Source organism: Panthera tigris, chromosome B3 (genome assembly GCF_018350195.1).
Source record: "Panthera tigris isolate Pti1 chromosome B3, P.tigris_Pti1_mat1.1, whole genome shotgun sequence".
Taxonomy (NCBI): domain Eukaryota; kingdom Metazoa; phylum Chordata; class Mammalia; order Carnivora; family Felidae; genus Panthera; species Panthera tigris.
This window is the reverse complement of record NC_056665.1, coordinates 33462022-33714585: the sequence shown is the minus strand read 5'-3', so window position 1 is coordinate 33714585 and position 252564 is coordinate 33462022. Positions and strand designations below refer to the sequence as shown.

The following is a 252564-nucleotide window of genomic DNA, read 5'->3' as shown; positions in this document are numbered from 1 at the left end:
ACATCTCTTCAACTTCTCTGCTGATTTGAAGTTTTCACATTTTACATAGTTGTAATCCCTGCATAAGCACTTTTTCCTTTTTTTTTTTTTTAAGTAAGCTCTACATCCAACGTTGGGCTTGAACTCACAACCCCTAAAGAAGAGTTGCATGTTCTACCAGCTGAGCCAGCCAGACACCTCATGCGTAAGCACTTTTAATTCTGCTTTTTTACAAATGTCCACCCTAAATCATTGTCAACTTGTTATGTTTAAAGGTAACTTGGGATTACATCAAGTTAATAGGTCATGATTTTCTTAGCCCTTTCTCCACTGCTAGGCTTTTTGGTTAGTTCTGATATTGTTATGAATAGTAGTGCTACAAACTCTTCATAAGTAACTTTTTCACGTCAGATTATCTCCTTGAGGAATGCTAAAGTGGAATTGGACCAGCAAAGCATATGAGCAATTTTTATCCCTTCATATAGATAGCCAGAGAGTTCTCATAAGAATCAATGTTTAGTACCATTAAAAATATATAACATAAAAACTAATCCCATGTAGCCCTTCCAACATTGAGTTTTATCTTTGTTTAAATTTATTTCTTGAAGTTTAAAAGATAATAACTTTTATTGAGCTCTTTCTATACACTGGGGATTTCTAAGGATTTGGCATGAATTTTCCCATTCAATAATCACATAAACCTATAATGTAGATACCATTACCATCTCCCTTTTAGAAAAGAGAAAACTAAGGCTTAGCACTGCCCAAGTTAAGTAAATTGATGAGGTTTAAATGTAGATGTACTGATTCCAGAACCTGAACTCTTAACCACCAAAATGCTTGTTAGTGATAGTGGGTTTTTTTTTTTTTTTCTGTTTTATTTTATCAAAAGGAATAACTTTTCTGATTTCAGGAGTATGGCATGATGTATTGCTAGAGAGCTTGTTGTTTGTTGAGCTAAATATCTAGATGGACCTTTTGGGGTTGAGAAAAGTCAACTCCCTGGGGTTAGCTTGAGTGGGCCAGGGGGACACAAAGAAAGATCAGTTACTCCAAATAATAAAATGAAAGAAATTTGAATTTTCATAGGATGCCCTAGAAAAAGAGAATGAGGCCTTGGTAAGAAAGAAGCGGCGGGGGGGGGGGGGGTTGATGAAAAGAACTGAGATGGGATGTTTGCCAGAAACATAGCAGGAGGCAGGGGCCTATTGGAGATGGCCAGTGAGAAGTTTCCAAAATAGTGGAGAATGGATTTCCATTTCTATGAGCTTTCCATTTCTATGTGTGCATTGAATTTGGAGTTGTTTTCTGCTCTGTGCTGTAGCCTTCCATTAACTCTAAAACTTGTGTGCAATTTGGATACACCCAACCATCTTGGTGGTGGGCCATTTGGAGGAATGAAGGGAGAGGACTGGCACATTACGGGCAAGAGGGCGATAGCCAAAGGAACAGGAGACAAGAAGACTGCATCACAGTCTGACCCAGGAGATAGAGAATCAACTCGGAGAAACTGAAGTCTCAGGACTTCCCAAAGTGGTCGGATATGAGACAGGGGCCATTTTTGTATTGAAAGATTGACCTTTAAACATTAAATTGTTTGGAGTTTCCAGATTGTAAACTTTTGGGCCACATTCAAGGGAAAAAGTACTTTTGTTGAGCCACAGTAAAAGAAAAATGATTTATTAGCATTTATCAGCCACCTCCTTGATATATGGTCATTAGCTTCCTTATCTCTTACAATGATGTGCTATAGGGCGCGGTCCTCCATCCTCTCCTCTGTGCACAGATACTCAGTCCCTGGTGATATTTCACCCGGTTCCATGCTTCTAGATATCATCCCTTTGTCAACAGTTCCCAAATTTATATCTCCCAGACCTCTCTCCAGAGCTCCAAACCCATATATCCCACTTGACATTCCCCACGTGGATATCCAAAGCTCATCTCAAACTCAGCACACCCAGTATTACATTTCTGATATTCCTTCCTCAAACTGCAACACTCATAGCTTTCTCCATCTCAGTGGATGGCAACTCCATCCGTCCTTTCAAGCTAAAACACAGAGTCATCCTTTATAACTCTTTTTCTGTTATATTCCATCTCTAGTATAACAGGGAAGTCTGTTGTTTTTGCCCTCAGGATATATCCAGAATCTGCCCATTTCTACCACCTGTTTTTCTACCACTCTCATCAGAGCCACCATCATCTCTCACCTGGATTGCCATAATAGTCTCTAACAGACCTCCCTGCTTCCACCTTTACCCTGCTAGCAGCTAAGGGTGATCCTTTTAAAACCTGTATAGTAAAAACTTGTTATTCACTCCTCTACTTCCCATTTCATTCATAGTAAAAGCCAAAGTTCTTACAGCAGTCTTCTGTGATCTCCCTGTCCCCCGCCATCCTGCACTGCCCCACCGTTACCTCTTTGACCTCACTTCCTAGTCCTGTCCTCTTGTTGTCTCTCTTCAGCTACACCTGCATCCTTGCTGTTACTGAACAAAGTCAGGCACCTGAGAACTTTTTCATTGGCTATTGACTCTGCCTGGAATGTCCCACAAAGCATATTCTCTCACTTCTTTTATATCTTTGCTTAATCATCAGACCTTCCCCAACCATCATCCTCTTTTTTTAAATTTTAATTCCAGTATAGTTAACATACACTGTTATATTTGTTTCATGTGTACAATATAGTGATTCAACAAGTCTATACATTACTCCGTGTTCATTGTGGTAAGTATGCTCTTAATCCTCTAAATCTATTTAACCCATACCCACCTCCCCTTTGGTAACCATCAGTTTATTCTCCATTATTAAGAGTCTGTTTTTTGCTTTGTCTCTATTTTTCTTTGTTCGTTTACTTCTTAAATTCCACAGATGAGTGAAATCATTTGGTATTTGTCTTTCTCTGACTTATTTCACTTAGCACTATTCCCTCCAGATTCATCCACGTTGTTGCAAATGGTAAGATTTCATTCTTTTTTATGGCTAATATTCTGTTACACACACACACGCACGCACGCACACACACACACACACACCATTTCTTCTTTATCCATTCATCTATCATTGGACACTTGGGCTGCTTTCACATTTTGACTATTGTAAATAATGCTTCTATAAACATAGGGATGCATATATCTTTATGAATTAGTGTTTTCATATTCTTTGGGTGAATACCCCATAGTGGAATTACTGGATCATATGGTAATTTTATTTTTAATTTTTTGAGGAAACCCCATACTGTTTTCCACAGTGGTTGTACCAGTCTGCATTCCCACCAACAGTGCATAACCATCATCCTCTTTGAATTGCAATATCTCATCAGTATTTCCAATCCCAGTTTTCTTGCCTTACACTTTTTCTTTTTCCCTTAGCACTTAATCACCTTCTTGCATACTATGTAATTTATTGTTATTGTCTTATCTCCCTCACTCACCACTATAATATATAAGCTCAATGAAGGTAAAGATCTTTATGAACCTTGTTCACTAATATACCCCAAGCACTTAGCATTGTGCCTAAGTCACTCAATGCCTAACTCACTTAATGATAATTATTGGAATAAAAAAAATGGAAATCTGTCATCCCCAGCAACAGAATGAGAATCTAAGTCCACAATTTTGTACAACATAGGCATTTTCTTTTAGACCAGGGATCAGCAAACTTTTTCTTAAATATGACTAAATATTATAGGCTTATAGGTCATATGGTCTCTGTGGTAACTACTCAACCTATGTCTTTGGAGCTCCAGGGTAGCCAGAGACTGTGTATAAATAAATGGGCATGACTGTGTTCCAATAAAACTATTTACAAAAATAAGCAGCCAACCAGTGGGCTGTACTTCACTGATTCTCCTTTAGACAAAGATATATCTTGGTAAATCATAGCTCTTCATTGGCAGGCTAAGCTGCATTCATCTACTTTATCAATTGCCAAAAACAAAATTTTGGAAAGGTGAATGCAAACCTAGCAGAATTACAGATCAGTAGCTTCTCTGTCTGCAGCAGATTGGGCATTCCTTACTCAAAGTGGCCGTTGAGCAATACGTGACTTGGAGGTGGGGGGTAGGGAGAAAAATCCTGACATCAGCCACTTTCTCACTAATGAGTGTAGAACACATTATCTGTAGCTTGGGAGTGTCCTCTAGAGATTTCTAATATGCAGAATGATCTACTTCTGAGACCTCTTTTCTCTAGGCCATTAAGTTCTTTGGCAAGCATTGATGATGAATTTCCTGTGGCAAAGAAACCATTTTTATTTTTGTCAGCTATTCTAAAAGTCAATAGGTTGACGCAGTTGGTTATAAAACTATCTGCCAATATTCTGAGGCCCAAACCCTAATCTCCTGCCATGTAGACAATCAGAATGCACAGAATAACCCCAGTAACAAAGAACTATGCAGCCCAAAATATCAGTAGTACTGAGGTTGGGAAGCCATGATCTAGACTATTCTGCTATACTTTTTGTCTGCTTTATACTCCATTGCCAAACCAGGATTCCTAAACCAACAAATGTATCCTTCACTCCTAAGATCCAGTAGCTCCCCATTGCCTGAAAGACCAAGTCTTTCCTTCTCATCCTGGCATTTAAATCCTGAGGGATTTTGCCCACTTATGTACTCATTCCCCAACAGGAACTCAGCTTTTCCCAAGCTTTCATCTGCACCATCTTCCACACACATGCTTTTACCGATGTTACCCCCAAACATGTACCTTGTGAGGATCCTCCCCACATCTCTCCTCTGATCCAAATCTTACTCATTCTTTGAAGCCCACACATGCTGCACACCCCTCTGCCAATGTGTTGGTCTCCTTTTGTACCACTACCTTTAGTACTTATTGTGGGCTCACTGTTATATGGCTCTTCCCTCTATCTTGTTTCCTCAATAACCTCCCTAAAGGGTTCCATATTATATTTCTGGTCTTTCCGTCTCAGTTTAAGGTGTGAAAACTGTATTGTTGTATTGAGAGTTTCTTGTATCAAGAGTCAAATGAGATAAATATAAAAAGTACCTTGTACAGGGCCTTGCACCCAGTTAAGTGCTTGCTCAGAAAACTATAGCATCTATAGAAGCATACAATCGGGAACCCATAGAACATGCTTAATAAATCTTTTAATAGTATTTATGTACTAGAGAGAGCATGCATACAGACTAGCCTGGTATTTGGAACCAACAGCAAAGAAAAACTTGCATCAGAAATTCTACACCAATTAACACGCCTTCATGCTAGAGTGAATCCAAGAGCAGTGGGTGTCACATTTTCTCAAAGTGGTGCCTAAGCCAACCTTTTGCATTTAACAAGTTAATGAATAGCTTATGAGTAACACTTTGCCCACTCTGGCCCTATTTAGAAGGCTGCCAATAGGATAGGATATCAGTATGCCACACTCTGCTTTGCTGGGGTCCCAGCTGTATCCTCCCTAAGTGATTCTGCTCTTAGCAGCTGGGGGGTCTGATATCCCTAGAGAAGTCGGCACCAGTGGGATGAGGCTGCAGAGAGGTCCTGGCCTTTCCCCAAATGGAAGAGAGCCTTGTCTCAGATCCTATGAGAGGAGAGAGTGGGTCATGGTATTCTGAGCAGCCCAGGTTTGGCTTTGGGCCAAGCACTGAGTGGCAAACAAGAAGGAACACATTCCGGGAAGGCAAGGAGCCCTGCCAACACAAAGGCTGCCCAGCAAGCTGGGCCTGCTGGGCGCCAGGTGCTCCTTGGCTCTGTGGAGGTCAGGCACGCAGGCAGATGCACTCGGGTTTCTCTGGATTATCATTTCAGAGGCTTAAACCCCTCCTTCCCTCTCACTTTAGATGGACAAAGCAGTGTTAAACCTCTGTTTCCCCTGGGGTCTAGCTCCTTCTCTCCAAATGAAGGTAGGAGGAGAAAGAGTGTTATGGCCTCCTGAAATCGTACATTGCTGGAGCCAGATTTCTGTAATTCTGTGCCCTAAGAGGCTACCTACAACAAGGGCAGGTCAGGGGGAAAGCCTGGGATTTCTATGTCCTTGTTGGAAGAGAAGCAGAGCTGCCCTCTCTCCCTTTCCTGCACCCTCACTCCCCCCATCCCCCAAACAAGACATGCTTATTCTTCACACCTGCCAGTTCTGCCTCTATACTGGCCTTACTGAAGGTCTGGAGAGCCCTTGGGAATGCGGTCCACTCCACCCCACCCCCATCCTGCTATGAAAGGAGTAGCGAAAGGACCAAAGGGGACCATAGAGAAATGGCCACAGGAGCTTCCCTTCTGCCACTGAATAGACAATGTGCACTGGACTTGGACAGTCCTGGCCCATTTTCACCCGCAAGGGAACAAAGGAAACTGAAGTTTATTCCTCTCCTCCTTGGCTCCAGTTCCTGCTGGACTTTGCTGCCACCTAGTGGTCCAGAAGGCATCTCTTCCCCTTCAAAGAGCCCAGCCTGGGGATCTGGCTTCTGTCCCCGCCTGAGGCAAACAGAAGAGCCCTGAGAAGATTCTCTACCCTAGGACGCCCTGCTTCTGACGCCCAGCAGCCAGGAGAGAGGAGCTGCATAGGTTCATGACCTCACCCAGCTCGACAGGTGTCCTAATGCCAGGTAGGAAGGCCAAGGCTAGCTGGCTGGGTGCTGGGAGCAGGAGGGTGGGCAGTCTTACAGGAGGCCCTGGTGGGGTGCAGTTCTGCCAGAAGTCCCCTCATTCCTGAATGCCCTTTTCACCAGAGCCCCTGCTCCTTTCATGACCTTCTCTCGTTTGGCTACACGCATGTTGCAAAACCCTGCATTATATATTTCCCTCAATTTCTCCAAATTTAAGGCAGCTGTTTCTTCCTTATAGTTAGCTCATTTCAACTTTAAAAAATATGAAGATTATTTGCCCTCTCTGTGATGCTGCTATGAGCCAGCCTGAGAATAATGAATAGGGGGTATATTACCATGTAGATTATCAGCCATATTTTTCTGCATATTATATCCATGGGTTTATTTCCTCTAGCAAAAGAAAGCACTTGGTTTCAAGGACCACCGAGCCTATGAGCTCCAAACTTTCAGATCTCAGTTGGCAGTACTGAGGAATTGTATAAAATCCAAACTCCCTTCTCCTGCCTACCTCTCCAACCTCTGTGTGTGTGTGTGTGTGCACATGCCCACACACATGTGGTAAAATACACATAAAATTTACCATCTTGATACTTTTTAAGTGTATATTCCCATAGTGTCAAGTATATTCCCATTATTGTGCAACCATCATCACTGTCTCCAGAACTCCGTCCATCTTGTAAAACTGAAACTCTATGCCTATTAAACAATAGCTTTCACTTCCCTTCCCCCCAGCCCCTGGCAACCACCATTCTACTTTCTGTCTCTATGACTGTGACTATTCTAGGAACCTCTCAGAAGTGGAATCATACAGTGTTTGTCTTTTTGTGACTGGGTTATTTCATTTAGCAGAATGTCCTCAAAGTCCATCCACATTGCAGCGTGTGTCAGAATTTTCTTCCTTTTTGAGGCTGAATAACATTCCATGGTATGTATATACCACATTTTGTTTATCCATTCATTGGCTAATAGACACCTGCGTTGCTTCCACCTTTCGGCTGTTATCAATAATGCTGCTCTGAACATGGGTGTAGACAGATAACTCTTCAAGACCCTGCTTTTAGTTCTTCTGGGTATATAGCCAGAAGTGGTATTACTGGATAAGTAATTGCTTTTCATGTTTTGAAAACCTGTTTTGCACATTCTGTTTTGCACAGTGGCTGCAGCAAGTTACATTCCTACTAACAGTGCATAAGGGCTCCAATTTCCCCACCTCCTCACCAACACTAGTATCCTGTTTGAGAGTAGTCATCCTAACGTGTATGAAGTGTATCTGATTATTGTTCTGATTTGCATTTCCCTATTGACTAGTGATGTTTAGCATCTTCTCATGTGCCTGTTGGCCATCTGTGTCTCTTCTTTAGAGAAATGTCTATTCAAGTTTGTTTGTTTACCTATTTTTACTTGGTTGTATGTCTTGTTGGCATTGACCTCTCCAACCTCTTTCACATCACTCTTCCACCTGATTAGTACCCAGAGTCATGTGGACAGTCTGTGCAGGGACATATACATCTTTCCTACATTTTGCAGCTATTGATCCATTTTCTGGGAAATTCTCTTTTCTCCTCCCACAGCTGGCCCTTTCACCAGCCTAAATGGCACTTCCGAGAACCTTTCTTGACCAGCCATCCACAGCCAACTCCCTATTTACTCTCATATCACTGTTTCTTTCCTTCATGGAACCTACTCACAATCTGTAGTTACTTTGTTTATTTACATATTTACCTGGAACTTATGTCCACATGGAACATAGGTGCCACAGGCACACAGGGACATTGCCTGACGTGTTCACTGCTCTATCCCCAGTCCCTCACATGGTACCTGGCTCATAGTCTGCGCTTAATATTTACTGAAGGGGCGCCTGGGTGGCTCAGTCGGTTGGGCGTCCGACTTCAGCTCAGGTCACGATCTCGTGGTCCGTGAGTTCGAGCCCCGCGTCAGGCTCTGGGCTGATGGCTCAGAGCCTGGAGCCTGCTTCTGATTCTGTGTCTCCCTCTCTCTCTGCCCCTCCCCCATTCATGCTCTTTCTGTGTCTCAAAAATAAACGTTAAAAAAAATTTTTTTTTAATATTTACTGAATGAATGAATCACTACTAGAGGGGGCATCCTAGGGAAAAAGTGATGTGGCCCAAAATGGAGTTTAACCTCCCTGATCAAGGCTCAAAGTCACAGAAAAGGACACAGGAATTTTCTGGTTCTGAGTTCTGCACTTCAATTGCTGAGTCAGAAAAAAGCACAGGACTATTCGAACCAGGGACATTGCTTGGGATTTGCCCCAGAGAAGTGGGGAAGCATTCTCAGTGTCCACCCAACAGAGGCAGAAGGCTGTGGAGGCTTGCTGTGGCCACTCTTCCCCTTCCCATTATGCCTGAAGTATGAGGCAGCTCAGCTAAAGTCGTGTGAGATTTGCAGAGTACTGGGGATTCCGGGAATGACTTGGGCTCCATCAGTCTCTTGAGTGCTAAATGTGTCAGTAGGATACCCTTCGTGAGTAGTCAAAAGATAAAAAATGAACTTTCCATACCACAGGACACTAGAAAAATCAAATTTTTGTATTTTAAAATATTTTCAAAGGCTAATGCTATGGTGGAACAACCCAAGGATAGTTGAACCAATCTCTCAGGGAATTAAAGGAGTATCAGCCAGTGCAAGCAGGTCTGTACAAATACACAGTTTACAAATGAGCACAACCAAAGGGACATTGGCCCCAGAGGACCAGGCTGGGGAATCAAAGGGAGAAACAGAGACAGGGCCCTCCAAAGCGACAGGCACACTCATACCACTGAAATCCCTGGACCCAAGAGGGCCTCCAGAGCCACCCCACCCTACAGCATGCCTCTAGCCCTTTCTGAGCCTGCGGCACAGGTGGAGACTAGATTCACCAGCACTTTGGCACCGTTACCCATGACTTGGCACCTCTGCTGGCCCCTGATGAGCCCCTGGCTCAACCTGGCAAGGCTCAGAGAATGGACCTATTCTCCCCCCCCTTCGGCAAGGACCAGGGCCGGAAGACACTGGGGCAAGTATTTCCCTGAAGACGTGATGGAAAGGAGTGATGAAGGGGGCTGGTTCCAAAAAAAGGATGGGGTTTTCCCCACTGTGGTGCTATGGGGAGAATGGAATGAGTTTCACCTGATACATACAGATGAGGTGCAAGCAACCCCCCCAGGCTCTAAGCATAATCCTAGAACCTGCAATGGGGTGAGGATGAAGAGACTGCTAGTCTGAGCTTTGGGACTTGTCACCTGCAGTCAGTCCCTCCAATTCTTGTTTGGGTTTGTCCTAATAGGACAATCATGGCCCCGCAATAAATAATTTCTGCTTGGATTTCTCCCTGATTAACCTTTCAGGTGTCCGAAGGAGGAAAAACAGTGGCTATTTCTGACACCACTCACCCCATCACCAGTGACTTTCCTTTGATACCTCTGACCTCTTCACTGAGGCCCCTCTAGAACCTCCAAAGGCACTGTCTTAGCAGATGGGAGTCCCAGGAAGAGCAGGCAGAGTTCTGAGGCATAGACAAGCTGTTTAGAAAACAGGCAGAAGTGGAGGAATCTCTAAGAGAAAGCTACCACTGTGTCTACTCTTCTCATCCCCTACTTCTCTTGTCCCCAGATATATCAGACAGAACCCCTTGGCCTGGTCCCTGCACTGTACCAGGCCCACCTTGGACACCTCTACCTTATTCATAGAATGGAGAAGCCTCCCCCCATGGCCCGCAACATACTTATTTCTGGTGACATGAGTGAGCTTTGCCCTGCAGTGGCCCTATACCATTGTGCCCAACTGCCCAGCCTCACCTCCCGACAGGTTGCTATGGGTCATGGCCTCTCAGGCAGTCGGCCAGGGAGTACAAAGCAAAATCTCGAATCAAAGCCACCAACCTTCCCACCCACCCCAGCCCCAGCCCCTACTCCCCGCCTGGGGGACCTTAGAACCGTTTGAGCACACGAGGGGAAGACACAGTACCAGGTCTGTGACCACAGTGATCAAAGGCCCCGCTCCGCCTGTCTCACCAGGAAGTGGCAGCTCAGGACACAGAATCCTGGACCTCTGCTCTCCTTCACAGCCCCTGCCACCATCCTCTGCTGCAAGTACTGTCCTCCAGATTCAGCCAGCCTCTTTGTGAAGGGCCAGGATAGAGCCTCAGCACAGGGCACAAATGTTCCTCTCTAGCTGGAATCCTAGCCACACGTCCTCCTCTCCTTGTTCATAGCTTCCCCCTCCCCCTCCTGTCCCCCAGTCTGCCCTTGGCCTGACAGGGGCCTGGCTCCCGGAACAGAGACTCAGGGGCACAAGTGAGTGCACAGTATGTTGGGAGAGAGCAGAGCCCCACTGGTGGTTTGGGTTAGAGCCTCTGTCCCACTGAGGCAGTGAGCCGCGTGACAGTTAGAGAGGTACATTCCAGGAACCAAAGCATGGCCTTTGTCCCTCCGGTGGCTCCTAGTGCTCTGCACCTGTGCCAGGCTGTTTCCAAGGAACAAGTTAATTTTCTTTTTTCACTGAAGTGCTTGCTGAAGCTTAGTATACAGAATTTCTCAGCTGTTCCAAGAATCTGGCTCTTCGTCCGAGTCCCCAAATTGTAGGAGCTTTGTAAACAGGAGAGATAAGAGTTAGGGGGAGGAGGAAGGATCTGGACTATGTTCCTTCATACTCAGTCTCAGCGCAGCAGCAGCATAAACCACGGCGATCACTGGTGGAACCTTAGCACGCACAGCATTCTTCATGGAGAAGTAGGGACAAAGGCCAGGTGGCTGTTACCTGTACACAGGAGATGCCCACATCAGAGAAAGGGCCTAAAAGGCAGGCAGACAGATCAGTAGAACCTTTCTTGCCCCACAAGAGTGAGTAAGGGTGGGATCTGTGCACCCTGCACACTCTGTCCAACCTTGCTTAGGGCCATTAAGCCAGCGCAAGGGCAGGGCCAAGTCCAACCAGGATAACACGCAGCCCGGCCATAGCAATTGGCTCCTATCCTTTACCCTCAATCCCAGAGGCATTAGCAAAAGACAGGGCATCACCTGTGCCCAGGGATTGGGCCATCCCAATTCAGGGAGCATAATTGCTGTTCCAGCCGGGAGATGCGGAATGCCAGATACGATGAGGACATGACCAAGAAGCAGATCCTGGAGAAAGAGAGATAAGAAGGATATCTTATTTAGGAAAAGGGCATTATTAGAGGCTCACTAGAAATAGGAGTGGGGACTAAGCTACTTCCAGTTGTACTTGGAGGAATTAGAGAACTCTTGCCCTTTAGCTACATTCAGGCCTGGACATGTTTGTTCTGAGAGGCCACGTGGGGGTCCTGAGACTCATCCCCATGGAGGTCCTCAAAGCCCAGCAAGAATTCTAGGTCCTTAAACTGAGCCCACCCTCCCTCTGACTGGCCACCTTGATCCCGTGCTTCCTTTTCAAGACCACAGAGATCATCCCCTAAGGAGGCAGGTCCACATTCCCCCAGCAAGTGCTGAAGCTGACAGTCAGAACTCAGCCAGCAGAACCAGAGGAAGGTCATGAGGTAAGGTGAGGGGAAGCCAGGGGCTGGCTGTTCATGAAACACCCCACCATGCTCACCGCTCTCCTGGCCCTCAGGCCAAATTACAGACACGTCTGGGGTTCCAAAAACTGCTCTAAAGGTAGGTAGCAGGAAAGCTGTGGCTCTCCCCTAGTCTATCTGATGGCCCTCTCCAATTCGGTCAGCCCTCCCCCTCCCCAGTCCTGTGCAACTTTTATTCAACAGTTTCATATCCTGCCAGACTTCATCCTAAATTACAGGGTTGTATGAATAAAAACTGGAGATATTTTGTCTTGCTTCAGAAGGGCCTGCCATGTAGCCTCCAGGCTCCGCCCAGGACTTTCAGTTGACCTGGGAACTCCCCACACACAGAGGCCCCTGCCAGACACCCAGGTGAGCTTGACACCCCCCCCCCCCCCCGCCCAATATAGTCACCTACAGCACGAAGATGACCTTGAGGAGCTGGCAATCCCAGAGCCTCAGCTCCCCGTCGCTCCTGGGCAACTCCTTCAGTTTCTCCTTCTCACAGACAGCATTCTCTGTGATAGGAGAGCAATTAGGCATCTTCTGGGGGCAGGAGGCAGGAGCCCAGCCCAGCAAGGAGCATGCCCACCTCCCCCCCACCCCCCCACCCCCCCATTTTCTGAAGCTCCTTGGACGCTGCTTTCCCTTATAGATTTGAAGAAAGTAAGAAACAGCTTTAGGAAGAGCTAGTTGTGACTTTTCCTTTTTGCAGAAGTAGGGGGAAGAAAAGCCTGGTCTTTACAAATGTGATCATGGACAAGCCCCCTGAGCTCACCAGAGCCTGGAGGCTTCCTGGAGGGAAAGAAGCTGTCGGTGGAGTCCATGGATGCCTGAGGGATACAAGGGATGTTGTCTGGAAGGGACAGGGACCTGGAGGCAGGGCACACCTTTCTCCACTTCATCTCAGGGATGAGGACTTCCTGCAGAGAAGGCGGGAGAAATCGTCTATGACCCTTGGGATCTTACTTGTCCTAAGGGCCCACACTAGGTTTATCACATCTTCTCCAGATATTACCAATATGGAATCCTAGTGAGCATGATGTCAGGTACCCACAAGGGGAGAAATCATTACCATAGCAACCACATGTCTCTCGTATCTGCTCCCTTGCTGTGACCAGCCATTCTTCCAGGGAACAATGTCTCCGAAGACTGCTAGTACAGAACCAGAATGGGATCTAAGACTCGAGCTAACCCAGGTATATGTTCAGATCTGCTGAGTCCAAGAAAGTTCAGCACAATATAATTTTGATGGGATAAGTCCTTCTAATCTGGACTCTAACCCTAAGGACATCACTGACCTTAGCAGGGGATACTTAGGATTCCCATCAACAAAAATGGGAACATCACCTTCTATCCCCTGCATAGAAGTGTTCATATCGTATGCTTGGCTAAACGCTTAATGATTAATGAAGGAGGCTTTAAACACCCTGGGGTCATTTCCATCCACATCACTGTTCTAGAAACTCAGCTCTGCCTACCCACAACCCCAGCAGCAAAGGAGACTGCTGGGGCTGCAGCAAATCTCAAATGAGTCTGTCTGGGTTCTACAGCGATAGCCTTTGAAGTTCTTCCTTGTGGATATCTCTATCCCCTGGAAGGCCCTCTTGATCCTGCTAAAGGAAAGAGGGTGGGTCACTGGCTCTCTGTCTATACAGAAGTGGGATCCAACCTGGGTGGTGTTCTGGGGGCTGGACATCTGTTCTGCTCAGAAAGTCCACAGAGCTGCCCAGGACCTAGTGGCTCTACATGGTATGGAGCATGGTGGGTCTAGGGGACCCCCTGGCAGAGCATGGCCACTGGCTCTTGAACCTGGAGCCCAAGTTCTGCATTGTAGACCCTCCTGGGAGGCCCTGAAGCCTCAGAGGCATAGGCTCCCTCATGCCAGCAACTGTTCCTGCCAGCCTCAGCTCTCACCAGAGACTCGCACTCAGGTTCCTCTGGAAATTCTCTTACACTCAGGCTCTTCTTGCTGGAAGGCTAAGGAAGAAAGGGAACAGGGGTCACTTGTCCATTGGAACACCCAAGGTCAGGGGTGAAGAGGTGTTAGTACTCTCCAAGAGAGCTTTACCTCCACATAAGCCACCTTGGGTCAGATGGAGCCTCACTCCCAGAGTTTGCAGGGGCTAATGCTGGAGCAGAGCACAAATCCAAGGCAACATACTTCCCCTAGCTCCTGCCCCTCCCCCACTTCCTTACTGTGGGCCAGAGAGAGCTGTAGGCACACTGGGAAGCAGCCACAAGCTTCTGTCTGTACATCGAGGAAGCCCAATGAGGCCATATACAGGGGATAGACAAGGGCCAATGGCCTCAAAGGGACATGCTCACAAGCATAAACACCCAGTCCAAGGACTAAGTTCAGATACGCTGGACCTGAGCCTATTACTCCCCTCTCCCTGCGCTTGGTCCCTGTGTTGGAGAGATGGGCCAACCACTTCCAACAGCCTTGCCCCAAGACCTCAGTCCAGACCTGAGCAGCCTCCCTGGGCCAGCTCCTGCCCTTGAGCTCCATACCTGTAGGTGTGTGCAGACCCTCCTCAGCATGTCATAGACACTGTCCCGGGAAAGCAGTGACACAAAGACATACTGGGACAGAGAAAGAAAACAGAAAAGGGTGGGGTAAGAACAGATTGGGGTGAGTGCCAGAGTCAGGATCCTGGGGCTGGGTTGGGGAAATTAACAAGGGATGGCTGGCCCAGAGACTCACTGACCTTTTGGCTGGTATTGGTGGTGATGGCCAGGCCATTGGGAAGGAGCCGGGCCATCTTGTGTTTTTTGATCATTTGCACAGACACCACAGGAATGACCACCTGAGTGGGAAGAGGAGTGCTTCTCTTAGGATCCACCCCAAAGGACATGGTCCCTTTGCTTCCTGTATAGGGCCCCAGCCACAACTGGCAATCAGCCAAGCATAGACACCATGCAGAAGCCTGGCCCTATGCTGAAGAATATCTGAACCATCCACTTTCTCATGCAGGCTTCGCTTCCAGCTCTACCAACCTGCCCCAGCTCTGACAGCACACACCACTCTGGGCTCTCATCCTATTATCCAGGAGGCCAAGGACGGCTGCTCTGGTGAATCCCATACTCCAGTAATGGAGTCCCCTGAGCTACCACCTGGCCACAATTATGGCTCCCTCTAAATGTGGCATCCCGCTCTGATTCTGAAGGCATTTCAGAGGCACCCATAGGCAGAATAAATTTGCTATGAGCTGTTCAGGTCGGCTCAGGCCAGATGGGGAGTCTAGATTGGGGGCCCTCCCCAGACACCAGGTAGGATGCCTTGTAGTGACAGGCCTGCATGCCTGCACGGGAGGGGCCTATATCTTCCCTGGCTGGGACCTCATGGGCCCATTGCAGGCCTTACCACTTATTACTACCTTGATATCCTTGCCAAAGAGGCTAGCATGGAAACAGAGCCAGTTGGGGGAGATGTAGAGCCGGCCCTGGAGAAGAAGGTCTCTCTGGAGGGCACAGGAACACACTGGGAAGTCACGGGAAAGAAGATTGCCATGAGCAAGGCCAACCCTGAAGCTCCACGGCCTGGGTCCTACACTCAGGAGTCCAGAGCCCAGCCTCAGGGACTGCCTTCCTCAGAATCCCACTTCCTGACCCCAGGCCCCAAACCACCCATTCCACCAGAACCCAGAGTCCTTCCTGAGAGTCCTGCCTGCCCCACCCTACCCCACCAAACTGCTAGAGGTTCCCTCCTTCGCCACTCATGTCTCACAGGGTTCCCCAAGCCTGGATTCTTGCTCCCTCAGGCAAAACTCCCTGCCCTACCCTGCCCTGCCCTGCCCTGCTCAGCCCTGCCCTGGAGAGAGAGCCTCGATTGTGCAAATGCTCCAACTTGCTCACTGAGAGGCCTCACTGAGAGCAGGGAAGAGCAGTCATTGATAAGAGCAGAACAAAAATAAGATTTGGAAGCCCTGATACTGCCTCAAGAAAACGTTCATAAATTCCATTTCATGTCCCAAATCTACCCAGTCTTCTCATACTTTTGAAGAAAACAGGCCCAACCACATCCAAAGGGCAGTTTGTTCCCGTATCGAAATTGTGCCTTGGAGGCTCTGGAGAAGAGGACCTGGGCCTCAGGCACTCTAGGCACCTGTCCAGCCACACCAGGGAGATAGCTCACCTTTGAGAACAACCTCCTCCAAAGGGATGTCCTTAAACAGCTTGTGGTATTGCTGGTTGTATTTACTCAGTAGTGTCTGCAAACACACGAGCTGGGGCTGAGAAGTCCTGGGGGATCAGACCACTAAAGGGGCCCTGCACCAGCCACCAGGAAATAATGCCACAGGGGCAGGGGCTCTGGTATGAAGCAGTCAGTAAGCAGCCAGTGGGGGTGAAAGGCTGAGTTCCAAGCACAGCATATCTCTCGGTGACAGTAGATCCTAATGGGCAGCCTATGACTGGAGGGGGACACACCACCCCCACCCAGGAGGGGGACACTCACTTGGGTTTCCCCTGGTGACAAGCCTGGTGGCCAAGGAACCAACAGTCACTAAATTCAGGCAGCCCTGGGCCCCTCCCTTGGTGGGCAGTGAAAAGTCAGCCTCCACACACTTACCCCTTCTCGGCCACACTTCTTGATCTCTTCACTCTTCAAGCCTTCTGGCCAGTGCAGACTGCAAAGGAGACATTCCATTCCAGGGACAAGGAACCCTTGAGTTCTGCCCATACATCCTCAGGGCCAGGTCTGCCCTGGCTTCAAGCCAGAAGCTTAGAGCAGAGATTGGAGACTGAGGCCCTTCTCTAGGAGCCACAGCAAAGTGATAAGCAACAGCAAGTATGTAGCTTGACCCTGCAGGCTACAAGCCCTCCTCCCAGACAGCTGTGGGCAGTGGCTCCCCAGGAGGTTCGCTTAGCCCGAGCCTCCGCCTCCTGGAGGTGCTTTGGAGCCTCCCACCCCCAAGTGTCAAAAACCCTCTCCCACTTCTCTGGCCAAAGGATAAGCAGAGGAGAAGACCCAGGGATAAATGAGTAGGAGACACAAGGATGGGGACCAGCTTGGGGAGTGGGTGAGGTGGAGATGTCAGACTCACAGCTCCGGGGCCTGGCTATGGGCCATGATCCCAGCAGGAATGCCCTTCTGGAAGCCTCCTCCTGGCAGCCTGGAGCTCAGCAGACTCACCTGACCTGATGGAGGCTACCAAGGCTGAGGGAGAGGGGTGGTGCTGGAACGCAAACCTTTGCCCTGGCCAGGTTGGCCTGAGGACAGGTGGGCAGGGAGGAGGCTGGTAACCTGAGAAGCCTAGACTCTGCTAGGTCCCTGTGTGCTGGGACAGTCCCGGGAATGGGAGGAAGGGGCCGGGAGCAGCCTGTGCCCAAACTAACACCTGACGCAAGGTCCCCTTTCTAACTTTTCTTTAACCCTTTTGTCCCTTTTTTTATTTTTTTAAAGTTTTTAAATTTACATTCCCGTTAGTGAGCACAGTGTACTATTAGCTTCAGGTGTACAATACAGTGATTCAGCACTTCCATACATCCCCCCGTGCTCATCACAACTGCGCTCCTTAATCCCCATCACCTATTTCTCCCATCCCCCCAGCCCCCTCTCCTCTGGTAACAAACTGATGTTTGTTCTCTGTAGTTAAGGATTGGTGTCTTGGTTTGCCTCTCTCTTTCTCGGTCTCTCTCTTTTCTTTCCCCCCTTGTTCGTTTGTTTTGTTTCTTAAATTCCACATATGAGTGAAATCATATGGTATTTGTCTTTCTCTGACTGACTTATTTTGCTTAGCGTAATACACCCTAGCTCCATCTATGTCATTGCAAATGGCAAGATTTCATTATTTTATATTTGCTCTGGTCTCTGAGGTTCTCCTGAGGGCTTCCCACCCCTAATCGGTATGTATATCTGACCAGTGGAAAGGGCCTCACCTGGAGTTCAGGGGTGCCTGAACCCTGGCTAGTTTCTCTGTGCAGGACACAGGGCTCTTCAGAGAAGCTGTCTTTCCATGCATCTGCTGGTTGCTAAGCAGAAACAGGCCTGCATCAGGAAGGGTGGCTCTATGGGGACACCTTTCCCGACCAGCATCACCATCCCCAGGGCAGCTCCTCCACCCCCACCCAAGACCAGCCCTGCTGTTCAGGGTGAGACTGAAGCTGTCAGAGTCCAGAGGCAGCAGCTCAGGCAGGAGTCCTGTGCTCCCTGACAGAAGGGACAATCTCACACGCCATCCTTCCTGGAAGCCTGCAGATCAGTTTATTCCTGGGCGGGAAGGAAAATCAGCCTGCCTTAGTGGAGCACCAGGAGGTTAAGCCCTAGGCCCCACCCCTGAGAAAGCACATCCGGATGAAGGACTCTAAGACTTGCTCATGGCTGAAACCATAGTGCCTGAGGTGCCAGGGCAGCATTACCATAAGCTCTCAGCGCAATCCTAGGATGCTAAGGAAAGGATGCTGAGCACAGGAGGCCTTAGCAGAGCTGAGGATCTGGGGCCACTAATGGTGTGGGAGGGGCTCTAGTCAACCCACAGGTGACCGTGGGCTGGGAGGGGAGGAGCATCCCCACACCATGAAGTGGCTTTGGTGGCCTTCAGACAATCAGGACACCTTGGCCCTGAGAGCCATACTGTCTCAAAAATGTGCCAGAGAGAGGGCCCTGGAGGGAGGAGACACCATCTCCCTGGGCAAGTGGGGCTCTCCAGTGGCTTTTGAATTCATGCCTCTACTAAACAGCTCCAAAGTATAGGGTTTCCCCCTTCCTGCCCCTCCAACACACAGGCTAGGAATCAATAAAGCCTGAGCATTCAAACTAGCCCCCAACTCAATGGGCCCAGAAGCTGACAGGAAGAGAAGGTGGCCAAGAAGCGGGGCCAAGGCAGGGCATCATGGTGGTCACAAACAGGAAACAAGGTTCTGGGCAGATAAGGAGCTGGAACCCGAGGCCTGCAAATACCAACCCTTGGTCCTTCTCAGTTTTGTTGTGGGTGCAAGTCAAAGTTCTCTTCTTCAAGAACAGAGTTGGCCGAGATCTGCCAAAGACCCTCAGAGTCATTTAGTCTGACCCCCTAATATACTGTGTAAAGAGTAGGAAACTGACCCCTGCCAAGGGACAGGCTGTACCTAGTATCACACAGTGAAGAGCCGGGTAACCTCACCCACAAAATCAGCCCATCCACAGCCATGTGGCCTGGTGATTTCTGCCTCTGCCCTTAGTCTTCTGGAGAATTTTGGTAAATACACATCAACATATGTTTCCTGAATCTTGCAAAGTGACAAGTTTTGCTAGTGATTTGACCCTGTTGACTCCCAAAGTTAATTTCTATATTTATTTGGTCCCCTCATTTCATATTTCAAGAGGGTTCCCCCCCTTTTGACTTTTGTTCCTCTCATTACAGAAAATGTGAGAAAAACAAAATATGATGATCAAAATCACCAAGAAGCAAATGACCTTAAAACATCACCCAAAGAAAAGATTTATGCATAAATATAGAATTCATGTAAGTAGAAGTATACATTATAATATGTATGTTCTACTTTTGTTGCTTAACATGATTTCATGAGAAATTCCCCATGTCACTGTCCATGGCTGAGACAGAGTCTCAGAAGTGTGATTAGTGGGTGGAGAATGCTCATTTCCTGGGCTCTTTAGACTCACTCCCAAAGTGCTTCCATATGTTCTACTGGTGACCACAGCCATCAGCACTACATGAGGGTACCGGCTTACCTACATCTGGGCTACATCCACTGCCTATTATCTTTTTCTCACTTTTGCAAGTTTGATACATGGAAGTATGCTATTTTCTATTTCTGCTTCCTGATAGGTTCAACAATATTTCCCATATATACACATTAACCACCAGAATTTCATCTGTGAATTGTCTGTGAGGGTCTTTACGTTTTTCTTATTGATTTGTATTAAATTTTTTTGAGAATATTAATCCTTAATTTCTCATTTTTGCAAACATCTCCCCCAGTTTGTCATTTGCCTTTTAGTTTTGTCTGTGGTACTATTCAGTTTTTGTGTGGCAAATTCCATCTAGGTCTTCTATCTCTTGATTCCTCACTTGGTTTGAGTGCTTTGGTTGGAGAGGCCCCTGAGGTAGAGACTGTACAAGTCAAGCCACTGAGTCCTTGGGGAGCTTAGACCCTGCAGCTTGTGAGCATACTGGGCCACAAGGAAAGAGAAGGAAATGGGGCCCGCTCTAAGGAGCACACTCTAACCTGGAGGCCCAGGGATAGAGTGAAACCCCAGGAAGGACTTTGGCCATGGTCACAGAGGCAGGGAGCCTGTCATTCGGGCATTGGGAAGGGTGATTCGAGCTATCAGGGCTGCAGGAGCCCAGAAGGCAGACAGAGTGAGAGTCACAGAAAGGCTCCTAGAGAAAAGGAATCCCGACCCTACCACCTGGGTAAGACTGTCATCCTGCAAAAGTTCCATAATCTAACTTTGCATTCATGATCATTCCTCTGCATGGCTTCTAAACTGAACTCATCCTTAGGTCCAGTGTGTCTTGCTCAGGGACGGGAGCCCGCCCTCGGCCCTCCCCCAACCTAGTGAGGAGCCCCCGCTGCAGACACTCACAACACCCCAATCCTGGCCTCCCTCTTAGCACTTTTCACACTGGGTCAGTGCTGGAACTGCTCATCTCCGGGGGCTCCAAGATGGCAGGGACTCTGCCTCCTCCCTCCCTGAAGGTCACAAGCTGGGTGAAAGGCCAGCATGCAGCAGGCACACGCGATATGTTTGAGGAATGACAGTGTGGGGTCAGTAAGCAAGGCTGGAGGAGAGATGGACCATGAGAAAAACAAAAGAAGGCGGTGCACTCGCTCTCCCCACAACATCTCCAGGAAGAAAAGAACAGTGGTAAAACACAGTCACTGGGGGTGGGGGAAATGACTTTCAAGTATCTTTAAACTTAAAAGCAACTCCTTTATGCATGATGAACAAGATGGTTACGAGCCATCCCACCTGTCCATCTGTTAAGGCCAGTCCCTCCTGGCTGTCCTCATAATGCTCTTGATACAGAGACTCTGCCTGTGGCTGAAATGCATGGTTTGCAAAACCATCAAGTCAGATTTTCTACTAATTAGTCTACAGTATTTAGGTGAGTAAAAATAAAGAAATGGGAGCAAAATCAGATACAAGGGTAGGTCTGGGGCAGAGTGGTCACCACAGAACCAAAAAGTGGGGAGCACCCAAGGACCAACTCGGCCCTGCTGCACAAGGTCAGGAAGGAGGCTTCAAGAGCAGGAAGCTGGAGAATGGGGACCAGCCTGGGTGCCCCCACTCTCCTGGCAGCCTCTGTGTGTTCCCACACAGACCTCCTCAAGCCAGTTGCCCCTACTCTGTGGGTTGTGAACTAACCCCCTTGCCCATCAAGTCCCACTCCTACCTCCACCTGCAGACTGTGGGGTAGTATCAGGGGTCCTCAAAGCCATGTCTGTTTTTTCCATCAGAGCCACAAAAAAATATTCTTGTTATCAAGGGGATGCAGCAGGGGAGGCCCAATATTTTGGACATTAGAGGAGGTAGAAAAGGTTGGGGAACTCCTCAGATGAGTCCCTTTCGCCCTGCTGAGCCCGATCCCGGGGCAGGATGCCTCTCCAGAGGACACAACAGCTGCTTGCCCTACCTGCAAGCCTTCCTTCATTCCCTCTCCAAATACTCACTGAGCTTATCACACCAGGAGCCCAGGGTGCAGCCTGCCACTCGGGGCTGCTGAAAGAGCAGTGGGGGGGAGGGGGGGGGAGCTAGCACCGGGGGTGTCAGCAGAGGAGCCAGGCCAGTCAAGAAAGGTGTGGGGGGGAACACAGAGAGGGTAGGAGAGGGAGAGAGAGACAATAAGGAGGGAACCCAGAGGTCCAAGAGTCGAGCTGCCTCCTGCAGAACCCATGGACCAGGCCTCACGGGACACCTGACATGTGTACACTCTGCTCTGGAAGCTTCCTCCAGGCTCAGAATACACCCACCAGGCAGATACTCCCAAATCGAAATCTCTAAATCTCTAACCTTGACACCTCCTCTCCTCCTGAGCTTCAGCCATCTGGATGTATCCATCAAGGTGAGCTCAGTGTCATCCCCCCAAATCTGCTTCCTTCTGAGCACCCAATATCCCTGAAAGGCTCCTTCCTCCATGGTTACCCAAGGCAGAAGCCTCACCTCCTTCTCCTCCCCACCCCCCACAGCACTCAATCCCCAAAGGCCCAAGAGCCTTCCCCCAGCTGAACCTATGACACCAGGACACCACCTACTCCATTCCTGCTGCACCTGCCAGCCCTGATCACCATCATCCTTTCCCTGATGTTGGCAGCAGCCTCCTCACCATGCCTGGCCCTCCCCCACATCTGCACCACCAGCAGAGCCACCTGGGGCCCAGAACTGATCCTGCCACTCTGCTGCTGACCTTACCTCCCTCATGCCTCCTCAGCTGGCCTTCCTGAGCTTCCTGCTTCCCTTCCCAGCCTCACTCCTGAGGCTCACCTGAGCCCAGCTTCCTTGTTGCCGCAGCCCTCCGCACCTGCACATCCTCCCTACCTGCAATTCCTTCCCATGCTTGTCTACCTGGAGAATTCCACTTATCTTTCAAGTCCCAGTTCAAATGTCACCTCCTCTGTGAAGCCCTCCCTGGTCTCCCCCCTGCAGAGCTGGTCAGTCCTCCTCTGTGGTCCCCTGTCCCCTCTGTCCTGCTGTGCTGTCCCAGCACTTACCACACCAGACTGTCCTTGTCTGTTTACACATCCAGCTGCCCCCAGTGGCCTCTGAGCTCCACCAGGGGTGTGTCTTATACATCTCTGTATCCCCAGCACACAGCAGGCACCCAGTGTTTGCTACTGTGAGGGAAGCAGACAGAGAAAGAGAGATGGTGACACTCCAAGAGGGGAGAGGGGAGGGATAAATCAAGGCAGTAGAAGGGAAAGGCACATAGAATGGAGCAATGGGGGTCACCTGCAGACCGGTCCCTTCCAGGAGCCTTGCCCGTGAAGCAGGCAGTCAGCACTGACCCAGCACTACCAGGCACTCAGTCCATGCTGGCTGACTGATCAAAGGGGGAGCTCGGGTGGGAGGGAGAGACAAAAGAAAAAGGATAAAGTGGCTCAGAAGGGATGCAATGTGGTATTTGGGGAAAGCACAAGCCGGACCCCTCAGGCTTCCACTGCTGTGTTCACTGGACTGGCATGCTCCTGGACTGTCCTGTGCCCACACTCAAGCCTCCCTAGCCCCAGGGGAAACCTCCTTTCAGGCTCCTCCAAGCCTGGCAGGAGCAGCACCCAGGCCATGCTGAAGCAGAAAGCCAGGCTGGGTCTTCAAGGTCACAGGCGGGTCCCCCGGGACAACTTGGGGGAGTCTACCACGTTGACTTCTCATGGACATTTGAGATACTAGAGCATCACGTGGGACCTGCCAGCCCTTCTCAAGGCCGGGCCCAGCAACAGCTCCACCCCTTCAGCAGCTGGCCAGGACGCCGGGCCCCGTAACCTCCAAGAAGAGAGCTCCTCCAAACAAAAAACACACCTTAGCAACACGTTCCTGAAAACACAAACCCACAGACCACAAAGATGGCCCATCTCTACCTTGACCTCTTGCTTAGCACACAGCTCACCGCCTTCGTCATGGAGAAGAGAGACCATCCGGTCAAGTCTAATGTGCAGCCTGTTGAGTACACATTAGCATCACATGTAGAGCTTTTTTTTTTTTTTTAAATGTTTATTTATTTTTGAGACAGAGAGAGACAGAGCATGAATGGGGGAGGGTCAGAGAGAGAGGGAGACACAGAATCTGAAACAGGCTCCAGGCTCTGAGCTGTCAGCACAGAGCCCGACGCGGGGCTCGAACTCACAGACCGCGAGATCATGACCTGAGCTGAAGTCGGACGTTTAACCGACTGAGCCACCCAGGCGCCCCAACATGTAGAGCTTTTTAAGAAAACAAACAAAAAAATGATGCCTGAGCCCTGTCTCAGACCAATTAAATCAGAGTCTCTGGGAGTAGCATGTAGGTAGCTATATATTTTCAACTTCTTATTGAAGTATAGTTTACACATAGAAAAGTATATGTAGGAGAGATGCCTGGGTGGCTAAATGTCTGACTCTTGATTTCGGCTCCGGTCATGATCTCACAGTTTGTGAGATTGAGCCCGATGTCAGGCTCTGGGCTGACAGCTCAGAGCCTGCTTGGGATTCTCTCTCTGTTCCTCCCCTGCTTGCACTCTCTCTCTCTCTCTCTCTCTCTCTCTCTCTCTCTCTCTCACACACACACACACACACACACACACACACACACTAAATCAACTTAAAAAAAAAAAAGAGTACATAAAATAAATGTACAATTCAATGCATTTCACAAATAGAACACACTTGGAAACCAGCCCCCAGAAGCCCCTCCTGCCTCTTTCAGTCTCACCACCACCCCCAACCTGCCACCCACAACCCACAACCCACAAGAATAACCATCACCCTGGTTTCCACAGCACAGGTTGCCTCTGCCTCTTCTTTGTGGACTTTCTATGAACGGAATCATACCATACATACCCTTTTATGTGGCTCCTTTTACTCAGCAATGCATCTGTGGGATTCGTCCACAGTGTTGTGTGTAGCTATTGTGCATTTTCACCAATGTTTAGAATTCCATTACACGGACATACTACAACTTATTTGTTAATTTTACTATAGATGGGCCTCTGGGAAATTTCCAGTTTTTGCCTGTTATGAAAGTGTGGCCAGGAACATTCCAGCACTTGTAGTGTGGACACAAGTATTCATTTCTATGGGCAAACACTTAGGATTTCAATTGCTGGGTCATAAGTTAGGCATATGTTCAGTTTCAGGCTTTTAAAGGATCTCAGGTGATTTTATTAAAAAAAAATTTTTTAATGTTTGTTTATTTTTGAGAGAGAGAGAGAGAGAGGAGACAGCATGAGTGGGGGAGGGGCAGAGAGAGAAGGAGACACAGAATCTGAAGTAGGCTCCAGGCTCAGCACAGAGCCTGATGTGGGGCTTGAACCCACAAACTGTGAGATCATGAGCTAAGCTGAAGTTGGACACTTAACTGTATGAGCCACTCAGGCGCCCCTCAGGTGATTTTAAACATGCAGCCAGTGTTAAGAAACTGCTGTGCATGAATCCTGCCCCCACTTCTCTCCTTTTTTTGTGGCTCAGAGGGAGAAGCATGGCTCCTGGAATTCAGGGCCAACCCTCTTGCCTGGGCTCTGGATCTAGGGCCCTGACCCTCCTATGCCTTCACCCTGCCCCTCTAAAGTTCCAGGAACACCCTTGGCAAGACAGGAATCACATTGTTAATAGAGATTTCCTTCATCTGTTAAGGTCACAGAGCACATTTACTAGCTCGTGCCAAGGAAGTAAGAGCAGCTTTCCGTGCGGCAGAGGCTGGCTCTGTGTCCTTCCCGAAAGCCTCCCTACGTCCTCCCAGGGCCACAGTCCTGACACACAGCCCAGAAACCAGTTGAAAAGAGCTCTGCCGAAAGGAAACTGGAATAATGTCAATAGAGTCAGGCTTATCATCAGTACTCCAAAACTTGAAGATAGGGCGTCTGGATGGCTCAGTCGGTTAAGCAGCCGACGACTCTTGATTTCGGTTCAGGTCATGATCTCACGGTGGGTTTGTGAGTTTGAGCCCGGAGTCAGGCTCTGCTCTCACAGTGTGGAGCCTGCTTCATATCCTCTGTCTCCCTCTCTCTGCCCCTCCCCCACTCACATTCTTTCTCTCTCTCTCTTTCTCTCTCTCAAAAATAAATAAATGTTGAAAAAATTATTTTTAAAAAATAAATAAAACTTGGGGCACATAGGTGGCTCAGTTGGTCGAGCATCCAACTCTTGATTTCGGCTCAGGTCACGATCTTGTGGTTCATGAGTTTGAGCCCTGCATCAGACTCTACGCTGATGGTGAGGAGCCTGCTTGGGATTCTGTCTCTCCCTCTCTCTCTGTTGCTCCCGAGTTCATGCCCTCTCTCTCTCTCTCACTCAAAACAAATAAATAAATTTTAAAAATAAATAAAATGAAGATAAAAGGTAATCTTTTGCAAAAAATAATTCTGTTATTTTTACACAGAAGCTGCCTCTCACTTTATTTTCTAAGCAAATATTCCTTATGTAGGACCACTGCTTTGCTGTCTCTGCTGACAAGAAATGGGGAAAGAATCCTGTGTAAGGGGGTGGCGTTCAGTGAATTGGGGGCCACACACTGGGTCCCAATCCAGCTGTCCCACTCAGCAGCCCTGGCCAAGGACTCAGGAGGGACGGGCACCCAGCGCAGGCACAGACCCTGCCTCCCACGGGCAGGTCTGAGAACACCTGGGTCAGCAATGTGCTTAGTTCCCTTTTACTCACTGTGGCAGCTTTGAAATGAAAGGGGATGTGGAGGGCCAGGCATCCTGCTTCCCAAGATGCCACAGTCTGTACCAAATGACCCTGGCTGCCACCAGCAGAACCATGGTGTGCTCTAGACCCACACAAAGCCATCTGTAAGCTGACCAGCAGCCTCTTTGGAGGAAAAGATGAACTTTGGCCCATACGATTCCATTTCTAATGGATCCCAATGGGGACATAAGAGATGGGAGGTGTGCAGCCAGAGGCAGTAAACAGGCAGGAGGGAGGTATACTGCAGGGACCCTGGAGCAGAACCTCCGGGTGCCCCTGGAGCTGGGTCTAGAACAAGGGAAGAGGGAGCAGAGAGCAGAGACCAGCAGGGGTGCATGGGCTGGGAGAGAGCAAAGAAGGTCTGCCCCCCTTTCAGCCCATTAATTTTCACTTCTGCAGCCAGTGCGCCAGCACTGCCTCTCCTGAAGCTTCTCCAGTAGACAGGGAAAAGGGGAGACTGAAGGGGGTCTCTTGGGCTGAGATGGCCATGCAGGGGCCCCTCTGAGAAGTAGGATTCCCTAGACCAGAAACCTTCCCACCCTCCCACCCCTCTCCAAGCCTTTATCTTCTCTGCTCAAAGAACCAAACAAACTGGGAGAGCTAGTTGTTCAGGAGGAGATATGAGCTAGCATAGCCCTCTGGGGGTGGCTGCATCCAGCCTGAACAAGGACCCCTTTGAGCTCTGGTGCCTACAAGAACTCCTACCTACAGGGATCTCAGAACCCTCTGGGCCCTCCACCCAGTGGGAGCTGGGAGGGCCGAGAGCAAGGCTGGCTCTATCTCCCACTCTTGGCAGCCAAGATGCTGCCCACTGCCCAGGTCTCTCTGTGGAGCCCAGAGCTAGTTAGCCAAGCCCTAATTAGAGGTTAAATTGTTAAAGGGCTCCAATCCCACTCTCCCCTGCTCCTAGAACTCTCCCCCATGGTGTGGGCTCTCCCAGCACACCAGAAAGGCCCAGGTCCTTACAGGGATGGAATTCAGGATCAAAGTGCTCAGGCTGACTCCTCTTGGGCATTCAGGAGGAGTGCTAATGAGCTGCCCTCCCAGCTCTGCCTGGGTCCTGCTTAGCTAACCTGCTCCTGCCCAAGATGGAGACCCTCTCTCTCTCATCCCCCAACACTTCCCTGAAGCCTAGCCAGCTGGTAGGCTGGGAGAGCAGACCCCTCCCACCTTGTCTCTACTCACCGTCTGCTCAGATATCTTCACTGTTGTATCGCCTGTTTATGTGGTTGTCTCCCCACTAGACTATCTTTCTTATTCATCTCTCACCCTGGGGCCACACACAGCTTCAGGCATACAGTAAGTGCTCAATATCTGTGTACTGAATAAACAAACACTCCCTGCTGAAAAGCTCCTTTGTGTAGTTTGTTCAGCCACACTGGGACCTTGGAACATAAACACAAGAGCTGGAGTGAGAGCAAGTCACTTGAGTTTGCTTCTGGCTGCCCTTGACCTCCTAGGTGGCCTCCAGTCCCCTTCCTCTGGGTCTGCTCCCTTATAAAATGGGGAAAATCCCCTTGTTGACCTGAAAATCTTCAGGGCTGCTGTGGGGATCTGAGAGGTCACGGCCTAGCCCCAAGGAGGGGACCGGTCCTCACAGCCTTGTCCACTGAGCCTCCAACCCCCTGCCAGCCCCACTAAGAGCTCTGCATCCCGTCATGTCCCTTGAAGGATGTCGAGAGGTGTAGCTGCAGAGACGGTGCGCTGCCAGGCCCCAAACTGCACCCTGAAGCTCCACACATGTTCTGCATGACTGAATCTTTTCCTTGGGACTTCAGCCAGAGAGCCTCCATGGGCAGGGCCCTCTTTGCACCTGTGCCACACCCAATAACTGCTCCCACCCGGGGGGGGGGGGGCTGGGGAGAGGGGGTTGGGGGCAGTGCTGGAGGCTCTCTCACAACTCAGGCCCAACCCTGTTCAGCATCCCTCCCCCACCCTCCTTCCACCAAGGCTTTGAGGCCAGGAGTTGCTGCCCCCTTCCTGGCCAGAGCTCAAAGGCCTACAGAGTAAGAACAGTCACCAGGGAGACATATGGGACAAACAGCTAAAACACGGAAGCTTTGCTCCTGGGGATGTCCAGGATTTCTCATGAAACCCAGGCCACCATGGAGCAAGCAGCTGGTTCTGCAGAGAGTAATCTGCCTGTATCTGGCCTCATCCCATAGTGCCCACTGCTACAGCAGCATCTGTTTGAGCTGGCATCCCTGGACCTGGTCACAGACCACTTTTTCTGGGCCAGCCAGTTAGGGCCTGGCCATTTGCAGACAAGAAGCTGGTCATTCAGGTCTAAAAACAGACTTGCATTCATTAAGAAACAGAGCACCCCTGTGCTCCTGGTGGCCACCCTCCGCCGGGCTTGCTGTGGGAGGGCCCACAGGCAGCCTCAGCTGCTCAGACGCCCCCACTCAAGGCTGCCAGGGGGCGTGGCTATCCTTGGGACAAGTCTGCTCTGTCCATCCATGGATGCCATCCAACGCACCCCATTCCAACCATCCTCACAGCCACCTCAGAATCCCTCTGGCTTTGTGCATCCTCCAGGCTCTTCTCAGGACACAGGCAGGTTTGAAGGAGACTTAGGGTCCTGAAAGAGCCTGGGTTTGGGGGCAGGAAGACAGAGAGGCAGGCCTAGAAGTACCTCCCACTGTTGAGGGGCCTTGGAGAAGACACACTCTATCTCTGGACCTAGTTACTCTCTACAAAGGGGCGATAAAGCCTCACCCCAGGAAGGCAAGCAAATGTTGTCTGAGGGAAAAACAAAGCAGAGCCAGGAACTGGGTGAACTGCAAATGGCCACTGACCCTTCTGTGATCAGAAGAACCCCTATCCTAGGAGAGGCTGGCAGGATAACAGTCCTCAAAGGCCACCAGCCTCTCTGCCTCACTCCTACAAACATCAATTAAATGTCTGCTATTCGCTCAGTTCTGTGTAAGTGCTGTGTATACTAAGAGGGATAAGGCAAGCTACTATCCCCAAAATGCCTGGTGGGAGAGGCAGACATGAAGCAAATATTTACATAAATCAATACATAATTATAACTGTGTAATATATGCTATAAAAGGAGGGCACAGCGTCCTAAGAGGACCTCTATCAGGGAGTCCAGACTCAATTGTGGAAAACAGGGAAGATTTCCCTAAGAAGCAGTAGCATTTTGAGCTGATAGCCAAAATGAGAGAGTGACAGAGGGGTCATTGTAGAGGGTTTATGATGGATGTGCAAAGGCCCTGAGGCCAGAGGTGTGTAACATGTATGAGGAACATAAACAGAGCCTTTGTGTCTGGAGGGTGGAAGTACTGAAGTGATGAGCAATGAAGCTGGAGAGGGTGGCAGGGCTAGATCATGCAGGGTCCTGTGGACCCCAGTAAGGGTTTCTATTATTTTCTTAAAAGCAACAGGGAATCAATAAAGGGATTTAAATGGGGAAATACACAATCAACTTTGTATCTTAAACAATCACTCTGAGGGGCACCTGGCTGGATAAGTCAGAAGAACACGTGACTGTTGATCTCAGGGTGGTGAGTCTGAGCCCCACGTAGGGTGCAGAGATTACTTAAATTAAAAAAAAAAGTCACTCTGACACACAGATTTGCTTCAAAGTAACCCAAAGGAGGTGGGAAAGGGGGAGTAGAGGTGAATATTGATGAAAGAGGGGCAATCTTCTGTTGATGGGTATTGTAGCTGGGTGATGGATACATGGGTACCCACCCTGCAATCTCTCCTCTTTTGTATATGTTGAAAATTTTCCGTGGAGACAAATCAGCTAGCAGACTGTATTCCAGCAGAGAGATGATGTCTCAGACTTGGTGGCAGTGGTGATGGAGGGCCAGGGATGGATTCAGGATATATATTTCCGAATAAAAATCAACCTGACTTGGTGATCCATTGGATATGGGGTATAAGGGAAAAAGTGCCAAATATTACTGTAGATTTCTGGCTTAAGCAAGTAGAATACTACTCTGCCTTGCTAAGATGAAACAGGGAAAAACATATTGTAAAAAGAGCATATTTGAAGGAAACAATCATGAGTTCAGTCTTGAAGATGTGTGAGAAACATTTAAGTGAAGATGTCAAGCTATACGTGAGTAAGGAGCTCAGGAGAAAGGTCAAGACTAAAGGGATAAATTCCTGAGTTATCGGCCCATGAATGAATACAAGATCCCCCAGGGAAAGTGGATACACAAAGAAGAGAATCAACAAGGGTGCCAAAACCAAGTCAATAGGAGAAAAATTAGTCTCTTCAACAAACGGTGCTGGGACAACTGGATATTCACATGCAAAAGAATTAACATGGACCCGTATTGCACAGCATATATAAAAATAAGCTCAAAAATGTTAGAGCTAACACAGACTTTTAATGTCTCCCTCTCTCTCTGCCCCTCCCCCACTTGCACTCTGTGTTTCTCTCTCAAAAATAAATTAAAACATTAAAAAAAAAAAAGGAAACAAGTGTAAATCTTTGTGTTCTTTGATTAGGCAACCTTTTCCTAAGATATAACACAGAAAGCAGAAGACAGAAGAAAAGATAAATTGAGCCTCACCAAAACTGCAAAATTTTGTGCAGCTAATGATACAAAGAAAGTGAAGACAACCCACAGAATAGGAGAAAACATTTGCAGGTCATGTATCTGATAAGTGACTAATATCCAGAAAATTAAATAACTCCTACAATCTTGAAAATATTATACTAAGTGACATAAGCCAGTTACCAAAGACAAAACTATATGATTCCACTTACATGAAGTATCTAGAGTATCGAAATCAAAGAAACAGGAAGCGGAATGGTGGTTGCCAGGGGCTGGAGAGAGGGGAAGATGGAGAGGTATTTAATGGGTATCTCAGTTTTGCAAGATGAAAAAGTTCTGGAGACTGGTTGCACAACAATATGAATATGCGTAACACCTACTGAACTGCACAAATGCATTTACAAACGGTTAAGATGGTAAATCTTATGTGCTTTTCTTGACCACAATTAAAATAAATTTTTTAAAAAAGAACTCTTAAAACTGAACAATAAAGACAAATAACCCAACTAAAAATGGGCAAATATTTGAATAAACATTTTTCCAAAGGTGATGTCAAATGACGAAAAAGTACACGAAAAGATGCTCAACATCCTTAGCCATCAGGGAAATGCAAAATCAAGACCACAATTAGATACCACCTCACACACACTAGGAGATCATAGTCGATATTAGATGTTGGTGAGGATGTGGAGAAATCGGAACCCTCATATGTTGCTGGTGGGAATGTGAAATGGAACAGCGGCTTTGGAAAACAGTTTGGTGGTTCCTCAAATGGTTAACCACAGAGTTACTATAGCACTCCCAGGTATACACCCTGAGAGAACTGAAAACATGTCCACACAAAATCTCATACAAGAATGCTCACAGCATTATGATAATTAGCCAAAAGATAGAAACAACCCAAATACCCATCAACTGATGAACAGATAAACTGTGGCAGAGCCACACAATGGAATATTATGGAGCCATAAAAAGGAGTGAAGTATCGATACAAGCTGCAATCTGAATGAACCTTGAAAACATTCTGCTAAGTGAAAGAAGCCGGTTACAAAAGTCCACGTACTGTTATGAGTCCATGTACGGGAAATGTCGAGAACTGACAAATCCATAGAAACAGAAAGTAGATTAGTGGTTGCCAAGGTGCCGGGGGAAGGGGAAATGGGAAGTGACTAATGTGCACAGGGTTTCTTTTTGGGGTGATGAGACTGTTCTGGAATTAGACAGTGGTGATGGCTGCACAACTTGGTGAACACATTAAAAGCCACTGAATTGTACACTTTAAAAGCATGAATTTTATGGCATGGGAATTGCATCTCAAGGAGGGGGAGAGGGAGGAGATAAATCTGGGATCTGAAGAAGCACAACACTTAAAGACTGTGTGGAAGAGAGTGTCCCCGGGAGGAGGAGACTAGGAGAGAGTGAGCCAAGAGGTAGAAAGAAAGCCAGGGATGGAGGCTGTCAGTGGAGGCCGCAGGAGTGTTGTTTCAAAAGGAGGAATGGGAATCTGTGAAGTTTGCTGAGAGGCAAGGAGGAGGAAGAGTGAAGGCAGTCACTTCAGCAGCCGAGGACAAGATAGGTAACTCCAGCCAGGGACAATCTTGGCGGGGTAGGGGGGGTATGAATCCAGACTCGGGTGCTAAAGGCCTGCTCCTCCTTCCTCCCTCCCTCCCAGGGTGGTGACTGCATCCTAGGGATGTAGCGTGAGGACAGGCCTGTGACTACAAGTGAGGATGTTGTTCCGCACAGGTCAGATCCCGCCTTCCCACCAGTGAAAGACGGCAGAGACGCTGGAGGAGGGGAGGAGAAGGGATTGCACATCCCCCATCCTGGTGCCCTGGGGGGAGGGGGGCTGCCGTGGCCCGCAACCTTCCTCCCGGGTCCACCCCTCCCCAGCACCCTCACCTGCTGCTGCTCCACCCCAGGCGAGAACCACTGGTCCATTACGGCGCCTGCCTCAGCAAGAGCTGAGAGGCCCAGGGTCACCCGGCGCCGCGGGAGGGCAGCCACACCCAGAATTCCAGCCCCGCACTTCGCGCCAGCTCCCCACGGCGGCGGCCTGGCGCCAGAGACCCCGCCTGCCGGCCAGACCCAACTTTTGAGGGAGCTGATGGGCCCTTGGGCGTAAGAGCAAACGCTTACACCGACCGGGGGGCGCTGCCGGGAGTGCAGCCGCTGCGCCGGCACCTCCTGGCCTCCCTGTCAAAGGATCCAGCGGCCCACCCGAGATCCCCCTCTTGGGTCGGTGACCGCGACGAAACTCGGCCGCTGGCCTGGATTTGGGACGCTCCGAAGCGGGGTCTGGCTGGTGCCCCGCTGCCGGCTCTGAACAACTCGGCTGTGCTGCCGCTAAGTGGGATTCCTGAGCGATGACCTAGTCTTAAGGAGCTTGCTGGGTCCTGGGACCTCTTCCTCTAGGGAGAACTTCAGATTGTCTAACTGGTGGAAACCCCCTAGGAATGCCTGCTCTCGCCCCTATTATTCAACAGTGTTCTGGAGGTCCTAGCCATTGCACAAAGGCAAGAAAACATAAGAAAAGGTTTGGACACTAAAAAGAATTTAATTTTTATTTAATTTTTTTTTATTTTTTAAATAAACTCTCCCTCCGCCCAACGTGGGGCTGAACTCACCATCTGGAAATCAAGACTTTCATGCTCCACCCACTTGGCCAGCCAGTCGCCCCCCCTCAAAAAGAGAGAATTTTTATTTGAAAGATGGTAAGATAAACTGTCTTGAGGACATGTAATCAACTGAAAAAAAAAAAAAAAAAAAACATAAGAAAGTGGCCCAGATATTCTTATACTTGGGGGCTGGACCAGGCAGAGCTGTGGTGGGAATAGACACATACTGAACTCTTATGGAGTTTATTATTCTATCCATTATTACAGGATGAACATAAAAGTCAATCATTTCTCTGTAGACCTACTATAGATAGATAGATAGATAGATAGATAGATAGATAGATAGATAGATATAATAAAATACCCAAGAATAGGGGCACCTGGGTGGCTCAGTCGGTTGACTGTCCAACTTTGGCTCAGGTCATGATCTCCCAGTTCGTGGGTTCGAGCCCTGCATCAGGCTCTGTGCTGACCGCTTGCTCAGAGCCTGGAGCCTGCTTCAGATCCTGTGTCTCCTTCTCTCTCTGCCCCTCCCCCGCTCATGCTTTGTCTCACTGTTTCTCAAAAATAAATAAATGTAACAACAACAACAAAAAAACCCAAGGGGCGCCTGGGTGGCTCAGTCGGTTGAGCGTCCGACTTCGGCTCAGGTTATGATCTTATGGTTCGTGAGTTCAAGCCCCTCATTGGGCTCTGTGCTGACAGCTCTGAGCCTGGAGCCTGCTTCCGATTCTGGGTCTCCCACTCTCTCTCTCTGCCCTCTCCCGCTCATGCTGTCTCTCTCTGTCTCTCAAAAATAAACATTAAAAAAAAAACCCCAAGAATAAACTTTTATTTATTTTTTAATCTTTATTTATTTTTGAGACAGAGACAGAGCATGAACAGGGGAATGGCAGAGAGGAAAGAGGGGGACACAGAATCCAAAGCTCCAGGCTCTGAGCTGTCAGCATAGAGCCCGAAGTGGGGCTCGAACCCACTGACCACAAGATCATGACCTGAGCTGAAGTCTGATGCTTAACTGACTAAGCCACCCAGGTGCCCCCAAAATAACTTTTAAAATGTAGAAAGTCCAGGAGAAGAAAACAACAAACACTTTTTTTGAATGACGTAAAAGAAGACTTGCACAAAGAAAAAAAAAAAAAAAGAAGACTCGAATAAATGTTCTTGAGTGGGAAGATTCAAAGTTTTAAAGAAGCTAATTTATCTCAAATTTAATGCAAGGGCTTGCCTTACCAGATGTCAGAAGAAACTACAAAGCTAGAGCAATCAAAATACCATGCTTTTACTGGCTTAGGAAAGATTAACAGATCCCAACAGAGAGTCCTACCAGGGAGTCCAGAACATGATCTATGGGTATCTAAGGATTTACTACATGATAAAGAAGGTATTTCAAGTAAGTAAGAATGGATTGTCCAATAAATGGTATTGGGGCAATTGGCTATCTTACACAATTCACAAAAATAAATTCCAAGATTAAACATCCAAATATTTTCTACACCGATAAAAGAAAAGGTACATACATTTATAAGTAGATACCCGTCAGACCCATAAACTCCACCTCTAACAATTTACTCTTAGGAAATAACTGGACACAAATTTAAATGTATAAGAATGTTCAATGAAGTGTAGTTAGAGGAAAAAAACAATAGGGCATGAAGAAATTGTGGTTTATTCATGGAATGGAAGGCTATGTGACAATTAAAATGTTTTTTTTTTTAAGTTTATTTATTTATTTTGAGAGAGAAAGTGCAAGCGCACCAGTGGAAGGAGGAGCAGAGAGAGAGAGGGAGAGAGAGAGAGTCCCAGGCAGGCTCGGTGCCGTCACCTTGGAGCCTGACTTGTTGCTTGAACCCACCAACCACGAGGGCATGGCCTGAGCCAAAACCAAGAGTCAGACACTTAACTGACTGAGCTACTACCCAGGCACCCCTTAAAAATGATATTTATCCAGTTATTTATTAACACTTATTTATTGGGGTGCCTGGGAGGCTCAGTCAGTTAAATGTCTGTCTCTTAATTTTGACTCAGGTCATGATCTCAGTTTGTGAGACTGAGCCCCCTGTTGGGCTCTGCGCTGACAGCATGGAACCTGCTTGGGATTCTCTCTTTCCCTCTCTCTCTGCCCCTCCCCCCTCCCCCTCTCTCTCAAAATAAATATACTTTAAAAAACTTACTTATTAGGATCACCTGGGTGGCTCAGTTGGTTGAGTGTCCAACTTCAGCTCAGGTCACGATCTCACAGCTCATGGGTTCAAGTTCCACGTCAGGCCCTGTGCTGACAGCTCAATCCTGGAGCCTGCTTCAGATTCTGTGTCTTCCTCTCTCTCTGCCCCTCCCCCGCTCACACTATCTCGGTCTCTCTCAAAAATAAATAAATGTTAAAAATGAACTTTGCCAAATCCCCACATGTGATAAAACTGCACAAAACTAAACGCACACACACGCACGAGTGCATGTAAAACTGGTGAAATCTGAATAAGGCCAATGGGTTCTGTCAATGTCAATTTTCTGGTTGTGTTATGGTGCTCTTGTTATGCAGGAAGTTACCACTGGAAGAAATTGGTGAAAGGTACATGAGACCATGTGAATCTACAATTATCACCAAGTATAAAGTTCATTTCAGAAGAATAAAGTTTGCACCTTTAAAAGGAAAACAGAGGGGCACCTGGGTGGCTCAGTCGGTTAAGCGTCCGACTTTGGCTCAGGTCATGATCTCGCGATCTGTGGGTTCGAGCCCCACGTCGGGCTCTGTGCTGACAGCTAAGAGCCTGGAGCCTGTTTCAGATTCTGTGTCTCCCTCTTTCTCTGACCCTCCCCTGTTCATGCTCTCTCTCTCTCTCTGTCTCAAAAATAAATAAATGTTTAAAAAAAATTTTTTTAAAAGGAAAACAGACCAAGATTTCTCAAAGCTGGGACTGGATCATCAGAGGTGTGGTCTCAGATTCTCAAAGCTGGAAGCATTGCAGAGAAACTAATTTTTGGTGAGAACCTACTGTGTCTTAGGCCATTACACAGCCTGAGAACATTTGAAGTGGGCCAGATATGACTCTGTTTTATGGATGAAGACAGGGAGGCTCAGAACCAGTAGTAATTCAGCAGTGGAGAAAGGATTTGAATCCAGGTCTTTGGCTCAGCCCCTTCCTATCATTCTATCACAGTGACTACATATCTGGGAATGACTTAAAAGAAAAAAGAAAACTATTCAGTGTTACCCATATCAAGAAACTGGGTATAAGGAAATAAATAGTCCAGTGAGTAAAAAAAAAAGGTGGGGCGCCTGGGTGGCTCAGTTGGTTGAGCATCCGACTTCAGCTCAGGTCGCGATCTCGCAGTCCGTGGGTTCGAGCCCCGCGTCAGGCTCTGGGCTGATGGCTCACAGCCTGGAGCCTGCTTTGGATTCTGTGTCTCCCTCTCTCTCTGCCCCTGCCCCGTTCATGCTCTGTCTCTCTCTGTCTCAAAAATAAATAAATGTTAAAAAAAAATTTAAAAAAAAAAAAAGGTAAAGTTGCAATCAGGCACAAGGAATTTAAAAATGTGTACCTACATGTGAATATCATCCATCAGGCGTGTCATGCAGAAAGTTCTGCTGGAAAGTTCTTTTCAACACCCAAATGGTCCTCATTCTAACAAGTGATCCTTCACCAAGGAACAGACCTTTGTCATCTTAGTTTGGTAAAACTAGATCTCCACTGTAGGTGTGACCAGGGCACAGACTATGCCATGACCACTCCTAACCTCTCTTCTCCTGGGTCTCATATTACAAGACCCATTAGCTGTCCCTACTTGCTACATTCATATGGGGCAAAATGGTTATTTCTAGTCCTCCCAAGTCTTCTTCCATCATTATGGGCCCCAGTGACAGTCTAATGGATCCTGGATTCCAGGCAAGGCTTGCAGGGAGGGTCTGTGAATTCCTGGGGTTTGGGGCAAAATTGTTGTGTCTGAACAAAGGGACATGTTTCTGGAAAGACAGCATTTCACTTTTATTACATTTTTAATGTAGCCTATGATTTTCAAAATGATAGGCAACGTAACTTTAGTTTGATCAGCACCAAAATGTGTTGAAAATATAGACTCTGGGGCATCTGGGTGGCTCAGTTGGTTGAGCGACCAACTCTTGATTTTGGCTCAGGTCATGATCCCAGGGTCATGGGATTGAGCCCCACATCGGGCTCCTCACTGAGCATGAAGTCTGCTTGGGATTCTCTCTCTCTCCCTCTGCCTCTCTCTCTCTCTCTCTCTCTCTCTCTCAAAAAAAAAAAAAAAAAATATATATATATATATATATCTCATATATATTAAGTTTATCTATTTATTTTGAGACAGAGAGAGAGAGAGAGAGAAAATCCCAAGCAGGCCTCACACTATCAGCACAAAACCAGACACGGAGCTCAATCTCACAAATTGTGAGATCATGACCTGAGCCAAAATGAAGAGTCAGTCACTCAGTTCACTGAGCCACCCAGGTGCGCCCCTATAGTTATATTTTTTAAAGGCTTTATCTTTTATAGATACACACTGAAACAGTTGTAGATGAAATAATATCTTAGATTTGCTTCAAAATAATCTAGGAGTGAGAGAGGGGAAAGGTGTATATGAAATAAGGTTGCCCCATAACCTGGTTAATTGTTGAAGCTGGGTGATGGGCGTGTCCCTAATATATATATATATAATATATATAAAATATATATATTATATATATAATATATATTTTATATATATATAAAATATATATTATATATATAATATATATATTATATATATTATATATATTTTTATATATATATTTTATATATATATAATATATATATATTATATATTAACAGCTGTATATATATATATTATATATATATATATATATAATATATATATATAACTATTTTTAAATAGCATTTTGTGTGGCCTGGGTTGGTATGGGCAAGTTTTGAGTAATCCAATTAATGTTAACACATAGTAGAAATATTTAAACTTTTTTCTACAGAAGAGAGAAAAAAAATCTGTATAATTGGTTACAGTTATTTGCTCAGGCATACTACCCACACTGCTGCTCCGACCCTAAGTCAGAGACAAAAGGGATGCCAATGAAATGACATACAGTACGATTTTGACAATTATTTAATATACCATTGATGTGCCATGTCAACCCGTTAGGAGGAAAAGAAATTCATGTTTGATTTAAACTAATTCTTTATGTGCTTCTTAGTTCAGATTAAAAAAGAAATAGTGCCAACCAGAAATTGACATCTGTTAAAAATAATTCACTATGTGGCAAATCATAAGAGACTCTTAAATACAGAGAACAAACTGAGGGTTGATGGAGGGTGGAGGAGAGGGGAAAATGGGTGTTGGGCATTGAGGAGGGCACTTGTTGGGATGAGCACTGGGTATTATATATAAGCCGATTTGACAATAAATTATATCAAAAAACCCCACAAAATACAAAATATAAAATAAAATTAAATTAAAAATTCACTATGTGATTTTCCAGTGGATATTAGGGAACACTGTTTGTTTTGTTTTGTTTTCATTTTATTTCTTTGAGTGAGAGAGAGAGAGAGAGAGAGAGGGAGAGAGAGAGTGAGTGTGTGAGTGGGGAGGAGGAGCAGAAAGAGAGAATCCCAAGCAGGGTCCATGCTCAGCCAGGAGCTCGATGTGGGGCTGGATCCCACAACCCTGGGATCATGACCTGAGCCATGATCTGAGCAGAAACCAAGAGTTGAACGCTCAACTGACTGAGCCACCCAGGTAGCCCACAAGGAAACACTCTTTTAGGACTAGGACTTGAAGAGTATATTAATAACCTCCGTGGGTTATTAATAGGATTTTTTTAGGGTTTATTTATTTATTTATTTATTTATTTATTTAGAGAAAGAGCGAGCATGGGAGAGGCGGAGAGAGAAGGAAAGAGAGAATCCCAAGCAGGATCCTTGCTGTCAGCACAGAGCCCAATGCAGGGTTTCAATCCTACCAACTGTGAGATCATGACCTGAGCCCAAATCAAGAGTTGGCTGCTTAACCGACTGAACCACCCAGGTGCCCTAACCTCCATGGGTTATTAAAATTCCAGTCCTAATTTATGACCAAGCATTTCTAAACCAATAAAAATGTTTAGCTGTGGTAGGGAGAAGGGAGGAAACAGTGTACCCTGTAGAGGCTTATATTCTTAGGGAAAAAAGCCTTCCTTCTGGAATCTGTGCTGTAGCAGGCAGGTACTCCTTGGGGTGTGTGTGGGGGGGGGGGTATGCAGGGAAGGGGGCGTAGTTACTTCTTATCAAATAGGAAGCTCCATTCCCAGGGGCTTCTGCCCTCCCCTCCTCCTTCCTTTCCCATATTAGTAAATACTTGGGGGATTAATCAAAGCTTCAAAGGTTGGTGATAACAGGTGGTGACAGCTTGATGCCCTGCAACCCAGGTGAATAGCAGCACAGTGGCCAAGCCTGACTTCATGCCAAACTTACACTTGGCACCAGAGATGGCTGCAGAATTGTAGGGCTTATTTTCACTTTTTAAGAAAAGAGAAAAGCAAGTTATTTTCTGGTGTCCAAACTCAGACACAGGACAACAAAGTGGAATGCTGTACCATTTTTTATTTCATGGGCTCTTGCGTGTGTGTGTGTGTGTGTGTGTGTGTGTGTGTGTATGTGTGTGTGTGTGTGTGTTTATTAAGTAAGTTCTAAGCCCAACATGGGGCTTAAACTCATGACTGAGATCAAGAGTCACATGCTCCATAGGTAGTCATAGCAAAGAAGAAATTATGTGAAGACATAAAATACCTCCGGAAATTGAGGGGAAATTGAGGTTAATTAGCAGAACCACTGAATGACAGCATAGAGAAGGCCCTCAGGGAGCCTACAGTCCAATCTCCTGACCTTATGATGATAGCAAAGCAGACCCAGAGAAGGGGTCTGACTTTTCCCCAAGTATTAGCAAAATAGGAACAGCGTGAGGCTTAGAACTCACTTCTGATTCCCAGAGCAAGAGTCTTCATGCTGGTCTGATAAATATGGCATTCAGGGGCCAAAGCTACAGCTTAACCAGGTTAAGGATGGGGTGGAGCCACCCAAGTAGGCACTGGGAAGAGCTTCAGGGAGGATGGCTGGCATAAACCCGTCTCAGGTACTGCTGACTTTCAACCTCAGGTTGGTTGTCTTAGGTGGATGAATTGGCACACAGGTCTTTCTGGTCTGCATTAAGCCTTTTGAGGGCTTGCCCAAGTTCAGAAACTTGAAAGTAACCTGCAACATCAAGGCGTGGATCGGGCCCAGGCTGTTGCCTCTAGGGTATTCAGAAATTTCTCCCTAAGGCAAGTCAGGAAGAGCTTGGATTTGGTCCCAACAGAAACTCTCCTGAAGCTCAGTGGCAGCGTCTGTCAGCTTTGCTCCCAGACCTGCCCATTTGCTCCAGAGATGCTCACTGCTTATGTGGCCTTGTTGAACTGTAACCTCAAACCTAAGAGTGTCTGTCAGCATGGACTGGATTCTAGCCACCATAATCAGAGGACTGTGGAGGGAGGTATATTGGCCCCTCACTGCAGGGTGGGAGGGACACCCTCTACTCCACCTCTCCCTGCAACCCCACAAATCTTTGAAAGAAGCTGGACTTCAGAGCCAGCTAGAGGTGTACATGGGACAAAGACATCACAGATTGTCAGGGCGCTCTCTTATTCTCTAGGAACCTGATCCCTGCAGGGATGGGGCACCCTTAAACAATCACGAGGACAGGGGAGACAGCAAAGCAAATAAGGGCAAATTACAGCTGGGTAGAGACGCATCAACCTCTGAAAACAGAGGTTGAAAACAGGACGGAGGGAGCCCCAAAGTATTCAGCCAGTTCCAAAAATCTGTGTGGGGTGGGCACAGGATTCACACATTCACCCTACCTTCCCCATTGCTAGCTGGCCAGCTAGCAGACTGTCCTCCAGAGCTCAGATTGTGGGGCTTGGGACCTGGGCAAGGGCAGGAACTTACAGCTTCATTCACTGCCTCTGTCTTCCCTAAATAATCTCAGCCCACAGCACCCCAAGACCTCCAGGGGCAGAGGCCACAATTCTTGCTGTCACCTGAAACGCCATCCCCAGCCTGCCCAGCCTCCTTGCTCCTTCCCCAGCTCCAAGAACTTTCCTTCCTCCCAAAGCGACTTTGGATCAGATCTCCAGGCTAAGAGACCGGCCCCAGCGCGCCTGGCGCACGGGTGCGGCCGAGTCGTGCTGGGACAGCTCCACGCTGCCGCCTGGGCCGCCTCGGGCCATTACAATTGCAGACCAGGCTGGGAAAGGAGAGAGGCTGACCCCTCCGAGGGCCAGCAGGGAAGCACCAGACTTTGGGTGAGGGGCAGTCAGGACTAGGGAATCGATCTGGCTGGGGAATGAATGAATGAGTAAATGAATGAACGAACACACGAATGAATGAATAGCTATGGTGTCGGAGACGCGGTAAGAGGCGTCCCAAGGAGGGTGCCTTCCACCATCCTGATGCCGCCGGGACTTCGCTCATCCCCCAGGTACGGAGCGCAGACAGCAGGGGCATCTGTCCCCTAGCCAACACCTCGCAGCCCCCCGGAGGCGCCCGGGCCCGCGCAGCGCAGCTCGGGAGCGGAGCCCAAATTCCGGTGGCCGGGAAGTGCCTGCCCCGCGGGAAGGCACCCAGGAGCAGGGGCTCCCCACGGCCGCTTCGCCCCGCGGGGAAGCGTTCCCTCGCGGCGGTCTCCGGAGCCCCGAGCCCAGCCCGCTGGCCGCAGCCCCTTACCTGCCCGCCTCGGCGGCCTCACCCCGGCTCAGAGCGGTCATCGCGGCGCCTCCAGCGAGAGCCGGGGACCGCACGGCCAGATCCGGCGCCTGCCTGCCCGCCTCCGCCCCGAGGGCCCGCCTCCGCCCGCCCATTGGCTGTTGGGCGGGACCGCCCCGCCCATTGGCCGTTACTCCCTCCTGAACGCCGCGAGCTTTGCGCGGATTCTAAGGCTCCCACTTCCCGACCTGCAAGTCTCGGGGGCCAGGCCTTGGTTTGCACCTTCTGCTCCTCAGAGCGCAGGCCTTGGGTCCCCTCCAGGCTCTTCCTTTTCGGCCCTACCCGTCTCGGAGCTCGGTGCCCTCTGCAGCAACCTCCTCCCGACCTCCTCCAAATCCTCCCGACTCTGAGCTCCAGGGCAGGTTTCAGCGTCTCCCCACAGCAGCTAAGGGATAGGAGTAGGGAACGAGGTTATTTTGAACTGTTTGAACCGCATAGTGGGGCAGTCAGGGAGCTTTCATGCTTTTCCCAAAGTTGGGTCCTACGGAGGGACTGAAGATGGCCAGAAATCAAGTGGGGAAGCAAGACAGAGTGGGGCGATGTGACAGTTACCTGGGCCTTGGGAATGGGGCCAAAGCCCTATCCCATCTTACCTGGCCTGCAGCACCCTACCCTCCTCCCACTAGGTAGGGCTTGGTTCTTAGAAGTGGTCTGGAGGGATAAGATTCAGTCCCATTTCCAAACAGGTCTCCACCCCTCAGTGCTTTGTCAAGGGGGTAAGACATTGGCAAACAGAAGGGGACAAAGGGAACCCAGAGGTAAATATTCTGGAAACTGGGAGCCGTAGCCGGTGTCTCCCTACAGTACCCTTACATTAGAGGCCTCTGCTGCACAAGACATAAGGGGAGGTGCAGGGCGATGGCCACATCACTCAGTTTACCCACCAGAGCAGGAGGGAGGGGCCCTTGTTGCTGCCTTTGGTCTACTCTTTGGTCCAAATAAGCCAGTAAAATGTCCCCAGCTGCAGTTTTTAGAAACCCAGCTACCACCACTTCCTCAGGGTGCCTGAGGATAAGGGGTAACCTGTATCCTCGACAGCTACTGCCTTCCCAGCACCTCTGCATCCCGCAGAGAAGATGGCAGGTGACCTGGGTCATCACACAGGAGCAACCATCAGGGCGCAAGGCCCTTACCATTTTCACCCTCACACACATACCCCACCCACCCCACCCCCATCAGAAAAGAGAGGAAACCGGTACTTCAGCTGTTGTTTATTGACACAGGTAGGCTCTATAGCAATAGGCTGGGAGGTGGCTGTAGTAGTGGGGAAAATGGCGGGTGGGGGGCGTTTGCCTGCAACAGCTGAGTGGAGTGTAGGAACACAAGTGCACAATGCACGACAAGGGGAGCCTGAGGGGGATGGGGGAGCAAGGAAGGGCCCGGGCCAGTCTCCTTAAACTGGAACCACTGCCCTATGCCACAACTCTTGCTGGCGGTCTCTCGATGCCAGGCCAGGGGTGGGAGTTGTCTGGGTATCCATTTTCTATAGGAACTGAATGGAATACACAAAAAGGAGCTGCAGGAGCGGTTGCCCTCTGTTAAGCTCTGGGGCTTCCAGTCCTGCAAACTCCCTTCATCCCTGGCTTGGGTGGGGTCACATGATGTGCAACCCGGCTCTGGGTTACCTCACCCGAACAGGGTCTTAAAAAAAGAGTCATGTTTCAGAGGCGTTAATCTTCTTCCCTAGCATCCCAGCCCACCAGTGCCACATTACAACCCCCAAGTGAGCACTACAAGCATTGCTGGCCTAATGGATGGGTTGGGGGAAGGGGATGGGACGGGGCTGGAGAAGGGGCTCTTGGGGCCTGTCATGGCACAGGCACTACACGCATGGTATTGGTGAAGCCGGAGCCAGGGCGCCACCCGGTCAGCACAATGACCACATCTCCCTTCTTGAAGAAGCCTCGGGCCTTGCCTAAAGGAAGAGAAGAAAGGTTGGTCAGTAAAAGCCAAGCCAGGCAGATGTGCACCTGGCTGACTACCCCGCAGCCAGAGGGGGAGCAAGCAGGGCTGGCTCATCATTACTTCCTTACACCACAAGGTGGCGCAAGCATCACAGCCCAGGCAAAGGGGATGCATGAGGGAGGCCCAGATATTTCCTTATCAATCAGAGTTGGCAGGGACCTTTGGACATCACTCATTTTATACTCCAGAGGGTGGAGAGCCTTCCCCAAAGTCAGAGCTAGTTGCTTCCGCTCATCCACTGACATCTTACTTTTATCAGGGACAAAGGTCATGAGTACATAATCTGTGTGTATGACACCCAGCAGTGTATGAGCTCTAATTTTTTTTTAGCCCTCAGTAATAAGCAGATGCCAAAGAGCAGACAACCCTGACTATCCAGGATCCTTTGCTTTGGGCCCCACGCTGGAAGACAGTGAGAGGCAGTGGGCAACTGAGCCCCAAAACTCAAAAGGCTCCTCTTCCCTCCTGGGCTCAGCCCAGAACTTGAGGGAATGGGATGGAGGGTTCAGAGAACATTCCCAAGAAGACAGCTAGGGTTCTTGCACACCCTAAGGTCAGCATGTTCCCCTTTCTATAGGATCCCAGGGAGACCAGCGCTCAAGCATCCTCCCCACCCCTCCAAGCTCTAGCCCTTGCTCCCAGCCACGCACCAACATTCATGGCCAAGTTCACCCGAAGGTCCACATCCTCAGCCCAGGCCTCCTGCACTGGGTCCTTACACACCACAGGGAAGATGCCGCGGTACAGGTGGGCCTGGCGGGCAGTCTGGTGATTCCGAGTCACAGCAATGATGGGGGCGCGGGGGCGGTATCTGGCCACCTGGTGAGCAGACCTGAGACAGGATGATGGACGGGCAAGAGAGACCATTAAACAGTGTTCCGGGAGCCTCCCAGGAAGCCCTGGAGAGCCTTCAGCAACAGCTCACCCTCTAATCCAACTCACTATTGCCAGCCTGTGACCTTACCATTTTAGCATCTGCTCCCAAAGCCGGGGCAGACCCTCATCCTGTATCTTCCACAGCACGTACTACGCTTCTACTACGACATCTCTAGCTTTGCTACCCACTTGCCTTCCTCGGGCCCCAGGGTCGTACCAGCCCAGCATGGTCAGTCTCACCCTATCACCCGACATGCCCCATAGCTGGCAGAACCCTCCTCTGAACTTCTCCATTCTGGCACAGATACAGCCCTGCCCAACCTCACCAGCACCCATTCCTCTCGCTGCCAACAACAGCTATAAGCCAAGCAGCATGTGAATAGCACCTGACTCTTGACATCTGCAAAGAACAGGAGCAGAGCCCACCATCCCCCCTGGGACTCTGCAACATAAGCCTTCCCTACTGCTGTGCCCTTTCCCCAGCCCACATGGCCCCCAAGTCCCTGAAACAGTCCCAGCAACTGGGCTCTAGAGCCAACCCGGAGTATGTCAGCAAGGCTTAGAAATCTGGGTGTTACCCAGGAGGCAAGACCAGGAGATGGGAAGGTTAGTGCCAGTGGGTCTGCCTGTGAAGGCTATGGAGGGCTGGGGGGCCCCCTGAGCCCCGGGGCCAGGTGCTTCCTGGAACACGGACACTGCACACTTGGGCTGCAGATGTCTCTCAGGAGTTGAGGTGGGCCTGCTTGCAGGAGGCACTGGGCCTCAGAGGGCAAACTGTAAGGACACTCAACAGGTGTCCAGGAAACTTAAGCCATGTCACAGCAGAGAATGCCCTGCTAAAGACCTGGCCCCCATACAAGGCTTTCAGAGGAGCAAGTGCTGAAGTCGGGACTAGTAAGGGTGAAATCCCAGAAGACTGGAGCTAAAAATAGCCAAATAGCAAAGGATGGACCTTTTCACAAAGGTCAACCCTAATGGTTGGAGCTGTTTATCCCAAGCCCTCTGCCAAGGGAGTCTGCCCAGATCTCATGTCCTGCTTCTACAGAAAGCCCCACCTGCCACTCCTCAGTGCACGGGGACCGCCTGATCTGCTCCCCTCTACCCCCCCCCTCCCTCCAAAAAACCCTCGTGGCCCTAAGGTCAGGGATGGGGAGCACACTCCCAGACTGGGGCAGTGACACAGGCTAATTCAATCTCCCGGACTAGGAAAAGATCCCAAGGCCAAGGCCAAACACAGGCCTCTGCATGGCTGCACGGCACCAGAGAGCCAGCAAGACATCACGGTGACCTTTCCTGGTGCTGAACCCACTTGCCTTTGGGGCTCAAAGACCGACAGGGACAGGTGCACCAACCAAACAGCATATCAGCGAACAGCACTAATTTTCCAAACTGACCTTTTAAAGAGTACACAGTAATTGGAATGAACAAAATGGCCATCTACTTTTTTAAAAGATTAGCTTTTAGATATGAAAGAACCACTTGTAGTCGATCTATCTGTAGTTCTATGATTAAGTCTCTGGTTTCTCTGGAGGAGGTAAACTTGCTTTGGATCCAAATGATCCAACGTCACTTAGGAGGGCTGCCTGGAATCCTCTGGGCCCTGGTGGCAGGCAGAGGGGTCTTACCTTGGCTCAGTGCCATCTGAGCCCTGTTCAATGCGCTGCTCTCAGGACACCCAAGAGAGGTGTCCCCGAGCAGGGCATCCCCAGGGCACCGCCACCACCTCCTACCTGCCAGACTTGGTGAGGACGATTATGGCCCCACTGCAGCACTTGAACGAGGCCTCCACGGCGCCCACGGCGGCGGCTTCGGTGGGGTCGCTGGTAATGGGCGCCAGGCGGCGGAGTTCCTCAAATAATTGCAAGTGGTAGATGGCAGCCTCTGCCTCACGGGCAATCTAGGGGAGCAACATCCGTCCAGAGGGACGAGAGGGGGACAGAGCTTTGTCAGAGCTGTGTCACAACGGGAGAGGGTGAGGAAGAGTCGCACAGACAGCTGGTGAGGAACGTGTCCCTGGATGCGAGGCCAAGAGGAGCCCAACTACTAGAGAAGCTGAGCCGAGCGACATCAAGACTCACAGGAACTAGTCCTTCGCCAGGTGCCTGTGACATCCACTGTGCCTACTGAGCCAAAGGACCCTTTGATCCTGCCCTGCCCTGACCTCCCTGGCTGGCTTCCTGCAGACGAGAAGAGGGCTGGGCCCTAGCGGTCTTCCAGATCGGCTGGAGCGAGAGGCTGGTTATCCTACAGAGTTACCTGCCCTTGGGGCCCTACCTGCCAGACTCCGTCAGAACTATCAAAGCTGCTGCTAAACACTTATAAGAAGCCTCCACGCTGCCCATGGCCATGGCTTCCATGAGGTCTGTGGAGTGGCTTGAGCCTCGCACAAGTTCTTCAAACAGCTTGCGGTGGAACATGGCTGCCTCAGCCTCACGAGCTATCTGTAAGGTTTAGGGGGGGAGGAGAGGCAAGGAAGAGGGAAGGAGGAGGGAAAAAAACGAGAGACAACACATGGAAAGACAGAATGGGGAATTAATCAGAGGAAGGTAACCTTAGGTTAATTGGCTAAATCTGTCCTTCAGGCAGACGCAAAGAGGCAGCATGATGAAAGCCCAACTGCTCAGGGATGGGTGGAGAATTTCTAGCACCAATTGCTGCTGCTTCCCCTCCAAGAGAGGAAAAATCGGTTCTTCCATTCTGGAAGGATTTGTTCAGTGGGGGTGGGGGTAGAGAGAGACAACATGGCGGCAGGCTCTAGCACCTCGGCACAGAAACATGCCCAGGCTGGGCCCACGCCACTCCCTGGCAGGACTTGACCATGCTGCCTCATGACACAGCTTACGGGAAGAAACAGGCCCTCCCTCCTCACATGGCTGTCTGGTTACCACAAGGCTCCTCCATGGGCTTCCATGCACACACGGAGCATTTGCTTGGCTTCAGGCACAGGGCTGCTGCTACGAGCCTTTCCAAATGCCCTGCACGCTGAACACCGTGGGAAAGCTGGGGTCAGACAGAGCCAAAGCCACACAGCTTAACCGTGTTCCAAGCACGAAGGTGGAGAAATGGCAGATTTGTGAGGGTCACACTGAACAGCCATGTGAAGAGACAGATGGCCTGTGGAAGCACACAGGTAAGTTTAAGATGACATTTGATTATTAACATGTAAGGATTACCACAGTCATGAGAAAGCCATTCAGTTATTCACAGACCACCTGCTCAGATAACATCAAAAATTAGAAAATTTAAGCTTCAGAAGATTATAATGCAACCAGCAGCATCTTAGAGAATGATGCGGGAGGGGAGAATCAGTAATAACATCTCGTTAATTGGACAGTATGTATAAGCAGGCATGTGGCAGGATTTACTAGGTTACAGGTTTTATTTCTCTGAGAATTGGGTGCATGCAGCCCAAAGACGAGGAGACATGAACAGGAAACAGAACCATACCTGGTACTGCCTAGCCCTTAGTCATGGGTCATTCATTGCCTCAGACACAAGAGAAAGCAGTGAGCAGCTGCAAGAAGCTATTAGCCAGTGTTAACTGAGGACATGGAAAGGAGAAGCCTGCACCACTTAGCCCAGACCCCATAACTCATCTTCTGAGCAGTGCCATCCAAGCCCTGCGGTTCCCTCTACGGTGTCTGTCTGTTCACAGGGAAGACTGGGGGTATGGAAAAGCAGAACTGGAATTCAGAGGCCAGAGCCTGATTCTTAGCCTCTGCCCCCAATACAGGCCCCTAATGGAGACATGGCTTTATCTCCTGCTAGATAAAGCACTGCAATGCAGGAGAATACTGGCTCTGGAGACAGCAGATCTGGATACAAACTGAGGCTTTATCATCATGTAATCCTCATCTATCAGCTGGGCTGACATCTATCACACAGAGGATATGAAGACTCCATCAATCCGTACTACCTAATAACTAGACACACAGGAAAGGAGGAAAGGAAGGTTTTTTGGAGGGGGTGTTGCTTAAATTTGGTGCAGGGGAGGGTGTGTCACACAAAGGGCATGAGGATCCTTTACTGACAGGAAGGTCAAAAAAAAAAAACCCACTTCAGAATTAGAGGCAAGTTTGCTGAGCTCCACACACATCATGAGCACTGACATGGGGCTGTTGTTGACAAAGTGAACCTACAACACTCGGTTCTCCCTGGCCTGAGGAGCCCTGGTAACTGAAGCCTGGGCGGACTCTTGAGCAAGTCTAGAGCTGGACCAGACAAGGCAGAGGAACGGAGAAGCAGCCCAGCAGCGGGTCATGGCCGAGCCAAAGAGCCTTGAAGAGCTAGCTCAAAGAAGAGCCGCGTCCAGGACTCCTCCGGATGCTCGATGCAGGCCCAATAGGCCCAGCCCTCCTCCTGCCTCTATTTGTGGACCTGCTGCCAGTCACTAAAACCCACATTTTAGCCTGAGGCATGTGCAGCAGCTCAGCAAAGCAGGCCCGGCTGCAGGCGCCATGCAAGGAGAGCTCGGTCACCACCCCCAAGCACACCCGGGGCCCCGGGGGTGGGGAGGGGGTGGCACCTGATGTGGAACAGGTGGGGAATCAAATGGACCCCAAACAGATCGGCTGAGAACAGGAGCCTATGGCTTTTTCCAGAATGGGACAGAGATACTCAGGGGTCCTTCGGGCTGTCCAGAGGAAAACTACAAGTAATCTTAGTACTTGAACCAAGGGACGGACTCACAGCCTTGAAGCCAGAAGTGAAGTGCGCTTTAATGGAGGACGCCTCCAGAGCAGAGGAAAGAGGAGGGAGTGTGGGCAGGGAAGGCAGAGGAGGAAAAAACCCAACGTACCCCTCTCCCCAGCACACACCTCCTCACTCTTATTGTGACTTATAGAGGATCATCAAAGACCGAGGGCCCAGACGCCTCAAAGGTGTCACTCTGTACCAGAGCTTGCCTCCACCCTGGGCCCGGCCTGAGCCCGCGGAGGTGGGGAGACTCGAAAACTCACCAGGTGCTGCATGCGAACAGCCTCCAGGGGGTAGTCCCCTTTGGCGGTCTCTCCAGAAAGCATGATACAGTCGGCTCCATCCAAGACCGCATTGGCCACATCACTGCCCTCAGCCCTGGTGGGACGGGGCTTCTTGATCATGCTCTCCAGCATCTGGGAGGGGGACAGGGCATGAGTGAGATGCAGCCTCGGCAGTCTTCAGAGATGAAGGTCTACCAGCTAACCCCCTGGATACGTGTCTGCACATGAGGGGAAGGAAGGGTGTGTGTGTGTTTGAGAGACATGGGGCAGGCCCTGGGGAGAGCCCAGGTGGCCTCCCTGTAAGCGTATGAGAGCAGGGAGAGGCACATGCCTGCGTCGCACAGATGACAGGCTTCCCAGCTCGGTTGCACCTCCCAATCATCATCTTCTGAGCAAGGAAGACCTTCTCTGCAGGAATCTCAATGCCTAGATCACCACGAGCCACCATGATCCCATCGCTGGCTTCCAGGATTTCATCAAACCTGACAGAGAGAGAGGTTACATGGAACAAGGCCACAACTGCATTAATTACTGCACACAGGAAGTTCTCCTGGGTTCTATGACCTCATCACGCATATAAAGAGGCGACGGGGTGTTCCAGCTACCTTAGCCGCCCCCCAAACTAGGCTAACACTTGCCCTGGCTTCTTCAGCACTAGCATGAGAACTTCACTGAAGGGGCAGGGAGGAGAGCAAGGTTTCCTCCAAAGCCCTGTAGGCTCATTTCCTCTCCATCTGCACCTCAAGACCCCCTCTTAAGGCATCTCTCTACCGTCTCCACTCTAGCTAGCACTTCCAAGGCAGAAAGAGAACCCGAGGCCAACTGACTGCTCACGACATAAAGGTCCTTGGCCAAAAGGGCTGCTCCTTGAGGTGGCCCCCTCCCAACGTGCTGAAGGCAAGAATAGCTGTGGCTCTGCCTGGTCTGTGGCCAGGGTCAGCGAGCACCCGTGGCTCATCAGGATGGCAGGATCCCAGTACCAAGGATGTCTATGCAAAGTTAAGGATGGCAAGGTCAAACAGTGGGCGGGGCCGCTCCACCCACCCTCCCCAAGTACATGCCTAATCCACACAAGTAGGTCTAGGGTTTTAGCTGTGCCGGCTTATGTTCCTAGCAGGGAGCTGGAGAGGAACAGAGGTCACGGAGCTGGTCATACCCACTCGGCTCAACCTGGGGAATACTGGGGAGGTGGTGAAACGGAGCTGGGACCATCTAATACACCTGGAGAGGCACATGCTTTCCTCCAGGAAGCTGGTAACATTCCAGAGCCCAAACATCAGGCCAGCTGCTTTCTAAGCAAAGATAAGGACACCACGAGCTTCCACATGCCTCCCAAGTGAGGGGCTAAAAAGGGCCCCTTCCTAAGGGCCTGCTATCTTCCTTCTGTTGTGAAAAAATGGTGGTGTAGGTGGGGGGGTGGAGGGGCAATGTCCCCTTATTCCGGCAAACATAGGTAGTGCTCCTTATTAGGAGGACAGCATAATGGCCCTTGACCTGTGAGCAGTGACCCTATCCACTCCCAACGCTGGTCCCTGGGTCTGTGGAACAATATCAATCACCACTGGGAAGCACCAGCATGCCCATCACCCGGGAAGATATATATGTATTTTTTTTTAAATACCAATGCCTTGGGGCACATTCGGACTCAGTCCGAAGAGCCGTGCGACTCTTGGTCTCAGGGTTGTGGGTTTGAGCCCCAAGCCGGTGTAGAGACTGTATACTTACATGCATGAATAAAAATAACCAACGCCTTTCATTCTCCCCGCTTAAGAGGGACTCCATGGGTCTGGCCTAAGCTAGGGAGTCTGCATTCTGATAGGCTGGTCACCAGGTTTGGGAACTGGATATTCACAGGATATAGCCTTTTTGGAAAGTGCGGGGGGGGGGGGGGGGGGGGGGCGCAGGGGAGGGGTTGGGGCTGAAGGAGGCAGGAGACAGAAGGGGGGGGCACTTACCTCCGAACTCCCTCATGATTCTCGATTTTGCTGATTATCTTGATGTTCTTCCCTTTTTCTCCCAGGACCTTTCTAACTTCATGGACATCAGATGCCTTGCGGATGAAAGATGCAAACACCATATCTACATCCTGCTCTACCCCAAATTTCAGATCCTGGATGTCCTTTTCTGACACAGCAGGCAAGTCCACAGCAGCCCCAGGAAGGTTCACACCCTTCTTGCTCCCCAGGGAGCCACCATTCTCCACCTCTGTCACCAGGAAGTCAGCACCTGTGTAAAACAGAGTGGGGGGGGGAGGGGCAGAGCAATGAGGGCACAACATCCTCAACAGGAAGCAGGCTCTCCCCAGTATAGGGAACTGAAAGCAGTACATTGTGGGCACTGGAGCCATATGTCCACCTCACTAATTGTATAATCTTGGGCAAGTCAATTAACCTCTCTGTGCCTCAGTTTCCTCACCTGTTATATAGCGATAATAGTATCTGAGTCTTATGAGTATAAGACTGTTTTAAAATTTACACAAATTATCGTGTAAAATGCTTAGGACCAGTGCTGGACACTTAAATATCAGCTATCATTCCCAAGTATACTAGAGTCCTGCACATATCATACTGATGGAAGATAGAAAGCAGAAAGGCTTTCTAACAGTGAGGATGGATTAAAAAAAAAATCTCGTATGTCCTAAAAGCACGATTAAGTTGAAGTCTGTTTTAAAAAACAACATAAGGAATTATAGAGGAACCTGGGTGGCTCAGCCGATTAAGCGTCCAACTTTGGTTCAGGTGGTGATGATCTCATGGTTTGTGAGTTCAAGCCCTGCATCGGGCTCTGACAGCGTGGAGCCTGCTTGGGATTCTGTCTGTCTGTCTGTCTGTCTGCCCCTCCCCCACTTGCTCTCTCTCACAAAATAAGTAACTTACGAAAAAAAAAAGAGGAATTCCTGAGAATAGACTTAATCTTGCTGTCAGCCAAACAAACTTCCCGTGTTCCTTGTGTTAAAGGAAATTTAAAGAATGGGAGATGGTTTTAGACAATGAGATGCTGACTCCAGTACCTTTCTCCTTCACCAACAGAGAGATAAGCCCATCGTCCACGTAGACCTTGCTGCCCACTTCCACCACCTTGCAAATGTTCTTGTAGTCCAGCCACAGGACGTTCTCATCACATTTTTCCATGTAGGCATTGTCCAAGGTGATCTTGAGAGTGGCTCCTTTCTTCAGCTCCACCTCTGCGGTGCCACTCTACAGACAAAACAGTTTACTGCCATGAGTCCAGCCCTCATGGCAGGAAAAGTAAAGTTCTTCCCTCCTGGGAAAAACGCTCAAATCTCAGCCAGAAGTACAATAAAGCGTCTGGCTTTGGGAATAAATGATCTTCTTCTCAAACTTATCTCAAAGAAGTCATCCAGGAAAAACCTACAACGTTTTAGTCACACTATTTAATGACAGGGGAAAAGGGATGAAGAGAGGCTTAGAACTAGGTTTTTAGAGCAAAAAAGCTTCCTCTCTGGTATCATTTCTTAGCAAAGTACATCAAATCAACATCATTTACAGTGATGAATAGAACTCTCCTTTCTAGATCTAAACTAAGGAACATGGCCTCCGAGCAGGGCACAGACACGGCCCTCCAGAGCCCACCGCCCCCTGTACCTTCCCTGTCCCCACTCCCGGTGATACTTACGCCCTTGATGAGCCCAGTTCGGATCTCAGGTCCTTTGGTGTCCAGGGCCACAGCAACTGGCCGGTAACGAATGGGGTCAGAAGCAAAGCTTTCCGTGGCCGCACGCACATTCTTGATGGTCTCAGCATGGTACTGGGGGTAAGGAAGGAGAACGATGGGTGTCCTCCCACATGAGGAGCTAGCCCCAGAACTGAAGTTGATCCCTCAAGGAAAAGCCTTGGATGTTCCAGACCCCTGCCTTCTTTGGCTAGCCTCAGTGTCATCCATTCACTGAGCACCCTCAACCTTATCTCAATCCCCTTGGTTTCTGCCCACTTCTTCCACAGCACTAACTCGCTCATGGGCAAATCTTAGTTTAGAACACTGCCACCAAAACCCACTACAGGTATGGTGTAAACACATCTCAACATAAAAAGAAGCGTGTCTTATTTTCTCTAGGACCTAGGAATTACTCTCCCTCGGCAAATAAAACAGGCAACGGGAATAAAAGACCTTGCATTTATGTGTGCACAGTGCTGGTCCGGCAATCAGTGTCAGATTCTGATAGATTTGGCAGTTCTGAGCTTTTTCCTCTACTGATTCCAAGTACAATTCAAACTCCAGAGTTATTTACTTAAGCTTACAATGGCCAAGCTACACAACTCATTGCTAAGGTCCGGCAGGCCTGGTTTTTACAATCACTTTCCGGAGCAGTCTAGGGAAAGGTGGGAATATGCCTCTCTCTGAACTAAATGCCCTGGCTTCCATCTTTTTCTTAAGCCCTTTCTTTTTTCCAATTGTTGCTACCATCTGACTAAAAGCAGACTCAAAGCCAAGATGTCAAAAGTGCTTAGTATAATCAACAGGACACTGCTGATAACAGAAGCACCCAATTCAGCACTTTGCAGTCCTTGTCCTTCAGCCGCCCGGTCCAGGAGAGTAGCACCCACAAGGAGGCTGCAGGGGAGCCGGAACAAGGACAGTGCTGCCAGAAGCTTGTGTCTGAAAATCTTCAGCTTCTAATTATACTATCTAATGAGGACCAACGGCTGTTTTCTGGGGGCAGAGGCCCTTATTCTAAGTTATAAAAATTTCTTTCTATTGCTGACTCACAATAAAAACAGTAGAGAATAGAATATAGAGATAACTTTTCAAAGAAATGGGTGTTTCATATGGTCAAATCCCTTTTCCTCGGAGCTGATGTGAGGCGTAAAAGAATCCATGAAGTATTCAGAACACAGATGAACAACAGTAATCACTTAATAATTGTTACCTAGCATTACCATCATCTTCTATTGACCATTCTATTTCATCCAATATGCACTTTGTGTTTGGTCATGAGGCAGGGCATTCTTTTAGTAGACAACTGGATTTGCCTGTGAAGTTTTATTTGTGCTTTCTGCCTCTAAGGGAACAAGCCTCGTGTGCTAACCTGTCTGGTTCGGGTACTGTCCTTGGCTCATCTTACTGTCAGGGTGTGCTGATTTCAAAGAACATACTGGGAAGACTTCTGTACTTCTCTAGGCTCTGGGACAGTGTGAGAGAGGATCTAACTGCTCCTTCAAGGCAGTCAGAAGGAAGTCATCAAAGTCATTTAGGCCTGGTGTTCTGAACCAGAGCTAGAGCTAATGGCCACATTTTCAATTTCTTCAGGCTGTTCATCTATTTATATTTTCTACATCTTGGATATTACCTTTTCTTGGAAAAGAGTCAAGTTCATCTCAATGTATAGAAATTAAAGTAGAAGTCTTTTTATGACTTTCAAACTCTCTTCAATACATAGGAAATATTCCCTTCTCCTACTCTTTTTTATTTGTGCATCCTGATCCCTGACCAGGTTTTCCAGAAGTTTCTGTGCTACAGGGGTGTTTTGGTTTGTCAAATTTAGTTTTTATTTCATGAAGTTATGCTTTTACATCAGTGCTTTCCCTTCACCCTTTTTAGATTATTTGGTTACTAGTATTTTAACTATTTCATTTACTTTCATTAGGACTTTTGTTTTCTGGTAAGTACATTTAAGTCTGTGTTAAGACTTAAAGTTTCCACAAAAAAATATGCCAGAGGATATGGCCTATATAATTTCCATTTTATGGAACTTGAGGGGTGGGTTTTGGTGGCCTAATAAATTTTAAAATCCTAAGCATTTTAAATAAATATGTGTTTTGGTCTTGAGTGGACAGAAAGTCATCTATTTATATCCATACCAATAAGATTATTAGGTCTTATATTATTAGGTCTTATATATCTACAGTTATCTTTTGGTACACTGCTGGAAGGTGTACTGAAGTCTTCCGCTAGGGCTGTGGTTTTGCTGGATGTTAACAAGTGGTAAAGAAGTCCACCAGTTAATACTGTCCTTGTGGAAGATTCTAAATTTAGGTTGTTTAAAAGTCAGTATCACTGGGACCACATGTTCAGTAAGAACACATCTTGCCCAGGTGAACTGCTACAAGTGGGGTTAGGGAGACTGGCAAAAAGGTAAGATGCAGATAGCAGATGGCCCTCTGTTAGAGGGAGAGAAAACAATTTCAGTGTTCTGTTTTAAAAGAGTACTTAAAAACTGTCAAGAGCTGGGAAAGCATGCTATAGCATCTAGTCAAACTTGCATGTGAAGTAAGAGCTCTGACATGCAGTCAAAACTAAAACTGTTTACGTTACATTATGTAATATTAAATTATATAAATATATATAATATTAGAACAATTTCAGATGAGCCAAAACCCTGATCCCAGAGACAACCTTATCCTGGTCAAAAACCGCAGAATAAACCCACTAGAGAGACTTGGGGGGTGTTTTGTTGTTGCTGGGTTTTTTTTAAGTCCCAATTCTAACTTAGGAATAAGAGTCAAAGCAGAGGTTATCTCCAAATGCGTCTTGTAGTTTAAAAAGACCAAAATCCCTGAGCCAGCCCCTGTCCAGCAGGTGCAGTAGACAGCACGCAGCCTTGCCATTTCAGAGCTGCAGTGGTGTTATTTTACTGGATGGAAGAGGCCACAAGCCTAGTTAAAGGTCAACTTCTTAAAATCTATTTCTGCTTCTTCTGCTACACAGAGGAGACCCTGGCACGGTCCAGGAGCAGGGATCAATAGTGAACCAATCCCCACTGGTATCTTTAGCTCTGTCTTTGGGCTAAGCTAACACTTGCAGGAATTCCTAGGGACTTCCGCCAAGGACCCCAACATCGGAAAATTACAGAATGTCACCACAGACCTGTCTTAACCTGCCTAAAGTGCCGGCTGAGCACAGCTCCTCTGAACTTGGTCAGGCCTCCATGACATTTGGAAGCCGGCCGCCTGCCAGGCCATAGGCTGTTTATGGAACACGGGCTACGGAACTCACGATGGAGAGTCTCACGTTTCCAGAAAGGAGAAATTCGCCTCTTGGACTGTACTTCCTGAGGCTTTATTTTTAGTCTAAACTTAACACCAGCTTCCAAATGCCAGAGGGCAACCCCTTACCACTTGCCCTTACAGGGTAGCATTTTCCTTTTTCTAAACAGAAGAGTGAGGGCAGTTTGGCCCATCCATTACTTTCGTACCAATGCCAGTACGAAATCTCATGGCTTATGGGTAAGGCTGATGGTTTTTAAAAGGAACTGTATGTCAGGGAACCTCAACTCCTCCCTCAAAATGAGTTTGGGAACAGAAGCAGGCAGGAATGGAGCACTTCCCAGTAGCTAGGTAAAGCCTCTGTCCACAGGTCAAGTCAGCTCATAAACAGCCTCAGCACAAATACATTCCTACCACGCTGCTGGAGAAGTGTGCAGACTTTATTTTAATGTACCAGAGCCCCTGGGAAGACACAGGCCAGGAACACAATGTTGATGAAAGGGGGTATTATATGCCAAGAAGTGTTAGTGCATGAGACTCAGTCCTTAACTTGCAATAAGGACTTCTCCTGTACCTGCTCAGTTATCTTGGTCTAACCCAGGCCAGAATTCAATCTGCAGGGTGACCTTTTGGCTCATCACCTCAATATGAACTGTTACAGAAACCCAAGGGTAAGGAGGTGTCAAGCACTGTGGCCATGATACCTAATGGCTTACAAGGTTTTCCAGCAGAACCCTTCCACACTTTTTTTTTTAAGTTTATTTTTCCCAGCAATCTTTATACCCAACTTGGGGCCCAAACCCACAACCCCAAGATCAAGAGTCGCATGTTCCTCTGACTGAGCCAGTCAGGCACCCCAAACCTTCCATACTCTTGTGAACACGGGTGTGAGGGATAACCACGGCCAATAACAAAACGAATCTTCTTTGTGGAAGGAGACTTGGCCAGTTGAGATAGCAGGAGATGGGGAAAGGAAGAGTAGGGATAGGCTAGTGAAGATGATCTCCCCATTGGCTGTAAACCCCAAATTCTTTCTTGCCTGATCCACTGTGGTTAAATGAATACCGCACTCCCACCCAATTTCCTACATGCTCTCCCAGTGGCCAAACTGTCCAGCTGAGGCTCACCTCATGAGTTCCATGAGAGAAGTTCAGACGAGCCACATTCATTCCAGATTTAATCATCTCTTTCAATATCTCCACAGATCGGGAAGCCGGACCTAGTGAAAAAAATTTTAAAGCCTAAGTGTTATTCAAAGTAGGAATAACACTTGAGTTTGAAGAACGCTGGATATTCTTTTTCCCTAAATTTCCTTCCTGCAAAAAGCTCAAAATTCTTTCAAAAGCATATACATAGCTGTTATTGTGTTTGCCCACTTTCTTGATTTAAGGGGTCACTTTTCCTATTTCCTTCAAATTCTACAGGCTCCTATCTAACTAGGAAAGCCTAAGTAAGACTTGGCCAGCCCTCTCTGCTCTCCCTGAAGGCTAGCCAGATGTCCAACCACAGAACTGTGGTTGCACAGAGCCATGTCAAAAAGGTCTTCCCAAGAGGGGCACCTGGGTGGCTCAATCGGTTAAGCATCCGACTTCGGCTCAGATCATGATTTCATGGTTCATGAGTTTGAGCCCCACATCGGGCTCTCTGCTGTCAGTGCAGAGCCCGCTTTGGATCCTTGGTCTTCTTCTCTCTCTCTCTGCCCCTCCACTGCTCTCTCCCTCTCTCTCAAAACTAAAACATTTTTTAAAATCTTAAAAAAAAAAAAGATCTTCCTAAGATTTCTGAGATGCTCCTAAAAGAGGTGCTAAGGAAGACATCGTCTAAATTTCGCCTTTAGTAGCAAAAACAGAGCATACTAATTCCTTACTGCAACTTCCTATGACCTGAGTTCCCACAAGAATCTGTGTAGCCTCTCGCTCAGCAACCAGGTTTGCTACATTTATTTTGTCTTTTCAGGACAGAAAAGATCACTGTCATAGGAGGCCCTCATTTTGAGGGGCACACCCACTCACCGATGGTACAGATGATGCCCGTGTTACGGGCCGTGATGGGTGGCGAGTCAATGTCCAGGCGGCACATGTGCTCCAAGAACGTGTCAGCCATGGCTGCATGCAGCTGCTGGGTCTGAATGAAGGCAGTCCCGACATCACTATGGGGCTTTGACATGGCTGCTGAGGTCCTGGGTCCAGGAGAACTGAAGAGAGAGTATCAGTCTGAGAAGCCCAGGTAGTTAATATACCACTTGGCACAAGAGGCTGTTTCCTGCTTACACATTAACTCAATAAGCACACTTTGCACACAAGCCACAGGGAGCCCTGCCACGCTCTGGCCATGTGGGTGCTCCTCAAGTCAGGCATAGGGTTCACACGGCCGTGAGCAAGTGGGAAGGACCTCAAAGAACAGTTTAAAACCTCGTACCCAATGTGTGTACTTCCCAAGTACCTGCTGTAAGCAGACCCCCCCTTACAACAGCTCATATCTACCTTGACAGCTTTCTTGTCCATCCTACAAACAACATGTCACAGACATGGAAAGAGCTTCCCCAAAAGAAAATTGTAACTGATCTTCCAGTGAGGTAAAGAATGGAATCCTAGTTTAGTACCTTGGCGAATCTAGATCTTTGTATGAAAAGCTATCTCAAAGCTATAAATGTCTGCTACAGGGCAGGGCATCCACATTGGCTTTTAACAGTCCCCACCCAAACGCAGAGTTTCCTGGTTGTAAAGACAGTCACCAACCAGGCAGTCCGTTGAGCTCTGGGATACTAGATTTTCACTAACACGGGGCACACATCAAGTTCATTTTTCGACTCACTCTAGCAGGAGAGTTCATAGACAGATAGTAGAAACCAGTCCCTAGACAGGAAGCAAAGTTGATCCAAAACGCTGAATGCAGAATCTTTTGTCCCAGGAGTCTACCTAAAAACTACATCTACTTTTGGTCAGCAGCACTTTAGGACACACAAAGTAATTTGCATAAATTCAAGGATAACCCCAAAGGGCACTGGTCTCATTCTAAAATTAGTACAGCAACTTTAACAGGACAGTCACAACATGAGGAAATTAAGATTGCTTGCCAAATCCTTTTCCCAACTGATTTTCTGATGCACCATCCCAGTTCAACTTTCTGACAAGTACACCACCCTCAGTAACAAAGACCATCTGTGTTTCAGGTAATTAACCAGGCCAGGTCACAATCCTGACAACCGTCCCGACCTTTGCTTTCTTCATTACTGACTTACAACCAAACTCACTCAGCCGGTTAGTTAGCTGATTACAAAGACTTGAGAAGTTTCCAGGCAGTGTCTTAAGAACCATCAGGTAAGGATGCGAGCCAGAGCTGGACACTCCTCATCAGAAGGCTGTCCCTCTCAAGTTCTCAGACCAAGGGCTACTCCTTCTAAAACCCTTGAGCCTAGAGGCTTCAGGCCAGGCTCTGGAACAAGCCCCTCTTCAGCCCTGTCCCTCCTCTTCCTATAAATCTAAGGCACCCTGATATATCATATCACTCTTACAATCTTTCTCCTCCTCCATCCTTGACTTGGTGGCCTCTCTGGGTAGTTCGAGTAGACCATGCATCTAAACCTACCTCTGCTACCTTCGAGAATTGTGATAAAAGCCAAAGAAGCTTTGTGACCAGGTATGAGCAAACCTGTCAGCTACTGAAAATGGATGATTGCCACATTTTAAAAAAAAGGGGGAGGGAGGGGCGCCTGGGTGGCTCAGCGGGTTAAGCATCTGACTTTGGCTTAGGTCATGATCTCACAGTTTGTGAGTTCCAGCCCCGAGTCGGGCTCTGTGCTGACAGCTCGGAGCCTGGAGGCTGCTTCGGATTCTGTGTCTCCCTCTCTCTCTGCCCCTCCCCCATTCACACTCTGTGTGTGTCTCTCTCTCAAAAATAAATCAACCTTTGAAGAAAGAAAGAAAGAAAGAAAGAAAGAAAGAAAGAAAGAAAGAAAGAAAGAAAGAAAGAAAGAAAGAAAGAAAAAACAAATGGCTACCACCAGTCCTCAACTACAGAAGCCAAAACTTTAAAACTGGGGAAGTAAGATATTGGCTAACTATTCCACATGACAAATGCACTGTTCCCTTCAGTGTGCATTTCCTAACTCTCTAATACAACATACCAGGCAGCAAAATGAAAACATCAACCTTCTCCTCCATGACCTATTTGGTTTTATATCTGTTAACATCTAATACTAGGAGGTATTCCGGTGTCTGTTGAATGACCTTTCAGTGTATCTTAACACCTCTTTGCCGAAGTCAAAGTTCTACCCCCCTTCCCCTCCTTCCCTGAATCTGAAGCACTGAGGAATTACTGAAGGTACTGCTTGGGCAGGCAGGGTTCCTTTACCTGCACTCATGGGGAGTCAGGGTTGCTGCCTGCAGAGCACACAGCAGGTGGGGCTTAGCTAAGTCTGGCTGTGAAGGGAACACTACTGAAGAGATGGCACCAGGGGGCACACGAACCCAGTTGGAACACAAAGGCCTTGCTGTGGCCTCCAAGTGGAGTCACCATCCAGTTTGAGGACTGTATCATGAACCAAATAAGGCCTGAATGAATGGGTTGGAGTAACTAACCCCAATCTTCTTAAAAACCATCAGCTGTCAAAAACAAAAACCAACCCTCCTCCCCCCCCCCCCCCCACCAAAAAAATCAAAAAATCATCAGCATCAGCTGCCTCTTCTCTAGACCCGAGACATCAGGGTTTCCTTGCAAGGACCTGGCTGGGGCCACTGGTTATTGGGTCATACCTTGTGTTCTCTGGGCTTGGGCTTCCGATGACATAATGCTCTTTTTTTGGCTCAGGGTGGCTCCTTGGCCCCACTTGCAAAGATCGCTCGGAGCTGAGTAAAGTTTGCTCTGCAGAGCTGTACAAGGATCAAGGCAGAAGCTGAGTGTAACTAAAGTTCTTTGGGGCAATGGAAAAAATTACCTTAGTAACCAGGTAGCCAGGTGGTAGCTGCTCCCAGAGGTTCAGCTATGTTACAGAGAAAATACCAAGAAACTGGTAACAGAAACTTTGCAGGTAAAAGTAAGTTCTTACTGGCTCCTCTACGATGCTTTATCTCCTAGTGGAGACCAGATTACCCTCCCTCTAAATTTTCTTTAAGCCTGGGGGTTTACTAACATTTCACTATTCTATATAAGAACCTGGTTCGTTTTGGCTCAGGACTTGATCTCATGGTTCGTGAGACTGAGCCCCACACTGCGCTCTGCACTGCCAGCACGGGTGCTGCTTGGGATTTTTCTCTTCCTCTCCCTCTGCCCCTCCCCCACTCGCACTGGGGTGCACTCTCTCTCTCTCAAAATAAACAAACTTTAAAATAAACATACATTTGGGGCGCCCGGGTAGCTCAGTCGGTTAAGCGTCCGACTTTGGCTCAGGTCATGATCTCGCAGTTCGTGAGTTCAAGCCCCATGTCGGGCTCTGTGCTGATGGCTCAGAGCCTGGAGCCTGTTTCGGATTCTGTGTCTCCCTCTCTCTCTGACCCTCCCCCGTTCATGCTCTGTCTCTCTCTGTCTCAAAAATAAATAAACGTTAACTGGAAAAATATCTACCAAAATATTAACAGCACATCAGCTGGTGATAGGATTACAGCAAATTTTTGTCTTCCTTTTACTAATTTACCCGTAATGAAATATTTCCATATTAAGAAAAATGGCAACTGTACCTCTCCTGAAAATGATAACATTTATAAGTTTCCTGGTAAAAGTGTTGGAAATTAAAAGGGTTACAAGCTTCTGGTTTTATTAATCAACCACTGCTCTATGCATTTCAGGAATACTCTGCTTAAACGGGGCAGAGGTGAGATAACGCAGCTTAGGCCCTAAGTTAATAAAGTCCGCAGGACAATTCTATGCAAAAAAACCTATTAGTCACGCACCCAATTCCAGCAAACTTTTTTTCCTGTTTAGTCTGTCCTCAATCTTTACGGCAAAATCTTTGTGACAGGGATGTTCTGGTACAGAAGGGCTGTCTCCAAGGCCAGGAGCAGATACAATTATATTGGGCTCAAACAATAATCCTATGTCACCATGTCAAGTTAAATCTGAGCTTTTGCAAGCTCTGATCTTTTGCTCACCCAGGCTATTAAACACACAAAAAATAACAAATGAAAATCTGTTTGGCATTTGAGCGCATTTACGTGCCAGCAATAAAAAAAAAAAAAAAGCCTGCTTGTCCAGACTCCTGTGCGGTATCTCAACATGTCCTTAAAGACCCCTACCAAACCAGAGAACTCAGGTCTCATCCCCAGGTCACCGGCAGGTCTCCTGCCTCAGGCTCTGCCCCAGAGCCTCCTTTGCCGGAGGGTCAGGGCTCTGCTGCCAAGGTCCTCCACGAGCCTCTCTTGAGCGCAAGCTGCCCACCCTGCCAACCACCTAACCGGAGTTCTTCCTAAACACCCTTCGACTGTCCCCTAGCCCCAGGATGGCAGCCCCAGCCTGGTTTCTCGGGGCGGGCCTCTGGGAAGAGCTCCCCGCCCCTCAGGCTGGACAGTGCCCGCCAGGACATGCAGCCAGGCCAGTGCCCGTCTGACTCACTACTGCATCCTCCTCCTTGGGAGGCAGACACATGCGCAGCCAACCTCCAGCCAGCAGTGGAAGCCCGGCGTACCCACTGATGGTGGCAAATGCTGTGCTCGGGTGCGGGAACCTTACTCGTGAGCACGAGCCCCTGCAGTAGGATCTTCCTCACAGCCATTTCTCCTCTGTGAGAAAGGAGACAGCGTCAGAGCCTCAGTGCAGGCTGAGGGGCCGGAGTAGCTACGCTCACAGCTCAGCTCCATGCATGCACCCCTCCTCCCACCTCTCCTTCTCGTCTCCAGCAGCTCCTGGTTCTCTAGCTTCATTCGTGCCAGAAACGATTCTTTGGCCGCTATCCAGAAACCAGAGCAGGAAGGAGCATCCAAAAAATACGACATGCCTCTTCTTAGAGCCAGTACTGTTGGCGAGTTGTGCCGGGAAGGCTTCACGCTTCGCCAATTCTTTCACAAAGGCCCAAATCATTCTGCCCTAGTAAACCAGCCTGGCCCATGGGCCTGTATGTGCATAACCCAATTTTTAACCAGCCAGGGCACTCTGCACCAAGTGTGTCCTGATGCCAAACCTCACCACACAGAGTAACCCAATTATGATGGCACCTGGTGCCCCCGATTGTGTTCCCTGCTCTGACATCAATTTGCTATCTGCACCTCCAGGTCAGCATGACAAAGGCCTTTCAATTCCCCAATCTTCAGACAAGGTGTCCAGGCCAGCCTGCTCTCTAGGAGCTCTCTTCCTAGATGCCAGAGCAATAGAAATCCCAAGACTGGCCCTAATCTGACTATGACAACACCGACATCAAAATAGGTGCCGGGCCACCTACAGAACCTAGTAAGGTCTAGACTGAATGGCTGTTTGTCCTTATATTCACTTACAGTAATGATATCATGTATTTACATATGGAGTAGGATATGGAGGAAAAGACATTTCTAGCTAAGAGATGTGAATCTCAAGTCCAATCTACCCTCAGCAAGCCCAGTAATAGAAAGCCAAGTCTAGTTTACCTGGTTACTTACATAAAACAAAAATGAGCTCCCTTGCAGGTTCAAGTAAAATTCCCTTGCTTTTATTTATTCAGGGCTACAACTAAGGGACTTATACTTTACAAGCAGGAGCCTAAGGTTCTATTTCAAACTTGAGTGTAAAGAGGGCACTAAGGCAGACACAAAATGGGCCCACCCCCCCCAAAGGACCACTCAACTCCAGGGCAGCTAAGTCCCAAGTCAGAGAAACATCCCACGTCCTCGTTTGACCACAGATGCTCAGAGCAGAGAACTGGTTTCAGCCTGAAGGAGGAAGTCCGGAGGAAGCTTTTGTTGTCCTGTGTTATGATGTCTCCTTACTAGGCTTAAAATAATGAGGCAGTGTTTTAGGGCATGATATTCATACTCTGGAAGCAGCAAGGGACCTGGAACCCTGTAGTTTAGGGCCCAAGTCAGGGACAACCAGGACGGGTGACAGCCTCCAGAGTGAGGCATTAGCTCAGCATTTAAAGGAAGAGCTGCCCTGCATCACAGTTGGAGGGAGGAGAAGGGGGAAAGGGGAGATGGGAGGAGGAATGGCAGGACCAGCTCTCTAAGAGCACTGACCTAGTTTGTATGACTGGTCTTCCTACAGTGACCTTCACAGATTTGCTTCTATTTTATTTTGAACTAAGGAAAAAAAATAATTAACAGCTGTATTTCTACCACCCAGAACTGACTACTAACAGCCAGAATTTTAGGCTTAAAAAAAAAAAAATGCATTTTGTAGAGTTCATTTTCCCTCCACCCCCACACCCCTCCAACCCTTCCACAGCCTGTCACGAACTCTGACACCCAACTACTGTCAGGAATTTTCTATCCTTCTAATTCATTTAAGTGTCACTATATCTATACCAACCCCCATGATATTGTTTTCTACAATGTTCTAAGTAGTATACTGTTACAAACAAACAACTTGCATTTTTCAGCACATTTAAGACCTATCTGGTGGGTACATAAGATCTGGTGAATTCATATGAACTGCTGTCCTAGTCCACTACATGACTAGATCATTTACTTATGTATTATGTATTCTCTTACTGGTTGGCCATCCTCCTCCTCCCACTGAATCAATTTTTCCACCATTAATCAGTATAAAGACAACTCTATCCTAGTACATGGTTCCTTGTGCAAATGTGAACTCCTCTCTCTGTATTTCCACAAATGGAATTTATGAGTCACGGGGTATGTTTATTTTCTCTTTTACTAAATATCGTTGAACTGCTCTCCATTTACAACCAACCAGTAATGTGAGCTCCTGCCCTCTTATACCTCTGCCCAACATTCAATATTGTGAGAGCTTTAAAATGTCCATCCATGTGATAGGTTTATTAACCTGCTTTCTAATGCAGTAACAAAAGAGGGATACCAGATATCCAAAGTCTCTACTTCCCTACCTCTAACTAGATCAAAGCTCCCAGGGCTCTTCCAAAAGTGTCCATGATTTTGTCTCCTATACCATGACTGACTCACTTACTGGGCAATTCTCTTGCACTCATCACTGGAAACCAGGAAGACACCAACGGTCTAAAATTAAATAAATACTAGCTGTAGGTTGATTTCAAAGGCTTGGAAGGAACGGGGGCCTTTTCACAGAACTTTTTGGACTGCATCAGCTAAGCTGGGTGCTATCATAGCTGGTCTTGGCATCTCCACCCCAGAGCCCCTGCCTAACATCCAAAACAAGGCTTGCTGGCATCAGGAGAGAGAGGCTTAGAGCTCCCCAAAAGCTTCTCCTATGGACAGAAGTGGGGGAGGTAAGTCTCAGAGGCCACTGGAGGTACTGCAGCCTGGCTTGCCCTCCTACGTGCAGACCAGCACAAACCACTGCAGGGGCGGGGCCACGCTGCTTGGTGGCCCTGCCAACCTTCTGAACTGAGCAGTCAGACCCGGGAGGCAAAAAGGCCCAACAGAGGTTGCATGGCACCATCCACTACGCACCCCGGCTCACTGTCCCCAAAACAGCTTCTCTAACAAAGCCCCAAATAATCAGACTATTCATTTATCTAGCCTAAGACTGGCTTTTGGTGAAAAATCCAAGTTCCCAGAAAGTATGCTAGTATTAAGAAGAGTCTTCCCTTAGCTCTGTTCCTATCTGTACCAGAATTGAGGTTTAAAATGATGACTCAGGGTCCTGTAAGACCAAAATATATATATATATATATATATATATATATATATATATATATATATATATATGTATGTATATACATAGACACACACACACACACACACATATATATTTATATACATATTTTTAAGTAATCTCTATGCCCAACATGGGGCTCAAACTCACGACCCCAAGATCAAGAGTTGCATGCTCTACTAAGCCAGCCAGGCACCCCTCCTGTAAGACCTTTTACCAAATCACTTAGACATCTCACAAGACCCTCGACAAGGTTGCAAGAAAACTCTGCTCACACTGGCAACTCATTCTTGTGATGTAACAACCAACTGAGATTTGACTGTGGACGTTTGGAATGATTCAGAAATTAAATGTCAAATGAGTCATTTTCCCCTACCTAGAGCGGTCTTAGCTCTTGGCTAAAATAACACATCCTGACATGTCTTCACACAAGCTGAAGCAAAATAAATTAGAACCAGTTTAGGGTGAGTTGATAATGCACGGGTTGCGTTTTTTATACTTTCTAGCTCATAGTCATTTCCTCATTTCTTCCATTGCCTCAACATTAAGAAACGGCTTTAAGAAATAAAATGACTTTTCCTGTGACCCCCCCCACCCCCACCCCCATTAATGTCACAACATTCAAGGCACAGAAGCAACTCCCTACAAGGTGCTAGCTGTTTGGAGTCCCAGCTACCAAATTTGCCAAGTCACTGGCAAATTATTGGGTCTTAGAGACCCAATAATGCTTTTTGCTAAACTATGAATTCAACACTAAAATTCTAATGCAGTACTTAGAAGTGTAACTTCACTCAGAAGTGAGTTCAAGGACATTCTTTCAGTCATCATTATTCATGACCATTACAGCCCTCCTCCCACAAAGGGAGCCATGGCCCCAGAGTAGTCTCAGGAATGCAGGGACACAGGCCACGTTACTTGGGCCCGGGGTTCTGCCATGCTGCACCCTAAGGTCTTAGGGCAGTACAGAGAGCCGGGGGACCTGGACAACTATTTTTCATTTAGTCGAAACCATTTTTAACTTGGGGGAAACACATGCTTCACTGTTTGACTCACTGAATAGGGAGAAGGGACTTTTTAAACCTGTGAAGACCACAGTGCAGTTTCCCACTCACCCAATGAAGAGAATTCTCTCAAAAGCAGGTAAGTTGAAAGGTTGAGTCATCTTCCCCACAGAGGACCCCCCTCCACCACAGACCTGGTGCTGGGTTACATACCTTCCCCTCAGAACAGCCCCACTGCATTTCCCAACAGCATCCTCAGGCCAACAGGAGAGTGAATTATTTGCTAATAATGCTGCAGAGCAGAAGTCCTGACCTAGGCTAGCCTCTGTACCCCAGGAGTGACCACACCCTCAGTACTGCCAACAGGAGGCTGCAGTCCCTGCCTGGGATCCTAACCTCCACTCACCAGCTGGTAAAGCAAACCCTAGAACTCCACCTGGCATAGGTGGGGATAACAGTGAAGATTTCAGTTTATAAATTTGTTTCTACTCTCCTAGCCAAACGTCAATTGCTGAAATTCTGCCTCCTTGCCTTCCTTCCTCTGCAGGTCCCTATTCTCAGGAGATCAAAGAGCCACTGCAGCAAGTAGAGAGCTGCAAGGTAACATTATTAGTTACTTTGTAAACACTGTACCAAGATGCCTTAAGGGATTGGTTTCCAGGAGATGTCTGCATTTTAATCATGGCTCCAAAGATTAACTAGGAATACGTGTTTGGGTATGGCATGGAGAAGATGATCCCTCATGCTCAATTACGGTTTAAGTAATTGTGCTCAGCGAACGAAGAATACATTGGAAGGCATTTCTCCTGGACATCTCACTAGAGATCAGACACAGTGGAGTATTCACCATATATTCATGTAACTGGGTATATAGTGACCAATCCTTTCAACCATTAGGAGGAAAATGTTACTCCCAGTTTATACATGGGAAACTGAGGTCCTGGGGCTGAATTCTCTCTCTCATTCCGGATGTTAATGAGTCGAACCCGATTCTAAAAGCCCATTAACTTCCCAATGCCTCTGTCCATCATGCCTGGACTTTACCCATCAGGCTCACGTGGACAGGAGAGGATCAATGTCCTAGGTTTGAAGAATACAGATAAAAACCAAGGGATGCCTTTCCATGACTGGACTTTTAAATAACCTTACTACTGGAAGGTACTTTTCTGCTTCAAACCCAGTTTGTGATGCCACCTCGTGTGGCCTTTCTCCACCCCTCACCCAACAGGAAGCGATCCCTTCCTCGCAGCAGTTACCACTGTTGGTTCCCTAATCACATTATGAGCTTTGTGGGCTATGACCTTTCTGGTCATAGAAAAACAGCTTAGCACACAGAGATTTTATTAAGTGAACGCGGTACGTGGCGTCAAGCTCTTGACATATTTCTATTCTGACCATAACCTGCTCCCACCCAGCCCGAGATCTCTGTGTTCTGAAACCGGGGAGTATGTGTTCAGCGAGGTGAGGCAGAAGCGAGGCTGCACCGGTCCAGCGGAGGGGCGGGGCGGGTCCCGGTCCGCTACATGCAGCCCCGCCGCGGCAGGAGGGAGCTCCGCGGAGGAGGGAGCGCCGGGACCCCCCTCGGAGCCAGCGCGGCGAATCTGGGAGGCCCCAAACAAGAATGCGCCACAGGGGCAACCACCCTTTCCTCCCCATGCAGCGGGAAGGCCGAGGGTTACATAACCTTCCAAATGGGCCGCGGGCCGCCGCTGCATCCCCCGGCGGCACGGGAGCCGGCCCAGCCCATCCGCAGACCACTGCGATTAGGGCCGTGAGCTGGGGATACGGGCCCGGGGCTCCAGGAACCAGGCGAGAAAGCAGGGTGGCAAGGGGGGGGGGGGGTGCAGGCGGACGTGACCAGAACAGAGGGGAGGGGCGAGGACCCGGGCTGAGCGAATCAGAGAGCGGAGGAGAGGGATGCGGAGGAGCGGACGTGACCAGAATGGAGGGGGAGGGGCGGGACCAGGGCATGAATGGGGGAAGGGGCAGGCACGAGGGGGGACAAGGACGCGGGAAGAGCACGCGAAGCTGAATGGAGACGGCACGGGGGGGGGGGGAGCTGGGGAACGGGTTTCGAGAGATTACAAGGAAAGCATCTGAATGAGGGGGGCAGGGCCGGGCTGAGGGCCCAGGGAGGGGGAATGGTACAGTATTAAGGGGCCAGGGAAGGAGGCGAGCAGATGAGCAGGGGGTGAGGGAGGAAAGGAAGGAATCCGAGGAGGGAATACTGGAAGGAAGGCGAGGATGGAAGCAGATCGAGAAGAGGGAGGCGAGGATGGGACCAGAATGGGGGTGAGCACTGGGGCAGGGGAGGGCCGGCTGTGGAACAAACAAGAGCTGGGGGGTCTGGGGGCTCTGACGAGCAGACCCTAGGCGCGAGCTGGCTCTCTCTCCCGACTTCAACCGGGTGCAAGATGCCCAGGACCCTGCGCCGGCCCCAGTGTAAGTGCCCTGAGTGCGCAGACGGCCGGGAGTCCGCACTAGCCGGGTGCACGGAACCCTGGTGGGAACGGATGGCCCAGCCTCTGCCCCGCTCACCTCCGGCGCGGTCCCGCTCGAGCTGCAGTGCGGCTGCAGAAAGGTCTGGACGCTCGCGACGCGACGCTGCTGTGCGGGAGTCGGCCGCTTGAGCCCCAAGGTTATCCAGGCTGCAGCCGCCGCAATCCCTCCGCCGCCCCGCCCCGCACCCAATCCTGGCTCCCGGCTCGCCGGGCCCCGCCCCTCCGCTTCCTCGCGGGGCTCAGTCACCTTCAGGAGGAAGTGCCGCGGCACCCAACGCGCTGCCAGGTTGCCCTTTAGGGGAGGACTACATTCCGTGGCGGAAGGACACGTTACATAAAAGCCTCGGCATGAACGCTCTGCGCAGGCCAATGAGGAAGTGGCGAGGCAGCGGGGCCCGCCCCGGGAGCTCCGGGGACCTCCCTCCCAGACCCCCGGGGCCACCACCTGTTGCTGCCAGCTTGGAGTGCTGGGCGAGGGCTCTTCTCTTGACCCTCGGCCCAGGCTGCCCTAGCTGTCCTGGCCTAACCGGGCAGTGCGAGATTTATGGATCCTCGGCAGCATTCCCCCAGCCCTGTCCTGCGACTCCCCATCCCTCCGGGTGCCCGCCCCAGCACACACCTCGGAAACCGTGCCGCACAGGCAGTTAGGGAGCCCGAGATGGGATCAGAAGGTGCGGAAAGATAGAGACTCCTGGGACGGTTGGAGGTCGCCTTCGGAAGGGCTCCCGCAATGGAGCGGGGTTAGGGACGACTGGGGAGGGCGGAGTGTGCGTGGAGCGGGAGCGCGAGGCCTTTTTGTTCTTAGGGCTACAAGAAAGGACTATTTGGGGCCAGGTGAATACTTTAGTTGGGGCTAGGATCCTGCAGAGCGAAGGCCTGAGAGTAGAAAGCGAATAGAAGGCATTAATATTAGTGTAGAAGTGACCATCAGGAAATATCAAGTCAGAATGTTAGAGTTGATAAACTGCAGGAATCAGCACTTTTGTTTTCAACCTCATGTATTTAAAAAAATATTGTTAGAGCTTTTCTTACATTTTTCTCCAAGGTATTTTCCGACTTTCCGAGGGCTAGTCAACAACCAATGATGAAGGCAGTTTATCAATGAAACAGCCGTTAATTCTTGCCTTCATGAAGCCAAGTTTTGAGAACAGATACAACGCTGCCTCATTAAAAATCGTTAAGACCATATTCTCTTAGGGTCTTTCCTTTTCCTGGAAAACTAGACAATGGATGTGACTTGATCAGGCAGACACCTGCCTTGCCCTGAATCAAAGGCCTTCCATTCCGCTTTCCTGTTAGTTCAGATAAGCTGGGACCAGAAAGTGACAGCCTAAAAGTGCGTTTTTGTTTGCCACAGAATCCTTTAATTTCTTCTGGAAGACTTTGCTGGTCCCCTTGGTTGTATATGGGAAGTTGGTTGGCCCTGAGCTAAGGACGAACTAAAAACAGTGGTGAACAACAGTGGGGGGTGGAGGTGTCAGTGATCTGGCCAGTGCTAGACTATGTTGCATTTTAAAGTCCTAAATCTAGATACACTCCCAAGATTGAAATGCACAGGTATTAAACTGGAGAGTTATAAAAATGCTGTCCATGAAACTCTGGCAGAGATGAATCCAGCATATCCTTGCTCGGGTTTAGATGCATAGTGAAAATCTGTCACATGGAGTTTAAGGTGATTGTCATTGTTTTGCCAAAAAGCAGCATAGTATATAAGAAAGTTTGGATTCCATCTTCTCTTCTTTCCAGTTTCACTTATTAGCCCTATGACCATATCCTATAATTCAATATGTAAGGGCCCAGTTCCTTAAAAGTAAATTGAAGGGGTGCCTAGATGACTCAGTCATTAAGCATCTGACCTTGGCTTAGATCATGATCTCACGGTTCACGAGTTCAAGACCCACATCAGGTGAGCTTGAGCCCTGCTTTGGGTGAGCACGAGCCCCACTTAAGGTGGTAAGTAAAAAAAAAAAAAATGAGCCCCACTTTCTCTCTCTCTCCCTGCCTCTCGCTCACTTGTGCCCTCTCTCTCTCTCTCAAACAACAACAACAAAGTAAATTGAAGACAAATGCCTGCTTCATAGGATGGGGTTTGATCAGATGATATATGTGAGTGAGTACAGCATGGTGCCCAACAGGCATCCCCTTTTTGGGGAATTGACCTTGTGGAGGATTATCCTTATGATTAGTGCCAGAACATCGTTCAGAATGCAAGGAACTCTGTTTGCCTTCTCTTGATCATCTTGAATCCCCATTCCTTTGACCCAGCAACAAGTATCCCCAGGGCTACATGAACCTGGGGGAAGCTGAGAGCCAGTCCTTCCATTAAGCTCTCTGAACTGGAAGGATGGGAGGGGGTGCTGTAGGTTCAACGGACTGGGGGGAGTGTGAGGGTATAGACTGCTTTGTTACCTGTTGGATTCATGGCCCCAGAACCACAGAATCTGGGATTAAATCTGGTCTCTTGAAGGTCATTTGGAGTCCCTCATGGGGTATGTCTGCAAATGGTACTGGACCCAACTCCTGTGGCCCTGGTGAGGGAGGGTGATATTTACAGGCTTTACCATTACACGACCTCATGAGGTAAAATGACAGTGTTCTCTCTCAGGCCAATACAGATTTCCAGGGCAGCCCATTGACCCCGAAAGTCAGGTTAAAGCAGAAGTGCTTATCACTTTGGATTTTATATGCCCTCTCCAGAGCCAGACCAAGTAGACTTAATTTATTCTATGCCTTCCTTCAGATTCCCAAGAGCTCTTCAGGCTCATCAGGGTGACACAAAATCTTAATTCCAGAGTTCCTCCACAGAAAAACCCTGGAAGGAAGAGAAAGTTGGCCTTTTGAAATCAAGAGTAAAGAGAGAACAGGTTTTCTGTGTCGGAAGGGGAAGGCTTCACATAGGAAAACACATGGAGGTTGGTTAGGACAGATATAGGTATGGGAAGGCATTCCAGGGGATAGCAACAGTAAAGAATATTTTCTGAATGCAACTGTGTATCTAGGTCCCCCCCTCCTCAGGATATGCCTCATCAGCAGTTAAAAGCAGAAGGGAGGAAGCTTGAGGAGTCCTTGTTCATTCCAGTGGAAGTACTGCCTCAGCCAAGGTGACCCGGTCGGCCTGTGTGACTCACTGCAAGTCTTTCTCTAGCCCAAAACTGTTAGGACTCACAGGACAAAGCCTCCCTAGGATACTTTAACCCTATCCACCAAGCCAGTCCCATGGAGGCCCTGTCTCCTTCTTTTTCCCTGCAAGTGTAGCCACAGCTAGGCTGCCTAAGATGCAAGTGGGATTGTAAGCAGATCCCTTCCCCCAAAGTAACCAAGACTTGGAAGACGAAGAAAGGCATCAGTGAACAATGGATCATGTGCTCCCTTCCTCAGGAATTCCTCCTGTTGCAGTTCAGTCACACTCTGCTTTTCACTTGGCACCTTACCTCTAGTCTTCATCTCCATGCTTACTGGCTACCAGACAACCTGACCCACTTAGCCCAGAAAGGACGGCTAGGACTAAGGAGACTTCAGTCTCTCTCCTAGACAAAATAATTTTTGTAGGTAATGCTTTAACTTAAAGGATGGCATCTTTGGCCCCATTGCAGGGGGTCTGGTTCTGAAATATCTGTGGAAAGTCCCACACTCCAGAGAGAATGAAGCCCCTTCAGATGAACCGGAGCCTACTTTTATTCCCACTGCTTCGGGGGAATTGTGTGACCTGCGAAGCTTCCTCCCCACCACTCTCAAACTTGTCCCAGAAGCTGAGACATCTCCCAAACCTCCACCTCCCAATCCATCCTGAGAAGCTGTTAGGTAACCCAGTTATGACTCAGCACCAGACTCTTTCCTCTCTTTCCCTACTGGCCAGAGTGAAAGGCAGAACCAAGCACAAGGCTCCTCCCCTATGGATGGCCACATCCTCACCACAAACTGAGTCAGGACCACACCCTGCCTGGATGGAAAATTACCATGAGAAGGAAGAAGGTTAAATTCCAGGAGTTTTCAAGTTCTCAATACAGAAATCACGGCCATCTACTCTCCACCTGGAACTAATTGAGGAAAATAGTTCTTTTCCTGGCCCTCGCCCTAAGTATGTCCAGGTAGAGACGAAGTAAGGCTGCTTGCGCCCAGGACCATGTGAAGTAGGAGGCCACAGTCAACCTACGTGTGCAGTATCTGTAATAACCTTGGCCTCTGTGAAGGAGGATCTCTGGTTCAGACCTGGCTTTCACAAGCCCCACCTCCGCGGTAGGCAGCCCTGAGTGGGAGAAAGAGGCAGTCCTTCTTCAACTCCTTCTCCAGGCTGTGGGAGGATTCCTCTCCAGAAACTCAGGGCCCCACCCTGCAAGATTCCCTGCAATGAAGGCATTGTTGGAGAAGTGCCATAGGTTTTTAATTAGATTTGTTTTATACCAGATAGGTTTTACAATTTTTCAGATATGTTTGGCTTTCAAACTTCTTAGATTCAGAGTCCTGTTGCTTTTATGTGGAACACTATAAAATGATGTATTTAATGTCATTACAATTTTATTGGCATAAAAAAGACATAATGTGTATGCTATGAAAAAAACAGTGACACCTATGAGAGCAGCGCAGGTGTTGGAGTTTTTTCCTGGTAATATACACTATCTGTTCATTACTTCTCATTCTATTATTTGCTAATACTTGCTATAGCAGGTGTCACTGACAAAGGGAAATTATAAGAAATGCTTACAACTGAGAAAAATCCATTCATAATTTCTGAAAATTGAGCAAAAATGTTACACCACTGGAGCAGCCAAGCACCTAGACTGAGTTGTTGGAACACCTGTGGGAGTAGTCTGAGAACCTCGGCGGGAATTGAAACAATGCTTAAGAGCTCAGATTCTGAAGTTGGGCAGTCCAGCACTGCCACTGACTTGCTATGAGACCCTAGACACATAATTTAAGATCTCTAAAGAAAACCTATCTTCCATCTTTTTTGTCAGCATTAAAATGAAAAAATACTTGTAAAGTTTAAAAGGCTATCTAGTCTAGAATTGGAACAAACAGTTCGGGAATCAGGTTATCTATCAGTCATGAGCTGTGGAATATGAGCAAATCACTTATCCTGTTTTCTCACCTACAAAATGGGAATAACAGCTCCTAATTCATAGGCTTGTGAGAATTACATTAGTCAAATACAGAGTGCTTACAACAATGCCAAGCATATAGTAATCCAAAGTGTTAGCAAATTATTAAAGTGCTTATTAGCATAAAACCTGGATCTACCTAGTATGAAGTAAAAAATGTTAGCTCTCCCTAATACTGTTTAGATGAGCTGCAAGGGTACTCCTAGGAGGCAGGAATTTCAGTGAGTGTGGGCTTCCTGGTGGGGCCATTTATTTAGTGGAAAGGAATTTCTCCTAGACCACAAAGCAGAATGGGACAGAGAGCCTTAGGAAACTTGTAGAGTCAAGAGTGTAACAGTCTTGATTAAGAACAGGTAAGGAAGTTTAAGAAAAGCTCCTACTGGGTGTTATATGGAAGTGATGAATCACTAAATTCTATTCCTGAAATCATTATTACACTATATGTTAACTTGGATTTAAATTTAAAAGAAGAAGGAAAAGAAAGGAAAGGAAAGAAAGAAAAAGAAAAATAACCCAGGGGATGGGCCGTAACAGTGGTACTTCATGTTGAGGCAAGTCAGGAACTACAATGCAGGCAAGGTACTCGGGCAAAGAAGGTATCTCCAAAGCACAGGGTGAAAGTAATGAGACAACAGGTGGTCTAGGGAAGACTCTAAATCAAGAAGCTGTAACTGAATAAAAAACCTATACTTGAAAAGCCAGGCTTGTTTAATGTGTTTTGTATTCTCTGTGCTTATATTCCTGTTTTTCTTCATTAATATTTCAAAGTATTTGATGTCCAACCCATCTCTGAGCTAACTTAGGGTTACAGGCACATGAAGCACAGCCTGAAAGGCCAGCAGAAGGTTGGGAGTGGGAATTTCAACAGGGAGATGGATTTCACTGAAATAATTAGGTCTCCTAGAAACAGCTCTCTTTCTTCACCTTGCTAACCTTGGAGAATTTGGATTTTGTTGTATTGAGGGAGGCTGAATTTCTCTAGATGTCAAATGAGAGACCAAGCCAACTTCCTGCATCTGTCAGCTATTTCCCCCCACCACCCTTACCCTAGAGAAATAGCTGGGAGGAGGAAGAGAATAGGGGCCCAACCGCTGAGACAGAGAGCAAGGGGCAGTGGCTAAGTTGTGTACAAAAAGCAGAGGTCCTGGGGCTCCTGGGTGGCTCAGTTGTTTAAGTGTCTGACTTCGGCTCAGGTCACGATCTCGCAGTTTGTGAGTTCGAGCCCCACGTCCAGCTCTGTGCTGATAGCTCAGAGCCTGGAGCCTGCTTCAGATTCTGTGTCCCTCTCTCTCTGCCCCTCCCCCGCTCATGCTCCCTCTCTCTCTCTCTCTCTCTCAAAAATAAATAAACATTAAAAAAAAAAAAAGCAGAGGTCCTAAGGGTAGGAAATCTGAGCTGCTTTGGCCTCAGCGGTACTTTTAAATCCTGAAGAACAGGCATCAGTGGTATTCTATATCCTTCTGAGTTTGCATCATCTGTGTAACTGATAACTGCCTAACTTCTTTATCCAGTTCACTGACAAAAATGTTGCCAGATCCGTGGTACATACACTACACTAGATGACTCAGCTTTTACTCCACCCAACATAATTAGTTCCAACCCTCAGGATATTCCACTCTCCCCACCTGACACCCCACTTGAGGGCTTGGGGCAGGTGCTGGGCCAAGGCTAGTCAGACCACAGTGATCATATCCAGTCCACAGCACCTTCCATTTTATTGTTTTATTTACAAACAGGGTGAAGTCAACTGGGAAAATCAGGAGTAGGGAGTCAGTCTGGGCCATCCAAATGTGGAGTGGTTCCTGGGTCAGTCTCCACCATGAAGGCCGCCTCTTCTATGCTTTTCCTGCCCCTTGGTAATGGCCCCTTGATTCCTCAGGGCAGCCTCACATGCTGCTCCTGAGCCCTTGTATGAGGGCAGATGGATCCTGGGGGAACAGGGGTGGTACGAGGGCTGGGGCCCCCTCAGTTTGTGTAAACCTGAGTTCCGATCACACGCATGATTTCCTTCTGTATCTTGGGGTCCTGAGTATTAATGTTGGCATCGCCCACCTGACCATCCTCATATCTGCCAAAGATAGGGCAAGCGTGAGCATAAGAGGGAGAAGAATACCAGAATAACGTCAACCAGTGAACTATATGTGAGGTGTGGCCATTCCAACCCAAAAGTCAAAACCCTTTCTTGCAACTCTTTAAGGTGGAAGAGATTCAGCTTATCTGATTTCCTCTAAACAGATCTATACCCATCCCCATCCTCCACAGGGAAAGTTCCAGTGCCAGCTCCACTCAGGTAGCCAGGGATAAGTCTCAGATGCCAGGAACAGACTTTCCCAGTAATCATACCATTAAACCCCCACCCTTATTCCTCAGAGTAATCCCCAACGTCCCTCCTAGACTTACACAAAGAAGAACCGTGTGCAGACATGGTCAGACACAGGGCACACCCAGATGTTCCCATGCTTCTGGAGGTCCTTAGATGTAATCACTGGGAAGAAGGGGGCCAGAAATTATAATGCTTAAGTCATACAGTCCAGGCAGGGGAGGGAAGACAATGTGTCAACAACACCCTCAGCTGGATCACGTGCCAGAGTTGTACCAGAAATAAAGGTTGGGGACACAGAAATACAGGGACTGGGTGAGCCACCTACCTTCACAAAGTGCTATACAGTTTAGATTCCGACTCTGCAGGAACCTTGACTGAATGGATCGGGTCTGGAAGAGAAGGATAGCAGAGCCAGGTGGACTGTTATAGCTTCCCTAGGCAGGAAGTTAGCTGCTGGTGGCTAGGGGTATGGATTAGGATATCTGGGTCTCCCAGCCACCACCACCCCCAAATTTTGCTTTTGCATAATTAGTCTGGCTGAGTCCATAGCTTCGATCTTTACATTTTCATGTCACTGCATTTAAACGCAGTCTCTGCTTTCACACTTGACTGAGGCCACATAGGACTCTGGAAGCATGTTCATCTTCAAACATATCTGATTCCTTCAAATGATCTTCAAACTACTCACCTCCCCCACCATTTGTTCCCCATCCATCTCTGTAGCCTAAACTTATCCTAGGGGAAGGATTCTGCCTGCGTCACTTGAGTGCCAACTAATAATACCTGGGGGATGGTATTCATCCTGTTATATCTCTGGACCAGCTCATCCTTGGAGGGCATCCTGTGCTGTCCTTTTCCCATTCCTGTTATAGAACAACAAATCCAGTTCAGTCACCCACTCCTCAATCACATAGTTACTAAAATGTCTACTATGTGCCAGGCACTGAGCTAGACATGTAGTAAATAAACAAACAAGGTATCTGCCCTGACACAATTTAGTCTGGTGGATACTACAGGCAAAGAACAAGTAATTACAACACAGTATGGCAAGAAGTGTGATGGGGAGAATCTAGAACAATGTGTGAGCTAGAGGAGGGGAACTAGCCTGCCCTAGGGTTTTGAAGAAGGCTTCCCAGTGACAGCCAGGAAAAATTACTTAAATGAAGAGGGGGAAAGTGTCCTGGCAGAGGTAAAAGGACATAGAAGGTCTGGAGGAAAGAAAGCAATGTGCCTTTGTTTGTATGGAGCATAGTCAATGGAAGGAGAGCGGCAACAGATGATGTGGAAGCAGTGAGTCAGGATCAGATCAAGCAGGCCTTATAGGCCATGTTAAGACAACTGAAGTTTATCCTGAGAATATCAAAGAATCACTAGAAGGTTCTAAGACCGGGGAGGAACACATGAAATGAGACAGGAATGAGGGGCTCACAAGAGTGGTGATATCAACACCTTGGATCAAATGCCAGATTGAGCAAAATGAGTGAAGAGGAAGCAAGCAGAGCAAGTCAGATCTGCTCCAGTCTCAAAGTTACATAGAAAACTATGAGCAGAGTCACTCAAAAGAAAAGACAGAAAGCACAGAAGGTAAGTGATGAATAATTTTCCACAAGTAACCACAATGGCAACAACCTTGAAGAATCCTGCTTCCTTTAGAAAGTCTTCCCAGACTTGAGGAAGCGGTGCCAATTCCCTCCAGTGTCCCCCTGTCTAAATCCATAAATCCTCTGCCATCCTTATCCCCCAGTGAATAGCCCTATTTATAACATTTGTAGACCCATTCTGGATTTTTCTTATTTACACATGGAACAGTGCTTATGTGCCCCTACTCCCAACTGTTTTTGGCCTGTGACTAGGACTTTAGTCTTGACTCAGCTTTCTCACAGGCCTACCCTTATCACAGTCATGTGTGTGTGTCTATGTGTCCATCCCTGTCTGTCTGAGAGGACATGGATGAAGATGGGAAATGATGCTATCCTTACAGGCCATAAGCAGGGCCCCTATCTCACCACTCTACCTTGGAACATTCTATTACAAATCCCACTCTCCTTCAGTTCTTGGTTTTGTGATAGCCATGGTGCAGGAGTGGGGATGTCTGGACTGACATTCCTCACTGCTCAGGCTGTCAATTCATCATGCACTCACACTAAAGTCCCACGACAGATATATGGCCTGAACAAAACTCAAGGCAAGACTTAAACTCTTAATTTCTTCCTCCTACAGGTGTGACACTTACCACCCCTCGATTTCTACTTTCCCCATTAGCCTTAAGTAAGTTTAGCTCTGAATCCAAACATGACGTTCTCATCCTGGGTATTTCAGTGCAAGATTCTGAGTGATCCCAAAGGATAAGAAAGAACAAGTTCTATCCCAAAGGATAAGAAAGAACAATCTGATTTCTATGGCTGGTCTTTCAAATGGCCCTTATGATGCAATCCAAATCTTGTCCCATCTCAATCCTGTTGCACACTGTCCTGTTCATATTGACCCAATGATCTTCTACAGTTTACCAAGACCAGAAACTGAGAAAGTGGTGGCTACAGTAATCCCTGGATGCTTTGCATCCAGAGTATACACCTATCAGAAGTCTCTAAACAGAACTAAACACACAGATGGAGTTTACTAACTCCTTTCTCCCTGGCCCTTGTTTTAACCTGCACACGATGGCCAAGTCATTGGAGTGGAGGCTCCATTAGCCAAATGGATGCTCTCTATTTATACCAGCTCCCAGATAGCATGCAGTGCCACAAAACTAAGGATACCCTGAGGGAGAACAGAGAAAACTAGAGCAGAATAGGGTATGTGGAAACATATAAGAAGATGGAATTGGTTAAATACTAGAGTAATTACAAGAAACTGGACATCTGTACACATCTCACATTATAGAGACTCTCACATATCTGTGGGCCCTCAGACACTCAGTCATTTAAGCAAAGCCTACCCTGTCAGTCCAATATAGTAATAAGAACACTGGCCCAGAAGTTAGGAGGCCTAGATTCCAATCCTAGGTCTGCTACTCACAGCTGTGTGTAACTTCTCTGTGTATGAGCTTTCCTAACTATAAAGTAAGAAAGGATTGGATGAGATGATCTATAACTCTAAAAGTAAAATCCTATGCCATTTTATAATCAGTGGACCTTTGCAAGAGGAAAAGGATGGTGTCCTATGATGTTTTTCTGTGACTGAAGTGATGAAGAAATATAGAGAGTCAATAGAGATTCCTGGCTCCATAGGTATTCAGGCACTCAGTAGTAAACAAAAGCCAGTGACAGAGAAGAGAGGGAGAGAACAGGATGAGAACAGACAGGAAGCAAGAATTTTGTGGGCACCAAGAACACCAAGGCACCAGGAGAATCTCACTACTTGGAAAATAACAAGAGCTTAATGAGGGAAGCTCAGGCGGGAACAAAGATAAAAACTGAGGAACCCAGACAAAAAAGCCAAAAAGACTACCCTAACCCCAACCCCACTTTGCACCCCAGGCACACAGAATAAGATTCATTCACACATTCAATCGGTATTTATTGGGCACTTACCCTGGGTGGATTAATCATTAGGTTTGGTTCATGACACACTATTATTTATTTATTTATTATCTACTATACCTATAGACCCAACCTACAGACTAAATCCAAGAACCAAAACATTACTAGTGATTTATATCAATGTGCTCCTACCCTATCCCAGCTATCTATCTGCTTATCCTTGGGAGGTAACCACTATCCTGAAATTTCTTTAGTTTTATCATACATAACACACATGCACCAAAAGGTTTATATTTGTTTGCTTTTAAACAATATAAAAAAGACATTATACACTAGTCTTCTGGGCTTGCCTTTTTTTTTCTTTAGCTCAGCTCATTACCAAGGTTTTTCCATGTAGTTAAGTACTACTATTTATCCATTTTCATTGTTAAATAATAATCCACTCTGAGAATATATGAAAATGTATTTATCCATCCTCCTGGTAGTGAGCATTTGGGTTGGTTCCAAGATTTGCTACTGCAAACACTGCTGCTTTGAACATTCAAGTACACCTCTGGGCATGCAGGAATAAAAATGTTGGGTCACTGGGATAAATTTTCTCAGCTTTATGAAATTAAACACTAAATTGTTCTCCAAAGTGGTTGTACCAATTTATATTCCAATAAACAATAAAAGAGATCCTGCTAATCAACTTTTAGGACCATCAGAGGTATTACCAGATTTCTTAATTTTTGCCAGTCCACACAGGTGGCAAACAGTAGTCATTTTGGTCTTCATTTTACTTCCTTGATTAATAGCAGTTCAGCAACTTTTCATATTTTTTGGTCATTTCTTCAGTGAAATGTCTGTTCATGTCATTTGCCTATTTTTCTACTGGGTTGTCTTTTTCTTACTGATTTTTAAGCATTTTAAAATACATTTTTGGGTTACCTGGGTGGCTCAGTTAAGTGTTCAACTCCTGGTTTCTGCTCAGGTCATGATCTCACTGTTGGGTGAGGTCGAGCCCCATGTTGGGCTCTGTGCTGGCAGTGTGGAGCCTGCCTGAGATTCTCTCTCTCCCTCTCTCTCTCTGCCCCCTCTCCTGTTTGCTTTCTCTCTCAAAATAAATAAACTTAAAAAAATATCTTTATTACTAATCTTTTGTGGTTAAATATGTTACAAATGTCTTCTGGTTTGTAGCTTTTCACTTTCTTAAGGTGTCTTCTGGTAAACAGAAGTTTTTAGTTTTAATAAAGTTAAATTTACTTACCTTTTATGATTTATAATTCTACATTTTTTCATTCTATGGAAAGTTTTATATAAAATGAATAATTTGTTTGGTTTGGTTAAAGCCTGGTTTAAGATTCACTTATAAAACTATCTGGGTTTGGTGAGTTTTTTGATTTAGTTGCTGCTGTTAGAGTAGTTTAAAATTTAAAGACTTTTCTAGTTCTATGATTCTGGATCTAAGTTTTCTTATCTTTATAATAATTATAATTACCAGATAATACTAAATAATAATCTATAAAGAATATAGCACTGTAGGGGCATCTGGGTGGCTCAGTCGGCTGAGCGTCTGACTTCGGCTCAGGTCATGATCTCATCGCTTGTGAGTTCAAGCCCCGCGTTGGGCTCTGTGCTGACAGCTCAGAGCCTGGAACCTGCTTCAGATTCTGTGTCTCCCTCTCTCTCTGCCCCTTCCCCATTCGCACTCTGTCTCTGTCCCTCAAAAATGAATAAACGCTAAAAAAAAATTTTAAAGAATATAGCACTGTCTCCTTCATATGGTAGACATGCAACATATGGTGGTTATCTTTTATATAGAGACTGTGTAGAACAAGAACAAACGAAAACTAAAAAGGAACTAAGACATGAACCTGTAACACTGAGAGAGCTCCAAGGCAGATTCATTTTCTGAATAGAACAAACCTGGACTCATCTCCTGACTAGAAAATGGACCTTACCCATGCCTTATCTTTGGAATAAAATGCTTTCTCTTCCATTCTTATAATAGTATTTAATTATAGACAGTTTAAATTTTAAAAGGTAGTTGACAGGGAGAACAATGTCTCCAGAAATGTAAGCCGATGGAAGATACTCAAGCATTCAAGTGTATTCACATATAAACTCACATGCACACGTGTACATATACCATCTATAAACAACAGGCTATTGCCCACACCAAAAATGTGGTCTATGAAAAGCCTCATTTCAATCTCCCAGTTATTTCCTAACTTATTCTCAGAGCCAAGCCTCTACAATGAATAAAACCATCCCTATGGAGAAGAGGACTTCCTAACAGAAAGGGAGATAATTGGGCTCATGGTGTAAAGAATCTACATTACTAACGAGAGGAGGTAAAGAAACCATGTATCTATGACTGGGAGAGAGCTGACACAGACCAAGTACCCATGATGGAGCAGGAGGAGACAGCATAGATTACGTATTCACAAAATGGATGCGATGTAAATAGAGCCGAGGTGGCCAGACAGTATTTCTTACCTGAGTATCCAAAGGAAATACTGGAGATGGGGCTCAGGTAGATGCCTTTGCCATAGGCTGCTCCATGCAGCTTGCAGGGAAACACCAGGATGAGCAATATGAGCCTGGGCCCTCCCATGGCTGTATGTTAGGCAGCCACAAGGCTTATCCAGCCCTCTGTCCCTCCAATTACCTTCTCACTGGTTCAGATTACTCTAGGAATTTACTCTTGAAAATCTGATTGGCTGAAAAGTGGATGCAGGTTAACCTCTTTGCCCTACTAGATACTGATGTCTTGGAACGTAAGGAGTGGCAAAGCCACTAGTCAGTCCCTCAGAATCCATACTCCATTCCCCAGGCTTTGGTACATATGCAGATTCCAAAAATGAACTATAGAACAGGAACCCAAGAGGAGAAACAATAATCACTCCTTGGATTCCCATAGGGAGAAGAAATAAGTCTTTTATATCACTTTTCTGAATGAACAGTCACATAAATTAAAAAGCTTTGTCTAACAGGTTAATGCATCACAGTGGCTGTAGTCAGTATTTCATATTCCTGCCTATTGATATAATCCTATTCCCAAAACTACCAAAAAACACAGCCTGGGGTCAAGTATATATCAGCCATATTCATTCTATACAAACAATTCCAACCTCTTTCCTTGGAAAGCCACACGGCAGGCTAGATTTGAGGATGCTGAGGCAAAAATCAGTTCAGTACTCTAGAGCAGGCTTCCCCAAAACTGAGTGGGGCAGGGAGGGGAGTGGAGAGAAAGGGAAAGGCACACAGCCTCACCTGCAGTTTGGTGTAGGATGCATTGACCAGCCCATTGCGCAGGATCGAATGCCAGTTTTCAATGTGGGACCCACTGTAAGGCAGGGTAGAAAACATGTCTCTTCATTGTATGAGATTCCCAGAAGCACTTTCAAGACCGCCACGCCCACCCATTCTCACCCACACAGGACATGATGATGGACAGGGATACAGCTAGCAACAGACACACACATGGATACAGTCACAGGCATGCAATATACGTGTGTATGGCTAACTCTCCATTGTAACTTCCAGTCCCATTCTTTTTCCTGTGCTTCAGCTGGTCCCATCCTAAATCCTCAACTGCTGGTTCAGTATTTTCATTTGCCTATTCTCCTGATATTTCAAGTTAAGCAGATTCATTTCAAACTCAACCAACAGAGCACTGATCCCAATATGGTTGCCAGTTCTAACTTCACATCTATTTTAAGAAAAAGGTACCACCACTCTCTTAATATCTCTCTCACTTTCTCTCTCTCTTCTTCCACAATTAAGCATAAATTGCTGATTTCCTTCAAAATAGCTTTCAAATCTATCTCCTCCAATCTGTTCCCTTAACCACATCTTTTTATGTGTAAATGTCATTTCTCCTCAACTGCAACATAAGTAGCTTGAGAGTAAAGACCATATCCGATGTATCTTTTTACACTCTATAGCGCCTACCACAACAGCATTAAGAAATATCTGACTGATTGGTTGGACATATGTAACACACACTCATGTACCTCAAGTGAAGTTGCCCTCCCACCCCCCTACATTATTTGTTGTCATTCCCCCAGTCCCCACCCACCCCCAACCCCCCCTCCTCACTGGAAGGCAAAGGTGCTGCCGTAGAGCTTCTTGGCGGTCCGGAACCGAGCCTCCTTGGCAGGAGGGCTGCTCAGCAGGAGGAACTGGTGTGAGGTGTGCATGAACTTCAGCTGCTGCCCAGGTTGGGGGTCGGGTCAGGAAAACAAAGAAATGGAGATCAGGGAGGGAAGGGGTGGGGATGGGGAGCAAATGGGGGCTTGCACTGACCCCAAATAAGGAGAATATGCTTAGGTCCAAAGACAACTGTTGATGGATAGAGCCAATGAGGCAAGTCTAGGATCAATGTGGTTAGCTGGTCTGGAGCCCCTCCCTGTCCCTCACCAGAAATTTAAAGAATTTAGAAGAAGAATGGTCACTTACCCTGCTGAGAGGTAGTTTGACAATGTGTGACCTGTTGCTAGAGATGATCCTAGCATAAAACAGAGAAGAAAGGAATGGACAGAATGAGTGTGTCATTAGACCATCCAGAACAAAGAAGCAGTCTTACTGTACCCCTGAGAGAACAAGCAAGGATTCCAGGGCTGTTGGAATTATGTAAAATGTCCAGATCACTATCTAGATATTCCTGTTGGTGGTAACGCTTGTGTATAAAAATGTAAAAGGGAAACTACTGACCAGAGTTACTGGGTAAACAATGAATAAAAGAAAAGAGACGGGTGAAAGGGAGACTGCTATGTCTGGGAACAGAAAAGGATAAAACAAAAGTGGGTGCCTAGGTGGCTCAGTCAGTTGAGCGTCTGACTTCAGCTCAGGCCATGATCTCGTGGTCTGTGGATTTGAGTCCCACATCAGGCCCGCTACTATCAGTGCAGAGCCCACTTTGGATCTTCTGTCCCCCCTCCTCTCTCTGCCCCTCCCCTGTTCATGCTCTCACTCTCAAAAATAAATGAACATTAAGAAAAAAAAGGAAAAGCACGTAAGATCAGCTACAATAAATAAATAAGTAAGTAAATAAGAAAGCAGGGATCTTTATTAGCATGGTGACAACTTATACTTGGGATTTAGAAACACACAACTGGGACTCAGAGGAATCTTTCAGGGCTCTCAAGGATGGGGAGGGATGGAGAGAAAGTTACTGTTTGGGCTGGAGAAAGAAACAGATGAAACTACAACAACCTTCCCTAGGATTCAAGGATAGACTGGGCTGTGTTTTGGCTGAACTCAGAGGATAGGAGAGAACAAAGGCATAAAGCATTGAGAGCTCAACATGGAAGCATTATCTCATATAGTGGATACAGTTTTGTTTTGTTGTTGCTGTTGTTGTTTTTTTTTGTGCTTCACCCATTTACTTGTGATGCCATCCTGGATACTCTATGCCTGGTCATTCCTGATGCTAAGAGGGAGCATGTTGTATTGAAAAAGTACTGATGTCAATGGCTGACTAGGAAAAGAAGGGAAAGCTATGTCAGGAAAACAACAGCAATCAAGATCGGGGAAGGAGGGCAGAGGGTGGAGGGCAGTAGAGAATGTTCAGAATCTTTGTTTGAAGGGAATAATAATAGTGCCTCAAGGCTCTGGACAGTGTACATCAAGAGGGTAGGCCTTGAGACAGGGATAGGGAGTAGAAGGGGGAGACAAACCTCTCTGTATGCACAGAAAACTTAGTTGAAACCGTATTAACTCCTACATGCAAAGGGTACTTAAAGACCTATTGGGAAACAAGAAACACCTAGAGAGAATCTGAGACATTGTGTCTGAATTTGTGAGCTCCCGCTAAGCTCTGAGTTCTTATCAAGGCAAAGTATATCAATAAAACCCCAAGAAAAAGCAGCCAGAATCTCTATAACCTCAGGAAGGATGCTGGAACCGGCTCTAAAAGAAGTTGTAGGTTCCATGACTAATTCCATATCCCCCGGCACCCCCACCCCCAATCCCTGAAGGACAAACCATTCTATTCACATCACTTACCACTGCAAGAGAGGATGGGCCAAGGGATCCAGCTTGTCCATCTGCTTCTTGATTTCTAGATATGAGCCCTGTTAAGACAAAGGTCATAAAGTTACCTCCCAGGAGAGGTGAGAGCCCTCCCACTTTTGACAGACTAATCAGGGCCCAGGGCAAGGCAGGCACTGAAGGCCACACAAAGGCAAGAGGAGATAGGGTTCCCACCCTTAAGGAGCCCAGTCAGATTGGGAAGACTCATAAATAAGTATGAAAATGACTGAAAATGCTTACAAAACAACATGCAGGTGGGTCTCCCTCATTTTACGCAATTCCTACAACTCTAAAAAGTTGACTTTAAATAAAAAATAAATAAAATCAATGTCCCAGAAAGATTAGGCTAAGGAATCCTGTAGTAAAACTTTACATAAAGCAAAGAGTCCTTCTGACAGTAAATCATCCCTCCTAGGTATATCTTATGTGTTAATCTGAACTGTGATATATAGGATTTGCTGAGAAGAGGCCCACCTGTAAATGTGAGTACAAATGAATGTCTATTCATGCAGAGATTGCAGACGAGGGGTGGGGAAGTCTGGTGAGGGGCAGCCTTGAGTCAAAGGATGGTCACTGCTCCATGCTGCTGCCCCACCCCTAGAAGGACAGAAGATGTAGGCCCCTGGGGCTAGTTCCTTACATCCAAGCCCCCTCCTCGCCCTCCCAACCCTGGGCAGAAGTCTTTCCCTCACTTCTCTAATTCCTTAAGAATTATGGGAAAAACATTAAATATGAACAACTTGTGAAGGAATTGGCAGCAAAGGTAAAAGTTGAGAGAGACATCCGGAGTGAAAAAGAGAGTAACAGAGAACAAGGATTGGGAAGGCTGAAGAGGGAAGACTAAAGAAAACTCAGTGAGGAATCTGAATAGCATTTCTAAATCTCCATTCCACTCCCATGGATTCCAAACACAACAGGGCACTTAAGCAGGACAGGCAGAGGGCAGAATACCTGGGTCATCTCCCGGATGGACATCACACTATCCAGAGCTTTTTGAAGTCGCTCATAATTCTTCTTCTGTGGGGAATCAATGGGAAGAGAAGACCCAGATGAAGAAAAGTGGAGGAGAGTAAGATGTGATGAAAAGGAGGGCCAGATGTACAAAAGAGGTCTAGGCCCCAGGGAAACAGTATGGCATGTCATGGAAAGAACACAGATTTAATGTCAGACAGTTCTGGAATCACATGCTAGTTCTCTTTTACAGCTAGAAGTAATAAGGTAAGTTACTTAACCTCTTAGAACCTCAGTACCCTGTGTGTAAATGAAGATTAAAATTCCCACTACACTCAGAGATCGTTCTGAGGACTAAATAACATACGTAAAGAACTAATATAGTGCCTGATACATAGCAATAAGAGTCATAGTGAGGCACTCTGCTAGGTACTTGTGATGGTTAATTTTGTCAACGGTTAATTGAGTTGATCTGATGGGTCATGCAGTGCCTGAACGTTTTGTCAAATATTATTCTTGGTGTGTCTGTCAGGGTGTTTCTACATGAGATTGACTTTTTTATCAGAATGAGTAAAGCAGATTGTGCTCCCCTCATTTGGGTGGGCCTCACTCAATCAACTGAAGGTCTGAAGAGAACGAAAAGGCCAAGTAAGAGGGAACTCCCCCTGCCTGACTGCTGGAGCTAGGGCACTGGTCTTTTCCGAACACTGGACTGGAACTGAGAAACCTGCTTTTGGGGGATCTCAAGACTGTCAGCTTTTGGACTGGAATTTATACCACTGGCTCTCCTGGGCCTCCAGTTTGCTAAATGCAGATCCTTGGGCTTCTCACCCTTCATAACTACATGAACCACTTCTGTATAATAAATCTCTTTCCATAGATATCTCCTACTGGTTCTGTTTCTCTGGAGAACCCTAGTACAATAGTTTACATATGTTATTTCTCATTTTTATAACAATCTGCAAGGTAGATATTATCCCCTTTTTACAGATAAGGGAATTGTGGTACCAAAAGGTTAAGTGACTTTTCTTACACCATTCAGCTAGGGAACAGGAGAACCTCAAATGGAATCCAGGTCTGTCAGGCTCCAAAATCTATACTCTTCCCTAGTATAACATAATAATTCTTCTCCCCTCCTTCTAACAAACTCAGTTACTTGTTCACTAAAACAGCCACAGCTTAGGGTTTAAGAGTTCCCAAGAACCAAGTGTTCCATCCCTTCTGTCCCTCCTTCCAAGCTGTTATATACATGAGAATGACAGCCCATAGTCTCCCACTCTCTTTTATTGTTTCTATTCCTTTTCTATTTCTATTCTATTGCTTTCTTCCCAAGCAACAATACCTTGGGGTTAAAGGCCAGAGTCTTGGGATCAGTGGGGTCCACCACAGAGGGATAAGGCTCAAAGATGATGCTCTTTCTAGGGGACTCCAAAGCTGCCCTACACATGGCCACCAGCAGATCCACCACCTTAGGCGAAAGGAGAGAAAGGAGGCAGAAGCTAAAGGGTTTCCCAGTGCTGGGAGTCACACAGTATCCAGCATAGGTCTGTCCACCTGTTGGAGGCTCTCAGCATTTTCTCTGCTGTTCTTTTTAATAGCAAACACGTTTATGTTTTTTTCATTTGAAAATACAGGCTGTTCATAAAAATTCAAGTAATGATGATTTAAAAAATGACTAAGAAAAAGATAAAAATCATCCAATTGCCCCCAAACAAATCTCATTCCTCACAGGTACTACTGCTAAGTCTGAGGTCTACCCTTGCAGATAATTTTTCCTATGGAAATAGTTACCTTATTAAATAGGCAATTAAAAAAAAGAACTATACTGCACATACTGTTCTTCTCTTTTTTATATATGTTATAATTTTCTACCCATAAATAATAGCTGTATGGTATTTCCACTGTAAGGACATACCATGATTTCTTTAACTGAATCCCCATAGATGGAATCATATCGATTCTTTTTTCGCTATTACAAACAACAGTACTGTGCACACCCTTACATATGAAAGCATTTCTGGAGGTTAAACTGCCAAGGAGTGACATTGCTAGGTCCCCTCGCCTTTCTTGATGCTAGCTCCCCAGCAGCTTTTCCCTCTCCCATACCTCTGCTCCAGTAGCAACCTCCTCTGCAGCTCCGGACATGACTCCCAATGTGTAGAAGGAGAAAACACACAGCTCACGAGTACAGACGGCTGGCTGAACAGACATATTAAACAGAGAACAGTGACACAGGGTGTGCAATAAGAAGGTGTCATAGGGAGACAAGGACAAATCTGACCTTAGACAACTCTAGAACCAGGTAGGAATTTGGGGCCCTCTATGTCATGAAAAAACTATAAATTAGTCTTAATTAAAAAGCCTTACTTGTAAGATTCACAGTTAATGCTGTCTCCTCTCTGAAGCCTTCCATGACTTCCCTAGGTAGTTAGATGCTCTCTCTTGTGAGTTTCCACAACACTGCTCATATCTCTTCTACACACTGACAGTGCAGTCAGTGTCTGCCCACCCACCTAGACTTGGGAGTCCTTGAGGACAGCTTCATATGCAATCATCTTGACCAATATCTCAATATCTGATCCCTATTTTTAAATGTTGGGTGGGGATTATATCTGCAATAATATTCATACATCCTTGGGGTTCCTGAGTGGCTCAGTTGGTTGAGCATCTTACTCATCATTGATTTCAGCTCAGGTCACGATCTTGTGGTTCATGGGATTGAACCCCACATCGGCCTCGCACTGATAGCACAGGGCCTTCTTGGGATTCTCCCTCCCTCTCTCTCTCTGCACCTCCCCTGCTCTCTTTTTCTCTCAAAATAAATAAATAAATAAATATTTTTAAAAAAGGACCACTGGGGAAGTGATAATAAATATTAAAAAAAATTTATATAGCCTCATATTTCAAAACAGGACTGCAGAGATTTGTTTTCTGAGGCAAAATAATTACTTCTAGAGTCTCAAGAATTATGGACAAAATTCTACCTTTACCATAGACCCAGGAAGAAAGGAATAAAAGAAAGATGAGGATTGAGAGCCTTGACTAAGGGTCTAAGGAAGAGGGTCACAGATTAGGGCACATACCTTGAGCATGGACCCATTCTGGAAGACATGCTGCTCATCACACACCACGCAGTACTCATTCAACGTTGGAATCCTCTGCTCTGCATACTTCATGATCTGGGAAGAGAAGACATTGTTATTAAGTCTTTTTGGAAGTACAGACACAGATATGGGAAGCAATTTGAGCTTCTTTTCCAACCACTCTCTCCTCTCCCAGCCCTGTGCGTAAGGCAGACCTACTCTTGGGCCCTGCACTTAGTTTAATTGAGGGCCCAACTCTAGAGCTACAGCTATATATTATAGTTAAAATAAGACCAACCATGGTAGAAGACCTGAGTTAAGATCCTGTCCCCCCCCACCCCCGCCACACTACTTAATAGCATATATAACTTTGGGCAAATTGGTTAACCTGAGCCTTGGTTTCTTCATTTATAAAGTGATATTATTCACCTCATAGAGGAACTGAGATTACTGAGAAAATTTTCATGAAAGTGTTTTATAAATATTAACATGTACTAACCGAACTATTAACCTTAGTTGTAGTAATTAAGATTGTCCCTCTGAGACAGGTGAATATTCAGACCATGATCACATGGCAGGGGGCCTAAGAAGCCATTTCAACTACCCAGAACAATCAGCTTATCCACTGGTCAAAGCCACAGATACAACTCTTGTGCTGGGAAGAAAGCAAAAATCTAGAGCTCATATGGCAATATGCTAAATAATTTTTTAAAACACTCTGTCTAGGGGCACCTGGCTGACTCAGTGGAACACACGACTCTTGATCTTGGGATCATAAGTTCAAGCCCCACGTTGGGTACAGAGCCTAGTTTAAAAAAAAAAAAAAGAAAAGCAAACTAAAAACAATAACAACAAAACCACACTCTGCCTTAACATGACTTTTCAGCCAGGTACACTTTTGTATAAATCAAGTTCTTCCCATTTCACATACTTTTGGGCTAGTAAAGGAACATGTAAGGGCTTTTATTCACTCAGGTGTACTGAATGCCTACTATGTACCCAGTTTGGTGAATGGTCTCCTTGATTATGAGGTAACATAAAAAGATTGTCTTCTCAGACCCTAAACGTCAACAAGGGAGATGTGGCGTGTATACAAATTAATTACAATTCAAGGCAGCATATGGTATACTGCACATAGATGTCATATAAAACAAAAAGCATCTTAAGAGTTCAGTGAGAGGAAATATCACTTCCAGCTAATATGGTTGGAGAAGAATCTTATGGCTAAGGTACCAATGAGCCTTCACTGCACCAGGCAGATATGGGGAGGAAGGCCCGTGGGGGAATGCTATGAACAAAGACAATTAAGATGCAAAAATGAAAGAAAGCAGGTCCAGGGAATACAGAGGTTTTAAAAGGAAATCACCTAATAGTAGCTGAGCAGTGGAAGAGGTCTAGGGAAAACTGAAGACCACTTGAGCAAGGATGTCGGGGATCATAAGGAAATCAGTGTCAATCCCTCGCCTATCTTGACATCTATGCACTTAAAATCATTTGATCGACATGGTCTGTCAGTGTTGTCTTCCCAATAATGCTGTAAGCTTCTTGAGGATGGGAACTGTGCCTTCTTTTCTCCTATCTACACAATACGTAGTACAGTTCTGGGAGCAGAGCAACTCAGGAAATATTTGTTAGCTGACTGAGGAGCTGGGAGATGTTAGGGGATCAGATGGGTCAGACAACAAGGGAATGGCTTAGGAATGAAGCTTTGAACTCAATTACCTGGACAAGAAATCCATATTCCAGAGTAGGGATATTCTTGCAGTGACCACTGACCTGATGAGTGAAAAGACAGAATTTATGAGCCTCCTATGAAGCAGGTACCTAGACAGACTTCACACTCATCACCTGAGATTCTCCTGAAGTAGCTACACCCTAGCTCTGATTAGCTTCAATAATCCCAAAATTGAAGAGAAGACCTTTAAAAATTTTTGCCAAAGGTTCTTGAAAAGGGCTCACCTGTCCTTAACCTTTTTCAAAGTAGGTGGACAGGCTAATACAGCAGCTGATGACCAAGTCCTAACCACAACCTAATAAAATCATACATGACATCTTAAGATGCCCAAGCCCAGACTCCCTGCTTCATGGCTTACAATCAAAGAAGCTTGACAGAGAGTTTAGATGTTTTCAGCTTTTAAAAAATGTTCTCCATTCCACCCATTCATGGTAGAGTGACCAAGTTTGATTTAGGATGCCTGAAAAACCATAGTCTCACCTCACCTTGAGAAGCTATACTCCCACGTTTCCATTCCCACCCTCCTAACACCCAAGTCAAACCCTCCCCAGCCCATGTACCAAAGGAGAGGTCCGTGCTGGGGGAGGGAGGCCCACGTGCTGGGGGCACAGGAGACCTGCCTGGGGGCTGGGAGGGTAGCCAAACACCTCCACTTTGGGGTTCTTCATGGTGCAGGAGATAGAACGGTTCATGAGGCGCCCAACTCGAAGCTCGGGTACACCCAGTTTGCCTTTCAGCATGGAGTCCTGTATGATCGGGAAACTGGGAGACCTGGACAGAGAGCAAAGGGATGTGATAAAACTGGGATTCAGTATGAGCCCTAGAAGAACACTGGAGATAAGTGCATCCTAAGCCAGAATGGGTGAAGGGACCTACCTAAGCCAAAGAAGAACTCTTATCTGAGGGAAGTTACACCAGATCTTAAACACTTTCTTTTTTAAATGTTTATTTATTTTTAAGATTTTAAGAGAGACAGAGTGTGAGCAGGGGAGGGGCAAAGAGAAAAAGGGAGACACAAAACCTGAAGCAGGCTCCAGGCTCTGAGCAGAGCCCAATGCAGGGCTCAAACCCACGAACTGTGAGGTCATGACCTGTGCCAAAGTCAGACACTTAACTGACTGAGCCACCCAGGTGCCCCAGATCTTAAACACTTTTAAAACAAGTAAATCACAAACCTGAATTGATTTTTATGTCATTATTTGTGTGTTCTTCAGATTGGAACATGGGAGGACAGGCAGAGGCAAAGTCTCGGTCAATCTCTACAGCAGCTAGGCCAGGTAGGGAATGATCCCCTGGACAGGATGCCTGTTTAATTTACTCAGTGTGTGTATGTGCGTGGCGTCTGCGTGTTTATATACACATGAAAAGTGCTGAATACTGTACTAAGCAATAAGTAGCTGCAACCCAAAAAAGCCTGATGTCTGTCTGTCAACAATAGTGTCTGGAAAACTATAAATCCGGGTTTATATTTGCCTTTGGGAAGATCAGAAGGCACCAGGGTGGACAATGTAGGCCTGGAGACAGAGAATGGACAGTATTTATTTCCAAAAGTTAGATGATCAATCAGTGTGCCCTTTCATGACAGAAAGGAGTTGGTACCTATTCTCAGACTCTGCCTTCTTAGTAGAGGGCATAATGATGAGGTTCAAAGAAAGAAAAGACAAAAAATTAGCATACATTTCTGCAAAAACATACCATGAGCTAGGTACTGTGTTTTACATGAAGGACAAGGTATGAATACTGGTGTCAGAAGTACAAAAGATAAAGACACCTAGGGGACAAGACTATGTAGGTCGGTGTTAATAGTTAAAGGTGCAGAATTCAGAGGACCTTGGGAGAGGGCAAATAGATTAGTGTAAGTAATCAAGAAGGTGGGGTGGGAGCTCAGACAAGACTAAGAGGTCATTAGAGATTATCTGCTCCTCGGGGAGCACTTACTTGGGGATGGGTGAGAAGATGCTGAGGCCGGCTCGGAACTTCTTGATGGTACCACTTGCCTTGAACCAACTGTGCCTCTTTTCTTGCTGGGTCTTCAAGAAATCGTTGCTGAGATGTTTCCATTGTTGGGATGTGAACATACCCAGGATCCTAAGGAATCAAAGACAACAGGCTTTACAAAACTCAGGCAGGGGAGTAGGTCAAGAAATAGAACTATGAAAAGCAACTAATCTAAAATTCAGACCCAGGGATGGTAAAGCTAGCTGTGGTGGGGGAATGTGTGTCTGAAGACCTCGCGATAATGACCTCAGCCCATGGAAATGTACTGTCCTAAAGAACCTCTTTACCTTAGGGGGTAAATACCTACTTCCATTACTTAATCTAATAGACCAGAACAATTCTGAGATGATTAGCCTTTAGTGGAAGGCTTGAAAGCTGAGCCTTCAACGGCCATGAATCTGGGAATTTATTGCCAAGAATGACTATACTGAGAGTGGAAAGGGGTAGTGGGATGCAATTGGATACCACCCTCTACCTTGTGAATAGTGAAGAAAAGGAGTAGGGACATGAGGGGTACTGACATTGTTAGCAAAAAAATTACATCCCCAAACTTATGGCTTCCAATTTGAGCTGGGCCCTCCACTAGTCTTGCCAATCCTTTCATGTGTCTTTGATGAGTTCTCTCTGGCATTACTCTAAGCTATTATTCCAAATCCTTACTGCCTTCATCAACCTTCTAACTTCACCTGTGGCTGAGAATCTCTTCCTTCTTAACAGAAAAAACTGAAGCTATCAGTTACCAGCTCCCTTAATTTTCCAACCCTACTACAAAATCTATTTCTATTTCTACTCTTACCTCAATCCCTCCATTCTCTGAAAACAAAATGACCCTTCTATTAATATCTCTATTTGGGTTCTAGATCTCAGTCCCTTCTTGCCTCTTTAGGGATCTTGATCCATTAATCATATCCCTCTCCTATCAGTTCCTTTCCTAAAGTCTACAGAAGTTTCAACTTCCTATACCTTGATCTAGCTGCATTTCCTTCCCCTCCAATCCTCACTTAAATATCTCAGTCCACACTTACTGTATCTACTTCATTGCCAACCACTCACTTCTCAAGTCACTGTATTTTGTTTCTACCTTCACTTCTTCATGATGATTGCTCTTGCCTCCATGCTAAATCTGACAAAAACTCTAAGTTCTCTTACTTATCCTCTCCGGCATCTGGCCCTCCTTGTAGGAATTCTCTTCCTTGCCTTCTGAGACACCATTCTCTTCCTATTCTTCTCCAACTTTTCTGACCTACCTTCAATGTTTCTTCTTTCTCTGACCACCCTGCTGGTTTCTTGGGTATTTTGTCTGGATGCTAAAGGGTGTTTTGCCTTTGATCTTATTTTCTTTTCCATGTTCTCCCTCAGCAATTTCATACTCTAAACTGGTTGTAATTTCCATCCATACACTAAATATATTTTCAACCCTAACCTCTCCTGTTACATATCTATGTACTGAGTACCTCCACTTGAATATCCCAAGGTTACCTTTAAACATGCTTAAAATGAAACTAATTATCTATCCTTATCACATAAACCTGTTCCTCCCCTATTTAAATCAGTGGTGTTACAATTTACCCAGACATCTAGGCTGGAAACCTAAGAGTAATTTTCTACTATTCCTTGGCTCTTATGACTACACATGACATATCTGAATCAATCTTCAAGTCTTACTGATTTTATACCCCACAAATCTCTATAGTCCACCTTTTATCTCTATTCGCACCTATAATCACACTTTGGCTCAGGCCCTCATCATCTCATGTCTGGACGTCTACAAAAACCTCCTAGACTTTTGGTCTCTTGTCTCACCCCCTCCTACCTATTTTACACAGTGCTACTGGAATCATTTCTCTAAAACTCAGTCTGACCATGGCCTCTCTTTGCCTAAAACCCTTCAATGCTCCCACTGCCTAGAAAATAAAAGCCCAAGATCCTCTCTGATTTGGACCCCTTCCTACTTCTCTGACTTCAATTCCTACACTCTCCCCTTGTATTTTCCTAGCAATATTTAACTACTTGAAGCTTCCTACACACAGGCTGCTTCACCTGACTGTGCCCTTGCAAATGTTATTCATGCTCAGAATCTGTCTGCATGGGCAACTCTTACCCATCCTTGAAAACATGAATCATCTTCCTTTCATTCATTCACTCATAGCCCTCCACCCGCCACCAGACTGAGTCATTCCTTCCTCTACATTCTTTCTAAACCTTATATATTCACTTGTATTAGAACATGTATCCAATGGACTCTACTTGGAACTTCACTGAGGGCAGAATCTATAATTCATTTATTTCTCTTTGTATACCAAGGCACTCAACATATTTCATAAACTATCTGAGCTTTTAGAGCCCCACACTGAGAAAACCACAAGAGAAAATATGAAGATCAAGACCTTAACTCCAGAGTTGTACTTTTCCTTAAATGGTAAGTACTGATGAGCCCCCTCTCACCTCCAGAAGCCTCAAGGCCAGACACCCCAGAACCAGAGGCTCTTCCACCTAACCATAAATTTGGCTTTCCAAATTTATTTTAGTCTTTCTTAGGCCCATCTCAGAAAGATATTTTGGGGAGGAAACACTGCGTCCAAGGGTCTGCCTGTCCATCCGTATGTCCGTCTCTTTCCCTCATATATCCATAACCAGAAAGATCAAAGTTCTTACTTCTTCAGCTGAAGACCCAGCCCAAACCCTTCCTTATTTGATGGCTGGAAAACCTCAATTGATGGTTCTGCAAAGAGAAGAAAAAGCTCCTAGTATGTACATATCTCTATTTTCCTGGGAGTCCAAAGCCCCAATTCAGTGGATGAGCTTCCTCAGATTCTAAGGGTACTCTAAACAATAGTGATGGAGAAGGAAAACATCTGAAGCAGAGGGTAGATTCTGGGAGCTGTCTGACCCATTTCAAATCACTTCAACTTCTATGAGGACGCTGAGGGGAAGGGAAGGAATAAATAATATCTGGGACCAGAGAAAACAATTTCATTAACCAAGAAGGCCTTTAGGGGATGGCTATCGGGTGACAGGGAATGCACGAATGACAGCAAACTGAAAAGCCCCCACCAATGGCCTGCAGTATATACCCGAGAGCCTTATTCTAGCTTTTCTCTGGCTCAGTTAACTTAGGACTTTGGATTAGACCACACTTAGAGCACCTACTTGCCCAAAGTCACTGCCTTTACCTGGTCCATCAAGGTACTGGGAAAGAGAAAATCGCAGCCTCAACACAATAGGTTCTGTTCGGAGGACTTTCCAGGCTGTAGAGACTTCCTCCTAAAAGAGTAAGGGAGAGTTTCCAGTTTAGCAACAGAGAGGAATGGACTTGGAAGTTTTCCCTATATGACACACACATGCACATGACAGTACACACCACTGTCTGCTGATGGTCTAGGAAAGACAGGGATGAAGAATATGTGCTCCAAATGCAGCACTCAGGAACAAGACTCCTGGCCTACATGACAAAATCCACAAGTCCAGCTAGACATGTTGTTGGCAGGTACTAGCACCACTTACATCGAGGAAGCTGATGTTGATGTGGAGGTCAATGTCCACGTCATCGATAGTTCCATATTCTCTACAGAGATACAGGTGAGACTCATTAAGGGAGAAAGAAGGGAACAGAGACTGAGGTGGAGGGAGAACTGAGCCTGGGGCCAGAGGAGAGGGAAGAGTGAGAAGTAGCTCTGTATCTAGACTTAGATGCAGCCTCAAGCCACTTACATGATCAGGGCTTTCTCCAGGCCAGAAGCCTTTCTTACCTCAAAGATGAAACTATTGGCCTAGAGGGATCTAGGATAGAGGAAACTGCTGAAAAAAGTGGCTATACTTCCCCACTCACCACTGTCAGCTAAGCTTAAGTATTCTGAGAAATTCCCACTACCTATCACTAAGCTCATAATTTATCCATGTCCACAGACCCCCTATTATACCCTAAAAAGAAAAAACCTTTAGCCTCTTAACAGCTCAGAAAGAAGTGGCTTGCTCCTGAAGTGGGGTCCCACCTGATGGATACAGAGTTCTCACTGTAGATCTCCTTCACGGCTTCAATGTCTGCATCAAGCTGTGGGTGTCGATATAGGTCAGCCGCACAGCTCCCCTGAGTCAGCAGCAAAAATGGTGGGGAGGTTTGGGAGGAGGGAAAATAGAGGGGGAAAGAGAGAGATGAAAAATAAAAAGAACATGAACACCAGGAACAGGAAAATCAAATGGCAGCAGTACATAGAAGCAAAAGGCTGCTCTTACGAAGGAGCTCTTGATGGTGGCCCTAGCCACCAATCTTTGGCCACAAGTATCCCTCCATCTCCACTCTAGTAAGCTTCTATGAACCAATTGCAGGCTTTGCTCAACGAGTACACAGCCTTAAGTTTCCAGCTTTTCCTCTCAGACCCTGACCATGGATACTTAGGTATCCCTTCTAGGAGAACTCAGAACAGGCTGAAGAGTACAGAATTTAACTCAGATGGTTCTGTGCAAAGAATCCAACATTCCTGCTCAGGACTGTGCCCTGGGGAGTGATGGCATGAAGCAATCACTGGCAGGATATCTTTTAAAAATTTGACCTTGATGAATGAAATGACAGCCACTGGCTGGTGAAGAGTCAAAAAAAAAAATCACTATTTCTAACCAAGAACACATGGGGTAGCCCCCACGTACAGAGAATGTAGTTTACTCTGGGAAAGGAATGAGCTCCAGGTAAGAGCAAGAATATGAAATCAGCTCTGGCAAGACAATGCTCAGACTGCACCAACATCATATCCTCATCTTATGTCTGCTCCAGAATAATCTTTCACTACTTGGTAAATTCAGAGAAGCACACATTTAGACTATCCAACATGGGTCTTAGGGGCTGTAATCTCACCTGAACTCCATAGAGAAATTCCTCTGATTCATTATCTCCCTCCGAATCATCATCATTCCAGAACTGGCCTTTGATGTCCTAGCGATGAAAAACAAGGATACAACCCTTTGTTGGATCCCTATTATCCCATGGAGCAGGAGGGCGATAGGATACAAAATAGATTCCCACAAATAATGGGAGGTCCTTTGGGATAGAACTGAGACCCTATTCCCTATACTCCCTTCACCTCACTCTTCTGGAGCATTTCAGTCTCTTCCTGAATCTGGTCATATCCATGGCCTACCTCTGACCTTGGGAGGGATGGAGGAAAACAGGGCACTGGAATTTTGGCCCTCTTGATTGAGGCTCTGGTAGCCAGGGGGGTAGGGATGCAGACTTCAACATCAATGTTGGTTCCTGGGCATATCTAGGTCCTAGCACAAGCTGGCCTCTTCTAGATCATTACCCCAAAGCAGCTCCCATGCTTACCTAAGCTCTTTTATTACTCCCTTCCTCTTATTTAACTTTCCTTCCTTCCCAAGAAGAAAATCCACCTGTACACACACCAAGTAATACTGTCTCCATGCTCCTTCTCCTTCTTTCAACTTCAGATAACCACTCTACCTTTCAAAAGGGTGGGAGGGAGAGTACCAGGAAAAGGTGTCCCATCTATCCCCTGGATGACCAGTCAGAGAGGTGGGAAGTCAGTTCTCACCATTGGGTCAGTGGGTCACACACAATCCCAGGTCAGTGCTAGGCAGCACCCCTCCATACCACCAGCTGAACCCAGGCCAATGGGATAGGCATTTAGGAGGCCACAGAGGGAGACAAGGGAGGGGGTGATGTCAGGGGCTGACTGTAGATCTGCTGGGGATGGCAGGCTCTGCTGTTGTGGTGATAACAAGTCACTGTCCTGTGGAAAGTAGACAACAGTTGGTTTCATCACCACTTAATAGCTAGATGGTATTTACACAGGCACACATGTTTATGGATACACTTTTATTAGACAAATATACAGACACTTGCACATAGAAACATACTTGCATGCATGGACACATACTTATACACATAGTTTTTTAAAGATAATGAACCATGAAAGCACTATACAAACATGAGACACTACTGTTCCATTTAAGCTTGAGAGTTGGGGATTGGAGCAAGTCCCTGCTCTAGATCATAATGCATATCAACCCCTGAAGCCAAAAGTGATGGTGACAGGAAAAGACGTTACCTACTTTGTCTAGTTAGTTCATTTTGGAACATTCTTCATAGTACCAACCCCCATTAGAATCAAGATTCTTTTAGAAATCTTTACCCCTATTTATTCAAACTGAATCATCATCTCTTATTAAACATCAACATCCCTAGACACCTTTACATGACAATCAAAGCTAACTTTAAAAGTCCTCAACAACACTGAATATCCCCTGGTAGACATGGTCTGAGTGGTCTCATCTTGGAACCTATTCCCCAAATAAAAATGCAATAATGATCTGAATAAACAGTCAGAAACACACTAACCCCTAGCCTTTCGCAAAATTAAGAACCACTGTCTAGGCCTTCCTGGCACTGCACGGATCTGTCTCACCTACTCCAACTTTACGCAGAGGTGTTCTTGGTCTCTAATACGGTTCTACTGAACCTTAGGTTTGAAGATCACAGTGGGCTTAGGGATCTGTAACATCAGTATCACCTGGGAACCTGTTTAAAATGTAAATTCTCAGACTCTAAGACCTACTGAATTAGAAACTCCAGAGATGGGGTCCAGTAATCTGTGTTTTAACAAGCCCTTTGTTATGCTGATACATGATAAAATTTGAGAACCACTGTTCTAAATCCTTGTGTACTCTAGGGGCCTGTGGTCTGTTCCTCAAATACCAACTTAAGCCTGGTAACTGATCCAGGATGGGGACATATGGGACAATGCCAGTACACACGCCATAGCTGTCCCCTCACTGACAGCACTGCCTCACTCATTAAAAATATGCAAAAGAAAATTACAATTAAAGTTCTTAGAGATAAAATGGCCTGATACCTGAGATTTACTTTAAAATACTACTCCAGCCCCAAAAGGGGGGTATAGATGGGGGGGGGGATGAAATAAATATGGCAAAACATTAATTACTAATGAATCTGAGTGATGGGTACATGAGGGTTTCTTATGCTATACCTTTGCATATAGTTGGAAATCTTCATAACAAGTTAAAAAAAAAATCACAGGCTACTCTTGTACTTTTTCAGGGGCTCTCATTAAAAAATCAACTCTAAATGTGAACAGGAAAATGATCCCTGAAACTCCACAACTGCCTCCTTGCTGTTCTTCAAACATAACGAGTATATTCCCACCACAGGGCCTTTGTCCCTGCTGTTGCCTCTTCTTGGAATGGTTTTCAGATATCCATATGGCTTGCTGCTTCACTCCTTCAGCTCTCTGCTCAAAGGTCATCTTGACCATCGTCTATAAAACAGCAAAACCTCAACACACACACACTAGCACTCTCTATTCATCCCCCTTACCTGCTTTCTATTTTTCCACAGCACAATGCCCTGACATACAAAATATTTGTTTGTTGTATTTATCTCCCACCAAAGTATAAGCTCTGTGGTGGCAGAGGCTTTGGCTCTTTACTATGTTGTCAGTCCCTCAACTCGTACTTACTGATGAATAAATGAATGAACTGTCTGCTGGATACCCAAACCAAAGGGGAGATACATACAAGAACCTAAACATGTCTACACATAGACAAAAATGACTTTAAAAAACAAGATTCTATTCACCTTCAAGAGCAGCTGAGAACCAAAATTACGAAGATCTGAGGACTGAACTGGGTTTGTGAGATTTGAAAATAAACAGTCAGGTGCTGATCTGGATGATCACAGAGGAATAAAGAGGGAGGCACTAATGTCCAGCGTGGGCTGTCTTGGGCTGGGTGGTAGGATGTTGGCAGCGTAGGCCAGAAGTACCAACTTTCTCAAGGTCTCTGTCACCGTAGAAGTCAAGAAAAACTTAGTCTCTCTCCAAGGGCTGTTGCTGCTTGGTTTCTGCTGTTATCACAAGGAGAAAAAGGTAGTTCAGAGGGAATTTTTCTTGTCCAGGGAAGAAACAAGTCAGGAACTACCATCGTTTCCCAACCAGGGTGTTTTAGGGAAAGAGACTCCCATCTTCTACTCTCAATGCCCATTCCTCTGGAGGTAAAGAATGGGTTTGAAAAGTAAAAGAGTGGGGAAGGGGGGTAGGTCATGCATGACATTCACAGAATCACAGACATCTGAAAGAGGAGGAAGCCTAAAAGATGATCTATTTCACAGCTTTCATGTTATACATAGAATGCTGAAGTGTAGGGGCGTCTGGGTGGCTCGGTCGGTTAAGCGTCCGACTTCGGCTCAGGTCACGATCTCACGGTCCGTGAGTTCGAGCCCCGCGTCAGGCTCTGGGCTGATGGCTCAGAGCCTGGAGCCTGTTTCAGATTCTATGTCTCCCTCTCTCTCTGCCCCTCCCCTGTTCATGCTCTGTCTCTCTCTGTCTCAAAAGTAAATAAACGTTAAAAAAAATTAAAAAAAAAAAAGAATACTCAAGTGTAGGAAGACCAAGGAAGCTGCTTAGCATCAGTATAGTGGAACCTGGACTTAAGCACATTTGACAGGTCCTAATTACATCCAATTTTCCTATAATGTGGTTATGACTGATTAAGGTAGTTGTTTAATGCATTAAGGAAATAACATCTATCTGATTTATCTAAATGAGGTGAAGGAGGGAACATTTCAAGAGAAGCTGGGCCAAGTAGAGACTGTGTGAAGAGTGCCCAAGGAAGGGTATTGTTCAGCTCAGTGTTTACTCTGGATGAGGGCAGCTAACACAAAGCGCTTTACAGTTTGCATGGAAACAGGCCAAGCGTAAATAAGCCTCAAGTCTGGATCACAAAGGTCTTTCCCTAGGTCCGCAGGCGGTTCTCGGTGTGACAACTATTCACCTAGTCAAAAAAGCCTCCGAACCCAACGTTTAAACTCTGGGCTTAACTCCCAGCTTTGTAGTCCTGGGAAAGTGGGTTACTCCTCTCTATACCAAGTGCTCCTTTCTCAGAAAGCCTAGGCCACTGAACAAAGAGTGCGGGGGAGAACCCACGGAGGGGCGATTCTCGAAGGCAAGCGCTATCTCCGGTATACCCCGTGGAGAGCAAGGACGAGGTTAGCCCCCAAACACTGGCAGCCATCCTCGTTTCCAGGGCAGGCCCAGAGGCCTCCCTAAAGGGAGCAGTCACAGCTCTTCTCTGGTTTCCTACGGAGACGCCAAAGACACCCAACACCTGCCTCCCGGGGAAGAAGCTCTGCGCCCGATTTGTGTCGACAGCCGCCCGGCCTTGAGCGCAGCCTGTCAAGCCTAGGAGGGCCCCTCAGAGCCACCCGGTCCAAGACCCTCACTTCATCCACCCCGGCCGAGGCGGGGCGGGCCCCGCACCCTTCCCGCGGCCCGGCCGCCCCGCCCCGTCCCCGTGGCGGCCGCCCCACAGGCCGGCCTCGCGAGTACTCACGGCGACCCCGGGCCGCGTGCGGCCGCCGCTGAGGGGACGAGCGGCCCGGGACGCCCCGCGGGGGCGGAGCGGCAGGCCAAGGGGAGGGGGCCGGGCCGGGCGGGCGAGGTCGCGCACCCCCACGCCTCGTCGTTCCGTCACGGGCGCGCAGACCCACTCTGCGCACGCTCGTGCGGGGGACACCGGAATCACGTGACCCGCGCCTGACCAATCGCCGTGCGGCCTGCCTCTGGGCGCGCCACAGCTTCGGACGCCAAGCTTCCGTCGTTTGCGCCGTGCTCGCTGGTTGGGAGGGGTGAGAAGCTGAGGGGTGGCGCCTGCGCCTTGGGTTGGGGCGGGTGCGTGGAAAAACAAGAGGGGCTGTGGGGGTACGGGAGAGCTTTCTGAAAGAGAATGTTGGCTCTTGGCGCCCCGTGTGGTTCGGAGGAATGAGCAGGGAAGGCCGTCCCCTGTGCCTCTCCTCGTTAGTGGCCGGAGGCACGTAGAGATTGAGAAGGGCTTCCTGAGACCAGAGGGGCTTTAAGAATCTCAGGTTTGCAAAGGCGGAGCTCAGGGTCTTTTGTTAAGGTTAACTCATCTGCACCCCTGGTAGCTGCGGTGTGCCGGAAAGCACTTTGGCCTTCTATTCAAACAATCTGGGTTCAAAGCTTGGTTTCAGCACTGACTGTTGGAAGCCTCAAAGCACGACTTTCACTCTCTGAGCCTTAGTTTTCTCATCTGTGAACTGGGGACAATAACACCTTTTAATGGGGTTGTTGTGGTGAGCATGAAATAACAGCTTGAACCTTATACCTGCAATTTCATACGTTTCAATATAATACATATAAGAACCTGACACTAGGAAGTAGTCTATAAATGGAAGCTGTGTTTGTGGTTGTTGTGGTTATGGACCTAAGACATGGCCAGATCTCCCTTCATCTTTATCAGAATTGGTGTCTTAGGGTTCCCATATGCCCCTCTTTTCCATCACCACTAATGAGGAAAGGCTTATGTTAGCTGTACTCTCCTTCCTCACTCCCTGTTTTTAGCTGGATACAGCACACACAAGGAAAGCTTCGCCCTGAGTAATATAAGCACATGTCATATCTATCCCTCTTGAGCCGGCCTCGGTTCGAAGATCCCTGGTGATGTTTTTTACATTTGGATATCTTCAGCATCTGTTTTCTGATTCCCTCTCCTTTTTGATGCCCGCTCCCCAGTCTTCTCATCTTGCTCTCAGCCTGGGCCACAACATCGTCTTAGTATTAGTTTGTTACATCCATAATAACTGAAAAAAAGTGAGGGCTATAAAATAACAGGACTTCTAGCCTTAGTCTCAGAGTGCTTGGGGAAGGAGTTGGCTCTGCTCCCTAAAACAACTCCCCAGCAAGGGCCCCATAATAGCTTTTAAAAGCCGTGCATGCATGGGAGTGTTTGAACATAAGTACATTGGGTAAGCAGAGGGGGTCTGTCCCCATGAGTAAAATGTCAAAATCCAATATTTCATAACTTTCCAGGATTTCCCCTCTTCACCCCCCTCCCATCTCCCCTCTATGAATTCCAGCTGTTTACCTCCTCTACCCACCCCTCCTAGACTAAGATAAAGGAAATCGCCCAATCCTGCAAAGCTGAGCTTGTGAGCAGGCACTGTTTTGAGTTAGTCCAGCCTGTGAACCCTGTTCTTTGGGCATTATATTTTCCACACTCGCGCTCCAGATCTGTGGGCCCCAGGGCTGTGTTTGTTTTATGTGACCCCTGGCACCATGGCTGCAATTTATTGAACTGTGAGTGGATTCCTAATCCAAGCTGTACTAAGCAAATGTTCTCTCCTGGGAACCTTGGATTAGGGACGAGAGACTATGATTCTAACTGGACTGGTTTCTTGAACAGAAGAGATAAAAATTCAGGAGCTATAGTGCACCTACCTCCCGGCACCTACCATGAGAAATGAGAAATGAAAAATGAAGAAAGACTATCTGCAGAAAGAGAATGAACCATCTAGAGGCAGTGACCAGAAACAGTGAGATTGGTTTCTGGTTCCTAAAAGCTTCCCAGGCCCCTCTGACCTTGTGTCTCTGAGTCACATTTATCTAGATTAAATCACTTAAGCTAACATAACCTGTACCCAATGCGGAGTCTACTACAAATCCAGTCTCCTCAGTTGGCCCACAACGTACCCAGCAATCTCTCTACAGGCCAGCTTCTGCCATCGTCCCCCATTCTGCTTCAGGGGGAAAAGAAAGGCACGGAGGAGGAAACTGTCTTAGTTTTCAGTCCCCTCCAAGCATCTGAATCTCTCCTACTCTTTCTTTCACAGAGAAGAGAGGTCTCTCTCCAAATCCTTCCATTGTGATGTGTATTTCATTCCCTTTTGTCTCTTCAGGAACTTTGTTCCTTCACTTAAGCCTCGCCTTCATGGATATTCAACTTTTTCCTCTCCCCTACTCTTTGATCTCAGCACATAAAGTTGATGAACTGGCCCGACCTTTATAAAAAAGTCCCATTTTAATCCCACACACTACTGACTGTCACACATTCGTTTCTTGCCTTCCACAAGCTCCTAGGGAGTCGTGTGACTCTTCATCTCCACTTCCTCACCTTCCATGTATTCCTGAAATCTAGTGCCTTAGACCTAGTGACCTCTTCCTAAAATCTCTACTGAAAATACTTTTGCTGAAGTTGCAAATGACTTTTGAACTGAAAAATCCATTGGAAATATTTAGGCTTAATTTATTTGACTGCTTGATGTCATTTGGCTTTGTTGATCACCCTGACCTGCACCCTTTTCCTCTGTTGGCTCCTATGAGCTATGCTTTTCCCATTTTTTCCTACACCCACATGGGCCCTTCCCGGCATCCTTAGTGCACTCCTTTTCTTGCACTCACCATTGAAATAAGAAAACAGGGCTCCTGGCTGGCTGAAGTGTAGAGCGCGTAACTCTTGATCTCGGGGTTATGAGCTTGAGCCCCACATTGGGTGTAGAGATTACTTTAAAACAAAAGTAAATAAATAAGAAAACAGTTTAGTCCACACCAATTTCTCATCTCCTCACTCTTACCAGCAACCTCAATAGCACCCACCTGAAGCAGACCTTGGTAATTTGGGGTTTCTTAGAATCTGATTCCCCTTCCTTCTTACAAGTAGATAAGCCGAGCCATGACAGACATTGAAAAGGTTGGGCCTTTTTTTTTTTTTTTCCCCACACCAGCTAAGACAGAGGCATGTGACATAGGCCTGGCCAAGTAGTCCTCAGAAATGCAGATTCTGAAGTAAATGATTCAGAGAAATAGAACCGTGGAGAATTCGTCCTAGCAATAGAAACAGCAGGTTTTCACTGATGGTGAAAGTAGCAGTATTCTCACTGCCTGGTTTAGACACCTCACTTTGGCTTTTGTTCTGGTGGACTGGCCTCCCATTGTTCCCACTCACTTCCCAAGCTTGCATGTCCTGCTTGGCAATACTTTAACTCCCCCTCCCGCCCAGTGCCCTTTCAACAAATGGCTTTTCTGGTTTTTTTTTTTAAATCTTTTTTTCTAATGTTTATTTACTTTTGACAGAGGAGAGAGAAAGACAGAGCATGAGTGGGAGAGGGGCAGAGAGAGAGGGAGACACAGAATCTGAAGCAGGCTCCAAGCTCTGAGCTGTCAGCACAGAGCCCAACGCGGGGCTCGAACTCATAGACCGCGAGATCATGACCTGAGCTGAAGTCGGACGCTCAACCGACTGAGCCACCCAGGTACCCCTGGTTTTTCTGTTTAAATCATCCTGTGTGGCATGCTGACTGCAGGTGACTAGGACTCCCAAATTTGCATCTCCAACCTTTCACTTGTCTTTTGGATAACTTGCCTTGTAGACAAGTCTACTTGTATGTCTCACAGGCAAAGTCATCTTTTTGTCAGTCTGCATCTCTTCTGTGTTCCCAGCTTTGTGAATAGTATCTGTGACTTGTTCAGCCTGAACCCTGAGAGAAAAGGGTAGACACCTCGTAAACATCTTACGTTTTGGCTCTTAATACAACTTAAATCAATCCCTCCTTTGTATTCCTAGTCTTCCTCACCAGAACCACTGCACTATCCTCCTAACTAGACCCTCTATCCCTGTATCTACTCCTCTGATCTATTCTCCACTTAAGCTGTCCCTCGGGATCTTTTTAAAACCCAAATCTGATCATGTCACTCCTCTATTAAAGCCCATCAATGGCTCCCTCCTGCTCCCGTGATAAAACTGATGCCCGTTCTATGGATCTGGCTTCCACTTGACTCTCGCTACTCCTTCACCTGCATTCTGTACTCCAGCCAGGTCAAATCACACATTCTTACCAACCCTGCAGGACAATTTTTTTACCCTCCGTAAGTGCTTGATGGGGCTGACAGTCACAATGCCACCTCTGCCCCCTCCCCCACTCCCACCCCCACCCCACAAAAATGGATACATGACCCATTGGGCCAGGTAGGGGACTCCATCACTCTGACCAATGTGATTAGTTCAGTTATGGGTTTGAGACCTAAGTGGAGCCAATCAATTTTCCCTTCAAAGCTCTCTGGCTTTTGAGGCCATGGCACTAGGAGTGTATGACATTGAAGCTTCTGGCACTCAGCTCTGCCTGCCACATGGAGAAAGTGTGTCTGTGGCAGGGAAGGTAACGGGACTAAGACACAAAGAGAAGTGGAGCCCCGAGAGATGGAGTGAGAGTTAGCTGATGACATTTATTTGATCCCTTGAACTCAGCCCTGCCTCAAGTTAGTAAAACCACTGCACCTCTCAGTTCCTTCTTGCTTAAGCTGGTTTGAGTTGGTTTCTATCACCTGTCGTTCAACCAGTTCAAATACAAAAATGGAATGCAGTGTGCAGATTCTAGGTTGGGGGGTGGGAGAGGGGGTTGGTGAAATTGACATGAAATGGAGGCAGTGGGCGTCTGATACTCCCTGGAAGGAAGGTTGGAAATCCCTGAGATTTGGGTCACATATCTATCCTAAATGGAGATCTCAGGGACACACTGGAAAAATATCTGGATGTTGAAGTGTGCTGGCCTCTTAAGAGTTTCATCAAGGTCCTGAATTTCTGCTTGTCTCCGTGCTAGCATGACTAGAACCATGCCCAGCTTTGTTTAGAGTTGCTTTTTCTGCCTATGGGCAGCAAGTTAGATGGCCAAGGGGCAAACAATCATGCATCTTATAGATTGTAAAAGCCAGACCCTCTTCCGCAAGCTAGAGTGAGTGAAAACAAAGGCATAGATGTAGGACATCCAACAGGAGATACCGGAGCTTAATGACTGAGAAGCTCTGGAGAAAAAGTGTGACCCTACACACCACACCTGAATGCGGCTTTTATTCTCCCAAAAAGATTTTTTTGAGAGAGAGAGGGTAGGGGGGAGAAGGAGAGAGGGGAAGAGAGAGAGAGAGAGAGAGAGAGAGAGAATCCTGAGCAGACTCCATGATGCCAATGCAGAGCCGGACACAGGGCTCGATCCCAAAGACCGTGAAATCATGACCTGAGCTGAAATCAAGAGTCCAACGCCCAACTGACTGAGCCACCCAGGCACCCCTATTCTCCCACATTAAAAAAAATACACATATACAGGGGCACCTGGGTAACTCAGTCGGTTGAGCATCCGACTTCAACTCGGGTCATGATCTTGCAGTTCATGAGTCTGAGCCCCATGTTGAGGTCTGTGCTGACAGCTCAGAGCCTGGAGCCTGCTTTGGATTCTGTGTCTCCCTCTCTCTTTTTCTCTCCCCCACTCGTACTATGTCTCTCTCTCTCTCTCTCTCTCTCTCAAAAATAAATAAAACAACATTAATATGTGTGTGTGTGTGTGTGTATATATATACATATATATATATACATACACACATATACACACATATATACACATATACACACATATATGTGTGTATATATACACACATATGTGTGTATATATACACACATATATACACATATATATGTATATATACATATACATATATATGTGTATATATACACACATATATATACATATATACGTATACATACACACATATATATATATACACATACACACATATATATACATTTTACTTAGAATTCAGACACTACTGGGGATTCTGGTGCCTGGGGATTCCCACTGTGAATCCTGTGGGAAAATGTAGGGTATATTGGTCACAAACCTCATGTGCCTTCTTTAACTTAAATCCCCACCTGTGCCAAACAGCCCCTCCTCTTCCACGTCTGTGATAAAGATGCCACATGGCAGGCCATGGGATCTGACTTCCCAAGCACCCACTTAGGGGGCAACTGATACAACTCAGAAGTATGGTGGAGGTAGCTCTTTGTGGGATGCACATTGGCCAACAGGAAACAGGAAATGAAAGGGGCACAGATGGATAAACTCTCTCTCAATTCTCCTCTTGGTGAGATGCTCTCCAAGGTGCAGTTTCTCTTTGCAAACTCCATGTGCTTAGCAAACAACACTGCCAAGTGACCTGTTCTCTCCTCAGGGCTCATGCGAAGATGTGACCAACACAGTAATGTGTTGTCTTGCATTGCTTCACGTCTTTCCCAACCCATGTCTTTTCTCCCCTCTCATCATCCTAGGCTTTCATCTCCCCAAACAGTGTCAGCACAACAACCCTTACCTCAGAGTCTGTTTTCTAGAGTACTTGGATTAAGACATGGAGCCACAATCAAAACCCCCGTCCCAACATTAGGTCCCAACAGTGAGATAGCAAGAAGGTCCTGTGGACACAGCAGATTTCCTGCTCAAATGCAGAGAATCTAGCCCGGACTGCTGGCTTTCTGTCAGGGGCCCAAGGCTAAGGTTGCGGTGGGGGTTCAGGCCATTTCTAGTCTACTCCATAGGAGAAACTGAGGTTCATTTCACAGGCTGTCTTTTTGCCTCCCTGCATTTTCTCCTGGAGACTCAATACTTCTCTTGGGAAAAGTCAGACCCAGGCTTGCAGCCTGTTCTGACTTCTGGGTCTCCGCTCTTAGGCAACTAGAAGGCCAGAGCCTGGAAGTTCAAAATCTCCTCTACAGATGGCCCGCCAGTCAAAGGTTCTAATCAGCCCAGGCTGCTGGAGGGTGGAGAACACTGTGACATTGGTGTATAAAGCCAGGGCTGGGGAGAAAAAGAGTGGCCCTCTGCCCTTTCTGAGTTTGCACTTGGCACAGATTTGGTCACCTCTTTGTGGACCCCACATGGCTCAGCCTGGAAAGGCACCTACTTAGACTACCTTGGTTCTGAACTCCCTGGGCCTATGAGGTTTCTTCCTTCATTGGTTATCCCCAAAACATAAGGCTGTGTGACATACTTGTATACAGGTACTGGCCATAAAGGGAGGCTGAGAGGTCAAAAACAGCCTCTGAGTCCCTGATGGATTTGGCTCTGTCATGATGCAGGCAGGGGCCATCCGAACAGTGGATGCCCAAAGATTACAACTGAAGCTGGAAATAATCAAGAGAGATCCTGTGATCTCCATGTCCTCGGCATCTTCTTTGGGAGGGTATTCCATGCATGTTATGTTCCACTGAAGCAGAAGTGAAACTCCAGGTCTGGTGAGAGCACACAGCAGATCCAGATCTGCTTCACTCTCAGAGGTCATTCACCCCATCTCAGACTAAAGGTCTTTTCTTCCTAAATCGAAGACACCCAGGTTGCATCCAGGGAGAAAGAAATCCCAGGGGCCCTGCCAAAGGCTGAAGACCCTTCCCACAGTCCCCAAGTGATATAAGTTCTCAGAGGGCCCACAAATTCAGTGTCCACTGAGAGACTCCTCTTAGGACTGCTTTGGTGATATGACCTCAGTGTAATAATGGACATGGCCAGAGGGCAAGCAATAGAGCAAGCTGCAGGGTGGCCAGAATGAGTGCTTCTATGGTTGCCTCACTCCTATCCTAAGCATCTCCTTGGGGCTGAGGCATAGGAGCCAGTGCCACTCAGGGATTTTGACTATCTGGTCGGGGCTACCTGGATCATGAGCCAGCCAAGTGTTGAACAGATAATGTTTCTCTGGGGGCACTGAGCAGATTAAGATTGACTTACCACCATAGACAGACCATTGTGGAAGTCATGAAGCTGAGGGGGAGGGGAACAGGCAAAGTGTGATCTATTGCTAAGAAACAGAAACCTCAATGGCCTGATCCAGGTTCAAGGGCGAGGACTCAGCAAGATTCTTGATGATGGTTACTAGCTCACAGAGCGCCCAGGAATCAAATCAGTTGCTTTGAAAGGACTGTATTGCCAGAGAATCCTTGCATCTGGCATACAGGGCTCTGGGAGTGCATAATCTCTAAGACAATCTTTACACCCAAAACCATGTCTGAAAGGAAGAGGAATGCTTCAGTTCCAGAAGGAGCATCCTCCGAGGGATTTCCATAAAGGACAATGGATACTAGGAGATATTTCACAGTGGAAACGACTAAGAGCAATCAGTTTTGTTAACCACGAAACTCATTCCACTGTCCAGAAAGATGTAATATATGCTATAGGTTAGTGACCATTGTTTTTTCTTCTCCCCTATTCCAGATGGAAGTTTTCCTTTCTTTCTTAAAAAAAAAAAAAAAAAAAAAAAAAAAGTTATCCTCTTTCCCTCTCCCATTTCTTTTTTAAATAAATGTTTATTTATTTTTGAGAGAGAGCATGGGGGAAGGGGCCGAGAGAGGGGGACAGAGTTTTCGAAGTGGGCTCTGCACTGACAGCAGAGAGTCCAATGCAGGGCTTGAACTCACGAACCAAGAGATCATGACCTGAGCTGAAGTCATGACTCGAGTCATGATGCTTAACCAACTGAGCCACCCAGGTGCCCCTCCCTCTCCCTTTTCATATTGGTTATGCACTAGAAGCTAAATTGGTCTTTTAGCCATAGTTTGAAAAATCATAAGTGACATCCAGACCTGATCAAGAATTGCACATCACAAAGGGACACTGGACTGAGGGTTCGGTAAAGCAATTGGACATGATTCTGTTTTGTCTCCTATTTTTGTTGGGCCCGGGATTGTTTCATTGTGGGGCAGGCACATTTTTTAAATTATGTTTGTCAAGAAAAATATAGGTGGATGCTGAGCACGAAAGGGGTGGAATATAGTGGATGCATATTGTTTATCTGCCCATCATTCCTTCCTTTGGGCACCCATTTCTCCCTGCCACATAAGCCTGGTGAGGCTGTCACTTATGGTGGCCTGTTCTTCCACCCTAGAGGCAGGCACATGTCCATTCTGGCCAAAGTCCTCCCTAGGACATTTGAGTTAGAACTAGTGAGGCCAACATATAAAGGGAAGCAGAGCCAAGAGATGGAGACGTCATCAACTGAACCCCTTAGATCTAGTCATGCATGAAGGCAAATGCATCCTTTGGTTTATCAATTGTTTGAGGTTTGAGTGGGGGTTTTGACACTCGCAACTGGAAGAGTCCAGACTAATACATGCACACACAACAGAGACACAAACACCATGTTGTTCAAACTCATTGGATATTGTACAAGTCTTCCGTGATCTAATAGGGGTCAGCAAACTTGTTGTCTAAAGGACCAGATAAATATTTTAGGCTTTATGGGGCACATATGGTCTCTGTCTCATGTTCATTTTTTGTTTTATTTTTACAACCCTTTAAAAAATGTAAAACTCTTACTAGTTTGTGGACATACAAAAGCAGGTTGCAGGCCAGATTTACTCACAGGCCACAGTTTGCCAACCCCTGCCGGACCTCTGCAGCGTTGGCACACGGTCTGCTAGTTCTTAACCATGAAGCAAGATAGTTTAAGTGCCATTTGGTCCAAGTGTCTTGATATGACTCGGTAGTGAGTTAAGGTTCAGGACAGAGATAGGAATGAGAAAAGGCTCTTGTCTCGGTGCCCACTGTCTGCCACATAATGGGCACCGAATACATGGTAATCATTATTGTTTCTTGGTAATAAAAATAATTTATCAAAAAGAAGCAGCTGTCCTAACAGCTTTGTTCAAATGTCCATGCATCCTTGAAGACCCTTCTCTCCCTCATGTCCTTTAGGAAACCTTTCTCTGACCTCCCTTCCCCGTCAATACTCTACTGACCTCCCCCTCCCTGAATCACATACTCTACTGCTTGTGATTACACACCCTGTGTGGCCTGTCTTTCCCACTAGCTCTGAGCACTTATAACATGCCTGAGCCCTAGCTCCTAGCACAGTGCTTAGCCCCTAGCACGGAAGGGCCTCCATGCCGCCATTTGAATATCTGTTTGAAGGTGCAGGTGCTCTATATGTCCACCTCTGTCCAGGGTGATCAGTCTATGTGTCAGCATTGTGCTCGTGTAGCGATGCCCTCAACACTGGTTCCTCTCCCAATGGGAAATTATTTGTTGATATACACTGCACCTTACCTGGTAATGTTATTACCATATCTGTTATTCATCCCATTCACTCCAAAAATGAGTCAAAGACAGAGGACCAGGTGGGAACAAGTTTTCTTAGATTCTGTTATGAAGGAGGAACCCTCCAACCCCACCCCCCATACCCTTTCCTGTCTGATGTAATATCAGATCAGAGGCCTCCAGCCTCAGCCACATCTGGGGATCAGAGGGCCCACCACACGGCTGGGGCCCCAGACCAGTTTGTCCCATGTCTATGAGGTGGAGGGGAAATGATCCTCCTGGGAAAAATATGTGCAAGGCCCTGCAGGCCCAGGACAGGCTGACCAAGGCAAGGTGAGTCATGGTGTTCTAGGCTGAATCTTTTGCCCATCTCACAGAAGCAGGCAGAAAGCACCACCGTTGATCAGCTTTATATGGCACCCACTGAATACAACAGATAGACAAAGACAGACAGACAGAGCACACACCACTTCTAAGCTGAACACTGCTCACCATCTAGAAGCACCTTGGATAAGCACATGTGAGACACTCTTGCATAGGAAAGATGTACTTTTTAAAGGAATGAAGAAGTATTTTGGCAAAACATCTACTTCCCTCCCAGGTCCTGGGTAAAGAGGGACCTCTAAATTCTGAAGCTTCTACATATTGAAAATTATCCCCTTCTCAATGGCAGTATATACAGTAGCAAACCTTCCAAGTCTGTTGTCACAGCCCTCTACATATATCCTGAATCTACTTTACAGGTGGGCAAACATAGACTTGGAGACAGAAGGTGGCCTGGAACAAGGGGACACTGGGGCTGACTTAAGGTGAGGGGAAACAGGAGGTGTCTCGGCTCAGCCAAAGGCAGGGCCTCTGTCTATCTGGATGGGGAAGGGAAAGGCTGGGGTGGTTAAAACTCCCTCTCTTCCTGTCTGGGGAAGCAGTGGTTCCACAGGAAAGGCCGTCAAGAAGGACACTCCTGCTGGCTAGAGGGCCTCTCAGGGTGGCAAAGGTCAGGACAGGCCAGAGCTCCTCCTGGAGCTCTTCAGAGATGCTCTCTGAGTTTGGGGATTATGGATTCCCTGCTTCCATAACTCTCCTTGTTACCTGCATGGGAGCTAGACCTTAAGTCCTTCATTATTTTAAAAAGGCAAGGTGGGGGGGACAATTTAAGAGGGAATGAGACACAGAACAATCTTTCCACAGCCTCCCTCTGCCTGGGCTGAGGCTTTCAAGGGTCTCCTTCACCCTGTCTCCTAGGGATATTTAAAGGCAGCTTGTATGAGACTCTATACTGTCTTTTTGTTTCTCTTGTGTTTTTTTCTTTTGTTTTGTTTTTGTTTTTGTTTTTTTTTTTGTTTCTTTGTTTTAATTTATATAGATATATATATTCTTTAAAAAAAAGCAATAGTCCTTTGGTCCCTAAACTCTAAGGAATGATATGATTTTGAAAGAAGTAAATCTGGGCTTCCCTTGCGGAGAAGCCCTTGGCACCCCCAAGGCCCTCTGCTGGTTCCCCTAGACAGTCAATCCTCAGCCAGCCCCAGCTGCCTTGCCAGCCTGCGCTCTATGCCACAGGCACAGGACAACCCACTTGATGAAAACAATCCTTAACGTGGCCTGAGCCCCAGGCGCCAGCCTTGGGTCCGATCCACCTCCATCCATGGCTGCTCCTTCGGGAAGGGCTGCTCAAGCATTTCTGTGCTTTTCCTTTCCTTTCTTCTCACTCTTCAGTTTCTGTTGTTGGGTATTGGTTGATAAGGAGAGAGGAAAAAGAAAATATAAAGAGGCAAAAATCACTCTGGAGGGCAAGACAGGAGGGAGCCACCTGCCCCAGCAGTGACGTCTCAGGTGAGTGAGTGGACCTCTTTTCCCAGGGGTAGAGCTGCCGCAGGCTCAAGGCAGCAACCTGGTCCACTGAAGTGCCCTTGGGTCCTCCTGGGAAGATGACTCCAGCCCCACACCCTCTCCAAAGAGCTCCCTGGGATAGTGCAAGTGAGGCAGGGCCACATGGACCTTCTGAGACAGCATGTCTCTGGAAGGCGCAGGCAGCTGGCCCTGCCAGAAACCTAAGGGGCTTGTCATCTCTCTCCCCATCCCCCACCAGGCCCTGTGGATCCTGCTTCTTTAGCTTATCTGCTTCTCTCCTCATCTCCATGTTCTCTGCCATTATCCCAGTCTCCTGCATCTTATCCCTTCTTTGCTTAACTCCCCAGTGTCCAAACTTGTGACCCTTCACAACTTTTCTAGTCTCATCCTCCACCTGCCCTGCCCTCCCCACATACAACTTCTCTACTCCCATGGCCCCCTGTGGCTCTCCCTGCAGTAGAACTACCAATGGTAGTTCTACTAATCTAATGGTTAGATCTTGCCATAACTGTCTCTCCCAGACTATGGAGACAGGAAGTTGTCTAATTCATCTCCATCCTTGGAGAAACATCAAAGTCTCCAGCTGAGGATTCCTCCTTCGCTTCTGGCTCTTCTCTCCCAGACTCTTTCAGAGGTGGGTGCTCCTGACATCTCAAAAGGAACATCAAAGCGGACAGGGCCTCCATCACTCAGGCCCCATCTGCCTGGGGTCCACCAAGGACTCACCTTTCTGTGGCTGGTCAGTGAGAGAAGATCAGTAAGGCCGATTGGCATCCTTGGGCCTCTTTAGCTGGACTTTGAGCCTCTTCATGCCAATTTGAAAGCCATTCATGGCCTGAATAGCTGTCTGGGCACTGGTTGGATTGTCAAAGCTAACAAACCCTGGGGAGCGGGAGCGGGGGCGTGGGCAGAGAGGTCAGCTGGGAACTCTGCCTGGCAGGGTCCCTTCTCTCTGACAAGCCCCGTCTGTCCCTGTCCCCTCCGGCCACTCCCATCAAAACATATACCCCCCACCCTCCATTGTTTGCATGTGCTTATGCACACATGGATACACACTCATACTTACATAGGCAAGTGGCCTAAGTTTCCTAAAGGTATAATTCTTGGAAGGACAGGAAGAAATTCTGAGTGTGTTGGCAATGGGGAGTGTGCGGCTTGGGGGATTTCCTTGTCTTTCCCTGACATGGGTTAATTCTCTGCCTCTACCGCTCCCATTCTAGTCCTCTAAACTGTAGCTGGGGCTGGAGGGGATCTCTGGCCCCAGACTATATTCTTCCTGCCCTGCTAGACTCTAAAGCCTGACCTGGTCGAACATCTTCCAGACACCTGACTTTCTCAGGTGAACCTGAAATGGCCTTGTTCCGGTCTGAGCTTACTACTGTGAGGCTTACTGGTATGTGAGCCTGCTTTTGTGCCATATGATTCTCTGGGAGTCATTGACTTATGGAGGGATAAGCCTAGGGTCTGCACTGAATCTCGAAGTTATGAGTGGGAGAGGCCCATGGATGGGGCTCAGCTCACCGAAACATTTGCTCTGGTTGGTGGCTCGGTCCACAAAGACTTTGGCAGAGACAACAGCTCCAAAGGGCAGGAATGTTTGTATGAGTTCTGCATCACCAAACTCCTGAGGCAGGTGATAGATGAAGAGGTTACAGCCTTCGGGGCCTGCAGGAACAGCAGCACGCTGGTTCAGGGGAGGGACCCTGAGTCCAGCCCCACCGCCGCCCTGATCTCCAGCCCCCTGTCTCTCACCTTCTCTTTGCTGCTGGGGCAGGGCTGAAGACTGCTGGGGAAAAGCTGTGCTCACTGGGGCATAAGCCGATGGATAGGCTGCTGGAGACAGAAGTGGGAGTGGGCAGTGACCCCCAGAAGCCATCCCCCAAGCATGGCCCCATCTGCCTGGCCATCGTTGACCAATTCAGCCCAGTACAGGTAACCCTACCCCTAGAGGGGTTGTTCTGGGCCCAGGGATGGGGGGATGGGAGGGTCGACTCCTCAGGAGAGAGCCTCACCCCGGCCCCCCCCCCCCCCCCGAGTTTCCCTATCCCTTTCTGGGGCCCTTCAAACCCCCCCAGGCCGCGTAGCGCCAAGTGAAACCTGCGTAGTGGTGCATCCCAGCGTAGGCCTGCTGCAGGGGGTCAGCCACGCCGGGGCTCTGGGCTGGGGAGAGAGGGGCGCGAGGCCCACGGTGAAGGTGGGCGGGTGGGGAGGTGGAGGGATGTTGTGATAGGCAGCAGGGAAGGAGGAGTCCCTTCCCAGGGCGGTTGCTCCCCCCTACCCCCGGCTCCCCGCTCCCCACTCCTTTTCCGGGAGATTTGGGCGGAGCGGAGGGCCCACCTGGGTAAGGGGAGAGCCCGTTATTGTAGAGAGTGTCAGAGCCCGGCTGCCCGTTGGTCTGGGGAGTCAGGGGGCCGAATCCATTAACCCCGATGGGTGCTGGCAGACCGGGAAGCGAGCCAGGGCCGCCGCCCGGCGGGGAACTGGCTGCTGGAGGCGAGGAGGTCGGAGAGTCAGGCCACAGCCCTGCGGGGCCGGGTCCCAGCCGCCGCCCCGCCCCTGCGCGCAGTACCTGCCGCGGGCAACAGCGGCGCGGCTACCAGGCTGAAGGCCGCCACGTGCTGCATCTGGGCCGCCACTGCGGCCACGGGGCCTAGGCCCGGGCCCTGTGCCGCCGCCAGCAGGGCCGCCTGGTGCTGCAGGATCTTTGGGAGGGAAGAAGGGCGGGTGTGGAGGACCCAGCGGCGGGCAGCTGCCCTGGCTCCCGACATCCAGCCTGGTCCAGCCGCCCACCCGCCCTTCCGTGACCTCCGGGGCCAGGCACATACCGCGGTGGTGTAGGCTCCACACGCCCCCAGAGGCAGCGGTGCCGGGTGGAAGGCACCCAGCTGGCCCGCCATCTGCTGCATCCGCCGCAGCGCGCGCTCCCTGTCGGTGTCCGCCAGCTTGACCACGAGGCTGGACGAGGCTCCCTGGGTAGGGCAGGGGAGGCCGCCGTGACCAGTCCAGACCCCAGCCCCGGCCCTAGGCCAAGCGCTTTGCCCATTAGGCCTTTTGTTGGGGGCACCGATCGCATGTGGGGAGAAGCCCGTCCCCACCCCCACTGGCCTCACCCAGGGCCCCGGGTGCCCGCCCTCACCGCCATGGTCCGGCTGCCATGCAGACTCTGGATAGCTGCCTGAGCTTCCCCCTGACTCCCGAACTTCACAAAGGCACAGCCTGGGGCAGAATAGAAGGATTGGTGGCTCAGACCACAGGGGCCAAAGGGTCATGCGGCCCAGAATGAGGCAGGAAATCCCAGGGTCAGCTCAAGTCACCTTTACTGGTACCATCAGGGCTCCGCAAGACGGTGCACTCCTCGATATGGCCAAAGGGCTGGAACAGGCGCCTGACGTCCTCCTCACCCTGCTGCTTCCCCAGCATTCCCACAAACAGCTTTCGGTCCTCTGGGGACAAATCCAGGAGTGACCTGGAGACCCTAAGTCCTCTTGGACTCCCCAGAGTAGCCAGAGGAGCTTAAGAAGGTAGTTCACCACAGCCCAGCCCTGGGAAGAGGTATAGGGAGTGAGAATGCCCTGGGGTTACAAGGTTGGGTTTCTTAGAGGGGAAGGATGATCTATAGACAGATCTAGAGGAAAAGAACTTAACCCAAATACACCATGAAAACTCAGGTCGTGGGAAAAAACAAGAAAGACTGCTTGCTGCTCTTGTGGAAAGTGATTTGGTTGATCTCTTTGGTTTGGTAGAGCCCTATATACATCTTTTATATGTTTGGCCTTTCTGTTGTTAGGGTCCAAAAAAGGCTATTTTGGACCATTTCAGCCTTATTCAGGGAGGGGGTCCTCAAAGAAGGCCTTTGTATTCAGACTGGATTCGGAGAAGAGAAGTTCACCTTTGCTAGTCAGCCTGATGGCAGTGCTATCAATGCCCCTTCCTGTGCAAACCAGGGAGGGTTCTGGGCCAAAAACAAAAAACAAGACAAAACAAAAACAGCACAGAAAACCTTTGTCTCATTGTACTGCCTCATCCCCAGATATTGAACACTGGACTGATGAATCTCCAAGTCTAGCACCAAACTCAACTTGGGTGCCCAAAGGTTGAAAGAGAGCAGGAAGCTTGGGTTCCTGAGCCTCCAACATTAGCATTTCTCCCCCTATGCTTGCCAAGCCCTTGACCCCTTTCCTTAACTCCCAGCTCAACCAACTTATTCCCTCGTTGAGCTTCCAAGGCCCTCACTGAGCCCCACTGCCTCCTTTCTGCCTTCCCTGATTCTCTTGCCCTGATCCTTCCTCAGGTGTCCATGCTAAGAAGAACAGTTCTTTCTGCCTGTAGAACTTGGATGACCACCTGAGAACAAGTCATATCCCTCCCTGTCTTCACTCTTCCTCTGGGAGTAGAGAAAGGGACTGCAAGCTTTGCGTGTGTTCCTTGGAGCTGGGGTTGGAAACCAGGGCTCATCTGCACCTCTAGCAAGTCAGGTCTCAGCAGCACCGTCCAGGAGCCCAAGGTAGAGGGGCCCAGCCCACAGGGCCTACTGTCAAAGCCCTGCTCCTTTCTGCACCAACAAAAATCTCTGCAATAGGATGCAGCTTCATGTAGGCAACATAAATTGACAGAGAAGGAATGGGTGAGATTCTGGCTTCAGGCTTCACCTTCAGATCCTAGAGCCCAAGAAAACCCATCCCACACTCCTTTACTCCTTGACAAGTTTGGCTAGGCCACTGGGGATCCCTGGGTCCTGAGTGCAAGGGAGACAATGCTGGTGAGAGCCATAGACTGAAGCCTGGGTGGCAATGAAAAGGAAGAATAGACTCCCTGAAGTTAGCAGTGGAGTGAATCTCCAGCAGGGTTATCTGTGTGTCCACATTTTACCTGGATGGTGTGGGGTTCAGCCTAGGCTGTCCTGGGACTCTAAGGGGTCTATCAGTTTTGTGTCTGTGTGGAGGGTGGGGGCTGTGGTTTACATGGGACAGGCAGAGTGTGTTTCAGCAGAATCCTGCCCCCTCTCCAGAGGGTTGCTGCCCATTGATCCCAAGGGGGAAGGGATATACAGTGTACTGTGGCTGGAATCCTAGAGGAAGCGCTGGCCTTCTGTGGTGAGAGTACAATCTGATGAGTGTGCTTCACTTCTGGGAGTGTTAGCCACAGAAGAGTGCTTTTGGAACAGATCACTGGTTTCTTTCTTTTTTTTTCTTTTAGAAAAAGCTGTGGAATATGCTGTTCTAACAAAAACATTAGGATGAAGCTCAAAATGTAAGAGACAACTGCTCTGACTGAAACCAGAAAAGTGGGGGTGGGGATGGGGGGTGCTGAAGTTCCTCTTGCTTCATCTTCTAGAACCCCCTAAATAGGACTCCAAGGAAAGTCCTTTAAAAACCACTGACCTAAAAGATAACAAACAGAGTTCCATACGGTGTATGAAGAGGGATCTGAGATCATCCTTTCCAGGAAACCCAGAAGACAAGAAAAGGTCTTTCACGAATTGCTTGATCAGTCTGCTGGTGGCTTTGCCTTGACGTCGGAAGACAGTCCCTGTTTGCTCAGGGAATCACACCCCAGAAAACTGTGTCATTGTTCTGAGCTATGATACTAAAGTATGCCCATATGTCTGTCAGAAGTCCAGGGGGCGCTTAGAGAAGATCCTACGGCCTCGAGTCCCAAGGCTTAAAGAGGGCTTCATCATGCCCTAATTTGTAGTGCAGCTGCATCATTGGGTAGGGCCTGCAAGATGGTGATGGCACCTAAGTAAGATGTTATACCACATGGACCAGCATCCAGGTAGCCCTAGGTAGGAAGAGAAAAGTCAAGGCTGAGATGGAGCCCCCAAGACAATAAACAGGATTGTGTAGACGGTGGCCTGATCCTTTATCTGCTCTTCCTCTCGTTGCTCTTTTCTGCTGATGGTGGTCAGTTCAAGCTCATGACACAGACCATGAAATTCTCTGATCCTTCTTTTCCAGTGCCAAGTCAAGAATTTCAATTTCCATGAGAGGGCATTGACCTTATGGTTCTTGCCTACTGGGCTCTACAGAATTTGAAATTGAAATGAAGCTGGGGTACAGGCTGGGCTGTTTCACAGGTGTCACTTTGAATCCTGGTATTCCCTTTACCACTTTACGGGGAGTCTGATGATGTTTGACAGGAGGATGATCTAGGTCACAATGGCCATGAGTTTCAGGTGATCCTTAAATGGTGGGATAAGTTTCTCAGGGACCTGCCAAAGAGAAGTACAGGCTAGACCTAAGAGTAGCCCCAAAATACACAGCCCTGAATGTTCTGAGGGCTGATTAGTGCCCCCAGAGAGAGATGGTGGTGGGAGTTAGCCCAGGTAATTCAATTTCCTCTAGTTCAAACTCTATCAGTTTGGGAAAGCGAGGGTTCTATAAGACGTGGGTCAGAAATGTCTGGATAAAATCATCCCATGGGCAGTGGGTGGGGCCCCAGCAAGATGGGAATATCAAGGAAGGAGGCTCAACCTTCCCAGAGTGGAAGGAGTTGGAAGATAGCATTAGTGTGGAGTTGAGACAGAATTAGATAGACACACAGTTGAATAGCATTACCACATTCTCTTGTTGTCAACTAAGGTGTACTCCTTGGTCTTCTATCAAATGCTTTTTTGAACCCAGATCAAGTTGTTTGGGCCCAGAGGCCCTTCTCCTTAAAGCTGCCTTGTGTAGCTGGCTATACAGGTCAGGGATTCTAATGCAGCAAGTGATGGGCTTTGAGAACCCAGAGTCAGAGTCAGTCCACTCCCTCTTCCTCAAGAAAGGCACCAAGATGCTGTTCAAGAAAGGAGGCTCTGCCTCAAGTTGGCCCAGAGGAATTCCTCAAGGGCCCAAGCTTCTGGCTTCTAGGCCTCTCACACCCACTCACCTTCCTGTTGGTGGGATGTCATGATTGTAGGGACTGTGTAGGAACAAGGTTACAGCATTAAACCACCAAATATATCTTAAAATATATATTAAACCACCAAATATATCTTAAAACATACATTAAACCACCAAATATATCTTTAAAATACTGGTCCATCTTTCAGTCCAAATTCCAACCCCAGGGGTCTTGCTGGTGGCAGCATTTGGAGCATAGCCTTTCTCCCCTGATGTTCTTAGTGATGACTCCAGCATAAGGAGCCAAGAAAGCCCGGGATAGTCAGTGAAGGAAACACCCAGGGTAAACCAGAGTCTTCTGGCCCAACCTTATAAGCATCAAGAAGAGCTTTAATTCCACAAAACAAATGTTAGAACTAATAAACAAATTCAGCAAGTTGCAGAATACAAAATCAACACAGAATCAGTTGTGTTTTTATACACTAGCAACGAACAATCCAAAAAGAAAATTAAGAAAACAGTTCCATTTATAGTAGCATCAAAAAGAATAAAATACTTAGGAATAAACTTAAGGAGGAAAAAGACTTGTATCCTGAAAACAACAAAATATTGCTGAAAGAAATTTAAGAAGACACAAATAAATGGAAGACATCTTGTGTTCATCGGTTGAAAGACTTAATATTGCTAGATGTCACCACTACCCAAAGAGATCTACAGATTTAATGTAATTTCTATTAAAGTACCAATGGTATTTTTTGCAGAAATAGAGAAATCCATCCTAAAATTCATATGAAATCTCAAGAAACCTTGAACAGTCAAGACAATCTCAAAAAAGAAGAAAGTTTGAGATCTCACACTTTCTGATTTCAAACTTATTACAAACCTACAGTAATCAAGCAGTGTGACACTGGCATAAAGACACGCAGACCAATGGAATAGAATAGAGGCCAGAAATAAGCCCTCACATATATGGTCAAATGATTTTTGACAAGAGTGCCAGTCTTTTCAACAAATAGTGCTGAGAAAAGTGGATATATACATGCAAAAGAATGACATTGGACCCTTACTTTCATCGTATACAAAAATTAACTGAAAATGAATCAAAGACCTAAGCATGAGTGCTAAAAGTATGACACTGTTAGAAGAAATCAGGGGAAAAGCTTCATGACCTTGCATTTGGCAATGATTTCTTAGATATGACACCACACACAAAGGCAACAAAAGAATAGATAAACTGAACCACATCAGAATTAAAAACTTCTGTGCATCAAAGTACACACTCAGAGCTACAGAGTAGGAGAAAATATTTGCAAGTCATATATCTGATAAGGGGTTAATATCCAGAATAAGAGCTCCTACAACTCAACAACAACAAAAAACAAATGATCCTATTAAAAAGTGAGCAAAGGGGCTCAGTTGGTTGGGCGTCCGACTTCGGTTCGGGTCATGAGTTTGAGCCCCATGTGGGCTCTGTGCTGACAGCTCAGCGTCTGAATTTGGCTCAGGTCATGATCTTGCGGTTTGTGGGTTCGGGCCTGTGTCAGGCTCTGTGCTGGCAGCTTGGAGCCTGGAGCCTGCTTCAGATTCTGTGTCTCCCTGTCTCTCTGCCCCTCCCCCACTCACGCTCTGTTTCTCTCTCTCTCTCTCTTGCTCTCTCAAAAATAAATAAACTTTTTAAAAAAAGTGAGCAAAGGGCTTAAATAAGCTTTTCTCCAAAGAAGATATACAAATGGCCAGTGAGCATATACAAAAATGCTCAACACAACTGTAAATCCTTAAAGAAGTAAAAATTAAAGCCACAAACCATATCACCTTACACCTATTAGGATGACTAGTTTTGGGGAGAGGGTTGTTTGATTTTTTTATTTTATTTATTTATTTTTTATTTTTTTTAACGTTTATTTATTTTTGAGACAGAGAGAGACACAGCATGAACGGGGGAGGGACAGAGAAAGAGGGAGACACAGAATCGGAAGCAAGCTCCAGGCTGTGAGCCGTCAGCGCAGAGCCCGACGCGGGGCTCGAACTCGCGGACCGCGAGATCGTGACCTGAGCTGAAGTCGGAGGCTTAACCGACTGAGCCACCCAGGCGCCCCTGTTTGATTTTTTTTAAATTAATTAATTTATTTTGAGAGAGCACGCACAAGTGGAGGAGGGGCAGAGAGAGAGAATCCCAAGCAGACTCTGCTCAGCCGGGGGCCCTATGCAGGGCTCAATCCCACAACCCAGAGATCACAACCTGAGCCCATATCAAGAGTCAGCCACTTAACTGCTTAAGCGAGTGAGCCACCCAGGTGTTCCTAGGAGAAGAAGAAGGAGAAGGTGGAGGAGGAGAGGAAGGAGAAAAGGATAAGAAGAAGCGGGGGGGGGGGGGGGGGGGGGGGAAGGGGGAGTGGGAAGAGAAGAAGGAAAAAATAGCAAGTGTTGGAAAGAATGTGGAGAAATTGAAACCGGGGAGTTTGTGCACTGTTAGTAGGAATGTAAAATGGTATAGCCACTATGGAAAACAGTATGGCAGCTCTACCCAAAATTTAAAATAGGATTACCATATAATCCAGCAATACCAGTTTTGAGTGTTATATCAAAAAGAATTGAGAACCAAGTCTCAGAGAGATATTTGTACACTTATGTTCATAGTAGCATTACCACAAGAGCTAAACATGGAAGAAACCCAAATATCTATCAGCCAATGAATGGATAAAGAAAGTGTGGTGTATATACATATATATATGTATACACACACACACACAATGGAATATTATTCAGCCTTTGAAAGGAAGGGAAATCTGACATATGCTACAACATGGATGAACCTTGAAGACATGATGCTAAGTGAAATAGGCCAGCCACAAAAAGACAAATACTGTATGATTTCAGTTAAATGAGATATCTAGAGAAGTCAAATTCATAGAAACAGAAAGTAGAGGATGGTTACAGGGGTTGGAGGGAGTTATTTAATGGGTACAGATTTGGGGTTTTATAAGATGAAGAAATTCTGGAGATGGGTTGCACAACAATGTGAATATACTTAATACAAGTGAACTGTACACTTAAAAATGGTAAAGGTGAATATAAAAGTGGTAAAGGTGATAAAGTTTATGTTATGTCTATTTTACTATACTTTTTAAAAATGAAGAAGGGGCTGGGAAAATAAGATAAAAAAAAAACAGAGAGGGACGCAAACCATAAGGGACTCCTAGCTACAGAGAACAAACTGAGGGAGGGGCACTTGGGTGGCTCAGTCGGTTGAGCCACCGACTTTGGCTCAAGTCATGATCTCGGGGTCTGTGAGTTCGAGCCCTGCGTCGGGCTCTGTGCTCACAGCTCAGAGCCTGGAGCCTGCTTCGGATTCTGTGCCTCCCTCTCTCTCTGCCCCTCCCCCACTCATGCTCTGTCTCTCTCTCTCTGTCAAAAATAAATAAACATTAAAAAAATTAAAAAAAAACCCTGAGGGTTGATGGAGGGAGTGGGGGGGGGGATGGCCTAGATGGGTGTTGGGCGATGGACATTAACGAGGGCACTTGTGATGAGCACTGGGTATTCCATGTAAGTGATGAATCACTAAATTCGACTCCTGAAACCAACATACACTATATGGTAACTAACTTGAATTTAAATAAAAACTTGGAAGAAAAAAGATGAAGAAGGGCTCTAAGGAGGGCTGAAAAATAGGCACATAGACCAAGAAAGAACAGAGACTCTGTTGTCCCTTAATCCTAATCCAGAAGAACCACAAAGTGAGGTAGAAAGGTAGACCAAGCCTGAGAGTCCAGGTTCCTCTGAGAGAGAAGAATCTCAGGATCCAGACTGTATTTTCCTTTGCAGGCTGTATACCTATACCTGAAGGGCTCGTCAGTGCCGTTCAGCCATTGCCATGACCTAAAAGTGTTAACAATCAGCTTTGGGTGATCTGTTCTGAGTCAAGCTTAAGGAGAGCACCTCCCTTTACCTTCAGAGGTAGAATTAATGTTAGGAAGTGAAACATTGACTTGAGTAGTCTTAAGCACTACTGTGAATCTTATCCAGTCAAGTCTTCACTGGAAGAATACCTTTTCGAATTAAGTAACTCTAAGGATCAAAGACAAATATGAGTGTCAGGTGACCAACTGAACAGTTGTTGCTAAGGTGTATATGTGACTTAAGTCAGAGGATATGTCCCAGTATTATGCAATTCTGAAAATTCTAGCTCAAAACTTAACTTTAACTCAAAGTTCAGTTGTAAAACACTGAATAAAAGAGAATCCTGGATAAAATTAGAAAAATGTGGCCCACCTAGTTAGATAATTATATATATAGTATTTTGTATTCCAAATCCAGGCTGATATTTAAACAAATCTGTGAAAATACAGGCAGAAATTAATTAATTATAGGATGGTGATAGGAGGGTTGATATGATAACAGATCATTGGCCTTTTCAGTTCACCAAACTTCAAGATTAAAAAAAGAGATGCCTTACTTCAGAGAACATTTAAGATTTCAAGGTTTCAAAAAACTAACGTGGAAAGAGTGCATGGATTGATTACTTAACCTATATCTGTACCTCGGGCATCCTGGATACATGAATATTTGCTAGGTTAAAACAAAAAAACAAAAAAACAAAAAAACAAAAGCCTAAGTTGGAGAATGGGACAAGCAAAGTAATCACTATTATGATTTATGAATTTATTGATTTTGTTATAAAATTTGAAAGAGATGAAAAAACATACAAGAGTTCAATGATTTTGAAGATTTTGCCTTAGGGCTAAAAAATACTTTTCCTGTAAGATTGGTACTTACAACTTAACTTATTTTTTGTGCCTCCATAGCAGAGATAATGTAAGTTAGAAAAAATAAACTACAGTCTCTACGCTGAACAGCAAATAAAATAGACTTAGGAACTGTTAACTAACCTTATTGTGGTAACCATTTTGCAATATATACCTGTATCAAATAATCACATTGCATATCTTCAACTTATATATGTTGTATGTCAATAATGTCTCAATATAGCTCAAAAAATAGGAAACAAAATAGACTTATTTAGTTACCATTGTATGAAGGGTTTGGGGATCTCTAGCTCTGACCTCATATAATTTGAAGTTAACATTTTGAAACACACGAACCTTGAATTTTTGCCCCGGCACACATTTTAATGTTCACATTCAAACAAATCCAAATGCCAAGGAGAAAATTTTCTGGCACTATGTTTGTTTTATATACAAGTGGGTGGGGTGCCTTAAGTATAATTAGGATATTATTTTGTTTTGGAAAATTAGGTGCATTTTCCTTTAAGAGTACCACTCGACGCCACAGGATGTAAAATATAGGCATGGGGTATGGAGTACATAAACTGTGCGGAACTTAGCTGCACAAGTTATGGGAAAAGCCTGAGATACATTCAAAGGCTCCTATAACATAGTCCATGACGACCTGGATGCCCATTTGACACTCTGAGTACCATCAAGGCTGCAGAGGATGATCATGGAAGAAGAGGGCCTCCAGCACCTTCTATCAGGCAGATCCTGCTGTGTTGCTATTACTGCATTGTAAGCATTGAACATACAAATGTTACCAATAACTTCTAAAAGTACTACGACATACAGTGTGTTTAAAACATAGGTTACTTCAACCACAAACCTCATGTCTATTGATTAAAAATAGAAATACTACGCAGTTGCACTGGCATCAAAATTCAAGGGAGAATGTAAAGTAACTATTTTCATCAAAAAGCTCACGTGTGCACAATAGATTACTCCTATATGCAGATGGGAAGAAATGGAAGTCTTTGGGCAAAAGAAGTAAAACTAACAGGTTTGGCTGGGTTCTCACAGTGCTGGCCAATTTTTAAAAATTGAATTAGTTGGTGGGGCACCTGGGCAGCTCAGTTGGCTAAGCATGATCTCGCGGTTTGTGAGTTCAAGCCCCGCATTGGGTTCTGTCCTGGAGCCTGCTTTGGATTCTGGGTTTCCTCTCCCCTCCCCCATCTGTGCTCTGTCTCTCTCTGTCTATCAAAAATAAATAAACGTAAAAAAAATTTAAGAAAAAAATTGAATTAGTTGGGACGCCTGGGTGGCTCAGTTGGTTAAGCGTTTGACTCTTGATTTTGGCTCAGGTTATGATCTCAGGATTTGTGAGATCAAGCCCCTGGTCCAGGCTCCGCACTGACAACAGGGAGCCTGCTTGGGATTCTCTCTCTCCCTCTTTGTCTCTCTCTCTGTCTCTCTCTTTCTCTGCCCCTCCCCTGCTAATGTTCGTTCACTCTCTTTCAAAATAAATAAATAAACTTTAAAAATTGAATTAGTTGCCAATATTTAATACAATTAAAATGTAAATTGTAATTCAGTCATGAGTCTCATCCATTTAAAGTTACCTACCTGGTTCCTGTAGCATTTGAGTTGGTGATCCCTGTTTTATGAGGGGAAAATCTAATACTTCCTTCCAGAAGAAAATGGTAGAATTTTGGAAGATTATACTATTTGCTTTGATACCCTCTAGATTATGTCTGCATTGGTATCAGTATTCTTAAAAGATATAGAAATCACTATTAATCAACTAAACTAAGGGATTTAATTTTGGGAATAATAAAAAATCAAACTTATAGGCTTAAATATATCAGGACAGGTGTGACCATTAACTCTGAAGTTTTTCTTAGATAATTTTTTAATTTATTATTTTTAAATTTTTAACATTTATTTATTTTTGAGACAGAGACAGAGCATGAATGGGGGAGGATCAGAGAGTCAGGGAGACACAGAATCTGAAACAGGCTCCAGGCTCTGAGCTGTGAGCATAGAGCCCGACGCGAGGCTCGAACTCACAGACCGTGAGATCATGACCTGAGCCGAAGTTGGCCGCTTAACTGACTGAGCCACCCAGGCGCCCCATAATTTTTTTAAATTTAAATTCAAGTTAGTTAACATACAGTGTAGTCTTGGCTTCAGAAGTAGATCCCAGTGATTCATCTCTTACATATGTGGTCATCCCAAAATGTGCCCTCCTTAATGCCCATCACCAATTTAACTCTCCCCCCCACCCAAGCAATGAACTTTTATAGAATGTTTAGGATCACAGAGATCAGACTGGAATAGGGCAAGCTGTCCCACATTGGTGTCAAATGTTACATTTCAAAAAACCAAACTCTGATACCATTTCAAGAGTTGAGTCTCTAAAGCATTAGTTTGTGTTAAAATTCAGCAGAGAGCTGAACTCACTTTAGAAGTAGTATATAACATTGAAGGAAAGGAACACACTTCAATTAGTAACAAGATTATCTAACACAGATCAGTTTGGTAGTTAAATACTAATAAATTGTAAGGGTCCAACTGTTCTGCAAGACAGTACATATGCTTCCTCTCTCCTGAAAATGTAGCAGGGAGCATTTGGTGACTCTGAGTGGGAGCAGGAAGGAATTGAGAGATTGGGTCATCTAAACCTGCAAGGATTATTCATGAACGCATATGGAGTATATGTGTGCTAAGAGACATCACTTGTCAGGAAATACCTGTGTAACACATAACTACTAAAATTATGAATTCCACTGCCAGGCAGACCTCTTTTCAACTAGATTTGCTTATCCTGCTCTCTCGAGCTGCTCTGAATCTGAACAGGTGTATAGGTGGGCTGCCACAGGTCACAGAATTTGTCAGTGATGTGACACCTGAAAAACCTGTACAAAAGGGGGAGGCAAATGATAAAATTCAGGCTGATGCCACTGAATGGGGCCCAGATGATGAGGAAAGATGGACTACGACAAGCGGAAGCATCATCAGAAGCCTCCTTTGTACAGTTGCCCTCATCCCAACAAGTTGTATTGGACTCCAAACAGCAAGAGTGCCCCCAGCATTGTGAGCTTAGTTCCTGAACCAGACTCCAAGTTTCATCATGTTCTGAACTCTGTGCATGCTATTCCCTCTACGTAAACACTTGCCCCCTCTCACCTCCTTTCTGTATTTGACTACTTCTTGTCTATCCTTGAGATCTCAGCTTGAATATTAATACCTCTAGGAGCCCATCTTGACCTCCCAGACTAAGAAAGGTGCCTCTTGCTATTGTGCCCACAATCCCTCCAGAACTTGAAAGACACTGATCACACTGAATTGTAACCCCCTTGTTCACTATCCCCACATAGCCTCAGACTCAATGAAGCTAGAGGCCAGGGCTGTCTTGCTCACATTTCTATTCCTAATATGGAGCAAGTTACTCAGAAGATGTTGGCTGGATGGTTGAATAAACTCAACATGTCTGCTTCTTAGCTGATTCAGCTACTCTCAACTGGCCTCTGAGCTATGGGACTAGCTAGTGTTTGTGGACAAGACTTAGAAGATAGCCAACAATGGCCAACAATGGTCTCGATGCCTAACAGAGCTTCCCAAAAGGGAGAAATTCTTGGGACAAGTGAACCAGATTCTGTATGGAGGCTGGAACTTCTCAAAAACCTGTCTGGAAAGAATGAGGTGGAAAAGGAGGATACACACGTGAAGGGGAGGAGGAAACTTGGAAATATCTCTTCAAGGCAAAGTAGAGGTGATAACATCTTGATCTGAAATTGAGAAGCACAGACCAGAGGTCAGATAATCTAAATAGATGAAGGAATTATTTCATGAAGGAAAGAACTCTACAATGGAAGAAGCTACCAGAGCCCCCTTTAGGTGTAGACGGTGAATAGGAAGTCTGAGACGGCGTGAGAATTAGTTGGAGTCAATAAATGCCTGTCAATTAGGTTCCATTCTCTCCCTGATCATGGGGAGCTTCTTCCACCTAACAACACCATGACTGATCTTGGATAAGACAGGGAGAGAGTCTTATCTAAGGGAGAGAGTCAGCAGACATCAGGGCTATTGGCAGATATCCTGGAATGATATAAGACCAAAGGGTGAGAAAAACACCAAAGAACTGACACCAGAAGCTAGCATCACTTTTCCAGTATGGAAGCTGGCTGGAATGTAGCTGGTTGTCAGAAAAGCACAGACTCTTTACCCCTCCTGTTCTTAAGGAGCACTGGTCTTTCCAAAGTGCTTCTAAAAAACCTTTGAAGCCTTTCAGTGGTCCTCAGCAGAGAGTCAAGTTCCTTACTATGGCTTGCAAAGTCTGTGTTACTAGACTCATCTTTTGCCATAAGTAACCAGATAATTGCAGTGAGGAAATGAGTGGCCTCAATCCAGAGTGGACTGGGTCCTCTCTGATCAGAAGAATATGCAAAAGGAGAATAAGTCCAGCCTGGTTCTTCAAACAAATCTGGAAATTCCATCTGAAAAAAACAGGAATGAACTCTTTCCAGGGCAAGGTGTCAAGAGCTCCCTTCCTCTATCTCCAGCATCTTCTTAGGCTCTTCCTGCTTCTTTTGGGTCTGGGGACTCTAGGACCCCCTCTCTCCTCAGCCTTATCTGGGAAGGCTAAGCTGTTTCTGGTGTTGAGCAACACTGGGCCCCACTTTTCCCCCAACCCAAGGAAGCTCTAGCAACAAACCATAGATAGGACTGACGTGAGGAGTAGACCCACCATCCCCTACATGGGTGATACCCTGAGGTTTGTCAGATAGGGAAGTTACCTCCTCGACCCTCACTGGCAGCCGGCTTCACTTGGATCGGACGATTCATCTGAAAGACATTGGACCAACACACCTAGTCAGCATGACTGCCTGATCCTGGCACCTGGCTTCTCCTCCCCTGGATGCCTCAGGATCTAAGCCCTGGCTCCTTTGAACTCTGCACTCCACCACTCTCATGGTGGGCTATAGATTTTCTCCAAGATTCCTTCCTTAAACTGGGGAATTTAAAAAGTGCTGAAATCTGAAGGGTTGGTGATAGGAAGCTCGGTGGCAAGCCAGGATGGACCGTGGTGGTTAAAGAGATTCTGCTTTGGGCTATGGGCCTGGACTATGTGCGCCTGTCCCTCTGGCTCCTGGACCTCCTTAAAGGTTTTGAGTGAGAGGAGTTGGGTGGGAAGGTGGAATTAATACTGAAGATTTGTGTTTTGTTCTAAAACTGAGAATATAATTCTATATGTCATTTAGATTAAACAAGCTGGGAATTGGATTCCGCCATTTAATGGTTGTATGACTTCAGTAAAGCCACCCTCTCTCAGATTCAGCTTGTTAGATGGGGGGAAGCCTTCCCAAGCTTCTGTATTACCAAAGTTCCTACAGTCACCCTCTCAGTTCCCTCCCTGGGTCCCCCTTCCCTTGAGGATGTTGGCATTCTCCAGGGCACCATCTTCAGCCCTGCTCATCCCACTGTTCCCGTTCTTCCTGGAGAGTCTCACTCACACCCACAGCCTCAGTTACCATGCTCACAGGGCTGACTCAGAGCTCTGCATCCCCAGCCCACACCTCCCTCCTGAGCCTAAGACCCATGTACCCAGCTGTTTGCTGGACAGCCTGACTAAAAAGTCCCACTGGCATCTTCCACTCAACGCACCCATACCAGAGCTTATCTTTTTGCCCGGACCTGATCCTTCCAGTCATCCAAGCTAGAAACCTGGAAAGCAGCTTGACTCTTCCCTTTACCCCCTCCCCCCCCAACCAATTTCACCTTCTAATTCAGGGGTTCCCTGATCAAGGGTAGATAAGAATCACCTGGGAACCATAGCAGACTCTCAAGTTAGGGGACTGTATAATTTGTAAAAGCTCCTAGGTGATTTCGACATACACCCCCACACAGTCCCATCCCCCAACCACCCTGAGAGAATTCATGATTGAATCCCCATCTCACCTTCCTCTCATGGGTGTTGTGGGGATCACATGAGATAATGGGGACGCAAAAGGTCTTTGTAAACTGCCAAGAGCTGGGTGCGTAGGAAGTGAGGAATTAATGTTGGGGGCAGACAGCTGAGTGCCGGGAGGAAAGAACAGCGGCCTTCCCGTTCATGGAGGAAGGGGTACTGATGCCCATCTGGCCTGAGAAGGTGATGATCTGACCCCCTCCCTTCAGGAAATGCACTGCTTCTGCACCAATCAGGGCCATTCCATCCTCTACCAATGTGCTCGTTGCCGAGACAACAGGCAGCTTCCTGTTACCATAGCCACAAGTGCTACCCAGTAACCATGGTAACGCCCTGGCAGTCACAGTTGAGCAATTTCCTTTGGATCAAATTTGGGGGTGGGGGAGTGGGGAGGGATTATTAAAAAAAAAAAAAAGGAAAGGAAAGGAAAGGAAAGGAAAGGAAAGGAAAACAGGCCAAGCCTGAACCAGTGCAATCCCCCTCCCACCCAGGGCTCAGGTTCTTATGCGCTCTGACACACCCACCCGCTGGTGGTGGAGCCCCTGCAGTGTACCAGGTTGAGGGTGGGGGCCGAGACACCGACAGGACTCAGGCTGCAGTCTAGAGGGGATGACAGATCAATCCAAGCAGATCAGGGCGAGCTGGACAGGTCTGGATTGGCCGGGACCAGGGACCAGGAGGAACGGGAACCGTCCCTGGGCATGGCCACCTGTGATTGTGGAGGAGAGACCAAGAGACAGAGCCATGGAGAGCAGAGAAACAAGGAGAGATGAAGAGACACAGGAAGACAGAAACGATGAGAGAAAGAGACAGACCTAGAAAGGGGCAAGGAAAGAGAAATATAGGTGGATATGGGAAGGAAACGAAGGGATAAGGGGTCAGGAAGGGGATGCAGGAAAGGCAGGGAGGAGTGTGGCAGGGGAGAATGAAAGAGGGGAAGAAGCCTGGGGTGGGGGGGCAGTGAGGGTGAGCAAGACCATCATTATTTTATTAGTTCTTAAATAGATCCTGAGAATTTCTCTCTGGAACCTAGAGTGACAAGCACATGTGACAGCAGTGGTTTCCATGGCAGCTGCCTCCCCGGCTGGGTTTCTGGAGAGATGGAGCTCATCAGTGCTCTGGGGGACACCCCTTTCCCCTCCCCCACTCCACCACTCTTTAATGGAGGGTGGGCATTAGGTGGTATATACATGTCCCATAGACCTGGCAGGGTCCAAGCCTCAGAGTCTGGGCACCTGGGCTTTCCACCATGCGGGCATTTCCTGAAATCTGTGAAGAGCCCCAGGCTAGGCCCTTCACAGGAGACAGCAACAACCTTGGGGAATCTGTCCTCAATGGTTTTTAGGGAGGAAGATAATCGCCACCATTTCCTAAAAGCCCACTATACACCAAGCCCTTTCTGGGACACTTTACATATATTGTCTCTAAATTCCTTCCAACTTCTCTGCAAGGTAATATCATTATCCCCATAGTACAGACGGGGAAGTTGAGGCTTAGGGAGGTTAAATCACTTGTTCAAGATCATGCGATGGGTAAGTGGTTGAGCTGGGATTTGCCCCCAGGCCTATCTGATGCTGAAGCCCATGTTTTTGTGTTGTGCTGCTCAACTCCATTCTTAAGACATGAACACAAGTAATGAGGCACAGAGTGACCAGGGCCTTAGGAGGAGTGCAAAGTACAGTGCTCTGGGAGAGGCTGACTCCAGCTGGAGAGGTTGACACAGGGAAAGCTTCACAGAGGAGGCAAAGTTTGACCCGGGCCTTGCAGGACTGGGGTCATTGGGCCACATGGAGATAATGGGAGAGGTAGAGCTGGAACCTGAGCACTCCAGATGGCAGGGGGTTGGAAAGGGAGCTGCAAGTCTAAAGGAGCAAGGATTCTGGTAGGCATCTGGCATGGAGGTAGCCAGGGCACAGCAGATTGATTCTGAGTCATATAGATGTGGGTTTAAATTGAGACTCCATTACTGGCAACTTCTTCAAGGTCTTTGAGTCTCAGTATTAGTAAAAGGGGAAATCATGATCCCACCTTGCAGTGTTGTGTTTGTTTTTAATGGAAGGGTGTAAAACTGAAGGGTAGCCAATGGCCGGGTTGGGGCAGGTTGTGAAAATCACAACAAGGAATTTTGACTTTGTTGTACTTCAAAGGCAGTAGGGATCCAGGGAAGGATATTAAGTAGGGAAAGATCCCATGAGCTATCACTGTGCAGAGAAAAGATTGGAAAGGGAAAAATTAGAAATAGGAAGATCACTAATACAGGTAAGGGGTGAGGGTGACCTTAACCAGGGCGTAAGGAAATAGATAGATTCAAGAGATGTTTAGGATGATTAGCTGGACTAGAGTTCTATTGGATGTGGGAACTGAGGGAGAGAAGAAAATACTGGCTGACTTTTAGGTTTATGGCTTAAATGTTGAGGATGTTGGCAATTTGGGAATTTGGAGATGCAGGGGAAGTCTCAGGGGAGGAGGAGCCCAAGAGGATGAGGACAGAGTTGGAGAGAGGTGGTTCTCCTTTGGTCCCCACTGGGAAATGGTTAGGGAGGACACCTAGGATTTAGGTATGCTCTGTGTGGCTGAAGGAGAAAGAGAGCTATCCACATGAACTGCCTAAGCAACCCTACTCTGCCTGGTTCCTGTCACAGCCAGGGGAGAGATGTGGAAGCGGGGTAAGGTAATCCCAGTTCCCCTTTTAGGAAAAGAGGGTATTGCCTCCTTGGCCAAGAATTTGTCATGGGACCTCAGGTGAGCTCTTGCCCTTGGCTGAGCACCTATTCCCTTGAGAGTTTCCCAGGTAGAGTCCAGGCCCATATCTGCTTCAGGGCCAGCCCTGGAGGGAAAATCAAGGGAGAGAATGTCGGAAAGAGGAGAGAACAACCTATTGCAGGCAGTGTAGTGGAGTGGGGAAGGTTGGAGGTAGCACAGAGGCATATGAGGCCCTGGTACTTTGACCACCATGAGCAGGAGGGAAGGCAAGGCCCTACCCCTTCTCCCTGCTTGACTTGCATAAAAGGTCTACTTTGGGCTCAGCATTACCCTCTTCAGACATTTCTGCCTTGATGCCAACTATTCCTAACACTGAGCACCTGTGCCCTCAGCCACTTCCACCATGGGAAGAATATTTATCAGGATTACTGGTGGGTCTAAGAGAGGTGTCATGGATGCAGGGAAAAGTGAAGAAGAGAAAAAGCAAACTACACCATTTTCAGCTCTTTGCTCTACTTCACCTCTTCTTCTGATTCAATCCACTGCCAAGTCCCACTGGTTCTCGAGTCTATATGGATATCCTAAATAACTCTCAAGTTTATCCTATCCTCCCCATTCCTGCCCTGTCTCCAGCTCCAGGTCAGCACCATCATTCAGCTGCACTCAAGCAACAGTGTCCTAAAGGATAAGCTGCCTCCAATATTGCTTCATCTTTCAACTCAACCATCACACTGTAGCTGGAGTGAGCTTTTGAAACCAACCCCTCACTCTTTCCTTACTAAAATCCATCCACAGTTCTCCATTTCAAGCCTCTCAATAAAGCCAGACATCCTAAGACTGGCAGTCCAAACTTGTGGGTCCTGCCTCCCTTGCTGCCCAAAATGCACAACACTCCATTCACAGGGAGCCTTGGCCTTCTCCATTGGACATCTTCACTGCCAGTTTTCACACTGTACCTAGAATTCCAGAAGTTGCCTTGTCTTCTAGTTTTCTAGACCCTCAAATGTGATGAAATATGGTCATGATTGGGCTCAGATAGCATCTCCACTGTGAAGCATCTCCTCTGTCTCCACTCTGATGCCCTTTTATGTGCCTAGATGTAAATCCCACTGAGATGCAATGAGTTATTTCTGGGCTGGAAAAGCTCCTTGAGGCCAAAGGCTCCAATTCACTCACTGGGCGGCTGCTAGCACATATAGTGCCTTTGTGTGAGTTACAAAAAGGCACTCCCCCAATGATGGGATGAATTAGGAAAAAAAATGTGCCTCCCCCTCTGGGCTGACACAGCCCTGTGATAATGTGCATGGCTTGGTCAATAGAGCATGGCTAGATTTTAGCCCCCACTTGCCCTTTCCACTCAAGCTGTTTTATGCTGGGCACAACTTGCAAAAGCAAGTGCACTGTTATGTCTGTCTCCTTCACAGTGTTTGAAGGGATGGATGTCCAAGGGAAAGGTGGTCATGGGCAAGGATAGAGACAAGTAGGAGGGCACCTTCTGGGATAAGGTTGGCCTTACCTTCTTTAGGTGGATTCTGGAGCCTAAAATGAGGCTGCAAGAAGTAGCTTCAGCTTTATAGAGAAGAAGCTACAGAAGGTGGGACAGACCACTGAGGTTTAAAGAAAGTCCCCCTGAGTAGGGAGCCCAGTTTTGATAGGTGACAGAAATTAGCAGAGGCACATGGAGGGGAGTTATGGTGAGGTCCCAGTCCAGTAGATACTATGACATTTTTCCTAGAGGTTCAGGATTTTTCTCTGGGGAGACAACCATTCCTGCTCCCACAGTGACTATCCTTCTGGTCTCTAGTAGGAGCCCAAATTGAAGTCTTTCCTTGCTTTTCCAGTAGATGGCAGCTGTGCCCAGGACCCAGTGCCTACAGAGAGCTGGACACCCTCCTCCCTTCATGCTGGTGGGACTGAGGTCAGGTGACTAAAGCTGCTACTGCCCCTGGCAGGCCCAGAGGAAAGATTGATGGCACGGACATAGCTTGGGCTGGCCAACAGAGCCATCGATTTTCATTTAGGAGAATAATTAAATATTAATTTGCACTTTGTTAAGCTGAGGACGGTGAATAAAGCCAAACCTGGCAGTACAGGATGAAGCCAGGCCATGTTGCAAGCCTGCAGATGAAAGGGTTGGAGAGGGCAGATGCATCCAGTCACCACCCCCTTCAGAAACATGGACCCCTGTCTGCCACCAGCTTGGTGTAGATAATAGTGTAGTGGTTAAGTGAATGAGTTCTGGAGTCAGACTACCTGGATCTTCCCAGATCTTCCTACCAGTAGCTACCTAACCTTGCACAAGCCACTTGTTTCCTTTGACTCAGTTTCCGCATCTGTAAGGTGGGAATGCCAATAACAATAGCTTCTTCACAGAGGATTAAGTGACTTTGAGAATGCAAAATTCTAGGAACACTGTCTAGTATCAACAAATGCTAGTTATTATTATTTCTCGTTTCTCCTTCAGAAATTAACCCACTAATCTAGAGCTCCACAGCCCTTATCTCAGGTGCCCTCAGCCTCATAAAGTCCTCTCTCTGTGGAGCCCTGTGGCTGGTTGAAGAAGGTTTTTTTTTTCCCCCTCACAAAGTTCATCTTAATTTTTTCAGTGTTCCCATTTGCTTTCAGGATAAAGTCCAAATCCCTCACCCTGGCATCCAAAGTTTCCTCTTCAGCCACTGCTCTCTGGTGGGTCTTCTCTCTGGCCTGGCCCATGCTCACCCAGGCCTTCCTCCAAACTCCCAATCCCATTTCACACCCATCTTGTTCCTTCTGTCTATGCACCTTTCCCATGCTGTTTCCCACATGGAATGTTACAGTTTGTGTCAGCGACTTTCAATTTTAGCAGCAGAAGTCACTTATTCCCATGGTTGGATGAATAACTTCTACTCCTACTCCTACTAACACTGCTGTTACTGTCACTACTGCCGCTGCCACCAGGTAACCTGTACTGAGTGCTTACTGTCTACCAAGAACTATGTTAAGCACTTTACATGAGTTAGTTCACTTAATTATTATAACAATTCTATGAATTCAGTTTTACATATGAAGATGCTTAGGCTTAGAAGTAAAGACTTGCCCAAGGTCACAGAGTTAGTGAGTGGTAGGGCTTGGATCTACACCCATGTCTGTTTGACTCCAGAGCCTGCACACAGAAGCTTGGTAGCAGTAATACACTGGTGTTCCTGGATGCTGAGTCTTCAAGAGTGAGGCTTGAGTTGCTTCAATTACTGGGATTCATCCTAGGACCTGACCCACTCACAGCTTGATCAACTCTAGGTGAAGCTTGTGCCACTGCTGGACAGTTCCAATTCAGAGAAATGATTTCTTTATACTGAGCTGAAATTAGTGTGTCTGTTCTCTATACCCGCTGATCCTGGTCCAGCCCTCTAGAGCCACCCATAGAAAACCAAATCCCTCTTCAGAATTTGAAGGCGGTTACCCTCACCCTACCAGTAATATTTACTGAGATCTTCCCCTGTGCCAGGCACTTGCTAACCTCAGTTAATCCTCACAATAGCCCAGTGAGCTAAGTGTTAGTATAACTCACTCCTTATAGATGAGGAAGTTGAAGCTCCAGAGTCTAAGTAATGTATCATGAGACACAGAACCAGTAAATGACAGAACAGAAATTCAAATCTAGGTCTGTTGAGACTCAAAAAGTCATATTTTTAATCATTATGTTATGATGCCTCCCTGTAGAAGCCCCCACACCCTATCTTCTCCAGCCAAATATCTCCAATTTCTTCAAATCATCATCCATGATATATTTTATTTCCCCATCCCATCCTTGTCTCTTTCTGATAGGCTAATGACCCTCTTAAATCTGAGGCTTAAAAATGGATATAGTCCCAGGCATGGCATTTGAATATGCTTTTTGTAGACATATCATTCCTTTGACAAGAGAAAATGAAGCTCTGTTGTATGGTTTGCTCTTGGTGAACCCACACTAGTTCCTAACAATCACCACTTTCTTCCTGCCACATGGTCCGTAGGTCCTACTTTGCCTTTGGTCCAGTGATTAGCCATTAGCTAAGGCCATATCAGGTATACATAATGGTCTAACTGCTCATATAATCAGGTCCTCTTAGCTTTGGGGTTTCCTGAAACCCCCAAATACTCTTCCTGGTAAGAAACCATTAGTTGACAAACTCAAGGCCACTCTTCTTTAAACAAGGGCACTGCTCTGAGAAGCCTCTGTCTCCTACCTTCTCTGAAGGGAGGGGCTTCATGTGTTTGAGTCCCAGACTCTGGCTCCCTCTCATTTGCTCCTGGCTTCTTGCCTAGGAAACATGTGTACCCACATCCAGCCAAGTGTTTGGGGAAGAGGAGGGAAAGTAATATTGGTGACTCAAGGCACCCCCCCAAAAAAAATTACAGGAAGAGGACAGAGGGAAGTGCTATTAAGGACTCTAGAACTGGAAAAAGTAGGATACCAGCCCAGCAGGGTCTCTACCTCATGTATCTGCATATATTCTCACACCAGTGACAAATGACACTTTAAGCCATGATTTTAGCCAGTGCGGACAAATTCTAGCATAACACACAAAACTGATGCCTCTCTGAAAAGATGGGGTGGAATACTTGGTCCAAATGTTAAGCCCATTTCTTTGAGCCAGAAGAGTAAATATAACAAGAATTGATAGCTGTTCAGGGCATACGTAAGCCCTGAAAAGTGACTCTGCTTCTAGTTCCTGGCCCCAACCCAGCCCCTACATGCTGCTTTGGCATGCACATAAGGCATGTCCCCAGCCTGAGGTGACCCCCACCCCCCAAACCTGGTGGACTTACCCCTGGCAGGGTCTTCTGCTCGTGCAGTGCACTCTGGGCCTTGAGAGCAGAGTCCCGGGCGCAGTAGGTGAGGAAGGCACAGCCTGGGGAGGAAGAGGCTGGCTCAGGGGATTTCCTGAAACCCCCAAATACTCTTCCTGGTAAGATCCCATTAGTTGACAAACTCAAGGCCACTCTTCTTTAAACAAGGGCACTGCTCTGAGAAGCCTCTGTCCTCCACCTTCTCTGAAGGGAGGGGCTTCATGTGTTTGAGTCCCAGACTCTGGCTCCCTCTCATTTGCTCCTGGCTTCTTGCCTAGGGAACATGTGTACCCACATCCAGCCACATGCTCATACAGTCCCACATCTCCCCTCCCCACTCCAGCTATAAGTCCGGTTGGGGTTAAACCTCCCTAAGCGGCTTTGCCTTCAGCTTTAACCCCAGCCTCCCCCTTCCTTTTCAGATTCATACTCACAGAGTCTCCCAGAATCAGCCTCAATTCCTTCCCAACTCAGTTTCAGATGAGAGGAGGCCAAAAGGAGGAAAATTGTTGACAGCCAAGCCCAGCACCCCACAACTTCTTAACACCTCCCTCCTCCAAGTTTGAAGCTGAGGAATAGGTTAATTTGAGGCTTGCAAGATGGGGCTGGCTTAAGGACTTTCTGTAGAGAAGAGCTTTCATGGACCTCCAATCCTATCCAAGGAGCTTGACCTGTCAGCTCTCCCAGTGCTTCAACATAGAGCCTGCTAAAGGGTTATTGTGCCCTAAATCTTACTTCTCTAAAGGATCCAGTAGTTATGGGACAGAGAATGAGTCTGGGTTGAGCCACAGGGTCAGTCCTACTCCTCTTTGTTCAGACTCAGAAAGTGTAGCCTGCTAGGAAGCACTGAGTCAGGGATCCTTCCTTTCCAACAGTCATTGAGCACTCACTCAGAAAATATTTGTTGAATACTTATTTACTTATTATGGTGGGCATTATAATGGGCTTGGGATGAAGTGGTAACAAGACAGACACATTCCCTGCTCTCATGGGGATTATGTAAAGGATCATGAGGGGCACATAATTTGAGTCCAAAGGGTTGAAGAATGTTTCAAAGAACACATTGAGTCCTCAATAACAAATAGGGCTTAACCAGGTGACAAGAAGGGTGGTGAAGGAAGATGAAGGAACAGCACGTATGAACAGCTTCATACAGCATGCATGAAGACTGAAGCAAGAATTTGGTGTGTTGGGGAAATGGATAGAAGAGTAGTAATGGTTGGAGATTGGTGAAAGGAGGCAGAGAGGACAGTGAGGCGTGCAGGGATCAGGTTATCTATAACCTTGTATGCCTCAGTCTGGATTTTGAACTTTTCCTTAGGAGCAGTGAAGAACCACTAAAGGGTTTTAAGCAGGACTCTGGCACGATAAGATCTGTGTCTTCAAAAAGAGCCTTCTGCATGTGGGAAGGAGAAAGACCAAAGGAAGAGAAAGTGGTTGTGAGAAGCCATTAGGAGCTTGGTGAAGTTTTCCACTTAGACCTCAGCCGACTGCAAAGGCAAAGGGGATCATTTTCTGTGATGTCTTCCAAGTGGCTGCCCCCTTCAGGTGGGTGGCTATCTGCTATTCATTGAGTTAAAGGGACCTTAGAGAAACCTGGGACAAACTCTTACTGTATTAACAGGGAAACTGAACCCAGACAGTGTGCCAGGGGCAGAATAGGGTTTAGAATCTCCTAACTCCTAGACTGAGGTTTTTTCAAAGCACTGTGGCTGCCTCCCTCAGTACCCAGCCATCAAAAGGAAAATGAGTCACTCTGGCTTTTGGGTGTCACTATTGCTGGGGAGAAAGTGGGGGAATATATTGACACAGAGACCTTTCCAATCATCTTGCAAGGCAACCCTGCCTTGGAGAGCTGCAGGTTGGTTTGGGGACAAATCACCAAACACCTGATTTCGCTTACATCTCTGCTTCATCTTCTGCCACTAAGCCATATCAGCTGACGTCAGAACTGGGCAGGGCTGGGGCCCAGTCTGAAAGGCTCAGGGGCCCAACTTCTGCCCAAAGGAGCCCCATTTGTACTACCTGGGATAGGGGGTGGGAAAAGGAGGGATGGAAAGACAGAGAAGCATGGCTAGAGGGAGAGACAAATGAAAATTTAAAAACAGGAAGAATTAGAGCTAAATGGAGAGAGAGAACGGATAAGAGAACATTTCAGAGACTCTGATGGTGTTTGAATGAGAAGAGTGAGAATTAAAGGTATCTTATACGCTTCCCAGATGGCCCAGAAAGATTAGCTTGTGCTTACATACTGAAATAAATGTCTAGAAAATAAGAAAGTAAGTTGCTATGGATGGATGGACAGCCAGGCAGCTGGACTGCATTAGAAGGAATCAGGATGATATAGTTTTATTCTTTCATGCCCCTTTTAAAGTAACCCCACCTCCAAGTGTGGAAGAGGCACTGCTACCTAGCTGGTCCCAGACCTTCTGTGGGCATTTTCATGAAGCCCCTGTATAAGTGTGCCTCCCAGACGAAAAGAGGTGGCAGCCTGATTCCAGCTCTCAGCCCTTAGGAAAGTACCTTTAGCTGTTACCCAGGACCGACCACTTTTGTTTTAGAAAAATCATGGAGAATAGTTGGTGACCCTTACCCTTCAAATCCTAAAACTGAAGCATGGTGAAGGTGGGGTAAGATAGAGACCCTTACCCCTCAAATCCTGAAACTGAAGCATGATGAAGGTGGAGGAGAGATAGAGGTGTTTCTCTTCAAATAATTTCTATCCCCTGCCCATGTATGACATGTGACTCTGGCTCTCTTACTCCAGCCCAGCCTGGACAGACTTTTCTGCATGTAAACAAGCCTCCTCCCTCTCTCTACAGGAAGAAAGGGGTGTGGCTGGACAGAACTGTGGTGCCTGTCTCTCTAACAAGGGCAGGGAGAAAATCCCTTCTGCCTCTTCAAACTGACCCACCCTGAGGTTCTGATCCACAGGCTCTACTCCAGGACCTGCCTGCGAAGGAGGGAAAGCAGGAGTCCATAAAGAGGATTGGGGAAGGGTATAGATGAGGCACAAGAGTGGGGAGATTAGAGGATGAAAGAAGTATGGGTTCAGCTGAGAGGAAACCTGAAATGAGGGGGCACACAGGTGGTAGATTTTCCCAGTTGAGGTCAGGGTTCTGGACTCAAGTCAGAAGAGGCAGAGAGTGTTGGGATTCTGGCAGGGGGAGGAGAGATGGGGTTATTGTCAAACATGAGGGTGGAATTTGAAGCTGAGAGCCTCCTTGAGGGGAATTGGATTTTGTGAGTTAGCCAGGCCTGGGTTCTGAAGAAGGGAGGAATTGGGGTTTGGGGGGTTTTAAGTTAGCAGTCTGCATCAAAAGAAGGCTCTGGGTGTTGGCTGGGCTTGGAGGCCAGAATGAGGGGTACAAGTCCAAGACGTGTGTGTGTGGATGGTTAGGCCTGAGTGGGGTGGCACCAGATTGGGGGAGAGGGTCAGAAATGATTGGTCCAGGGTTTGGGAAATTGAGACCCAAAGGTCAAATAAGTTTTCAAATTTCAGGATTTGGAATGTCTGATGAGAGGGATAGAGGGAGGTCCGACTGAAAGGTTGGGACTGTTGGGATGTGAGAGGTGAAGGGTAGGGAGTTAGAGGTTAGAGTGGAGAACACGCCAGAGGATCAGAGTGGTGATCAGAAGGAGGATATCGGAGAGAAAATTCTGGCCTGGGGGTTCTGTGATCTGGGGAGGAGACTGGGCTGAAGTGGGGCTGGTATTGGACTGATGTTGGACTGACTCTAGGTAGGGCTAAGGTTGGGGCTGCGGTTGAGGCTGGGGTTTGGGCTGGGCCCACTCTAATCGGATTGGGGCAGGGCTGGGCTGGGCTGGGCTGGGCTGACCCCGCGCACCTTTGTGGAGGCCGGTGAGCCGGTCCTTCAGCACCGTCAGCTCGTAGATGCGGCCGAATTCCTCGAACAGCGGCTTGAGATCCTGCTCGTCCAAGCCCCGCGGGATCTGCCCCACGAAGAGCTTGATGGCGTCGTGGTCCTTCATGGGCACGGCAGGACCGGGGTTTAGCCCGCTCATGCCGACGCCGCTGTCCGCGGTGCTGAAACCCAGGCGCGGGCCGGGGCCGGCGGGCGGCGCAGACCCTCCGGGCGCCGCGGCCATATCCCAGCCCGGTCCGCCCTCCCGCCGGTCCCACCAGTCCCGTCTGTCCCGCCGTCCCCTCCCTGGACCAGTGGCGAGGGCCAGGGGGGAGGGGGCGGGGTCCAGGCGGCGAGGGCGGGGGGCTGCACAGGGGGCGGGGCCCGGGTGGAGGGGCGTAGAGGGGGTGGGGCAGGCTGGAAAGGGGCGGGGCCGGGGGCGGGGCAGGACCGGGCCGCGGCGGCGGGACGCTGGGGTCTGGGTTGAGGTCCCCGCGCGGCGCTATCCGGGCTCCCGCCCGAGCTCTCCCGGAGCCGAGCCCCGAGCCCCAGCCCCCGTGCTTGGTGACGTCAGGCAGCTGGCCGCGGAGTCTACGCAAATGATTTGCATAATGAGGAAGCAGCGACCAATCAGAGCTGCAGTTGACCGGGCTTGGCCGGGGGCGGGAGGGGCGCCTGGGCTCACGCGCTCCTGTTCGCCATGGCAACCGGACCCTCGGACGCCGTGTGTGTGTCTAGTGTGTGCGGGCGTGGCTGTGGATGGCGCGTGTGCGCCTTGGACCGCGTGAGGGGAAGTAGCTTCGTCATGCGTGGTGATGTCTGCGGGAGTCGGAGCTACCCCCTCCTCACACACAGACACAGGCACACACTCAGCCACACACACCTCCAATCACTGGAGCGTTTCCTGCGGGGGTGGATGGGGATTCCTCTTCTTCATTCCCACTACCAAAGCCAGTTTCTCCGGGGCGATCCCACCCCGCCCCATCACACATCTCTCCTCGGTGTCTTCATCCACTTCCTTACCCACGAGCCTCAAACATGTTCGTCTACCCTGCATCCCTCTCCGACCCCCTCCCCCCATAAAAGCAAAAATAAATTTTTAAAGAGAGAGAAAGAATAAAACAAAACAAAACTCCTAAACACTCCCTGAATACAGATTCCTCTTCAGGAAAGTGATGGAACTTATATTAGCCATATTTGCTCAGTTGCCTTGTTCATCTCAATTCTGAAGTGTTGTCCTTTTCCGGAAAAGGGAGCTGTGGGTCTGAGAGTTAAGGAGGTTAGGACAGGCCAGCCCCTAACATCTGCTGGGCCCAGGGTAAGAGAAGAAAGGGAAATAGACATACCATGTATCTAAATATTTAAAAGATACAAATCAAGTTACAATTTGTTAAATATGTTCCCCCTCTATTTTTCAGGAATACACATCTATAATAAAAATGAAAAGTATGTTGTAAAGCTATTTTTTATATGGCTGAAAGTTGGCAAAATATCAGAGCTGATGGAATCTTATTACTCTTGTTTATTTCTGAGTAGTCTCTTGATTGGCTAGTGATGTTTGAACAGAAGAATCCACTAGGGATAAATAACTTATAAATTCTATAATTATTGCACAAAACGTTTTCTTGATTTCTTTCAATAAAACTGCTAACCTCTGCCCATTGACTATTCCAAGAAACTTCAAGAGTAGCAGTAGCAATTGGAATCAACAAAATATTTTTACAGAAACACATTCAGAAATAAATTGTGATTTTAATTTTTTTAGCTTTTAATAAAAGTTACTTTTAATTACCTAATTATGAAATGTGTTACCAGAAGATTTTGCTTTCATTCAGTTTGATATATATTTTTAACTTTCTTCAAACTTCCTCTTTGACCCATGGATTATTTATAAGTTTATTGTTTAGTTTCCAAGTGCTTAGAGACTTTCCTGTTACTGCTTTCTAGTTTGAGTCCACTTTGGTCAGAAATAATCTGTATGATTTCAATTATTTTACATTTGTTGAGGTTTTGTGACCCTCAGAATATGCTCAATCTTGGTAAATGATTTGGTGGTGCTTGAAAAGAATGTATAAATGCTCATTAGAGCCTGTTGCTTGACAATGTTGTTGGGTTCTTCTATATACTTGCTGACTTTATGTGTAGTTATTTTATCAACTGTTAACAAAGGGGTGTTGATGTCTCCATCTGTAATTGTGAATTTTATTATTTCTTCTTTCAGTTCTATTAGTTTTTGCTTCACATATCTTGCTGTTCTGTTGATTGGTTCATACAAATTTAGAATTGTTATGTGTTCTTGGTGGATTGACTCTTTGATCATTATGTAATGTCATTCTCTGTTCTTGATAAATTTCTTGCTCTGAGATCTACTTTATCTGATATTAATATAGTGACTCCTGGGGTGCCTGGGTGGCTCAGTCGGTTAAGCATCCAACTTCGGTCCAGGTCATGATCTCACAGTTTGTGAGTTCTAGCCCTGCATTGGGCTCTGTGTTGACAGCTCAGAGCCTGGAGCCTGCTTCAGATTCTGTGTCTCCCTCTTTCTCTGCCCTTCCCCTGCTCACACTCTGTCTCTGTATCTCTCAAAAATAAATAAATGTTAAATTTTTTTTTTTAAATATAGTGACTCCTGATTTATTCTGGTTAGTGTTTGCATAGTATATCTTTTTCTATCCTTTTATTTTCAACCTACCTGTACTGTTATATTTGAAGATAATTTCTTATAGACAACACATAATTGGGTCATTTTAAATTTGAAGCTGTCAATCTTCACAGGAATTTTAATTCTTGTATTTAGACCATTTACATTTAATGTAATTATCCATATGTCAGGGCTCAAATCTGCCACTTAGTTTTTTGTTGTTGTTTTGTTTTCTTTTTTCTTTTTCCTTCGTTAGGATTGTCTGTTCCTTATTCTAGGTATATCATACATAAATGTCACAGTTTACTGGGGTTGACATTTTACCTGTTCAAGTGATGTACAGAAAACTTACCTACTCTTAAGTTCCTATATATTCCCTCATTTGTAATATAATTGTCTTAAATATATTCTCTCTGTGCTTTGAGAACCACATCAGAGATGCTATTCAAAACCAATTTGGAAAACTGGAGATGCAGTAAAACTTCTTGTATATACCCACACATTTATTCCTTCCACTGCTCCTTTCTCCTTCCAGATAATCGAAGATTCCTTCATTTATTGTTTCATTTATACTTTAAAAACTTCTTTAGGTTGTCTACTGCTGACAAATTCTCTAAGTTTTCATTCATCTGAAAATGTCTTGGTTTATTCTTTCCTGAAGGAAATTATTGCATATAAAGTTCTGGTTTGACAGTTCTTTCTTTCAGCACTTAAAAAAATGTTGTGTCACTTTTTAAAAATGGCATCCATAGTTTCTGATGAGAATCTTTTGTCATTCAAATGGTTCCCTGCCCCCCACCACCATAGGTAGGATGTCCTCTCTTTTTCTCTGTTTTCTCTACCTTTAGTTTTCAAAAGTTTGACTGTGATTTGGCTTTATCCTGTCTTGCCTTTGCTCTGCTTCTTTAATCTATCGAGTTTGGCCTTTTGCTAAATTTTTATCGTTTTCAGCCATTATTTTTTCAAGTACTTTTACAGCCCCTTCCTCTTTCCCCTTTCTCCAGAATTATGACGACAGGAATGTTAGATATTTTGTTATAATCCCATAGGTCCTTGAGGTTCTGTTAAATTTTTAAGTCTATTTTCTCTCTGTTGTTCAGATTGGGTAAGCTCTATTCTGTCTTCAAGTTCACTGATTCTTTCCTCTGTCATCTACATTCTGATGTTTGAGCCAATCTGGTGAGTTTTTATTTTGGTTTTGGTATTTTTTCAGTTCTAAATTTTCCATGTGGTTCTTATTAATATCTTCTATTTCTTTGCTGAGACTTTTTTTTATTTGTTTCAAGTGTGTTTGTAATTGCTTGTTGAAGCATTTTATGATGGCTGCTTTAAAATCTTAGGCAGTTAATTCCAATATCTGTTTCGTCTCAGTGTTGGTACCTATTAAGAAATTCCAGTATTTTCTTTTGAAACTTTGAATATTTAAAATTTCTGTTTTAGCATGTCTCCTTTGGCCCTACACTAGTTGAGAAACAGGGACACAGCCTTGTTACTGACAGGTGTGGTTTGAAGTTCAGGTTTCCTATTAGGTCTCTGCTAAAACCACCCTGAATGGGAGGGAAAGAGGTCTTATAACTACTGGATGGAGGTAGAAACTTCCAACTAGGCCTCTTTGACTCCATTCCAGCAAAGAGGGAGATGAGTCCCATGTGATCTTCAGTGAAGCCACAGAAAAGGAGCTTGCTGATGTTGGTTAGGGATGAAAGTCCTACCTCCCCATTTGACCTTCTCTGACACCATCTTGGTGGTGGGAGGAAAAGCGGTACCTTCTTACAGCCATAGGCTGTAAGAGTACCTGAATCAGAGTTGCTGGGGTAGTACATAGGCATAGTGTTTCAAAGCTGCCCTGTTGCTTTTAATGTGCTTGCAAACAAGTTTAAAAACTACTGCTTTAGAATTTCCTTTACTGAGGAATCTGTTGGTGGTAAACTTTGCTATGCTTATCTGGAAATTCAGTATTTTGGCCCACTTCTTGAATCATAGCTTAGTGAGTGTACAGTTATTTTCTCTCAACATTTCGAAGATATTATTTCATCATCCTTTGGTTTCCATTTTTGCTTATGAGAAGTCAACTAATGGTCAACTAACTTGTCATTTCTCTGCAGGTAATTGGGTTTTCCTTACTGGTGTTCTTAAGATCTTATTTTATTTTATTTTTTAAATTTTTATTTATTTTGAGAGAGAGTGTGAGCATGCACAGGAGAGGGGCAGAGAGAGAGGGAGAGAATCCCAAGTAGGCCCCACAATGGCAACGCAGAACCAGATGCGGGCTCAATCTCATGAAGCTATCTAAGAGGAAGTTTCCCAGGAAACCAAACCTGCAATATCCCATTCTTTGTAGTCACTCCTTCAGAAAAGCTGATTAAGATATGTCATATTGTCTTAGTCTGTCTCCCTAACTCTTTCTCTTTCACAACATCCATCACCTTGAGCTCCTTTGATGCATTTTGGGCAATTTCCTAAGAGCTTTTACTTTAGATTAGCTCACTAATTTTCTTTTCAGCTATTTTTTTTATGAATTATTATTTTAAGATATTTATTTACAGGGGCACCTGGGTGGCTCAGTCAGTTGAGCATCTGACTTTGGCTCAGGTCATGATCTTGCTGTTCAAGCCCCACATCACCTCACTGCTGTCAGCGTGTTGGTGCACAGCCTGCTTTGGATCCTTTGTCCTCCTCTCTCTGCCCCTTCCCCACTTGTGCCCTCCCCAAAATAAATAAATATTAAAAAAATATATATTTCTTCTCATTGCTTCTCGACCTTTTGGCCAAGATCAAGTGTAAAAAAATATATTTCTTTACAAAATTTTCTAGCATATTGACTTGGGAAATTTTAGTTAAATGTGTTTTAGATAAAAAGAGCATAAAACTTTTTTAAAAAGGCTTAGTGTCTTGGTTTGGTGTATCTCCTCCACTCAAATATCTGGTATCACACAAATATCCTCATGCTTCTTCATGAATCGACTTTGGTAATTAATACATTCCTTTAAAAACTTGCAGTGTTGGGGTTCCTGGGTGGCTTAGTCGGTTAAGCGCCCGACTTCGGCTCAGGTCATGATCTCGCGGTCCGGGAGTTTGAGCCCCGCGTCGGGCTCTGTGCTGACAGCTCAGAGCCTGGAGCCTGTTTCAGATTCTGTGTCTCCCTGTCTCTTTGACCCTACCCCGTTCATGCTGTCTCTCTCTGTCTCAAGAAAATACATAAACGTTAAAAAAAAATTTAAAAACTTGTAGTGTTAAGTGTATTTGCACAATGTTTAACCTAATTTTTTCTTAAATTTTCATCTCTTCTATTCTTGTAGCTATATCTCGTTTTTCATTCTTTTTTTAAATGTTTATTTTATTTATGTTGAAAGAGAGAGAGAGAGAGCGCGTGAGCAGGGGAGGGGCAGAGAGAAAGGGAGAGAGAGAATCCCAAGCAGGCTCCATGCTGTAGTGAGGAGCCCAATGTGGGGCTCGATCTCACCAACAGTGAGACCATGACCTGAGCAGAAATCAAGAGTTGGATGCTTAACCGACTGGGACACCCAGGCGCTCCTCTTGTTTTTAATAAAGTCTTTCTTACTCTTTTTTTTCTTGAATAATGCTTGCATTTTCCAAACAATTATATTTTTGTATTATTGATTAACTCTTTGTATTTTTTCATTTTATTAATTTCTACATTTATCTTTATTGAAGTCTTTACCACTTACTGCTTGGCACAAGATAGGGATTGGTTCTCTAACGCAATTAGTTGCAACTACTCTGATTTTACTGGTATATCTGGTATTATCCTGACACCTCAGAGATATTGCAGATTCAGTTCCAGACCACTGCAATGAAGTGAATATCACAATAAAGGGAGCCAAATAATTTTTTTGTTTTCCAGTGCATATAAAAGTTATATTTACACTATAATGTACTCTCCTGTGTGCAATAGCATTATGTCTTAAAATGCATACTTTAAAAATACTTCATTGCTAAAAAAAATGATAACCACTATCTGAGCTTTCAGAAGTCATAATCACAGATTTAAATATTGTGTTATCAAAATGTGACACAGACATGAAGCAAGCAAATGTTGTTGGGAAAATTATGCCAATAGACTTCCTTAATGCAGGGTTGCCACAAACCTACAATTTGCAAAAAAAAAATGCAGTTATCTGTGAAGCACATGAAGTGAAACACAGTAAAGTGAGGTGTGCCTGTGCATCTACTCCTTAAGACACCCTGAAGCAGTCTCACTTATTGCAGTCATCTCTTTTGAGTTGGGACTTCATCTTTAATCCTAACCCGTTTCACTTCTGTCTTAGAAAAATTACTTATAATTTTTATTACAATACTTGTATCTGCTATGATTATGGAATATATGTAATAACATTTATATGATTTTGGACAGTAGAGGGAAGTTGAAACTTGTGTTGTTTGCCTACCTGATAAAACATTGATTCTCTGTTTCTGGCATGTTAAGTTCTACAGATATGTATTAATTCAGTTATAATTTACATGTCTTCTATATCCTACACCCTTTAAGTGGAGTATCATTGTGGGAGAGGTGGGTCACATTCTCCCAATAACTCCCCTAACAGCTTTATGTCTTTCCATTTTGCCATATATGCACACATATGTTTTCTTAACAGTTCTTGTGTTACAGGGTTTGAGGCTAAGTTATGCTGAGTTTTAAGATTTATAGACGTTATATCTGCATTGAGAGTTTACCCTTACAACATAAAATTATCCTCACAATCCGGTATTAAGCTTTTTGCATTTAATTCTAATTTGTTTTACCATCCGTACTCTCTTTTACTTTGTACTTGGTAGACATATCTTTGCCCAGCATTTTGTTACTGTTACACCTAGAAAGGAATGAAACACTAAGACTGACTAGAAACTAGTAAGAGCTCAGTGTTCATAAGTCAATGTGACTGTCCTCCTGTGGGCATTGAACAGTAACAGTGACAGTCAATCCCTAAGACAGGAAAGGGATGTGACATGGAACAAGAACCCAAGCTGAGCCAGTAGGTTTGTGCCTCACTTCTCCATCTGTTTCTGTTATTGTAGTAATAACCATGTGTCAAAATATATAGTAATCAGCAATATAACCATTGAGTAAGGTCTTATGATGAAGAGGATAGCTTGTCTCCAAGGAGGGAGCCTGAGAATCAGGTGGGGGACTCTGTAACCCAATTGGTGATGTCTTCAATCAAACTCCAGAGAACCCTGTAGGCTTTCTGTAGGACCTAGTCCATATAAGAATCAGGGGTGCTGACCTACAGTGAGTTTGAAAGATTTCAAGGTTGATCAATGTAAAAGATATGACCACAGGGTGGCAGTAGCACATGATGAGTTTTATTTGCACCGTGCTTTGACAGGTTTGCAAGAGGGGTCATGGGAGGAGAATTTCCTCAAGAGCTGGAGACCTTCCAAAGGCAAGTGCACCAGAACCACAGAACTCTTGGGAGGAGGGAGGCCAAAGAGGGGGTTTACATGTCTAGGTGATGTTGTACAACAGTGGCTTGGGGTCTTTATAGCCCTGGGGTTTCTCTTATTTATGGCTTATTTGTGTCAGCTTCAGTGTCACAGGCCTTGTGAAAATTAATGAAATGAAACCTCATTTAGAATGGAGTCAGGAGACCAGCAGAGGGAGCTCACATGCTATTAGTCAATAGCACATCCAACAGGAATAGACACACCTTGCAAGTCAATATTACTTTAGCTACTACTTTACTATCCCAGAAGGAGGAAAAAAGGTTTTTCTCCTCTTGGGGGAACAGTCCATCCAATAAAAGACTGTCATAAACTCAGCCAATGAAATACCACTTTACTTCAAACTCCTAGTTTACTCCACAGGACTTTTTGTTCATAACAGCCCTCCCAACTGCCCCTTCTATAAAGCAGCATTCCTCTCCTTTATTTTCCAAACTTGCTTATGGTTTTAATGTAGTTTGCTTGTCCCAAATTGCAATTCTCTGTTATTCCCATATAAACTCAATTTTGCTGGTAAAATACTAGGCAGTTTTCTTTTGAAAGTTAACATTACACAAAGCAGATAGGTTGTAAATGGTTAAAAATCTGCTTAATTGAGCAATCTTTAAAACAATTCAGTGTGTAAAAACGTTGCCAGTGTGCTTTGGGGCTAATAGGTCCTAGTCTGTCTGAAGAGGTAAGTAACATAGGGCTAGTATATAGACTCCATCTTTGTTTAGTTAAGGGCCCCAACACTGGCACTGCAGATTTGTGTCACCATTTCTTCAGTGTTGGCCAATCGGGTTTGTTCTTCAGGTACACGCGTGTCTCTTCAACCTGTAGTTTGAAGGCTTTTAATTTCAGAAAAATATTATTAAAATATAGTTTTAGTAGATATTCTGTTCCATTGATTTGGTTTTCCTTTTTAGTAAATCCTATCATACATATGTTAGGTCTTCTTTGACTATTTTCTTTTTCTATAACTTTCTCTCAAATCCATTTTTATTTCTTCCTTCTTTTATTTATTAAAAAAATGTTTATTTATTTATTTTGAGGGTGGAGGGGCAGAGAGAGATAATCCCAAACAGGCTCTGCAATGACAGTGCAGGGTTCGCTCTCACGAACCGTGAGATCATGACCTGGGTCAAAATCAAGAGTTGGACGCTTAGCCGACTGAGCCATCCAGACGCCCCTCTTCTATCTTTTTAAAAAAGTCCTTCATTTAATCTTGTGTGTTTGAAAATATTATGCATTGTCATTTTCTCTTGTGTTCCTTCTAATTTAGTTTTCAATTCAGAAATAACTTAGTTTATTCTCTTTCCTGAGCTCTGTAAACTTACTTTCAAAAATCTTAATTTTGGGGGGCATCTGGGTGGCTCAGTCCGTTAGGCATCCAACTTCAGCTCAGGTCATGATCTTGCAGTCAGTGAGTTCCAGCCCTGCATTGGGCTCTGTGCTGACACCTCAGAGCCTGGAGCCTGCTTTGCATTCTGTGTCCCTCTCTCTCTCTGCTCTTCCCCTGCTCATGCTCTGTCTCTCAAAAATGAATAAATGAAATGATTCTTAAATACTGAGAACAAACTGAGGGTTGATAGGGGTGGAGGACAGGGGAAAGTGGGTGATGGACATTGAGGAGGGCATCTGTTGGGGTGAGCACTGGGTGTTGTATGGAAACCAATTTGACAATAAATTATATTTAATAAAAAAAAAGAAAAGAAATAGCTAATAAGAGCATAAAAGCAGACATCTCAAAGCATTCCAGATGCCAAAGAAAAAGAAAGTCCCAGAATGTTCAAAAGAGGCTTCCAACCTGCTAGAAGAAATCCCTTTGAACCTAAGAGAGGAAGAGTCCATATAAGCCACACTAAAAGTTAGAATTTATTGTTTATCAGTATGTTTAATAAAATTTATTTTGAAAAGTATATTATTAAACAGCACAATAAAATAATACCATCTGTATTAAAAAATAAAAAAAGAGAATAAACATTAATTTTTTTAAAACTCTTAATTTTTTCCTGTTATCAGATTTCTGAATTTTTCTAATCTTACTTGTAATGATTTTTAATAGTTTTTTCATTTTCTTAATGGTTTCCTTCTTTTTTTCTTTTTAAAAAATTTTTAATGTTTATTTTTAAGAGAGAGAGAGAGACAGAGCAAGAGTGGGGGAGGGGCGGAGAGAGAGGGAAACACAGAATCCGAAGCAGGCTCCAGGCTCCAAGCTGTCAAACCCACAGGGCTCAAACCCACAAACGGCGAGATCATGACCTGAGCTGAAGTTGGATGCTTAACTGAGCCATCCAGGTGCCCCTCTTCTTTTTTTCTTTCTGGGTAAATCTTTCTGTCATGCTTTCATTGTCAATGGGGACATTACTATTCTCTCTTCTTTAAATCTTATAATGACTATGTATGGGATTCAGTTGATACTAGTTTCAATTGCTCATGTGTAAGTGTAATGAATTTTTCTGGTTACAAGGAGCAATGGGAAGAATAACTATTTTAGCTTCAAAGATTTGTTCTGGAAGGAAGTTTTGATTTGTTAGTGTCAAGATATTATAAGGATTCAGACCACTTCAACATCTCCAGAAATTACTGCAGATCCTTTGCATTTGCCTGCAAATTGAGTCTGTATGACTTCCTCCCAGTTTTGGTGCTATTCTCAGATTGTATTTAACCATTTACTTCCTGTCAGTGATTTGTAGGTTCTCTCATTCTCAAGAATATTATACCCCTCATTGCCTTCCCTTTGCTTTTTTCCTGTACAGATGCTGAATACATGTTGGTTGTATAGGCATTGATTTATCTTCAAATGCTAGTATTTTGGGGATTGTAGGGTGATACCTTGTTTTAAAACAGCTTTATTGAGGTATAATTGAATACATTAAAATGCATCCATTTAGAATAATGACTTTTTAAAAAAGATTTTAAGTAATCTCTACACACATCGTGGGGCTCAAACTTACAACCCCAAGACTAAGAGTTGCATGCTCTACCAACTGAGCCAGCTAGGCGCTATAGAACATATAATTTGATAAATGTTGACATATGAGCCTATAAAATCACCACACTCAAGACAGTGACTAGATCCATCACATTCAAAGGTTTAGTTGTGCTCCTGTTATTTCTCTCTTCTGCTCCTTCCCACCTATCCTATCCCCAAGCAATCACTGATACATTTTTTTGCTAGTATAGATTACTTTGTACTTTCTATAGTTTTGTACAAATGGAATCATACAGTACATACTCTTTTTTTTTTTCTGGCTTCTTTACTTAGCAAATTATTTTTAGATTCATCCATACTTTTGTGCATCAATAGTTCATTCCCTTTTATTGGTGAGTACTATTTCATTGCATGTATATACCACTATTTGTTTATCCATTCATGTTTTGATGGTCCTTTATTTCCTGTTTTTGGTCATTACAAGCTAAGCTGCTATGAACACTCATGTACAAGTCTTACAGGCATATATTTCTTTTTCTCTTGGGTCAATACCAAGGATGGTACAGAATGACTGGATCATGTCATAGGTGCATGGTTAGCTTTCTAAGAGAATGTCAACCTGGTTTCCAAAGTGGTTGTTACATTTTACATTCTCACTAATGGTGTATGAGAATTGAAGTTTTCCTACATTCTTGTCAACAGTTGTTATAGCCAGTCTTTTAAATTTTAAATTTTAGCCATTCTAATAAGTGTCTAGTGATATTTCATTGCAGCTTTACTTTCCATTTCCCTAGTGATTAGTGACGTCGAGATCTTTTCGTGGGCTTATTTAAAATGTACCAGAATCTTTTCTCCAATAAGAAAAACTGGGTTTTCTTATCATTATGTTTTGGGAGTTCTTTAGATATTCTTTAGATAGTTCCAATCCTTTGTCAAATTTACGCTTTAAAGATTTTTGTGGCAGGCTGTGGCTTATAGTTTCATTCTCTTAACAGTAACTTTGGAAGAACAGTTTTTAGTTTTAATTTTTATGATAAACAATTTATCAAGTTGTAATTTAATGGGTAATGCTTTTGTTTGCATACCTAAGAAATCTTTGCGTAAGCCAAGGACACAAAGATTTTCCGTGTGTTCTTCTAGAAGTTTCGTAGTATTCAGTTTTGCATTTAGTTCTATGCATTATTTTTAGTTAATTTTTGTGTACAGTGTGACATATGGATTGAGCTAATTATGTATATATATATACATAAGGATATGTATATGGATATATACATATGGATACCATTTGTTGAGAAAGGCTATCCTTTCTCCACTGAGTTAGTTGCCTTTGTCAAAAATCAATTGCATGTATGTGTGTGTTTATTCTGGCCTATTTGGCTCCATTGATCTATTTTTCTATCTTTATGTCAATACCACACTGCTTTGATTACTGTAGCTTTACTGTAATTCTTGAAAGCAGTGTGAGACCCCCAACTTTGCTCTTTTTCAGAGTTGTTTTGGCTATTCTAGGACCTTTGCATTTCCATATAAATCTTAGAATCAGCTTGCCAATTTCTGGAAAAAAATCTGCTGAGATTTTGCCTGAGATTGCACTGAATCTACAGATCAATCTGGGGAAGAATCAACACCTTAACAAAACTGAGACTTTTGCTACTTGAAGAAAATATGCCTTTCCATTTGTTTAGACTTTTCTCTCAAAAATGTTTAGTAGTTTTCAGGGTATAGGTCTTTTATATATTTTGTTAAGTTTCAAATTTTTAATTGCAAACGGTATCTCTTAAAAACTGCAACTTCTAGTAGTTGTTTGTATACAAAAATGTAATTGATTTCTGTATATTGATCTGTATCCTGCAATGTTATTAAATTCGGGTATTAGTTCTAGTAGCTTTTTTATAGCTTCAACTGGATTTTCTCCGTAAACAACCATGTCATCTGCAAATAAAGACAGTTTTACTGGTTCCTGTTTAATCTGTATGGCTTTAATTTATTTTTCTTGCGTGACTGCACTAACTAGAACTTCCAGTACAATTTTTTAAAAGGTGTTTAATATTTCTTTTCATTTGTATTTAAAAATAAATCATCAAGGGGCTCCTGGGTGGCTCAGTCGGTTTGGTGTCTGACCTCAGGTCACTATCTCACGGTTTGTGGGTTCAAGCCCGGCGTCGGGCTCTGTGCTGACAGCGCAGAGCCTGGAGCCTGCTTCAGATTCTGTGTCTCCCTCTCTCACTGCCCCTCACCCATTCGTGCTCTGTCTCTCTGTCTCTCAAAAATAAATAAACATTAAAACATAATAATAATAATAATAATAATAAAACTTATCAAGCAAATAATCACAGAATTATAGGGCCTGACAAAGTTTAGCTATATCTAGTTCGGTTTCCTCTTTTTATGTATATAAAAAATAAGATACTGATGGAATCCAGATCTCTGGCCAGAGTTCTTTCCCCTACATAGTGGCAATACTCATTACGATCATGTATGATATACAAACTCTACCTCAGGCAATTTTGTTTTTAGTGTATGCTATATGATATATAAACCCTACCTTGGGCACATTTGTTTCTAGTATGTACTATACTATCATTACATTAATGTCTATAGCACACATCTGCAGTAAGCATTACCTAAATTCAGAAAATTGGAACATATGATTCTCCTCCACTGTAATCTTGAATATAAGAGGTGAGAATCCTTGCTTTGTTCCTAATATTAGGAGAAAACATTTAGTATTTCATCACTAAGTATAATGTCAACTGTAGATTTTTTTGTAGATACTCTTTATCAGGTTGTGGAAATTCCTTCCTCTTACTATATTGTTGAGAGCTTTTTATCATAGATCTGTTTTCTATTTTGTCCAATGCTCTTTCTGTGACTAAGAATGTGGGTTTTGTCTTTTATTCTATTAATATGTTGTATTATATTAATTTTGGATGTTCCTTTTTTTTTTTTTTTTTGTATGTGGGCGCCCAGTTATTCTAGGACTTTGTTGAATAGAATAGTGTTCTCCATTGAGTTGCCTTCACTCCTTTTTTAAAGTTCAATTGACAGTATTTTGTTAGTCTATTTCTGGGTTCTTTATTCCATCCCACTGATCTGTTTGTTCTTTCACCAAATACCAAACTGTCTTTATCATGGTGACTATAGTAAGTCTTGAAATTAGATATTGTCAGACCTCTAACTTTGTTCTTCTCTTTCAATACTGTGTTGGCTATTCTGGGTCTTTTGCCTTTCCATATAAACATAGAATCTGTTTGTTAATGTCCATATAATAACTTGCTGGGAATCTGATTGGGATTTATAGATCACATCAGCAAGAACTGATAATATTGAATTTTCCTATCCAAGAGCATGAAATATCTCTTGTCTTCTTTGATTTTTCCATCACAGTTTTGTAGTTTTCCTCATACAGATCTTGTACATATTTATTCTTAAATATTTATTTTTTTGGTGCTAATATAAATTGTGTTGTGTTTTAATGTCAAATTCCTATTATTCACTGTTCGTATATAGGATAGCAATTGACATTTGTGTATTAACCTTGCATCCTGAAACCTTACTATAATTTCTTATAGCTCTAGGAGTTTTTTTGTTGATTCTTTGGAATTTTCTTCATAGACAACCATGCCATCTACAGTTTTATTCCTTCCTTCCCCTTATATCCTTTTCTTGTTCTTACTGCATTAGCAAGGACTTCTATTACAGTGTTGAACATAAGTGGAGAAAGGGGACATCCTTGCCTTGTTCCTCTTGGGGGAAAGCATCTAGCTTTTCACAATTAAGTATGATGGTAGCTGTAGGGTTTTTGTAGATGTACTTTATCATCCCTCCACTTCCTAGTTTACTGAGACTTTTTATCATGAGTGGATTGTGGATTTTGTCAAATGCTTTTTCTATATCTGTTGATATGATCATATAATTTTTCTTTAGCATGTTGATGCAATGGATTGCATTATTTTCAAATGTTTAAATAGCTTTGCATCCTGGAGTAAATCTCATTTGGTTATGGTGTATAATTCCTTGTATACATTGTTGGATTTGTTAATATTTTGTTGAGTATTATGCATCTATGTTCAGAAGAGATATTGGCCTGTAGTTTTCCTTTCTTGTAATGTATTTACCTGTTTTTGGTATTAGGATAATGCTGCCCTCCATTTTCAAGAAGGATTTGTGGACAATTGGTGTCAACTTCTTCAAATATATGGTAAAATTTACCAGTGAACCCAACTGGGCCTGGTGCTATTTTGGAACAATATTAATTCTTTAGTACATATTGGCCTATTCAGATTATCTATTTCTCCTTGTGAGAATTCTGGTAGATTGTGTCTTTCAAGGAGCTGATTCATTTCATTTAGGTTATCAAATTTGTGGGCATAGAGTTATCTATAATGTTCCTTTATTATCCTCTTAATGTCCGTGGAGTCAATAGTGATGGCTCCCCTTTCATTTCTGATAAGAGTCATTTGTGCTTTTTTCTTGGTTGGATTGGCTGGAGGTTTACTGATTTTTTACTGTTTATTTATTTTTGAGAAAGAGAGTGGGGGAAGGGCAAAGGGGGAGACACAGAATCCCAAGCAAGCCCCGCACTATCAATGCAGAGCCTTATGCGGGGCTCAATCTCATGACTGTGAGACCATGACCCGAGCTGAAATCAAGTTGGACACTTAACCAACTGAGTAGCCCAGGTGTCCCAGAGCTTATTTAGATCTTTCATCTTTGCTAATATATATATTCAGTACTATAAGTTTCTAAGTACTGCTCTTCCTGCATCTCATAAAATTTGATGTGTTTGCATATTCATTTAAAATATGCATTTTTTTAAATTTGAGAGAGAGTGCATGCAAGCAGGGGGGAGGGGCAGAGGGAGACAGAGAGAGAGAGAAGTGTAGGTAGGCTCCACGTTGTCAGCACAGAGCCTGATGTGGGGCTTGATCCCACAACTCTGGGATCACGACCTGAGCCAAAATCAAGAGTTGTACATTTAACCAACTGAGCAACCCAGGTGCCCCCGTTTAAAACATTTTTTAAAATTTCTCTTGACCCATGTGCTATTTAGAACTATGTTGTTTAATTTTCAAATATTTGGGGATTTTTGACTACACTTATTATTGAATTCTAGTTTAATTCCATTGTGGGGTGAGAGCATACATTGTATAATTTCAATTTTTAAAAATGTATTAAGGTGTGTTTTATGCCCCAGACTGTGGTCTAACTTGGTGAATGTTCCATGTGAACTAAAGGGGAATGCACAGATCTAGTTGAGTGCTGATGGTAAATTATGTTAAATGACGCTAAATTCTGTCACTACTAATTTTCTACCTGCTGAATTTGTCAATGAGTCTCCAATCGATAAAGTTGAAGACTCCAACTATAATAGTGCATCTGTCTGCTTCTCCTTGCAGTTTTATAAGTTCTCTCACATGTATTTTTATATTTTATTGCTAAGGCACACACATTAAGGATTATGTCTTCTTGGGAAATTGGCTCCTTTATCATTATGTAATGCCCTCTTTTTTCCCTGATAATTTTCCTTGCTCTCAAGCTGGCTCTGTCTGAAATATCGCTTTTCCAGTTTTTCTTTCAATCAATGTTAGCCTGGTATATCTTTTTCCATTTCTTTACTAGTAATCCATCTGTGTCTTTATATTTAAAGTGAGATCCTAAAGACAACATGTAGTTGGGTCTTAGTTTTTTAATTCTGACAATTTCTTTTAATTGGTGTATTTAGATCATTCATATTTAAAGTGATCATTGATAAAGGTAGATTACTACCTAACACACTTGTGTTTTCCATTTGTTGCCCTTCTTCATTTTTTTCTATTTTTGTATTCTACTTTTTTTTTTGTCTTTTATGGTTTTAATTGGGTATTTCATATTCTCTCCTTTATTAGCCTATCAGTTACACTTTCTTTTTTAACCTTTTTAGCGGTTGCCCTAGGTTTTGTAAAATACATTTACAACTAATTCAAGTGTACTTTTGAATAACACTATACTTCTTCACAAAGAGTACAAGAGCCTTATAACAGAGTATTTCCAATTCTTCCCTCTCATCTTTGATAACATTGCTGTCATTTCATTTATTTATAAGGTATATTAACCAAATACACTGTTGGTGTTATTATTTAACAAACTGTTACCGGTTAGATAAATTAAGAATAAAAAGTAAAATTTGGATTTTAATTTGACTCACATTTAATCTACAGATATTTAAATTCTTACAATTTTGGGTCTTCTCACTTATCAACATGTTACCTATCTACATCTGGGTCTTGTGTCTTTCAGAAATTTAGTAATTTTCTCTAGAAAGTCACATCTTTTAGATTTATTCCTAGGATCATATAATTGTTGACTCCTGTTACATGAAGCATGCAATTACAGATACAATGTTACCTTTTTTCACTTAAACCAGGTTGAGGTGTTTCTTTGCAACTACAGGAGTCCTGATTAATACAGGCAGAATGTCAGGGAATGATGGAGAACTCAAGAGATACATCACTTTGAAAGGGAAAACTAGCATGTCCTAAGTGAGTTGGACAACGGGGCGATTTTGAAAAAATTAAAAGCAGAAAATGGACATATTACACCTATTTGTGTGAAGAAAGAAAGGAGCCATCTATAATGAAAAGGTTTGTAGAGCAAGGTGGGAGGAAATGGACTCGAACCCAGATGTAGTTGAGTACCCAGCTTTATTCGTATGCCTAAGGGTAGTGTCCAAGAGAGGAAGAGTGCAGTGTGGGGCAGTAGCCAATGACCAGGTGCAGGTACAGTGTAGAATTAACTAGGTGAGTTTTAATCCATATTGCCTAAGTACAAATCCTGACTCAGCCTAGCTGTCTAACTTTTTAACTTTTCTGTGTCTGTTTCCTTACTTACGTGATAATTTTTTTTTAAAAAGTAATAAAAAGTGAGAGAATAATATTGATACCTAACTCACTGGTTAGGATGAGGATTAAATAAACTGATATCCAATAAAGTACTTATAACAATGCTTGACACACAAAGCACATAAGAATGAAGGAGCACTGTTTCCCTAGATGGATCTCCGCAAGTATCTTCAAATTTCTGACTTATGTGAGTCTAGATCAAACATTCGCATAGTTTTCTCACAATTCCTATGTTCAAGTATCTTCTCTTTTATAATAGATTATCCAGATACTTCCATCATGCATTCTCTTACATTCAGCAGCACACCAGCACAGTAGAAATGCCCCTTTTCTCAGCCCATGTCTGCCTGCCAGCTGGTCTCTACACACACACACACACACTGCTCTTTTGGGGGTGTCTTCTAAAACATTCCTTTTTAATTTGCTATAAAGTAAAATATAAAAATTTATTAACAATGAAAAAAAATCAGAAGTAAGTATCAGATACTCCAAAGGAAATGAGATTTAAAATAAATTCTAGAAAGTGGTTATTTTGGTAAGGGCCTGGGACTGGGAAAGGGGACATATATAGTATCTCATCTCTAAAAAAATCTGAAGCAACTATAACTATTGAAATGTGATAAAGCTGGGTGGTGATTATTCTGTGTTTATTATTTTGTTCTCTACACTTTTGTTTGAAACACTTGAAATCATTAAAAAATATAAGTAGTTACTGTGGTAGAAAAGACATAACATGAATGTGGTTGGAGTACAGTAATTACTGTGAAAATAAGCAAGGCTCACTGACTTCTTCATTTTAAAAATCTCATTGAAAAATGCAGGAACACACACACACAGACACGCACACACACACAACTGTGAGGACTGTGAAGATGTATATATAGAGTGAATGGTAATGAAAAAATTCAACAAGGAAACATTTCACTGAAATTAGCTAATACGTATTTATGTTATATATTTATTAACAGTTGGAATAAAAGGATACTAATTTTCAAATTTTCAGAGTTTATTTATAAAGAAAAATACAGAATGATTTTAATAGATAAAGTACCCAATTTCTACTTATTTTCTTTCTTAGTGGGGGGGGGGAAGCATATAAAACAACATTGTCGTGGCCTGTTTTGACAAAAACTATAAAAATTTAAGCTTTAGAATGAAGTAACTGTTGTCACCAGGCATGTATATGTACATCAGTATAAATTAAATTCAGTCTATATCCATACAACCCTTTTTCACCCTTTTGCATTATCATTCGGCTTTCCTTACCCCTTCCGTTCTGCATCATTAGTGCTGCAAAGCACCTATACTCTCAAGTCCTCTGCTTTCCTATCCCTATGTGAATGTACAGAGGTGCACTTGAAAACACGAGATCCTAAGCAGGGGGGATACCTGGCACATGCTCTCAACTCCTACCAAAGAGAGGGGAGGCGAATGTCTTCCTAGCCTCCATTCACTCCTCCTTTACTTTTATTCCCATTAGGCCTACTTGGCATCCTTGCTAAGATTCATAGGAGAGCAGGATTCTGCACTAAGATGAAGAACCAGGAAATCAGTCTGGGCACTTCCCTGCCCCCCGGTGGTGCACCAGGAACACAAGCAGGCCAGAGCAGTCTGACCCTCTGCAGGATGGGGCACTAAATTCACAGCCAAGTGAAAGAAGGGGAGATAGAGAAGCAGTGATTCTGTGCACTAAAACAGACTGGATATTTGCTGCAGGTACTGTCTCTGTGTCTCTGACCTGTCAGCAGTACGAGGTCTAGTAGGATCTTCAGGTAAGTGCCCTCATGATCAGTGGGCCCACAGGAGCCTTGGGGGAGGTTGGGAAACAGCACATCCCACAGGTGAAAATCTTAACTGGGCCACATTGGTTTTTTTTTTTTTTAACTGCAAAAATAGTAACATTATAGAAAATGCTTATAATAGGAATAAGAAATCATAGAAACTTACTGCTGCAACAGTGTTTTCATGGCCTCCTCCTTTATTGACTTCATTGAGACTTACAACCTAAGTGTCTGATCTTTTTATTTAACATTATCCCAAACAGTAACAATGCTAGTTATGATTAGGAAGAAAGCAGGGCATTTGAAGTGAGGAGCGTTTGTACAGGGTCTTTGCCTGGGACCACCCCACAAGCTTCTCTGGGTAATGGAGGAAAGCGGGCTCCTTTGGTAGGGCAGATGGTAGAGGCTTAACTTATATCTCTCTAGGCCAGAGCCCTGGGCTTGGCTAATCTGGTCTGTGTGAAAACCCTGTCCCCAAAAGGATTCTGCTGATAAAAGGTACCCACCTTGTTCCTGTAAAAACAATACAAGAAAGCAGGGCTGGTGTACCTCCAACCAGGTCTCCAAGGGGGCATGATAAAAGGACTGAAAGATGCCATTTGAGGACCAATTTTACTCAGACCACTTCTCAGCCTGCCTTTCCCAAGTTTCTGTATCCACCTGAATGGAAACTTTCTAAAAGAAATGCCTCAGACTGCTCCATTGCCCTCTCAGCCTAGGACCAGGTAAAAGAATTAAATAATGATCAACAAAATCTTCATCCAGAACAGCTGCTGTCTACTACTGCCCCAGCCTCTGGGCTGCATCATTACCTCTGAACACGAAACCACCAAGGGGCAGTCTGGTCCAACAACGAGCCATTTCCTCCTAGGGAAAACTGTTTACATGTGCAAAGACCCTCTTCCAGAGCCATATGCCCACCTCCTGGCCCTCAGGGGCTTTCCTCTCCTGGTCTCAGCTGGGCCATCAATTCTTTGAGAAGATGCTGTTGGGCTGCAAGTGGGTAGGAGGCAGCAGGTGGAAACTGCTGGCATACTGGAGAGTTGGCCAGGGCCTCTGGGGACCAAGTCCTTCAAATTCAACACCTACCACCATGTCAAGACCACAATATATGTTCAATAATATTTAAATAATAGTTGAACAAAATTAAATTAACAAGAAACCCATGATACTCTATGTAGAAAGCCCTAAGACTGCACCAAAAAATTGTTAAAACTAATACATAAATTCAGCAAAGTCACAGGATATAAAATCAGCATAGCATACAGAAATCTGTTGTATTTCTTTTGTACACCAATAATGAAGCAGAAAAAGAAATCAAGGAATCAATCCCATTTACAATTGCACCAAAAACAGTAAGATACCTAGGAATAAACCTAATCAAAGAAGTAAAAGATCTGTACTCTGAAAACAATAGAATACTTGTGAAAGAAATTGAAGACCACACAAAAAATTGGGAAAAAATCCCATGCTCATGGATTGGAAGAACAAACATTGTTAAACTGTCTATAGTACCCAAAGCAATCTACACATTTAATGCAATCCCTATCAAAATACCACAGGCATTTTTCACAGAGCTAGAACAAACAACCCTCAAATTTGTATGGAACCACAAAAGACTCCAAATAGCCAAAGCGATCCTGAAAAACAATAGCAAAGCTGGAGACATCGCAATTCCAGACTTCAAGCTATATTACAAAGCTGTAGTCATCAAGACAGTATGGTACTGGCACAAAAACAGACACATGGATCAATGAAAGAGAATAGAAAGCCCAGAAATAGACCCACAACTGTATGGTAGTGTAATCTTCGACAAAGCAGGAAAGAATATCCACTGGAAAAAAAGACAAGTCTCTTCAACAAATTGTGTTGGGAAAACTGCACAGTGACATGCTGAAGAATGAAAGTGGACCACTTTCTTACACCATACACAAAAATTAATTCAAAATGGATGAAAGACCCCAATGTGAGAGGTCAAAATCTCGAAGGAGAATGGAGAACACAGGTAGCAACCTCTTTGACCTCGGCCAGAGCAATTTCTTATTAGATGCATCTCAGGAGGCAAGGGAAACAAAAGCAAACAGGAACACTGGGACCTCATCAAGATAAAAAGCTTCTGCACAGTGAAAGAAACAGTCAACAAAACTAAGAGTCAGCCTACAGAATGGGAGAAGCTATTTGCAAATGACATAGCTGATAAAGGGTTTGTATCCAAAATTTGTAAAGAACTTATCAAACTCAACACCCAGAAAACAAATAATCCAATTCAGAAATGGACAGAAAACATGAATAGATTTCTTTCCAAAGAAGACATCCAGATGGCTAACAGACACATGAGAAGATTCTCAGTATCACTCATCATGAGGGAAATAAAATCAAAACCATGATGAGATACCACCTCATACCTGTCAGAATGGCTAAAATTAGCAACACGGGAAACAACAAATGTTGGTGTGGATGCAGAGAAAGGGGAACCCTCTTACCCTGTTGGTCAGAATGCAAACTGATGCAGCCACTGTGGAAAACAGTATGGAGGTTCCTCAAAAAGTTAAAAATAGAACTATCGTACAACCCAGCAATTACACTACTAGGTATTTACCCAAAGGATAAAAAATACAGATCCGAAGGGCTACATCCACCCCAATGTTTGTAGCAGCATTATCAACAATAGTCAAACTACGGAAAGAGCCCAAATGTCCACTGACTGATGAATGGATAAAGAAGTGGTATATATACACAATGGAACACTACTCAGCCATCAAAAAGAATGAAATCTTGCCATTTGCAACAGTGTGCATGGAGCTAGAGTGTATTATGCTAAGCGAAATAAGTCAGTCAGAAAAAGACAAATATACGATTTCACTCATATATGGATTTTAAGAAACAAAACAGATGAATATGGGAAGGGGGAAAAAAGAGAGAGAGAACCAAACCATAATGGGTTGATGGAGGAAGGTAGGTGGGAGATGGGCTAAATGAGTGATGGGTACTAAGGAAGGCACTTGTGATGAGCACTGGGTGTTATATGTAAGTGATGATTCATTAAATTCTACTCCCAAAACCAATGTTACACTATATGTTAACTAGAATTTATATAAAAAAATTGAAAAAGAAACAAAACAAAACAAAATAAGAAACAAGAAATCCATAGCAGAAGAAAAGCTCTAGGGGTGGGAAGTGTGTGAGTACGCATGGGGGAGAGCCCTTCCCTCTCCCAGAACTTCCTCGGGCTGCTAATATGCCTTCTTCCATACATGGAACCCTTGGAGGTCCAAGTGGCCTCGCACTTGGAGGGAAGTGAGCAGACTGAAGATGGGGGTATGTGTTTAGACTACGTGTCAGGGGTGGGAGAGGTGTCACACAAGCCATAGGCTGCACAGGGTTTCATTCCCAGCCCTCAACTTGTAAGATTCCTCCAGGGGCAGACACTGAGCCCAACCTGGCTGGGCCCTGATAAGCCCGAACACTCTCAGGAGCAGAAGGCCAGTGAAGGCAACTCACTACCCCAGAGCCATTCACATTTTTCTTACACAGGTAGTCCATGTTCATTATGGAAAAAAGCCACATCACTCTTTATTGGATGCTAGTGCCAACACTGGCCCCCTTCTCTCCATGCACAGGGGCACGTAGGCAAGGGGCTCCGTCCCCCGGCCGGGATGCAGTGGAAGCCTGGCCCCACTACCACTCTCCTAGGGCCAGCACCCTCTTCAGTGCCTGGAGCTGCTCAGGTTTGTTCAAACTCCTGTTCACAGTAGCCTATATTGAGGGGTTGGGCCTGGACACCTCGCCTGCAAGAGGACATGAAGAAACAGGGCGAGATGAGCCATTCAGACAGGAGTCAGTCTGAGGCCCCAGCAACACCTCCACCACAACCAACAGTCTCCCCCCACCCCCCGACTTCTATTTCAGTGGATTTCAAACTGCCCCTGTACACCAGAATTGCTCAGGTATCTCTCATTTCCAGAGATTCTTGCTCGGACTGGGGTCATGTGTTGGCAAGAATCTGACAGGCGCTCCAGGTGATTTTGATACAGAGACATCCAGGAATTTGAGGGGACACATCCCTATTCCTAATCTGCTTATCTCTGTACCCAAGTCCCAAATAACTCAGTACTTTTAGAAAAGAGCTGATGCCTAAGGGGTGCCTAGTGTTCTTGGCCCACTGAGCCCGCCTTTAATGGCTCAAATGCTCTAAATGCAGTGGCAGTGGGGAACTAATGTGCTGTCCTGTCCCTGCAGAGGTGTGGACATGAAATCCTTTTTAGCTTCACCAATTCCAGGATGTGACCAATCTCCATAGAGGACCTCTGGGCATGCCTCCTTTATTATCCAAGTGAGCAACGTGTTTAGAGGTGGTAAGGAACAGGCTCAAAGTTGCCCAGTGAATTACAGATAGTTGAGGCCTAGACCTTGCCATGGCTCGCTCTCAGCTCAGCACTAGGCTGTATCCACCAAGTCCTCAAGACTTAGTCAATAAATAAAACAGGGAAATGACCACCTTACTCAGGCCCATCCCCAACATTGGCACAGGTGTCACGGGAGTCCATAAAGGCATAACCATGGCTAAACACATAGACTTTGAAGTTGGCTTGGATCAAATCCTGGTTCTGAATGATTTTGGACTGGTTACTTAACTTCTCTGTGCCTCACTGCCTATCTCTAAAGTGGGAATAAAACTACCTACCTTACAGAGTTGTGGTTAAGATTCAATGAGATAATGCCCATAGAGAGCTGAGAACGGTGCCTGCTACACAGTAAACCTCTGTCAGCATTAGCTATTATTAGTATTCTTTTCCTGTCAGTAAGCCCCCACTTGCCCACCACTGTGGGAAGGCCCTAACACGGCCTGCTTGCTTACCTTAGCAGCTCACAGCGGAACCGTGTCAGACGTTTAAAGGCCAAGTCCAGGTTAGTCACCGACTTGTTGCTCCACAGCCTCTCAGCAACGGCCGCTGCTCTGGGCCTGGAGGGAAGGGTCGTGTACCAGGTTGGCTCCCGCATTCCCTGTAAAGGTTCTGGACACCCACAGGCTGCTCTCTCTTATTTAGGCACCCTGGACTCAGGGTCAAGGTTATTCAGAGCAACAACCTGGCTGGAGGGCTCCTAGGGACTTCTAGGGCTCAGCTCCATCGTCATTAAGGTACAGATCATTGATCCCACTCTCCTCCTCTCCCAAAGATATGGTACCAGAGTAAGTTGTAAAGGCATCACGAACTGTTATTGACGGGAGCAACAGGTGTTCTCAGAATGTACAATCTGCATACCCAGCCAGGCCTGGTCAAGCTGCTAGGAAAACAGCATTAAGGAAGTCTTTTCACAGGAATCATGAACTTAAGTGCTGGGTCCCGAGCAAGTCATCTGTGCTTTCCAGGCCTCACTGTATCTGTGAAGTGGGGATAACAAACCTTATCCTGTGTGGAAGTTACATAGGTGAGTATAATGTACAAGCAGAAGGATCACTCCAATGCTCCTTCTCTCAGGCCTTCTCTCAGGAGGTACTTGCTGGGGGTGACTGGACAGGAATGAGTCTATAAAGAAGAACCCATGCCCACAGGCCCAGCACCCACATCCTCAGGAAACCCTTACCAGAGTCTGGGGACCAGATTTGTGCTGTCCACATACTCTCCCCACATACAGGCCTCTCCACCAATCACTAGAGCCTTCTGCTGAGCGCCACCTGAGAAAACAAGCAACAACAGGCTGCTGGGAACAAGGGGAGTAACCCTAGGGTTTCTACCACCTTCCCAATGTAGCCCTCTCTTCAAACAGCTCATCTCATCTAACCTGAAAGGTCTAGCCCAGACCCTCCTGTCTCCCACTCTCTGCACCAGCCTCATCTGGTCAGCAAGGAGAGCTCCCTGCTTTCACCTTCAAATTCCAGGGGTTCCACCACGTAGAGATCTCTCCAGTCAGGGCCATAAGTTATGTGATTCAGGTACCAGGGGGCAGAGAGCAGGGCACGCAAGCCGGCTCTGGTAATTAGCTCCAGCTCCTTCAAATAATTTACTGGTACCTCTTCTCGCCATACCTGGATGATTGTATCTGGAGGAACCTGTCACAAAAGGTCAAATGGCAGTGATGGCACATAGCTGAGGAGATTTCTGGCCCACATTCTTATGCAAGCAAACCAGGCCAAGGGGTATGTGGCCGCTCTGTTCCCAAGCAGCAAAGTATTTCTCCGTGATTCCTCACTATTGAGTTCCCAGCCCAGTCCAGAAGCCAGGGGTTCTATTGGCCCTAGGAGTCCTCCCAGCTGCTTCCTCTTTCAGTCCTCCTACAGCCTCCTTGTCCACAATGAGATAGTAATACTGGCTGTAAGCTAAGGGAGGCAAGCAGTGGGGCCCAGGAGACTTGTCAAGAGCTACCATGTCAAAGAATCCCCAGATGTTTCTGAGGATGAGATAAAGTTCCCATAGAACCCCTCCATTTGGCAAGAGGCTGGGATCCAACTGATCAACAATGAAGAAGGTAGCCCTGCTCCCAGACCTGGAAGACCCTAGTCTATGACTCAGAAAGGAAAATCCAACCCAGCATGCCAGTCTCAGGAATCCTAGGTAACCTAGCAGCAGAAATAACTCATGATCAGTTTGTGCTGAGGGAAGATAGACAGAAGCTCTGACACTCACACCCAGGTCTCAGACTTCTGTGACCTTTCTGGAGGAGAAAATGGAGAGATGGCCCCCGGTGCTCTGAACAGTAAAGCCTAATCTAAACCCCAGGTGGACCAGTCTGTGCAGAGGCAGGAAAGGGCTGAGAGACCAAAAGAAGCACTACAGGTGGCTCCTTCTCTCTATGCCCCTGGCTCACCTTTACTTTATTATCAAACACCTCCTGCCACACCACATAACCTTTGCCATAGGCAGAGACGATGTTCAGCAGTCTGGAGAGTAAAGAAAGGGTCTGGTCAGCTCAAGTAGGTTGTAGGCTGTTGGTGCCAGTAGGGGTTCAGGCTGGCTATGGGCCCATTCCTAATTGGGCAGTGCCTTCCCCAGTTGGGAGCTGACTACTCCAAAGCTGAAAGGATAGAACAAAGTACCCTTTCAGGGGCCCAGAGGGTGGTCAAGCAGGGCCTGGTCCTGGTATGAAAAGAGAGGACCCCATAAGGAGGTAATCCCAAGGGACCTTGCCCACCCTCTTTCCTTCCTCACGTCTGGATGTAGAAGGACTCCAGCTGCTTGAAGTCATTACCAAAGCCTTTCGTCTTCATAAAGGCCTGGATATCTGGGTTGGACCTCCTGAATCCCAAGAGAAAATGGAGATTAATTCTTTCAACAGCCTCAAAAACTTGGCGATTAGTCACCTGGCCTCCCACAACTTCTTTTTTTCACTTGAAAAACTAATCAACTTTGGATCTCAGAGCCTCCAAATATGGCAGGTGTGGCTGAACAAAGCTGTGTGATGGGGGCCATTGACACAGGCTGAGAAAGGAGGAGTTTGGGCCTGAAGAGCTTTAAATTCAAACTCTCAACAAGAACGCATATTAACTTGTCTCGACTACAGCATGTGGGTTTGAGGTCTTGGTTTGGGGCTCTGGCACACTGGATTCTGGCTTCTCTGTTTAACCCCCTACCCACGCATATTTTGCTTTTCCCTTAACATTTATTCTTTATTCCAGATTGGTACAAGTGTTGCTGTTACCTGCTGCACTTGCCTCCCCCAACAACGTTTATATTTTGCTCACATTTCCTCCTGGAATGTTTTCTCCCTCCGCTACCGCTCAAAAAAGCCAACTATTTCCCCAGATCCAGTTCTAGTGCCCACTTCTCAGAGAAGCCCATCAACCTCTCTTGAGCTAAGTAAATCTGAGGGTTTGAACCTTACAGTTTAATACCTAGTGAACAATTACAAAAAAAAAAACAACAAACAATTACATATAGTATTCTCAAATTCACCTGTGTCTTCACTCTTCAACCAGACTATTTTAAGTCTTCAAAAGTGGGAATTATTTTTCCCTATCCTGGATTTTCCCAGGACAATTCTGTGCCCATATCTGGTTCTTCCATATGTATCTCAAGGACATGACAGGAGGAAGGGATAGTTACATATTCACAACCTTACCAAAATCAGGTAGGGCCTCAATACAGGGGTAAGAGGAAAGACCTAAGACTTGAGCCATCTGGACTGAGACTATTCTCAGACGTTAGCCCCTGAGGAGTACCTGAGATAGGTAGCCTCTCAGGAGCTAACCTCTATTCTGAGTGAGCAATTCCACACAGGAAGCAATGGGAAAACCAAAGGGGATCATACCAGCAGGTGAAATCAACCTCATCTCCTCCAAGGTGAAGATAAAAATCTGGGAAGACAGAGCTGACCTCCAAGAAAAATGTGCTCATGAATTCATAGGTAGTATTGAGAATGGGATTCACTGGTCCGAAGGTGCCAGAGGGACGAGACCCAGAGTAGCAAGGAGTCAATAATCCAGGGAAACCTAAGCCGACAAAGAACCCCACATAAGTGTCACAAATACATAGAACCCCCCCCCCCCACAGTCATATACTTAAGGACATTAAGTTGCACAAAGTAAGATATTGTGCTCATAAAAACTGCAATGCACATAAGTAGGAACATCAAGCACTCACATACACTGGTGACCATGAACTTTTAGTCACAGTCAAAGAAATAAAAATATATTCACTATCATGAGTCTGGGTTACAGCCAGACTGCGATCAACATACACACTCTTGCCTTGACATATTGCTTCCAGCAGGGGTCACCCTTGCTCCCAAAGGCTGCTCTCCTACTGCCTTTAGGCAGGAAAGCAGAGAGCCTGATGCTGCTGCCAAACTGACAAAATCTTTCTTCCGCTCTAGGGCACAAACTACTGCAAGAGCATCATTAAGACAAAGGCATCTGAGAAGAATCTGCCCAGAGGTTAATACTAAGAAGTGGACTCCTTTGTCCAAAATAAATTCTGCCTATCTAAGTTCCCAGGTGGAAGTTATTGATGGAAACCATTCTTCCAGGGACCAAGGCCAGGCACACCACATCCAAGAGTCAATGCCCTGAAGCCCACTGAGGGGGACCAGTAGGCTCCCTCTATCCGACATTATTCTTACCTGGTCCCCAGGACAGAGTGTGGCCAGGAGTGTCAAACTCTGCCAACACACGGATACCCCGAAGCCGTGCATATTCAATCACTTCTTTCACATCTTGTGCTGTGTAGACATGGGTGACAGGATTGTAGGACCCCTGAAAGGCAAGAGACGCCCATAACAATCTCACTTCCTGAAGGCTAGCAGAGTAGAAGACACTCAAAATGCCTCCAGGACTCCCTGGATATCAGAAAATCTACCTACAGGTTTTTGTTGTTGTTGTTGTTGTTTTAATGTTTATTTATTTCGGAGACAGAGAGAGACAGAGCATAAGCGGGGGAGGGGCAGAGAGAGAGGGAGACACAAAATCCGAACCAAGCGCCAGGCTCTGAGCTGTCAGCACAGAGCCCGACGCGGAGCTTGAACTCACAGACCACGAGATCACAACCTGAGCCGAAGTCGGACGCTCAACTGACTGAGCCACCCGGGCGCCCCAACCTACACAGCTCTTTGGTATCAGGGACTATCTCCAAGGACCTTTGTCAGAATTTCCCATAAAGCTATCACATCTATTGCTTTATCTGAGTGTCAAAATGCCAGTGAGACAACAAGGTAGGTAACAGAATATAAACAAACAAACACCAGGAGAGATTATCTCCTAGTTGTCACAGTGAAAATTAACGCAAAGTTTGACTCAAACTTAGGTCTCCTGATTCCAAATCCAGTGCCCTTCCTCTAAGTCAGTATGTCTCTAAAACTGGCTGGTTAGGATGACAGCCAGTGTCCTTGCCAGCAGGGCCATAGCCAGGCTCAGACATCAGCTCATAAACTTGGTCTTGGAGAAATTGAGACATACCTTTCTGGTGAGCTCTGGAAAAGTGAAGCTCTCATATGGGAAGGAAGAGTCATCGACCAGATGCCAGTGGAACACGTTGAATTTATTGTATGCCATGACGTCCTGTAGACCAGAGCACATGCTATGAGCCCACCACAGCTTCTCCACTTTCCCAAGGTAGACATACAGGCAGGCTGCTCCACATACCTCAATAGGCCCAGCCTGCCCCAGCTTCTTAATAAGTGTTCATAGGGTCTATCTATCAAATCTTCCGACCAGGGAGTGCCTGCCATAGAGGGAAGACCTAGCATATTCCTTCTTCTGCCAAGGCACATCCAAGGATGGCTGACAGAGGCAGCGCCTCCTCTTTTTGAGATGAATTTTAGCCACACCGAAAGGATGGCTTAAACTATGTGGTACACTGGTCTTCCAAAAGCACCACAATACCTTGAAGACTAATACTTCTCCCTGCCATTTGTTTTAGGTTGTCTGATTAACGTTTATCCAAACTGTGAAGTCTATTATTGAATTTAGTAATCTCATAGCCTATAAACCTCAGAGCCAAGACTGACAGATGTGTCTACTGCTTTGATTCCATCAGAGGAGCAAAGGAAAAGGTAGATACATGAGTTGGATCAGCAACTGTAAGATAAGACTGCTCATGAAACTCAAAATAGGAACATCCCCAGCTATGGCTTTTGAGGATCTTTCCTATGACTTTGTCCTAAGCTAAACTGCTATGTCAAAAAAACCAATTCCCCAAATCACCTTCTGCATTCCTGGAGATAACCTGGACATTGGTTGGTCCAATAGATAGATAGATTTAAAGATTTAAATAGATTTAAAGTGGGATAGATTTAAAGTGGGATAGATTTAAAGCCCTCTTCTTTTTTTTTAAAGAGCGGATCATCTTTTCCATTTTCTGAGGAGCTCCTAAAGTTACATACATTCACCCTGTAACTCTTTAGGAATATGGCAACTGGCCTATCCCTGCCCCAACACCCCAGAACACTAAGGGCAAAGATGGCCTTAAGGCCTGGGTACCAGAGTGTCCAGGATGCTAGTCAGTGGCAGGTAATGGCGAGACGTATCCAACAACAAGCCCCGGTGAGAGAAGCGGGGGAAGTCTTCAATCTCAGTCTTGTTGATAAAGAACTGTGTGGATCAAACATTGAAGCAGTCAGGATTCAAAGGGAACTCACCATGGGAATGGAGGGGGGATGAGGAAAAGTCTCCTAATCTTTCAAAAGCCAATTTATGACTGTTCTGTAGAGTAACTATCTCTCCAAATGCCCCACATCTCTACCTCAATGACCACCAGGAGGCACCTGTCAGAGAGTAACAGTCCCACACTAGCCAGATATAGCTGTCCCACACACCACTCAGCCTACAAATTCTGGATTTTCACTTTCATCTGTTTCCTTTTTTTTTTTAAGTTTATTTATTTATTTTGAGAGAGAGAGAGAGAGAGAGAGAGAGAGAGAGTGAGAGCGAGCATGCGCACACATTTGCGTGAGCAAGGGAGGGGCAGAGAGAAAGAGAGGAAGAAACAGAATCCCAAGCAGCCTCTGCACTTCAGCGTGGAGCCCCATGCAGAGCTCGATCTCACAAACCGTGAGATCATGCCCTGAGCTGAAATCAAGAGTTGGACACTTAACCGAATGAGCCTCCGAGGCGCCCCTGTTTATTTTCTTTAAAGCAGTGTGGTCTCAAGGTCATTACTCAGGGGAACTGAATTACAGTGATTCCAAACAGGCCAAATCTACCAAACCAGTTTCTACCCACACCTCCTTCTAACTCTTGCTGGGGCCATCTTGAGCCACCAGGACTCTGTGTAAGGCAATAAGTTATTCTCTGGACTCTCAACATTGAGAGACAACTCCAGAGATTTAAAAGGAGCCTCTTTGGAGGGCCCCCACTTACCGTGCCCTCGGGAGATCTCCAAATTAGCTGGCTAAAAGTCTCCAGACCTATGGGGAAGTAGAGAGGCAGGGTAAAGGCTTAGAGAGGTGGGGAAAAAGATGCACCCATTTGGAAGGTTCCCAATGTGGCAGAGGAGAATGCCTGGGCACACAATAAAAGCAGATGTAGTACGGGCTTAATGAGTCTCCACACGGATGCAAAGGGGATACTAGGAAGCCGGTAGCTATTTTTACTCTGTATTTTATTTTAGGAGGTAGCAGTGTAAGAGTAGCAGATTAGTACCCCTCCTTGAACACACCCTCAAAACCCACAGACCTCTTATCCATAATTTCCAAGCCTTGAACTCACAAGAGTATTAAGAGAGGCCAAGATGTGTGTTTGTGTGGAGAGGTGCAGGGACAAGCCAGTTCACACATTTAAGGCTTTCCATAATTAATACTGATCAGGAGCTAAGGAAACAGAGAAAAAAGGGTCCTCAATCTACTGCCCCTTCTATTATCCCAGATTGAATTGTGAAAAAGTGATCATAAGCTTAAGTTTCCAAGGAGCCTGGGTCCACGGCTGGACCTAGAAGACAAAGAATCATCCACCTTTCCTCTTCAGAGCTTGAGAAGGGAACCAGCTATAAGGAGAGAGCTGAAGTATGGTAGGCAGCAAATGCCCCAGTCCAGTGGACACAGACTCCTAGATTCTGGTAAGGCCTAAGGGCGGGCATGCTGAGTCCAGAGCATTGTATGGATTCAACAGCTAAAGCCCCTCTTCTGAAAACCTAGCAGAGGCCCTGTGAAGGGATTTCCAGAGTCTCAAAATTTCAGAATGAAAGAATCTGAAACCTTGACAGTCACTCAGCATCTGCTTCAAGGCAGACTGCTTCTATATCGTTTTGGCTTCTTTCTACCCTGACTATGACACCCAAAATTCTGGAGTCCCAGATTTTCCCTTATCTCAACCTGACTAATCATTAACCCCTGCATGAAAGGTGTAAGAGAGCAGAAAGGGGAATCAGCATGCTGTTTCTCCAAAACACAGGAGAGGGAAGAGGAGGGGTAAGTGAACAAAGACAAACCAAAACAAGGTTTGAAATTCTGTTTAGAATTTCCCTACTCATTCACCAGCAGAAGTTTTACAAAAGTAGTAGAGGTATCTGGCTAAGTCTATATCTAAGGACCAAATACCTTTTCAGTAAACCAAGAGGAAGGGCACAGGCCCATCACCTGTTAGCTAAGAAAGTCTTCATTTCTCTTGAAATAATCTAGTTCTGCATGTTTTACTACTATTTACTTCTTTCTTGACATTTATCTATTTCTTGTGATATGGTTGTCCTTTACAATGCATCTTTCTAATAATGTGTGTTTAGTGACAGCCGAACAGGCAGTGTTGTGGTGGGGTTCCCAAGCAGCCTGTCCCCTGCGGCACCGAGCATCAGCCTGCTGGGCCTCTCACTGCTGCCCCAGAGCACCTGCCCAGGAGGGCCACTGCTGCCGCTGCACAGGCTGACACTCATCAATTTCTTGGGACAGCTGTAAGGAGAACACTCCCTTCAGGGAGACCGGGAAACACTCCAACTGATCTCCATAAAGAAAGCTTCCTAAAGTGGGGGTATGTGCCGGACCCTCAGCCCTATTCTCCCAACCCACTGATGCCAACCTTCCCACATCACCCCTTTCTCCCCATCCCAGCATCAGCTCCCATGTTACCTCGGAGAGCTCCCCAGACAGTCTCAGAGAGGAGGAAACAATGATCATCATTTATGACCAGGGTGTCTGAAATGACAGAAATGACTCCATTGGTTAAGGATTCTACTCTCAGATTACAGATCACATGTTCTGTGTAAATCCTTGGATTAAAAAACAGCAGAAAGATCACATTTTTTTTCCATTCAAAGAGGAGACATCCCCAGAGGAGAGCATCTGCAGGTCAGCTAGGCCTTGGACTAGAGTGAGAGGGAGGTCACCCAGCAGCTCTGCAGGCCTTAAAAGATAATGCATGATGAGGGTCTAGCTAGAGCAGAAAAACACCACCTGCCTTGTGGTTCAGTTTCCTCCCCCTCCAGAAACACGAGTTTCCACCAGCCCTTAGCTGAGAGTATGAAGGGGACAGGGATGCTTGGAGGCATGTGTCCAGGTTACAATGTTCCCAAAGCCTTTGCAATCACCCTCCTCTCCCTTCGTCTTCAGGTTTCATTCAGCTACTTCATCCAAGAATGAGAGGAGGAAGCCAAGACTAGAACGTTCACTTTGAAGACTGAGAAGTTCCCAACTGCTGCTGCTCAGGGGCACGGAGGCATCACAGTGCTAATGATTTGGCTTTATTTCAATCATTATGTCCAAAAACTCTAGTCATGCCCAAAAACTCCTTCTCTCTTAAAGAAAATCAGCAAATTCCTAAAATGGCATTGGAATTATATGCAGTTCAGAAGACAAGTGTCCTGTGGGACTCGGTGAAAAGCCAATGTGACATTCCACAGTCAACCTTCAGACACTGGTTAGAGTTCATACAAAAGATTCACCTCTGTGTCTCTCAGCACTTGGTGACCTTGGGTCTCCACAGTCATGGAGGGCTCTGGGCCTAGCATCAGGAGCTTAGGCCAGGCCAACCAGAGTTATATCTCCAGACAAGTGCTTGCTCTTCTAGAACAGGGAACAGGGTGGCACTTACAATTTTCCACCGACTCCAAAGAAGGAAGCTGGTCACATCCAGGAAGGACCACAAGGATAACCAATGAATTCTTCTCCGGTGTATGCTGTTTTCCTGCAAGGACAGGGTAAACTCAACATGGCTGACCTGTCACCAGAAGCTAACAGGCAAAACCAAGGTCTCATAGGAAGGTCCCTAACTCTAGTCCCTTCTGCTCACATGCATGTGGGGAGAGGCAAGGGAGGAGGACAGGGCATTTACCCTTGCCATAGGCACTGCCTCATCACTTGTTCAATTTTTTCATTTTCGTTGTGCTGCCCTCTCTCCCATAACCCGCCCTGACCCATGTATCAAAGATCTGGCAGCAGCTCTTTGTAGCCAGGGCTCTCTATTTCTAGTTTGGGTACAGTAAGCACATGATTCCAACACCACAACAACTGCTTCTCAACTAGAGACAGCTCGAGAGCACTTCTACCCAAAGTGTGGTCTGCAGATTAGCTGCTGACTTGCAAACTGTGCTACTGGTTGAAAGGAAAGATACTGATAGACAGAAAGCTTATACAATGCTGGAATGTAAATCAATTATGTCAGAATAAACACACTGTTCAGTTCTAACATTTTTTCATTACACATTTGTTTTGATGAAGGGAATAGTTTTACATTCTGGTGTACCGCCCCTCTCACTGCAGACTGTCACTTGAAGTAGCACCGTTCTTGAAGGCTCCAGGTGAAGGGTTTCCCATTTTGTAAAAGCCCAGGAGCTGATGCAAGCACACGAAGCAGATGACAGAAGGATCTCCTATGCAAAGGAGGCCTGAGATAATCTAGCTGGTGCCCCAGCAAAGGGACATGGTCACCATCCCAACCTGCTTCCTTCCCTCTCCCAAACAGGTTCTCTGTCTGAGGCAGACTTCTGTCTAGCAGTGGGAAGCCATCCAGTATGAGCCAACATTGAGCATAGTTCTACAGATGCCACCCCTCCCCACCGAAAAAAATAAAAGAGCCAAAGCCAAGATACTAACGTGCTGTCTCTCCCCCTCCTCCTAAGGATTCTTCCTTGTGACCTTTGAGGTGGTTCTGATTGTACAGCTCCAAGCCTGAACCCGAATGTACTCCCCCTTTCTATTCTTTTCTGGGGCCACATACATCCACACTGGTACCACCACAACCATGACTTCCTATGGAACCACAAAGTCAGGGATAGGATCGTCTGGAAAAAGGCAGGGTGAGAATTCAGAACCAGACTGGATCCCTTATAGTATCCATCTCTAGGCACAAGGAATCCAAGAGCCTTGAGCCATTTCAAGGAAGCCTTCAAGGAGCTCTAACTGCTTGAGCACTACCACATGACCGCATCCAAGCTCGCAGATTTGCCAAGAAGCAAGCCAATAAGGAGCCCATTCCTACCACCATAAGCAAATGCATTCTTTCCCCTCCCTGTAAATAACCTGTATCCCACACTAATACCTGCCTAAATCCTGCAGGGAGAAGGAAATGTGAGGCTACTCTGGGCCAGGCCAACTCACAACTCTATTCTAAACCCTGAAAACTCATCCCCAGCAAGACAGGACGACCAGACTGCCAGGGCAGAAACTACCTTCAAAGCAGAATCTGTAGGGCCCTCCCAAGCTCCCCAGGCAGAGAAGCCATCTCTACAAACCCCAAAGACCAAGGAGGACTTAACTGAGAGGGAGGAGTGAAAAAAACTACAAAAGAATATTCTTCCTTAAACTATGCCCTCATCCCTCTCTTCCTCACCCCCACTCCAATCCCACACATCACAGTGCCCCAGTATCATCGTGTGGAGGAGGGATCATCTGCGTATCTATCCAAAAGAGGGCAAAAGTCCTGGGCTTTAAGTGTTAATTCCGTGGACTTCAGGCTACCAAGTTGAGGAGAAATTAAAACTACCCGTGTACAACTGCCACGGTCACTGTCCTAATGACACAAGAGGCTGTACAAATACTAGGTTTATCTGAACAATTGCTTGGAACGTAAGAAAACATCTAGCTTCTGTTTTGTTGTTAGTATATTTTTATTTTTCTAAAACACACCTGCAGGCCATCCTCTAAATCCATAGTCCCTTTGGGGGAGGGTGGTAGACTCCTTACAAGATCTGATGAAAATGAAAATGAAAGGATTTTTTTCCCTAGAACAATGCCCCTAACTAAGGGCTTATCCCTCCACCCCCTGCCACTAATCTTATGGTGAAGATTCCCTATCCTAAATGCTCTCAGTGACTCACTTGGGTTTGGGCTGATAAAGGAGATACAGAATCATGGCTGCTATTTAAATAAGTTATGAGGGGGAAGGTCTGGAGGCAGTGGTAATGTGAGAACTGGCAAAACAGGAGGGACACTGGGTCACTTAAAAGGATATAAACAGTGTATCATCATTGTGGTTTTCCGCCTCCAAGTTGCTACCCTGAAGCAAGCAGGAAATAGGCAAGGGACAGGCCAGCTGCTTCTACATGCACCCACATGCTCTGCACTGGGAAGAACTGAGGTGTAGGAAGCATGGCCCGGCACACTCAACAATGAGCCTGGCTGGGACAACAGGAAATTCTGAAGTCTCAAGTGCTCAGGAAGAAGCATGGCCAACAGAGCACTGAGCAGGGAGATCAGAAAAGGTTGGTTTTGTTTTGGTTCAGCTGCTGCTAAGCTGAGTGAATCTCAGGACTATTTTCTCCCCTGTAAACAATGGCAAGGTAGGACCAGATTCCGGCTATTCCTCTGAAGAGTTCGTACTTTGTGACTCCACACACAGATAATATGCTCCAGAGTCCCATTCTGTGGCCAGTACATCCTATCTCCACGGCTCCCTCATCCCCCTGCTTTCATGTACACCTGCTCTTTTCTTCTGGTTCACTGAACAGTTTGCATTTTTCTAAATTTAAGAAGATAAAAAAAATTCAAATAGTACAGAAGTATTTACAACAAAAAATTAGTTACCTTTGGCACCTCTCCCCTTTTAGCATAATTTAGCCTATTCCTCACAGACAGGTCAGATCTGGATGTGGAACTCTGAGACCCTTTTTCTACGCACTGTTGAACCTTCTCCAGAGGCCAGTACCATAACCCTTCCATTACTCTACTGTTCTCAGTCCTCTCCCATCTTCTCTTCAGCCTGGGTGTGCTGATCTCTCACTTCAAACACAATCTAGCCAATTCTCCTAACAACCTATCATTTTATTCTACTGCATGCAGTGAGCAAAACCCTCAACTCTGGATCAATCTCACATCCGCCTTCTGTGCACCGACCCTGGCTACTGCATCCTGCTGGAGGGAAGAGAGAAAATCATGTAATGATAGGATTTGGTCACTATAAAATCATGGTCTGTCAACTTGGCTGGGCCCTTGATGCTGCCCTGAAAATCTCCCATCTCTACCACTCCTTTCTTCTATTCTCTGCAACAGCTATTTCAAACTTGAGCCACTTTCTTCAAGCCTGTAACTTGATCACCACTGGCTTTACTCTCAGTAGACAATCAGAAGAGAACTCCCATCCATCTCTACCTTCCCCTCTCCTTCCTGACAAAAACACCTGTAACACATGTCTGGTCTTTACCTTCTCCTACCTGGGTGGAAGGGGTTTTCTTTCACCTGTGCTCTGGATCTCTCCTGAGGCTCCTCTTGTATAAATGCTTTCCCCTTTCCCCTAAATCTTCAAGTTATTTCTTTCTACTGATTCTTTCCCATCAGCATTCAAATATTTGCAAGTCTTCCTGATTTCAACTCCATGTTATCTCCAACAGGTTCTTTCTCTTGCCTACTGTTCCCAAAGAAACTCTAAAGGAAATGTAGCCTGAGCAGTTAGGTGCTGAACTTCAAAGCCAGACAGATGTGGGTTCAAATCTTAGTTCTAATACTTTCTAGCTATGAGATCCTGAGCCAGTTATTTTCCCTCTCTGTGCTGCAGCTTCCTCATCTGAAAAATAGGGATCATGATTAGCACCTACCTTACTGAGTTGTTGGGAAGATTAAATGAGTCAATACATGTAAAGGGCTTAGTCAGTGCCCGCACATAAGTGATCACAGAGTTGGCCATGCTTAGTCCTCTCTTGGTAGCCACTTCTGACATCCTATCTACTCCTTAGTCCACTATAATATGGCTTCCTTTTCTACCACTCCTCTGAAAATGCCTTCACCAAGGGTCTGTGGTTCAGTAACTAAATTCAAGGGATCTTTTTCAGTTTATTCATTCATTCATTCAACAGTTATTTACTGAGTGCTTACTATGTGCCAGGCTGTTCTAAGTGCTGGGGACACAGCAATGATCAAAACAGACAAAAATCCCTGCTGTCACACAGGTAATATTCTGGTGGCCGCTCACTTCTTCTAGGACCTTTTGGCAGCATCAGACACCCCTGATGTTCTTTAAACTAAACTCCGTAGCTTAGAGGACAAAGTTCTCTTTGAATATGCTTCCTCACTCTTCCCTTCCTTTGCCAGCCCCTACATGCTAGTGTTCCCAGGGGTTTCCAGGCTTCCGGACTTCTCTTTTTCTCTTCACTTACACTCTCCTTGGGCAATGTCATCCACCCCACAGTAGGTTGATGATTCTCAAATCTACCTTTCCGTGCTAACTCTTCTTCTGGGACTCGGCCCACAGGCCTACACTCAAATGGCTTAGAAGCCCTTCAAATCTTAAATACGAAATTGAACTAACTCTTCATTCCTTTTCCTGGATGATCTTCTCTCTGTTTGATAACAGTATCATCTATTGATTTATCCTGACAGAAACCTCCTCCTTCTCCCATCTTTCTGTGTACATTAAAAACTCATTCACCCCATATTTATCGACTGTATACCATGTGTCAAACACTGTGCTAAGCACTGAGATTACAGCACTGAAAAAGAAAGACCCAATTAAGTCTTATAACTACAAAATCCTTATTATCTCAAAATCATGACCGCCTTCCCACCTCCACTGGGTCAATGCCTTAATTCAGCCTCTCATAAATTCTCCCCTGAAAGACTACAAAACCTCTCCATTGCCTTCCCTGCATATATACCCATTTCAATCTACTATCCTCTGTGATCTTTTAAAATGAAGATCTCTGCTTGGATCCCGTGCAGGGAGTCCCACAGTAACACAAAGAACTCTTTACAGAATCCTGAAATGCCACATTTTCTCCATACCTTTCTTTGCACATATTGCTTCCGCCAAGTGAAGCAAACTGCATTGCCTCCTCATCTCACCTAATTATGAAACAGCTCTGGTTTCCTTTTATAAAACTTTTCTATCATTCCCCCACCCTTTCCTAAGAGACTTTCCTATGAGATCATGAAGCAATGTATACATACATTTTCAACACTTATCTTAATATATGCTGTTTATTTGTCTATCTCCTCACCGAGGCTGTAAGTTCCTCAACAGCAGGGACCAATCTCAGTGCCTTTGTATTTCCAGTGCCTGACACACGGTAGTCATTCAATAAATGTTTGCTGAAAAAATGAATGATGCTAGAATTAAAAAATGCACATTTAATGCTATGTATGCATAATGCTTGTGCTACATGATAATCAGGCATAAATGGCAAATAGTTAATGGCGAGATTACTTCTATAGACCCAAACCTAGTATTTGTGAAGTCCTGGAATTAGGGTGGGGAATGGTAAGAAGACACCCAGGCATACAGAAAGTGTCTTTTCGGACACTACTTTGAAGACCCTTGGTCCATTAATCCAAAGATTCAGGTCGTTTTACTTCGCTGGAAGGGGGAGCTCATTCCTGAATTAGGGTACCCAGAAACTATGTCTTTACTTCAGTGCCCAATAGCTTCTCCCTGCACCAACCCGCTCCTCCCTGAATCAAAACATTTCTATCATATCAGTGAGTTTAATTCACAGAATTTTAGCAGCATAAAGAAAACATTCATTTTGGTTATAAAGTGGCATTTGGTTTGGCTTCTGGAGTGGAAACTAGGAAAGTCAACCCAGCTTTTGGCACCCTCCTACTCTTTCAGGTGTACCGTGCCCCCCCCCCCCCCTTGTGTCCTGGTACTCTCCTAGGCTGGTGCCAGTGTCGGTTCTCCAAGCCTATATTATTCCCCTTCCCCTTCCCCTTCCACCTTTATATACGTCACATCCAGGCCTTCTCTCCCCATATTCAGGCTAATGAAAATCCTAGAAATCTTTCATTTCCCACTCATTTCTTCATTCCAACCAGAATATATTGAGCTTTTTTCTACATCAGGAACCATGCTAGGTGCTGGGGCAGTTAAAAATAAAAACAAGCCCTAGTCCCTGCCCTTGAGGAGCTCAGAGTCTAGCAGGAGACAAATAACAAACAACAATTATAAAACAGTGTGATAGGGCTAGGGTAGATATTACAGCTACCTCCACAAAGGAAGGGATGCTTCACTTTAGAGAGGACCTCTGAGCAGAACCTTGAACACTGAAGTGGTGTTTGCCAGGCTACCAAGAGAAGAAAAGGTACTCTAAGGTTGGGAAGTAGCCAATGCAAAAGTACATTGTTGTGGATAGGGGAAGAGGCAAGGCCACCCCTATCAAACTTCTTATCCAAGTAGGAGTCTGAGAACCCAACTGCCCCGAGCCTAGAGCCTCTCCATAGTGCTGCTAAATTCAGTCTGGACCATAGTGCCTCCTCCCACAAGTCCCAAGACTTTTCACCCTTTAGAGACTACTAATACCTAATCAGAAGTGCAATCTACCTAGCCCAAAAACAAATCCTGAATGTTCTCCCTTCCACCTTCTTTTGTAAATGTTGTAGTTAAAAGTTTCCATTTTTCCTCTACTTTTAAAACTTCATCTGTTCTCCTCTCTCCTCACCCCTTGCCCACAAGAGAGCAATTCCCTGTAATTCTAGATCCCAAAAGTTAACTTTGGTTAACATTTTGCACAGTCTTTCAATTTTTTTCCTAAATATATAGATTACTTTTGAAACAAAAATGAGATCTTAAACATATTAGTTTGTAACTTTTTTCCACTTACCACAATAATTTGTAGATCTTTTAATGTCAATATACATAGATCTACAATCTTTACTTCTAAATGCTGAATAAAATTCCATTTTTGAAATATACTTTAAAAAGTTCAAAGTCCTAACTTGTCTTTGTGGACATGATAGAATGCTTCTAAGTTTTTGACCTTATAAGCAATGTTCTAGTAAATATTCTCTCTCCCTCTCTCTCTCTCTCTCTCTCTCTCTCTCACACACACACACACACACACACACACACACACAATTCTTTTCTTTAAGTTTATTTATTTTGTGTGTGTGAGAGAGAGAGAAGAGAGAAAGAGTGCACGTGCATGCCAGGGAGGGGCAGAAAGAGAGGAGAGGGAGAGAGAGTGAATCCCAAGCAGTCTCCACAATGTCAGCATGGAGCCCAAAGCGGGGCTCAAACTCATGAACCATGAGATTATGACCTGAGCCGAAATCAAGAGTTGGATGCTTAACCAACTGAGCCACCCAGGCACCCCACATATATATATTCTTTTTTAAAGCACCTGTTGAGGGATTTCTGCAGGAAAATTCCTAAAGGTAGAAATGCGAGGCCAAAGATATGAAAAATTTCAGTTAATGACACTGCCAAATTACTCTTCCAAATTATTGTACTGATTTACATCTGAACCAACATACACGGGCCCATCTCTTCACATCCTTCCAAAACTAGACTGTCTCAATTCCTTTTTATCTGTGCCAGCTTGATAAAATATATATATATATATATATCATTTTTTTGTCCATATTTTACTTCTTTTTTTAGGTTTATTTATCTTGAGAGACAGAATGTGCAAGTGAGCAGGGGAGGGTCACAGAGAGAGAGAAAATGCCAAGCAGGCTCCATGCTGCCAGTACAGAGCCCGACTCAAACTCACAAACTGTGAGATCACGACCTGAGCTGAAATCAAGAGTCAGACACTAGGGGCCCCTGGGTGGCTCATTCGGGCTCTTGACTTCAGCTCGGGTCATAATCTCTGTTCGTGGGTTTGAGCCCCACATCAGGCTCTGTGCTAACAGCACAGAGCCTGCTTGGGACTCTCTCTCTCTGCCCCTCTTCTGCTCATGTGCTCTGTTTCTCTCTAAAAATAAACAAATTTACAAAAAGTTTTTTTAAAAAGTCAGACACTTAACCGACTGAGCCACCCAGGCATCCCTCAACTGTATTCTAAATATAATGACTGAATTTGAGAATCACTTAGCATTTACTGGCCATATATTTTGCACTTAAAATTTTTTTTTTATTGATTTATAGAGCTCCTTTTAGAGTTTAACCTTGTCTTTTAAGGTTGCAAGCGTTTCCCCCATTTGGTCCTTTATTTTTTTAACCTTATGGCTCTCTTGGTTTGATTTTTATGTAGTCGAATCTGCTTGTCTTTCACTTTATGTAGTCAAATCTGTTTGTCTTTTCCTTTATATGTTTGCTTAAAAAGGCTTCCTCTGCCTCTGGGGCCATATGAACATTCTTTTAATATTCTTCTAATAATTTTATGGCATAGCCTTTATCTTTAGATCTTTAATCCACCTGGAATTTACTTTTGTGTTTGATATGAGGTATAGGTTTAAATTTATGTTTTCCAAATGGATAACCAATCATCCACAAATATTTATTGACTAAACATCTTTTCACTTTTGATTAGAAATGTTTCCTTTACCATATATTAAATTCTCCCAGGCATATGAACTCTTGCTGGTCTCTGGAGCTTATTTTCATGGCAATCCAACAGGAGGATCTATGATGTCATAGTGCTATCACCTTTTGTCATTCTGCCCAGTATATAGACACCTCTGCTCATTTCTGTTCTGGACCCACACTCCCATTCCTATAAATGTTGTTTCCTCTCCTCCACCAAGCCACCTGGACTACACATCACCCACCCCCACAAGCCCTCTGGAATCCTGTTCCATGGTTAATGAACTACCAACATCCTGAGTCTATTTCCTTTTAACTGAAGCAAGGCTCTCCCCAGGAATACTATTTCCCCTACAACTTGCTCTGAGAGGCAGCTTCTTCTCAGCTGCTTCCAGGACATCTAGCTTCTACCATCAAGTAAAAAAAAACAAACAAAAAACAAACAAAAAAAACACCTCTTTTCTCTGGCCCATGACATTCAGTTGTAAAATCTTGAGCTTCTCCTTGCCACCAACACTCTGCAACATCCTGGTCACCTCTTTATTTACCCAAGATTTTGGAACCTGGTCCCCAGTCTTCCTCTCCATTCCAAGGTTGACTATCATCCTAGGTGATTTCAACACTCAAGAGGAAGAACTAACCCACATTCTAGCATAGCAGTTACCCAACAACACCTTAACACCCTCTCATGGTCACCTTTTGAATCTTCCTGTCCCCTGGAGGTGTTCCAACTCATTCTCTCAAGCTTCTGTACCATATAGCTAACTTGCTGATCTACCCTAGCTCTGTGTGCTTCAACCAGTGACTGAGTTTCTTAAATACATGACATGAAGGCTTCTTTCCTGACAGCTCTTCCCATGTACAGTTCTTCCCATGTGGATTACTCCTTGTGTCCCCATCAACTACTACTTTCAAAGATGATAGGACAGCTTTTAATGGAAGTCTTCTCAAAATGTACTCTCCCCTCCACTCCAACACATACACTTGGGCCAGGTGTTCCCAAAGCACTGTGTATCTATCAGCAAAAATCACTTTACTGATACATTACTGTAGGTCTGTATTCCCACTTCTAGAGACTGTAAATTCTTTAAGGACAAGGACAGTTCAATTCATATTCTTGGACAAGTGCTGACAAATTATAGTTGCTTAATAAATACTACTTGTACTAAGGATGGATGGAAAGAAGGAAGCTGGCCAGAAATACTACTGGAATCTGATAATGATGGGCCCAGGATCAAAACATTCATAACGTGAGTGCTAATGATTAAGCAATTAGATGTTAGAAGTTATTATCTGAGGTAATTAATGCTAAAGTATGATCAAAGCTTACTCCTACCAAAGGCCAGTAGTTTTCCAAGTTGCTAATTGGTATAATACTTGGTGAAAATATTTATAAGTAGTAGATTGCCCTAAGATTGCACATTGAAAAGAGCACAATCTCTGTAGACAAACAGACTTGACTGGAATTTCTGCCCCATCACTACTGGCTGTGAAACCCTGTACATGTTGCTTAGCCTCTGTGAGTCTCAGTTCTCAAAGATGGAGATAACACCAACCTAACAGAGTTGTTGCAAAGATTAAAGGGCATAACATATAGCAAGCGCCAGACACTCTTTAATAAATGCTAGTTTCCTTCCACCTTCTACTTCCTTTTTCTTAAAAAGTCAGTTTTGCCACTTTGCCGGAGGAGCCCAGCATCCGCTGCCTCGTGGGATAACCACACCATAGGAACAGCTTCTGTGAGGGCTTTTCATGAGCTTCTCACAGGAGCCTGAAGGCTCCACTACTGTGTGATATCACTCTGTATGGCAAATAGGCTGAGACTTTAACATATAAAAGGGACATGAACTTAGAACTCTGAATCAAACTAGGACTGTGGCTCTAGTCCAAAGACCAAAGCCACTAATGTGGATCTTAGTACTAGCTACTACCAGGACAAGGTCAAATATGACAATAGTTATTTCATCTAGGACACTAGGTACCTGATAAGCCACCTCCTTTGCTCCCAAAGCTTTACACAAAAGAGAAGGCTGCTTACTGACACCAAAGGTGGTAAGCACCCAAACTTCCCGCATCCAAGCACACACTTCCAAAGACAAGAGTTCTACACCATACCCAAGTCTAATCACCTTCAGGAAGTGGACATAACGATAACACACCACTATGGGCTAGGGATCAGGGCTGAGTGCAAAGCTAAGCTTAAGCAATAACAAAAGCTTTAAACAGAAGCAAAGGAAATGAAAAAGAGAAGTTGACACAGGAATGGGTCTTATTCACTATAGCCAGGAATTGAGAAGGAAAGCAAATCCATTTCTCTATTATGATGGATTATAGATGTATAAACCTTGAGGCAGATCGCAGAAAACCCTGCACACATAAGACTATCACCTCTACAGACCCAACCTCCTCTAGTCAGCTGACTTTGCTGTCAGGGGCCCCACAGAGGTGGGAGAAAACTCCTAATCCAACGGGCTAAACCTCTTGGTGATGCATATTGACTTCTCATTTATTTCCAGGGCCAGCAGAGGAAATTTAGGAAAATGCAGAAATATAAAAGTAACCTCTTTCATTTCTAAAAGAAGTACTGGTGGGCAATAAAACGCCTTTTCTTCCGTGTAATCCACAGGAAAAGGATTGAGGTTTATGCCTTTAACAGGCTAAGAAATCGACAATGAGCCCCAGTAAAAAACTGTGTAGCCATAAGAAAAAAAGAGTTCACACTTGCTGATAAAAACAAAACACAAAAACAAAGTACCAATCGGCAAAAAACCTGCAATGCCCTGCTTCATTCTTCTGTTCGGAGATGAGGAGGTCAGGTGGAAGCAGATGGGAGGAACGGCAGCTCTGAGGCTTAGACTTAGTTTTTGTTGTTTTATTTTAAAATCACCAAGTTCTTCCTTCTACTGTATCTTCCTTCAAAGATTGTAAAAACATTCATCACTATCTCCCTGTTATCTTCAGAAATGCTTGGAAGGTAGAAGGATTAAAAAAGGAGCAGCAACTACTTGGCAATTAGGTGATTTGCATGAGGGCACATAGTTAAACAAGTGATTGCTCAATATTCTCTGGCTGACTCCTGAATAAATCTTGCGTCTACTGTATAGGTTTTCAAGCAGAATATCCAGGGGGAGCAATGCTAGCTCAAGGAAATGAGACTTGAATTTTTCATAAACCAGGCCGAGGCTACCCACACACATCCTGATCAAGATGAGCTTCTTGGAGTCAGTAACTATCCCAAGCTATTGGGGAAATATTATGATTTAACAATAAAGAAAACACAAGGTTGTGGGAAGAGAGGCTGGTGGTGGCCAAGCTAGTCTAGGCCCTGGAATTCAACATGGAGCACAATTATTTTGGCCCTCAAAAAAACTATGCTCCTGCTACCCATCCCCTTCCAAATGTTCCTATTTCTCCTCCTTATATATCCCTCCATTTTCCACATACCCCTTCACAAGAAAAGTAACTCAACTGCAAAACACTCTTCCTGCATGGTTTTCTTCCTCTTAGCTTTATTTATTTATTTTTTTCAATTTTTTTTTTTAACGTTTATTTTTGAGACAGAGAGAGACAGAACGGGGGAGGGTCAGAGAGGGAGGGAGACACAGAATCTGAAACAGGCTCCAGGCTCTGAGCAGTCAGCACAGAGCCCGATGCGGGGCTCGAACTCATGGACCGCGAGATCGTGACCTGAGCTGAAGTCGGACGCTTAACCGACTGAGCCACCCAGGCGCCCCTCTTCCTCTTAGCTTTAAAACATTAAACTTAGGGGCCATCAAGGCTTCGCAGGAATAACCTGTCCTTGGTTAAAGTGTACATAGCCACTAGTACAATTAGAGTGCAGCACTAATTAGCACTGCTCCTGCTCCCCACCCCTGCTGCCCAACCTTATCTGTTTCCCTCCTACACTCCCTAGATGCACTTCCAAGGCATCTCCAAGTTTGTGAGAAGACTAGTCCCAGTTGGGACCACAGCATAGTGTGATCCTCCTTTCCCTGGAATCACATGCTAATACTCCAGATTTAAAACTTGAAAGTCAATCATTTCTAAATGAAACCTGCAAACCATCTCCTTTATGATGATCTTAGAAATAGAAAAAATCATGGCACTTTCTACTTTATACAAAGTAGCCCTTTTAATATATCCAACAAATAATTAAGTATCTATTATATTTCAGGCATTGCAATAGAAGGCATGGCCAAAGGAGGTTTTTTAGGAGATTTAGATTGTAATAAACTATGCCATTTACTAACTAGTCACTTGTTTCATATCTGAGGATGAGCAAATCAAATATTGATAATGATTGCAGAAGGATCCAGACAGTCACATAATAATCTTCCTTCCATTCTAGAATAAAAGGAGTTATTCTGTTCAGGGACAATGGTATCCTAAGTAATTCACAGGTATGAATGTGTGAATATCACAACTAGATGCAAACTTCTAATAACCATTAAATACTACAGCTTCAATCAACTAGTTTCAGAAAAGCAAAGACTTCAGTCAAATGGCATAATCAGACTTAGCACTTTACCTGAAAAACTTGGGCTTTATCAACTCCACCAGGTACCCAAAAAATGCATTCGAGGCAATGTCAGATAGGTACCATCCCAAGGAAGCAGATTTTTGAGTCATAAACAAGATGTGGCTCAATAATCAAAACAGGGAGGTAGGTTCACTCAAGTATCTAGAGCTTAAAATAATTCCATTTAACAGGTTTAACAACATGCAACACACACCCTCCAGTTGACAGAAACACCTCTAACAACAAAAACAGGTAGCAAATATTAAACACCTTCCTAGACCATTCAGCAATCAGTGGACTACAGCTAACTCCTGAAGGTGAATTCAGAATCAAATCAAACCTCAAGAAGAGATTTGTTTTTCAGAGAAGTATGGATTCCACTGAATTCCAGGTTCAGATCAAAACCAGAAGTTGTGCTACATTAAAAAGAACACTGGCCCGGAACCTACAAGGAAGTTAGGTGGAAGAAGGAGATGGAAAGCTGTCAGCCAAGATTTAAATTGCATGTTGTTTTCTTTCCTAAAATCAGCCCCATAGAGAAATATAGTCTGGTGGGCCTTGCTGATGTTGCTTTCCCCTCCAGGGATTCATCCTTGTTTTTGCAGAAGAAGGATTATAGTTCAAGCCATCTGAAAGCCTCCCAGGAGACTAATGTTTCAAAGGAAAGACTCCAGAAGAAGAATAAAGAAGGAAGCTACTTCTGTGTCTTTGGTAATGTTCATCCAAACCAGTTTTCATTATCTCTCAAGGGATAAGAACCCTCATACAGCACATTCATTCACAGTAAGGTAACAAATTGAAATAAACATCTTATTTAGTTTCTTATCTGTCTCTAAATCTTTTATTAGAGAATTTACAGGACCCATTGTCACATATTATCCCCATTTCTATTTTCTTCATTAAACTCTAGACCTATAGCAATGGAGGTAAAGGCTTAATTTAGAAATACAGGAATTATCCTAATTTATACAACAGTGGCAAACATTCTAATTATCTTTTGGGCATTTTAAAATACATTGTGTCCTTTTGCTTCATATTTCTCTAACTGGACTGCAAAGCTTGAGCCTACTTTTTTTTTTTAACTTAAAATTTTTTTTTTTTTTTTGAGACAGAGCAAGAGAGAGGGCACAAGTGAACGAGAGGCAGAGAGAGAGAGAGAGAGAGAGAGAGGGAATCCCACGAGGGGCATAGAGAGAGAGAAGCAGGGCTCACATTCACCCAAAGAGATAATGATCTGAGCCTAAGTCAGATGCTTAACGGACTGAGCCACCCAGGCGCCCAAGCCTACTACTTCTGAGCATACTTTTCTTGTAACCTCCAGAGTGCCTGGCACTGGAACAGGCACATACCAGTTAGATGACAATTTTTTTTTTTCTTGCACAAGTCAGGCCCTAACTGCTCTATACCAAAATAAACATTCTGACTGCCAATCTTGTCTCAGGCATTACTTGTCATAAAGGATTCAGAGAAATACGTGACCTACCACACACACACACACACACACACACACACACACACACAATACCCTTTTATCCTCCCCAGCCTAATCCATCTTATCAGTTGAGAACTACCCTGATGCTGAGACTCTTATTTCTTTGCCTCAATTATCTGTCACTCTCTCAGTACCATCTGTTTAATGAAATGCCTTTAATTCTATAAATCAAATGAGAACATTTGCAAAAGTAATTCAATCGCACTTGAAACACAGTACAAAATAATGTTAATCATATGGCCCAATCATAAATATGGCTTCCCCCATAAACACCTATACATAGTCACTTGAGAACTAAATTCCAAAATAGTTTCAAGAAAACTCTAAATTTTAAGCCCAGAAAGTAGAATTGTATCCCTATCTGTTGCTGACTCTACTTACCAATTTGCTGTGAAATAATAATCCTCAAACACAATTTTCAGCAACTGACTTAAAGAAAACTGCCAGCCCCTTCTGTCTTAGATGAAACCAATATCCAAAGCACTCCTGACTTCAGTCTCGCTTTCCCCAACCTCATTCCGTAAGGGTTAAATTGTACTGTAGGGCTAACGCTTAGCTTGAAAGATAACAACTTTGTTCTGACACTGAAGGTCACAAGATAACAGCCTTGCTTTTACTCTTGTAAATCATACTTCATACTCTTGTGAATCAGGCTTTACCAACGAAGGAAATAAAAGCTCAAAAAAAGAGCATCAGAGACAAGGTCAAGGAGATCCACTGGTTGCAACTTGGCGGCAGAAAGTCTAAAATAATCACCTCATTCGATAACTGTTTCTGACTCATCTGGCAACTGTTTCTAACTCATCTGGGAACTGTTTCTCTGTTCTGTTCCCAGATAATGATAAAACAATGTGATCGGCTTTAAAAACTCTGTACCCCGGCTGTTCGGGGCCACACTCTTATCAAGAGTGTTGGTCCCGATCGGTCGGCCTTGCCTCTCGTTGTAATAAACTTTGTTGTGACTGTCACTGGTGCCCGTAGCATTCTGTTTCAGGAGTCCTGTGGATGCAACAATGCTTCCCCACTCTCAACACACACACCCTCAAAGCACTTTGAGCTCAATCAGAACCATCTGTACCTCTGGTCAAGCCTTGCTTCCTCTCTGGAATACTCTTTCAGTCCTGGCCAATTACATCCACCACCCCACAATAAGTGGCTGCTCAAAATTCATTTCCCTATGGAAGTGTTCTCTGATTTCTCTCACTGGGCATGCTATGTGTCAGACACTTTTATGTAATTTTGCACAGATCAATTCATCTCTAATGTCTTATCTTGCCAATTTTTGGTGTCAGCTCTATTGTCCTCTACCCAGCCCTAGTCACAGCCTCACTAGGACCCTGCGACACTTGCACACGGTCGGAGGGATCACCTTCGATGTCTCCCGGCACAGTATTTTCAGCAATTTGATATCCAGACTGAATTGCAGTCCTGCGGCAGGCATTCTTGGTGAAACAGAGCCAGGGGACAGGATTACGGAGAAATCCTGGCTCCAGAAGTCAGCTCAGCGAAGTAGAGAATGGAGCTGGGGACTGAGATGACGGCTGGAGAAAAGGCGCAGGAGGAAGTGGAGGCCAGAGGGTTGTGACTAGACGACAGGGTTGGGCAGAAGCCAAAAGGAGGGCGTCTCAGGAGGTCTGGCGAGCTGCCCCGGGGCAGGACCTCTGAGAGCCGGGAACGAGGCGGGGGCAGGTCCGACTCACTTGTGGGTTCAGGAGGCTGCCAAGAGCTGGAGCCGAAGAGCAGGTCGCGGTAGCGCTGGAAGGCCTCGTCGAGGACGGAGCAGCCCGGCTGCGCGGCAGAACTGACGTGGTACTGGAACTGGAAGTTGTACGGAAAGATGGCGTAGTGCGAATCGGAGGTTTGGATGTACTGGGGCCATGGCCAGAGGGCCTGCGCCTGGCGGGCGAACGCTGCCGCCAGCAGCAGCGAAAAACAGAGCCCGCAGCCCGCCATGGCCCGCCGGTCCCCTCGTTCTCGGCCGGCCGGGCCACGTGAGCCCCCGGTCAGCTGAGCGGCGCCCGCGTGACTATCGGCGTGCCACGTGACCAGCCGACACCCCCCCCCCCCCCCTCCCGCCTTACGCCGCGATCCCGGAGGACCAGCTCCCTGCCCCTCCTCTCACAGAGCGGTGCGGCGGTGACGAAGATCGCCCCGCGGCCGCGCTCGGGCGACCTGGAGCTAGTAGGGCGCCGGGTGGGAGGGTGGCGTGGGCGAGCGGGAAGGGACAGTCTCCCAGCCTGAAGCGCGAACGAGATGAGAGGTGGAGGACGTCCTGGGCCCAGAGAACTTCAGAAGCAGAAAAGCTGGAGGATGAAAACCACAGGTCGTGGTGATGTGAAATGCTGGGGGGCGGAAAGGGGCTGGAATTGGAGAGTCTGACTGGCTCTGCTTGACAGTTATCACGAGATCACAAAAATGTGATGTATTTATGACTGGAAAAAATCTGTACTTTTCAGAGCGAGCTGGAGGCATCCCATTCCCCGCTTCTAGCGTGGGCTCTTGCCCTGATGGTTGATAATCTCTTACTAATTGCCCCCAAATCCCCCCCCCCAAACAGTATATACTTACTGCAAGCATTTAGACATTGCTTAGACTTTGGGTGCAAGATTGGGAATACCCAGAGATAAAGACAGGCCCCTGCAGGGGTTTACATAGCAATCCCAAGAGTCAGCACTTTGTTTTGTGGACAATTGAAAATCATCCCAAAGACTTGACCTTTTAGCAATCTCACGTTGAAATGGTTGCATGGATAAACTAGTTAAGGGGCCCTTTTTTATTGCAAGTGGAAGATAATGACAGCTTGAACAGCTGTACAGCAGAAAGAGGACTGTAGATCCAGGAAATAATGGGTATCCAGAATCGGAGGGGTAAATACAAGAGCAGCAGGTCAAAGTGTGATTTCAGGACTGAGCATGTGGGAAGGCACTCCTTTATGTGATATTCAACGTGTACCAAGGGAAAGGAGTCATTTACTTAAGTCACAGAATGAAGGAGCTGAACTCTGAATAGAGATTGTAAAAATTACTAATGAAAATACAAAGATTTTTCTTGAGAGAATATTTTAAACATATTGTCCTCTAAGAAATACATCAATCAGAAAAGTAATGAACAACCATTAAAAACTTAAAGTCATAATCCATGTAAATGTTTAGAAACCAGATAGAGATAGTAGCAAAAATTAAAATTAAAGTTATTTAACAGTGTGAATTCTTTAAATTAATATATATACATTGCCATCAATTTTAACAGATGAATAACAAGAATAAGGACACAGATAATCTAGTATATGATATTTGGTTGGTTTTTCTATTTTTCCTTTTATTAAAGAGAGCTTGTTAAATGAATGAAACATAATTTCATATCTATAGCTTCTAATAAAATTAGTTTACATTATCAGAAAAAGAATTCACTATCAGACAATGTGTCCAGAATTTTGATTCATACACTCATCATTGTAGAAGCAGAGAGGAGGGAATGACTAAATTTTGCCTGGGGAAGTCTTTCACAAAGGAGGTGACTTTCCAGCTGGCTCCTAAAGCAAGAGTTTGCCAACCAGGGAAGGGGAGCATGGGCAAAGCACAGAGGAGTGAAAAAAGATGGCATGTAGGTATACCTGCTTTTTGAAAGTTGTTATTAAGCCACTTTGCTTTTATGAAAAACCTCCATCACATCAGCACCTGTTTTGCCAAAGAAATCTGGAGGATTTTCGTTTTTACAAAAAAAAAAAAAAAAAAAAAAAGGCAAAAAGTGAAAATAGTGTTCAGTGTTTGCTTTGCAGCAAGCCATTATAGAGGCAGTGTGTGCCCCAAACAGAAAGAGTGGCCGTGTCAAGCCCCTTCCCTGGGAACTATGCTCAGCCGCCACACCTTTGAACCGTGTCTGTGAGCATCTGGGCTTTCTCTCCGTTTATTTGGGGCCTCCATTAGCAAGATGTGTCCAAAGGTATCAGAAAAGCCTCAGAGAGATTATTTTTTTGGTCTGGGAATACTCAAATTAAAATTTTCCATATAAATTAAGGGTAATTGCTGCTGCTTTGCTTTACACTATTTTGATTTATGAAAGGTTTCATAGGAATGCTCTACTTTATTTTTTTTTAGTTTTTTTTAAATTAATTTATTTTTGAGAGAGAGAAAGAGAGAGAGAGAGAGGGAGCGGGGGAAGGGCAGAGAGGGAGAGAGAGAATCCCGAGAACACTCTGCACTGTCAGCACAGAGGCCGAAGCAGGGCTCGAACTCACAAACCATGAGATTATGACCTGAGCCAAAACCAAGAGTCGGACACTTAACCGACTGAGCCACCCAGGCGCCCCAGGAATGCTCTACTTTTAGATAGTGGGGAACCTGTATTAAGGATAGGGCTTATGGGGATAACAAAAGGAGATTTGCCATGATTATCTCACTTTTACCATACTCTCTTCTTGGAATGCCTTTCCCACCTCCCACTCACACTCCACCTACTTGAAGGTCTAAACTTACATTTTTACTATCCTGTAAATCTCTGACCTCTCAGACTTGGGTAAAATCCCATAACCCTTTGAGCTTATCTCCATTAGAGCACTTATGTCATAGTATTGTAATTGCTTGTCCATTTGTCTGTCTTCTCTGCTAGAGTAAAAGCTCCTTAAGCACAGGTTCTGTGTTCACTTCTGTATTCCTAGCCCCAGGCACAGTGTCTAGCACATAGCTCAATAAAGACTTGTTAAATGAACACCTACAGGACTCTGAATATCTTTTCTACAGTTTCGCATCTACTTACCCTTCAGGCCTTTGCCTAGACCAGACCAGCATGTATGCTGTGACTGGGGTACAAGTGTGCTGAGACAGTGATCCTCTCAATCCTTAGGGTGGCCAGGCAGAGCCTGGGGCAGCTAGGCATCCTAGCCAGTCACCTCCAGCTAAGAGCCATCTCCTACATGTGCTATGAGAAACTTTGAGAAGCACTCAGACATCACTTCCTTTTGGGTGCTTCTTTATGGCACTGTCACTTTATCTTCTTTACTTGTTGGTGTCCCCCACAAACCACATGCTGAGTGAATGGTATCTTCTTCACAGTGGTATCCTTACTGCCTTAGCCAGGATTCTGCATGTGGTTAAGTGCTCAACAAATATTTGTTGAAAGAATGAATAAATGAGGAAGCATTTGTATTAACATTTTAAAGATAGTCAGAATTTTTTTTTTTTTATTTTTTTATTTTTTTAACGTTTTATTTATTTTTGAGACAGAGAGAGACAGAGCATGAACAGGGGAGGAGCAGAGAGAGAGGGAGACACAGAATCGGAAACAGGCTCCAGGCTCTGAGCTGTCAGCACAGAGCCTGACGCGGGGCTCGAACTCACGGACCGTGAGATCATGACCTGAGCTGAAGTTGGATGCTTAACCGACGAGCCACCCAGGCGCCCCTAAAGATAGTCAGAATTTCAATGTGTAGACGAAAAGCAGTCCATGGAGAAGGGCTACAAATTTGAGAACTTCATCTAATTTGTTTGATTTAGGATCCAGAAGGTCCTAGAACAGTGTCTGGCTCACAGACACTTAATGAATATTTTTGAATGAAGAGAATGAACCTAGGCAGAGATCTCTAAAGAATCTGGAGTGCTATGGGGGTGTGAGCAGTTCTGTTTGTCTAGACTCAATAGCGCATGAAGAGAAATACTGATAAAACTGTTAGTTTCCCCTTTACCATAGGCGCTATTTGATTAAGGCTCTTGCCTACTTTAAGCTTACATCTAGGTCAGATAAACTCATGGGAAAACATCAGAAATCCTATCCAGGTTGGGGCAGCAGCCTCTGATGTTGGGATTTTTAGACCAAAAAAGGGCAAATTTATATAGTTAGGATCGTTATGTGGTGTTTAAGGCCTTTTCAATAGGGACCCCTTTTGCTTAAACTGCATCCTGCTCCAGGCAACCTGATGGCTTCTCTGGCCTAGGATTATCTTGGCTCCAGTCTGATCTCTTAGGCCTTTATGCCTACAGCCTCAGTGGTTATAAATGCTCATGCTGGCCATAACCACAGACATAATCTGAAACCCCCTTTAGGGAGGTGGGGTACCAATGAAACCTTAAACTAGTTACGTAAGTCCTTTAGAGAGAATCATTCAGACCCTTTGCCCACTGGAATTCCCCGGTTGGCCCTAAAATTTATCACTCATTTCCTTGCCTTCTTCCCATTCTCCTCCTGCCTGGGTCTATTCTCCTTTCTTGACTAATAGGCTATAGACTCCAAGAAACCTAGAGCGCAAACCCCTTCAACTTTCCTGTTCTTTGGCCATCTATTAACGTTTGACTTCAGAAAACATTACTGGCATATTACTGTGAATCAGATTTCCAAAATGTCCAATATCACCGATGCTATGGGTAGACCTCTTTGTGGTAAGAGCACAGTTAAAATGTCTTACTTATGTTGGGAGTGCCTTTTGGATCTTTCTCTTGGATTTTTTTTTTCCTTCCTGGGATTGATTATCCTTCTTTGAATTTTTCTGTCACAGAAAATGCCCTGGGGCTTCCTCCCACTTGGGAGAGAACTGGAGAGAGGAGTCAGGAGGTATCCAGAAGAAGGGAGGCGTGGAACATGATGCAGGATGTAGGCTAGGCAGAAGGAATCCTGTGGCCCCAAGGTAGTAATGCCTAGCTCACCTGTGTAGAGTATTCATTCAAGATCTGGGTCAAGGCCCTGGCTACAGTGTTCCTTGGCCTGGAGTATCCTCAGCATGTCTCTTCCATAGGGACTTGGGTTATAACCACATTAGGCAGTTGGCCAAAATTCAATGGTTTGAATATTCTGCTCCTGGCCTTATACTGTCATGAATAAAGATCAAGCATTCATGAAATTCCAGAGAAAGATTCAACTCTTAACAAAGATCTTAGGGAGAGACACTACATTACTGAACTCAAATCAATATATGCTGTTTGGGAAAAAAAACAATATATAGTTTTCAAACATACAAACCTATGCATGGTTAGATACATACTATAGTGTATGTTTGAAATCTGATATACAAACAGTATATATTTACTGCTCGTAATGTATGTTTGAAAACTATTTAATCCTCTTTTGTAAATGTTTGCTTGAATTAAAACAACAGAACAACCCCCTTGGCACCCCCAAAGGGGATACAGAGATCTAGGGGAGAATTCTGGGAGGCATAAATGTTTAAAGAAATTTTTTTTAACGTTTATTTATTTTTGAGACAGAGAGAGACAGAGCATGAATGGGGGAGGGTCAGAGAGAGAGGGAGACACAGAATCTGAAACAGGCTCCAGGCTCTGAGCTGTCAGCACAGAGCCTGATGCGGGACTTGAACTCATGGACTGTGAGATCATGACCTGAGCTGAAGTCGGCCACTTAACCGACTGAGCCACCCAGGCGCCCCCATAAATGTTTAGACCTACATATGATCTTCGAAATTATCTAGGTTACTTCTCATTTAAGATAAAAGAACTGAGAACCAGCGAGGTAAAGTTGAAGTGCTATTCCTCAAGAACAAGAATAGGATGTTGTTCATAGTGAAACTTCCAGAACTTAGCACAGTGAATGTACATTGTAAGTGCTCAGTAAATTTTTGTCAGATGACAAAATCCATTCCTTGATACGCATAATACAGTGCTTTTCATGCAGTAGGCACACCAATAAATTTTTATATTGCAGTTACCCAACCAGCTGCAAATATAGCCAGAGAGTGGTAAGGCTGGAACCAGACCACAGATGTGTGGCCTTCCTAACTGGGACTCTCTCTACCCCACTGGATTGTGCCTCTGGAAATGCCTGCAGTCATCTAGTCTCCTGGGAATTGAATGCGGTTTAATCATGGAGTCCACTAAGCCTACATCTTGTTCTTAGCCCACTGCCTTATTCTAGAAAGGAACGATCATTGAATTTGAATGTGCATGGCAACTTTCAATTAACTTTAGAGCTAGAAAGAAGCAACGATGCAAGTAATAAAGTCACTGTGTTTGGCCAATTTTTCTCTCCCTTGACAGCTGACTTCCTAAAGTTTGCTTAGGAAAACAATAAAATCCGTTAACCTTCCTTGAGTCCACATTAGGCAGATAGTGGGAGGAGGCCAGTGGAAGGATAAAGAATTGTTCAAATTCAACAAGTGAACACACAAGTAATTGTGAGGTAATTAGAGCTCTATCCATGCAGTCAAAGGTCAAATAAACAGTGATCCTTCCAATTACTATGAGTGATAATACGTAATATAAGAATGCTTCAAAAATTAAAATGATTCTTCATGTTCTACGTGCAAAAGGTTAAACACTTACTATTCGTATCAGAGTTCTATTAGTTGTGAGGAAGAAAACTCCAACTAGCTCAACAGAGGGGAGTTAATCATCTTCACAAGCATCTAGACATAAGAAGGTAGCTATAGCCAAGGTCAAATAGGCTGTAATATCTATTAGGAATCAAGGTTACCCTGTGGTCTCTCAGGACCCATCCAGACTCTCATCTCCACCCCTGCATCTGTTTCATTCTCCTTATCTCCCTAATTTATTCCCTCAGTATTCCAGTTTTCGATTCTCCAGAGACAGGATATGATTAGTCCTGCTAGGAAGAGATGTCATTCTTGATCATAACAGCTGTGGCTATTGGTAAGACATGGCAGTCATCTAACCCACAGATGATCAAAACTCCCACCTTTGAACAGATGCTAGTGAAGGAATAGATTCACTTAGAAGGGACTCTATGGGGAGGCAATGACTGTCATTACTTTATTATAAAAGCAATATATATTTATTTTTTAAAATTCAAAAAGCACAATATTGTATGTAGAAGGATGACTCTCAGTTCACAAACTCAGCTACACAGGAATTACAGTTTTCTTTTCCAGAATACCTCATGACCCAACCACCTGATCTGCTGGGTTCACCATCATCCTCCCCGATGTTTATACCCTTCCCAGGGCTTATTTCATGCTTTTGAGCTCTTTTAAGTGCTAAGGGACCACATAAAAGCCAGAAAGATAGGGGCACCTGGGTGGCTCAGTCGGTTAAGCGTCCAACTTCGGCTCAGCTCATGATCTCACAGTTCGTGAGTTCAAGCCCCACATCAGGCTCTGTGCCAACAGCTGAGAGCCTGGAGCCTGCTTCTAATCCTGTGTCTCCCTCTCTCTGCCCCACCCCCACTTGTGCGTGCACTCTTTCTCAAAAATAAATAATAAACATTAAAATTTTTTTTAAAAGCCAGAAAGATAAAGACTACTGGCACTTTAGTACAAATTTATAAATATATATGTGCAATTTTAAAAATATATACACATGTTTATATTTTTTCTGGTTTTAATATTTTATGGTCAAAGAACATGTCCTGTAAGAATTCTACTTTTTCCTTCTCATCACAAGAAAAAAAAAATGTAACTCTGCTGATGGATGTTAACCAGACTATTGTGATGATCATTTTGCAATAATACAAATATCAAATCAAGAAGTTGTACACCTAAACTAATGTTGTATGTCAGTTATACCTCAAAAAATGAAAAAAAAAAGAATTCCACTTTTTGGAACTTAGTAATATTTGGTTTTTGACAGTTTTTCTCAATGTCCTATGGACACTTTTTTTTTAAGTTTTAAGTTTATTTATTTATTTTGAGAGGGGTGGGAAGAGGGAGAGAGATAATCCCAAGCAGGCTCCAGGCTGACAGCACAGAGCCCGATGTGGGGCTCAAACTCACAAACTGCAAGATCATGACCTGAGCTGAAACCATATATATGAAAAAGTATGTATGGTTATTTCTGTATAAGACCATTTTCTCTGCGCATACATCCATAATCTCTAACAACAAAAAATGAGAGCATGATATAACTATTGCCATGCTCTCATCTTTCAGTTAACAATGTATTATGACAAGTGAAATAAGTCAGAGAAAGGCAAATACCATATGATTTCACTCATACGTAGAACTTAAGAAACAAAACAAATGAGCAAAGAGAAAAAAAGACAGAGAGGCAAACCAAGAAACAGACTTCTTAACCATAGAGGACAAACTGATGGTTACTGGAGGTGAGGTGGGGAGGGGGGGATTGGGTGAAATAGGTGATGGGGATTAAGGAGTGCACTTGTGATGAGCACCGGCTGTTGAATAGAAGTGCTGAATCACTATATTGTACACCTGAAACTAATATTTGCACTGTATGTTAACTGGAATTCAAATACAATATTTTTAAAAACCAATATATTATGTAAAAGAGCTAATATTCTAGGGGGGGTCCCCCAGTTTTATAGAGACATAGTTACATACAGCACTCTATAAGTTTAGGTTGTATGGCATAATGACACATATCATGCAATGATTACCACAATAAGTTTAGTTAATGTCCACATCTCATATAGATACATATAATATATATATTTTTCCCTTGTGATGAGAACTCTTAGGATCTACTCCCTTAATGACTTTCATATATATCATACAGCAGTATTAACTTTAGTCAACATATTGTACATTGCAACCCTAGGATTTATTTCTTATAACTGGAAGTTTGTGCCTTTGGCCACCTTCATCCAATTTCCCCTCCCTCTACTCCCTGTAGTATTCTGTTTTTAAAAGCAAAATAATAATAATAATAATGGTAGCTAACATGCACTAACATACTTATCATGTGCTGGACACCATTCTAAGGGCTCTACCTATGTTAATTTATTTAAGCCTCACGGTAACTTTATGTTTGACATATGTAGATGCTCTTATTATTCTCAGTTTATAGATAAGGACATTTGAATTGAATGGTTAAAGTTCCATAATTGTGAAGCTTCCATAATTAATTAGTCAGTTCCCATTAATGCACATTTAGGTTGCTTCCAAATTTTCTCACTTATAAGCAATACTACAATGACCATCATTGAGGATACTGGTTGCCAAGCCAGCATCTATTTTCATCCTATCCCACCATCAATACCTTGTTTTCACTTGGAAGTTTCATCCTTCAGTTCTGTACCTTGGATGAGATTGACCACAGTCTTAGGCCTTTCCTGGCTTAAGCCATATAATTCCCTCTCACTCTCTGTAAATACTTGGAAACATGGGATAAATATTGACATTCTCGCCAGTAATGTGTGAAAATGCTCATTTAATCAATCTTTTTCAATATTAGTATTATCCTTTCATTGCTACTGTTAATATCTTAAACTTAATTGTAAATATATGTATAATGAAATTGGTAAGTAAGATCTAGCAAGACAGAAACAGCATACATGACATACATGTTATTATAGAAAAAGAAAAAGATGAAAGAAAACTGGATCATTCTGGCAAATAAGAGGGAAAGAGGAGGAAACAAGAATATGTATTTAACAGAAAATACAAAGAATGAGGATAGGACTAAGCCGAATCAATCTAAACTATCATCACATATGTAAATAGGTTAAATTCCACTAATCAGAGACAAAGACTCAAATTGTGCAAAGAACCGTCTAAATGTTGTTGATAGAAGACATTTACTTTTTTAAGTTTTTGGTTTTTTTCTGAGAGAAAAGTGAGAGGGGCACAAAGAGGGAGAGAGAATCTGAAGCAGGCTCTGCACTGTCAGCACAGAGCCCAACATGGGACTTGAACTCACAAACCATGAGATCATGACCTGAGCTGAAGTCAGACACTTAACCGACTGAGCCACCCAAGCACCCCAATTAGAGACATTTAAAATGGTACCAAAATGTCAATCTATGACAAAGTAGGCAAAAATATATAATGGGAAAAAGACAGTCTCCTCAATAAATGGTGCTGGGAAATCTGGACAGCTATGTGAAAAAGAATGAAACTGGACCACTTCCTAATACCATACACAAAAATAAGCTCAAAAGGGATGAAAGACCTAGATGTGAGAACGGAAACCATAAAAATCCTAGAAGAAAACATAAGCAGTAATCTATTTGATGTCAGCCATTGCAACTTCTTACTAGACATGTCTCCAAAAGTAAGGGAAACAAAAGCAAAAATAAACTATTGGGACAACATCAAAATAAAAAGCTTCTGTACAGTGAAGGAAACCATCAACAAAACAAAAAGACAATCTACTGAATGGGAGAAGATATTTGCAAATGATATATCTGATAAGGAATTTATATTCAAAATGTATAAAGAAATTATACAACTCAACACTAGAAAACAATGTGATTTAAAAATGGGCAGAGGACTTGAATAGCGATCTTTCCAAAGAAGATATACAGATTTCCAACAGACACATGAAAAGATGCTCACCATCACTAGTCATCAGGGAAATGCAAATCAAAACCACAATGAGATGTCACCTTACACCTGTCAAATGGCTAAAATAAAAAAAGATAAGAAATAACAAGTGTTTGCAAGGATGTGGAGAAAAGGGGACCCTTGTGCTCTGTTAGTGGGAATATAAATCGGTACAGCCACTGTGGAAAACAGTATAGAGCTTCCTCAAAAATTTTTAAATAGAAATACTATGTGATCCAATAATTCCATTACTGGGTATTTACTCAAAGAAAATGAAAGCACTAATTTGAGAATATATGTGCACCCCTATATTTATCGCAGCATTATTTACAATAGCCAGAATAGGGAAGCAACCTAAGTGTCTGTTGACAGATAAATCAATGAAAAAGACATCACACACACACACACACACACACACACACACACACACACACCTTTATACATTGTATTTAAATATCAATAAGACCGGGGCGTCTGGGTGGTTGAACGTCCAACTCCTGGTGTCAGCCCAGGTCATGATCTCACAGTTCGTCAGTTCAAGCTCCACATTGGGCTCTGAGCTGTCAGCCTAGAGTCTGCTTTGGATTATCTCTCTCCCTCTCCCTCTGCCTCTTACCCGCTCAAAATGCATAAATAAACTTAAAAAAAATTTAAAATGTCTATAGAACATTGAGAAAACTCAAAAAACCTCAAATATTACTAAGTTCCAAAAAGTGGGACTTTTTTTTTTCATTTTTTGAGGTATAATTGACATATAACATTAGTTTTAGGTGCACAACTTAATGATTTGATATTTGTATTATTGCAAAATGGTCATTACAATGGTCCAGTTAACATCCATCAGCATACATAGTTACATTTTTTTCCTTGTGATGAGAAGGAAAAAGTAGAATTTATAGGACATGTTCTTTGACCATAATATATTAAAACTGGAAAAAAAATCTAAACGTGTTTATATTTTTTAAATTCTAAATAATTCTTGGGTCAACTATAAAAACAAATACTCCTAGAAGTATATCAGAAGAATAACAGATGTCTTTTATTTCTTTTTGTTGTCTCATTATTGAGGCTAAGACTTCGAGTACTATGTTAAATAGTAATGGTGAGAGTGGACATCCCTGTCTTGTTCCTGACCTTAGGGGAAAAGCTCGCAGTCTTTCCCCATTGAGGATGATATTAGCTGTGGATCTTTCATATATGGATTTTATGATCTTGAGTTATGTTCCATCTCTACCTACTTTGTTAAGGGTTTTTATCAAGAATGGGTGCTGTATTTTGTCATATGCTTTTTCTCCATCTATTAAGAGGATCATATGGTTCTTATTCTTTTACTAATGTGGTGTATTATGTTGACTGATTTGCAAATATTGAACCACCCCTGCAGCACAGGAATAAATCCCACCTCATCATGATGAATAATTTCTTTTAATGTACTGTTTAACTCGATTTGCTAGTATCTTGAAAATGTTTGCATCCATGTTCATTGGGGATATTGGCCTATAAATTCTTCTTTTTGGTGGGGTCTTTGTCTGGTTTTGGAATCAAGGTAATGCTGGCCTGGTAGAAAGAATTTGGGAGTTTTCCTTCCGTTTCAATTTTTTGGAACAGTTTGAGTAAAATAGGTATTTACTCTTTTTTAAATGTCTGGTAGAATTTCCCTGGGAAGCCATCTGTCCCTGGGCTTTTGTTTGCTGGGAGATTTTTTTTATTACTGATTCAGTATCTTTGCTGTTTATAGGTCTGTTCAAATTTTCTGTTTCTTCCTGTTTCAGTTTTGGTAGTTTGTATGTTTCTAGGAATTAGTCTATTCTTACAGATTGCCCCTGTTTGTTAGCATAGAAGTAAAACATTCACTGTTCACAGATGACATGACATTTCTACTCTGTGTAGAAAACCTGAAAGACTCCACAAAAAACATTAGTTGCTAGAACTAATATATGAATTCAGCAAAGTCACAGGATATAAAATCAATGTACAGAAATCTGTTGCATTTTTATTCCCCAGTAATGAAGCAGCAGAAAAAGAAATCAAGGAATCAATCCCATTTACAATTGCACCCAAAACAATAAGATACCTAGGAATAAACCTAATCAAAGAGGTAAAAGATCTGTACTCTGAAAACTATAGAACACTTGTGAAAGAAATTGAAGACCACACAAAAAAATGGGAAAACTTTCCATGCTCATGGATTAGAAGAACAAACATTGTTAAAATGTCTATACTACCCAAAGCAATCTACACATTTAGTGTAATCCCTATCAAAATACCACCGGCATTTTTCACAGAGCTAGAACAAACAATCCTCAAATTTGTATGGAACCACAAAAGACCCCAAATAGCCAAAACAATCCTAAAACAGAAAAGCAAAGCTGGAGGCATCATGATTCTGCAGTTCAAGCTATATTACAAAGCTGTAGTAATCAAGACTTATGGTACTGGCACAAAAAGAGACACATTGATCAATGGAACAGAACAGAAAACCCAGAAATGGACCCACAACCACACAGTCAAGTAATCTTTGACAAAGCAGGAAAGAATATCCAATGGAAAAAATGGTGTTGGGAAAACTGTACAGCGACATGCAAAATAATGAAACTGGACCACTTTCTTATACCATACGCAAAAATTAATTCAAAATGGATGAAAGACCTCAATGTGAGATAGGAAACCATCAAAATCCTAGAGAACACAGGCAACTTTAACCTTGGCCATAGCAACTTCTTACTAGACACTGTCTCAGAAGGCAAGGGAAACAGAAGCAAACATGAACTATTGGGACCTCATCAAGATAAAAAGCTTCTGCACAGCAAAGGAAACAACCAACAAAACTAAAAGGAAGCCTATGGAATGGGAGAAGATATTTGCAAATGACATATCTGGTAAATGGTTAGTATCCAAAATCTGTAAAAAACTTATCAAACTCACCACCCAAAAAACAAATAATCCAATTCAGAAATGGGCAGAAGACATGAATAGATGTTTTTCCAAAGAAGACATCCAGATGGCTAACAGACACATTAAAAGATTCTCAGTATTCTCAGTATCACTCATCATGAGGGAAACACAAATCAAAACCACCACCTCACACCTGTCAGAATGGCTAAAATTAACATCACAGGAAACAACAAATGTTGGTGTGGTTGAGGAGAAAGAGGAACCCTCTTACCCTGTTGATGGGAACACAAACTGGTGCAGCCACTCTGGAAAATAGTGTGGAGGCTCCTCAAAAAGTTAAAAATAGAACTATCTTACAACCCAGCAATTACACTACTAGGTATTTACCCAAAGGATACAAAAATACAGATTTGAAAGGGTACATACATGCACCCCAACATTTATTGCAGCATTATCAATAATAGCCAAACTATGGAAGAGCCCAACTGTCCATCAACTGATGAATGGATAAAGTAGATGTGGTATATATACATAATGGAACACTACTCAGCCATCAAAAAGAATGAAATCTTGCCATTTGCAGTGATGTGGATGGAGCTACAGTGTGTTATGCTAAGCAAAATAAGTCAGAGAAAGACAAATACCATATGATTTCACCCAATGTGGAATTTAAGAAACAAAAAACTGAACATATGAGAAGAGGGAAAAATAGAGGGGACCAAATCATGAGAGACTCTTAATTATAGAGAACAAATTGAGGGTTGATGGAGGGAGGTGAGTGGGGGATGAGCTAAATGGGTGATGTGTATTAAGGAGGGGATTTGTTGTGATGAGCACTGAGTGTTATATGTAAATGACGAATCACTAAATTCTACTCCTGAAACCAGTATTGCACTATATGTTAACTAACTAGAACTTAAATAAAAATCTGCAAAAAAGAATAATGTATCTTATACAAACATTTAATTACTGTAATGCAAACTTAGATAAACATTAGGAAATGTATTATGACAACATATATGGTAAATAGGCTAAGGGAGAAAGACCATGTTCTAGAGGTTAAGAAAGTATTTGATACGGCCATTCTAAACGTTAAATCTTGGCAAAACAGAAATAGAATGAAACTAACACAAAAATGAATATACATATGAAACAAAAAGGAATACAGGCAGTTCCATTAAAGTCAAGAGTAAAATAAGGATGCCTACTACACTTCATAAACATTGTTTTGGAGGGTCCAATCAATCCAATAAGGCAAGTTTTGTAAAGGAAGAGACAGAATTATTATTATTTGGAGTCGATATGATGTTTACTTAGAAAATCCAAGAGAATTATCCAAAGGAATTATTGGAATTAAAGTAATTCGGTCAAGTGGTCCTATAAAATACATAGACAAGAATAACTTATTTATATGTCAGCAGTAACAAATTAGAAGATGAAATGGAAAAATGTGATTCACAAAAACAAGTGGGTTAACATATGTAAAGCACCTAGTACTGTTCCTAGCAGATAAGAGGTTATATCAACAAGCTATAAAACTAATATTTATTTCATAGATTCCTAGAGGTGAAATTACTAAGACAAATGATACATTTTTAAGATTCTTGGTTTTATATTTTAACTTTTTATTAAAGTATAGTATACATATAGAATGGTAATCAACACCCAGATCAAGAAAAAGAACATTTGCAGCACCCCAAAGTCCCCTTAGTGTCCCCTCCTAGTCCCCAGTCATCTTCCTCCCAAGGGTATTTCTAACTTCTGACAACACAGATTTTGCCTGTTTTGTACTTCATATAAATGGAATCATACATATTCAGTCTTTTGTATCTGGCTGCTTTTGCTCAACATTGTGTTGATGAGATTCATCCATATTGCTTCTGTGCTTGTAAATTATTTATATTGCTACATAGTATTTCATTGTATGAATGTACCATGATTTTTCCATTCTTCTCTCTTTTTAAAATTTTTTAAATGTTTTTATTTATTCTTGAGACAGAGAGAGACAGAGCATGAGCAGGGGAGGGGCAGAGAGAGGGGGAGACACAGAATCTGAAGCGGGCTCCAGGCTCTGAGCTGTCAGCACAGAGCCCGACATGGGGCTCGAACTCACAGAGTGTGAGGTCATTACCTGAGCTGAAGTCGGACGCTTAACCGACTGAGCCACCCAGGCGCCCCTCCCTTCTTCTCTTGATGGGCAATTGGGTAGTTGCCAATTTGGGGCTATTATGACAAGTGCTGCTATGAGCATTGTAATACATATCTTTTGGTGGACATGTGGACACTTTTTTCTGTTGCATGCTACCTAAAATGAGAAGGACATGTATCTATTCGGCTCCAGCAGATACCGAAAAGCAGTTTTTCAGTGAACATACCAATTTACTCTCCCAACAGAAGTGTATGAGGGTTCCGGTTGTTCTACATACTTGCCAACACTTTTCCATTTGAGTCATTCTGGTGGATGTGCAGTGATATCGCATTACAGTCTGAATTTGCATTTCCCTCATGACTAATGAATCTGAGCACTTTTTTATGTTATATATGTATATGCTTTTATTCTGGAAAAAACATCAGTTAAGGACTTTGCTCATTTTTCTATTAGGTTGCCTCTCTCATTTATTTGTAAGAATTCTTCATTATATTCTTGCTATGAGTTTTTTTTAGATACCCATATTGAAAATATCTTACCCCACTCTATGGATTGCCTTTTTACACTCTCAGTGGTACCTTTTGGTGAATAGAAGTCCTGTTTATTTTTTTTTAATTTTTAATGTTTTTAGTTATTTTTGAGACAGAGGGAGACAGAGCATGAGCAGGGGAGGGGCAGAGAGAGAGAGAGAGACACAGAATCTGAAGCAGACTCCAGGCTCTGAGCTGTCAGCACAGAGCCCGACGTGGGGCTCGAACTCACGGAGTGTGAGATCATGACCTGAGCTGAAGTCGGATGCTTAACCAACTGAGCCACCCAGGCACCCCAGAGGTCTTGTTTAAAAACAATTCTTGGCCTACTGTAAGGTCACAAACATGTTACTCTATTTTCTTTTAACCAAACTGCTTTTTTTTTTTTGCAAGGCCATGAAATTATTTTAAGTTCTTTTTCTTCATGATTGAATACACACAGATAATGGAAATGATGCATTATTGTGCTGTAAAGATAGGTGGACTATATAAAAATTCACTTGTCGAATTTTCTTTAATAGTCCTCCAGAGCAACTTGAAGAGAAGCAGGGGATGCTTTCACAAGAACACTTTTGTGGAAGGACCTAGCATGCTTTAAGCACCAGTGTGCCGGGCTAGCAATGGCATATACTTCGTCTCTCACATTTTGCTTAATTCTTCTGTAGAAAATCCTCTCGTGAAATACCATGTATTGTATTTGTCAAACATGCACATATCCAGGGGAAGGAACGCCTTTCTTCTGCTACCATGATAGGGCGTTGCTCTCAAGCATGTGACGATGCCTTGTGCTTTACCATTGTGACTTGTGGCATGATCTGTATGAAGTTCCTTTTACCCAATATTTCTAGTGTTTTTTTAAATGTTTATTTTTATTTTTGAGAGAGAGAGAGAGCGAGAGAGCAAGCACACAAGCAGGGGAGGGGCAGAGAGAAACACACACAGAATCCGAAGCAGACTCCAGGCCCTGAGCTGTCAGTGCAGAGCCTGACGAGGGACTCGAACTCACGAACTGTGAGATCATGACCTGAGCCGAAATCGGATGCTTACCTGACTTAGCCACCCAGGTGCCCCGCCCCCCCAGTATTTCTAGGGTTAAATGAAAAGGAGAGTTCTGTGTGTTTTCAGCATCATTTTTCAGTTCCTGGATGTTATGATATGTTTTGTCATCCAAATTTTGTCTCCTTTACTAATGATTTCCATGAGCCATTTTTTCCCAGAGTATGTCTTTTGATAGCAGCTTCCCAGCAGCTTTTTCTTCTTCTCAGTATCCCATGGTGGGGGCCTGGCTTTTCATTCCCCCCCTGGATGACCTCTGCGAGGTCAGCATGGGGCCCAGGAGCAGGGCCTGCCTCTGCCAGTGCCTCCGCTGGTTCACTGGCTGCTGTGGTGGAATGTTACAGTATACATCGTCCACGTGTTTTTCCAAAACTGCATTCACATCAATCCAATTGTTTTCTCAGAGACTGAGTCCTTAACCAGCTTGTGCCAGTTCCACAGTGAAGGGCATCAGTGCAAGAGCAGAGCTCCAGGCTTCTGCAGGGAGGGACTGGGAGCCTAAATAGCCCCCATAATCTGGTTTCTGCAGCAACTCCACATTGTGTTGGGTTGGTGTTGAAGACTCAAGATCCACTGGCTTGAGCTATGCTCCTCCTGGACCCTGCAGGCTCCGGGGCAGTGGCTGCCAAATAGGCAAGGGTCCCCAAATTGCTTTTTATTTTATTTTATTTTATTTCATTTATTTTATTTTTTCCAAATTGCTTTTTAAAGTGGGGGAAGTGGCAATATACCCAGTCACCAGTGATGCATGAATAATGTTTTGTCATATGCATCCGGGCCCTAGCAAGTTCCCAGCAGGCCAAGAACATCCTACCTTTTGTCCAGTACTGCCCAACCTGTTCCTTCAACAGCTGGAGGGTTGCATCATTCGCCAATCAGACACTGTTCACAAAATGCCTCTTGATCTCGGGATCATGAGTTTGAGCCCCACATTGGGTGTAGAGATTACTAAAAAATAAAATAAACTTAAAAAAAAAAACAAACAGGGGTGCCTGGGTGGCTCAGTTGGTTGAGTGTCCAACTTTGGCTCAGGTCATCATCTTGTGGTTCATGAGTTGGAGCCCCACATCGGGCTCGCTGCTGTCAGCCTGTCAGCTTGTCAGCACAGAGCCCGCTTCAGATCCTCTGTCTTCCTCTCTCTGTCCTTCCCCTACTCACACTCTCTCTCCCTCAAAAAATGAATAAAACATTTTAAAAATGCTTTATAAAAAATAAATAATAATAGTATTTACTGAGCAAGTATGAAGGCACTGTGCTAAGAGCTTTATGCATATCATCTCATTTAATCCTCACAAAAATTCTAATGAGGCAGGAATGAATATTAACCCAGTTTTAGAGATTAAGAAACTGATGTTCAGTGAGGTTAAGGAAACTGCCCCAAGTAACCTAACCATGAGTATTGGAACTACTTAAGTAAGTGCTAGAATGGGGACGGAAAGGTAGGCCTGTGTATTCAATGCCTATGTCTAGCTCCCTAGGCATGAGTGTGCATCTAACAGTCATGCTGTACAGCCAGTTTGCTGCAAATGGAAAAGTCTTTCCTATAATCACTCCAGTGGCACTAGCGTATCACAGCAATTGAGACTTCACAATATAATTGCATAGCATGGTCTGAAGGATTCTTTGTGATCTAGCTCTTGCTGATATCTGCACCCTTCAACCCTCACCTTTGAGTTTGTACCTAGTAGAACCACATTGCTTCTAATGTCTCAAGAACCTCATGCTGTCCATGGTTTCCTGCCTTGAGACATATCATTCTCTTTGCCTCAGTGCCCTATCACCTCTATCACCTGGAATATTCCTTAGCTGGAAATCCAATTAATACATCACCTCTTCCAATAAATCTTTCCTAATTTTCCCCTGAAAATGTTAACCATTCTGTCCTCTGTACCAACCTCTGTCCTTTAGTTAAAAATATATTGTTCATTTATTCATTTAACATTAAATACTATTCTTTCCAGGCGCTAGGCTAAGTTCTGGTAGACAGAGAGTCAAATAACACTTTTGGAGAAGGAGGGCTTCATGCTAAAGCATGGACATAAACAAGCTAACTGCCAGTTGTTCCCACCAGCTAACAAAGTATAGGTTTCGACAGGCTTGGGCGGGCGAGGAGAGGGTATGCTGGGAGAAACGGGTGATAGGGCATTCTAATTCAGCCCAAATTTAGGAATCGGAGTTTATCTGTTCATGGAAAACAAGAGCTGGCAATACAGCTGGTCATTTATTTGAATAAATGTCCGTGATGTGGAACAGGATGGTGTCTGTTCAGCATCTTGGACTGCTTTTGAGCCCTTGTGGGGAGAGGAGTTAGGAGCAACACTGAGAGAATTATTTGAAAAGAAGACTTTGAGCTACTCTGGGCACAAGCTGTGCTGGCTGTGGAAACAGGGAAAGGCCATTCTCGCTTTCACATAGAACCCAACACTGCTGCACTATTGAGAATGGTAGCTTTCAGCACGCAGGCTGGTAGCCCCCTGCGCTGGGGATGCTGGCATTTTCACAGTGGGCCCTGTCAGCACTGGCAGTGGCAGAACCGTAGCACCCTTGAATGGCTTCATGAGAAGGCATTGAAGAGAAGGTACTCGAGCAAGAAAGGAAGAAAAGGTGGGGGGGGGGGATGGGGAGGGGAATACTGCATGATGATCTATGGCTGACAGACTGGTTCGTGAGCCTATTGAGACACACCCATGGCCTTCCACTTAGTGTTGGGGCAAGACCATGAATGCCAGGCTACTCGTAATCTTGAATTCTAACCACAAGCTATGGAGTCCCGAAGACACCTGAGTTAACTTTTTTATTGGCTATTAGGGAACTGTGTCTTATTCATCTTTATATCCCAGGACCTAAGACAAGGCCTGACACACAGCAACTGCTGACAAAATATTTGTGGATTTATTTAATGAAGGAGTTGAAAGGGTCAGAGAAGGGAGAGGTGGGAGCATCACATATGCATGCACTTGATTAAAATATGATGATTTGTTCCTGATCTGATTAGACCCAGAATATCAAACGGACATGGAATCTGTGCCATGGGTTCTGGCCTGTTTTGATGCTGCCAGCACATGTGGGAGGTGCTGAGACAAATTCCGTGGCAGTTACAAAGCGAACTGGCTGCCAAGATGGAGAGCAGGGAACAAATGGCCTTGACCTTCTATAATCCTAAGGTTCCCAAAATTAAGGGGAACCGGCACTACCAAAGGGTGAGGAGGTACCTAATTGTAGGTCAGATGGGAGGAAGAAGACTTACTTAAAGGTGGGTCTAGATAGAGTATCCTAAAGAAAGAGAAAAGATCACCCTGGGTAGGGATAGACAGCCACAGATCAAGCCCACATGGAGACACTTAAGGTAGAGATGAGTAGGAGCCCCTGGGGATCAATGGTTATCTTTTTGGGTAGGCAATATTTCCCTCATCCTTGTAGCCTACCCTCCCCGTCAACAAATATCCGAATGCCTCAATGCCACCCCAGAGGCGGCAGCAGCATGTGAATCAGACACACATCTACATCCGAACGTTCTGTGGCAGCCTGTGTGGTTTTGGTTTCCTAATGGTGATCTGCATGTCCCCACTGAACTGGGTGAGGTTCCTCGTGATCAAGAATGGCTTTGAGCTCTACGAAGGACTCTGGATCACATGCAACTATGAGCTGTGCTGGAGCCACACACCCAAACCACCCTGTGAGTTCCACCAAATTAAACACTACAGGCCCCACAGTTCCAGAGCTTTCTGCCATGTTGGCCCTTCATCTTTCCTCCTCCAAGATCTCTTTGCCCTCACCTCTCCAAGTCCAGGATGGATCTCAGCCAAATTGTGAATGTAGCCATCCTTTTCTTTGGTGTTTTCAGTGTAACCTTTCCCAACTCAGTAGTTGATACTCTCTTTACTTTCTGGGAAGAACCCATTGGGCCTTTATAAGCTGTCCCTGTGAAGCAGTATGGTTGGTATTCTAACATCACTTGCAGAAATAGATGTAATTGATCATAACCGGAAAACAAAGCAAGGTGTCTCAGCCTCCATCAGATTTAACTTTTAAGGTCAGTGTGTTCTTCTGCCAACAGTAGAAGAGCATGTAAATGCATGTCAGATAAGGGTGTATAACAAATGCTAGCTATTTAGAGTAAATTATTAATGTCAAATTTTATGTGAACTTAAGCAGATCTGAAAATGCAATATAAAACATTGAAAAATAAGTTTCTAGGGCTAGAAGATACCATATGCATGAGTTTTTCAATCAGAAGCAACACTTAGAGGAAAGACAGAACTACACGAAACAGTTTTCCCATTATCCACAAGAGATACAGATAAGCAGAGGCTCCAGATGCTGGATGTGGGGTTGGAGGGGTTGCACCTAGGCTCAGACCTGAGCTGGAGCATCTATGACATGTGGAACTCAAGGGCAGGACCCAAACACAAGATCTTGAGAAGGAACTAAAATCAAAGGCAGGCAGACAATTCAAGTGCACCTTCAACTTAAAAGAAAAACTAAAGAAAATACTTGCAACAAATATGAAAGATAAAAGGCTAATGGCCTTAATATTTTAAAATGTATATTATTAATAAAAAGGCAAATACTCAAATAAATTCTTTTTTAAATTTTTTAAAATATTTTATTTATTTTTGATAGAGAGAGACAGAGCACAAGTGGGGGAGGGGCAGAGAGAGAGGAGACACAGAATCCGAAGCAGGCTCCAGGCTCTGAGCTGTCAGCACAGAGCCCGATGCGGGGCTCGAACCTATGAACCATGAGTTCGTGACCTGAGTTGAAGTTGGTTGCCCAACCAACTGAGCCACCCAGGCGCCCCTCAAATAAATTCTTGATAACCAGACAATTCACAGAACAAAAACTAAAAATGTTTAGTAAACATAGGTAAAACTATTTTAACCATAATAAATCATTAAAGAAAGGCAAATCAAATGAACAGTAAGATAAGATTTTTCAAACGCGACATTAGCAGAGATTTTTAAGTGATGAGACACAATGCTGGACACTCTCATATATACTGGGGACCATGTAAATGGCTATAACCAAAGCAATATGATTATGTGTATCCAGAGATTTACACTCACAAATTCCATTTCTAGAGAAATGGAGTAAAAGATACAGGCATAAAAATTAAACTGCAATATTTATGTAATCATGCCCAGGCTAAAATTTAGGACTTGAAGATTATTAAAATTTTAATGAATGAGAGTCTTGGAATTTTGTCACTTACAGTAGCAAATAGTTTATTTCTCAGAACCTGGATATTACCTATGAGGCCAACTGTTAATGATTTAGAGGTGGTCAACTGAGTCCTTTAAGTACACAATTTTAAGTCAAGTATCTATCCTGTTTGCAACGTTAACTAAGTTCTAATTCTAGGATCAGTAAGTAGTCCGCAGTTCTCATAATGAACTTCCCAAATGTAATGAGTGTGTTCAGCTCTCACTAATCTGTTGTTATTACTGCCCAAAACACTATTGTCCCAATTCAAGAACTTTAAACTCTTACCTACTAATTGCAAGAATTTAGCCCCCTTTCCCATGGAAAGGTGTTTTCAGGGTCATCCCAGTCAATGATTCTTGACTTCAGAGCAGCATCAGGTAGGATATAAAAGCTACCAAGACTGGAAAGAATACTACCCTACTGGAAAGCAGTAATGTCATTTCTGTGAGTTTCATGGGGACTCTCTAAGATGGACTCAAGAATGTGTGTGTTCATGTTCCTCTGTCGTGGAGTTACATTAGGCCATTGTGCCTCTGCCTCTGATTTCACCTGGTTCTAGATGATTGATAGCCTCTCTGCTGTAGCAGTTGCTAACAGAATGGAGAAGGGGTGGGGAGTAGGGGACACCATCCTTCACTTTTATTCTAGGTCTCAAGTGTGGAACAGACCCTTCTGTTAACTCCCCTGTAGCATAGGTGAGATCAAACCATAATATAAAGGAATGTTTTGCCATAGAGAGTAGGTTGGACCATTTGGAAGACTGTGGAGAAAGAAGATTAGGTATTTTAGTCAAAGCAGTGGACCCTCTGGAGCCAGGGCCTGAGAACCATTGCACAATAAACAAGGCCAAGCTGTGCGAGGAACCTAAATCCTAAGTTGATTTCACAGCCTCCTCTCCCAGGTGCTAGGTCTCCATCTTTTCCATTCCAAAACCACCTTCTTTTCCATGAGGCTGGGGAAGTTTTGTCTTGGCCTTATGTGACTGGAATAAAAATTTTGTCTTGGCCTTATGGCAACAACATGGAGGTTTAGATCTGACTAAATAAGTGGGCTGACTCCTCAGCAGCACCTTCTTCATTCTCAAAATCCATAGCCACACCCCACCTGCACTCACTCAGTCTGGCTCCTTCATAGTTAAAAGGAGCTAGCCCTTTTGGAGCACTGTCTCCCTATTCTGGCTTTGATTTTTGCTGAAGGACCTAGGGTGCAGTAAGAGGAATCCCACCCCCAAATCTCTTTGGCACAGCTGAGTACTAGGTGCTTAGCTTTTCCTATGGCTGGCTTCTTTCCTATGCTTCTTTCTTCTCACGTCATCTTGGCTTCCCCATTGATTCCTTCCAGAGTGTCAACAGCTGTAAAGGAAAAGAGCATCTAGTGTTAACTAAGCTTATTTGTTCACAAGAGCAAGGTGGCTTATAGCCCTGGCCCTCTCACTTTCCAAAACCTCCTGGACCAAGTTTTACTTTCATAACAATAGAAGGAGATCTTGCCCAGCCCAAACTACTGAATGGTGAGTGTTCCCAATTCACTGAGAATCATTACTGCTTTCCAGTATGGTAGTATCCCTTTCAGTCTTGGTAGCTTTTATGTCCTACCTGATGGTGCTCTGAAGTACAGAATCACTGACTGGGATGATCCTGAGAACACCAGCAAGGATCTTATCAAGGTTTTCGCGTGATGTGGGCTTCTTCCTCTCCAAATTGAGAATGACATCCCCTCTCTTCCCAGGGCATTAGCTTCATTGCCTTTAGCAAACTGGGAGATTTGCCTTGCTATTCCTGCAACCCAAAGCCATAAAAGAATATTACTAAGGAAATCTTCAGCAGTGTTTTGATACATGTGATCTACGTGGGTGTTCCTTATATCTAGGGCACTTCTCTTTCCCTGGACCAAAACTTCTTACTGACAAGTAGGGCCTTTTGTAACTCAGGTCCTAAGATCTTTGAAACTTTGACAAGTAAGCTACTGTAAAAACTGATGTTTAAAAGCTGAAATAGCTTTTGGTTTTATAGGAGATGGAGACTTGAATTCAGCTTTAGGATGTTTGTTTTGTTTTGTTCAATGAATTAGGAAAAAAACTATGAAGTTAACCAAATGCAGCCATTTTATACTATGGAGTTAAGTGTTTAGTTTGGTCAGATAATTAGTTGTATATAATTATGACTAGTAGACTTGCTTCCTTTTGGGGTGAGATGATTCTATGCTGCAAATCTTCAGTTGTTCCTTTGGAGTTGTGAGTGATCTTGTTCATGTGGTTTCAGGAGATAAGGAGCCAAAACGGAGAAGATTGTAAGAAAAACATGAAGTCAATTCTTCCTCTCATGGTGGAGGAAAGGCTGGGCTGTAACATATCTTAGACAGAACTTACACCGAATATCTTAGTGCACTTTTGTGTTTTAATGATCAGATTTCATTTGAACTAGTATAAGCTATAGAGTGAACTTATTTATTCAGAAGACTCTCATAGACTCCCAAAGGCAGGAAGTTTGCCGTACCTTAGGAAATTCCAGACAAGACCGGGGTCTCTGATGAAGAAAATCAAGCCTGCCAGTCACTCAGTCTCTCTAGAGCTGCATTGTCACTCATCTTAGTTTACACTTTGTTTTATCACTACAGCTCAGTTTCTCTTGTTAGTGTGCAAATCCTAAACAGTGAGATCCCAGTCTAGCTTTGTATCTTCTTGGCTCAAACAAGCAAAAGAGGAAATTAACATGAATCAGTCTCAAATCCAAATTTCCAAGCATAAGAGTCAAATTAGTCCAATATGGGTCAGAGCCCATTCCTTGGTCCAATTAGCTATAGTCAGGGGACTATAGGCAAGGGCTGCTAGGTCTAGTGGGGGGCAGTGGGCTAAATACCATGAACGATGCCTATCACACTGGGCTTCATGAAGCTCAATGTAGGCTGATGGTTCTCTCTGGCTACATATCCTGCTAATTCTGAAACCCAGGTTTCAGAAAATGTGTTGCTTTGGGGTCATCATGTTTTAATGTGGCTAATTTGTTTGGGCCACAGAACAACTCACCTCTGTGGGTAGGGGTGTGGTTTCTTTTCATGGACTTTCCTGTTATTGATGATGTAAGTGGTGAGTTCTAGAGAACGAAGTAAAACTTAAGAGTCAAATCTTAAATTGGGATAAGATTTAACATATTTTCTTCTCTCTGGGTTACCTGGAAGCCGGACTGTGATTCTCAGACATAGAAGTTCTAGAGAACTTTTAGTGGTAGAGCCCATCTGGCTTAAGAAAGGAAAAAAGCTAGACAAGGAGGCACCCCCTAAAGGATACTGAAGACATTGCAGGGTCTGCAGTATCTCACAAGAGCTATATTTACTTGCAATCGTGTGTTATCCTCTTTTTCTTTTTTTTTTTTCAAGTTTTTATTTAAATTCCAGTTAGTTAAAATACAGCATAATATTAGTTTCAGGTGTACAATCTAGTGATTCGTCACTTCCATACATCACCCAGTGTTCATCACAACAAGAGCAATTCTTAATCCCCGTCACCTATTTAATCCATCCCCCCACTACCTCCTCTCTGGTAACCATCCATTTATTCTCCATAGTTAAGAGTCTATTTCTTCGTTTGCCTCTTCGCTTCTCTTTTCTTGTTTGTTTTGTCTCTTAAATTCCACATGTGAGTGAAATCGTATGGTATTTTTCTTTCTCTGACTAATTTCACTTAACATAATACTCTCTAGCTCCATCCATGTCATTGCAAATGACAAGATTTCATTCCTTTTTATGGCTAAGTAATATTCTGCTGTGTGTGTGTGTGTGTGTGTGTGTGTGTGCGTGTGTATGCATACATACATACCACATCTTCTTTATTCATTCATCAATCGATAGGTACTTGATACTTGGGCGGTTTTCATAATTTGGCTATTGTAGGTAACGCTGCTATAAACATCGGGTGCATGTATCTTAAAACATTGCTGTGGGAGTTAAGGGAAGGATCTGCTTGATATTAGGGAGATGTTAGGAAAAAGTAATGTTTAGCATGCCCCTTCTCTCTTACCAACACCCAATCTGCAGAGAGCAGAGATCTTGAGCCAGGAGATGAGAGAAGTGGCGTTATGGCATTTGGGTAAGGGCTTTGGAACAAAAGGATGTTAGCAGGCCTGTCCCTGAGCAAATGTGACGCAGGACCTTGAGGGACTCTCAGGAAAGAAAAAAAAAAAGAAAGATATTTTTAGGGATTGAAATTCCTACAATCCAGAAAATTCAGGCTTGAAATCTTACAAGAGAGGAGTTCAAGTAAATGGGACGTCATTTTGTGGTCAAATGCAAGATAAGGCCTGTACAAGCCAGATCTACTTGGAAGAGAAAAAACAAATAGAAACAAACTACCTGTCCAAAAACAGTTAAGTCATTAAGTAAAATATGTTAATATGATAAGCTCCTTGGTAGCCATTAAAAATGATGTATACAGGGGTGCCTGGGTGCCTCAGTTAAGTAACCAGCTCTCGATTTCAGCTCAGGCCTTGATCTCATGGTTCGTGGGCTTGAGCCTCGCTCTCTCTCTCAAAAATAAATAAATAAACATTTTTAAAAATTAAAAAAAACGAAAATGATGTTTACAACAGGTGATTTGGAGGATAATCTTACCATATAATCTTAAGAAAAAATTCACTTGATATGCAGTATCATATCCACTCAGTACAGAGGGTAGAAAAGTACTGGAAAGAAATAACATAAAATGCTAACAGTAGTAGCTGCCTCTAGGTAGTGGGATTGTGGCTGATTTTCTTCCTTATATTGAACATGTATTACTTTTATTTATTTAAAAAAAATTTTAATGTTTATTTATTTTTGAGAGACAGAGCACAAGCAGGGAAGGGGCAGAGAGAGTGGGAGACACAGAATCTGAAGCAGGCTCCAGGCTCTGAGCTGTTAGCACAGAGCCCCAGGCAGGGCTCGAACCCACGAACTGTGAGATCATGACCTGAGCCGAAGTCGTATGCTTAACCGACTGACCCACCCAGATGCCCCCATGTATTACTTTTAGAATTAGAATTAGGAACAAGAAAATGTTTTAATCTGTGTTGTGATGTTAGAGCCATGTCTCCTATAAGCTAGTTTACATCTAGGTTAATGTGTTAACGCACCCAGAACTATTTGTATGTTTAGTTTTATAATGAAGGCTTTGCCTTCACAGTAAATAAATTCCAAGTATCAATGAAAAGCTGGGAAACGGGAACCTGGGTGGCTCAGTCAGTTAAGTGTCTGACTCTTCATTTCAGCTCGGGTCATGATCTCACAGTTCTAGCCCCATGTGGGACTCAGCGCTGATAGCTCAGAGCCTGCTTGGGATTCTCTTTCTCTCTCTCTCTCTGCCCTTCCCATGCATGTGCGCGCGCTCTCTCTCTCTCTCTCTCAAAAATAAATAAACTTGAAAAATTAAAAAGAAAAGCTGGGAAATAAGATCCTTATTTATGCCCTGGACGCCACATAGTAAGCTCTGTTTCATCCTCCCTAGTCCTCACGCCCTTCTCTAAGACTCTATCTGGTTTTCTTAAGAAAACCCTGCTGGACTACCCAGACCCTGCTGGCCCCCTGCTGGACTACCCAAACCTTTCCTTTCTCATTCTCCTTGGCAGATTACCTTCAATATTCCAGGACTTTCTTCCTCATCTCTATCTTCTCCATACTCGTTGCCCTTGGCTGGCTCATCAGCTCTTGCCTGCCTGGAAGAGGAAGTACGACCACCAACTTCGATCTGAAGGTATCCATACTGAGCTTCATCTCAGGTACAGACCTAGACTGACAGGGAAATGCCAAGGTAAAACTGTCAAATGAATCAAGTTTCTCTGTGGGGCTTTTATTCTCTTTTTCTTGTCCCTTTCCTCTTCTTCAGTATCACATCAAGTTGCCAGCTTCCGGCCCTGTCTTACTGCATAAAACACACTTTAACTGACTTATACCAGGGGGAAGGGAGAGGCCCCTTTCTCTTTCCCATATTGGTCAAGCCCTAAATTTTAATCTTGCTGTGCATATGGTGTGGAGGTAGAAGAAGACTTGGTGGGGGGGGGTGTGGTCAAGGAAGACTGAAGACACTGATGGGTTGTGACATCTTTTCTTTTGGTCCTAGCCATCTCCTTGCTCCTCTGCCTTATCCTGTTTCTGGCACAGGTTTACAGGCATACTAAGGATGCCTTGGAGCCAGATCTCCTATGGGCCTATCATATTAATTGGTGGAGTGACTTCTTATTCACGTTTTCTGGTGAGTCAGTCCCCTGTCTTATGCTAGAAGGATAGAAGAAGAAACTACTTCTTGAAGGCAAGGTAGAATTTAGGAGAAATAGAAGAAATGACTGTTCTTATCCGGAACATTTATACATGGAGAGGCAGAGTGGTATGGCAAAGAAAGTATGGATTTTGAAGTCTGGAAACCTGGATTTAGTAACCTGTTCTACCATTAACTGAGGCAGGCACAGGTTGACTGACTTGCCTAAGACCGCACAGAAAGTTGTGGAACTATCACTTGAATCTAGAAGGTTCAAGCTTTGTCTTCACCATGTGAGATAATGCAATGGGAGCACAGGAGGGTAAAGTAACTGTGCTGGGGGAGAGAAGGGTTGGCTTCACTAAGAAGAGGTCTTTAGAACCTCTTCTAAAGCATCACTAAGAATTTTGAAAGCCAAAAGACCATCTGTCTACTGAAACTCACCTCAAATTCTTCTCCTCCTTTAGGGATCATGTCCTTCCTCAACTACATAACTTTCAGATTTCCTCCCCTTGATCAAAATGTCACCACGAGTCCCACGGAGAAGTCAAGGCTGGGGGTTGGTCCAGTGACCAAAGAATTACCTGCTGAAGATGAAGGGTTAAGGTCTGATATGGAAGCTCCAACTGAGGAAGAGAAAACAGCCCCCGAAGCAGAACCGGGATGGTGATAGGAAAACCCAACTACTGCTTGTTTTAAAAACAGAAGAGAGGCTGAGTTGGAAATGATTTTGTAGATTCTAGGAAACTCTCCTAATGTTATGTCCATGCTATTGAAGGAGATAGCAGTAAAGCTATCTTTTGTGTGCACTGGATCCAAAATATGTATTATAGAAATGTAAAGAAAATAATAAAAATCCACTTAAGAAAAAAAATTTTTAAGTTTATTTATTTTTGAGAGAGAGAGAATCAGAGGGGCAGAGAGAGAATCCCAAGCAGGCTCCGCACCATCAGCATGGAGCCTGATGCAGGGCTCGCATTCACTAACTGTGAGATCATGACCTGAGCCAAAGTCGGGCACTTAGCCAACTGAGCCATCCAGGCTCCCCAAGAAAAAATTTCTAAGATAAAACATCTGTGGTTAGAATCACGAATGAAAGAAACTAGCAGTAGGTGCAGTGTGTGGATTAGAGATGTCTTTGGGCATCAGGGATCTTACAGAGCAGAATGACCCATAGAGAAAGATGTCATCTAGAGGAAGATGTCATCTAGAGAAAGATATCATCTAATTCTGCTTGAAAATTTCTTTTCTTTATTATATGTGGCCTATACTGTTGAATCTGAATTGCAGATCCTTGCCAGCAATGGAATAAACATCAGTAGAAATAATACTTATCATCCATAGGTACTGAAAGGTGCTGCGGTGGGAGGTGGGTTCTGGGGAATCCATGAGGTCCAATTTCCTATGAGGACTGGTCATTTGAAACCTTTACAGTCTATTATGTGAACCCAGTGCTTGTCCCTAGGCTGAGAGATCTCTTAACCAGGCCTCCACAAACTTCTGAAATTGTGCACAAAATTTGTGGATGCCCTTTTCTGTGAAGAGAGCCACAGACTCCATCAGATTTTTGATAGGCCTGTGACTCTTTTGATTCCTGTTACTCAGTTTTGTTTTAATGAGCCAAATGAGGCTAAAGGGCTTTCTTCAGCCTAAGTATATAGATGTGGACCAAGTTAAAAGGTTTTACCCTATAAAACTAAGTAAGGCAATCACATAGGTCTTTCAATGGCTAAAGATCCCTTTCAAACCCAGACCTCATTCCATGCAGAAAGACCCTGACATTCATTTTGTTCTTTATTCCTTTAGTAGCTGCCACTACTACTCTACTGGTTGAGGTGCATACTTTTCCCCCAACCTGGCAGTGGAATGGACTATAGTGCCCAGCTCGAACCCCTTTCTGCTCTTAAAGATAAGCTTTTGGGTCCTTTTGGTTTAATTTAAAGATTTACTGGTAACTTCTGTAGAAAACAAACATAACAGCATGGAGCAATTATGTAGAGTTTTTTGGTTGTTTTTTTTTTTCCTTTTTAAGATAATTTTATTTGGGTGGTTCTTACAATTCATGTAGTGTTTTTTTTTTAATGTTTTTATTTACTTATTTATGAGAGAGACAGAGACAGAATGAAAGTGGGTTAGGGGCAGAGAGAGAGGGAGACACAGAATCCAAAGCAGGCTCCAGGCTCTGAGCTGTCAGCACATAGCCCAACGCAGGGCTCGAACTCACGAGCTGTGCGATCATGACCTGAGCCGAAGTCGGCCACTCAACCGACTGAGCCACCCAGGTGCCCCATAATTTATGTAGTTTTTATAATCCTGGTCCCTGATTAGAAATGCCCTAACATTCCCGGATAGTAACTGAAAGCCCATTAGGTTAATACCTTAGCTTTTATTCCTAAGGATAGGAGTTTAGCAGCACGTGCTTATGTGCACCCATCCATACAGACACCCATATACACACACAGACACACACACACAGACACAGACACATATATACACACACTTCATTTTGACCCTACCTTAGAAAACTCTCCATGTTGGCTCCTCTTTCTAACAGGTGGCCTTAGTTATGGCAAAATGACTGGTGCCTCCTTACCACAGGGGGCCTCATTTCAGAGGCTCCTCAGGCTATTCCTGAGACTTTGTCTGGTTGTAAGAACACACGTGTATTGAAGTCCAGCTCCTCATCTTCCCACGCCCCTCACACACTAAGCATACCCCACACATTGATGAATGAAGGATTCATTGAATTGATAAGCTTTCTTTATAATTCAGTTTTACTACTTTAATTGTAAGACTAAACTGACAGTGAGCTAAGTACTGATGACTCTTCAGGAAATGGAAGTTTTAAGTGGGGTAAGAAGAAGGAAGTAGGTCTAAGTGAGAGTGGAAGATGCTAGATCATAAGAAAGTAACCATAAAGGGGCACCTGGTTGGCTCAGTTGGTTAAGCATCTGACTTTGGCTCAGGTCACGATCTCATGGTTCGTGGGTTTGAGCCCTGCATGGGGCTCTGTGCAGACAGCTCAGAGCCTGGAGCCTGCTTCAGATTTTGTGTCTCCCTCTCTCTCTGCCCCTACCCCGCTCACACTCTGTCTCTCTCTCTCTCAAAATTAAATAAACATTAAAAAATTAAAAAAGAAAACAAAAGAAAGTAACTGTAAAAGCCCTGACTATTAGGAGATAATGGATAGTTGTTATAACTAAGTTTTCTACTTTGCTAGCAGAGAATACTCTTATAAGAAACAGGCAACCTGCAGCGCCTGGGTGGCTCAGTCAATTAAGCACCTGACTCTTGATTTTGGCTCAGGTTATGATCTCATGGTTTGTGAGTTCCAGCCCTGCATCAGGCTCTGCGTGATGGTGCAGAGCCTGCTTTGGGATTCTCTCTCCCTCTCTCCCTTCCCCTACCCCACTTACTCTCTCTGTCTCAAAATAAATAAATAAACTTAAAAAAATAGAGACAACCTTTCATTGCTCCTTTAGAAGCTGAATGCTCTATTTTCTTCTTTCTCTGTCTTTGCTTGTAGAAAATTCCTTAAAAAGCTTAAGTGGATTTCCAATAAGATAGCTCAGTAAATCACCCTTCCATACCTTCCCTCTGCTCCAAATACATTGCCTGATAGATGAAGCGGAGGGAGAAGGAGAGGGAGAGTGAGGGAGAAGGTGGGACAGGGAGGGAGGGAGAAAGATAGATTGAGAAGTATAGCCAGGTCAAAACAAGACAAGCATTTTCACAGGGCAGAAAAATGACCAAAACACAAGGCCGTAATTTGAGTTAAGCCATAGATTTAATGAGCTCTAAGTCCAAAAGTAATATGGAAGTAAACAGTAAGACAACTCCTGTAGGGTGAAAAGAGTTAACGTGCTTCTCAAGACATGGACTAGAGGTAGGTTCATGACTCTAGCTCAAACTAGGGACTTATGGAAAGCTGCCAAGGACTGACTGGGGCTACAGCTTACTTGGAACCATACACTCGAAGAGGTAAAAGGACACAAACACACCTTTGCTCAATTGAGCAGCCCATTCGTGCATTAACTGGCTCTGTAACATTCCCTGACAACATAGCAGAACAAGAAATCTGAAATATCATATTTATGAGACCTGAGTCTGGACTGGGGAACTTGGCTAAAGAAAGGAAACCCAAACCCATTGGGTGGTATGAGCATAAAGGGAGAGAAAGAAACAAGAGACAACAAAAAAAAATTTTGTGCCTGCAAACAGGAATTCCAAACATGTAAAGAAATGTTCAGAAAAAATTCAAAGTCCACAATCAGAATATGGATTCATTTCAGATTAATTTGGGGCATAGTATGATAGAGACTTTAAATATTCTTAGGCTACATGAAGAGATATATGACAGAATCATAGATTATAAAAAATGACCCTAAACTATGAAACAAAAATAGATGGAAATCATAGAAATGAAAAATATAATAGTCATTAAAGTAAAAAATATAATAGTCATTATATAAAAAAATATAATAGTCATTAAAATAAAAAGCTCAATAAATTAAAAAAAATCTAAATAGTACACTCAATAAAAAGAGAAAATATTTTATTTTGGGGTATATCTAGAATATTTGCAAAAATTGACCAAGTTATATGTCTGAAAGAAAGTTTCAACAAATTTAAAAGGCTATAAATCAGTCTGTGTTTCTTGAACACAATGACATCAAATTAGAATTCAATAAAAATAATAATTTTTTAAAAATTCTATATGCTTTTGAGAACTAAAAACTGCTCCCTAAAAAATTCATGAGTAAAAAGACAATCACAGTGGAAATGACAAAATATCTAGAACTAAACGACAATAAAAGAATGGCTACCATAAAACCCCACAGGTGCATTTATGTAAAATAAAAAATGAAAAATAGTTTAAAATAAATAACTATGCAGTCAACTCATGAACCTGAAAAAGAATAACTAAATAAACCGAAAGGAGAAGAAAGAAAAAATTTTTTAAGTAAACAGTAAAATATGAAAAAGTTTTTAAGTTCAAACAACCTAAAACCTAGCTCTTTGGAAAACAATAAAACAAAGGACAAACTACAAGCAAATCTAATTAAGAAAAAAAGAAAAACTATAAATAAATACTATCAGGAATGAAAAGAACTGCTAAAGTAGTCTTCTGTACATTATAGATTATATAATTGGTTTGTGTATTATATATATTTATATATAATATAACATATTATAGATATGTTACTCAAGCATATTTTGTTGTTTAAAATTTGTTTCTTTGGTGTTGGTTGTTATTTGTCTTCTCTCATTTTTGATTTTATTTGGATCCCTTCTCTTTTCTTTTTGATAAGTCTGGCTAGAGGTTTGTCTATCTTATTAATTCTTTCAAAGAACTAGCTCCTGGTATCATCAATCTGTTCTATTTTTTTTAATTTTTTAAATGTTTATTTATTTTTGAAAGAGAGATAGAGTGAGCACGGGGGAGAGGGCAAGAGAGAGGAAGACACAGAGTCCAAAGCAGGCTCCAGGCTCTGAGCTGTCAGCACAGAGCCCAACGTGGGGCTCAAACTCACGAACCATGAGATCATAACCCCAGCCGAAGTCAGACGCTTAACCAACTGAGCCCCCAGGTGCCCCTGTTCTTTTTTTTTTTTTTAGTTTCTATACCATTTTTCTCTGCTCTAATCTTTATTATTTCCTTCTTTCTGCTCGCTTTAGCTTCATTTGTTGTTCATTATCTAGATCCTTTAGGTTTAAGTTTAGATTGTTTATTTGAGATTTTTCTTGCTTCTGTGTAGCAATACAGACCTACCTGGATGTACTAAGACTGCTTTTGCTGCGTCCCAAAGGTTTTGGACCATTGTGTTTTCATTTTCATTTGTTTCCGTGTGTTTTTTTATTTCTTCTTTGATTTCCTGGTTGACCCATTCATTCTTAATAGGATGTTCTTTAACTACCATATATATGTGATTTTTCCAAATTTTTTTCTGGTGGTTTATTTCTAGTTCCATAGCATTGTGCTCAGAAAAGTTGCATGTTATGACTTCAATCTTTCTATATTTGTTGAGACCTGTTTGGTGACATAATGTGTGATCTATTCTAGGGAATACTCCATGTGGACTTGAAAAGAGAGTGTATTCTGCTGTTTTAGGATGAAATATTTTGAATATATCTGCTAAGTCCGTCCATCTGGTCCAATATGTCATTCAAAGCTATTGTTTCCTTTTTTATTTTCTGTTTAGATGATCTGTCCATTGACATAAGTAGAATATTAAAATGGAATTGATTCCTGGATTGCAAGCGTGGTTCAATATTCACAAATCAATCAACATGATACACCAGATTAATAAAAGAAAGGCTAAGAACCATATGATCATGGGACTAAGAACCATATGCTCAGTCGGTTAAGCATCCGAATCTTGATTTTGGTGCAGGTTGTGATCTCACAGTTGGTGAATTTGAACCACACATTGAGCTCTGCACTGTCAGTGCAAAGCTGCTTGGGATTCTCTCTCTCTGCCCCTCTCCCACTCTCTCTCTCTCTCTCTCTCTCTCTCTCTCTCTCAAAATAAGTAAGTAAACATTTAAAAAAGAAAACAGAAAACCCTATGATCATTTCAATAAATGCAGAAAAATAATTTGACAAAGTACAATATCCATTCATGATAAAAACCTTCAACAAAGTAGGCTTAGAGGGAACATACCTCAACATAACAAAGACCATATATGAAAAAAACTACAGCTAATATCATCCTAAATGGGAAAAAAACTGAGAGCTTTTACTCTATGGTCAGGAACAATAGAAGTCCTAGCCACAACAATCAGACAATAAAAAGAAATTAAAGGTGTCTAAATAGGCAAGGAAGAAGTAAAACCTTCACTATTTGCAGATGACATGATACTATATAGAGAGAAAACTTGAAAGATTACACCAAAAAAACTGCTAGAACTGATACATGAATTCAGTAAAATTGTAGGATACAAAATCAATGTGTAGAAATCTGTTGCATTTCTACACACCAATAAGGGAGCAGCAGAAAGATAAATTAAGGAATCACTCCATTTGCACCAAAAACAAGATGTCTAGAAATAAATCTACAAAGAGGTGAAGGACCTATACTCTGAAAAAATATAAAATACTGAAGAAAGAAATTGAAGATGAAGCAAAGAAGTGGAAAGACATTCCATACTCATGGATTGGAAGAAAAAAATTTGTTAAAATGTCTATGCAACCCAAAGCAATCTACACTTTTAATGCAATCTCTATCAAAATAATATCAGCATTCTTCACAGAGCCAAAACAAACAATTCTAGAATTTGTATGGAACCAGAAAAGATCCTGAATAGCCAAAGCCACATTGAAAATGAAGAACAAAACTGGAGGTATCATAATTCCATATTTCAAGGTATACTACCAAGCTGTAGTAATTAAAACAGTATGGTACTGACACAAAAACAGACACATAGATCAATGAAACAGAATAGACAGTACAAAAATAAATCCACGATTATATAGTCAATTAATCTTCAACAAAGGAGGCAAGAGTAGCAATGGGAAAATGACAGTCTTTTCAACAAACATTATTGGAAAAACTGGACAGAAACATGCAAAAGAATGAAACTGGACACTTTCTTATACCACACACACACACAAAATTCAAAATGTATTAAAGACCTAAATATGAAACCTGAAACCATAAAAATCCTAGAATAGAACACAGACAGTAGTTTATTTGACATCCGCCATAGCAACTTCTTTCTAGATATGCCTCTCAAGGCAAGCAAAACAAAAGCAAAAATAAACTATTGGGACTTCATCAAAATGAAAAGTTTCTGCACGGTTAAGGAAACAACAAAGCTAAAAGGTAACCTACAGAATGGTGGAAGATATTAACAAATGACATATTTGATAAAGGGTTAGTATCCAAAATATTATAAAACTCAACACCCCCAAAATGAATAATCCAATTGAAAATGGACAGAATACATGAATAGACATTTTACCAAAGAAGACTGTGCAGATGGCCAACAAACACATGAGAAGATACTCGACATCACTGATCATCAGGGAAATGCAAATCAAAACGACAAAGTCACACCTCACACCTGTCAGAATGGATAAAATCAACAATACAAAAAACAACTGGTGTTGGCAAGGATGTAGCGAAAGGGGAACCCTCTTGCACTGTTGATAAGAATTCAACCTGACGCAACCACTGTGGAAAACAGTATGAAGAATACTCAAAGTTTCTAAAAATAGAACTACCTTACCATCCAGCAATTGCCTACTAGGTATTTACCCAAAGGATACAAAAAGACTGATTCAAAGGGATACATGCACCCCGATGTTTATAGCAGCATTATCAACAACAGCCAAATTATGGAAACAGCTCAAGTGTCCATCAACTGAAGAACGGATAAAGAAGACGTGATATATATTTATAATGCATTCAGCCATAAAAAAAAAGAATGAAATCTTGCCATTTGCAATGACATGGATGGAGCTAGAGAGTATTATGCTAAGCGAAATAAGTCAGTCAGAAAAATACAAATACCATATGATTTAAATCATATGTGGAATTTAAGAAACAAAACAAAGTGGAAAAAAAGACAAACCAAACCAAGAAAGACTCTTTTTATTTTTATTTATTTTATTTTTTTAACGTTTATTCATTTTTGAGACAGAGAGAGACAGAGCATGAATGGGGGAAGGTCAGAGAGAGAGGGAGACACAGAATCCGAAACAGGCTCCAGGCTCTGAGCTGTTAGCACAGAGCCCAGCGCGGGGCTCGAACTCACGGACCGCGAGATCATGATCTGAGCCGAAGTAGGACGCCCAACCGACTGAGCCACCCAGGCGCCCCAAGAAAGACTCTTTTTTAAAAAAAAATTAGTAGGCTCCACACCTAGCATGGAGCCCAATGTTGGGCTTGAACTCATGATCCTGAAATCAAGACCTGAGCTGAGATCAAGAATCAGTCAGATGCTCAACTAACTAAGCCACCCAGGTGTCCCAAGAGACTCTTAACTGAAGAGAATAAACTGATGGTTATCAGAGAGAGGAGCGGGGGGGAGGGGGGATGGGTTAAATGGAGTGAACTTGTTGTGATGAGCACCAGGTGTATGGAAGTGTTGAATCACACTATATTGTACACCTGAAATGAATATTATACTGCATGTTAAGTAACTGGAATTTAAATAGAAATTTAACATTTTTTTCTTTCTTACTACTCTTTATTTGAACCATTAAGTTATCGAATATGTAAATTAATCTGTGGATTCAGTGAAATTCCAAAGGAAGTCTGACACTTTTGTAGGGTTCTTTTGTGAAGAATGTCAGGTAGGTCCTAAAATTTAGGGCAGTTCATTCTCTTCTGCTTGCAAAGAATCAAAAAGAGCCAAGATAATTTTGAAAAATAAGAAGATGGAAACAATTACTCTAACCTATATGGAGGTGACTTATTAATCTATTGTAGTCAAGACAGTGTGCTATTGGCACAGATATAAACAAACAAATGGAACAGAATAGAAAATCTAGAGATGTGGAAATGTGATATATGATAGTGGTAGCATTAAAAAAAATAAGTGAAGAAACTATGAACTATTCATAAATGAGGAAATTATGAACTATTCAAGTAGTAGGGTTGGTGCAACTGGTTAAACAGGGGGAAAAACATAAAACTAGAGCTTTGACCCATGATCATAGTTTTTTTTTAAAAAGGAAGTCCAGAGAGTAAGGACCTAATGTGAAAAGCAAAACTTTAAAGACCTCCATACCCATCTGGAGGAAATGTGAGCCTCAAAAAGAATAATGACATTAATAGATTATAACACTTTGAATTTTTAAAGAAATCCATGAGTTTGTAGTGACATTCAACAAAAGAGAGAAATGGTGAAAGGAGAAGGAAAAGAGGAGGCAGATTTTCTTTACAGAAATATGCCAGCCAATAAACATAGAAGGAATGATAGATGTTGAAAATCATTTTATAATCCCCAATATAATTCAGGCAAGAATCATAGTATATCATCATTAAGTAAAAAGTTACTGGAGAATAGTATATCATGTTATCCCTCCACTGAATACTTATTAATTCCAAAGGGGAAATGTACAACGGGAAGAGTTGGCAATCACGATCTTAACTAAATGGTCAAGCTTGGCATCATCAAGAGAAGGATGAGTTAACATCACGTGCTTCATGATGTGAAACAGTGGGAGGTATACACCACCACCTGTGTGGGGGTTTTGCTAGAAATGTTTGACTTGAATACAATGATAGTCACACAAATTCAGAATGCATGGCCTTCTATAAGACAACTGACCCAAACTATTCAAGGATTTAATATCATGAAGAACAGAGGGAGGTGATAGGATTGTTCTAGCTGAAGGAGACTACAGACATAAAACAGATGAAATTCATTGATTCTGGATTTCTTTTTTTTTTTTAATTTTATTTTCTTTTTAAAATTTACAGCCAAGTTAGCTAGCATATAGTGCAACAATGATTTCAGGAATAGATTCCTTAATGTCCCTTACCCATTTAGATCACCCCCCCTCCCACAACCCCTCCATATTTAAAAGCCTCTTATGTTTTGTCTCCCTCCCTGTTTTTATATTATTTTTGCTTCCCTTCCCTTATGTTCATCTGTCCTGTGTCTTAAAGTCCTCATATGAGTGAAGTCATGTGATGTTTGTCTTTCTAACTAATTTTGCTTAGCATAATGTCCCCTAGTTTCATCCATGTAGTTGCAAATGGCAAGATTTCATTCTTTTTGATTGCTGAGTAATACTCCATTGTATATATATATACCACATCTTCTGTATCCATTCATCCATCGATGGACATTTGGGCTCTTTCCATACTTTGGCTATTGTTGGTAGTGCTACTATAAACATTGGAGTGCATGTGCCCCTTCAAAACAGCATACCCGTATCCCTTGGATAAATACCTACTAGTGCAATTGCTGGGTCATAGGGTAATTCTATTTTTAATTTTTTGAGGAACCTGCATATTGTTTTCCATAGTGGCTGCATCAGTTTGCATTCCCATCAGCAGTGCAAAGGAGATCCTCTTTCTCCGCATCCTCACCAACATCTGTTGTTGCCTGAGTTGTTAATGTTAGCCATTCTGACAGGTGTGAGGTGGTATCTCATTGTGGTTTTGATTTGTATTTCCCTGGTGATGAGTGATGTTGAGCATTTTTTTTAATTTTATTTTTATTTTTTAAAATTTACATCCAAATTAGTTAGCATATAGGTGCAACAATGATTTCAGGAGTAGATTCCTTAATGCCCCTTACCCATTTAGCCCACCCCCCCTCCCACAACCCCTCCAGTAACCCTCAGTTTGTTCTCCATATTTATGAGTCTCTTCTGTTTTGTCCCCCTCCCTGTTTTTATATTATTTTTGTTTCCCTTCCCTTATGTTCATCTGTTTTGTCTCTTAAAGTCCTCATATGAGTGAAGTCATATGATTTTTGTCTTTCTCTGACTAATTTCACTTAGCATAATACCCTCCAGTTCCATCCACGTAGTTGCAAATGGCAAGATTCCATTCTTTTTGATTGCCGAGTAATACTCCATTGTGTGTGTGTGTGTGTGTATGTATATATATATATATATATATATATATATATATATATATATATAACCACATTTTCTTTATCCATTCATCCATCGATGGACATTGGACATTTGGGCTCTTTCCATACTTTGGACATTGTTGATAGTGCTGCTATAAACATGGGTGTTCACGTGTCCCTTCGAAACAGCACACCTGTATCCCGTGGCTAAATGCCTAGTAGTGCAATTGCTGGGTTGTAGGGTAGTTCTATTTTTAGTTTTTTGAGGAACCTCCATCCTGTTTTCCAGAGTGGCTGCACCAGCTTGCATTCCCACCAACGATGCAAAAGAGATCCTCTTTCTCCGCATCCTTGCCAACATCTGTTGTCACCTGAGTTGTTAATGTTAGCCATTCTGACAGGTGTGAGGTGGTATCTCATTGTGGTTTTGATTTGTATTTCCCTGATGACGAGTGATGTTGAGCATTTTTTCATGTGTCAGTTGGCCATCTGGATGTCTTCCTTGGAGAAGTGTCTATTCATGTCTTTTGCCCATTTCTTCACTGGATTATTTGTTTTTTGGGGAGTTGAGTTTGATAAGTTCTTTATAGATTTTTGATACTAACCCTTTATCGGATATGTCATTTACAAATATCTTCTCCCATTCTGTTGGTTGCCTTTTAGATTTGCTGATTGTTTCCTTCGTTGTGCAGAAGCTTTTTATTTTGATGAGGTCCCAGTAGTTCATCTTTGCTTTTGTTTTCCTTGCCCCTGGAGATGTGTTGAGTAAGAAGTTGCTGAGGCCAAGGTCAAAGAGGTTTTTGCCTGCTTTCTCCTCAAGGATTTTGATGGCTTCCCATCTACTGGATTTCTTTTTTAGATGTATAAACATTTTTTGACAAATGGGGAAATTTGAGTGTAGAGAGTATGTTGGGGATTGTATTGAAATCATTTGGTTTTTCTCAGGGTTATTAATGATGCTGTGGATATATATGAAATACACTTGTTTCTAAGGAGATATGCTGAAATATTTTGAGGTGAAGTGTCATGATTTCTATACTCTCAGATGATTAAGCAAAAAGGAAAATGTATATATAAAGATAGAAATATAAAGCCAATGTGTTAAGTTGTCAAATGTATTAATAGTTGGTATATATAGGCGAGGGGTATAAAGGTATTCATTTTACTGTTTTTCAACTCTTCTCTGTGTTTGAGATTTTGCAAAATACAAAAAGGTGAATTTTTTTAAGTTTATTTATTTATTTTGAGGGGGGGAGGGACAGAGAGAGAGGGAGAGAGAGAGAATCCCAAGTAGGCTCTGTGCTATCAGTACAGAGCCTGACACGGGGGTCAAATTCACCAACCTCAAGTTCATGACCTGAGCCTAAATCAAGAGTCAGAGGGTTAACCGACTGAGCCACCCAAGCACCTCTAGGAGTTTTAATTTTATTTATTTATTTATTTATTTGGGGGAGAGAGAGAGAGAGAGCACATGTAAGTGGGGGGAGATGGGTAGAGGGAAAGAGAGAGAATCTCAAGCAGGCTCCATGGTCAGCATGGAGCCCAGCCGGGGGCTCGATCCCACAACCCTAGGAATATGACCTGAGCTGAAATCAAGAGTCCTATGCTTAATGGACTGAAGCACCCAGGTGCTCCTCGAAGTTTATAAGCCACAATGAGATTTTATAAGGCACAATGAAAAATCTTCATAAATTTGACTAATTTAAAACTTCTGTACTACGGGGCGCCTGGGTGGCTCAGTCGGTAAAGCGACTGACTCCGGCTCAGGTCGTGATCTCGCAGTCCGTGAGTTCGAGCCCCACATCGGGCTGTGGGCTGACAGCTCAGAGCCTGGAGCCTGTTTCAGATTCTGTGTCTCCCTCTCTCTCTGACCCTCCCCCGTTCATGCACTGTCTCTCTCTGTCTCAAAAATGAATAAACGTTAAAAAAAAAGAAAAAAAAAACAACTTCTGTACTACAAAATATAATAGAAGCAGTGAATGAAATAAGCCCACCTATAGGAAGATGTTATGTATATACATACATATATATACATATATATACACATATATATACATATATATATGTAAAATATATACTACATATATATGTATGTATATTACATATATATATATATGTATGTATATATATCCAACAAAGGGTCAATATCCAGAATACTTAAAGAAATTCTGTGTAAAGAAAAAGGAGTTAGGGTCAAATAACCCAAGAGAAAAATTGGCAAAGGATCTGCATAAGCAGTTTCCAAAAGGAAATCCAAGTGGCAACAATATTAAAAAAAATGTTCAACTTCACCAGTAATTAGGGAAATATAAAATAAAACAGCAATGATAAAATGTTATAATAGTCATATTATGATAGCATTATTAATATAACATTAGAGTAAAATGTATAATTAAATACCATAATGAGATTATTTTTGTATTGAAAAGTTTGACATTATCAACTGCACATTGGAATTTTATGCACTGCTAGTAGGAGTGTAAATTGGTTAAAAAATTCTTTGGAAAGCATTTTTTTAATAGTAAACTTGAATATATGTATACCCTATGACTTAGTAGTTGTATCTCTAGATATTAACCCTAGAGAAAGATTTTATCACATAGGTAAAGACGCATTATGTAAGGATAGTCAATCAGTCTAGCACTTTTGTTACAGTGAAAAATTAGAAACAACTTAAATATCTATTGACAAAAGAATTGGATTCATTTTATACTGCTTTCCCTCTTGCTAATTCTACTCCAGTTACACAGACTTCCTTGAAATTCCTTGATCCCTTCAAGGAAGTTCCCACATTGGAGCCTTTTCATTTACTCTCTTCCTACAATGTTCTTACCCCAGAAATCCACTAATCTTGCTCCTTCACTTCCTTCAGGAATCTGCTCAAATTCCACCTTTTCAGAAAAGCATTCCCTGACCATCCTATCTAAAAGATTACTCCTTCTCTTCATGTTCTATGTCATTAACTTGCTTTGTATATTGATATATATTTATTTGCTTTCCGTCTCCCACCCTTCATCATGGTCATTGGGTCATTGTTTTCAGTTCTTTACTGCCCAAGCTGTCACCATGTGACTCTGCAAAGCCTCCTACTACAGTGCAACATAGTAGGACATCTCATGTGGCATGTTTTGGCTAACGGGATGTAAGCAGGGAGGGGGGCGTGAGGACTTAAAAGGCCATTATATATTTTTACACACCTTTCTTGTATTTCTGTCATCCACCATGGGAATAATGTGCCTCAGGTAAGCAGTTTGAAGACTGTGATGCAGACCTGAACTTGACCTGAAACCTGGTATTCAGCCAAGTCCAGCCAAACATTGGCAAACCCAGTCAAGATCAGCCAAATTTTATCTGATACGCAGACCCGTGAGTGCGAAAAATAAGTATCTGCTATTGTAAACTACTGAGAACATTGGGAGTATTTATTATGCAGCATTGTTGCAATGATAGCTGACTGATATACCCCTCTAGAATATAAACTGTAGCACAGCAGGGATTTTGCCAGTTTTGTTCACCAGTGTACATGGTCAGTGACTAAAACAGTGCCTCGCACGCATAAATGCTTAATAAATATTTGTTGAAGGCATTAATTCATGTATTTGTACTAAAGCTATAAAACTGTTGGTGATCCCAAAGAGCAAAGCAAGAGTTCAAGTGTGCAAAGAAATAATTATAATTGGCTCTGTTAAAAATGTAGTCAGTCAGAAGCTGACACCAATGTATGAATGCCACCTCCAATCAGATAAACAAGCAGCTTCTTAAATTGACAATAGATCCATATAAAACCAAAGGACAGTTAATAAAAGGATCAGAAGGAAAAATGTCCTGGAAGGACTTCAGTATTTTCTTTTGAGTAAATTTGAGTATATTTACTTTTGAGTAAATATAAATATTTACTCAAATATTACCATCACCTCTGATTTGGAGACTTTTCAGGAAGAGAAATGTCACCAGCCCCTGTCCCACAGAAAAAATGAAATGAGCTATCATCATCTATGAGCTGGCTGGTGGTAAAAACAGAAGTCAAGGGGCGCCTTGGTGGCTCATTCAGTTGAGCCTCTGACTTCAGCTCAGGTCCTTATCTCATGGTTTGTAAGTTCGGGCCCAGTTCGTGAGTTCAGGCCTTGCATTGGCTCACTGGTGTCAGCCTGTCAGTGCAGAGCCCAGTTCCGATCCTCTGTCTCTGCCCCTCCTCCATTCACGCTCTCTCTCAAACAAATAAAACATTAAAGAGAAATAGAAGTCAAATAGGCCTTATGAAAGATCCTATGTATTTATATAGATACAAGAACAAATATTAAAGTGAATGGAGCAAATGTTAATAAGTGAATTTAGGTAAAGGGTATGGGGTATTCCTTTACTATTCTTACACTTTTTCTCTAAGTTTATAGTTTACTTCCAACTTTTATTTTTTTTAAGTTTATTTATTTGTTTTTGAGAGAGAGAGGGAGAGAGAGAGAGTGAGTGGGTAAGGGGCAGAGAGGGAGGGTTGACAGAGGATCCAGAGCAGGCTCTACCCTGACAGCAGAGAGCCCGACATGGGGCTTGAACCCACAAATCACAAGATCATGACCTGAGCCAAAGGCAGACACTTAACTGACTGAGCCACCCAGGCGTCCTCCAATTTTTTTTTTTTTTAACATGGAAGAAAGTGTTGTTCCAGTATATCCAGTGAGAAACAGAATATGACTTATCCTGAATAGAACAACTTTTATGGTCTCAAATGACTTAGCTAGCAATTGTCTTTGTTTCTCTTGGGTCAATGAAACATACGTTGTCAGAATGGTCAGATGCATGTTGCCTCCCAATGGAATGACTTTCTCTTGTGTCTGCTGTTCATATGTTTCTTATACTGTCTCTTGCCATACCTGGGATTATCTTGGGTTTGTCATACTGTTTCTCTTGCAAGTTTATCATCTTCCTCAAGTGTGTTGAGATTGAGAACTGTTACAGTTTTGACCAAGCAATAGATTCTGCCTCTTTAGCTGAGTCAGCCCAATGTACCACCTGTCTTAGTTTGAGTTCCTCCAGAAAACAATCTTAGACAAAGGTTTAAGTATAAGTAGGTTATTTGGAAGGTGCAAATGGAATGCTGGGAGGAGCAGATGCTCCCAATGGCATCATCACTTCTTCCCTTTCATACTTTGTTCTCTATGTCAGAATGTTAGGCTATACATAATGTGGGAAAGAGAAGTGAGAAAAGGTAGAGATGGCAATCAATAAATAATGTATTTTTAAGCCACCTACCACTATGGTCAACTGGGACTTATTCATGCAGAGAGACTAGGAAACAATATAAAACTCGTACTTCAAAATTATACTTACCACACACGGCGGTAGGGAACTAGTTAATTCCCCAGAATATCAGGGTCAGGTTAGGAGAGACGCTGTTAGGAAAAAAGGTGCAGGTGTTGGGTACTGGAAGGCTTCCAGAAAACACTCAAGTGTTAAGGCCCAAGAGATACAGGCAGGGCACTAACAGCACCTGCTACTAGACCTAAGAATGTCTGTAGAATACCTACTACTGAGCCAAGGAACTGACTAGCACTAGGTCCCAGAAAGGCAATCCAAATTAAAGGTGCTATATAGCTCTTCTCTTGACAAATAGACACCAAGATAATGTGTAGTTTTCCTTTTGACAAATAGACACTATCTACTTTGGTTGAAATAGAATACCACTACTTAGGGCATTGACATTCCATCTGCAACCACTCCACACATAAAGATTCACCCTATTTTCTACCACATTATACAATATCTGGCCCCAAACACTCCTCTTTGCCATCTTGTGTTCAGCCCTAACATCCTAAGATGAAAAGATGTGAAATGAAAGTATTGATGCCATTTGGGGCATTACGTTCAGATTCCATCAATGATAATGGGAATAAGATGAGCCAGAAAAATAAGAACCTGCCTCGTACCTCAAAAACCATTGAGAAAATTCTACCAGGCAAAGCTAGGAAAGTTTTGCTATTTCATACAAGGAGGAGGAAGCCTATCTCATTCTTGGGCTACTGAGACAGATCTACCCATCTAGATATGATGTCCACATCAGGTTCACCACTCAGAACGTGGTCCAGATTGTTTTCTTTTTATCTCATTTCCCTTTCATTTCACAATATTATTGAGTATCTACAATAGGTCTGGCAGCTAAACAAGATAAATGCATACCTTGTTCTCTGAAGCTTATAATTTAGTGGAGGAGGTGCATTATAAAACAAATAATTACCTAATTACAATTGTGTTAAACGCTAAGGAAGAAAGGTATAGAAAGATTGTGAGTGTATAATTGAGGGATTAGTCAATCCAGGCTGAAGTGGAGTGTCAGGGAAGCCTTCACTGAGGAAGTAATATTTAATCTAAGACTTGAAGAATAGAGTTTGGCCGGAAGAAGAAAGAACATCTGAAAAACTGCATTTAGAAGAAGGAGTTTAGGACATTCCTGAGAAAGATGGCCAATATAGCTGCAGAGCAGTAGTCACAGAGAAGCATAGTGGAGGAAGAGGCCAGACAGATGGGAAGAGCAAGTTCATGTAGACAAAGAGAAGAAAAAAGTGTCTTTCTATTTATTTGTTATTTATTTTTGAGAGAGAGCACAAGCAGGGACGGGGCAGAGAGAGAGAGAGAGGGAGACACAGAATCCGAAGCAGGCTCCAGGCTCTGAGCTGTCAACGCAGAGCCTGACACAGGGCTCAAACCCACAAACAGTGAGATCATGCCTGAGCTGAAGTTGGATGCTTAACAGACTGAGCCACCCAGGCGCCCCAAAGAGAAGAAAAGTTTTGAGTGTCAGAGTGGAGGAAGATCAAGATCAATTTTTCCTGTTCTAGAAATATATATAAATGGAAATATATGCTTTTTTGTGTCCAGTCTCTTTCACTCAACATAACATCTATGAGAGTCATTTATGTTGTATGTACAGTTTATTCCTTTTTTATTGCAGAGTAGGTATGCAATTATATGAATATGCCAGGGTTCTTTATCCATTTTCCTATTGAGGGACATTTAGGTTCTTTCCAGTTTGGGCTATTGTGAATGAAGCTGCTGTGAACATTCGTGTAAAGGTCTCTTGTGTACGTAAGTTTACAAATCTCTTAAATACCTAAGAGAGGAATCACAGGTCATAGGGTATAGATGTATAACTCTAAAATTGCCAAATCGTTCTCCACAGTTGTACCATTTTACACTCCCACCAGCAATATATGAGAGTTTGTTGTTCCACATCTTTGCCAACATTTATTGTCAATCCTTTTAAATTCAGCCATTCTAAGTGAGCATGAAACCGTATCTCACTGTTGTTTTAATTTGCATTTCTTTGATGCCATTTACATTTTCCCTTTGTATATCTACCTTTGTAAAGTATGGTTATTCTTCTGTTCATTTTTAAAACTAAGCTGTTTATCTCATTATTAGTTGTACGAGTGCTTTGTATATTTTGGATGCAAGTTCTTTGTCAGCTATATTTTGCAAATCTTTTCTCCCACTTATATGTGGATTTTTTTAAAAAACTCAACTTACAGACACAGGAACAGATTGGTGGGAGGTGGAGGATCAGTGAGATGGCTGAAAGTGGTCAAAAGGCACAAACTTTTAGTCATAAAATAAATAAGTTGTGGGATGTAATGTACAGCATGATGACTATAGTTGACAATACTTTATTCTGTATTTCAAGATTGCTAAGGGGATAAATCTTAAAAGTTTTCATCACAAGAAAAGAAGTATAACTATGTATGGCAATGGATGTTAACTAAACTTAATGTGGTAATCATTTACAATATATTCGTGTATCAAATAATTATGTTGTATACCTAAAACTAACACAGTGTTATATGTCAATTATATATATTTGAAAAAGTCATTCCATTGCCTTCTGGGCTATCATTATTTCTGATGAGAAATCAGATATACATCATTGATCTTCTGTCACATGTAGCTTTACTCTGGCTGCTTTTAAGATTTTATCTTTGGATTCAGCAATTTATGATATGTTTAGATGTGATTTTTGTATTTATCCTTTTTGGTTTCTTTCAGCTTTTGGACCCATACATCAATATCTTTCATAACATTTGGTAAGTTTGCAGCTGCTATTTTTCTGCCCCATTCTCAATTTATTCCAGGACTCTAATTTCACCTTTTTATGGTCCAATTGGAATTTGAGACTTTATTTTTCTTCCATTTTTTTCTCTCTGTTCTTTGGATTGGCCAATTTCCGTTAACTTACATTCAAGTTCACTGACTCTTTTTTCCCCACTTTCTCCAATTTACTATTAAATCCATACAGTGAATTTTTAATTTTAGTTATTGTATTTTTCAGTTCCAGAATTTCCATTTAGTTTTTCTCTTAATATTTTCTCTATCTTTGTTGAGATCCCATATCTACTCATTCATTATGCATTTATCTTCTCTTCAGTCCTTATAAAAATTTATAATGGCTGTTTTAAAGTCCTTTTGTGATCATTACAACATCTGGATCATCTTGAGGTCAGTTACTCTTGCCTGCCTTTTTTCTTGAATCTGGATTATATTTTCCTGTTTCTTCACAGGTTTAGTCATTTTTTTGTTGACTGCTGGACATTATGTTTGATCCATTGTAGCACCTCTGATCTCTGTTACATTCCTCTGGGGAGTGATTTTCAGGTCTTTCCTCCATTTTTAAATCAGGTTATTTGTTTTCTTATTTCTTAGTTGTAAGAGTTCTTTGTATATTTTGGATAACAGTCCTTTATCAGATGTGTCATTTGCAAATATATTCTCCCAGTCTGAGGCTTGTCTTCACATATTTTTTGACCATGTCTTTGCAGAGCAGAAGTTTTTAATTTTAATGAAGTCAGTTTATCAATTATTTCTTTTATGGCTTGTGTTTTTGGTGTTGTATTTAAAAAGTCATTGCCATACTCCAGTGTTACCTATTTTCTCCTATGTTTTCTTCTATGAGTTTTATAGTTTTGTGTTTTGTTTAGGTCTATAACCCATTTTGAGTTAACTTTTGGGAAGGGTGTTAGGTCTGCATCTAGATTCATTGTTTTGTATGTGGATGTCCAGGTGTTCCAGCATCATTTGTTGAAAAAAACTATCTTTGCTCCATTGTATTGTCTTTGTCCTGTATCAAAGATCAGATGACCATATTTATGTGAGTCTATTTCTGGGTTCTCTGTTCTTTTCTGTTGATCTATTTGTCTATTCTTTCTCCAGTACCAACTGTCCTGATTACCATAGCTATATAGTAAGTCTTGAAGTTGGGTAGTGTCAGTCCTTTGACTTTGTTCTTTTCTTTCGATACTGTGTTGGCTATTCTAGGCGGGTTTTTTTTTTTTTTGTCTTTTTTTTTTTGCCTGATATACACTAAAATCAGTTTGTTGGTGTCCACAAAATAACTCACTGGGATTTTGATTGGGATTGTGTTGAATCTATAAATCAAGTTGGGAAGAACTGACATCTTGACAATACTGAGTCTTGCTACGCAAGAACAAGGAATATCTTTCCATTTATTTAACCCTTTGGGTTTTTTTATTAGAGTTTTGTATTTTTCCTTATATAGATCTTGTACACATTTTGTTAGCTTTATACTCAAGTGTTTCATTTTGGGGAAATTATATTGTGTTTTTAATTTCAAATTCTACTCATTCATTACTGGCATATAGGAAAATGATTGACTTTTTTTTTTTTAAAGTAATCTCTACACCCATTGTGGGACTCAAACTCACAACCCTGAGATCAAGAGTTGCATGCTCTACTCACTAAGCCAGTGAGGCACCACATAAAATGATTGACTTTTGTATATTAACCTTTCTATAATCACTTATTGTTACAAGAATTTTTGCTGTTGTTGTCAGTTCATTTGGACTCTCTACACAATCATGCCATTTGTAAACAAAGACAGTCTTATTTCTTCCTTCTCAATTTTTATACATTTTATTTCCTTTTCTTGTCTTATTACATTGCAGTATGATGTTGAAAATGAGTGGCGAGAAAGGACATTCTTAGCTTGTTCCTGATCTGAGCTTCTGTGAAATTCACAAGTACCTCTGAGTTTCCCCTCCTTAGGTGGGACAGGATGGGAGAGTGAGTATACCATGAAATGTTACGGCATGCTGGAGTTGAGTATTTCCTTCTCCCCAGATTGGTTAAGCTCTGATAAAACTCCAATAGTTTAGGTTCTGGTAAGACAGTTTCTCTTTAGGGAAGGCCTTGTTAAGATGAACAGAATGTTCTGGCATGTTTCAAAATGGTTCCTTTTCTCCTCCTTCTTCCAGAAGTGTAAGGGGACTTTTCTCTGATATTCACTGTGAAAACCTGATCAAGGTGGGCGGGAGGTAAAACTCACTAAATTGTAAGGATGTCCCTAAGATTGGATACCCCCAGAGTTTGTAATCTCTCAGATTTGTCCACCTTGAACCTCCAGCAATTCATCAACTACAGTTCAAATTTCCTATCCTCATATTGGTTCTTGCAGGGGTTTATATACTAGTAAGTTGTGATCCTCTGTATTTGTCTTTCTATCTCTCTAATTTTGAGAGCCACAGTTTGCCGTATGATCTCATTTCTCTGACGAACCTAAGAAGAGTTGTTGATTTTTCAGTTTGCTTAGCTTTCTACTTGTTGTTATAATGGAGTGGCCACCTCCAAGTTCCTTGCATGCCACACTAGAAACTAGAAGTCCACTCTTTTTTTTTTTTTTTTTTACCTTTTTTAGTTTCAATCAATAAGCATTTCCTGAATCATTATATTCCAAGCACTCTGCTAGACATTGAGTATACAAGGATAAGTCCTTGCTGCTGAAGTTCACAGACCAAAAGGAAGTATAGACAAATTACAATACTATGTATAAAGGTTATGAAAGAAGTAAGCACAAGCTGCTGCAGGATCACAAAGTCTGGGACTGAGGGGTGAATTCAGAGAAGGCTTCCCCAAAAGGGTTAGATTAAAGTGAATCCTGACTAATATTAACTCAGACAAAGATAAAGTGGGAAGTGTGATAGATACCATGTGCAAGGTAAATACCATTTGCACCATGTGCAAAGGAAGGACCAAGATGGGTTTAAGAAACTGCAAGAAAAATAAAGTTGTCTGGAGCACAAGATAACATGGAGGGAGAGAATGAGCCTAAACGTTACTCGGCTTTCTACTTCATGACAATAAGGACCATGTTCAGCAGGAAACAGATGGCTTGCTCAAACTAGTTAATAGGGAGAGTTAAGGAACTATTTATAAAGCCCCCTTTGAACTGAAAAGGATTTGGGGAAACCATCAGTGAAAAGTCATGACTCCTAAGCCTGATCACATAAGTGAAAGGAGCAGTTAACAGAACAGAAAGGGTGGCTCTATGGAGAAGGTTGCCTGTGAGGAGCTCTACTTTAGGTAAAAGAACACAGACAACTCTCTGTAATCTGGTAAGGAGAGAACCATGGAATAAACACACAGATCTCTGGACCTCTGATCTTCTGCCCATATCTACCATTGGTTAAACCTAATCAGAGACTGGATGGCAAGGGAACCCATTGATGTAGTCCATATCAGTCAGCCTTCTTGAACAAGGACAAGGATGAAGAGTTGGATCCAAAGGGACATATGAAAGATATCCAACACATCACTACACCCTCAGTACCTAACACAACACCTGGCACAGAGGAGGTATTGAATGGTTGAATGAGGTCATATAGGAAGCAGAAGCCTAATCTTGCCGGGTTTAACTAATTCATGCTAAGAAATTAGGACTTTACCTCATAGCAGTGGAGTGCAATCAGAACAGAGGAGAGACACATCAGATTTGCATCTTAGAGGCAAATTTGTCAAGAATAAACTGAAGCCTTGTAGCAGAAGTAACAGGTAAAAGGCTGTTATAGCAATCTAGGACAGAGATGACAACAAGATGTTCTAAGAAAAAGGAAACAGAAAAACAAAATGGACTTGAAAGCATCAAAGAGTTGGGGTTGGCAGGATATGGCATGATTGAATGGTGGGAAACAAGAAAAGGACATAGGAAGGGGGTGTAGGATGAAAAGAAAAGAGCTCTCGAAGACCTCTTGGGTTTGGTGTGTCTATAAGAAACCTGGATTTGTCAGGCAGTTTGCTAGGTGTTTGAAACTCAACAGATATCTGGATTGGAGGAAGGGACTGGACTAGATCTGGCAAATGAGGCAGAGACACTGTACACTTCCTGTTAGTTCTGTTTCCTGGGGTGGGGGAGGGGCAGGAAAGTGTGTTAGGTCAGAGTGGGTTAGGTTCTGTGGCAGTTGAGAAGAGCAATGAGCCAGAAACTAGGATGGAGAGAAGGGAAGGAAATGCCATGCCCTTACACAGGGTTTACAATTCCAGCATCTTGCGTTACCCAACATATAGGGTGAGAGAGCCTTTGTAAGCTAGGTTGTGGTGGGGTCCTTTTGCAGGAAGCAGCTTGTGTATGGCATGGGGGAAATGTCAAGGCAGGAGAGGCAGAGATCACTCCAACTTTTTTTTTTAATGGGGGACAGTTAAAAAGGAATATATTTACAAGTTGTGGGAGGCTCTGGAGCAAAAGACCCTGACGTGTGGAGGGAGGAGGAGTTCCCATCCAGTAGAGGACCCAGGGTTTGTCTTTTCTGTGAGTGGAGATGGAGATGCCTGAGATGACATTCCTTTCATGATGTCCTCCTCCCTTCCCCACCACAGCCAATTCTCCCCTACCGCATGTACCACTTCTCTTCTTTGTCACCACACCAGCGACAGCTTCTGGAGAGGACCCAAAGCTACATCCGCATGTTCTGTGCTGGCCTCATGGGCTTCATCTTTGTCCTGCTGATGTGCTTGTCCCCTTTACATTGGGTGCGGTTCATGGTAATGAAGGACAAGAAGAAACTCTTTGCGGGGCTCTGGACTGTGTGCCACCATGATCTCTGCTGGAGCCACGTGCCAAAAGCACCCTGTGAGTGCCTTCCAGAGCCTAGAGCCCCCTCCTTTGGTAGATCTGCTCAGATCCCCTACAGCTTGTCTCTCTCCCTTTCTCCTTCCCACAACTCTACCCCTTCTTTTCTCCCGATTCACAAGCATGTAAGGACAGCTCCTCCAAACAGGGTAAATTTATCCCAGTTTGTCTTCACTAGACTTCTCCAATGACTTCAAAGCCCCAGCTCCTTAATTCTTGGAAGCTAATGCCTAGTGACCTTGCTCTTTTTCCTTCCTCTGCACTCACAACTTCCCAGGGGGGAAAAATAGTAGTAATTTGCACCTTAATATGAAAGTTACCTCATAATATGCCTCTCAAGGTTATAATTTCAACTTTTCTCTCATTGTGGAATAAATTATTTCTTTCCTTGTTAAAGGAATTCCACATGTCAATGAGGAGATGGAAAGAGGGTCCTTACTGGTACCTGTGAGGCCACCCACTTGGTGGCTCCTTACTCTGACTCTATTAGATGTAAGACAAGTGCTAATTCTGTCCTCCTCTGCCCTTCAGTCCCTTCCCTAGACCCTGTCTAGCCTTATTAGAGGGCAGGTCACCTCTTCTCCAGCCAAGCCTCTCCTTTTCCACTTCTCCTGGCAGACTACCTCCAATACTCCAGGGCCTTCTTCCTCATCTCTGCCTTCATCATCCTCATTATCATTATATGGCTCAGCACCTTTCTCACCAAAGGGCCAGGAGACAAAACCCACATAGATCTGGGCATGTCCATCCTCTCTTTCATCTCAAGTACAAAATAATGAGGTTGGAAAGGTTTGTCCCTGGAGTCCCTGTACGTCTTCCCCTTCTGGGCCATTTCTCCTTATTTTACCAAGTCATTCCCTACCTCACGTGAACACTGCCATCATAGGACAGTGTCTCTTCCCATAGGGAAGAAAGCTTTTGGTAAACTTTTACTCCTTATGGGTCTATTGCCTTTAAAGGGGGGGCTCTGAAGAAACTATGCCTAATCCAATGGAAACATCTCTAGAAGTTGTTATCTGATGGACTAGCAGAGGAGATATCATAGGCTGGAGGCCCTTGTGGCACTAAGACAAATTTCAATGTAGCTAGCTGGTACCTGTTCTAGTGGTCTTATTTATAGGCTCCAACTTAATAACCTTATTCCAGTCAAAGCAGAAGTTCTTCGTTCTCTCATTCTAGTTAATTGCCAAATGGGTCTTCCCATGACACTGCCATGTAATAGGCCTCCATGGCATAATTGAGATGGTTGAGGGTGACAAGGAAGTGCAAAGAGAGGGAAGAGGGTGGAATGGGAGGGATGGCAGAAGGAGGGTTATGATGGGGAGTGATAGCTTTCATTCTGATCCCAGGCACCTGCCTACTCCTCTGCCTCATTTTGTTCCTGATGCAAGTGAAATTGTACAGTAGGAACGTCTTGGAGCCCCATTTCCTATTAGCCTACAGCCTCAATTGGTGGGGCAGTATCTTCTACATGACAGTTGGTGAGTCAATCCTCCTGTTAAGCAGTGAAGGCACAGAAAAGAAATTTCTACATGGTTGGTCCCCTCTCTTTTGCTTTCTTTTGGTTGTATGTTTGACATATTAGAATCTCATAATTTGGAAGGGCTCTGTAAGAGTTATTTCTATGTCAGTGAACAATTCTTAATAGCAAGTCCCTCCAATTGAAAACTTTTTTTTTTTTCTAAAATGATACTTGTCCCTACACAGGTAGGAGTAAGATTCAGGAAGTAAAGAAGGAAAAGACATTAACTGAGCTATGAATAGTTCTTCTGTCCTTCCAGAAGACATCTCTTAAATTCCTCTCTCCTTTTATTATATTAAATAACCTCTCCACCTTAATGGATCTCCAAAATAAAGCTTCAACATATGACATATGTTCCTCTGTAATATTACTAATATAAAGCAGAGATATAGGAGTTTTGCCTGTGTAACATTTCACCTTTAATCCTGCTAAGCCACATACTTATTTTTATTCATTAATTAACAATGGCCTCCAAACCATTGCATCACACACCTTATTAGTAAAACACTTTTCAGCAAGCATTCTGAAAAGACACATTTATTTATAAAATATGTACATGTATTATATCATTCATATATTTATTACAGTGTAAAATATACTCAAAAATGGAACTGAAAACAAAATTTGCTAAAAATGCAAAAATAAACTACTATTTTCTGCCTGTGCCCCAATGAATTGGCTTGCATACCCCTTGGGAAATACTGTACTACAGAAAAGCTGGGATCAATGTTTTGAATCTCAGCTCCCTAAAGATAATGAACAGGATATTCAGAAATGTATTGTAAAGCAAATTCTATTATAATTAAGCCAGTGCCTCAGGGGTGTTTGATGACTTAAGATTTTATCTATTACTAATCCACAACGCTGACCCTGACCTTTTCTTTTTCTCTAGGGTTCCTCTCTGGACTCAATCACATAAGTTCTCGGGCTACTTCTCCAGATCAAAATCTCCTTGTGATTCCTATAACAAGGACAAGAATAGGAAATACGGCTAGAGTAGACCGGGGGCTAACTGAAACAAATGTAGGTGTTTCTAAGTGGATGAATCAGGCACCAGAAAGGCAGTCAGGTTCAGTGGCACAATCAAGTGTCTACACAGAGAAAGGGACTCAGACAAAGACAGTAACCCAAAAAGTGCTAGGAAGTCAGGTTGAACCAGAGGTCCAGGCTGAGTCAGGGACCCACACAGAGCCAGAGATAGGAAATGAATCAGCAATAAAAGATGGGTTAATAACTACAAGGTTAGCTACTGAGATAGAACCAATTGACACAGTAGAGCCAAGGCCTGAGGCAGAGATAATTGGGAGTGTGGCTGATGATGTGTCAAGCAATAGCCTTCAGGGTAATGAAAACAAAATGACCAAAAACTGGAATTATGAGGACAGAGATTCAGCTGAGAAAAATGAGGATGACAGAACGAAAAATTAATCTTAGATACAAGGTAGTGAGAGCAAAGATATTAAAAACAAACAAACAAACAAACAAACAAACAAACAAACAAACAAACAAACCCTAGAAGGCTTTAAGATGTTTTGTTGGGTCTGAAGTGTGGTAGGAGTATCAGAAGTAATTCTTTTTTTTTTTTTTTTTACATTTTATTTATTTTTGAGAAACAGAGTGAGACAAAGCGTGAGCGGGGGAGGGGCAGAGAGCGAAGGAGACAGAATCTGAAGCAGGCTCCAGGCTCTGAGCAAGCAGTCAGCACAGAGCCTGATGCGGGGCTTGAACCCACAAACTGTGAGATCATGACCTGAGCCGAAGTTGGATGCTCAACCGACTGAGCCACCCAGGCGCCCCAGAAGTAATTCTGATATAATAGTATGACGATTCTTTTGGAACCGCACCCCCCCCCCCCCCCCCCCCGGATTATACCTCCTTCACGGAGCAAGTGGTATTATGGATGAAAGCAAGCCATTTGTATGGGTTAGGGCAAAGGCACCAATAATGTAAGGCTCACAAGGAAAGAAATGCAAAGCTTATTAAAGGAAGTTTCCATGTTAGTGTTGTGTGCTGTGGCTGGGAAAGGTTGGCAGGAGATGAGATGCCCAGGCCACCAAACCTTTCCAGATTTCCATGACCACACAATGGCACATCTCAGTGGGACTGAAAGAACTTTCAGTTTGGAAATTCAAACTCTCATTTTTGGTCCTTACTTCTTTAATTCATTAGGCTGACTTTTGGCAAGCATTTAACTTTCTCGGGCCTAACATCCTTCATTGACCAGCTAGACTC

The 252564-nt window shown here is 44.3% G+C and overlaps 7 protein-coding genes, 1 long non-coding RNA gene and 1 pseudogene across 34 annotated transcripts in view; 3 read left to right on the top strand and 6 right to left on the bottom strand.

Annotated features, from left to right (window-relative positions):
- Positions 1-9069: 9069 nt before the first annotated feature.
- On the bottom strand, positions 9070-42371 carry GRAMD2A (GRAM domain containing 2A). 9 transcript variants are annotated; one of them, XM_042988471.1, is made up of 14 exons: positions 42282-42335; positions 22734-22856; positions 18147-18288; positions 17958-18050; positions 16648-16705; positions 16213-16309; positions 15455-15558; positions 14786-14884; positions 14589-14660; positions 13992-14054; positions 12853-12997; positions 12493-12592; positions 11560-11664; positions 9070-11299 (listed from the first exon to the last, which is right to left on the bottom strand). In XM_042988471.1, the coding sequence occupies exons 4-14, from the start codon at positions 18038-18040 to the stop codon at positions 11296-11298; spliced, it is 930 nt and encodes a 309-aa protein (XP_042844405.1). In that variant the 5' UTR covers positions 18041-18050; positions 18147-18288; positions 22734-22856; positions 42282-42335; the 3' UTR covers positions 9070-11295. The 9 variants fall into 9 exon arrangements, with proteins under 9 accessions (XP_042844405.1, XP_042844404.1, XP_042844402.1 ...); XM_042988470.1 differs by lacking the exon at positions 18147-18288 and having other exon boundaries at positions 42282-42334; XM_042988468.1 differs by lacking the exons at positions 18147-18288; positions 22734-22856 and having other exon boundaries at positions 16213-16288; positions 42282-42371.
- Positions 42372-43516: 1145 nt separating this feature from the next.
- PKM (pyruvate kinase M1/2) lies at positions 43517-70454 on the bottom strand. 3 transcript variants are annotated; one of them, XM_042988467.1, is made up of 12 exons: positions 67911-68057; positions 61839-61955; positions 59097-59278; positions 58212-58303; positions 53777-53908; positions 53151-53337; positions 52096-52366; positions 50472-50622; positions 50120-50272; positions 46892-47058; positions 44936-45117; positions 43517-44235 (listed from the first exon to the last, which is right to left on the bottom strand). In XM_042988467.1, the coding sequence occupies exons 1-12, from the start codon at positions 67958-67960 to the stop codon at positions 44129-44131; spliced, it is 1791 nt and encodes a 596-aa protein (XP_042844401.1). In that variant the 5' UTR covers positions 67961-68057; the 3' UTR covers positions 43517-44128. The 3 variants fall into 3 exon arrangements, with proteins under 3 accessions (XP_042844401.1, XP_042844400.1, XP_007084627.1); XM_042988466.1 differs by lacking the exons at positions 61839-61955; positions 67911-68057 and adding an exon at positions 70338-70454; XM_007084565.2 differs by lacking the exons at positions 46892-47058; positions 67911-68057 and adding an exon at positions 47436-47602.
- A 10-nt stretch (positions 70455-70464) lies between these two features.
- Positions 70465-71488, top strand: LOC102958643. The gene is made up of 2 exons (XR_445369.3): positions 70465-70971; positions 71346-71488. It is a non-coding gene; the product is annotated as an uncharacterized LOC102958643 (long non-coding RNA).
- A 5602-nt stretch (positions 71489-77090) lies between these two features.
- Positions 77091-104457, bottom strand: PARP6 (poly(ADP-ribose) polymerase family member 6). Of its 4 annotated transcripts, XM_042988464.1 has the most exons (23): positions 102599-103215; positions 100536-100733; positions 99842-99919; positions 98985-99079; positions 98497-98557; positions 98166-98256; positions 97648-97714; positions 94933-95082; positions 93615-93765; positions 92982-93035; positions 91260-91355; positions 90283-90375; positions 89519-89644; positions 88177-88242; positions 87199-87266; positions 85651-85699; positions 85291-85403; positions 84463-84535; positions 83686-83755; positions 78506-78585; positions 78048-78111; positions 77800-77884; positions 77091-77467 (listed from the first exon to the last, which is right to left on the bottom strand). In XM_042988464.1, exons 2-23 carry the CDS (start codon positions 100536-100538, stop codon positions 77365-77367), a joined length of 1836 nt encoding a protein of 611 aa, XP_042844398.1. In that variant the 5' UTR covers positions 100539-100733; positions 102599-103215; the 3' UTR covers positions 77091-77364. The 4 variants fall into 4 exon arrangements, 3 of the variants coding, with proteins under 3 accessions (XP_042844398.1, XP_042844396.1, XP_042844397.1); XR_006218515.1 differs by lacking the exons at positions 77091-77467; positions 83686-83755 and having other exon boundaries at positions 77857-77884; positions 93555-93765; XM_042988462.1 differs by lacking the exons at positions 77091-77467; positions 77800-77884; positions 78048-78111; positions 78506-78585 and adding an exon at positions 104350-104457 and having other exon boundaries at positions 82891-83755; positions 93555-93765; positions 102599-102865.
- A 10274-nt stretch (positions 104458-114731) lies between these two features.
- Positions 114732-145720, bottom strand: CELF6 (CUGBP Elav-like family member 6). Of its 8 annotated transcripts, none has more exons than XM_042988454.1 (13): positions 145389-145717; positions 141520-141602; positions 132857-132905; positions 119821-119949; positions 119643-119722; positions 119332-119475; positions 119076-119208; positions 118844-118993; positions 118604-118666; positions 118259-118339; positions 118028-118171; positions 117233-117388; positions 114732-116374 (listed from the first exon to the last, which is right to left on the bottom strand). In XM_042988454.1, exons 1-12 carry the CDS (start codon positions 145648-145650, stop codon positions 117261-117263), a joined length of 1446 nt encoding a protein of 481 aa, XP_042844388.1. In that variant the 5' UTR covers positions 145651-145717; the 3' UTR covers positions 114732-116374; positions 117233-117260. The 8 variants fall into 8 exon arrangements, with proteins under 8 accessions (XP_042844388.1, XP_042844391.1, XP_042844387.1 ...); XM_042988457.1 differs by having other exon boundaries at positions 118844-118990; XM_042988453.1 differs by having other exon boundaries at positions 118028-118339; positions 118844-118990; positions 145389-145720.
- A 22913-nt stretch (positions 145721-168633) lies between these two features.
- On the bottom strand, positions 168634-196117 carry HEXA (hexosaminidase subunit alpha). 2 transcript variants are annotated; one of them, XM_015538576.2, is made up of 14 exons: positions 195830-196117; positions 179539-179631; positions 178578-178643; positions 176881-176927; positions 176002-176112; positions 174979-175080; positions 174147-174279; positions 173337-173517; positions 172238-172324; positions 171897-171969; positions 170958-171141; positions 170676-170766; positions 169948-170052; positions 168634-168877 (listed from the first exon to the last, which is right to left on the bottom strand). In XM_015538576.2, exons 1-14 carry the CDS (start codon positions 196080-196082, stop codon positions 168814-168816), a joined length of 1590 nt encoding a protein of 529 aa, XP_015394062.2. In that variant the 5' UTR covers positions 196083-196117; the 3' UTR covers positions 168634-168813. The 2 variants fall into 2 exon arrangements, with proteins under 2 accessions (XP_015394062.2, XP_042844385.1); XM_042988451.1 differs by lacking the exons at positions 176002-176112; positions 176881-176927; positions 195830-196117 and adding an exon at positions 184874-184964.
- A 16189-nt stretch (positions 196118-212306) lies between these two features.
- LOC102967692 lies at positions 212307-214443 on the bottom strand (annotated as a pseudogene).
- A 1602-nt stretch (positions 214444-216045) lies between these two features.
- On the top strand, positions 216046-225224 carry LOC102959385 (transmembrane protein 202). 2 transcript variants are annotated; one of them, XM_007084567.3, is made up of 5 exons: positions 216046-216140; positions 216361-216616; positions 223743-223892; positions 224234-224365; positions 224836-225224. In XM_007084567.3, the coding sequence occupies exons 1-5, from the start codon at positions 216060-216062 to the stop codon at positions 225036-225038; spliced, it is 822 nt and encodes a 273-aa protein (XP_007084629.1). In that variant the 5' UTR covers positions 216046-216059; the 3' UTR covers positions 225039-225224. The 2 variants fall into 2 exon arrangements, with proteins under 2 accessions (XP_007084629.1, XP_042843615.1); XM_042987681.1 differs by having other exon boundaries at positions 216079-216148.
- A 22847-nt stretch (positions 225225-248071) lies between these two features.
- Positions 248072-252564, top strand: part of LOC102959679 (transmembrane protein 202-like) — a 13703-nt gene continuing 9210 nt past the window's right edge. For 2 of the 5 annotated variants that reach the window (XM_042988450.1, XM_042988449.1), the window contains exons 1-4: positions 248072-248249; positions 248558-248810; positions 250160-250291; positions 251225-251355. In XM_042988450.1, the coding sequence (XP_042844384.1) occupies positions 248172-248249; positions 248558-248810; positions 250160-250291; positions 251225-251355 (594 nt within the window). In that variant the 5' untranslated portion in view covers positions 248072-248171. Of the gene's footprint in view, positions 248250-248557; positions 248811-250159; positions 250292-251224; positions 251965-252564 lie in introns of those variants that run through there. The other 3 variants (XM_042988448.1, XM_042988446.1, XM_007084569.3) reach the window with 3 other exon arrangements.

Coding starts and splice junctions, on each gene's coding strand:
- GRAMD2A (XM_042988468.1), bottom strand. CDS start 42,322: ATGACCGCTCTGAGCCGGGGTGAGGCCGCCGAGGCGGGCAG. Junction 15,559..16,212: donor GGAGGAGGTTGTTCTCAAAG/GTGAGCTATCTC, acceptor GTGACTTCCCAG/TGTGTTCCTGTGCCCTCCAG. Junction 14,661..14,785: donor CCACCAATACCAGCCAAAAG/GTCAGTGAGTCT, acceptor TCTCTGTCCCAG/TATGTCTTTGTGTCACTGCT.
- PKM (XM_042988467.1), bottom strand. CDS start 67,960: ATGACTCAACCTTTCAACTTACCTGCTTTTGAGAGAATTCTCTTCATT. Junction 61,956..67,910: donor GAGAGAATTCTCTTCATTGG/GTGAGTGGGAAA, acceptor ATCCTTGTACAG/CTCTGCAGAGCAAACTTTAC. Junction 59,279..61,838: donor CCAAGCCCAGAGAACACAAG/GTATGACCCAAT, acceptor CTCTCTCTTCAG/TTCTCCTGGACCCAGGACCT.
- PARP6 (XM_042988464.1), bottom strand. Junction 93,036..93,614: donor GCTACCCTCCCAGCCCCCAG/GCAGGTCTCCTG, acceptor TTCACTCATCAG/GTCAGTGGTCACTGCAAGAA. Junction 84,536..85,290: donor GGCAGCACCTTTGCCTTCCA/GTGAGGAGGGGG, acceptor CCTGCCTTACAG/TGGGTCCCACATTGAAAACT.
- CELF6 (XM_042988452.1), bottom strand. CDS start 145,650: ATGGCCGCGGCGCCCGGAGGGTCTGCGCCGCCCGCCGGCCCCGGCCCG. Junction 132,906..141,519: donor AGCAGAAGACCCTGCCAGGG/GTAAGTCCACCA, acceptor AATGTCTTTCAG/ATGAATCGTCCGATCCAAGT. Junction 119,950..132,856: donor TGCCAGTGAGGGTCGAGGAG/GTAACTTCCCTA, acceptor ATTTGTCCCCAG/AGGACCGAAAGCTGTTTGTG.
- HEXA (XM_015538576.2), bottom strand. CDS start 196,082: ATGGCGGGCTGCGGGCTCTGTTTTTCGCTGCTGCTGGCGGCAGCGTTC. Junction 170,767..170,957: donor GGAACCCCTGGAATTTGAAG/GTGAAAGCAGGG, acceptor TTGTTTTCTCAG/GTGGCGCTCAGCAGAAGGCT. Junction 170,053..170,675: donor AATCTGGTCCCCAGACTCTG/GTAAGGGTTTCC, acceptor CCTTCCCTCCAG/GCCCAGAGCAGCGGCCGTTG.
- LOC102959385 (XM_007084567.3), top strand. CDS start 216,060: ATGGAGAGCAGGGAACAAATGGCCTTGACCTTCTATAATCCTAAGGTT. Junction 216,617..223,742: donor CCACACACCCAAACCACCCT/GTGAGTTCCACC, acceptor TCTCCTTGGCAG/ATTACCTTCAATATTCCAGG. Junction 224,366..224,835: donor CTTCTTATTCACGTTTTCTG/GTGAGTCAGTCC, acceptor CTCCTCCTTTAG/GGATCATGTCCTTCCTCAAC.